At 51.2% G+C, this 276,253-nt stretch overlaps 12 protein-coding genes, 2 long non-coding RNA genes, 2 other non-coding genes and 1 pseudogene across 31 annotated transcripts in view; 9 read left to right on the top strand and 8 right to left on the bottom strand.

The window, feature by feature from the left end:
• ST6GALNAC1 (ST6 N-acetylgalactosaminide alpha-2,6-sialyltransferase 1) overlaps positions 1–9,574 on the top strand; it is an 18,208-nt gene extending 8,634 nt beyond the window's left edge. Inside the window, exons 2-9 of the mRNA XM_006199551.4 lie at positions 5,218–5,914; positions 6,736–6,904; positions 7,059–7,230; positions 7,463–7,601; positions 7,848–7,951; positions 8,135–8,224; positions 8,567–8,666; positions 8,959–9,574. Of these exons, the coding sequence (XP_006199613.2) occupies positions 5,218–5,914; positions 6,736–6,904; positions 7,059–7,230; positions 7,463–7,601; positions 7,848–7,951; positions 8,135–8,224; positions 8,567–8,666; positions 8,959–9,135 (1,648 nt within the window). The 3' untranslated portion in view covers positions 9,136–9,574. The remainder of the gene's footprint in view (positions 1–5,217; positions 5,915–6,735; positions 6,905–7,058; positions 7,231–7,462; positions 7,602–7,847; positions 7,952–8,134; positions 8,225–8,566; positions 8,667–8,958) is intronic.
• Positions 9,575–31,084: 21,510 nt separating this feature from the next.
• ST6GALNAC2 (ST6 N-acetylgalactosaminide alpha-2,6-sialyltransferase 2) lies at positions 31,085–45,810 on the top strand. Of its 2 annotated transcripts, XM_006199550.4 has the most exons (9): positions 31,085–31,461; positions 34,776–34,836; positions 37,773–37,947; positions 38,548–38,716; positions 39,105–39,243; positions 40,781–40,884; positions 42,618–42,701; positions 43,947–44,046; positions 45,050–45,810. In XM_006199550.4, exons 1-9 carry the CDS (start codon positions 31,337–31,339, stop codon positions 45,215–45,217), a joined length of 1,125 nt encoding a protein of 374 aa, XP_006199612.2. In that variant the 5' UTR covers positions 31,085–31,336; the 3' UTR covers positions 45,218–45,810. The 2 variants fall into 2 exon arrangements, with proteins under 2 accessions (XP_006199612.2, XP_072795744.1); XM_072939643.1 differs by lacking the exons at positions 31,085–31,461; positions 34,776–34,836 and adding an exon at positions 37,243–37,451.
• LOC140686212 (testis-specific serine/proline-rich protein) lies at positions 41,749–42,624 on the top strand. The gene has a single exon (XM_072939644.1). It carries the CDS (start codon positions 41,787–41,789, stop codon positions 42,615–42,617), a length of 831 nt encoding a protein of 276 aa, XP_072795745.1. The 5' UTR covers positions 41,749–41,786; the 3' UTR covers positions 42,618–42,624.
• Positions 45,811–46,312: 502 nt separating the features above from the next.
• LOC107033102 (uncharacterized) lies at positions 46,313–51,184 on the bottom strand. The gene is made up of 6 exons (XR_001458508.3): positions 51,075–51,184; positions 50,494–50,572; positions 49,962–50,023; positions 48,474–48,565; positions 48,234–48,346; positions 46,313–47,029 (listed from the first exon to the last, which is right to left on the bottom strand). It is a non-coding gene; the product is annotated as an uncharacterized lncRNA (long non-coding RNA).
• Positions 48,705–48,788, bottom strand: LOC116283773 (small nucleolar RNA R38). The gene has a single exon (XR_004193482.1). It is a non-coding gene; the product is annotated as a small nucleolar RNA R38 (small nucleolar RNA).
• On the bottom strand, positions 50,110–50,184 carry LOC116283772 (small nucleolar RNA R38). Its single transcript, XR_004193481.1, has one exon. It is a non-coding gene; the product is annotated as a small nucleolar RNA R38 (small nucleolar RNA).
• Positions 51,185–51,595: 411 nt separating the features above from the next.
• LOC116283720 (uncharacterized) lies at positions 51,596–55,676 on the top strand. The gene is made up of 2 exons (XR_004193429.2): positions 51,596–52,233; positions 54,764–55,676. It is a non-coding gene; the product is annotated as an uncharacterized lncRNA (long non-coding RNA).
• A 3,969-nt stretch (positions 55,677–59,645) lies between these two features.
• PRCD (photoreceptor disc component) lies at positions 59,646–65,187 on the bottom strand. Of its 2 annotated transcripts, none has more exons than XM_006199419.4 (4): positions 64,859–65,187; positions 64,498–64,566; positions 62,425–62,505; positions 59,646–62,036 (listed from the first exon to the last, which is right to left on the bottom strand). In XM_006199419.4, exons 1-3 carry the CDS (start codon positions 64,930–64,932, stop codon positions 62,484–62,486), a joined length of 165 nt encoding a protein of 54 aa, XP_006199481.1. In that variant the 5' UTR covers positions 64,933–65,187; the 3' UTR covers positions 59,646–62,036; positions 62,425–62,483. The 2 variants fall into 2 exon arrangements, with proteins under 2 accessions (XP_006199481.1, XP_072795742.1); XM_072939641.1 differs by having other exon boundaries at positions 62,429–62,505.
• A 2,221-nt stretch (positions 65,188–67,408) lies between these two features.
• On the top strand, positions 67,409–76,964 carry CYGB (cytoglobin). Of its 2 annotated transcripts, none has more exons than XM_072939639.1 (4): positions 67,409–67,748; positions 72,587–72,818; positions 73,160–73,297; positions 75,660–76,964. In XM_072939639.1, the coding sequence occupies exons 1-4, from the start codon at positions 67,606–67,608 to the stop codon at positions 75,750–75,752; spliced, it is 606 nt and encodes a 201-aa protein (XP_072795740.1). In that variant the 5' UTR covers positions 67,409–67,605; the 3' UTR covers positions 75,753–76,964. The 2 variants fall into 2 exon arrangements, with proteins under 2 accessions (XP_072795740.1, XP_072795741.1); XM_072939640.1 differs by having other exon boundaries at positions 73,160–73,323.
• A 17,452-nt stretch (positions 76,965–94,416) lies between these two features.
• RHBDF2 (rhomboid 5 homolog 2) lies at positions 94,417–118,326 on the top strand. 6 transcript variants are annotated; one of them, XM_072939637.1, is made up of 21 exons: positions 94,837–94,914; positions 106,019–106,198; positions 106,795–106,880; positions 108,213–108,275; positions 109,061–109,226; positions 110,022–110,149; positions 110,637–110,832; positions 110,915–111,118; positions 112,007–112,135; positions 112,471–112,589; positions 112,754–112,948; positions 113,988–114,099; positions 114,219–114,293; positions 114,379–114,540; positions 114,881–114,990; positions 115,144–115,207; positions 115,306–115,400; positions 115,604–115,679; positions 115,812–115,912; positions 116,095–116,248; positions 116,932–118,326. In XM_072939637.1, the coding sequence occupies exons 4-21, from the start codon at positions 108,235–108,237 to the stop codon at positions 117,349–117,351; spliced, it is 2,547 nt and encodes an 848-aa protein (XP_072795738.1). In that variant the 5' UTR covers positions 94,837–94,914; positions 106,019–106,198; positions 106,795–106,880; positions 108,213–108,234; the 3' UTR covers positions 117,352–118,326. The 6 variants fall into 6 exon arrangements, with proteins under 6 accessions (XP_072795736.1, XP_072795738.1, XP_072795739.1 ...); XM_072939638.1 differs by having other exon boundaries at positions 106,795–106,883; XM_072939635.1 differs by lacking the exons at positions 94,837–94,914; positions 106,795–106,880 and adding an exon at positions 94,417–94,809.
• Positions 118,327–119,134: 808 nt separating this feature from the next.
• Positions 119,135–120,454, bottom strand: AANAT (aralkylamine N-acetyltransferase). Its single transcript, XM_006199417.3, has 3 exons — positions 120,277–120,454; positions 119,832–119,986; positions 119,135–119,450 (listed from the first exon to the last, which is right to left on the bottom strand). The coding sequence occupies exons 1-3, from the start codon at positions 120,437–120,439 to the stop codon at positions 119,145–119,147; spliced, it is 624 nt and encodes a 207-aa protein (XP_006199479.1). The 5' UTR covers positions 120,440–120,454; the 3' UTR covers positions 119,135–119,144.
• An 8,822-nt stretch (positions 120,455–129,276) lies between these two features.
• On the top strand, positions 129,277–182,705 carry UBE2O (ubiquitin conjugating enzyme E2 O). Of its 2 annotated transcripts, none has more exons than XM_072939627.1 (18): positions 129,277–129,900; positions 170,677–170,736; positions 170,848–170,958; positions 172,899–172,996; positions 173,528–173,591; positions 174,275–174,418; positions 174,781–174,890; positions 175,014–175,089; positions 175,420–175,892; positions 176,258–176,412; positions 176,677–176,789; positions 176,884–177,012; positions 177,668–177,757; positions 178,634–179,330; positions 179,602–179,738; positions 181,407–181,610; positions 181,702–181,759; positions 181,896–182,705. In XM_072939627.1, the coding sequence occupies exons 1-18, from the start codon at positions 129,478–129,480 to the stop codon at positions 182,564–182,566; spliced, it is 3,813 nt and encodes a 1,270-aa protein (XP_072795728.1). In that variant the 5' UTR covers positions 129,277–129,477; the 3' UTR covers positions 182,567–182,705. The 2 variants fall into 2 exon arrangements, with proteins under 2 accessions (XP_072795728.1, XP_072795727.1); XM_072939626.1 differs by having other exon boundaries at positions 175,014–175,164.
• A 2,383-nt stretch (positions 182,706–185,088) lies between these two features.
• SPHK1 (sphingosine kinase 1) lies at positions 185,089–190,430 on the bottom strand. Of its 5 annotated transcripts, XM_072939631.1 has the most exons (8): positions 190,291–190,349; positions 189,526–189,723; positions 188,992–189,122; positions 187,355–187,558; positions 186,863–187,015; positions 186,673–186,767; positions 186,477–186,592; positions 185,089–186,184 (listed from the first exon to the last, which is right to left on the bottom strand). In XM_072939631.1, the coding sequence occupies exons 3-8, from the start codon at positions 189,053–189,055 to the stop codon at positions 185,371–185,373; spliced, it is 1,446 nt and encodes a 481-aa protein (XP_072795732.1). In that variant the 5' UTR covers positions 189,056–189,122; positions 189,526–189,723; positions 190,291–190,349; the 3' UTR covers positions 185,089–185,370. The 5 variants fall into 5 exon arrangements, with proteins under 5 accessions (XP_072795732.1, XP_072795731.1, XP_072795730.1 ...); XM_072939630.1 differs by lacking the exon at positions 189,526–189,723 and having other exon boundaries at positions 190,291–190,430; XM_072939629.1 differs by lacking the exon at positions 190,291–190,349 and having other exon boundaries at positions 189,526–189,878.
• PRPSAP1 (phosphoribosyl pyrophosphate synthetase associated protein 1) lies at positions 189,267–233,755 on the top strand. Of its 2 annotated transcripts, none has more exons than XM_015235322.3 (10): positions 189,267–189,285; positions 213,085–213,137; positions 215,759–215,825; positions 223,084–223,256; positions 224,581–224,696; positions 225,149–225,204; positions 225,875–226,020; positions 231,361–231,431; positions 232,345–232,491; positions 233,014–233,755. In XM_015235322.3, exons 4-10 carry the CDS (start codon positions 223,103–223,105, stop codon positions 233,170–233,172), a joined length of 849 nt encoding a protein of 282 aa, XP_015090808.1. In that variant the 5' UTR covers positions 189,267–189,285; positions 213,085–213,137; positions 215,759–215,825; positions 223,084–223,102; the 3' UTR covers positions 233,173–233,755. The 2 variants fall into 2 exon arrangements, with proteins under 2 accessions (XP_015090808.1, XP_015090807.3); XM_015235321.3 differs by lacking the exon at positions 189,267–189,285 and adding an exon at positions 209,981–210,502.
• Positions 233,756–236,186: 2,431 nt separating this feature from the next.
• QRICH2 (glutamine rich 2) lies at positions 236,187–263,061 on the top strand. The gene is made up of 21 exons (XM_072939625.1): positions 236,187–236,996; positions 237,147–237,239; positions 238,430–238,489; positions 238,921–239,031; positions 247,985–249,236; positions 249,492–251,348; positions 251,786–251,871; positions 252,414–252,511; positions 253,010–253,124; positions 255,875–256,129; positions 256,874–256,996; positions 257,082–257,156; positions 257,347–257,511; positions 257,631–257,752; positions 258,354–258,419; positions 258,681–258,782; positions 259,397–259,600; positions 260,027–260,174; positions 260,538–260,625; positions 261,360–261,488; positions 262,841–263,061. Exons 1-21 carry the CDS (start codon positions 236,475–236,477, stop codon positions 263,041–263,043), a joined length of 5,874 nt encoding a protein of 1,957 aa, XP_072795726.1. The 5' UTR covers positions 236,187–236,474; the 3' UTR covers positions 263,044–263,061.
• Positions 245,203–246,497, bottom strand: LOC140686370 (cytosolic 5'-nucleotidase 3A-like; annotated as a pseudogene).
• Positions 263,062–265,592: 2,531 nt separating the features above from the next.
• Positions 265,593–271,214, bottom strand: UBALD2 (UBA like domain containing 2). 2 transcript variants are annotated; one of them, XM_072939623.1, is made up of 3 exons: positions 270,784–271,214; positions 270,342–270,404; positions 265,593–266,755 (listed from the first exon to the last, which is right to left on the bottom strand). In XM_072939623.1, exons 1-3 carry the CDS (start codon positions 270,901–270,903, stop codon positions 266,435–266,437), a joined length of 504 nt encoding a protein of 167 aa, XP_072795724.1. In that variant the 5' UTR covers positions 270,904–271,214; the 3' UTR covers positions 265,593–266,434. The 2 variants fall into 2 exon arrangements, with proteins under 2 accessions (XP_072795724.1, XP_072795725.1); XM_072939624.1 differs by having other exon boundaries at positions 265,593–266,752; positions 270,784–271,209.
• Positions 271,215–276,253: the final 5,039 nt, after the last annotated feature.

Below are 276,253 nucleotides of genomic sequence, written 5' to 3'. Positions count from 1 at the left end.
CTCGTTTGAAAGCATGAACGTTCAGGGTAACCAGGAGAGGAAAGCACACACCATAAAGACAAAGGTAGATTAAAGATAAAACTAGGAAGCCAGCAGTAAAGCTGACGATGGTGATTGTAGATAGCGTCTTCCGAGCTCTTTTTGTGTTCTCCATGAAATAATCTTTTACTCTTTATGGCTTAATTAGTGGCTTATCATTCGGGATGTGGTTGCCATACTGCTTCCATGTGCTGGTCAGCTTGTGTTCCCCTGTGTTATCTCTGGTACTGAATTCTTGGAAAAAGACTACTGTTATCTGGCCAACCGGTATTGTATGGATTTAGGCACAAATGAACTTTGAACCTTTTGCCATGTCTTCACTTCCAGGTTCCCCTTGGTGGTGTGTACTTAAGAATTTCGAGGGCGGAGGATGCCAGATAAATATTTTGCAGTTGTTTTATGTATTGAATAGAGCTAATGATATGTTTATTTTTTTTAATGCAACATTTTCTATATTTACCTCCCAAATAGATCAGAATTATCATCTCAAATGTCTTTTTTGCTTGGGTGTGATCCAAGAGTGGTTTGCCTACCCATCTGAACTAGAGGCCCTTAATAGAAAAAAGGTTCCTCCCCCACCACCACCCCAGTCCAGCCACTCCAGCCACTCCAGCCTGGCCCACAGTGTGAAGTTTAGGATCACACAGGGTCTGGACAAGACGAATGCAGGGCACTCAGCACATGGGCAGAAGCAATTCGAGCATTCAGTAAAGTCCATACATTGCTAGAGCAGGAGGAAATGCCAGTATGCGCATCCGCATTGCTAGAGATCACAGGTGTACTGTATCATAGGGAGTTGAAATGAAACTTAATTACATAATTTTGTCACTACCTGGGTCGTGGCTGTGACTGCCTGTAAAATTTAGACGTGTCATCAGTAACCTGTGGCATTTGCAGACAGAACTGTCCCCCGTGGAATCTCTGTACCACTCTCGCCTCCAGGCGGGACGGTGGAGAGGAGGGCTTCTGCTGTGTCACTGGAGGGCCAGTGTGACCACTAGGCACCGTGCTCTGTCTGAGAGGTGTGACATACAAGACCAGCCCTGCCTCAGTGTTTCCTCAGTCACAGTCATGGGGAGGTGCTGGCAGTTTGGAAGGAAAACTTGCACCAGCCTATTGAGGTTTGGGGCTGGGAAGTCGGGGGAGAAAGGAATCCACCAAGGGTCACAGCCGAGCAGCCAGAGCTGCTTGCTGAGCAGAGCTGACACCTAGGCTTCCATTCTGCCAAATGGCAAGCCTGGAGCTGACACTCAACCGTCAGATTGAAGAGGAGGAGAGTGGGTCTCAGCCCCATGCTCCCAGCACTCAAACTATTCGACTCAGTCAAGGCAGCACACATCACTCAGGCAACACGTTCTGGACTCACTCGGGCTTTCCACGCTGCACGGAGCGGTATTTTTTCAGAATGAATATTTTGCGGGTGTCTGCCCAGCTTGTGAGCCAAGAACCCCCTCTTTCTCTTGAGTGTGTCCTACTCCCATGCACAGGATGTCAGGTAGCGTGTGACCCAGACCCCAGGGCAGGGATGGAGAAGGGACCCCGGTGGGCCAGAATCCCTCCAGTAAAAATGAAAAACAGGAGCAAAGAGAGTCAACAGGCCCCACAGAGGTGTGGGGTGGGGCGTCCTTCATGGCCACGCGGGCTGAAGAGCAGACTCAAGAGGGAGCAGAGGCAGAACAGAGACAAGGTCTTGGAACGAGACTCCTGGTTCCAGACCCTTCTAAAGGCTCAACCACGTTTTGCTCCTGGGTTCCTCGAGACACTTTCCATCCTTTTAATAAATTTCCTTTAAAAATTTTTTTTCAATTGAAGTACAGTCAGTTTATAACGTTGTGTCAATTTCTGGTGTACAGCATAATATTTCAGCCATACATGTATATACATATGTTCCTTCGCATATTCTTTTTCAGAATAGGGTCCTGCAAGATACTGAATATAGTTCCCTGTGCCACCCAGTAGAAACTTGCTGTCTATCCGGTTTTGTGAGGATTTTCCTTGTATTTCCGATCGTAAGAGACATTGTGCCGAAGTTCAGGAGGTATTCTGTGGGAGCCGTTCCCCATCTAGACAGAGGTTTGATGTACTTGTGGGAGAAGGAGAGCTACACGTCCTTCTACTCCGCCGTCTTGGCAACCTCTTCTCCTTAATTTTTTTTAAGTTAAAAATAAAAAATGGAAAAAGAATAAGGGCTTGCGGGCTATTAGCCTTTCTAGGCTGGTCCATACCACAGTCCAGCCCTGTATGTGGCCTTTCTCGTCTCTCTTATCGGAAATATCTCTCATTCAAGTTACTACTTTGAGCCATATAACAAAGTGTTGGCTACTTAAGGCTAATTAAATATGTGTGTGTTCCAAGGAGGAAGGACCCCTTGGGACGTCCAGGACAAGGACATCCCTGCTGGCCCTTTTCTAACAAGCTTCAGGGAGTTTAGGTCCTCACTCAGGGTCAAGGTCAGAACAGAGACAGCCCCTCCTGGAGGACCTGAACAAGTGTATATCCTTGTGGCCAAGGAAGTCAGGAAGCATGGCATTGACTAAGAGGGTTGGCCACCGAGCAGGAGGGAGGAAGGGTTCACAGTGTAACTTCCTTCTGCGTGTGTTGCCTTGGGCCAGCCCTGTATTTCTCCGGTAATGAAAGATTCCCTTTGTCTCCCACCTTCAGTAACTATAACCATGTGTTCCATGGGTCCAAGGTCTGTGCCTTATTCAAATTTGTGCTCCTGGGACCTACCCAGGAACCTCTGGGCACTGCACAGACTGGACATGTAGTAAACGTTTGTTGAATGAGATGTTCTTCTGTATGTACATATTTCAACTTCTACTCCGATCTGGTTTAAATCTTTTCCTTTGGGCTCAGAAAGCCTTTTGAAGGTACTGATGTGATGAGGCACTGTGGTAGGTTCAGTAGTAAGGGCTGCATAGGATGATTTCTGCCTCCTCAGAGTTTGTAATTTAAAAAAGACATGACATTGCCTTCGAACAAAAAGGACTCCCACCCCTGCAACGTGACTAATTCGATGACTTGTAGAGTTTCTGCACTGGCGTTGTCGCGGGAAATAGAGCTTGGGTCAGGCTGCCCTCTTTGTCCTCTTCACACTCACCCATTTCCCAGCATGTCTCCTCATTACCACTTGACATTTATTTGTGTGATGATCTGTCATCCCCTTTAACTCTTGGGCTCCATGTGGGGAGGGATATGTCTGGAGAAGCTCATCATTGAAGCCCCAGGAGCCAGAACAGTCTCATGGGAGGTGCTCAGTAAGTATTTGCTCCATACAAGGATAAATGAGTGACTGCTGGGTTGCATGCCTGGTAGAAGTCAAAGCTGCAACCAGAAGTGGAGACGAAGCCAAGCAGATCTCCAACCCGCACATGATAAAGCACGAATGGCTTCTCAGAGAAGGGAGGGAACTCATCTTGTGCTAGATGCTGTACATGCATGGTCAGACTTTCCTCAGAAGCAAAAAGCAGCAGCCCATTTTACAGATAAGAAAACCGAGGGTCCGTAGGTTAAGATTTCTCCCAGTCATACCAGCTAATAAACAGAAATACTAAGATTCTCACTCAGGGCTACCTGGCTACACTCTCACAGTAGTTTTCCCCCATCTTCATGTAGCCTCAGTAAGTCGTTATGTTTGGCTTAGAAAAAAGAGTGGTGGGAACAGACAAAGGGAGCTTGAGACAAGAGTGACCAAGTTGAGTCAGGAAGGCCTAGGATGCCAGGTAAAGGACACCTGGAAATCCAGCTGGGTAATAGCCAGGTCACTAGACAAGAAGATTCTTTTTTCCAAAGCTACCAGGGATTCCGCCCAAAACTTGTGCTGCATGGAGACCCCACCACAGAGTCCAGTTAGAGAACCACGTAGAGCTGAGGACCCAGGTTTTTCTTTGTACAGCACCTGGTACTAACTGGTGTAAGTTAAGTGATACTTTTTGACATCCCTACATCCAAGTAGAAAATGAAAAGAAAATGAAGTAAATCCATTCCCTGAAGCCAGAAGTCAGACCAGCCACCCTGAATCTACCTCCTCCCGCGGCCAGAATAAGCACTCTAGGATGGAAATCAGCTTATGTGCCCCACTCCTTCCTTCAGCAACCCCCACCCCATCTCCCACACAAAATCCTTCCATAGCTCCTCCTGGACCAGTCAACAGATGATAAAGACTAAACTCCTCAGTCCAGCACACACTGCCCATAATAATCTGGCCCTACCTGTGTGAGAGCATCTCCTGCCTCACGGCCCCCATCCCCACCATTTTGTAATTACTCCACAGCTCCCACCCTATGAGCTTTCAATGCTTCTGGGACTGAAACATCCTCCTCTCTGCTGCTAGTCCCCTTGGGAGGGGAGCTCCTCCAGGAAGCCTTCCTTGCTTCCACGGTGTCCAGACAGAGCCCCGACCTCCGTGCTCCTGATGGGTTGCACGTTCCCCGGGGCGATATGTGTCTTCTGTCCTAATGACACACTGTCTGTCTCCACCAGACTTCCTCTCGCCTGTGGCTAGGAAACAGCCTTTCGTCAGTCATCTCCAGCATCTAATGTGAGACGTGGCAAACGTGGTGGGCTCTGGACAAACAACTGCCGAGCATGTGTTTGTCCTAACAATGCCCACAAGCAAGTAGGGCTGGACTCGTGATAAGGGTTGAAGTGAATCTTTAAGGTAGATTTTTTCCAAATCAAGATTGGCTGCTACAGTCTTAACAGACATGCGTCTTTCCCATTTCCTTGTGGACAAAGTTACCTTTGTTAGCTATACTTTAATTTTGTTTTAAGAAGTCCACTGAATCACACAGATACGAGGGGACGGACTAGATTCACACAAATTAATTCTTAGACTCACGATCCAGAATATAGTGGAAGCCGGGAGCCACAAAGGAGCAAGCCTGGAGAGCTGGGGTGCAGCCCAGAGGGGATGGGCAGCTCAGCTCTGCCCGCGGCATCTATTTCCGGCTCCCCAAACTCCTTTCTGCCACCAAGGGTTCTTTGTTGGTCAGAGGTGAGTTTCCAGACCCACTGCCAACCATGTGGCTTAGTTTTGGGTAGTGGACGGTGACGCCCCTTCCCTCCTCTCTTCTGGAGACGGGTTTGAAGTCCACATGAGACACAGGAGTAGATACTAGTTATGCTTCTCAAGTCCCTGCAACCTTCAGCCTTCATCAAAGTCATCTCTGTCCCTAGGAGTCAGATTCCAAAGGACATTAAAGAAAGGTCACCAGAGTTGCTGCAAAAGGCTACATCCCCTGCACCCACCACAGGAGGGAGGATGACTGCCCACGCAGAGCCCACACAAGAGGCCAGCACGTTGGACACAGCCCCCGAGGCCACAACCCGCACGGCTGGCGAGGGCAGAGCAGAGGCCAGCAAGGCCAGTGCGGAGGAGCCACACAGAGCACACAGGACAGCCAGGACGGCAGCCCCAGAGATGCAGGAGACAAAGGACGCCATGCAGGACACGCTGCCCCTGGGAAGCCAAGGCGGGGGGCTGGCCTCTGGCAGGACGGAGGCGCCATCGCTGAACAAGCAGGACACAAGGACGAGCAGAGGACCAGGGGACCAGAAGGCGAGGCCGGCAGCCTCGAGGACGGTGCCCGTGAAGCCTCAGGGCGGAGCGGCAGTGTCATCAAGGATGCCCCTTCTGGGAAGTCAGGCCGGGGTGAGGACCCCCGCAAGAGCCAGGCCAGCAGGGAGGGGAGCCAGAGGAGCCACCACAGCGGCTACCCCACCCGAGAAGAGAGCCCAGGCCACCCGGTCCTCGGCCCCTCTCCAGGGGCCCACCACCCAGAGAGGCCAGAAACTGCGGGCCGCCAACTTCAAGTCTGACCCGCGGTGGGATTTTGAGGAAGAATACAGCCTGGAGGTGGGGGGCCTCAAGACGGTGAGTATTTCTTCTCCCACCTTTGAGGCCCCTCCTGGCAGAAACCCACCCCGACCCTCTCCCTTCCCTCCCAGGCTCTGACACTAAGCTCTGCCTTACTCACTCATGCTCCCCCCGACACTACTCTCACACCCCCTCTCCTTCCTGTAACGGCAGAGGGGTGAGGCGGGGAAGGCAGGCCCCAGAATCATGGCCCTGGGCAGCAGGCGGGGTTGTGAGCCAGAAGGGCTGCCCTGAGCCCGAAGGAGGCCCGGTGGGTCATCCACTGGGGTGGGAAAGTGTGACTTGCATGGGAACCCCATCCTCCAGCAGGGGAACGGGGCCCAGATGGACAGGGACCAAGGGAGAAGGACACCCCAACCCAGTGCCCAGCCCTCATACCCTGTCCTCCCTGCATAGATAATTGCATGACGCATCCTCTCTTCTACCCAAAGAAAAACAGCCAGGGCCACAGGCACAGGAGGGAAGCCTTCAGAATAGGGCTGTTTACACACGTAACTGTAACCACGCACAGCACACGGGAACACGCAGCCCATCCGCAGGCCAGGCCACGCCACCCCTCTCACACGTGGGCAGGTGCATTTGCCTTGAGGGCCGAGAACCACCCGTCTCTGGGAGCCCTCCTGGCCACAGTGGGCCTGGACGCTGGCCAGGGCGGGGCCAGGAGGCCCGGGAGTAGGGTGCAAGAGGTAGCGGAGGCAGTGCCTTCCCCACTTTGAAGCCTGCTTTCTGCCCCTGGCCCCCCACCCCCCAACCCTGCCCCGCCCCTGGTCCTGGCCTTCTCGGGCCTCTCCCTGCCTGACTCGGCCTCCTGCACGCAGACTTGCCCTGACTCGGTGAAGTTCAAAGCCTCCAAGTCACCCTGGCTCCAGAATCTCTTCCTGCCTAACCTCACCCTCTTCCTGGACTCCAGACACTTCAACCAGAGCGAGTGGGACCGCCTGGAGCACTTCCCTCCACCCTTCGGCTTCATGGAGCTCAATTTCTCCCGTGAGTCCTCGCCCCAGGGGCCTGGCTGTGGGCTAAGGGCCGCTGCTTTTTGTCTCTGATCCGCCTCTTCCCTGGGGGCCACCAGCCCTGGGAGAAATGATGGGCCAGACCGTTGCCCCTTCCAGGGCTTTGAATGGAGCCCCTTTTGTTGCAGTGGTGCAGAAGGTCGTGACACGCTTCCCGCCAGTGCCCCAGCAGCAGCTGCTCCTGGCCAGTCTCCCTGCTGGGAGCTCCCAGTGCATCCGCTGTGCCGTGGTCGGCAACGGGGGGATCCTGAACAACTCTCACATGGGCCAAGAGATAGACAGCCATGACTACGTGTTCCGGTGAGCCGTCTGTCCCCGGCCCTCCTCCAGCCCCTCTCCTGCCAAGCTGGGCTCTTCAGAGAGATCTGATGGGGAGTTCTGTGTTGGTCTCCGGCAGGTGCCGTTTCTGGGCTCTCTAGGGAATTTCTGTAAATATGTGCCACCTCCCTATTTCTCCTTCCTTTCCCTGCCCACCTCCACGCATCTCCCTCCTACACTCACATGGCCTGTCTGATTTTGTCTTTCTGTACAGACTGAGTGGAGCTATCATTAAGGGCTACGAACAGGATGTGGGTACTCGGACGTCCTTCTACGGCTTTACTGCCTTCTCCCTGACCCAGTCACTTATTATATTGGGCAGTCGAGGTTTCCGGCACGCACCTCTGGGGAAGGTGAGCAAAGAGGAAAGGGCCTGGCCACACAGAGACTCTGGATGAGGGAGGATGCAGGTGAGACAGGGAGACGAGCATCCTGTGTCTGGAGTCTGTGGTCAGTACAGGCCCTGATTGTGTGAGGGGCAAGAGCAAGGAGGGCAGCCAGGCCAGGGCTGAGAAGAGCAGGCAGGCAGTCTGGAGTCAGAGCCAGGCCACCCCACTGAAGGCAGGACTCCTGGACCACACGCTGTCCTTGGTCCTCAGGATGTCCGCTACCTGCACTTCCTGGAAGGCACCCGGGACTACGAGTGGCTGGAAGCACTGCTTCTGAATCAGACCCTGGTGAAAAAGAGCCTTTTCTGGTTCAGGTACCCACCCTCCACCTTTACCCCAGGCTGAGCTGGGTAGTGAGCAGCTGTGAAGGGCTGGACAGGGCGGGAAAGTCTTAGCTATCATGCGGAGATGGGGTCCCAGGTGTGCCCCTGACCCTTACTTGGCCCACACCAGGTGAGGTAAGAGATCTGAGCCTGAATGACCCATTCCTGCCACAGGCACAGGCCCCAGGAGGCCTTCCGGGAAGCCTTGCAGCTGGACCGGTACCTGTTACTGCACCCAGATTTGCTTCGATACATGAAGAACAGGTGAGATGAGAAAGCACCTGGGTTGGGAGGACAAACTCGGAGTTCAGGATTTGCAGATACTGACTACCATATATAAAACAGATAATCAACAAGGTCCTACTGTATAGCATAAGGAACTATATTCAATATCCTGCAATAATCTACATCAAAAAAAAGAGTATGAAATGGAATATATATGTATATGTAAAATTGAATCACTATTTTGTACACCAGAAATTAACACGACATTGTAAATCAACTATACAACTGAAAAAAAAGAAAAAGAAAAAGAAAGCACATGGAAGGGACCAGGTCCCTCTCATCCTTGCAAGGCCCTGACGGCTGGGGGCTGGGGTGTTTCAGATTCCTGAGGTCTAAGACTCTGAACAGCGTCCACTGGAGAATATACCGGCCCACCACGGGGGCCCTCCTGCTGCTTACCGCCCTTCAGCTCTGTGACCAGGTGAGGCCCCTCCCTCTCTCTGCGTGTGTATGGGCACAACCTAGAGAAACAGCTCCGGGGTGCTCCTGGGCCTGTTCAGCACCAGAAGATGGCTGGGCTGGGGGCACACCCCTCTGGGCTGGGGGTCGTGGAGTGAGTGTGGATACATGCAGACGTGCAAGTGTGCATCCAGCGCCCTAGGGATGGAACCAGGATAAAGGGGCCACACCTCCAACACACACAAAGTGCGGCTACGGAGAGGAGCCTGGGAGACACAGCTGCACGCCTCATTTCTCCCCCAACCTTCCCACAGGTGAGCGCCTACGGCTTCATCACCGAGGGACACGAACGCTTCTCTGATCACTACTATGATAAGTCATGGAAACGAACGGTCTTTTACATCAACCATGACTTCAAGTTGGAGAGGACGCTCTGGAAGCGGCTGCATGATGAAGGCATCATCTGGCTGTACCAACGTCCTGTCCTGTAACTTCCAAACCAACGACCTGACCGGAGCCGGGGCCGGGGCCACGGAGTCCCTGCAGCAGTTCCAAGGCACGGGCTGTGGTGGGAGCCTGCAGGCTCTTCCACCATTTCCCAGAGCCTGGACCAGGCTCCGACCGACTCCCTTCAGACTTCCGAGGGAACAATGGTACAGAGGAGGGGTCGCCCTCAAGATGACAAACAACTGAGGGAGGTTTTGGAAACTCTGGAGATTTGCTGTGGGTTCTGTTGCCTGGAGGTGGGGGCTCGTTCTCGACACCAAGGAACTTTACCCGAGTCTTCACTGTTCCAAAGCTTCCTGGCACAGAAGAAAGAGCCCGGACTTGCAGAGACATGTAGATTTGGGTTTGAATTCCAGATCTTCTACTTAGCAGCTGTGAAATCTTGATGGCATTACTTAATTTCACTCTAGACTGTCTAGAGGGCCCTTCCAGGAGTCATCTGGTTCAAAAAGGTCTGCACCTTTCCTTGGCTTTTGAGCTACTTGACAACTCTCTCGGTTGTAGAAAACTGAGAGCAATAAAAATGATTCTTGCCCACGGAGAGGCAAATAAATTTTGTACAATGAAACATGATTCCCCTGTGGATAGTGACTGGTTTTGTTCCTGTTAGCAAACTCATCTTAGGTTTCCTGATTGCCTACATGTGTGTCCGGACTTTGGGTTCTCCTTTGAGCCAGATTTTACTACTGCCTTCACTAATTAATGAGTTAAATAAAATCTCCAACATGTTCATTTTATATTTGTATTAGAGTCGCGATTTTACTCTTTAAAAGAAAAAATCGTCCTTTAACATTTCCTTAGGCTGCTGTTTTCTAATCTGTAAAATGACTTTCAGGGTATCCATTTCACAAGGAATTTTAAAATTGTTGTATGTAAAAAGCCTAACACAACAAAGAACTTGGCTTCTTTCCCCTCTCATTCTTTGATCCTCCCATCCATCTGCATTTTCTCAAACCCCGGGATGAGAATCTGGGCTAAGCTAAAGACGTTTCAGTTCACCGTACCCCTTCGAGCTCTATCTCCGGGATGTGAAGCCCAGAAGAACTCTAGAAGGAAAAACACACACACAAAAACCCAAAACAGACAAACAAACACACACACACTCTTTTAGACTTAATTCTCAGGTTCCAAAGCTGCTCAATACCGACAGCTTTGCTCAGTACCAAATCTGGATGGTAGGTGGCAGCATCTTGACTCCCCATTCTCCACGGTGCCCAGCTTTCCTTTTTTAGGTTTTCCTAGTTATTCCTAGGTGTTCGTTCTTCTATATGAATTCCAGTATCCGTTTAGGGTCATACACTATCAGTAGAGGACCTCCAAATCTGCCTCTTCAAATTTAAACTCAGTCTGGCCAAATATAAAGGCTGAGCCTCATTCATCTGGGTCCAAATTTGGATAAACTGTTGGGTTAGCTCACTCTGAGTAATCAGACAAGAGAAATCAATCAGAGGCATACGAATTAGAAAAGAATCCACGTGCAGATGATATGATAGTATATGGTAGAATAAGTATACTGTGTAATATTGACAGAGTAAGGTAGCAGGATATAAAATTAACGTACAGAAAGCAGCTGCCTTCACAAACATAAACAATACCCAGGGAGACGATATCACGGAGAGAAAACCTACTTACAACAGCAATCAAGAAGATAAAAACTCAGCAAGAAGTTCAACAAGAAAGGTCCAAAATCTGTATGAGGAAAACATTCAAATACCCCTGAAAGACGCAAAAGTAGATTTGGGCCAATGGAGAGTCATCCTTTGTTTTTGGAAAGAATGACTCAATATAATATATGTGTCAGTTCTCCCCAAGGAAATTTACAAATTTAACACAATTCCAACAAAAATAACAAAACATTTTTTCTAGATCCTAAATGCATACTAAAATTCATATGGATATATAAACGTGTAAGAATAGCCGGGAAAACCTGAAAAAGATAGGCTATGAGGGAGGTCCAGCCCTACCAAATATTAAGAAATACTACAAAGTCTCTATTATTAAAACAACATGGTACTGCTGCGTGAATAGACAGATGACCAGCTGAATGGGATAGAAAGTCCAGAAATCTACCCAAGTATATATGGAAATCACTGGGTCCAAACAGATTTTGTAACTAATAGATGCAAACAGATAGATAGCTACAGGAGATAACTATTTGGAAAGAGATGAAACTGGATCTTTAACTTTCACCACACATAAGAATAAACTCCAAGGGGAGAGGGTACAGCTGAGTGGCAGAGCGCATGCCTGGCATGTATCAGGTCCTGGGTTCGATCCCCAGTACCTCCATTAAAACAAATAAATAAACCTAATTACCTCCATCTCCCCTTCAAAAAAACAAAACAAAACAAGAATAAACTCCAGATGGTTCAGAGATCAAAATGTAAAAACTGAAATGCTAAGAGTACTAAGCATTTAGGAGTGGGAAAAAAAAAACTTATAGGTGAATACCTCTTTGACTAAGCTGTAGGGAAGTTTTCTAAACATGATTCAAAACTCAGAGGCAATGGGGGGGGCAGTATAGCTCAGAGCATTTGCTTAGGGTGGACAAGGTCCTGGGTTCAATCTCTAGTATCTCCATTAAAATAAATAAATAAACCTAATTACCTCTCCCCCCTCAAAAAAAAAAAAAACCAACGCAGAGGCAATAAAAAATTGATATATTTGACTACGTAAAAATAATAAAATTTTGTATGGCAAAAAAGTCACCATAAAGCCAAAGATAAAAAACTAGAAAAAATATTTGCCATATATATCATGGTTAATCTATCCAATATATAAAACAATTCAAAAAAACGGAAAGGAATAAGACCGAAAACCCCATAGAAAAATGGGCACAAAATGTGAACAGCAACAACTCCCTCAAAAAAGGTATAAAAATGGCCCTTCACCATGTGGAAAAATGTTCAACTTGACTCATAAGAGAAATACAAGTTGAAATGACTCTGAAATAGTCATTTCACCTATCAGATTGGCAAAAATTAAGAAGCTTGACAATCATTTTGTTGGCAGGGCTGTGGGAAACAGGAACTTCCATAATACTTAGTAGGGATGCAAACTGGTACAGCCCTTATGGAGGGGAATTCGGTAATATCAAACAAAACTCAGAGTATAGCTCAGTGGTAGAGCACATGCTTAGCATGCACAAGGTCCTGGGTTCAATCCCCAGTACCTCCGTATAAATACCTAATCCCCCTCCACAGAAAAACAAAAAAACACTCCACAGAAAAACAAAAAACCACATACATGTTCACCTCTTACCAAAAAAAAATTCAAAAATCCCTTCTCTAGGAAGTTACCCCGAAGCTATATCTCCAACAATGCAAAAATAAAATGCGCAAGGTTATTGACTGCAACGCTGTTTGAAATTGCAGAATGCTGGAGACTGCTGAAATACTTAAACATAAGAAATGGAAACTTAAAAGAACGGTACATCCATACAATGGAGCACAATGCAGCTGAAATAAAATGAGGAATATTTACATGAACAGACACAGTGTGGTTTCTAGGACATATTTTTAAGTTAAAAAACAGAAGTAAAGACAAAAGACTATTTATAATATTTGTACCTTTTATGTAGAAAAGAAGAAATAAGAAAATACACATTTATCTGCTTGGTTTTGCAAAAAGAAACACGAGGAAATGATAACAAAAACTGGTGAGATGGTTACACAAGGGGAGTGAATAGGAACAGGGTAGGAAGGGAGTGAGAGGGAGTGAATCCCCTGAGTATATATACTTTTTGGCATAGCTTTGCCTTCGTATGTGACACAGTCCAAAAAATATTAAAATCAACAAGGATGGGGGAAATTCCAAGTGGAATGCAAAGAGAAACAAATGGACTGAACTGTTAAAGTGTTATTCATAAACACATGGAAGGGAGAAAAACTATATTTCAACTACATGTCCTCAGAATAAAGACAAAAAGAATTGTAAACAAATACTGCATTCTAATTGATAGGTTTGTTTACACAGTGCTGTGGCTTAGTAATTCTGAAATCACTTTCTGTGTACTATGGAATTGAGTAAGTGAATATATTAAGGAGAATGGGAGCCAATTTTCTCATTATCAGAAAAAAAAGTTACAACTATGGAAAGGGGCACAGCTGTAGTGAACAATGAATCTTATGGTGTTGGACTGGAACTGGAGGTATCGATGTGAACTTGTGATTTTAAATAGCTGGCTAAATAGACAGACAGATGACAGCTAGATTATGTGTAATGGGATATGTTTATGTCCTAGAGGCAATGACACTCCAGTAACAATGACCACAGGTAGTGCCCAGATCTGGGGTTCCCAAACTCCATTTTCCACTGAAAAGAACCAGGGCTTTTTGGAAAAATGGCTGATTCCACAGCTGGGGTATGGAAGGTATAAGATAAACCTGGAACATCTTTTTTTTTTAACATTTTTTATTGATTTATAATCATTTTACAATGTTGTGTCAAATTCCAGTGTTCAGCACAATTTTTCAGTCATTCATGGACATATACACACTCATTGTCCCATTTTTTTCTCTGTGATTTATTATAACATTTTGTGTATATTTCCCTGTGCTATACAGTGTAATTTTGTTTATCTATTCTACAATTTTGAAATCCCAGTCTATCCCTTCCCACCCTCTACCCCCCTGGTAACCACAAGTCTGTATTCTCTGTCCATGAGTCTTTAGATTCCACATATGAGCGATCTCATATGGTATTTTTCTTTCTCTTTCTGGCTTACTTCACTTAGAATGACATTCTCCAGGAACATCCATGTTGCTGCAAATGGCATTATGTTGTCGGTTTTTATGGTTGAGTAGTATTCCATTGTATAAATATACCACATCTTCTTTATCCAGTCACCTGTTGATGGACATTTAGGCTGTTTCCATGTTTTGGCTATTGTAAATAGTGCTGCTATGAACATTGGGGTGCAGGTGTCATCCTGAAGTAGATTTCCTTCTGGATACAAGCCCAGGAGTGGGATTCCTGGGTCATATGGTAAGTCTATTCCTACTCTTTTGAGGAATCTCCACACTGTTTTCCATAGTGGCTGCACCAAACTGGAACATCTTATTATCCCAGAAAGTAACAAAGTATTTTAAAAATGCGGACACATCCAAAGAAACAAGGAAGCTAGCTTGAAGGATCTGCCACTGGCTAAAAATAGGCCAATTTGAGAATGAAAATAATGATGATGATAGTAACGAATTTCGACACATGGAATACAACAGGAATCCATGAGCCACACTGATATAAATCAGTAAATAATGGAGAAAGAAATGCTTTTTCTTATAGTAAAACATTACCATTGACCTGAAGCAAATTGGCATTTCTCCAGCAAAGACGGACTTACTCGGGATCAGCAAAGACTTGGAATTTGAGGTCTGCAACTATGGCGGGCCACGTGCAAGTCCCTGCATGGCAAGGGAAGGAGAGAAAAGGAATCTGGGGCAGCTGTCCTCAACGAAGCTTCTCACTGGCGGTGGCTTTGCTGTGGTCACAGAGTGTGAGCGTGCGCCCCCTTCTGGTCTCCCAACTCTACTTAACTGAGGTTTCTGTTCATTAATATATTACACAGCCAGGTAATTGTAGACAGAAGGAAGAAGTTAGGAAATCACTATTTGACAAACATCATATGTGTAGATTCAAGCAAGACTCACTCAGGGATGCCAAAACTAATAGGTGAAAGTTTGACGAGGAATAATACATCTACACAGTCTCAAGCTATCTCCCCACCAGATACTTACAAATTAAAGTGAAAACTAGTCACTTTATAGTGAAGAAACCTGGTAAACACCAACTTAACCGAGTGATCAAAGTCAGTATCACTAGTAATGGGACAAACCCCTGTCTGAGAAGGACACAGCATCATTTTTGTGTTGTTCCTACCCAAGGCATAAGAGCCACAACCTAAGCCCAAGGAAACACCAAGAGAATCCAAACTGAGGAACAGCCTATAAAATAGTCTCTAAAACTTACCTGTTACCTTAAAAAAAAATTCTAGGGTCACCAAAGGGAAGCACAGATTGAGAAACTGCTGAAGATTAAAAGACACAAAGAGGAAGGCCAACCTACTACAACACGTTATCTTGGAATGGACCTTGGACTAGATTTTTATTTTATTTTACTTGCTCTCTAAGACTATTGGGACAACTGGCAAAATATGAAAAAGGACAGTAGATTAGATAAGGGTATTATATCAATGCTAATTGCCTGACTTTTAAAATATTTGTACTACAGTTATAAAAAAGGACTTTCTTGTACTTGGAAAATACAGAGTGAAATATTAAGAATGAAGGGGAATAAAAAAATAAAAAATAATAAACAAACAAACAGAATGAAGGGGCATCACGTCTGTGGCCGGTTCAGAAGGAATCTCACTGGAATGTGTCACCGTGGCAAGCTAACTATTTTGAGCCGAAGGCAATCAAGACCCAGCAGGCTCAAGAAAAGTGCTTACCCCTCCCTTAGTCATCAAAAACAATTTAGACAGGGGACCTGGGCCAGAAAGAAAGATAACTTTTTATCTGGATGGGCAGACATCTGATTACTAAATTTCTGCTCTTCTTTTGACCTTCCTCCTCTTGGAAGCCCCAGGCCCCTATCCCTTTCGGACGGCCCTTAGCATCACTGACACCATCCTGGACCCCTGCAGCAACTTCTGTCTTCCCACTGAACCTACTGAAGGAGGACTGATAAAGGGGCCACACTTAGGCTAACAGACAGTTTATTCTTATGCTTGCCCTTAAAACGGTCATCCTGACCTGACTGACCGGTAGCTACTCACAGCTCCAGGCCCATTGTTAAATATAAAGCTATTAATTTTACTGTTTCTGTTTTATTCCAATAAATGAAAGTAATAATCGTACTTGGTTTCTGAGTTTTTCTCCAGGGAGAAGGTCACAGAACTGTAACCTTACAAAATAGGCTAAATACCAAGAAGACCACGCCTTGGGTACTGATGAGATAAAAGAGATGGGGGGGGGAGTGACAACCACTAGCTTCTATAGAATTGGTCACCTGGAGGCATCATGAAGCTGCTCTGAGTCTTATGATGAGAAAATGATTCTGTTGATTGCTTATTGCTTGAGCTATGGCCAGATAGATAATCACCCCCTCATCCCCAAGGCAGGTTCACAGGTTTGAAGGCACCAGCCTGCTGGGAGTCCCCTTTGCCCTGCAAGGTAATAAAGCTGTCTCTTTTCTTTTAAGCTCCAAGACCCGCATGGCAAGGGAAGGAGAGAAAAGAAATCTGGGGCGAAGAAATCTGAGGCGGCCATCGGAATTTCAATCTAGCTCATCCAGGATGGGGCCAATATTTCAGCAACGCTCCCTAGGGCTGTACCATGCAGTAAATCTCTTCTCTGCCATCAAGGGCTTTGTGGGTATTGTTTAATGAGCGTTAGGTCCAGGTGGCCTTCTGTTCTGTCAGCCTCCAACAGTGATAAAGACCTTCACTGATGTATTCCCAGCACCCACAAGACTAGTTATTCATTTGCAAATCTTGACTTAGAAACACACGTCTTGTTTCCAGTCACATACCCCCATACCCTAGGGTAACTAAAGCAGAACCAGTGGTCCCTTGGCTGTGCAGCAGAATTATATCTTCAAAGTGCTACGAGAAAATGCCAGCCAAGCCCCGTGTTCCCAGTAAAACTATCAAGAGCAGGTTGACCAATGACGTTTTCAGGCTTCGAAAAACTGAGTCTATCACCAATAGCAATTCACTACAGACACTTCTAAACAATGTATTTCTGGAAGAAAGAATATGACCCTAAGAAGCTCTGAAATATGAGAAAGAATGGAGAACAAAGAAATTGGTAGATAAGAGGCAATAGAAAATATAGAGATTGGTCTCTGTCCCTGTCTCCTAACAAGGAACTCTCAGGTCCCTTGGAATGTCCTAGATGATAAGAATGTCTTATTCTGATGAGGTGACTCCAGTGGAATCCTAGACGGCTCCTGGATGGGGGCTGGTCACCAGGAGACCGAGCTATGATTAGAAGCTTGGAGTTTTCAGCCCCGTTCTTTCCACTTCTCCAGAGAGGGGCTGGAAAGGGAGTTAATAACTGATCCTGTCTATGGGAGGAAGTCTCCAAAAAACCCCAGTAGTGTGGGGTTCTGAGAGCTTCCGGAGGGGGAAGCACATTCTCATACCAGGCGGGCCGCCCACCCCCACCCCACAGGACAGCAGCTCCTGTGCTAAGAGCACTGCCACTCCTCAGCCTGTGTGTCTCTTCGTCTGCCTGTTCACCAGCAGCCTTGACCACATCCTTTGATAAACTGGGAAACATAAGTGCTCCTTTCAGTTCTGTGCGCCACTCGAGCAAATTAATCAAACGGAAGGAGGGAGTCGTGAGAACCTCAGAATCTCAGATTTACAGCCAGTAGGTCAGAAGCACAGGTGACATCCTCGACTTGTGACTGGTATCTGAAGTGGGACTGAGCCCCAAACCTGTGGGATTGGACCCTATCTCCAGAGAGATAATAGCAGAATTGAACTAAATTGAGTTAAACTGTGGGACACCCAGCTGGTGTGGCAGAATTGCTTGGTGTGGGGAACCAACCCCCACCACACACACACCAACATTTGGTGACCAAATGAGTCAGAGGTGAAGTGTTCTGTGTAAAAGTAAAGGTGACACACAGGAGGTAGACTGGGTTTTATTAACCCAGTAAACATGTAGGAAAAGTTCAGCAACTCCGTGAATATACTAAAACCATAGGGCAAAGTCCACTGAGCTGTACTCCCAAGAAGATGCAATAAAAATGTTACCTGTCTTCCTGAGAGAGAAAGAGAACCTTTAAAAATGCTTTAGTCCACAAGACTCACTCAAATAAAGATGCAAAGACTCTCCCACCTCCATCACACATCACTGTGCACCTCCACAAAATTATCCCACACTTCTCGTAGGATGTGGGAGCAGGGTACCAGCCAAAAACCACATCCTTTGTCATACATCGGCTACAGTCAGATTTATAACCTGTGCTTCAGAGGCTTACCAAAAACCACTGCCAGAGAAGAGAAATTGGCATAACAGGGATAATTTAGAGCAAGGAGAGACTCCTTCCAGGACTAGTTATGCATTTATAAATCTTGACTTAGAAACACATGTCCTGTTTCCAATCACATACCATATGAAAAGGAGTTGGGGGAGGGTATAGCTCAGTGGTAGATCGTGTGCTTAGCATGCACGAGGTCCTGGGTTCAATATCCAGTACCACCATTAAAAAATAAAAATAAATAAGTGAAAACCTAATTACCTGCCCCTGTCAAAAAAAAAAAAAAAGGGAATAAGGCTCCTGCTTCTGAGAAAGATAATCACCTGGCAAAAAAAAAAAAATGAAGTCTCTCTATGCAGCATTCCTGCTGCTACCACTGAGTACTCCCCAGATGGAGATTATGATCGGAAGCAGAACAGAGGTGATTAACAGACTGCGGGAGGGGACCCCCCCCAAGCCCCATCGTGGGCCAGCGCAGGCTGCTGGCTGACACCTGTACCCTTCCCTGGAAGACAGCCTTTGGCTGATGGGAGCCCTTTGCTCTGAGGATCTTGGGACATTCCACCCTGCCCCTGCTCCTGGAAGCCCACATGTCCCTGAAAGGCTGTGAAAGTCAAGGCGGGGCCGCGGGGTGACATCTGCACAGACCCCGGAGGCTAGACTTTACCTGAGACCTCATCTTGACTGTCCCTTTTCTCTCTCTATCTCTCTGACAGGCACTTCCTGAAGAGCCCTCCCCTGGCACTCAAGCCGCAAACCCGCGGTCCCTCCCTCAGGCTCTGCTTCTGGGAAGCCCAGGGAGCCTGCACTGGGCAACCTTTAACGCACACAGCTGTCTCCGGTTCTGCAGATAAGCCTAACGCCTTCAACCAGACATTCCTTTCTGATACCTGGTCTCACAATTTGACCGCCTCATTCTTTCTTGCTATAAACTCTCAACCAGAAATACATTCTGAACTGGATTTCTTGGAAGCCTGGTTTTCCCCCACGTCTGGAATACAGTTTAATGGGAACACACCATCTGTTCAAGGACTAAAGGGCTCCCACCCTTGACCCATTCCAGCGTGGACCAAGAGCCCCAAGGGCAAGTTCACATTCCCAAACCCTAAGGCCCTTCCCACCAGGAGTGAACTGATAAGGATTCAAAGCCTAGGCCGAGAAGAGGGTATTTTGCCAATGGGCAGAGCCACATTCTGCCCACTCAAGATTGCCACCTCCCTGGCTTTCATTTAACCCTGCTCTCTCTTTTCCCCTCTTTCCATAAGGTTTGCCCAGGTTCTCACACCTTTACTAACCCATCTGCCACTAACTAACATCGCCCCGCTTTCTCATATTCCTTACGTTTCCAGGTCAGTAGATCCCGAGGATTTACAACCTAACACTCACGATTTTCTACATTGTCACCTCTGTTCCACCCAGGTGCTTCTGGGTCAGTAGTCTGGGTGCTCGCTCTTTTTGTAGCGAGGAATCACTTGGGGTTTTTTGAAGTTGATGAGAATGAGAGCAGGTCCCTGGATGCGAACATGGTTCCTGGGTCAGGAGGGCGTTTCAGAAATCAAGAGGGATTAGAAGACAGGATGCATGTTGGCGTCAGTGACGGAAGGCGATGTTGATTTAGTAGAGGATGGCGGCATCTTCTGCTCTCGGGAACAGTCCCGGACCTACTGGTTGACTGGTGTACAAGGAAAAGGCGTGTTTGCAGAAGGAGAAAAGTACACCTTGCCAAGCTTGAGGATTTACATGTGTCCACAAAATTGTTTGCAGATGGGTTTATGCGAACACGTGGCACTCTTCGTATTAGCACACTTTGGGAGGGCACACAGAGCAGCAATGTGCTGGCGACCTGGGAGCCAGGAAACCAGAGGCCTTCCCTGATCCTTCATTCACACACACCAGCTTCATCACGTTCTCAAAGCAAATAGCACAACCAGATGATCCATGACATAGAGTTTCCATCATTAGCTGAGCTCAAGGGCAGGAAAAAACACGCCCCACGTGCCCTTTCATTTCGTATAGGCACCCCAGTTCTTCCGAATGGAAGCCGAACTCGTGGCACAGCCCAAGCCACGTCATGGCTGGGGAATTCCTCTCCCCCAGATGTGTCATGTTCATCCAGGATTGCTGGCTGTTTGGGGCGGGGGAGGGTGTCAAAAAAGTACCGTGATTATCAGTATCTCAGAGTCAGGGGTTAGTGAATTCAGAAGACCCACATCGGGTGATATGACGGGTCCAAAAGAAAGGCTCGGCAAGAAAGGTGTTTGGGATGAGGGAGTGGGTAGGTAGGTTTCTGACTTACACGTTCAGACAACCAGGGCAGAGTCATTACTCACAGGGCTCGGCTGGGGGTTGACAGAGACACATGCCACCTCTTGCTGGGGGAATTTATGGACTTACAAATACACCCACACAGCTCTCAGGAACCTCTTTCTTCTGCCTTATTGTCCTCCAGCTGCCAGAGCTGGAAATTAAAAAGAGCCCAGTGTGAGGACAGCTAATTTCAGAGGATTGCACAACCACAGGCAGGAATTAGCTGTCCTCTTCGGGCTGCTGAGAGCTTGGCGTTTCCTCAGCCACCAGGCCAGGTGTCCAAGATCTGAGAGGTGATAAAAAAATGGTTTGCACATGTGTGGGCAAGGGCTGGACAACAGCACAGCACAAGCCCAGCGTGGAAGCCGTGCAGGACATGGACGACCTCTGGGGCCCCCAGAGGTGAGCAGCCGCTCTACCCCAAGGACAGGGCCTAAGAACAACCCAGCTCTCTGGGAAGCTGTCCTCTGGGTCTTTCAAGTTCTGAAGGCTTAAAAAAATGACCATGTATTTGCTCGTGACATTATGGACAGACAGTAAGGCCGGGATCAGCTTCCTGCTGCTTGGTCTGGGGTTACCCCTACTGCTGCAGGCCTTCGGGGGCTGCTGGAGCTGGCCGGCCCAAGATGGCCTCACTCTTCTGTCCGGTTGTCCACACCGGCTCTCATCTGGGTGCCTCCATCCTCCTCCGTGCAGCCTCTCATCCTCCAGGAGGCTAGACCCTGCTCCTGGACGTGGTGGCAGAGGGTTCCAGGAGCACAGGAGCAGAAGCTCCGAGGCCACGTAAGGCCGACTGTCAGAAGGCACACATCATCATTCTGGCCACATTCTATTGGCCGAAGAAAGCCCAAGGCCCGCCCCGAGTTAAGGGCTGGGAAAATAAACTTGACTTTTGTTGGGAGGAGTGTGTACATCCGAGGCCTTTGAGGATGGGAGGGCTTGTGCAGCTGTCTCTGCCAGCAGTGCATCTGGTGACACCAGGCCTCCATGTGCGCTGCTGCTCTCACTGCCCGGCGGCGCGGGCGGATACAGCACTTCACCAAAAGGGTCCCGTCTTTCTTATAGTCCAGTGTCTGTCCCCAGTGCGTCAGTCTGCACAGGGCTAGCCAGCTAACATCAGTGTAGTGCTTCTTACGTTTCTGGGACTGTTGCAGGCATATTTAATGAGCACAGCAATCCTTATGAAGTTGGTACTGTTACCAATATCACGTTAAAATGAGGAAGCTGAGGCATAGCGAGCTTAAGGAACATGTCCCAGCCCACACTGTAAACAGTGGAGCTGTGACTGGGGGCTCTGCAATACACCCTCTTAAACATCCCACTCCGCTGCCTTGGAAGACCTTGGTGTCTGGAGGTATCCTCCGCCTTGGCATTCCTCCCTCCTTCCTTGTCTAATCTGAGGGGCCAAGCTCAGGGATTTGGAGGGGGAGAGTGGCTGGAGCACACATCCCTGCCTCTCTCTTTCTCTCCCTGACTGTTGCAGCCAGTGAGGCCAGTGGGCAGGGCTTGGCATGAACATCTGAGCTCCCGGGTTCCCTGGGGCAGGAGGCAGGTGAGGAGTTGATTTGTTTTGGTGTGGTGGGCGACTGTCACCAGGGACCAGCAGCAAAGAATAGAGCTTGCCTGGTCTTGCACTCTGGGAAAAAGACCAGCATACAGGGGTTCCCCAAGAGGACTCAGCCAGAGTAGGCGGGAGGATGGGGCAGATCTGCGCAGTTCCAGGTACCGACCAAAGACAACTGGTTGCACTTCCCTCACCACACACCTGTGTACACACACACACAATTTCAATTACATCCTCTTTTTTTGAGCTCAGCTCTCAGACAGTGCTCTTACAAGGTATAAAGTTAAATCCAAATAGGTGGTCATGTGACTAGGCCGCTGAACCTGTGTCCAACTGAGATCTTGCCACTGGAACTGCCCACTGGGGACAACATCACTGTGTCACTGCCACCAGGTATTTGCCAACACTCCAGCGGGCTTTGATCCACTGCATCACTTACAAGAAATCCCCGTTTATCCCTGCATCTCCCATCAGTCTCTCAAGACTCAAAGTCCCAGGTGAGAAGCATCCAGGAGACAGCAGCCCCTCCACCTGTGCTGGTGCTCCGGCTGCCACCGGGCTGGGCAGGTGTCTAATATAATGCCTAGAGCAAGTGCTTAAAAAGCTATACAAAGAGATACACTCAAAAACACTATAGATAAAACAGAATGCTAAAAATAACTCACAAATAGGCAGAAAGGTTAGTGGGGGCACGTGGGGGCTGAGTGGGTGGGGAAGAAACAGTGAGCCAGGCAAAGGGGAGTGCAGAAGCAAGGCCACCTGTGCGAGAACAGCATGCGTGTGGTAGACCTGCAAGAAAGTAGGTGATGCTGTCACATGAAATGTTATACAGGAATATTGCTAGAGCAGTAGGCAAGGTCCAGACCATTGACAGTCTGAATAAGAGACTTATCAGATAAGAAAATTTAAAAAAAAAAACAAAAGAGGCATCAGAGCTTGGCCTTGTTCTGCAGGCACTGAGCCTGAGGACAAAATCCAATCTGTACATTCCCCATGAGAATATTTTTCTTAATTTTTTTAAAATTAAGAATCCCCATGAGAATTTCGTTTTTCCAAATCAGTAGTCCCCAGCTACTCTCCTCCCACTATTTCCTCTTGCCCAGAGTCAACCGCTTTCATATCTTCCAGCTGAGCCTTTTGGCATTTACCTCCATACTTCTAAATTACACGCTTGCATTGAGACTTCTTGTGTTTTTGATTTTAGGCATTACCCACTGGTGTCTGACCTGGAAGATGAGGATTTGGCTGCCTACCCTACTGCTGCCCTATGACACACATGCAACTTGATTACATCATAATTTTGGTTAGTCCAGGACCAAGTGTTCACATTATTACAGTTACCTAAATGGTATCCTCAACAGGGCCATTTCATAAGCTGTAATTGCCTTTCCTTTCTTGCCCAACTTCCTCCAACCCTGCCCTGGCACTGATGCTTGTTATATATTGCAGTTAGCTTTGTTTTCTGTACAGTTACCAGGAATTCTGTCTCAAACTTTCTGCCAGCTGCCTAACTATACGTAATTCAAGCTGATTATTTAGGGATTCTATCAGTTTCATTATTTTGAGGAATAAATCTTTCCCTGAATTTCTGACCTCCTGCAGTCCGGCCTGGTTACCTCCTCACCTGGCTCCTGTTTCCACTGTCAGCCTGGCAGCTCTTCTCTGGGTTGAATCTCCTCTCCTTATCCCATGTCTTCTTCCTAGTTTACATTCTCATTTTGGTGGAGCAAGACCTCTGGTAGCTTCCTTTTGAAAAGGCGTCGGAGGGAGGAAAAGCGTGTAAGATATTACCTCTGACAAACCGTATTCCTCCACTGCACTGACAGTTTGGCTAGATACAGAATTCTAAATTGGAAATAGTTTTCAAGACATTGCTCCACTGCTTCCTCGCCTCTACTTTTGCCTTTGACAACCTAAAACCAGTCTGGCTCTTTTTTCATGTGACCTGTTTTTCTCTCTCTGGAATCACGTAGAATCTTCTCTGGGTATTGTGGGTCCTTTCATTCTAGAAACTCATGTCCTTCAGGGCTGAGAAATTTCATGGAATTACTTTGATTATTTGTACCCCTTCCTTTTTCTCTCTCTTTTCAGAACTTCTGTTATTTAGGCATGGAGCCTCCTCATTTACCCAATAATTTTTCTTAAATTTTTTCCTCCTATTTTCCATCCATTTATCTTACTTGCCCTCCTCTCTGGAAGCATTCAGTATTCATATATTCCCTTAATATGCTTGGCTTCATTAATGTACCACATCTTCATCCATGCCTAATATTTTCCAGACTGAAACTCTATTTAACTCTGTAGAGGGAAAAAACAAAAAGAAAAACTCTCTGGTCTTTTGCCAAGGTTGAGGAGCAGCAAAGTAGTTGAAGAGTGTGTGGCAAAGAATTGTCTTAAATAGATTTCTATCAATCATTAGTATAAGTCATCCACTCATCCTATTTCCAGAGATACAAATGCCAAAAATTCCTAACCCTTTTGAAGTTTCTATAGTATAAATTGGTTTGGTTCTTGGCTCCCCACTAAAAGTTTATTATGCCTGCTATCTGGAGATGCTAAATCAGTTACCATTTCCTATCTGCTCTCGATTTCCAGAATTGTGTTGCTATGGTCTCTAATTCTCTCTTCCTCAACCCTGTGGGTTTATGCTTTTTTAAAATCCTTTTATCATCATCTTAGTGGGGCTTTAGGAGGGAACATAAATAAATGCATGTGTTCCGTCTGTCATCTTTACCCAGAAGTCCACAAGGCATGTTTAGTCTAGTGTTTTTATTTTCATGATGCTCTTTTAAAAGTTTAATATAAGCCATGTTGATCATCTGGACCCTTATCATCAAGTATCGCCGTGTGGTTTCAGTGCCCACATTTGTATTTATGATTATTTACCGATCTCCTAAAAAGTCACACTTTAATGAACTTCTAACATAGTGTTTCTCAAACTGGAGGGCAGGGCTTTCCTATACATAGAAAAGTATTCTCACACTTGAGAAATTACTGTCAGTGGTATGGACCCACTGGAAAATTTTAAGTGGAAGAGAGAGAGAGTCAGATCTCCATTTTATATAAATCACCTTGGCAGCCAGCTGAGTGAAAGGTGAATTTGAGAGGACAAGATGGATGGCAGGAAGGGGAATAAGAAAACAGTTGTAATCCAAGTGGATATGGGCCACTTTTAGTAGCGGTAGAGAGATAAACACTGATTTGAAAAATATTTAGGATCAAGATAGCGACTGGAGAAAGTGTATAGCTCAGTGGTAGAGCCCATGCTTGGCGTGCACAAGGTCCTGGGTTCAGTCCCCAGTACCTCCATTAAAAAGAATTTGAAGAACAAAGAAGAGAGAGAGCAAATGGATTCAATTTGGATTCCAAACTAATTTAAAAAAAAATTCACTGTGAATAGTGTTAAGCATCATAGACAGAAAAACAATAAGTTACTGTGATTTTTTTTGGAATAGTTAATGGATTACAATAAACAATATTTTGGCAGCACAATTGAGATTAATGATGAAATCATTTCAAGTTTCATAATTTTAACATTTTTGTTTCCTATTGTTACCAAGACCAATTATAATGGTGCAAAATTTTATCAATTGCACCGTCACACAAATATGCAGATTATCTATTGTCAAAACTAGTTTCTCATTTCTGACAAAATAACATTTATTTTTTCAAGAAGTTGAGATTTTCAAGGGGTTGGAAAAAATTCCCATTAATAATTCTATAAAAAAAAATGTAAGAAAAGAAAACTGGGCAATCTTGAAAAGCATTAGGCACTAATTGTTTGAATCACAAGTGCTAACCCATATTCTGACTTATCTAGAACATCCCAGCTGACATTCAAATTTTTGTCATCAACTGTATTTTCTTTTTGCAAGCTCAGTTTCTACTCAGCTTCAATTCAGTGCATAAATTTGCCTTCTTATAAATTCTTGAAATACAACTGGCACAATTTTCATAATGGCTTTTTTTTTCATAAAATAATTAATCGTCTAAAATGGTTTTGATTGAAGGGACAAAGCTGGCTTCTGATACATAATTAGGACATCTGATACATTTTGATTCGGAACTTGCTTGAAATTCATGCCATTTCAGATACTGAGAAATAAACTGATTTTAGTTAAAAAAATTAAAGAAAAACTTTTGCAAAGATGCTTATACAAATTATTTCAGAGCAAAGAGTACTTGAAGTTTTGCTCAGTTTTGTAAAATATAATCTTAGGTGAAAAGTATGTATTTATAAGCTTCAAGATTTTAATTCAACTTAATGATGACATATTTCTAAGAAATCTAGTGAAGTATATTTCAAATGTAGACAAAAGAAAAAAATTAACTTTTTATTATGGAAAATTTCAAGCACATATAAAAGTAGAAAGGATAGTGTAATGAACCCCCACTGTGCAGCTCATGTGAATATAATTGCTAATACAACATAACATAATACAAAAACTATCAACTCATAGCCAACCTTGTTTCATCTGTAAATATTTCCGCATGTATTACTAGGAGGTACGAACGCTTTAAAATAACCGCAATACCATTATCACACCTAAACAAGTTAGCAATTCCTTAGATTCACCAAATATCCAGCTTGTATTCAAATTTCGCTGATGCAAAATAGAATTATAAGGTAACAAACTGACAGAGAAGCCAACATTAAGTTAAAAGCCATTGCAGCATGACAGCCTGAGCAACTCCACAGACCCACTCTGCAGTGAAACTGGCGAAAAGTGTAAAAAGACAACCATGTGAAGTACCTAGAAATGGTCCTAAGGCTATACAGCAAATGGAGGAACATCTATTCGAGAAAATCTGCTACAATTTGGTAAGAGTCTTTGCGCCAATATTGCTCTCACTCTCTCTCTTCCCCCAACTCCCAGCCCAGTGAGACAAAAACTCCACTCTAGACTGGTGCAGCCAAGAGCTCGGGGCTCCCTCTCCCATCAGAAGGCCTTCTTCCTGGGAGGAGCAGCACTTCAGCATTCCTTGTCTTTTGTACTGTTAGGTCCCCTGGGGTGGGGGTGGGGGCGGCAATTATGTTTATTTATTTTTAATGGAGGCATGAGGATTGAACCTAGGACCTTGTGCATGCTAAGCATGTGCTCTACTCCTGAGCTAAACCCTCCCCACCTCCCACATTAGTACTTCTTGTCCTGCCCCAACTCCCTGCTGCTGATGCTAAGTTCTGGGCAGGTGTGGCCCAGAGGTGGGGACCCCTTCTGCTCAACCCCCGTTCATGGAAGTGGGGGGGCCTCTACCTCAAGCGTGATGTCACTGAGGATACTGGAGCCTCCCTGGCTCATAAAGTGGTGGTTCCATGCCAGGGGAGGCAAGCTGAGAAGACCTCAGGCTACTACCTCTCTTCCACCACGTGGTCAACTCCTAAACAGGGCTGTCACTCTGAGAGAAGCACACCACAGTCCCCAGTCTCAGGCTCCGAGGTTGCCTAGGGACAGAAGCAGGCTGGGAAACAAATAGGTCTAATTGCCTCCAAAGGAGCTGACTTTCTTTGCAGCAGAGAGCAGAGAAGTTTAAGCCTAAGGGTGCTCTCAAAAACAGGAGGTTGTGGGGAAAGGTGATGGCAGGAGGAGGTGGTAGATGGTAGATTCATTGAAGATACAGGCTAAAGTGTAGGCCAGCTAGTTTGCAGGAGAGAACAGGGAAAGAAACCGGACACTAACTCAGGAGTCTGGTGTCTGCAGAGCAATTTACACCCCAGGGCGTTGCTGTAAGCAATAATACATCAACAGCTGGCAATGAACGGATCTTGACAGCTGGGTGTGGTCAGGGAAAGAGGTGAAGAGAGTCTAGCCCAAATCACTGCCATCTCAGGGTGACTGAGCAGACCCTGAGCTGCACTTCCTGGCAGAGCAACATCACAGGTTTAACACTTCAGGGGAGTGAGGGAGAAGGCTTCACTAAGATAAGCCAGCCAGTCACTAAACAAACAAGTGACAACAAGCTGGGGCAAGGGGGTGGGTGGGGTGCGGGTTACCAGTACCCAGAGTTGCTACATTATCTAAAATGTCTGGTTTCCAGCAAGAATATATTAGACAAGCAACGAAGCAGGCATAAAAAATTAATAAACAGAAACCTCAATTAAACAGAGTCAAGAGACAGAAGAGGAAGCTCTCACACCCTTTGAGGACAGCAGGGCCCAAAAGGAAGAAGACAGACTCCTCCTCCTTCCTGGCAAAGACTCAGCCAATGAAAAGCCATGGAGACTCTGTCTACCAGGGCCCTCCCAACGCCTTTTTTTGCCCTCTGTAAAAGTGATCTTTTTCCCTTGCCCTGGGGGACTTGCACATGGCTCACCATGGTTGCAGACCCCGAATTCCAATTCTTTGCTGATCCCAAATAGAACCATTTTTGCTGGAGAAATCTGGCAGTCTACTTGTTTCAGGTTGGCATAGGAAAGCATGATTCTCACACTGAAAAAAGGCAGGCGACAGGACCTACCTTGTGGGAGCAGCCAGATGTTGGATCTAAAAGTAGCCCTGAGGAGGGCACTTTTTTATTTAATTCAAATTCAGATTCAGAGGCAGATGTAGCAGGACTAGATCTAGAAAACATCTGCTCCATTGTCCCATCGGGAATGTTGAAGGCCCTGGTGGCCTCAGTGGGGACAGCTTCAGTGGTAAAGCAGGTAAAGAAACCAGGCTCAGAGAGAAATGGAGACAGTGTGGACTTCCCACCAAGAAGGCGGAGAAAAGGAAAGAGTGGCTAAGAAGGGTATCAGTTCAACAGAGGTTTTTGTTTGTTTGCCTTTGTTTTGTTTTGCTTTGCTTTTTAGGATGGAATATTTGGGGACATGTTCACACACTGGGATAAGGACCCTGTAGAGGGGGAGGGGGGGCTGCCCAAGCAAGACCGGAAGAGGTGGGAGAGAGGCTGGCTTTCACTGGAGGAGGCCTGGAGGAATGCTGGTGAAGCTGTGTGGACATGAGTATGTTTGGAGGCCATTCTCAGTGGGTCTGTCACATTTCTACACATGTGAGCAGAGGCACTAACTGCCTTTTGTCCCAGACTATCTTTCCAAGAATGTTGGTATATAGCAAATGACCTGAGAAGATGAAGATTGTGCCCCCATCTGGAGCAGAGGGTAGATTTTCCTATTTGCAGTATAATTTTTAACGCCTCCCTCTAGGGCAAGGGCAAGTTTGCTTGCAGTCCGTTGTAAAAGATTCTGGCTTCTCTTGTTCAGGGTTCCCCAACTGTGTTGCAGATCCCACTGTGCAGCAGATCTGCTGTGTGGCCCCTCCTGGATCCCTCTGTCTCACCCTCATGGGGCCTAAGGGGCAAGGAGGTAGCAACAAAATCACAAAATCAATGTTGCTCACTGTGCTGTGAGTAATAAACTCCTTCATCTCTGACCCCAGAATCTTGTGTCATCTGCCAGCATCCTTAAAACCATAGAAGGCTGATGTTCTAGCTTGAATGGAGGGTAAACCTCAGACCCTTTACAGTTCCGGACAGAAGATGACTTTGCACTTAGAGGCATGGGACATTGAAGCTCCCCTCTAAGAGGGGTGGCAGGGAGAAGAGGCTTGAGGAAAGAGGTGACAGTCTTGGAATCATCACTGAGCAGGATGGAAGCCAAAGGTCACCAAGGACAAGGAAACGGCTCGTGTGGAGAGCCCAGCTGATGCTGGACGTGTACCATTCTGCTGTGGAATGAGACACTGGCCGGCAGCTCTGAGCCCGGCCAGGGGACAGGCAGTACTGGGGAAGGGACACTGCACAGGCAAATCAGAGTGTGAATCCAGGTCAGAGTTCTGCTGGGTGGAAAGCCAGGAACACAAGAGAATCTGGGTTTCGATGAAAGGGTAGCTCAGATTATGACTCCCCGGATTCTGTCTGGATAGGAAAGAAAGCTTCAGGGAGAGGGCTGACATGCTGGGAGACAATGGAGGGGTGGAGAGATGAGGGGTAGAACATGAACCCCAGGTGGTGGACAGGAGGCTCTGGTCTGAGTAGGGTATCGACTTTTAGGTACTGGATGTGGACCTGAATCATTAACACAGATGGTGGGGGTCAACCCCACAACAGGAGGAGAGCCGTCCTCAGCTTCATGCTGGAGTCCAGGCATGTGGAGGCTGGCCTGTGGTAGGGGCCATGTTTTAGGTCTGAAGATGGAACACTGAAGAAATTAATAGTGATTCTTTCTTCATGAAGTAGGTAAGGCTTTGAGGGGGGAGGGTTGGGGATAGATGTGGGATTTGGAAGCTCAGAGAGAAGTCTGATGTTTTATCAACCACTGAGGACATGGGAGAAGGTGCTGATCAAGGGATAAGTAACATTTACAGGGATTTCGGTGATTGAAAACCATAAAGATTAAAATAAAATACTTGAAACCATCAATTCTAAGAAATGTCCACCAGCAGGGTAGCAAGGTGCAGCATTTTTAAAGTTTTGAGAAGTGACCCCGAATGACCCTTTGGGGAAGCACTGCAGTTGGACAGACACCTGTTGCTGCACCCAGACTTGCTGTCACACAGAACAGGGGAGAGCAGAAAGCCGGTGGAAAGGGGCTCTCATCCTCGCAGTTCCTGATAGTAGGGAGTCTGGGGTATTTCACATGTTTTGAGGTCTAAGGCCAGGACGCTGCCCACTGGAGAATACACTGCCTCATCTACTGCTCACTCCCTGGGAGGGCTCTGCTTTCGGAGCACCAGTGCCACAAGCTTCCCCAGCCCTTCCTGGTGACACCTGAGCCCCTACTGAACCTTTCAGGTGTCTCTGGGCTGCTGAGTGCGATTGAGGGCCCTGAGCAGCCATCAAATGAGGGGATGAACAGCCTCAACTCCCCTACCATCCTATCACGGCAGGCCCCCTACCTCCTCGCCTTCTGCTCCACCCAGGGTCTGAGCGGTCGAGGGTTTGCTCCTCCATCCTCCCCGCCCCTTCCAGGAGCTTTGGGCGTCCGGAATCCGCCAGCCGGGGCCCCAGGGGGCGCAGTGCGCGGCCCACGCGGCAGGTGGCGGCATCTTCCCGTGCCCCGCAGCCCCCGGGTCGCGCGCGCCCGCCCTTCACCGTCCGGGAAAGCGCCCTGCCCAACCCCGGCTCGCGGCAGCCCTGGGCTGGGCGCAGGGAGGAGCGCCCGCGGTCTAAGTCTGGTGGGCAGCTCCGGGACCCGCAGCGCAGCCCCCGAGGGTGCAGCAGCGTCCGGCGGCCTGGCGCAGGCAGGCGGGGAGCCGCGGGGCGGGAAGGGCCCGCGAGGGCCGGGCGGGGCCGGGGGGCCGGCTTCGGGAGTCCGGCCCGGCCCATCCGGGCCTCTTCTCTCCGCCCCGACGGCGGCTGGCTGGGCGCCCGCGGGCCGGGGCTGCATGGGGCTCCCGCGTAGCCCGCTCTTCTGGCTGCTCCTCCTGTTCGCCGCTGCCTGCTCGGGGATCCTCGTCGCCCTGTACTCCTCGGCGGCAGAGTCTTACCCGGGGCCCCGGTCTGGAGCCAGGTAGGGGCTGCTGCGCGGGACCTGACCGGGAGGGCGCGGGGGCGCGCAGGGTGCCCAGCCCCAGGGCCGGACCGCCCTCTGGGGTGGCTCTTCGTGGGGACTCGGGCTGTAGCCCTTTGTCCCCAGAGCCTCCACCCCGGCGTTAAACTTATGCTGCCGGGGCCCCACCGCTTCTGCTGGGGTGGGAGGAAGACCTCACCCTTTGCGCACTAGCGATCCGCTCACGACAGCCTTGGGCTTACTTCCCTCCGGCCCGGACTAGAAACCCTTTCTATTGTCCAGATTTGTCTGGGATATCTGAATCAGATAAAACGAGTCCCGTTTTTGCCACGAATTGTACCTCGCTAACGTCACATTTTTCAGATTCTACTTTGGGGGCAGGGACTCAGGTCTTCCCATTCCAACTTCGCCGCGCTCCTCTGTCCGGCTGTGGCGGGTTGCCTTTCCCGCTGGCTGCGGGCTCTGCCCTCCCCGCGCCCCGCTTCGTTGTTTATATTGATAAGCACCGTCTGGGCGCGATTCGAAGAGGCGGACAGAGGCCCCATTCAAGTTACCCTCCCGGAGCCGCCTCCTGCGCTTCGCCCCCTCCCGCTGACCCTGGGCACCTTCCTTTCATTTGTGCCCCACGAGGAGAAACCTGAGAGCCTGGCTTCTGTAGGTGATGGTTCCAGTTACTGAAGATGCCTCAAAAGGATTTAGCTTTACTTTTGGAAGGCATACCGAGTTGTGCCTAGAGTCTGGATTTGTGAGGCCTCAAGGGTGCCTTCAGTCTCAGGCTGAGGCCTCGGAGCCCCAGCTTTCCCTTCCTAGGCCTTTCCCACTGGTACAGTCCTCGGTAAACCTTGCTCCAGGCATAACGGAATGAAGCAAAATTAATATGGGCTCTCAGGAAACAAGGTCAAAGGGCATCCAAAGTTGCAAAATAATATGAAACACTCTTGAAACTGATGAGTCCAGTCCCTTTAGAACAAAAGGTGCTCTAGCAGGTGATACCTGAAGTTACTTCATCTCCTTGTAGTCAGAGATTGCTTAAGAAGGACTGAAAAGGGTTGCTGGTATTAGGAAAGGAGATCCTTGTCAGTTTTATGTAAAGAAGTTTTGAAACACATTTGAACATGTTGAAAGGAACGAATACCCCTTTACATGTGAGGTTTGTTGAACATCCATTATACGTCAACAAAACTTTTTAAGAGTTTTCAAATTTTAACAGTCTAGTGCAACCCAAGAACCCATCCATATCCTTGTTTTGGTGGTGTTTGTGCTGTAACTAAACCCAGGGGGCAAGGTCCAGACTCAGCGTCCTTAGGAGGTGGGTATTTAGTGCTTGGAGAAGCAAGGTGGCAGGTGGGATGGAATTCTGGGCAGGTAGAGTAGGCCGTGCCACCTCCCCAACTGGGGACCAAAAATGGACCTACCTGGCTACAGAGGAGAGCCCAGGAAGCAGGGCCCTGGGACCAGGCCTACCACACCTGAGGTGGGGCTCTCCTTGCAGGCGAGAGAGTGGAATCGATCCAGGAATTAACTCACGGAAGAATGTGAATCAGTAGCTGCCAGGCCTGGGATTTCTGGACTTCTTTTTTTTTTTTTTTTTTTGAGGAGGGGGTGAGGATGGATATTGGGGCACCAGTTACCTGCCAGTTACCATCTATCCTCAGTAGTATTTTGTAAAAGGAAGGACATTTTAGGGCCAAGAATTCCTAAGAACATGATCCAAGTTGAGTAAATTTAGTTTTATGAAAAATGCACTACATTGTCCTCATTTCTCCTTGGGCTGGTGAAACCTCCCAGAGGGGCACGGGTGGGCTAGGATGGCCCCTTCCCCAATTCTTCCAGGCTGGTGTCTGTAAGTCCTTGGATTCCTGAGAGGGAGGGGCTGGGAGAAGTCTCTGAGCATAGGAGTGTTCTGGAAATAAGTAGGCCTCCCCAAGGCTGGGGGAGTTCAAGGCAACAAAACTGAACTGGGGGGGCTTCCCATCACCTCCCCTGCAACTCTAACCCTCCTGTCTCTATTCTGTCTGGCTCAGCAGTTCCTTGTCAGGTTCCAAACCTGGTTGCACATTAGAATAACTGGGGAGGGAAGGGAGGCAGTCGGGGGGGGGGGGGGAAGGGGTGGGGGGGTGGGGGGTGGGGGGGAAAGGGTGCGGGGTGGGGAGTTGAACCACCAGAGGCCCAGAACAATCATGTCAGAATTCAGGTGTGGGGCACTGGTGTTTTTCAAAAGCTCTCTGGGGGTTCTGGAAGGCCATCTCAGAGAGAAACCATAGGATTATGTGGGGTGACCAGTCTGGGGAGAAAGGAAGGGCTGGGGGAAGAAAGCACCTCTTTTTCTGACCTCCCCCTCCAGGGTCTTACGAAAACCTGAAGGCAGGCAGGTCACAGGCTCCCTTGTGGCTTAAGCTGTCTTGGCACCTAGAAGCAAGTAACTAGAGGCCTTTGTTTTCCTCAAGACTGTTGATCCAAAACCCTCCCCACCTGCTCCCTTGTGGCTGCTGGGGAGAGGGTAGGAGTCTCAGAGAAGCCTGGCCAACCTTTTGAATGGGCAAGGACCTTCCTTTCTGTTGTCCTCCGCCCTGGTGCAGGGACCACTTAGCACATAAGTGAGAGTGGGGCAATAACTTAGCTCTTTGCCTCCCTCCAGAAGGGACACTGTCCTAGAGGCTGTCACAAGGTCCTTTCCTTTGACCCTTCAGGTAATGATAGCTAATATTTAGAGAATACTTTTTAAATAAGATAACACAGATCTTTGTTTGAAGCCTCCCAACAATGGGATGGTAAGTGATGTGATTATCACCCCTGTACAATTATTTCTGCTGGACAGATGCAGAAACCAAGGTTCTGAGTTCAGTGGCTTCCCGAGATCATGGGACACAAACCCAGGGATTCAGGCTTCAGACCCGTGCCCTTCACCAACTAAAGGCGATCCACGGCATCTGGGACCTAACACCTGCCCTCTGGGGCCTTGGCAGGGAGACTCCTCAGATGGTTACAAATCCAGGGGGCTGGCAATCTTTCCTGTTCTATATTTTCATCTTTTAACCACCATCTCACTGTTCCTAATACACTCCACACTTCTGCAATTTGCCAAGGGACTTCTTGATTTCTGGGTTTATACAGCTGGGCAGGATGTAATAATCTGACACTATTTTGTGTGCCTAAAGAGACTGAGGTGGGCAAGAATCAGTGCATAGGATTAGAAGGATCAAAGGAAAAGACATACTGACTGACCAACTTTGTCAGCCCCTGGAGCTAACAGAGCCAGACAGCAGGTTCCAGGGGCAGGTCGGACCTCTGCTGTATTTCTGCTTTCTCCCCAGGAACATCACATCGTCTCGAGCTTTCTTTGGACCCAAGGCATCAAATTCTAGGACAAGAAAGGTACAGTGGCTGGCTGCCCTGTGGCAGTTTTGTGCGTCCTCAAGTTAGCGAACGGGGAGGAGGAGAAAGGGAAGAGTAAACGAAAACATTCTCATAAGACTGCTGGGCGGGAGCCCTTTAGAACCGCCTCCAAGAATGAAGCACAGAACTGAGCAGCCAGCCAGTCAGGGCTTCTCAGACATGGCCACTAGGGTTCCCTGAACCCCAATATCAGGGAAGGATGACTCCATATGTCCCCCTGGGGTATAGCCAGCTGAAAAGTTCTTGGAAGTCTTGATTTACCGTTAAAAGTCCTGTGACTTTTACATTCTGTTCCTCAAAATGTGTGTGTGTGTGTTTTTGTTTTTTGTTGTTTTTTTTTTTTACTATGAAAGTCACATTTAAACTGCTCACTATGAAGAAAACACCAAGCCTTGGGAAGACGTTTGAGAACTTTCTGGGTCCTGCTCTACAGAGACCATGCTGACTGGCTTGAAAGGCCATCTCAAACACTTTACCTGAGTCCTCTCACTTCAGCCTCACAGCGAGCCTGAGAGGTAGCCTTTACAGATGAGTAAAATGAGGCACAGAGAGGTCAGGTACCCTGCTCAGGGTCACTCATGGGGAAGAGTGGTAGTGGGACTCCAGCCTGGCTCCAAACCACTGAGCAATACAGCCGCACCCCCTTTGTGCGCTGCAGTTGAGCTGGGTGATGACTGGTTTGGGGTTACTCGGGTTTAAAGAATTGTTTTTAATGCCTGAGAGACCAAACTGGAACTTGTTAACTGAGGCCTCAGGGAGCAAGATTTCACTACAATCTAGACTTGGTGACTGCTGAGCTACTCAGAGACAGAGCAAGTAGCCCTGGGCAGGGAATGGGGACCCTGCCTTGAGAACAGAGGCCGGGTGGACACTTGGCTGGCTGGCTGAAGAGAGGATTCAGGCGTCTTCTAAGTGCTTGGCTGAGTTATCGTTACTTTTCCTAAAGACCTTTTCACCTTGAGCTGCTTGATGCTAACTGACGTATTTCATCACTTGGTCTGAAAAGAGGGATTTGAGGTGGCTTTTGGATACATATGACTAAGCGAGAACACAAAACAAAATAAAATGAAGAAGCAGGTGAAGGAAAATAAAGGTAGGAAAATGAGACAATGTGAGATAAGTGTATGAAAAATATGCCACAAGGTGTAAGGGATGGGCCATAGATCTGGCTCTGAGCTTCCTGGTGGCCACAGCAAAGAAGGAAACTTTGCCACCATGTTCATGAGATAAAAGCAAGCTAGCTTCCCAAGTGAAGTGCTGCCTTTCCTGATACGGTGACCTGAAGACTTTTCCAGTGGAAGGTCATAAAGAAGGCCCTGGAAAACATCCCTATGATAAACTGAATAGTAGTGAAATTAGTGCAGACAGTTCCGCTTGCTCTGAAAATGTGAATTTGTTCCATAAAGGTTAATACATTAGTAGACAACAACACAAATTTCATGTGTTTATCAGTGATTTTTGTCAGCAAGAATGCTGGTAAATGCAGAAAACCACACTCAATGGAAAGAGCCACGTAGGAATATACAAAATAAACGCACACACATGCTTTGGACGGCCATCCACTTCACTGAGTGTTACAACCAGCTTTCTACCACTTCACGATAACGCCCAAGCTGCCACCCTTCCAACGCCCACTTCCCCAAAGCAACTGTCAAGCCTTTCCCAAGGTCAAGTGCCATATTTTCAGTCGTATTTACGTACTGCTTAACCAGTGAATGTGTGTAAAACTGCTTCTATCTTCCCTAGGTTTCTCCTCGTTTTGCGCATCACTGACCAAGTTTTTGAGTGTGATGCCACTAATCCCTTTTCCCAAAAGCCCTGTGGTTTTGATTGCACAGTTTTGCATGGTGGATTTTAGGCACTCACATGTCACATAATAGCAGAACTGACTGTGCAGCTCTTTCCTGCATTGTCCTTTGATCAAGCCAGTGGCTTAACAAAGAGCCCCCTTCAGTGGGAAGAACAGCCCCACCACACAGGCCCAGGCTGTTCGGGATTCCAACACAGGGGTTGCAGGCAGACGGGGCTGGGGCCTGTTCAGTATGTTGCCCTGTGTGCAAAGACCCTTTCCTACGGCTGCTGGAACAAATGACCACAAACTGGATGGCTTAAAACAAGGCAAATGGATTCTCTGGTAGTTCTAGAGGCCAGCAGTCCAAAATCAAGGTGTCAGCAGGGCCATCCTCCCTCTGAAGATTCTGGAGGCTCCAGGTGTTCTTGGCTCACAGCTACATCACTCAGTCTCTGCCCCCATCATCATATACCTTCATATAAGGACACCGGTAATTGAATTTAGGGCCCACCTTACTACATTATGACCTCACTTTAATTACATGTGCAAAGGCCCTATTTCCAAGTAAGGTCACATTCTGCGGTTCTGCACAGACAAGAATGGTGACAGCGGGGGTTGGGGGTTAGACGTGAAGAGGGGACACTATTCAGCCCAGCATAGGCTCCGAGTGGAAGAAAGATGTCATCAATCTTCCAGCATCCCTTTCCACATGATTCCTTCAGCAAGGACTACCAGAACTAGCATTCGGATCCAGGCTGAAGGATTCCGAAGCCCAGGCTGGACTTCCAACACCACAGGGCAGGCAGGTCTTATCTATTAGTGGGAAAATGCCGCAGAGTCCCCCCCAGCTGAGTGTGAGGTGTAGTAGGATGCCAGAGCCATCAGGTCCCAGAGATGTGGCATTCAGGAGAAGGGCTGGGCAGGGTAAATCCAGAAAGCTCTTGGATCCCCACTGGGATGCTGCACTACTAGCCAGCTTGGCTTGCAGATCCGGGGGTGGCCCAAGTCTGGAAAGGGAAGGACAGCTCTTCCCTCCCAGCCCTCCTTTGGGGTCCACAGGGACCTAGGGAGGCTCCTACCCACCCCAACCCCAGAAACAGCTCCCTTATTTTCTTATCCACAGAGCCCGCCCTGCCAACACCCACTTTCTCTCACCATTCGACGGCACCCCCACTTCCGGGATCTGTTTAACCTCTCCACTCCAGTGCTGCTGTCCGGGGGCCTCTTCACCCAGGAGCTCTGGGACAGCCTGAGCCAGCACAAAGCGCCCTATGGTTGGCAGGGGCTCTCCCGCCAAGGTAACCTGCAGCCCTCTGGCCTCAGCTAGTCCACTCATCCTGCTTTTGGCCTTGGTGCAGGACGGGCCTTCCTGCCCTCACAGCACCAAGATGTGAGACCCCTGCCTCTTCCTCCCAGGTGGGCCTCAGGGCTTGACCCCTCGCCTCTACAAGTACCACAGGGTCAGGGAGGGGAGCTGAGCAGCTCTCCCCATCCTGGGGTCTCCCTGGCATGGAAGATGCCAGTGTCCAAGGTGGCTGAGGACAGGGCCTGTGGGGCCTCACACAGCCTGCTGATGGTTCTGCTGTGGGAAACAGTCCAGAACCCCCTCACATTAAGTCTGTCCCCCTACTCCCATCCCCATGTGCCTCAAATTATTTTCTTTTGGAATGTACACTGTCTTGGGAGAACTGGTTGAGTTCCTGAGATGATTGAGGGCACAGCCAAACTCCTCCCCCACCATCCTCTTTTCAAGACATTACATTCTCCTTCATCCTCTGCACCTCTTGAGAGGGGCTGGTGTCAGGCCTCGGGCAGGTGGGGCTCCAGGAACAGTCTCGGGAAGGCCCCAATGACCCACGTGACTCCTCATGGCGTCCCACCTTGTCCCACACCCACAGCCATCACCTCCACACTGAGCCTCCTGAATGGCTCTGAGAGCACCACGCTGTTTGCTGTCTCCAGGGAGCTGCTTCCAGGCTGCATTCGGTGTGCTGTGGTGGGTAACGGAGGCATTCTGAATGGTTCCCGCCAGGGTTTGAACATTGATGCCCATGACTACGTGTTCAGGTATGTGGCATGGGAGCCGGGAAGGAGGCAGCAGAGGAGCTGGGTGGACAGCTGGTCCCCAGCCAGCCCTAGGGGGAGCATCTTGCGTGAGGGTGGTGGGCCAAGGAAGCAGTGGCCTCTGGCAGCTCAGCAGTTGCAATGGGCAGCCCTATGCAAACAGGCCCTGAAGACGAGTGTGAGTATGGCTGGCCAAGGGGACCCAGGAGGAAGGAGCTGCCAGGGCCCCATTTCACAGGGCATCCCTTGAGATCCAGAGGAGCAGGGATGGGGGCTGGTGACGGGCACTGGGGCTGCCATGGGCAGCAGGAGTAGTGGGACCCTGGGGATAGAAGTAAACACACAGCATTGTGTAGCCACAGGCAGGCTGATGAACCTCTGTTTGGACCAGACTCAATGGTGCTGTGATCAAAGGCTTTGAGAAGGATGTGGGCACCAAGACCTCCTTCTACGGTTTCACCGTGAACACAATGAAAAACTCCCTCATCTCCTACCGAAACTTGGGCTTCACTTCTGTGCCACAGGGACAGGTGAGGCCCCTGATGGGCACATCAGTGTCACTGACGGTCAGTGCTGTTGTTTCTGGACCCCTCTCCGTTGGGTGGGCCACAGGGTTCCCAAGTCCCCACCCAGTGGACCGAGAGGTTGTGCCAGAACACTGGGCACACGTGATGGAGCCACTGAGGAGGAGGATCTGGGCAGGGGTGCCCCATGGTTTCGGGCAGCATAGGACAACTCGAGTGGAGCATGAATGGCTAATATTTACTGAAAGCTTCCGGAGCACCAGGCACTTCACAGAGTCCACATCAGCCCTGCCTTCCTGGTGAGGAGACTAAGGCTCCATGCCCCTTCATTCAGCCAAGCGGTGGTAGGGCCGGATTCAAATCCAGATCCCCTTCCCCCCCTGAGCTCATGCTACACACAATGGGAGGGTATTTACTGAGTGCCGCCTCCATTTCCCGCACTGGACACAGTCACCACAGCAGCCCATTTCCAGATGGCAGCATGTCCAAGGCCACCACCCAGCCAGAATCATCAAAATCTCAGCCCCTCTGACCATCCCCCATGCTGCCCCCCAGAATATGTGTGCCCTCCTGAATGCTCACAGCAGCCTGTGTGGGAAGCTGAGAGTTCAAAGAACAGACATGTCCAGAGTCACAGCTAGGGAGCAGGTGAACCAGAATTGGAGCCCGTCCGCCGCCTCCAGACTCTTTCAGCCACACCTAGTTGCTGTAACACCTGGCGGGCTGGTTACCACATGCAAGGGGAGGTCCCAGGATGAGGGTTCTGTGGTGCTCTATAAGGCCTGGTTTGAGTTTCTAGAAGCTCCCTCCTCTGACCAGGGAATTCAGGAGGGTCCTAGCCACAGTGTCCGTGTACCAAGGCCTCACAGCAGAACCTCTCTCAGCTCATGACAGAACAAATGGAGCAGCTCTATTTCTGGTGTAGCAGAAGAACCTGCATCGGTTATCTATAGCTGCTTAACAAATTACCCCCAAACCTAGTAGCTTTAAACTACAAACGCTGATTACTTTACGGTTTTAATGGGTCAGGAATTTGGGAGCAGCTCAACAGAGCGGTTTGGGTCCAGGATTTCCCAGGTGGTTACAGTCAGGACTGACAGGGGCTGCAGCCACCAGAAGGCCTGCCTGGAACCAGAGTCATGATGGCTTCCCCACAGCCCTTGCCATGCCAGCCCCTCTGTCAGCTAGGACAGTGTCCTCATGCCACGGCAGCTGACTCCACCTCTAGTGAGCAATCCCAAAAAGCAAGAAAGCTCCAGTGCCTTTTATGACCCAGTCTCCAAGGTCACACACCCTTACTTCCACTTTTTTCTATCTACTAAAAAAATTCTGTTTATTAGTTACTAAGACCAGGCCACACTCAAGGGGATGGCAAAATTAAGCCTCACTTCTTGAAGGTAAGAGTTTCAAAGGATTGGCGAATGAGTACTGCAACCACCAGGATGTCTGGAAGTGGGCATCACGGGCATGAGTCAGGGCGGGCGGCAGGACGGGGCGGAGGGCTGCTGCCCACCAGGGCTCAGTTTCTCTATTGCCCTGACAGGACCTGCGCTATATCTTCATCCCCTCAGACATCCGAGACTACGTGATGCTGAGATCGGCCATTCTGGGTGTGCCAGTCCCCGAGGGCCATGATAAAGGGGACAGGTGAGCAGCCAGGTTGGGGGCAGGCTATGGTAATGCCGTGCTGGTCTCCCCTTGCTCGGGGGCCCACTGTTGGACAGGAAGGGCGGGTGAGGGCAATGAGAAAATCTCCCAAGAATTGACCAGAGCATCGGGGAATTAAGCTCTTTTCCCCTACCCCCAGGAAAGCTCAGGTAACAGTCCTGGCCCCCTGGAGCCCTCCTGATAAGGTGGGCTATAGGTTCCAGGGGCTCCTTTCTGAATGGAGCAGGCAGGCCTGGCTCTTCAACTTTAGGCCTCTGTCCATAACCCACCCAGCCACCCAGCCAGCAGCATCCGCAGGGCCTGCTCGCAGCTGGGTCTGCCGTCCTGTTGAGCACAACGTGTCTAGAAACTAAGAGCCAGGGCCAGTATCCATTCCACTCATCCTGGTGGGCACCCTCCCAAGACTGCCCAGGAAATGGGAGAGCAGGTGACATGGGCCCAGTGTCCTGCAAAGTGGGAACAAAGGGCCCTCTGTCTCCCCCACCTTCCTGCGCAGCAGGCCTGTGTCCAGCTCTTCTGAACCATGTCTTGGCCTCATCTGAACCTTCTCCCTGTAGTGCTGAGACAATTTCTTGTCCCTGAGTCAGATCCTTAGAAATCTACACCCTCTGTGGCTGCAATGACCAGGCCTCCTATCTTAGGGGTCTGGGGACATTTTGCCCACCATGAAAGAGCAGCTTCTGAGGCGTCCTTAGGGGTTAAGCCCTCGGAGGCCAGCTCCACCTGCCCTGTGCCCCACCCCCACCCCACCACGTGATGACCCAACAATTGTTCACAGTGCTGTGGCTGGTCACGAGGGTGGGCTTTGTGACACAGGCGGGACTGGGCTCTTGGGGAGCTGGCTCAGAGACACCAGGTGGACATAAGCCTCCACAACACCAATGAGCTCCCCTTCCCATACCCCTAATCCATCCCCTACCCAGTCCCCCTCCCAGTCCCGGTCCAACCACCTCAACCAGCAGCCCTATGCCAGCTCTGGTGGCTCAGCCCCTTCCCCGTCCCCAACCCGGGGATCTTCCCGGCCTGCCTCACAGCCCTCTTCCCGGGCTTCCTCCCTGACCCCCAGCCCTCATATCCAGCCTCGAGGGTCTGCCCAAAATGCTACTCCACCCACCTCCAAATCTCCCTCCCAATCTGGCTTGAAATCCACCTCTAGAAACTCTTCCCAGAATCCCCCTGTGCCCAGCACCAAGTCCCCCTTCCACAGCCCGGCCCCCTCAGCCTCCTACATTGGGCCCATTCGAGGCATCCCATCCTACATTGCCCCCTATGTGCCCCGCTTCCTGAAGGAGCCCCCCTTTTTCCAGCCTCCTACATCACCACTCCCCCAAAACCAGTGCTTCCCCTGCTCCTTCCCCTGCCCATCCCGGAATCAGGAGCGCACTCCCCCTAAATCTCTCTATTTCCCTCTCCTCCCACCCCCTCCCTACCACCCTCAGATCAACTGCTCCTACCCGACTCCTCCCGGTCTATTCACGCCCCCCTCCTCTCTCTCCTACTCCCTGCCCACCGAAGTCCTAGTGGGCGGGAAGCCGCACGTGGTCCCCACAGTGCTGCCAGCCACCTTCTACACCCCCTTCTCCCGCTACTATGCCCAGCCCCACCCCTACAGGTCCATACATCGCCGCCGCCCCAGCACCTTCCCCCTCTCACTCCCCAACATGCCATACGATGGCACTGGCCGCTCTGTCCACTTCTTTCATGGGTCCTAGGCCCCAGACCTATTTTGGACCAGAAGCCTCCGCCAGCAAATTCAAGCTACTACATCCAGACTTCATCAGCTATCTGACGGAGAGGTAGGTGCTGGTGATGGGGTGGGAGGAGGGTGCCAGAAGACCTGCTCCCCTCACAGCGCTTTATACCACCCCCACCCCCGCTGACACACATTCCTGGGCCACGTGCCAAGGATGCCCCCGGGAGCACTTACACTGCTTCACTTAATACTTTCTTTAAATAGCTTGATGGAGATGGTGTTCTATCAGTCCAGGTAGACAGGTAATGGACAGGGCACTCGGCAGAAATCAAGGTTTGCTTACTGGGGATGTTCACAACGGCACAGGCCGGGTATGGGGGGACCATAGGTGCGGGGCTGTACCGGGACTAGTAGAAGCCAAGTTGTCATCACTTGCAGCCAAACCTAGCCAACAGAGCAACCGCAGGAAGGAGCCTGGGGAACACTGCCAGCAGATCTCACCCCTCACCGCCTCCCTCCCTCCTTCCAGTGGTTCTCAGCAGGACACAGCGGGGGGTAATCTGTCCCGTCCCGGAGACAGTTTTGATTGTCACTAGGCGAGCATGAGTGCCACTAGTGGGCAGAGGCCAGGGATGCTGCTGAACATCCTACGATGCACCAGACAGGCTCTGCAAGAAAGATCTGGCCCAAAGTGTCAACACTGCTGCTGCTGAGCAGCCCAGCAGCTAGCATCCCGACGCAGAGCAGGCCAGGGTGTCAAGTGGGTCTGGGAGGCAAACTGAAGACTATTCAACAGAACAGGCTGAGAGTCTAGGTGAATCCAGGGCTGAGGTCAAGGCCTGTGGTCACCATACTGTGGCTGGCCTCACTTTTGGACCGCCTGGGCGTGTCTGTGTTCACGTGCCTGCACCATCTCACCAGTGACTCCAGCAACAGGGCCTGTGTGCTCTGTCCTTCAAATGCAGCTCCTGCTTGGCCAAAGTCTGGAGGTAGAGGGAAACTTAGGTCTCAGGCCACCTGTGCCCGAGGCATCATGGTGTAAGCAGGGTGTTGCAGAGAAGACAAGTTAGGCTGGATTCAGGCTTCTAGGGAGTGGGAGAAATGGGGAAGGGTCTCATTTGCAGTTTGAGAGCCTGCTCCTTTTTCTCACCCCCACTGTTATCTACAGTGTCATTTCAACCAAAGATTTTTGCATGTCGTTCATTTTTTTGTCTTTTCCGAAATAAGGGGTGGACTGGGCCAGAAATGTTCACAGCTTTCCGACCTGTCTGATGTGGTGTAATGGCACAGCCATCAGGCTAGTGTGCAAGACGAGGTCTTGCATTTTTATGCCTCTTTTTCCTTCCAGGTTTTTGAAATCAAAGTTGATTAACACAAAATTTAAAGACCTTTATATGCCTAGTACTGGGGCCCTCATGCTGCTGACAGCTTTGCATACCTGTGACCAGGTAAGAGGTCTTCTCTTTTCAGGAGCCCACAGCAGCTCAAAGTGAATGGAACCTAATTTGATCCACAATACCCCTGCCAGCCCAGACCATGGACTCTGGGCTTCTATCTTGTAGAGGGTAAGGATACCCCAGCTGCAGGAGTGATCTGGCTAGGGCACAGGCTGGAGGAAGTGTTCTCCAGAGTCCCTTGAAGGAGAGCTTCCTGGGCCAGCCCTGCCTTTCCTCCCACAGCCACCATCCCCCCGCCCCCTTCCCCACTTCCTTCTTTCACCCTCTGTCCTATAGCACTCTATATGGTATTTAAGGCACATGGTAGCAAATTGCTCTTGTGAAAGCAAAATCTTCTCGAAAGAAGTGAGTAGACATCTTTTTATGAGGACATTCTAGGACTGACGTGGGCAGCCTGCACACACAGAATCTCTGAAATCACTTTGAGATATTCTTGATGGGATGGTGCCCACATGAGCCGCGTGGAGACACAGGTTGAGAAGTGATTTTCAAGGAAAGGTAGTGACCAATGCTGAAGCCAGCACAAGAACTGGAGGCCAAGCACCACTGGACTCTGGTCCTATACCTTTTCCCTTTTAAAACAGGAGTTTCTTGTCAGCAGTAACCATCAGAATAGGAAACATAGAAAGGTGCTTTCTGCCTCCATCTTGAGCTTATGGCAATCATGGCTTTGGTGTCATAGACCTGAGTTCAAAACCCAGTTCACAAAATGACTGTGGACACACATTTGATCATCTTTCTGAGCCTGTTTCCCCGTTTGTAAAATGGGGCTAATATTTACCTAAGATTAAGGCTGGGGTAAGAAAATGTGCAGAAGGAACAGTGCCAGATGTTACTGTGAGCTACAACTATTGTTTACCCATGGCTTCACACAAGGCACCCAAGGAAGCAGGGCGGTGGAGGGGCCACACCTTTCTAAATTCATGTCACTTTACAGGAACCTGCACATAGCAGATGCTCGTTAAGTGCTAACCCAGTGACTGTCGTTGTCCAGGTTAGTGCCTATGGATTCATCACAAGCAACTACCAGAAATTTTCTGACCACTACTTCGAACGGGTAAAGAAGCCACTGATATTCTACGTGAACCACGATCTGTCTCTGGAGGCCACCCTGTGGAGGGACCTGCATGAGGCCAGCATCCTTTGGCTATACCAGCGCTGACCCTGAAGCGCCCAAGACCTTTGTTCTTTTAGAGCTGTGACCCTCATCCCCTCAAGTGGCCAAAGCTACCTTGTCTTTTCAGCCTCTTGAGAGGAACTCCAAGTGTTTTTGACTGTCCCCTTCTTCAGTGGATTTGTGACTGTCATTGAAGCCTGTTCTTCGTGGGACACCCCATCTTGTCCTTGGCTCATCCGAGAAAACTCCCCTCTGGTCTGAGACAGACATCCCAACTTTGGTCAAGGAAAAGGGACTGCTCTGCTATTCTTGTTTAACAATTGAAGATAAGAGGCTGTGACCCTCACCAGCACAAGGCAGGCCTACTCCAGAGCTGAGCAATTCAAGGCAGCAGTTAGCACTGACAGACTTTAGGAAGTCAGTGGAGTGGCTCACTAATTCAGCTAAGAGCCAGGAGCAAACGCACTCCCCAGCCTAAATCCTCCCACTGGCGTGTCCAGCCTCACAAACTCCAAAGTATTTCAGCTCAGGGACATCTTAACATTTCTGAGAACAGGACCGACTTACTTCTGCTCCCTGATAAAGTGAGAGCACAAAAGGCAGAATGTGACTTCAAAGTAGATAACTGCATAAATGGATGACCACTGTCTTTTTTGTGTGCGCACCAGGCATAGTATACCACGCAGGGTGTTTAGCACAGAGAATTCGGCATTCAGAATTCAACCCAGGGAAGGTTCTGATGGAGGTCAACTGCACAGAAGGCTGTGTGTCTCTGATTAAAGTCCCACTGGGGATGTATTACAACCCTGTCACCAAAAGGATGACACCATCAGGTACTGAACCTCATGGCTTCAGTAATTTGACTTAATTGATCAGCAGTTGTAGATTATAAGAGCTTCTATTAGAAGTGTAAACCAACTGAGTTACTATTGGATTTACTGTCCCAGTGACTAGTCTCATGTTGCTATACCCTGCAAGGCAGCGGATGGAGTGGGGGATGTCTCCACAGGGCTGGTTGGCAGGAGACTCTTCCCACTAACCCGGCCCCTGGTTCTGTGGTTTTGAAGGAATGATCCTAATGGCATGTTTGGCAAGAGAGCTGAATCAAAACACTGCTACTTTAAAAATTCAGAGACGTGATTAACAGAATGGACATTTAGACTTTAATGACTAAAAGCAGCTACTTGAGAAACTATAGCTTCCTGATGCCTGGACCCCTTTTTAACTATACTCCCCCATGCCCCCAATTCCCATCACTTCTGTAGTTACCAAAATCTGTCAAGCCCTTCAAGGGGGGTAAGATCAATTTAGTGGGAGACTTAAAAAAAACCCCAAACACCTGACTGCATCCTGCGTGTTAACTCCAATTACTATTCTCCAAAACTCATTTATATAAGGACTGTGTTTACATATGCATAGAAGAAACATTGCTTTTATGTGGGTCTCGATCTGAAATCCACAATGCTAAGTCAATTTTTAAAATTTTGTTTCAAAGTTAAAGCCATGACACATTGACTTCATAGGAAATCCACTGAGATATTTTTCTAGGCTGAACACCTGTTTCCCCTCAGTCTCCCCCAACAGAACAAGTCCATGTTAATTACTCTCCTTTTCCAACCATTGCTATCCCACCACTACGAGTTAGACCAAGATAACCTAAACCGTAGTGTTCTGAATGTTCTTCACTAACTGCCAAAGATTTTCTGGGAAAAACTATCACTTCAACTCTTTGTCTACCTTTGAAGATGAAGTCCAAAAAACTGTTAAATGATTCTCCTTTGGGGGTTTTATTTTATAAGCATGAACAACTAGCACGGGGGATTGTGCTGATCCCATCTGACATCACTGGGAGACAACCTGTAAAACCAAAGAAGAATCATTTGATGCAACGGCTAAGTTATTCAAAATTTAAAGAAAAAACTAATTTAAAGGAAAAAAGGCAACCAGAGACGAACTCATTCTAAGCAATCAATCATTAGGCTGTGTGTGTGGAAGGCACAATGAGATGGATTCAAATGTAGGCCTGTGGGTCCCAGATGACTCAGAGCCACAACTCCTTACAGGAGACAGTGCTCCCACGGGCAGAGTCTGGCAAGTGGCCAGTTCAGAGCAGGACATTTATGTTCAACCCCTCCTCTGGATGTAAAACTTTTAGGGTCAACCTACAGGTTGGCCTGAGTCCTGCAGAGTGGTCAAGTTCACTCAGAAGCAGACTATAACCGAGCAGGTAGACTCTGCCACTTGCCAACACATCTTTCACTTCAGGCTATAAGCTGCTGGGACCAGCTTTCAGGCTCATTAAACCTCACCCTGAACAGCTTCTTTGGTCACTGAACAAGTATGTGACCTTACATATAAAGAGCTGCTGACACCCCCCCCCCATTTCAACAGAAAAGAAAGGCAATCTGTGTCCACTTCTAGCCTGGCATTTAAACGGAACAAAGTCAGACAGACACACACACACACACACACACACACCCCCGCCGCCCAGCGCTACTCTGTTCTCTTGCTCACATGCCAGCCATGCCACACAGGCAGAGCTGGGCAAACCCAGGAGAGCTCCCTGGTGTGAACAAAGCACCCGAAAACCAAACCGCTGTGCTGGCGCCACGGTACCCCCTTCTTTCCTGAATATCAGATTATGGTGCAGAGCCAAGAGGTCAGACAGTCCTCAAGTATTCTCACCGCCACAGCCGGCATACATCTATTCCAAAGAGCGCATTCATTTTCTTGAAATATCTGACAAGCACTTTCATTCCACAGTAAGTGCATAAACCAAATGCGGGCCACTTGCCCATTTCTGCCACCTCTCGTAGCTTGTGCCCCTAGAGCCATGAATCAAAGGGCCCAGAGTGACAGGGCAGTCACACCACTGGTTTTCAAGAGGGGTGATGCACTGGGGTTGGGGTCTCTGCAGGGTGTACACAATCCCTTTGGCGTTCATTTGATTTGATCCCTTACAAAGCCTGAACTTCTTTTTAAGAGCACAGGGCCAAACCCTTAAACCTCAGAACAGACTTTTTTTCCCCTCAGTGGAGATTTTCAGACAGCGATAACTAACCATCACAGGCCTGTGGAGCTTCTTCAGCAAGATGGAAACAAAGCTTACAAACAGGAGTCATTTCACTTGCTTCAGGTAAAGCTGTTCAGTTCTGTCTCATACACTGCAGACACCTAGCGGAGAAAATAAATTTATGTCAAAGTCTCCCTGCCTCTTAGCACAACCCTAAGGCTGGGGCAGGGGAAGCAAAAAGAACACTCCACCCAAGCCTGTTTCAAACGTCTTCTCTATTACACGCACGAGAAAAATTCCGCCTGGGGTCCATGGCACTGCTGCTAGTTAGTGTCTTCTGGAGCATCCTTTTCAGCCTCAGAAACAGGCTGAGACTGTACCTGGCAAGAGAAATTGCAAAGAAAAACCTATTCAGTAAGATACACACAGGCATCTCTCCGATAGCTCTCTTTTAACTCAGGCATTAAAAAAACAAATACGAAAACAGGCCTAAACTTTCTATAAAACAAACTTGGGAAACTGAGTCTCAGACATTCAAATTCCACACGGAAAGGCCTTTCTTTGCCTTCAGACAGGGATAACTTCAAATCATCACAGACTCAGCTCCCACCAGTATGCCAGCCCACAGCACTGACATCCATAGCACATGCAAACTATGTTTTCCTTGCCAAATTCTGCTTTACTTCCCTTCTGGGAATTCATTCCATCTTGTCTGCTTCATTAGAATGTGCTTTCCCTCAAGGGCAAAAACTATCTACTGCCGAGCTGTACCCAGTATCCCAGATCTGACTCACTGACAGTTCCTGTACTTTTTAAAGCCAGGCTCTCCCTCAGCACAAAGTGTCTAACAGTCAAGTATGGGGGATTCTAGTGTCTTTCTAGTGTCAGTAAAATGCCCCAGACACTGCAGATTACTCCTTTCAGTCAGCCCACTGAAGGCTAGCTGCACAAAGGGTACCTGATGCCAAGAGAAAACATCACACAAGATCATTTTTCCTTCCCTCTATGCTAAACGATCCTGCAGAGCAACCACATGGCTTTCAGTTCTGTAAGACAGAGGATTACAGATCTGCCCTGAGAGCTACTTAAAAATAGCCAGTATTATAATCTTGCTATAATAAAAATCCTTGAGCTAAAGGGAGCTCAGATCACCTAACTGTTCCTCCACACCCACTCTTAAAATACCACGCAAGATTCTTGGGCTGCACTCCAGAGCCATCTCACCCCATCATGGCTGAAAGTGGGGTCCGGGACATGTGTATATTGTAACACTATATAAATGTTTCTGATGCACAGCCATGTTTTTGAAAAGCACCACCCCTGTTCTACAAATGAATAAGGTGCTGGTGTGGTTATGTGGTAACGGCTGAGACTGGGGCTCAGATTTCTCAAGTTAGTCTAAAACAGGGTTTCAGCCTCAGCTCTAACATTCTGAGTGGATAGTTCTTTGCCATGGGGGCTGTCCTGTGCACTGTAGGAGACTTAGGGGCACCCGCTGAATCCCAGCAGCATCCACTACCCCAAGAACCACCAGTCTAACTTAATAACTAGTCATGCAATTATATCTCAAAAAAATTAATAATACCCCCCATCCCTCAAAATCAACTGCCCATATTTTTATGGTTCTTAAAAAGGGCCTAGCAAAGAGAGTTCCATACTACTTCCCTTATCCGGGCAGTAATAATCCTGGAAGACCCACACATCTCCAAATCTAACAGACCAATACTTAAAGGGATCATAACCTATGCAATTCTGTGGAAGACCTAAAATTCTTACCGTTTATAAAAATTTCACCACAGAGATCCTTACACTCAAAGTCTGCAGCCAGCACCTTTAATCTAAAAGAGAAGTTTGAATAACACATTTTATTCTAACAGAAACAATCTTAAGGTGTTTATTCTCAAGACTGATTATTTAAATAAAGTTGAGCCTCAGCAAGTTAGAACTCCTCACAGACGTCCTCTCAGACAGGGATAACTTGAAATCATCCTCAGCTCAACCAGTAACAAACATTTCTATACCGAAGGCAACCACAACTCATTTTTTCAAGTCTCACTTTCACCCCCGTATGCAGGGACATCCATTTTGGTTTCAAACAGTGACACCTAGTGGCCCCAATTACAGAGGCACAGACCATCCCCATTTCTGGATTCTGGGTAGTACCCTAACTGGATCCACGTGTCAACATGGCTCCACAGAACTGAACTTCAGAACAGCGCGCGGAGGCCACAAGTAATAGGCCTTCAGAGTCTCGGCTTTTTCATTTCTGGTGCCCACCCAGGTCCTGTCTGCACCCTTTCTTACTCACTTCAGGGCTTCATTCACTGCTTTTAAGCTTCAACTTGCAGGTCTGCTTCTCACTGTCTCTGCAGGTATCAAAGAAAAGCCTGTGGGGAATAAAAACATGAGCACGTTAAGGGTCGTTGTAAAACTACTTTTGTTTCCAAATAGTCTACTATCCCACTGATGACTACCTGTAGAATTAAACACTGCTTGGGGGCCGTCCTCCAGGAGGAAATATTTAGAGGTCAACACCCTTAATGTGAATTAAGACCTGCCCCGTGGAAGGGCCTGTGGGACTCGCAGGGCCGCTGGGCCCGCACGCTCAGCACATGGGTGGCTGTGAGGTGGAGGGGCTGCGCAGGCTGGAGGGACCTCTCTCTCCCAGGAGGGGCACCCCGAGGCCGAGCTTGGGTTCTCTCCCCTCAAGAATAAAAGCTCGTGCCCTTCGTAAAGCGTTTTCTCATCCATTACCTCAGCTAACCCTCCCAACTACTCTACTGTGGAAGACCGGGTATATCTTCGCCATTTCGCCTCCGACGAAAGGGAGGCCAAGCATGCTCGCTCCCTGTCAAGGAAGACCCCGTTTTCCCACCTCCGCCGCCTTACCGCCGCCAAAGGCCCGAGATTGCTGGCCGCATTCAGACCGGGCCGAGACCGCCATGACTCCCACCCGCGCAGCCAGCCTCGAAAAGAGGGCGGAGCTGCGCCTGCGCGCAAGTTTCCCCCGCGGTCTCGCCGGAGATCTCGCGATGTTGCGGAAAGGCTGATGGGAAATGTTGTCCCAACATCCGCCTTTCGCAGCGATTGCGTCCTAAACGCTGCTCTGGAGCCGGGTAAGGTGGTGGCCGCCACCAGGGACAGTAGAGAGCCCGGGGTGGGAGGCGTGCTCGGTAGAGAACCATGGCCGTCGGAAAACGAAGATGGTCGCTTCAGCCACGGTCATTTATCAATTGAGTGACTAGACTGTCTCTAGCCAAGACTGGGTTGAGGGTGGGGATCGCAGAAAGTTCGAGGCGGGCCTCACTGGGGTAGGGGGACGGGTGAGGAAACTGAGGCCCGATCGGATTTTGTTCTTAATTGCTCTGCGGATTTTATTGGGGGGGCGGGGCGGGGTCATCTGGGGTGATTGTATTAGAGAAGGAGGGGAGACTCCTGGGGAATTGTGCGACGTCCAACTCAGCTGCTTTTAGTTGGGGCGAGGGCGGTGAGGAGCGGGCGACAGAGGGCGCCGGAGAGCGCGGGGCTGGGCCGGGCTGTTAATTATCCCCAAGTAGGGGGCGAACCCCGCAGCCACCGGGGTGGGGGTGCGGGGAGTGGCTTTAATTACGAGAAAGAAAAATAATTAAAATGACGTGAAGAACAGAATAATTTAACACCCTCTGCTACTCCTGACTGTTATTTTTCAGACGACTACCCCGGCTTCGTTTTTGAAATAATAAAAGGGTAAAAACAGCTACTAGAGTCAGGGTGAGAATTTCCAAACATTTGGAAACCAGTTTAAATTTGCAAGACCACGAAGCTTTTTCTGCATTCCGCTTTCCCCATCTTCATCAGCCCTTTAGCGATGATCTCAGTGGCATTTAGTCTGGATTAAATTGTTCTGTGTACGGTATTGTGTTGTGGGTACTTATTTTCAAGTTACCACTTTTGTTAATGTTTGCCTCTTCATTTGATTGTGAGCTCTTCAAGGCAGAAGTCTATTTTAATTTTTTTTCTCTTAATTTCCCCGCAGGGCCTCGTTAGTATTCCTCTGCCTCTGCTCACGGTAAGTACTAAACTAATCATTAACTCACTTAGCCATAGCTTCTGTCGTTTGAAATTGACCCTTAAGTTTCTGGATCTTACCCTAAAGACAAATTATTTTGTATAATACCGAAATAAAGAATGGGTTCTCTCCCTGCAGACTAAATTCCTTTCCTTTCAGACTCACAGAGGGAATTCTAACGGTAGAATTGGCCAAAAGCTGTTTGTGTGTGGGCAGGTGATTTGCTGCAGGCAAAACAACAATGCTAGCTAATACTTCAGAGCACTCACTATGTTGCATTCATGACTTGAGTACTTTGAGCTTATTACTTTGATCAATTCTCACCACCTCACCAAGATGCGCACTGCCCCCACCCCCATTTTACAGTTGAGGAAACAAGCATTGAGAGATTATGGAATTTGTCAAGTTCACACAGCTAGTAAACTGGTGGAGTCAGGGTTTGAACCTGGTCTGTAAAGCCTGTGATTTTACCACTAAGTTATCCTGCACCATGTATATATATATAAATTGATATATATATGGATTTTGGGTTTGGGACGGTCAAGGGGGAAGAAGGTTTTTGTGTGTTTGCTTGGATGGTTAGGGAAGAAACTAGGGGAGGAATGATGGATACCTATTTCACTGTTTCGAGCCACTTTATGGCAGGAAGAGTGAGGATGAGAGGCAGCGGGAGCTGATTTGTGAAAGGCTGTGAGGCTCTGGGCTCTAGCAGGGCTGCCTTGGGTCTCAGACCAGTTGCCAACCAGTGTGCAGTGAGGGCCATATATCACAGCTCGAGAGTGGCCACTGTGCTGTAGGCCACCGTGTAGCTCTCACATCTGACAGCACTTAATGGAACAGCAGCAGGCTCACAGGTTGGGGTGTCATGAACTGCTGGGCAGTGGCCAAGAGGTGGGGGCAAAATGCAGTGAAAGGTCTTGTGCCTGAGCACATGTCAGGTGCATCGTCTAGACAACCCAGACATAACTGGGAAAGACTTCGAAGAGTGCATCAGAATTCCTGAATGAGCAGGCTAGGGCTCAGAGCTGTGGAAGTGCTAATGTTATTGTGACTTCATTTGTACTCACTGCTGGTGAGGTCTAGGACATTTGAGTTTTACATTATTCAAGGCTGGTGTAGACCTGTATTTATTACACGATAATTCAAGGCTGGTGTAGACCTGTATTTATTACACGATAGGATTTAAGACATGGTATTAAAACCCACATTAATAGAAAACAGAGTCTTTGGAATATCAAGGTTAATTTCTTATCCAAGAAAGGAATCTTTGATTTATTAATAAGAGCCGTGAAGGACAGTAGGTATATCCCAAGCGATTGGCTGCTTACATCGGGAGCATTTGCACCTGGGATACAAAAGGAAGTTCACCTGCGGGGCAGGCACTCTTAGTGGCCACTCCCTCGGCTGTCCTTCCTCCATCTTGCACACAGAACAGAGCTGCTGGGCAGCTGTGTGCTTCTGGAAGGCAAGCCCCTGCCCTGCCCTACCCTAAGGGGTGAATTTTGATTAGTCTGCACCAGACCAGATAGGAGAAATCTTTTCCTTTTGCCAGGAATTGTTTTAGGAAAGGGTCTACGGAGCAATTCTGCCAAGTTTGGGAAGGTTTTCTTGTTTTTAAAAACAATAGCCTCTCTTCTGGCTTTGGGACATCATGAAGTGATGCTGGAGACTGCCGCAGCCACCTTGCCTCCGTGCAGCCTGATTGCAGGCAAGAGCCAAAGGTTTGCAGTGGCAGGACGAAGAAAATACCATGCGTCCTTGAAGAGGCTTTTGAACTTCTAGAGTAACCAGTCCTGAAGCCCACCCCCCACCCCCTTCAAACCTTTTGTTTGATTGAAACATGTATTTTTACATTTTAATATTTCTGAATGTGGGAGGCATCTTTTGAACAATGGTATGTTAGTTTCAGTGAAGTACAGGATGTGACATTGTAAAAGGAAGTCTTACTGTTTAAGTTGTTCTTAAGTTGGGTGTTCTGTTAGAATCAAAGTCAATCTAAATGATATGATCAACATTTTTCAAATCTTTTTTTTTAATGACTGTTCCCTGGAAGAATGGGTCACAGCAAAATAAAGAAAATGAACCGTCATCAAATTACCTTTTTGCAAAAATAACAGCTAGTATATAGTGTTTACTCAGTGCCAGACACTGCTCTAAACACCTTTTTTAAAAAACCACTTTATGGTTGGAGATCTGATTGACATACAGAAAGCTGCACATGTGGTGTATAAACCTTGATGACTCTGAGCACCTGTGTTTTGCAATCTCATTCAACTCTCACGGCAGCCCTATCATTATCCTCCCATTTTGCAAAGTACTGAAAGGTGAAAGTCATAAGTAAGTGGAAGCACTGAGATCTGGACTGAGACAGTCTAGCTTCCAAACCTATGGTCTTAACCGCTGTTCTGGGTTTCCTGGAAAAATACGCTATGACAGTGGAACATGCTTTGCTCACTCCAGTGACTTTAATTCATCCAGCTATAAAACCCATTATAAAAGCATAAAGGATGTTTTTTCTTCGATTTCTCAGGACTGTGAAAGAGTGCCACAAATCCTGTTCAACAGAAATCTGGGACCACTGAACATAGCTTTAAATTCCTGGAGAAAAAGAGACAGAACAACAGGGACCCTATTTATTGAGAATAGATGACCTTGGGTTGTGGTGGATTCTTTCCTGTGTTGACCAGTAGCACCCATTTCACTAGCCTGCTCTGCAGATCTGTTGCTTCTCAAAATGATTGTTTAATGGTTTTTTTTTAAGTGAATTTGAAAATGTATAATCCCTTTGACCTGCTCTGCTGTTTCTCGACAAGCTTCTCCTTCCCAGAAACCCCCACCTTCTCACAACTGCATCACCTTTCCTCAGGCTGTTTGTTCCCTTTGCCTTAACATTTCCTTTCCCTCGTTCTCTATTCTGTGTAGCAAATCCCAGCTCCCTCTTCAGTATGTCCTCCGTGAAGTCTTACCTGAGATGCTCTAACAGTCTGTCCTCTAGTTCTTTCCTCAGTGTTCCCCCGATAGGCCGGTTTAGCACATGCTCTGCGACCAGGCGGACCTGGAGTCCTGTGCCAACTCTGCTGACTCGAGCTGAGTAGCCCCGGGCAGATGCCTTCACCTGTCTCTAAGCCTCCTTACCTGCAACCGGAGGAGTAGGGGGCCCTTCCAAGCCTCGCAGGACAGTGGTAGGGTTGTGCATGCAAAGCACCTAGCACGGGCCTGGCACAAGGGAAGCTCTCCGTAAATGGAGCTCTTGTGTGAATAGACGTACTTTTACTGCTCACTGTTTTGTGGTTATTTGTTTTCATGTCTGGCTTTTCCACTAGACCGTGAGCAAGACAAGAATCAAGTCTTCATTCTTGTGTTTTGTTTTGTGTTTTAACTGTTTAAGTCATCTTTATTAAGGTGTAATTTACATTCAATAAAATGCATCCATTTAAAATGTACAGTGCAGTAGTCCAATAAATGTATACATCTTTGCAGCCACAGTCCCAGCAGGATATAGAACATTTTCATCACCCAGAGATCCCCTTCACACCCTTTTACAGTCAGTCTCCATCCAGCCCTGGCCCCAGGCAACCACTGATCTATAGATTAGTTTTGCCTGTTCTGGAATTTCATGTAGATGGAGTCATACAGTAGGTGCTCCTTTGTGTCTGGCTTCTCTCAAGTACCTGTGTTGTGGCTTTCATCAGTAGTTTGTTTCCTTTTTAATTACTGAATGTTATTCCACTGTATGAATATGCCACAATATTTTTACCCATTTGCATGTTGGTGGACATTTGGGGGTGTCCGGTTTGGAGCTATGATTAATAAAGCTGCTATGAACATTTTTGTGCAAATCCTTTTGTGGACATAAGTTTTCATTCCTCTTGGATAACTTCAGGGGAAACTGCCAGGCTGGTTTCCCAAGTGGTGGTGACACTTACACTCCCCCAGCAAAGTCTCACAGGGTTGTACTTGCACCACACTCTCGCCAACGTCTGTTATGGTCAGTCTTTAATTTTAGCCATTCTGGTGGGTGTGTGATCATATCTCGATGTGGTTTTAATGTGCATTCTCCTGTTGACTATGATGTTGAGCATCTTTCTGTGTGTTTATTGGCCCTTTGTGTACTTTTTTTGTGAATGTCTATTAGAACCCTGCAATTTTATTGGCCTGTCGTCTTACAGAGTTGTCAGAGTTCTTTCTATTTCTCTGGATGCATGTTCTTTCTCAGATACTTGCTTGGGGGATGTTTTCTCCCAGTATTCCCGGTTCTGATGAAGTCCAGTTTATCCATTTTGCTTTTATAGTTCATGCTTCCTATATTTTGTTGAAAAGACTTTCCTTTCTCTGTTGAATCACCTTTGTCATGTCTGTCTTTCGATCCCGTTGATCTGTGTGTATGTCCTTAGGAATGCTGCACTGTCTTGAACTCTGATCACGTCTCCTCACCTCAGTGAGACCACCATGGTCTGCGTGGCTTTCCCTCCCCACGCCACAGGTAGGGAACTATCTGAGGCAGTCATGAGGTCACTGTCCTGTGTGCTACCTGTTGTCAAGTGTCTGTTTCTCATATTTTGCTCAGTTTTCTGGTTGTTTATGACAGGAAGTCAATTAATTTCTGTATCCACAATGCATGGCGCACAGACACTCTGTAAATGTCTGTTGAGTGAGTAAGTCTTTGTTAGCACCTCCAGACACAGTCTGTCATAGTCTCTCTGGATTGGGAGAGTCTGTGGGTCCCCCAGAGGTCATCTGGCCCATCCCCTTCATTTTAGTAGACAGTCTTTTCCTGAGGATGGTCATTAGTCCTTTACGTCCTCAGCACCAGCCCACCTGGGTTCAATACATGCCTATTACATGGGGAAACTGGGGTCCAGAGAAGGAAAGGTCACGTGACCAGGCAGTGGCTGAGCTGGCAGAACCAGGCTTCCAGGCCCGAGACCTGTGTCTTGTACTGACTGGAAAGGCCGGCACTGTCTCTTTCATCGTTTTCTCAACACCAACCCCTAACCTGCGATTAGTACGTTGTAGGTTCCCTATAGGTGCTTGTTGAATAAATGAGCAAGTGAATAAATTAAATAATTTCTTTTAATGCTTAGCTCACCTGGCTTCTGCATGTGCTATTAAACAGGCATGTGTGTTCACATAAGATGGGACTGGCCATTCCTACCCAGGCTCATAGGTCATAGTCATCAGTCACTCGTAATTTTCTCAGGCACCCTCTCGTTTTAGTCCCCACTAGGGGGCATGTGTATCCCACAGAGAGGGTCTGTAGTCCTTAGGTGCCTGGACTTGTTTCCAGCTTAAGTCAGTGTATCCTTCTTGAAGCCACCTCCTTGGTCCCCATGCCCTGCACCCTCCCTCCTGCAAAAACAAGCAAAGAGCGCCTGCTCCTCCAGTTCCCCCTCCAGCTGGGCTGCTGGCTGCCGTCCTTTCCCTCCCAGGGGCTCTGCTCTGGTTGAAGGAGGCAGCAGTGTGGCAGTGGCAGTGGCTGTGAGTGATGGCCTCACTGTCATCCCTGCCAGTGGCCACTGCTTCCTCCCTGAAGGGGATGACAGATCCTGGAGAGGCAGCTCTCCTCACTCCCCTCAACTGGCAGGCAAGGACTGCCCTCTCGGGACCGAGAGTCTGGTCTGCCATAGAACTTTGGGTTCCTGAGGAGAGCACGTGAGTAGCCCTGGCTAACCGTTCCTGGCCACCTGCAAAGGCACCTCCGGGGTGGGGCTACAGCTCTCCATCCTTGTGCCTGGAGGATGGTCACACTGCGACTTGCTCCCAGCTCCTTATCTAGACGTAGGTCCTCCCTGCCAGGACAGCCTCACAGGCTTTGGCATCATGTTGCCCGGGAGCAGGTCCTGGCTTTGCTACCAGCTGCGAGTGACCTAGAGCAAGTTCTGTGAACTTCACTTTCCTTAGTGGGTAAATGAGGTTAACAGCAGTTCCTGCTTCATAAATGAGACAATGCTCATAAGTAAAGCTCTTGGGCCCTTTTTCGCTCCCTCCTCTTCTGAGACGGCCTGCACGCTGTCTGTGGATTGTGTACCTACTTTTACTTTAACCTGAGTGCCCAACTCCCACACTTCCTGGCCTTTCTCTTGCCTTACACTCAATGCAGTATGTATCTCTCTAAATAAATCTATCTTTACTCAAAAAAAGAAAAACAGAAACAAAGCTCTTGGCACAGTGCCTAGCACAGAGTAAGTGTTGGAGACCTATTGGCCATCATCAATAATATTAGTGGTATCTGTATCACTATATAAAGTAAATGTCGGTAGGAGCCACTTAGCTGTTCTTTTGAGGCTCACAGAGAAGCATTACTACCTCCAGCTCAAGGTCTTGGGCTTTTCTTAACAGCGAGGCCCGTGCAGAGGGGCCCTGGAAGCAAGCGGGACCAGTTGAGTCCCCTATTCTTGTGCCATTGTGCCGGCCTCAGATCAGGCGCTCCACGCCCCTCCCCAGGCTTGGACCTGGGCCTCTCCTCTGTGCCGCCCACCCAGGACCGTCCCTCCTGCAGACACTCGGTCACATGTGGGATGGGCGGGTACTCTCTCTGGCCGCCTCTGCACCCTGGGGTGATGGCAGGCGGCAGCAGCTGCTGCAGCTGCTTCCCTTGCTCCCCCTCCCCACCGCTCATTAGCTCTCTGGTCATGTCCCAAGCTCCGGGAGAGACTGGCAGCAGCCCTGAGCCTCAGCCACAGAAGTAGCAGACGGCAGCACCTCCCAGCTCCTGGCTGCTGCCCTCGGCCACCCTGCAGCTCAGAGCAGCCTTTTCCCTGTCACTCAGGCTCCCACCAGCAGAGAGATTAGCATTCAGACGGAGAATGGAAAAACATCAGGGCAGCCACCTCCTGTCTTCTCTGGGAGCTGAGATTCATTCAGAGAAGCAGAGCCAGCTGGGGGAAGCTTTCCAGGCCAAGACCCTCCGCCCTCGGAGGTTGGGACAAGGTTCTAGGTACCCAGAAGCAACAGCACTGTGCTCTCGCCCAGTATTACTGGGTGCTGGATCTTACTGTGTGCCCTCTCCCCAGCAGTTCCACCCTCTGCTGTCCTCTGATTTGCTTCAGAAGTGCCTATTGCCCAGCTGTGGTGTACCTGGGAAGACAGGTCAGGAAGGGCCATGGGGAGGAGGTGAGGGATGCTAGCTGTTCTGAACCTACTAACTATTCAGAAATTACTAATTGTTCAGTGATTGATAGTTGGCAAACACAATCACACTCGCTCACATATATTGAACACTTACTAAACGTGCTAAGCATTTTACACACAGCATCTAACATTAACCCTACAACAATGCTGTGAGATAGGTTCACTGTTATCTCCATCTTACAGATGAGGAAACTGAGGCCCAGAGATGTTCAGTAACCTACCCAAGGCCACAGAGGTAGGAAGTGGCAGTAGAGTCAAGATTTAAACCCAGCACTCTGGACTCCTTGCTCTTAGACTCTTTATCATGATTTCATAACAGCCCACGCCCTGGACCAGGAGTGACCCAGCTCTGCGCCTCAGCCCTGTCTCTCGAGTTGCCCTTAATCCCTTCCCTCCTACCATGGCCAGTCTACCAAGCCCCTAAACTTCCTGCTCCCACTTCTAGGCAGCGGCTCTTTCCAAGGACATGGGAGGGGAGAAGGACTCAGCCTCTTGGGAACATTGCGTTCACCCCCGCCATGGGCTTCACACCAAACGCTGTGACAGGAGACAGTGGACCGAGGACGGGGCCCCGGTCCCGGGCAGCCTTCTGTAGAGGAGCTCCAGGCCGAGGGTGGCAACTCTGCAGTAGGAGCTGCAAATGTGCGGACTGTGCAGAGAGCCCAGGGGTGGGAGAGCCCTGAGAATAAGAGGCGAGCGTGGGCCGGGTGTGTGGGGAAGGTGTAAACACAATCTGCTCCCACCAGAGCCAGCCTGCTCCCTGGTGGGGAGAGCCCCTCCCGCCCAGCCCACATGGCACCCCAGCTGCCAGGGCCCGGCAGACACATCCCCCCACCTCCAGCAGCCCCTTCCTCTCACTTTCCCTCCCTTCTTCTGGAACCAATCCCCAGAGGAGACTTCATCTCCTGGGCAGGCTCTTCGAACTGGGCTACAAAGGGGTGTCACTTTGTGGATGTGCGTCTGGGCTGTGAGCCAGCCCTAGTGCAGCTCGGCGACCTTGGTCTGACAGTTCCTCAGACCAGCGGAAGGAGACAGGCAACTTGGAAATGGCAGACAGCAGAAGCAAGGATGAAGTGACAGGAACACGGCAAGTGGATTAGAGAATGGAAGCAAGATAGGATCAGGGAACACAGACTGGGTCCCGGGAACAGTGCCCTCTGGCCCTCTGCCTGAGAGACCTGTCATCAGGAAGGCTGATGCCTCCCCGGAGAAAGGCAGGCTGACGGGAGCTGAGACAGGTGGTCATGAACTCATGGCCTGTGTCAAGTAGGCAGTGCGGCTCTGATTTGGTTCCAGCACAGAGCTCCTTCCCCTGGTGCGACCCTTCCCCTGCCTCCACCCTGCCCTACTTTTAGAGGCTCCCACAGAACTGCCAGACTCCCTGCAGTCTGAGCAGCCCCTCCCCGGCAGCCCGTGCCTCCTCCTCCCTGTCACTCAGAGTGGGTTCCCCTAGTCTGCTGCGTCTCACCCTTTCCTGCTGTCTGGAGAACAACTCCATCTCTTCTGGCCTGAAAGTCAGGGACCGGGGCCAGAGGGGCAGAGGCCCACCCCACTGCGGGGGCAGCCGGGGCTGGATGGGGAGGAGAGATGCACGTGGGGGTGAGGCTGGGGTGCTTAGAACATAAATGGCCACGAGGCAGCCAGCAGCAGCTGCCGGCAGGGTCTGCGCCTGGATCGCAGGGAGCAGAAGCGGAAATCTGCTTTTATCTCTGCCTAGGATCGGGCAGGATTGTAAAGAGAGAGAAATGGCGGAGCAGCTGGGGGCAGAGGGAGGCCACCGCCACCGTTACTGAGCAGTCAGCAGACTGACAGAAACAAGTGTCATGTTTTCTCCCTTCCCACATGCTACTGCCCATTTGGAACACAGGCACGTGTGCACACTCACACACACCCAGAAAACACACTCCGAGGTCACGCTGTGGGCTTCCATCCAGCTGCAGGCAGACATGTCACAGACCCAACTGGCATTTCCTACTGATCATTTCAGTAGAGCAGCCAGGGACAGGGTGAGCTCTGGGGCCCGGGAGAGGCAAATGTCATAGGAAGTGAGAGCCACCATCACCAGCCGACAGCACACAGCCCTGGACCAGCTGAGCTGCTGGAGACAGGCAGGCAGGCCGGTGAGACCGCCTCCGCTGAGCGGCTGCAGGCTTCCCAGTGGCTGGGGAGGGGGCGGTGCTGTGGGGGTGAAGAGTGTGGGGCTCTGCCACCTCCATATGAGCCAGGGGTCCCCCACTTCCTAGACTCTGTGTTTCCGCATGCCTAAACTGTGGGTAAGAACGTCACCAGCCCCTGTGGGTTATCGTGAGGGCCAGAGTAAAGGGTGAATGGGGCTGCCCCTCAGCACGAGTCTTCCCGCCTCTAACCTAGGCGGCTGGGGTGACCCCAGAGTTACACAGGGGACCCCATGGAGACCCCCTCTCTGGGCCTCCTCAGAGGAAGGGAGCCCGTCCCAGAGCTCAAGCACCTGGGCCTCTCCCACCTGCCCAGCCAGGAGCCCCCCCCACCAGCCAGGGCCTCAGCAGAAGTGCAGCCCGGCAGGTCCCAGGGCCCAAAGGGGAGTCTACCTTCTCGACAGCTGCTTGTCCCCGTCCCTGTCCCCATCCTCCCTCCTGCAGCTGCTGCTTCCACCACAGCGTCCTTTGGGGGTAGCGGGCAAACCAGGACTTGAGCTGAAAAAGAAAACCAAGCCAGGTCAGCTCTTCCTCCCATCCCAGAGCGGGGCCTTGGATTTCAGAGTTGGATGGTTCAGAGCACCGCTCCCCCTGAGAAGTCCTCCAGCACAGCCCTCAGGCCCTGAGCATGACCACCACCTCATCCCCAGGCCTAGAATATACCGTTGAGATCACACATAGTTCTCTTAAAACTAACCCTTGCCGCATGGCCTGGAACATAACGGGCTTGAGGCAGCAGTCTACCCCCTACCCTTGACCTTCATCGTGATCGAGACCACACTGCTGAAGAGGCCTGCTCCGCTCCCATGTGGCCAGGACTTGCATATTCTTCCTTCCTTGACCCCAGCCCTGCCCTCGGCCCTCCAGGCTCCAGACCCTGCCCTACCTGCCTTGGCCAGCTGATCTCGGGCCCTGGGGCTGAGCCCCACCTGAGGAGGTGAGGGCTTACTTCAGAGGCTCTTTTTCCCTAAGGAGGAAAATATGTGAGTCAGAGGGTTGGAGGGGATGACCTTCCCATGTTTCCAGCCCTCCTCCCCTCCCACCCCCAAACCTAGTGATTCACCCCACTACTAAGGAGCAGGAGCCTGTTGGAATTTGTGACTGGGGAATTGGAGAGCAGAAATTTCACACCCTGGGCCAGCCCTCCATGGCAGCCAGCCGCCATCAGCAGGAGGTGTTATAGGTTAGGCCAATTTTTCCAATTAACTGGGTCCCAAAGAGTTAATAGGCAACCGCTTCCTTCTGGCAAGGCCACACCAGACCAGCCTGGCCAGATGGTCCCAGGTTTGACCTTTCCTCTCCTGACAGGAGGTCCAGGCTCATTTCATGTGGAGGAGATGAACTGTCTGCAGTCAGGGACCCGTCAGTCCCCCATCAGCCACAAATTGGGTAGGGGACCTTGAGCAAGTCATCTGCAGCTCCCTGTCCCTTGGTTCCCTGCACCCTTAACAAGACATGAAAACATCTGAACTGCCAAACCTCTGGGGCCACTGAGGCTTCTGAGTGAGTGCGTGTGTGAGATACCTCTAGGGAAGAAGAGAGCACTGATCACAGAGCAAGCAAAGGGTGAGTGTTCACCCAACAGTTGCTCTGTGCTCAGTGCTTTACAATAATTCTCTCATTTTAACCTCACAAAAGCCTCATAACCACTGTTAATCCCAGTTTACCTGTAAATAAAAGGGTTGCATAATTTGCCCACGGTCTCTCAGTAAGAGAGGAGGTAGGATTTCAACTCAGGTTGCCCCACTCCAGACCCAAACAAACTCAACAGTGAGGATCAGTCAGCATCTGAGGGCCTCCTGTGTGTCACCCGTTCCACCAGTGGTAGTAACTGGGCACCATTGTGCCACCTCAGTTAGCCTAGGTGTCAAGGAAGCGCATCACAGAAACGACTGTTTCCCACACAGGCCCTGGGCTTCCCAGGGCCTTCTGTCATTCTGAACCTGGGGGAATCCAAGGACTGAGAAATCAGGGCAGAGACGGAAAGACTCAAGTTCCCTCGGCTCGCCAGCCTCACGTATCTAAGGGGCCCTCTGCAGGCACTGTCCACACCCTGAAAGAGACAGGAGGCACACGGGCCTCCCTCCAGGGGCCCTGGAGCAAGGAGGTCACGCTCTTTGTTCCAACAGCAGTGAGAGAAGCGGTGCGGTGCCGGGGGCTAGAAGATGCTCCCACAGCGCAGCAGCCGCTCTTCACACAGCTTTCCCACACTCGTGGGCCCACAGGCACAAAAGAACATCCCCAACAGTCTGTTCTTAATAAGTGTTTGTTGATTTTTCAGTGTTCTGTTGGGCTTAGAGCCCCTATTAGCAAAGGGCACTAGTCACCCAGGGAAGGAAAAGTCCAGAAGTTCCCCGAACTTCCCCCTTTGTAAAGGCCACATGGCTTCAGCCTAGGAAGAGTTAACTTTCTGGCCACTGGAGACAGCGTCCTGCCCGCAGGGGCTGCCCGGCCAATGGCACTCAGTGCTGATGATGTCATGCGCCTCCTGCGCCTTCTATTGGGGACTGGACAGCGAATCCTGCTGGAGGCTCCGGCAGAGGAGCTGCTGAGGCTGGGTGGGGGCAGCGGGAGAGGGAGGGGGAAGGGAAGGCGAGCAAAGTGATGCCAGCTGCCTCTGCCTCATCCCTCTCTCCACTAACCACCCCCTCCGCACCTTCCTACAGAAGGGGCCCTGGGGACCACCCTGCTCGGACCAAAGGCAGAGCAGCTTTGGTCCAGAGGAGAGGCTGGGGACTCCCATTCCGAAATGAAGAAAACAGACATTGAGCCTGCCCACTAGGCATCTAGGGAACAGTGTAGCGAGGCTAGGGAACAGGGTAGCGGGGCGAGGGTCCAGCCTGGAGCGCGTGCACACACACCCCCATGTACATCCCCAAGCCCGGACAAGGGCAGGGAACACCGGCAGCTTCCATAGCAGCACCCTCTCTCCTCCACCCCAGGCTCTCTTCTGCCTTACCTGCCTGAGGACTGGCAGTCTGTCTCCATGCTGGTGCCTGTAACTGCCCCATCTACTCCACTGGGCTCTCTGTGGGAGGAAAGAAAAAGGCAGGCAGAGCTGTGGGTAGCACCCAGACCCCAGACCCCTCTCTTGCTTCTCTGCAAGACCTGAGCCACGATGGGCTGTGGGACTGGAGGCTGTGGCCAGTGTCTTCGAAGGGCTCCGAGTTCCCCTACTCTGAGGGAGCCTCTTAGGGATCCCTGGCAAATCCCTCCCAGCCTCCTGGAGCCCAGGCAGTCCCTGACAGCCTTCCGCTCAGCCGTAACCCAGCCCAGTGGTTTGTCCCCCGCCCAAGTCCATGGCCCAGTCAGTTTCTCACGGTTGGACCCGGTTGGCAAATCGGCGGCGCCAGAGCATGGCCAAGGTGCTGAGCAGGAAGAGTGTGGTGCACATGGCTCAGTTGCCCCATCCCCTCCCAGCCCGAGTCTGCAGAAGAAGGCCAAGATGGCCCCTGCCAGCCCTCATGAGCTGCTGCTGCCGTCCTGAGGTTTCTGCTGGTGATGGATTAGGAGGCTCAAGCTGATTAGTGGGGTCAGTAGACCCGACCTTGTGAAGACCGATTAACCTCACTGGGCCCGGGGTGTCCCCTGGTTGGCAGGGTGAATCCACTTCTGTCTGTTCTGGATGTACATATGACTAAGCCCTGGGCCTGGCCCTCAAAGGGCTTATAGTCTAGACTGACGCACTGTCGAGTGAAACAAGTGACCGCAACAGAGAGACTCAGGGAATGAACAGCGCCAAGAGAGCAGCTGGGGAGTTGCGAGCACCAGAGGAGGCTTTAGAGAGGAGCTGGGGCATCTGAATTTGCAGGGCTCAAGAAAGGATGGGCCTCTGCCAGGGCCACAGGCGTGAAAGCGCAGGGCGTGTCCGACAACTGGGGGTTGAGTGTTGGTGGAGCAGTGATGTCACAGGGGAGGCATTGGGAAGGGAGGAGCAGAGGGGAAGATAGACGATGAAGCCAGAAAGACTTCACGTGGTTCACGTCTAACCTCTGGACAATCCTCTCCAAATGTTTCTGATGACATACCCTCTTCAGTGAAAAGTAGAATTGAAGTGTGCCCTCATGAAGTAAATATAAGCATCCACTTATAAATTATATACTACATTACTGTGCAAATACAGCCCCACAGCAGAGACATACATAAAATTTGCAAAGGACTAGATAATAAGGTTTCTCCTATTTTCTGTCCACATCCCAGTGGGACCTCTTGGGCAGCCACTTGGAAAAGGCCACTGCATTGGCTCTGGGAAGCTATCAGAGGAGTTTAATGAGGGGACCTAGCACAGCCTGCTTGGTCTTGGCCCAGGCAGCATGCAGAGCACAGACCAAAAGCGAGGATATGGGTCTAAGAGTGGTGGAAGAGACTGAGCCCACCCACTCTCCTCCATCCCTCTCCAAGACCCCCAGAAGAGGGCATTAGATTTTCCTTCCCTCAAGTGAGATCTCAGTGCCAAGAGGCCTCCTGCCAAGATTCCAGTAAAGTACCTGAACCCTGGGCTCCAGCAAGCGCCGGGGCTGCAGCTGTGCCTCAAATCTCGGCTTTGGAATACGAAGTTTTAAATAAACACATAAAACAAAGCTGAAGAGGAGAGCCACCACTCTTGCAATACTTGACACACTGGACACAGACTTGAAAAAGGCAGGGTCACCAGGGAGTCTTAGGGAGAACTGGACACACCCCACACCCCCATCACCTGTTTCAGATGCTTGCAGCCCCCACCCCACCCTTTCTAGCCTCAGGCTTCAACTGGGAGTCAGAGGTGGGACCTGGCCATACCAGGACTCAGCAGCTTCTTGCAGGATGGGGATCTGGTGGCTCTCAGTAGCACAGTCCCCCAGCTCTGGTCCAGTCACACTCACACCTCCCTGAGCAGGACCGCCAGGACAAGAATTTGCCTCCTTCACCCACAGAAACTGTCTCTAATCCCCGCCTTAGTGGCTGGGATGTCTCCAGCAGCCTGGGCCTCCCCAAGACCTCTTGACCCCCCTCCCCTTTCAGTTCTGCTTTGGCCGTCCCGGCTGCCTCTCCTTTGGACTTTGCTTCCCCCAGGGCAGGAATTAAGGGCAGCGCCAGGTTTTGGCCTGCTTGTGTAATTAATAAGCCACCCAGGGCCTTCTTTATGACGCCATGTGAGTGCACCAAGGGGGAGGGGTGCTGGCGGGAAGGAAATGAGAGGGCCAGGCCTCTGGTGCTTAAATTCGACAGCCGCCCTCCATCCCGTCAGCGGTGGATTCCTGTAAGGTATTGGAACACGGAGATAACCCCAGTCCTAAACCCTCCAGAGTCTGGGGTCCGGAGCTCTGGGGGTGGCGCCGCAGCCTCCCGCGGCTGGCTCACGAGAGGCCGGAAAAGAGCGGGAGCCCAGCTCCGACAGCTGGCCGCCCGAGGGGCTCGTGTCCGCCCCCTCGGGCCGGCGGCCACGCCGCAAATGCCTAGGAGTGTTTGACTTTGAGTCAGTTCCCCGCCGCGGGAAGGGTGCACACAGGCATACGCCCCGACGCCGCCCGCAGAGTGAGCAGGGACCCGCTGCCCCCACACCCGCACCCGCACCCGCCGCGGCGCACTCCTGTGCCGCCCGCGAGGCCCCGCGCCGCGTGACCGCCCCCTCCTGCCGAGACCCCCCTCGCCAGCGCACCCGCCACACCTTACGCCTCAGCCCCGCCCGGCAGTCAAACTCCGCGGTGGCCTGGAGGGCGGGCGGGCGGCCGCCGCGTCGCCCCCACCCCGCCCAGCCTTCACCTTGCCGGAACTGGCTCACGGACACGGGGTTGGGGGTTTGAAGCGGATTTTTTTTTTCACGTTTTTCCAGCAAACCACATCCCCGCCCCCCGCTCGCGGTCCCCCGCCCCCTGCACATATACCCTGCACGCGCGCGCACACACACACACACACACACACACACACACATACACACACCCGGCGCGCACAGACAGACACGCTCCCTCCCTCCGGCGCGCTCTACCACTCGCCCGCCCGCCGCGCACGCAGCCGGCCCGGCTCCCCGCGCTCCGCGCCCCGCGCCCCGCCGCTCCCGAGCGAAGCCGGGCTGGGCTAGGAGCTGCTCATGGAGAAAGTGCCGGGTGAGATGGAGATTGAGCGCAGGGAGCGGAGCGAGGAGCTGTCCGAGGCGGAGAGGAAGGCGGTGCAGGCGACGTGGGCCCGGCTCTATGCCAACTGCGAGGACGTGGGGGTGGCCATCCTGGTGAGGTAGGTGTCGCCCCGGCCCGACCGGGCCCGGAGGAGGGACGGCGGCAGCGGCTCCGGCAGAGGTGGGCTCGGCCCGGGTCCGAGCTCCGGAGCCACCTCCCCAGCTGCGACTGGGGCCCGGCCAGCCGGTCGGGTGCGGGCAGCGTGGGGCACCTTGGGGTGGCCGAAACCCTGGCCGAGCCTTTCCTGGCTCTGGGCGCGGGGCTCACCAGGAACTAGGAACCAGACGCAGAAGGAGGGCACCTCCATCCCTCTCCTCTCCCCGGCCTCAGAACTCCTTGCTCAGCCAGCCATGCCTTCCTCACCAGCGACCCCAGCCATCCAACCGAGCTGTAATGGACACACATTTTACCAGCCTTTCCAGTGGGGTCGTTGGGGGCTCCCCATTCTAGAGACAGGAAAACTGAGGCTCAACCAAGAAGGACAAAGAGGAGCAAACCCCTTTCTCCAGCTCAGCCCCTTTCCATATTCAAAGACTCTTGGAAGACCAGCGCAAAGGTCAGGAGAATAGAGGTCAGAAGGAGTAGACCCTGAGGTGCGTTTCCCCAGCTGACCTCTTCCTGCCCCTGCCACCAGGGCCAGCAGGGAGCTCCCTGGTGAGGCACAGGTGAGTGGCAAAGTAAACCCTCCCCTAGGATACAGTCCCTGCTGAGTTTAGTGGAGGGAAAGGGAGAAGCTTCAGGAGACAGGGCCTCACTGTGAAACCCCCATCTGGGGAGGAAAGGCCATGTGTCTTGGGCTCAGGGTTCCATTCAGGCACCACATGCCCCCAAGGAACACACGCACACACAAAGTGACACTCTTATTCACACACCAGTACACCAGTGCACACGCACACCATTCCTATGTTAATATCCCCAAGCCGCACAAGCTAGTAACTGACCATAGCTACAGATTGATGCTCTCTTCCCGCATGTGCTGGTCCCTGGGGGTACAGGCCCGGAGGCCCCAGACCCACACTCACTCGCAACCCTCTGTCCTTGGCAGAGGGAAGCTGTCAAATCTAGGACAGATCAAGGAAGTCTTATTATTTGAAGATGGGGTGGAACCTCTCTTGTGGAAAGGACAATTGAAGTGCATGCCTGTCTTGGTCCCATCTCTGGCTCCTCTTCCTCTCCCACATTCTCTCCTTTCTGCCTCCCCCAAGCCTGGGACCTACCCAGCTCCAGATTGATGTGCCCTGATTCCAACTTAGAATCAGATTTAGGAGGAAAAAGAGCAAGAAACACTCTTGAGGAGTTCCAGGAGAATTCCTGAGGAAGGGACAGCTATTTTGGCAGCTCCCAGGCCCAGAAACGCAGCCGGGGGTGGTGGGGAAGCTGAGAGGGGATTTCGGATCTCAAAGCCATCAGCCGTGGGCAGGTGCAGATCCGCACGTGCGAGCGCCCACACGGGGTGGCCAGTGGAGTCCCAGATGCGCCAGGCTGCCTCCCTGGAGGGCTGCTCTCAGCTGTCTGTCGGCACACGCGGGCCCATCAGGCCTCAAGATGCTCCCGGGTGCACCCGTGGGTCACCAAGAGGAGAAGAGGCAGAGTCCACAGGACCTTGGAGATGTTCTGTCCCAGTGGGCTGCCATTTGCCAGGGAGGACATGTAAGGGATGTGTCCAGGACCCAGCTCCTGGGGCAGCACCCAGCCTCCTCAGGAATGGGGATGGGGGTGGGTGCAGAGGAAGGAACTGAACTCTGTGGGCAGAGCTGTTCCTGGAGAATCTGAGCTCTTGGTGAGGTTTTCTTTCTCTCTCTGTTCCCCTCTAGTTCCCTGTTCCCGACTCTTAGAGGGGACCAGGTCTGCACTGGGGAGGCCTTTACCAAGTGTTCATGTCTCAGAGAGGGCCCATAATTAACCTGAAGAGCCCGGAGAGAGCAGTTAGGTCTGGCCTGCTGATAACCCAGCCACACTCCACCTGCCCCCTCCTCTGTGTGGAAGCCCCCCCCCACCCCCACCACCAGACCCACATCCCACCAGCCTCCCTTTGCTTTTTCTCCTCCTCCTGCCTTCCGCCCCAGAACCTGGCTAGCTAGGATGGGGGATGTTGTCAGGGGGAGGACAAGGCTGATAAGCTTCTCGAGTGCCCCTCAGTTTTTTCACAACTCCCTCCTGTCTTCATGCACCCATCCACAAAGACGGCCCCAGATAGAGCCTGGGACAGTGGCCCTCTGACCTGTCACTCTCACCTCCTCCCTCCCCACTGGGCTGTGGCCAGCTGCACCCCCACGTCGCCCCTCAGCTCTGGCAGTGGAGGAGCTGCCCAGACTCTGCACCTCCACTCCCTGGAGAGGGAGCACCCGTGCTCTAGGAAGGCGCCCCTCCCGGCTGTAACTCTGCTGCCTCCCTCCTCACACTCAGACAAGCCTATTGCAGGCTCTCCTGGAAGCCCAGGCACCTCTAGAAGCTGAGGAACTCCCCAGCTGGCTGCTGAGGCTTCTCCCTGGCAGCCCAGGCCTGGACAGGGAGGGTCAGGACTGAACACGGAGGGGCCAGGAGAGGAGCCAGGACAGAGGAGCAGAGCATGTGGCCCCCTAGACTCCCCTCACCCAGAAGAGAGTCTCCTTGGGATCATAGTTTCTTAGGGCCATGATGTGGCATAAGTGTCAAGGGAGGAGACCCACTGGGTCCCAGGCCACCATCCCCCCGTAGAGCAGCCTCTGAGCAGCATAGGGAAGCCAGCAAAGCAGGGACTGCCCGGGCTCCTCCCTGGTCCTGCCACCCACCTCGCTGGGCCACCTTGGTCATCAATTTCCTAATCCAGGATGTGGGGATAAAAAGAGTGCAACCTCAGGAGGGTACCGCAAGGATTAATGAGATCATTGAGTAAGTGCTCAGTAAATATTCCCCGTGGTTTCCTCATCACTAAAATGGATACAAGATCCACTTTGTTGTGACATTAAATGAAATAACAGGTGGAGATGCTTTGCACATGGTTACACACCAGCCAAACAGAAATGATTATTTTTAAAGCAGCGTAAAACCTCCAAAGTCTGAGCTCCTCGCTTAAATCCAGATTGAGTTTTTCATAACCACCCTTCACAGCAAAGCTTCTCCAGAGAAATCCAGTGTATTTTCAGATCCACTGCCTCATTTGCCCTCACCAGGATATCTGCGACGTGGTGAGCAGGAGCGCGGGGGACTCCTCTCACACTTTAGCAGACAGATTTTGACGTGATTTGCCCAAGGTCACGCTTGGCCCCCTCTGCTCTCCACATGGACTCTGTCCTGGGCACTTCCCCACCAGCCTCAGCCTCATCTCCTGAAGAGACACCCGGGGTCAGATGCTCTCCCTGCATCTGTTCCTGCTCTCAGATCTGAGACTCGACCCCCTGGCGAAAGGGCTGTTCTGGCAAATTACTAAGCTCTCTCTGATCACAAAGGAGGACGCTCCAAAGGTGTGAAACAACCTGAAAAAACAGGTCCAAGACATCCCATCCTGTAGTTTTCTGAGGCTACATTTAAGCTGCGTAAGTTCTGGTGGAGTCAGGCCGTGTACCTCCCATGACACCTTGCCCTGGGCAGGAGAGGGAATGCATCCCTCATCACCAGCATCCAGCAAACTGCAGGGCCTGGGCCGGGGTGATGGAACAGGGGGTGCGTGAGACCCAGGCTCTGCCCTTGGGTTGTGGGACCCAGTCAGACCGGCAAGAAGGGAAGAAACCATGAAGGGTGGCAGGGAACCCATCAGTGGCCTCGAAAGGAAAGCAGTCACCCTGGGCCCAGTTGGATGCTCAGGGAGAGGCATGGGGGACACCGGAGAAGAGGGAGAAGGGTGTGCCTGACCACTTTACCAAAGGTGAGCGAAGCTGTGGAGCTCGGGTGTAGGGGAGAATGTGGATACCACATTGGGACAGTTTATAAGAAGCCTGGGATCCCAGGTTAAGGAGTTTTGGCTTTGTCCAGTAGACAATAGGGAGCCATTGAATGATTCTGAGCATGAAAGTGACCTAGTGAATGTGACATTTGGGAGGAATTAGATAATTTCAGATAAATTGGAGGTGGAAGGGGTAGAGCTTGAAAGCCCTAGGGTCTGCCCCTGAGCTGTGCTCAGGCTAATTGGAGAGGTGGAATGTACACGCAGGAAGTACTTACAGAACCACACCAGGCAGGTGACATCAGTCGATACCTTTAAGTAAATCAATCGATGAAAATTTCCTGCTGGCTGAAGAGGGAAGCAGTGTAGTGAAGAGGGAAGACTGGGCTGGGAGGAGATGAACTGAATCTTGTTTCTTCCCTTCCGTGATTGCGTGACCTGAGCTAAGTCACAGAGCTTTACTTTGTTTACAAAGAGAGCTCTGACTTTATCCTAACAAAGGCTGGCATTTACTGAGCCCCCTTGTGTCTACACTGTGCGGAGGACTCCGCACGCGCACTTTCTCGTGTCATTCTCGTGACAACCCATGACTCACAAGACAGGAAAAGTGATGCCCATTTCATGGATGAGGAAACTGAGGCTTAGGAAATTTAACTTGCCCAAGGTCACACCGGCCTGTAATCCCGGAACACAAGCTCTGAGTCTCTCAGCTGTGACTGCCCCAGGCTTTGAAGGGTGTATAGGGTTTGGAAGGGAGGCAAGAAGCAAGGAAGACAGGGGCCTGGAAGAGGAAGCTGCCAGCCTGAGCAAGTCTGGCGCATGGAAACGGCTGGAGCTTGGTAGGAGAGGGACTGCACATAGGCCAGAGGAAGGGTCTGTGTTTGAGGGACAGCCACCCGTGTGGGGAAAAGAATTAGTGGGGTGAGGTGGGGGTGGGTCCTGCCTCTCCCACTTCTGCATACCCCCCATCATCTTGGCCACTTCAGGGAGGGGGCCTGCCCCCTGATCAGCGCCCGCCCGCTTCCTCCTGCCAGGTTCTTTGTGAACTTCCCATCGGCCAAGCAGTACTTCAGCCAGTTCAAGCACATGGAGGAGCCCCTGGAGATGGAGCGGAGCCCACAGCTGCGGAAGCACGCCTGCCGGGTCATGGGGGCCCTCAACACTGTGGTGGAGAACCTGCATGACCCCGAGAAGGTGTCCTCTGTGCTCGCCCTGGTGGGCAAAGCCCACGCCCTCAAGCACAAGGTGGAGCCTGTGTACTTCAAGGTATGTCGCTGGACAGACGCGTGCTGCCACTCCCCCCCACCATCCTCTTCGGCTCCTGAGCCCCTCAGGGCCCACTTCCCACAGCCAACGGTGGCCTGCAGGCTCTGGGAAGGCTCCCCGGGTCAGCAGAGGGGACCACTGCACATCTTCCCCAGGCCTAGCTGTGACTGGGAGGGGCAGCAGGGTGGGGGCTCGGTCTTGAGTGTGTTTGGTTCCCAAAGCTGCTGGGTTGCAGTGTCATGAACAATCCCCTGGGCCAAACACAGGATAGAAAGGATGCAGGGGACTTTGGGGGTGCCCAAGCACAAGCATTTACTCCGCCTTCCTCCCTTGGTCCCCAGATCCTCTCTGGAGTCATCCTGGAGGTGATCGCCGAGGAATTTGCCAACGACTTCCCACCCGAGACACAGAGAGCCTGGGCCAAGCTTCGTGGCCTCATCTACAGTCACGTGACCGCTGCCTACAAGGAAGTGGGCTGGGTACAGCAGGTCCCCAACGCCACCACGTGAGGAGGCAGCCTCCCTGCCGCATCCTCCCCTGTCCCCTGGTCTCCCACCTCTCCTGGGGCCCACGTGCTGATCATCAGGACAGGAACACTCCCAGGAGGGTGGATCTGGGTTCTGACGCATTTAAGAACAGGCAGGATCAGAAAAGGCCCCAGACTCCTCAGGCAGAGCCCTCGCCTTCCCTAGAACTGGGGAGCACTCAGAGTACCCCGAGACCGAGGCTGCCCCGGCAGAGAGGCTCCAAAGACTCCTGGAGGGAAGGCTGGCTCATCGGGCCCAGAGGCAGCCCAGGCCAGCTCTGGCCACTTCCTCCCTGGGTACCAATCACGTGGGGCTGTTTTTCATCTAACACTGACCAGCTCTCCCTCCTGCCTCGGCCTCAACCAGGCTGGAGCCAGCAGAATCACGAGGACGCGTGCACGTGCCCAAACCCACTCAGGGCCTGTGTGGGTGTACCTCCCACGCACACCAGCAGGGGGCGGTACTTCTGGGCTGACCTGGGAGGCCAGGTCCCTAGTTTTGGGGTGAGGGCCTGGGGGGCAGGCTCGAAGAGGGTGGCTGGCCTCAGTGACTCCAGCTGACTCGGAGCACAAGGGGGAGGGCTGGCCCCCAGACATGGTGCCTGGGAACACTCCGGCCTTCCTGGGCCCCCATGGGGCTTGGGCTCTGGGAGCTCAATGGAGGGGTGGAGGCGGGGCTGGAGTAGGAAGGACAGAGAGGGGCGGAGGCGGGAATGGGAAGCAGGGGTCAGCCAGCGGCTCAGGACACGCGCTGGAGAGAAACATTCCCAGCAGTTTCCCATGGAAAAGGCGGCGTATCCCCTCCGCCCCCCCACCCCTGGCTCTGAGCTGGCCCACCGAGCCAGCGGACCTCCTGTTCACAGGGGTCCCCGCGCGGCTCCGGCAGGAGGTCCCCCGAGGGCAGCCTGGAGAGGCCAGGCCTCCTGGCCTTCCTGCCGCTGACCGCACTGGCCCCAGCTTGCTCCTGCCCCCTTCCCTGCATCGGCACCACCCCCAAGAGAGCAGAGCCCCCGGGAACTCCTGGCAACAGCCAGGCAGTGGCTCCAGATGTGCACAGCTGGCCTCTGGCCTGCCCCAGCCCTCAGGGTGGACGGGAAGCAGGTGGGCCACTGTTACCTGCTCCAGGAGGTGCTGGCAGAGCCAGGATGGCTGCCGGAAGCAGCCCAAGGGGCCAGGGAGGGGTCAGTGTGGGGAAGGGGGCTCGCCCTCCCACGCCTCTCCCTAGGCAGGCTCTGCTGCCAAAGATGAGTTTGTTTATAGCCAGGAGACAAGACTTCCTGCTTCTAGAGAAAAGGGCTTTTTTATGGGGGCCTAGAGGGAGAGGAGAGCTGGCCGGTGCGAGCCCCAGTGAATCAGAAACACATGGATAACATTTCCCGACACGAAGTCCTGTCCCCTCCCCTCTCTTGCCCCAGCTGGACCCCTGGGATTTAAATCTCGCCAAACCCCAAACATTAGGAAACCGCCAACATCTCCTGCCTCCCCGTTTCTGCTCCTCGTAGACTGGAGAGGAGTACTTGGGGGACTGGCCGGGGGCCTGAGTGCCCCACATTTGGGTTACCCCAGCTCATCCGTCTCCACTCTCACATCACACCTGGTCTCTTGGCGGCACGGGTGTGACTCCTTAGAGGGCGTGACTCCCTGGCCCCGGGCCTGCAGACCCCACTGCTGCCAGGGTCCAGATGGGTTTCAAAGGCCAGGGTGGGGGAAGTTACAGAGCAGAGTTCTAGAAGGCTTCTATCCAGCCTCTTTTATCAGAGACACAAGGAGGGCCAGACGCCATTGTTTATTGAACTGTCTCTGCTTCAGGGTGTGTGTGTGTGTGTGTGTGTGCGCTTTTGTGGGTGAGGGAGTCAGGAGGGGCTGGGAGGAGAGCGAGTACGGAGGGGCTGCACGTGCAGAGAATGCCTATGGGTGGCCGGGGCCGGGGTACCTGATGTGCCAACCGGAGAGTGCCTGTGTCTCAGAATTGAGAGACAGAGAGCTCGCGTTTGTATGGCTCTTTGCAGCTCGTGAAACACGGTCAGGCAGTTCTGTCCTCGGATCTCACAGAGGTGGGCGAGGCAGGCAGGCTTCACATTCTAGAGAAAGATCTGAAGTTCAGATGCGCCAACGGACACTACACAGCAAGTTCCTGGCGCAAAAGGGACCAGAACCTGGGTCCAGTTGGCGGCTTTCAACAGCACCGTGCGGGTCTCTGGGCAGGTTGTGTCCAGCCTTGCCAGCCCCCGATCCTTCTCTTCTGCCCCCCAGGTTCCCTGGTCCCACTTGTGGCCCTAGTAACCTGTTACTTTCATTTCCTATCTCTCCCACAGCCCACCGGCCACACTGCCCTCTTCTGGGCCATAGGATCCTCCTCTCTCCTCCCCCCTCCCTGGCAGCATCTTGAGCAGAAGGCCGAGTTCTGAAGACCCTCCTTGACCCTCCATCTCTGGGTGCCAAGGAAGTTGGAGGAATCCCTGACTCGTCTTCCCGGAAAGAGCTGCCTCTGCCTGGGCCACAGTCCCCCTGGAGCCACCAGGAGGTGGCCCTGGCTGCCTGGATGCTGACCCCAGCTCGGTGGTGTGGCGGGTGGCCTGCGGGGGTGGGGGATCCTCCCTCCTTGAAGAGCCGGGCACACCCTTCTTAGCTTTTCTACTCACTGTTAGAGACCTAGCTGAGCAGCTGGCAGGAATCAGGGGCCCGTCTTTGAGTCGCTCCGCTCGAGAAACACACCAGCCCTGTTTCTATCTGCCTGGCTAGCATGCAGGTCTCCACATCACTCACCTAGTACCACACACACACGTCTACCGTATTTACAGATATATTCTATATACAACCTATATAAATCTCTCTATATACACATACATATCTATACGGTGTATCAGTGGGGCCCAGAGGCACATGTTAAGCCTCGGTTCTGCCCACCGAGGGGTTCTGGTAGCTTCTGGGCAGAGAACAGTGCGTTGTGGCAGACATGACAGGGGTCCCACATCAGCAGAGAGGACCTGGGCCTGCATGGGCAGGGTGGGGGGGACCCAGTTCGCCAGCAAAGCCCAGCCCATCCTCTCTGACTAGCTCCCCACATTCCTGCTTTCCACTTCAGGCAAAAAGGATTTGCCTCTCCCTACCTCTACCCTCCACAGAAGGATGCGGCTCCCTGACTTGCCCTGAAATGGGCAGACAGAGGGGCCAGGCGTTCTGGGCAAGATGACGGCACTGGGGGGAGGGGCTAAGGTCAAGAAACCTCAAGCGCCAACTCCATCCGCCTTTGCCACTAGGACAGCCCCGGCCAGAGCGGGATCCAGGCTGCTGTCAGCCGGGCAGCGATGACAGGACCCGATGTCTCCATCTCATCCTGGAGCTCTGGGGGCCGAGGGCCTTCCCTCCCCCGCCCCTCCTGACTACGGCCCGGCACTCGGCCTGTCCATCCACCTAGGTCACGTTGCTGGGGAACCCCCTGTGTGCCCCTTGGTCGCGTGTATTGTCCTCAAGGATGTTTCGCTGCTGTGGCGACTGTGCCTGTGTCCCCCGTCCCATCTTTGTGCAGCCATCCGTGTCACTGCCTGTCCACCTTTTGTAGTTTCTGATGTTTGTAACCAGGCCCAGCTGTGTCATTAAACAGACTCGTTCTTCCTGGGTCTGTGTGCACTCATTTGGTCTTTTTCTGCCACCTGTCCCTTGCCTCTGTCTCCACTCCTTAGTTCAGGGCTCAGCCCTTTTCCTTGGAAGGTGTCCGCCTTCCCAAGTGTCCCCCTCACCTATGTCTCAGCCTTGGCTGGTGGCGGGCCCCTCTGGGGCTTAGGACTGCGTGTCGGGGTTGTGGGGGCTCACCTGTTTAGTCAGGAGCACAGGGCTGGAGGCTGGAAGCTGGGCTTGGGGGCTGGGCGGAGGGCAGGAAGAGAGTCTGTGTTTGTTTAAAAGAAGTCCGGGGGCTTTTCATCTTTTGTTCTGGAAATCTCCTCCCTGGAAAGAATAGGGTAAGTGAGGGAGGAATCAAGGGAGAGGTAGTCAGAAAGGAGGGCCCTGCTGGTCCGAGCGCTCTAGTGAGCCAGCCAAGGATCAGACCTTGACCTTCTAGACCTGAGCTGGGCCTGCCACACTCTCAGCCTGCTGCTCTAGGTGTATGGGTAAGGGGGCAGCCCTTGCGTGTTTGAGAAACGAAGTCCGCTCTTCCCAGCCTTAAACCCCCTGCACCTTCCCTGAGCTCTCAGCTCCCAGCCCCTTCCGTCCCCACCTCACAGCCTCAGGCCAGCCCTGCCCAGCCCCCGCCCACTGTTCCTGGAGACAACCGTCAGCAGCATCAACTCCCTGAGGAGGGGCCAGGAGGTCACCCCCCGGGTGGGCTGCAGGAGAGGCAGGAAGCAGCCTCTGCCCCTTGGGAGAGCTCCCGGCTGCCTGGGAAGATTCAGCTGACACACAGGAAAAGTCTTGTCTTCCAGCCCGTGAACTCCTGGCATGCAGGCTGCGCCTTCAGCGCCTGAGCCTGGCACGGCAGAGGCGCTGGACAGAAATACGGAGAATAAATAAATCCCACTCTTAGAAAGCAAGGCCAGTACCCCGAGCCAGGAGCTGTGTGCACTGACCCAGACATGCAGGGCGGGGTGGACAGAGCAAGGACAGGCCTTTCCAGGGACACAGTACTGCAAGATAGAACGCTGGACTCTGGAACCAGACTGCCTCCCAACGCTGTGTGGCCTTGGGCAAGTCATTCAGCCTCTCTGGGCCACAATCACCTCTAATTTAAAACAAGAGTGAACATGAGGCCTGTCCTGCAAGGCAGGTACCAGGAGGAGGAGGATGCACCCACAGTGCCGGGCACGTGGGGGTGCTCAGGACAGAGTGGCTGTCGGAAGCAGCATGTGGAAGGAGAAGGGAGGGTGGACTGGGCCGACTAGAGGGATAAGTCTTGAAAGAGACTGCCAGGTCCGGGGCCTCCTGGCCCCTGGCAAGTACAGGCTGAGCCAGAGCCAGAGTGCGGGGGTCGTGGGGCTGTGGGGACCCAGAGGAGAAGAGGCAGGATAGCCTCTGGGAGGAAAAGACCCCTCCCCATTTCACTTTGGTTGGCTTGAGAGTGGTGACTGATTCACTTCTGAGCTGGAATCGATCTGGAATGTGGCCCTTGAGAAAGATTCTCTCCACTGCCCACCCCGCAAAGAGAGGCCATTGGCAATTAGTGATTCATGCCACACCTGGGCTAGGGGTGCTGCTTGAGGAGGGGGCCGGTAAGATCCAACCAGAGATGATGCGGGGCAGGGCCTATGTGTCCTGGGGGGTTGCAGGTTGGCGGCAGGGGGCTACAGGATACAAGAGCAATGTCTGGGGTTGTGTTCTGTGCTCTGTGCTCAGGGATAGCCTTGTGTTGTCACCGAAGAGCTGAGCAACTGGATCAGCTCCCCTTGGCGTGCTGGAGCTGTAAGCGATGGGGTGTCAGGAACCAGGGTGCAGAGACTAAGGCTCCATCCCCTGGAAGCGGTCCTGGCCGCGCAGCCCCACAGCGCCCCCTGCTGGCCGCTGCGGGAACCTCACCCGAGAAGCCTCAGCCTTGAGCAGCTGGAGAAGTTAGTTACCTTCCTTCTTTCCTCCCGCTGGGGCCCACCATCCTCCCTCTCTTTAAAGGACGTAGTAGCTTAAAGGAGGCTGAGGCAAAACGAAAAAGTCGGCACCGCATATATACTTATGAAAATATCCTCCTGTATTTTTAACCAATTGGGAAAAGTTAATAAATGCCCTGTTTTTAAAGACTTTACACAAAGCCCCTCATTTCCCAAGCTGCGGGCTCACCTGTGTCAACACTTATAATCTCCCTCAGCTGGAGCCATAACGGCCACGCAGGGTCATTAAAACACACAACAAGCTGTCTTTGTTTAAAATTTTGAATATTTTTCATCATGGGTATTTTTGTTTTAATAAAGATTTTAAAAAATATTATGTTGAAATATTATTTCCTTTGGTTAGTGTCCCTCCTAAATTTTGTGCCCCAGCCAAATGCCTCACTCATCTCACCCTATCCCCAGCCCTTTCCTAGAATATTCTGTTTGACACACCCCAGCTGAAAAACATTCATTTTTGACTGCAAAAAGTTCCCCTCCACACCTCCCAGGGCAGTGGGTGTTAGAGCAGCTCATCTGATACTTTTGGTAAAAGAATGATCACAACAAGCAGAGTCTGGACGTTGGCCGTCCCTTGGGGCTGGAGACACAGGATCAGGAGCTTTTTGGTGGCAGGGAACAGAGGCCCACAGAGGCTTCCAAAGTGGGGGTGCTGTCTGGTAAAGAACATGATGGAAGGAGGGACCTCATCACAGCTGCCCAGGGGTCTGGGAACTAGGCGGTGGACGGGGAGAGGGCAGCTCCAGGCCTGATCATCTCTAGGCTCTCAGTGTGGGGCTGGGCACCCCTGCTGTAGCGGGCGTGGTTCTCTCAGCCAGCCTCCCAGCCTTCCAGTGCCTCCCGCTGAGTAACCAGCTCTCAAACTCCCCAGCAGAGAGATGCTGTTCAAGGGCGGGCAAGTGGGAGTTTACAGTCAAGGAGCAGGATGGGAGGCGGTGGATGGGAAATTACATCGGGGGGCGGGGGTTCTGGCTTAAATGACCCAACAGGATTCTTGCTGAAGGATGGCCAGGGGGCTCAGACCTCACTCAGGATGGGGGTGATGGAAGATGAAGAACTCGATGGGGAATTCTAGCTGAACCAACTGAGCACGATTCCTGCTAAAACTGGACAATGCAGATGACCACTGACATCAAAGGTCAGGCCTCGTGGAAAGATCAGGGGAGTCTGAGTAGAATTAGAGGCTCTTTGTCACTTTCTCCCTGGGGCCACAGGGGAGCAGCAAGTTTCCCAAGAGCCAGTGGTGACTTCTGACTAAGACATAACCGCTCAGGGGCAGGCGGGCAGGCCTAGTGCTGGGTCCCCTAAGCAGACAGGTCACACAGAAGGGGTGACACGCTCACTGCCCAGACAGCCCCAGAGCCCATCCAGTCACATAGGGGCCTGAAGAACCCATCCCTCTGTCCTGCCTCCTTCAGCCCTTTTCTGCAACCAGGGTGGGGCATGTGGGTGTGGGGAGAGGGCAGGGGGCAGGGGGAGGGGTCTCCCAGGGCAGGTGGGGAAATGAGCCCTTGACCTTGTCTAAGTCCAAAGGCAGAACCTGCAATACTGTTAATTGTTTAAAAAAAAAAAAACCATTTGGTTATGCAAAAACAAAAACACTGCGCTTCAGAAAACTTGGAAAAGTACTTACGGGTGATCCATCCCCCTTGCCCGGTCGTCCAGATGTCTTTTGTACACATAGAACACTCATAATGCTTGGAATTTGTATACATAGCTTTACAAACAGCAGTCACAGGGGGTTTGTATGATCACTGCAGGGAATTGGGGGGCTGAAGGAAAACACGAAGAAGAAAAAAGGTCGCCTGTGACCCCTCCAAGCAGAAGCAATCGCTGTTAGTGTTTTGGTCTCTACCCTGTTCTTACATGCCTCATAGCCAGCACATATATATTGCATTTTATATTAAGTTGGGATCAAATGGTGCGTGTTGGTCTCAGCGAGATTTCTTTGCTTACACGGAGCCTCCTGGAGCTCACACAAGTAAATGTTTTTGTTGGGGTCACACAGTAACAGCAATAAGAGCTGACTCCACGGCGGCATGTGTGCTGGGCACGTGCCCCAGGATGCTAGCTGGTCCCCAGTTTGAAATGACCCAGGGAAGAAGGCCACCATCTCCTCCCAGGCCATCGCAAGCCCCCCTGCGCAGTCTGTGGCTCCCACTCCACCCCACCACATCCTCTTCTCCACTCAGCGCCCAGAGGATGCTTTTGCATGTGACTAAGATGTGTCAACCCTCTCTCCACTCCGTCAAAACCCTCCCACTGTTTCCTACAGTCAAACTCAAGGCAGAATGCAGAGTCCTGGCCTGGCCAGGGCCCATCTCTCCGTCTTCATTTCCCACGTGCTCCAGCCCCATCTGCCTCCCTGCTATCCCTGGGAGGCAACGCACCTCCCTCCCCAGGGCCTTTGCATCTGCTGTTCCCTATGCCAGAATGCTTTTTCCCCAGCCTCATCTTGTGGCTCTGTCCCTCATCTTGTGGCTCCCTCCCTCCCTTCACTCAGGTCTCTGCTCAAACATCACCTTCTCAGAGAAGCCTTCCCTGACTACCTTTCCGACACAGCAGCCACTTTGCCCAGGTTTAGATTTCCTACAGCTCTGACCGTGACCTGATTGGACTGTCTGCTTTCCCCAATGGCACAGCCTCTCTATGAGGGCAGGGACCAGGTTGAAGTGAATGAGGTACTTGCCTCAGAGGCAAGACTTAAGGGGGCCCCATACCCCCACAATTCCAGAGAAATCATATTTTAATGCAATATCTTTTAAAATAGAAATTCATGTCTACAAACTCCATGATGAAAAAAATCTACATTTTAAATGAAGACAGGATCCGTTTCCCTTAAGCTTCTGCCTTGTTTAGAGCCATTGAGCCACAGCTGAAGCTGGGAAATAATTTGCTGAATAATTTAAGAAGATCAGGAGCGAAAACAGTTGGGTGGAGGCCAAAGACCAGAAGCAGGTGGGCAGAGGGAGGAGGGTCGCCCCCAGAGGGGGCCAGGCTGGGTGTTCTGAGGAGTCCCAGCCCAGGGAAGCAGTGGGGAAGGGCGAGGTGGGGCCCTGAGAACAGGGCAGGGCCCAAAGGCCATGAGTTTGTCTCACCCTAATACTGGGTTTACCTCTTCCTGGGGGTTGAGCCAGAAGACACAACCAAACCAAAGATGGGGAGAAGGAAGGATTTATTACTATTTGTAGCAAGTAAGGAGAACACTGGGGATCCTCACAAAGCAGTGTCTCCCCAGCAGCAAAACTGGGGAAGTTTTCAGCTCGGGGCACCTGCATATCCATGAAGGGGCTGGAGCAGAGAAGAATTCAGCCTAGACTTGGGGCAAAGGTCAACAGAGTCTAGAGTTGATTGAAGTTCACGAGGGTCAGCAAAGGTCATTCGCATCATCCCGTAGGTTCCGGTTGATCTGGTGGTTGAACCCTCAAGGAGGGGTTGAAATTTTGCAAAACAGCTCAAGACAGTGTTTCTGGGGGGATGGGGGTGGGTGTAGCTCAGTGGTAGAGCCCGTGCTTAGCATGCTTGAGGTCTGGGGTTCAATCCCCAGTATCTCCATTAAAAAAATAAGTAAAAAGAAAAGAAAGGGCTTCTGGCTGATCTTTGCCATCGAAACAGAACTTAGAGTCTTTACAACTGATCTACTGTCTTTGCTGTGGTTTCTTCTTTTGCCTGGAAACAGCCATTTGTCTGTGCATTCTTCTGTTCCCTTAAGATGGTTCATTACTGAGACCAGTTTAAGGGCCAGCGTGGAGGCCAGGCTTAGATCACAAAATGCCTTCTCTTACGTCAAGAAAGCCATGCCTGGTTCTCTTTCTCTGGGGGTCCCCTACCCTATCTGCTTCCAAGTTGGGATCCTGCTTATGGGAGAGGCGGTGGCGGTGGTGGCAGTGGTGGCGGTGATGGTGTTTGAGAAACTTGAATAACTCTTTGTGTTGGATTCCCGTGGCTGCTGAAACAAACTACCGCAAACTGAGTGGCTTCTGACAGCATAAATGTCTTCTCTGGCAGCTGGAGGCCAGAGTCTGAAATCCAGGTGTGGGCAGGGCCGCGCTCCCTCTGATGGCTCGCGGGGGAAATCCTTCTGCTAAAGACTGGATGGCATGTCCCCACAAATCCATGTGGAAACCTAGTCCCCAAGGAGATGGGACTTGGAGGTGAGGCCTTTGGGAGGTGACCAGTCATGATGGGATGAGTGTCCTTATCAAAGGGACTCCCGAAGCTTCCTTGTCCCTTCGGCCCTGTGACCCCCTGAAGTCTGTCTCGGCCCAGCAGCCAGCAACTTTCTCCAATCCTGTGGCCCCAGCTCAGACCTGCCTTTGGCCTCCAGATCCTAGATGCGTCTAGAAGCCCCACAAGAGAAGCAGCTGATAAGGGAGGTTAATGAGGCTGATTAGGGACCTGGGATCTGAGGGGAAGGGGAGAAACTTCCCACCCTCAATTTATTTATTTTTTGAGGGAGTAGGTAATTAGGTTTGTTTCTTTGTTTTATTTTTGGACGAGGTACTGGGGGTTGAACCCAGGACCTTGTGTGTGTTAAGCATGTGCTCTACCACTTGAGCTATACCCTCCCCCACCCCTCCCCCACCCACCTCAGTTTCTAATTCCCAAACTGAGATCTGGGCCTGCATGAGGGGAACCCAGGCACTGACACCTGAGAGAAGCGAGGAGACGCAGCTCTGCGTTTACTTTTGCGGGAGGAGAGGACTGAGGCCACCCATTGCGGGAATGTGGAAAGGCCCTTGGGAGCCTTGAGACAGCAGAGCTCCTTGGAGCTGGCTGCAGCATTTCTTGGGGACAGAGGTTGGGCCGTGCAATCTCAGACCAGCGTCAGGAGAGCCTGGCTGGCTCCGGATCTCCCCTGACTGACTATTATGCAACCCTGAGCGCATCTCTCCGTCTGCAAGCCTCGGTTACCACAGCCTAAAACGGTGGCCCAATGACCCTGCCGGCTCTTGAACTTTTCCTCCTTCTGCTGAACCCAGAGCCTCCCTGGCAGTGAGTCCAGGAGGCCCCAGGGAGCTGAAAGCCAGGTGGTGACCAGCACCCCCCACCCCCTGACCCCACGGCCAAGTGCAGGAGGGGTCAGGGCTCCAGGCCACAATAGGCGGTGGGGGTGGGGAGTAGGGAAGACCAGGGCCCGGGAGGAAGACATAGAACCAAGATTTCTTTTTTTTTTTCCTTCTCTACTTTTTTTTTTCTAATTACGTAATTCTCATTGTAAGAGAACACAGAAAACATGACATCTCTCTACAGGTGCTGCATAAGGCAGTGCCCAAGAGCATAGGCTCCATTTTCGAGCTGCAAGGCCTTGAGCAGGTGACCTGAATTTTCTGAGCCTCAGTTACTCATCTGTACAATGGGCCCTTGGGAGGATCTAATGAATTCATGCATATAAAGGAAGCAGCGGGCAGGGCCTGGCCCCAGGCATCTCCACAGGGTTAGCTGTTGCTGCTGCTCGCCAGCTCCCACTCTCTCCCACGTCCGGGTATGTGGTAACCCCCGCACTCCTGCCACCAAGTACGCATATGTGTTGTGTTTTTGGCGGCGAGAAGAGGTAATTAGATTCATATATTCATTTATTTTTTAACGGAGGTACCGGGGATTGAACCCAGGACCTCATGCATGCTAATCATGTGCTCTACCACTGGGCTATACCCTCCCCGCCGCCATGCTTTAGGCATTATTCTCCAACTTGTTTTTCCACTTCAAATATGTTAACCTGTGTTGGGGATTATCTTAGTCTGTTCGGGATGCTGTAACAAAATGCCGTAGACTAGCTGGCTTATAAACAGCAGAAAGGTATTGCTTATGGTTCTGGAGGCTAGAGGTCCAAGATCACAGGCCAGCATGGTTCTCGAAAGAGCCCTCATCTGAGTTGCAGACCATCAACTTCTCATCGCATCCTCGTGCAGAAGGGGCGAGGGTGCTCTCCGGGGCCTCTTAATATAAGGACTCTAATCCCAGCTCAGCCCTCATGACCTAGTCACTTCCCAAAGGCCCCCACCTACAAATACTGTCACCTTGGGGGTTAGGTTTCAGCACATGAATTTGAGGGGGGTGGTGGACACAAACCTTCAGTCTAAAGCAGAGATCTTTCCAACTCAGTGGGTGGAGGTGATCATATTGTGTACAGCCGCCCTGTGGGCCTTCATCGCGTGGATGTGTTTTAGGAAAAACTCACTCACTGTTTCCCTCCACTCATACTTGCCACGCTTCTGACATCAGATGTGTGGGGGTTTCACACCAGGCGGTTCTGACACTAACTGCCTGGAATCAACACAGACCACAGGTCAGACCGCCCTCACCTCAGATACCGGTTTCGAACCACGAGTCCCTAGGTTACCGAGAGCTTCTGTCCGACTTGGCTACACATCAGAGGTTCCTATGACCCCCTCTTTGGGTTTGATAATTTGCTGGAGAGGCTCAGAGAACCCAGGAAAACAGTTCACTTACCACTGTCGATTTATTACGAAGGATGTTTTTAAAGGATACAGATGAGGAGCCAGGTGAAGAGGTCTAGATGGGTCCCCAGCACAGGAGCTCCTGTCCCCATGGAGCTAGGGTACACCCCACCCTTCCTGCATATCAGTGTGTTCCCCAACCTGGAAGCTCTCAAAACCCCATACTTTTGGGCTTTTTATGGAGGCTTCATGACATAGGCATGATTGATCACCAGCTCAAACTCCAGCCTCTCTCCTCTTCCCAGAGGCTGGGCAGGGTGAGGATAGCTGGAAGTTCAAAGCTCCTATTCATGGCCTGGTCTTTCTGGTGACCAGCCTCCGACCTGGAGCTGTCCAGGAGTCCACCCAGAGTCGCCTCATTAAAACCAAGACACTCCTATCACTCAGGAAATTCCAAGGGATTTAGGAGCTCTGTGTCAGGAAAGGGGGGACAAGACCAACATGTACTTTTCTCTTCCAGGATGTGTATATTTTTATTTAACCCATCTCTTATTGTTGGATATGTATCGGAGTTCAGACTTTTCACTCTAACACATGCAGCAATGACTATCTTGGTGCTCGTAAATCCTAGGAGCTCGTAAGTCCCAGTCAAAAGGTATGGAAAAAATTTTTTTATGTTTAATTTTTTTTTAATTGAAGTATAGTCAATTTACAATGTTGTGTTAATTTCTGGTGTACGGCATAGTGATTCGTTTATACATATATATGTATATACACATTCCTTTTCATATTCTTTTTCATTATAGGCCATTACAAGGTATTGAATGTCTTTCCCTGGGCTATACAGTAGCACCTTGTTGTTTATCTATTTTATATACATAGCAGTTTGGATCTGCAAAGCCTGAACTCCTAATTTATCCCTCCCCATCCCCTTTCCCCTCTGGTAACCACAAGTTTGTTTTCTATGTCTGTGAGTCTATCTCTGTTTTGTAAGTAAGTTCATTTGTGTCCTTTTTTTTTTGAGATCCCACATGTAAGTGATGTCATATGGTATTCTTCATTCCCGGGCTTGTGGGGGCCTGACTCACCCTTCACGTGATGCTCCCCCTGTGTGTGTCCCAATGTCCCATTTTTATAAGGACACCAGTCATGTTGGATGAGGGGTCCCCTCTCCTCCAAGGGACCTCATCTAACTAATTACATCTTCAAGGATTCCATCTCCAACTGCAAAGCTCATTCTGAGGTTCTGGGGGTTAGGACTTCAACGTGAATTTTGGGGGGGCTGCAATCCAGCCCCTAACAGTGCCCTTATGTAATCTTCCCTCGAATGTGGGCTAGACCTAGTGATTTTTTTTTTAGTTAAATTCATGTAAAATAAAATTGACCATTTGATAGCAAACAGTTCAGTGGTATTTTGTACCTTTATACTGTGGTACAGCCACCACACCTAGATAGTTCCAGAACATTGTCACCAACCCAAAGGGAGCATTTGCGCCCATTAAGCAGTTTCTCTCCCCAGTGCTCCTGTGTGCAGCCCCAGGCAACCACTTAGCTATTTTCTGTCTCTATGGATTTTTCTCTTCTGGACATTTCATAGCAGGGGAATCACACAGTATGTGGCCCTTTGTGTCCAGCTTCTTTCTCTTGTCCTGTGGACCTAGTGACTTGCTTCTAACAGACCCAACAGCGCAAAGCGAGATGACAAAGGCAGGCTTCCATCCCCCGCCCTTCCTAGCTCTTCAGCTGGCTCCTGTGATGGGCACCAGCTCAGGCTGTAAGACGCTGCCCTGGGCAGACACCCACATGCAAGGAAAGGCGGGCGCTGCCTGCCAGGGCTGGCTTCACAGCTTCCAGGGATCAGTGCAAATGAAGACGTGGGGCCCCCTGTTTAAAAATCATTCAAGTTAGTGGAACAAGGCTTGTCTCAGTGGTAGAGTGCATGCTTAGCATGCGTGAGGTCCTGGATTCAATCCTCAGTACCGCCATTAAAAAATAATAATTAAAATAAATAAACCTAATTACCTCCCTCACAAATGTTTAAAAATATAAATAAATAAACCTAATTACCTCCCCTCCCCCTCAATTTTTTATTATTTAATTATTTTTTAATTTTTAAAAAAATTTTGGGGGGGGATTTCAGTTTCTCACCGTTATCAAGACTCACTGCCTCCCAGCATCAGTATTTATTGAGCATTTACAGTGTAGTAGGCACAGTAGGACACACAGAAAACATTGTCCCTGCTCTTGAGGAGCTTACATTCTAAAAGAAAAAAAAATACACCTCTTTTAAAATGGTATTTTTGTTTGGTGTTTTCTGCAAGGCACTGAGGAAATAGTTTGCAGGGTGAGCTTTGGGTATAACTTAGCCCCATCATTATTTCAAGAAGAGAGAGAGGAAGAATTTTAAAGGCAAAGACAATGACAGACCGTTCAGGAAAGGCAGGCTTTACAGAGAGATAAACAGAATCTCATCAACTCAGGGGAGATCTGCTGCCGTGAGCAGCATGAGGGAAATCATTCGTGGGATGCAAGCAATGCAAGCAGGGTGTCCTTAAACACTGAGTGGAGCCAGGAGGATCACGCAGCCTTTACTCCAAGTACATGGCCACCAAGTAGGAATGATTGGTGACAAGAGAGAAGGCTAAAAGAAGGTAATCCTGTGCACCTGACAAATAGAATAAAGGATCACACTGAAGGCAGGCTATAAGAGTATCAAGAAATTCTTAAAAACAAAAGAGATTTGGAAGCATGAAACTTACCGTGTCATGATGGGCCAAGAACATTGTGGCTTCCTAAGATAGAAAACGCCATATACCAACATTTTAAATGGAATACATAACTTTTTTTCAATCGATTCTCCCCGCTTCTGGAAAAAAAAATTTTTTTCAGGGGAAGAGGGGAGCCTGGGACATAGTTGGAAACTGTAGTAGTTATATCAGTAGCATTTTGTTGGTACGATAAACATTTAAAATTGGTGAAAGCCCATTAGCTGCCTAGAGGGAATACAGAACAATTTCCAAAAATGTACAATTTCCTTTAGAGAAGTTTCAGAACCAAAAGACTAATTTACATGAAAAGCTGTAGAGAAAGTAGTTGAAAAGTCCATTCATAAAACTTTTATTCCACTTACATGAACTTAATACACGTGTTCTTAACAATTATGCTTGGATTGTTCATGAAAATTTCATAAAACATTAAACAAAGCTAGCCATCATCTCAAGTTATTTCCCTGTTTAACTATTTTTATAGCACATGCATGTTAGGCAAGTATCAAAAAAAAATCACAAAAGCAAAAAACCTTAGAAAAGTTAAATAAATAAATTAACCTAATTACCTCCCCTCCCTCCAACTTTTTTTAAAAATAAAAAGTATTACAGTGACTAAAATATACAACTTTTTTCTTTTTTCTCTGGTCTTGTTGGATTTGTCATGGTGCTTTTTATCTGCTATTTAATGTCACTGATGAACGTCATTTACTTTCAAACCAAATTTGAAATTATTAGCATGAACTTTACTGTTTGTCTTGATATCACGCGGTGGCCGTTTTTAAGTGCTAATGTGAGAGCGCTAAACTCACATGCAGAACCGTCAGACTGACACAGTGGGCTGTTTCGCCGCTGGTGCGCACACATGACTGCGTGTCGTTCTTGCCGGGACACTGACACTCCGCACAGAACTAGCTAAACTGCTTTTATTGCACGTCTTGATGTTACCAAGACTCCATATGGAAGCCAGCAGCTCCCTCAACATACCTTGTACTCACCAAGATATTGGTTTAATAAATGCCCCAATGGGGTTCCCAGGAGTTTCTCTGGATTTCTCCTATTTCCTTCAGAATGCATAACTTTTCATGAGCCCAGCGCACTTTGATCACCAACCATCATTTTTCTTTTTGATGCTCAAATTGTTACAATTTGGCCAGTGGGGCTCCCTTCCAGCTGGCTCCTGTGTCCTTTTGACATGACCCTATTAATCTTTGAAAGCTTTCTGCCACAAACAAGGTGTCCCAGTCTCCCCGTGCTCTCCCCCTGCCCCAGACCTGGAGCCGCGGTTTCTCCAGGGAGCCCTGGTTCCGTCAGTGCTGCCTTCCTGATGGATGCTGAGATTGGGACACCAGGGAGCGTCATAGTTTTAAATGGCATTTCCCTAATTACTCCTGAGGTTGGGCATCTTCTACATTTGTTGACCATTTTCACTTATCCTTCTGTGAATTGTCTTTTCTCAGCCTTTATCCAATTTTCTCTTAGATTTGTTATTTTGTAATTTTAAAATCAACTTGATGTAAACAACAGGGTCCTACTGTTTAGCACAGGAAACTATATTCAATATCTTATAATAACCTATAATGATAAAGAATATAAAAAAGAATATATATGTATAACTGAATCGCTATGCTGTACACCAGAAACTAACACAATATTGCAAATCAATTATACTTCAATTAAAAAATAATAAAATAAAATAAAAATAGGGGTTTAGCAAAATTACTGGATACAAATTCAAAAGGCCAAAATCAATGCTATTTCTGTATGCAAGAAAATAAATGTTAGAAATTATAATTAAAGAAAATACATTATTATTAATCAGTACCAAGGAATATGCTTCAAAAAGGTCTCTATAAGACCTTAATAATGAAAACATAATAAAACTTGTTTTTAAGTAGAAGCATTCATTTATTTAAAAAAAATTGTTAATGGAGGTACTGGGGATTGAACCCAGGACCTCGTGCATGCTAAGCATGTGATTTACCACTGAGCTATTTCCCTCCCCCATAATAAAACTTTATTAAATGAAGCCTAAAAATATTTTTAAAAGATAAATATTTAAAAATGGACTTGTTGGACCTCTTTTCAAGTTTCTAGATCTTGGTCCTTTATCAGTTCCATTCAATGGGACTATTTTCTCCCATATACTTGGCTTTTAACTTTGTCTAGAGTGCCTTCTCCGCCACAGAAATTTGCAGTTTTAATGTCATCAAATCAGTAGATCTTTTCAGTTTATGGCTCCTGGGTGGGGCTTCTGGGTGGGATGCCTTCCCAGAGAGGCCTGGTTGCCTCAAGGTTAGGTAAATTGCCTAAGGTCACAAGTCAGACAGCTACTTAGTGAGTTGAGTATATCAGAGTATTTGTCCCAAAGCCAGTGCCCTTTGCCCAGGCCATAGGGTCCTCCCAGGGTCGGGGGAGGGAAGATGCAGCGGGGGTGGGGTCTGCAGGTTGAGCCCAGCTGGGATGTGGCAGGTGACGTGGGCACTGAAATAACATTCAAATTCCATTCCCAAAGGTCCGTTGGAATGACCAAGCCTTGGCAGAGACTGGGATGACCCTGATAAGGGGTGAGAACAGCATGTGCGTGGAGCAGGCTGCTGGGAGAGAGGCGGGGACTTCAAGGCCGCCTGGGGGAGGGGACACCAGGAGGAGACAGCTGGAAAGTATCTCTGGGGCCCCAAAGCCGGACCACATCAACCCCTGGGACACTGGACGTCACAGCCTCTCCCTTGGGTGACAGGCAGTTCTCAGGCTGCTTGGGGTCTTGTAGCGTCCGAGCGCCGTGAAAAAAGGTCACAGGACGACTTGAAAGGCTGGCAGGCAGAATGGTAGCAAGAAGAGTTACACAGGCGTTAGCATCTTTCTAACTAACATTCACAAGCCCTCTTAAGAGTGAGCCCGAGGCCTTATGCCTGTAACCTTTAGTTGGGACTGCCTGATTTTCTGCGGAGAAAGCAGGTAGAGGGAGCCAAAGGAACTGTGGTTTCTCTGGGATGCCCGGATCGCAGGTGGGTTTCCTTGATGCAGTACCCCCACATCGCCACGAGGTGGAGACTCTGCATCATCAATACCAGCTGCGTGCGCGCAGGGGCTACTGGTTCCCTTCTCCGGAAAACCCCTCAAACTTTACGCACCCAAGTCCGCTTGGAGCCCATGGGTGAGGGGAAGTAAACCAGGAACATAAATGGAAAGGAAATCTGGGGTCTGGGTAGACCGAATTCTGTAGAGAACGGATGCCTTTCTCAACAGTCTTCTCCACTCCCCTCCTCTGGCCCCCGCCTCCTGGTCGGGTCCCCCGACCCTTAGTAGCCTCTTCACTGGCCTCCCCGTGTTCGCCCAAACGAGTCTGTCCTAAGCACAGCCAGAATGACCCTTCTAGTACTGGGTATGGTCCATGATGGCTGGAAAGAGCATGGGCCTTGGGGCGGGCACTCCACTCTGCTCCACCAGCTGTGTGACCTTGGGCACAGCTCAAAACCTCTCTGAACCTTGACAAGAAAGTCAGCATCCCTTAACTCAACAGAATTTTATTGTGTTCTAAAAAAATTCAAATCTCAGCTAACAAAGAAACTCCTAATATTTCACTCCCCAGGACAAATACAGGGACTTCCTTACAGGTATGTTACCAGAGCCTTTTGAGTTTGTGAACTTATGACGTCAGGGTCCTTTGCATGTTTCTCCCGAGGGTCAGGATGCTCATCTTCTTAATCTGAATGTCACGAGGGGGCCTCAAGATTGCTCAGGCATGAAAGGAAGCCTGTCATTCTGATGTGCTGGGGAGCTGACCAGTGGTTGCTCCCCTCTGCTGCCTTCCTGCAAAGCTGTGCATACAAAGGACAAAGCTTCTCATTTCAAAACTCTGAATGTGTGGTCTTTATTCACAAAGCCTGTTTCCTCATTGTAAAGCTCGCCCTGCCTACCTTGCAGGATTGCTGCTGTCAAGATTACAAAATGTAATCACATCTGAGAAAGCACTTTTCACAGAGGGCTACATGAGTGTAAAATATTAGGATGCTAGTTGCTTGTTTAAAAAACCCTCCATTACTTACAGGATAAAATATATACACCTTCTCTTGATCCAGAAGAGCCTCCAGCACACACCCACCTGCCCTCCCAGGCTTGTTGCTCGTCATCTTACCAATACATCCTGTGATGCAGCCAAACCAAGGGACCGGAAGTTTCCCTGCCGTAACCTGGGATTCCTCACTCCTGTGCCTCCCTTCTTATTCTTTCCACCTGGAACTTCCTTTCCTCATTCCTACCCATCAAGGTCTTCCCGGTACCTTGAAGCCCATTCAAAGAAAAGTTTAGACTGTGTTTTTCAGTCAGTTATAAAAGTAATACGTGCATATGGTATGAAATGAAAAGCAAATCTCTCTTTCTCCTCTTCACCCCCTCCCCCACTTCCCCAATGCAAGGTCACTCCACAAACTTCCAGAAAGTTTATGTGGCTCCACTAGCATATAGATGTATGTTCTCTTTAAACTAAATTATACTAAACACGCACCTTACTCTTTTTCACTAAATAGATCTTGGATGTGTTCCATATCAGCACAGAGAGAGTGGGCTCCCTGCTTTTAACTGCGGGGTGACATCACCGCAAATTATACCCCTGTTCTGTTTAACACCCTTCCCTCCGGCCAGACAGGTGCTTGTTTTTGCAGCCAAGACTGTGATAAGCATGCCTGCACCCACATGGCAGGGCAGCGAGCCACGTTTCTATGAGACATATCTATGACATCAACCCCCACCAGGAATCCCTCCCCTCCTGGGGGCTCCTATAGAGCTATCCTTGGAGTTCCAGGGATGAGCACACAGCTCAGATGTGTGGAGCATTTGCTAATATCTACAATCAGATTGTGATGGTAGGTTCAAATCCCAGCTGCTCCACCTATATCTCCTCATCCCTACAAGGGAGATGATAATAATGGTACCACTCCTGGAGCTGTCTCAGGGATTACATACGCTAATGTATTACAGCACTGGAAGCAGGGAAAGGACTCAGAGTGGCTAGCTGCCCTAGTCCTTCCTGTCATAGTCACTCGTGCACTTCCATCCCCCCTAGAAAGTGCCAGCTCTTCACATGGGGTCCCTGGTCTAACCCCTCTCTGCACCCTGAAGCCTCCCAAGATGCAGATGTGGTGGGTGCCCAATAAATGGTCCCTGCAGGTGCTACCTGCAGCTTTGGCACACCCCTCACCCCAAGGCCTGGGGGAAGGGGAGAAGGAGAGAGGCCTTTCTTGGGAGAAAGCAGGGAGCCCCTTCCCTTCTCTTCATTTCTTTTTACAATATGGTCATTTTTGTTGGTGGTGGAGGCAATTAGGTTTATTTCTATTTATTTAGTTGTACTGGGGGTCGAACCAAGGGCCTCATGCATGCTAAGCACAGACTCTACCACTGAGCTATTATACCCTCCTCCATTTTCCATCCCACCCCAAATCAGTTCAGTGATAAATGCCAGGAGGGTCGGGTGGAGGGCTCAGGGGCTCTGTAAAGGGCCCACCCTGAGACCAACATCACTGCCTGATTCTGGTCCCCACGGTCCAGACCTTGTTCCCCTCCTACCACCCAGGCCTGAGTCTCTTTTCAAATTTAATTGTAGAAAGCATGCAGGTCCTGGGTTCAATCCCCAGTACCATCATTTAAAAAAAAGAAAAGAAAAGAAAAGAAAAATCAAAGCTGGGCTTCTCTGGGCTGAGAGCAAGTTGAGAGATTGGCTCAAAGTTGAAGAGACATTGGGACCCTCCTGTGAATTATCTAAACCCCGCCCCTCTAGCTGTAGAGCCCCAGCACCCATGATTTCACAGTGAGAAGGCTTGACAGCCAACTCAAGTACTTCAGTACTTTGTTGAGAACAGGCTCAGAGGGGCTAGGGCCTGAGCCAAGGCGACCCTGTCCCAGAAGCTGACCCCGCAGCCTCCAGAACTTGCAGGCTTTCCTCTGAGTCCGTTGCAGGAGGCCCTGTGAACCAAGGTTCTGCTCCATCAGTAAGGTTTTGTGTCGCTGGGCCAGAAGCAAAGCGGGTTTTTACTGGATGTGCCCTAAGGGAGATTCCTCCAAAAGACCCCCGCCGCCCACGCAGGCACCCAACGAGGGATTCTCCTAATGGCAAACTCTAGGCAAGCTTCTGTCACCGGCGCCAGTTCTGGACTTAGGCCGATGGCGGATGGGGGTGGGGGAAGTTGAGTAAGACCTGGCCTCAGCCTAGCAAGGAGCCTCCGCCTCGGGAGGATGCGGAGGAGGGGTGCGTTTGCTGTAATGGAGAGACGAGGTCTGTGGCAGAGATCAGAGGCTTCCCGGAGGCAGCTGCAGCAGGAGTTAGACCAGTGGAGACGCTCCAAATGTGTTTCCAGGGAAGGGTGGGAGATAAAAGTTTCGAGGGGACAGGCCCATGTGGCCTGAGGATGAAGGCGCTGGAGGGAGGGGTGGATGAGGTGGCTGTTATTGGAGTGGTTTTTCTTGGGGGTTGACATGATTATGGCAGTTCAGACCTACATTATACGCTTTGTCAGAGGCCCGGAAGAGACCAGCTCCAGCGGAAAATAGGGCTCTGCTCAGGCGAGGACACCACTGGACTGACTGCTGAAGGGCAGCGCGAGCCCCCGGAGCCACAGAGCAGGACGCCGAAGCCGGGACGGACCGGGGCCCCGCCCCCGACTCCAGGGCCCGCCCCCAGGCGCCCGGCCCCGCCCCGCCGCGGGCGCGCAGGTAGGGAAGAGGCGGGGCGCCGGGGCCCCGCCCCCAGGAGCCACCGCCCAGCCACTGGCCGGCGCCGCTCGGAACTGCGTCGCGGGGACTTGGGGACGCAGGGAGGTGAGCGCGGGGCGACGGGCTTGGGCTGGGCTCGCGGCGGCTGGGCGGCCGGCGCTGGAAGGGCCAGGGGATCGCGCCCGAGCACGCCCTGGGGCGGCGGTGCTCCGCCGGCTAGGGGGCTGGGCCTGCCGAGCTCTCGGGCCCCACGTGGGCCGAGCCCAAGGCCGGAGGCCAGGGCTGGACTCGGACGGGGCCGCTGGACTGGGTCCGCCGGCCCCTGGGGCTCGGCTCGAACAAGCCGCCCAAAGGAATCCTGAGCCACGGGTCGCGAGGTGGGGGCACGACGATTGGACAGAAGTTTAAAGCTCTGGGAGGAAGAGAGGGGACTGTCCCAGGTCAAGACCGGGCAGTCCCGCCTTCCTCCCAGAAGCACCTTGGAATTCCTACGTTCCCCTCTCCTCCCCTTTCTCCTGGGAGAGCAGCCGGCGGGGCGGCCAGGGCGAAGTTTGCGTGTTCAGCCTCGCCGAGGTGGAAACAGATGCTGGAGGGTGGGCTCACAGCAAAGTTGGACCAGAGCTCAGAAATTGGACCCGGGAGTCGTGGCTTCTGAACTAAGGGGTTTAGAAGGTTGCCACCCTCCCAGGGCATTGGATTAGATTAGAGAGGGACATGTTCCCTAGGGTACAGATCCCGCCCCACCCCGCCCCACCCCAGGGCAGAGGGGAGCCCGGGTCCCAGCCCCGGACTATCTGGGTGAAAGACCAAGGGAGAAGGCCTGGAGTTGGAGCCCCTGAGAGGGGAGGGCTTGCAGGACTGACCCCACACGTGGACTAGCTGCTCTTTCCCAAATGGCTAGATTTAGGATTCTGTGTGGGTGGCATTTGCTGGCAATATAATGAGCGCAGCGTGTGTTATGTTTCTGTCACTCCCTGTAGGTTAGGTTAGGTAGAAGGAACCGTGGTAAGTGAAGCTTGTTTTAGAACAGTGGTCCTCAGCCAGGGGTGATTTTTGCCTGCCAGGGGACATTGGTCAATGTCTGGAGATATTTTGGTTGTCACAACTCGGGGGAGGGGGTTTGAGTTGTTGCTACTGGCATCTAGTGAGCAGAGGCCAGGGATGCTGCTAAACATCCCACAGTGCACAGGACAGCCCCACCACCACGTACGTCCCCAGCCCAAGACGTCAGTGGTGCTGCGCTGAGACAGAGCCACTCTGGTCCATCAAGTTATTTCTCTTTGCCCCTCCCTGCTTCAGTTTCCCCCCTACCCCCAGGATTAGAGGAGGAACTTGTAATATACCTAAATGAGATAAGTGGAAAGGAGGTATGAGGGCAGTTGTGCCCCAGCAGCTGGCCTCCTTTGGTGCCACAAGCCTGCCCCTTCCCTGTTTAAACCACGGGCCCTGCAGTAAGCCATTCGGGGAGCTGTGGAGAAGCTGAGATGGAGGGGCTGGGAACAGGGGCCCGCTCACAGCTGTGTCCTGGAGTGTTTCACCCCCAGGGCACCTCCCAGGCAGAGTGAGCCGGGGCAGCCCTGGAGTTCAGATATCCCCGTGGAGGGAGGGTGGGGAGGAGCCAAGCTCTGTTCTCACAGATTTTCCCAACACTGGATTGCTGAGGACTCCTGATGCCTTGTGATCTGCTGTCATTTTCTCTTCTGAACCCACATCGGACTCCTCACTTCCTTACACCAGGAAAGTAACATCCAAGGAATAACAGGGCGCCTAATTTCTTGCGGCTCCCCAGCCTGCCTCCCTCCACAGTAAAAAGTTCCACTGTAGCTGTGGGAACCCTGGGGGAGGCAAGAGGCCCAGGGTGGGCCCAGCTGCTGATGGAGCAAGGTGTCCCCTGCTCATGGGGTTAGCTGAGCACCAGTGAGAGATGACGGGATGACCCAGCCCAGGCCGGGGGACCCCTGGTAGGGATGACCCTGAATTATTTGAGTTCAGCTCAAGGATAGTACCCCCGCTTTTCAGGGAATCTGGGGGGGTTCTGTCAGAGGGGCAGGATGGGGTGAAACAGCTGTCCACGCCCAGGAACCCAGGCCACCTCACTGCCCTCCCTCCCCAGTTCCTGACAATATCCATTACCGCCCTGTCCTATGGACGCTGGCCTCCTGGCCTGGGAACCATGGTGGGATGAGAAGGAAGGTGGCAGTTTCTGATTTGACTCTTACTTTTGGGGGCTTCTTTTGGTCTTTTAACTTTATGAGGCTGGAATGAGACTTGCACCTTTTCAGCTAAAAAAGAAGAAAAGCCAGAAGAGTAGCCTCCGTCCGTCCATTGTGTGCCTCTCGAGGCACAAAGCAGCTTTCAGACTTGCACAAAGGTGTGCAGGAAGTAACCAGAGGGCCGACATCGAGCCTGGGCTGTCCGTTCCCAGGCCCAGCCCTAAGACCTTGTGCCACCTGCGGTGAACAGACTACCAGATGACTCCTACCTGGTTTGCTCTCCTTCCGAGCTTCTCGGATACCTGGTGTAACACACGCACACACACATGCGTGCACGCTTAATGCCCAGGAGGGGACCCCTGGTCCCCTAAGAGGAGGAATAAATCACACCACAAATGCATTGGGGCTGCTGAGGTCTGAGTCCAGCTCTGGGTCAGGGGTGTTTTCACTGTGACCAGAGCTCTGTGCAGGGTTCCTGTCCACTTACTGTTGAATCTCTTCCCCAGGCGAGACCCCAGGTGAGAGCAGGAAGTCGGGGGGGGGGGTGAGGAGGGTGCTGTGCATGTGACTTGCATGAGCCACCTGGCACTTACCTTTGGGTAGGGATGAGTGGTGGCAGGCTTGGAGTGGCCCCGGCCCCCTACCTGTCTCTTGATGCAGCATCAGGGTAGATATACTCTCTGGGCTGCACGTTCCCTTGGGTGTGCGGGCCATCTGCTTTGGAGCAGGCCTCAGTGTCGCTCCGGCCACCCGTGGGGATTTCCAGAGTGAGCTCATGTGTCTGTTCCCAGTTTCCTATCCAGCCAGGCCAGGCTGGAGGAGGAGTGGCGGGGACATCAGCGCCTGCCTGAGTGCAGGCTGACTGGGCCCCTGGTGACCAGGGCGGGGAGGCTGCCAGGGGAGGGCAGTTCTCAGGACCTGCATGAAAAAAAATTATTTCCTTCTCAACTTCAGGTAAGTACAGCCAGCCAGTGTGCCCACATTCCCTCGCTCAGTAAATTTAGCTGGGGACCCAGACGGGAGCCATTTACTGTTTCAGAGCCGCAGGAAGGCACATTCCAAAGCCCTCCTAGGAAAGTGGTTAGAACTAAGTAGTCAGAGCAGAAGAGGTGGAGGGAGCGGTGGGAGGGGGTGAGTTCCAGCTCGGGGAGCCCAGAAGTGAGGCTCAGAGGCTGGCAGGCACCTGGTCTATGAGAGTGTGGTCAGTAGGGTGGGGGTCACTTGAATAGCCTGTGCCTCAGTTTCCCTGGTGGGGAAAGCAGTGGGGTGGCAGGTGGCTACCTGGGAGGTTGCTGTGAGGATCCTGGTGGTGATTCACGTAAAGCCTGGGCCAGATGCCCGGTGAGGGAGCTGTCACAGGAACAGTGCCACGCCTGCTTCTGTTAGGGACATGTCTGTGTGCCTGTGGCACAGACTCTGCGTGATGACAGAGGTCTTACCTCATGTGCTGTTGGGTGAGAACCCGCGGCAGAATGGCAGGGCTGCTGCTGTCACTCTGTAGAAGTGGCTGGGTCTGGGGTGAGGTAACCACGGGGATCAGAGGGTGAATTTCCACCTGGGCATGGAGGATCAGGCTGAGAACTGGCCCCTGCCTCCTCCAGCATGTGTGTCACGATAGAGGAGGGTGGAGGTGTCCTAGAGGCGGTGACCCTCAGCCCTGCTCCCTCTGGCCGAGTTCCTTGGAGCTGCGAGCCTGGTGAGCTTGGGTTTCTCTACCTCCCATGGATGCCAAGAGCATCCTCAGGTGGTCCTGCCAGGCCCCCAGCAAGAAGCAGCTTTTCCCTCTCCTGATGGAAGAGGAGCTGGTTCTCCCCAGGTCCTGCCTCCAGTGTGGGCCCCAGAAGGCCTGGGAGAGAAGGTGGGGGACCTGCTGTGGGGCTGGGCTGAAGCAGGACTTGAAACTGACCTAAGCCCTTGGTTATGGCCTTATCAGCCATTGACAATAATGAGATAAGGACTGGGATGAGAGAAAGTTTGTGAAAGCCTTTAGATAAGCTAAGAAGAGCCACCCAGTCTTAGGTGATATCATTTCTGCTTGGGGATCTGGAAGGGGCTTATAAGTCAAAGGCCTTTGCACCCAGGACTCGCCCCCAGCTCCAGAGTCCCGCCCCCTGCCTGTTCCTTCGCCACTGGCCTCACCAGTTCCGAGGTGGCGGGAAGCCATAGCCCCACCGCCTTCTAACTGTGCAGCTGTGGACAAGTGACTTCACCGCTCTGAGCCTCAGTTTCCCCACCTGTCAAATAGAGATCTGTCACCTCTGAGGCTCTTAGCTCAGATGTAAGTGACAGACAATGGCAGAGGTCAGTCAGGGATAAAAGAAGCTGCCTGTTACTGGCCACTGACTGTGTGCCAGGTGCTGTGCTTTTGTGATCTCATGTCATCTCCACTGAATCCCTGGGATGGGGGGTGGGGGCTGCATCACCCCATTTCACAGCAGAGGAAACTGAGGCTCAGAAGTGGTAACTTGCCCAGTCTCCCAGTGTGTAGGTGGCTGAACCAGGTTCTGAGCCCTGTCTCCAGCCCCCAAGCCTTCATTCCTCAACAGGGGAACCCATGAGGCTCCAAAGCAAGATGTGGGGGGTGCTCTGCAAGGCCCCCTGGCTGAGCGGCCTTGGGTGGCCAGTGTCCAAGTGCCCCAAAGCCCTCGCAGCTGTTGGGGCCAATTCCCAGCCTCTTCCAGGGAAGGAGCAAGCCCCAGGGCAGGGTTCTGGGAAGTCAGGATTATTAGCTCCTTAATGAGTGTTTATAAGCTGAAAAGTGTTTGCCTGGCATGTTCTCTCCCTGCTGATAGCCGATCTGGGCCTCCAGAAGTGAGGGGCACCCAGTGCCGTGTCCTGAGTGTGTTGAGGTGAAGGACCCAGGGCAGCCCAGGGCCTGACTTCTGGCTAGTGACATTGGGTAAGGTGCTTACCTCTCTATAAAATATGGTCACACTTTGTCCCTCTGCTGCATGTACTCCCAGGGTAACCCCTAGCTAATGATGACAAAGCCACCTAGATTTGAGACCTCTGGAGACTCCTTAGCATCTTATGCATAAATACGCTGAGGCTCAGAGATGTCAAATGGCTTGTCCAAGATCACACAGCAGTTAGGGCTGGGCCTATGACCTTGTCTCCCCAAGTTGGACAGTGTTTTCACTGTCTGGAGCCAGGCCACAAGGAGGTGGGTGGAAATGCGGTGGACTCCACCCCTGCAAGCACAGGACAGAGGCCAGCTCTGTGTCCCAAGGCTCGTCGTGTCTGGAAACAGCCTGGTCACACTTTGGTGTCTGGGAGCCCCCAGTAGGAGTGAAGTGGCCCTCCCCTGTTCCCCTACCCGTGCTGCACCCCAATCCTTCCCCCAACCACTGAGCATGAGCTAGGCTTCTGCCAATTCCAGGGACCCGCGGAAACCCAACTCCCAGGACCCCAACATCCCGAGAGAGGTAAATCCTTGTGGGTGTTTGGATCAAAGCCTGGTTCTCGCCAAGCCTGGGTCAGCGTGGTGCCCAGCAGTGCACGATCTCTCTCCAGGAAGCCTCCTGTGCCCTGGGGCCCAGCCTGGAAGGACCAGGGCCTTCTAGGCTCCCAGGGGCCACTTCTGACACCTCTCCTTCACAGACATGCTCAGGAAGCAGCAGACCCGGGACAGAATAGGTCACCTTCACAAAGAGTATCCCAGGACAGGACATCGCACCTCTGCCAGCCTCACTGGCCTGTGGTCGGGTGCACTCCCTTCCTGCTGTTGTCCTCAGGCTACAGTCGGCCCCCAGGCTCTGGAAGCTGCTCCTGCTTGCCTGGGGGCATGGGAGGGTGCTGTCCAGGCCTCCATTCAGGGCACTGGTATCTCTGCTCAGCTGCTATCCCCTTGTCTGTTTCCACCAGCAGCTTCTGGTGTCCGGAGACTCCCAGAGGAAGCTCAGAGGGCACCGGAGTGGGCAGGGTCCTGCATGTGGCCAGCTGGGGACACCTGGTGGCACTTCCACTTCCACTAGGGCCTGCCACACCAGAAGATGTGGGGACACGGGGCTTGGGCACTCCCAGCTCAGCTGGCTTTCTGGACTTAGGGTCCTCACAGAGGACAGGATATTCGCGTCTCTGCCAGCCTCACTTGCGTGTGGTCCTGAGGAGGCCTCTGGGTGGTCTGGAAGGGCATTAGGGTCTGCACCACGATAAGAACGTGGCAGCTCGTCCTCCTCGCGCCCACATGCTCTTGGCGGCATCCTGGAGCCCGGCCCCCACTTCCCGAGTCTGTGGTCAGCCATGACGCCCAAGCCACTCTAACTGGGTTGGGGGAGCTCAGAGCCCAGGTTCTGATGTGGAAAAGCCAGTGGGTCACCAGGTCCCTGAACCTGCCCCCACATTCTCTATCTTCTAAAATGAGTTTGAGCAAAGCCCTTAAAGGTGGAGGAGAAATCGGGGCCTCCCCACACCAGGGCCCTCTGTGAGCGGGGCCTCTCCCCGTGGTTGGGGTGCAAACCCACAGGTGGTTTCATTTTTCCACTCCGTTGGGGGTGGTTGGGCTGAAGTGCGTACGTGCGAGCGCCAGGGAGGCCTGGGAAGTGTGTCTGCCGACTTGCAGCTCGGGGGAGGCGGGTGCTTGCCAGGAGGGAGGGGAGGCACCCAGAGAGGCGCTGGCTTCTGGAGACAGAGGGCATCCCTTCCCTACTCCGATGATGAGGTTTGCCGCCTCCACCTGGGGCACTTGGCTTCCCTCCCTTTTTCATCTGTCCATTTTTTGGCCTCTGGAATCCTGTCCCCAGGCCCTTGGCTAGCCTTCTTTGCACTTTGCTGCCCTGTGCTCCTGTCCGCACTCACTTTCGCCAGAGGAGGGAGGCATCCGGGGTGAGTCACTGGCTGTGCGGGCCAGCGTGGGGACGCATGTTGGGAGACCGGGTTAAGTGACAGCCTTTACATAAGCTGCTCCTTCCGGGCCTCATGGCAGGCAGGCTGGAACAACTCCCCGAGGTCAGCAGAACCAGGGGTTTTGTGGGGGGGTTGCACCCTGGGTGAGGGCAGCTTCCTCTTTGCAGCTTTCTAAAAACGACCCGGTTCCCAGAAGGGCTGAGGGGAGGGAAAATCGGGTTTCGGTTTCTGTGACAGGGAAGCAGAGGGGAGAGGCCACTTCCTCGCCCCCAGCGCTCACCCCGACATCCTGTGATTCAGCGGAGGGACAGGCAGGTCCCAGCAGCCCCGGGCCGCCTCCCTTCCCTCCAGACTGCCCGCTCCCCCACAGCTCCGAGTCTGGCCAGCTGGGAGGAACTTCTGGGCCAGGTGGTAACTTCTCTCCTTCCTCTATTCTGGGGACCTGTTCCCTTCCCTGTGGGGTATCCTCTGAACTTCCTGACCACATCGAGTGGATGATAAATCCTGTTTCCTCCCCGAAGGGGCTGCTCACCCCTTCTCCAAGGGCCCCTCCCTCCCCCATCCCCATTTCTGGCCACACACGAGCTGAGCCCTCAAGTCAGTCACCTGCCTGCCTGTTTCCATCTGGAGCTGCAGCTGCGGCTCAGCCCGGGCTCATGAAGTGCTCAGAGCCCAGGAGTGGAGGGTCCATCCACCATTAGCAAGACCAGGGAACCTTCAGAAAGCTGCTAGAGTTGGTGGCGGACAGGGCGGGGGGGGGGCGGCTGGAGCCAGACTCCTCGGGACAGTGGGACTGCACCTGGGAACAGGTTGGGAGGGGACAGTGGGCGCATGCAGGCTAGGGAGGGGGTGCCCTGCGTGTGCCCTGGTGGTGCTCTGGCGGGAGACCTTCCGCGGGAGGCCTGGCTTACGCCGGCTGTGTCTGTTGGAACTTGGCTCAGCTGGTGGTGCCTGGCCCCACCCTTTGTGGGGAAACCGGATTCTCTTGTGGCATCAGCAAGTAGTTTCTGAGCCTGTGTCTCTGTCATATGTGCTGATCCTGGCTGTTGCCAGCTGGGTTATGCTTCTGAGTGTGGGGTGGTGGGGGTTCAGACTCTGGGTGGGGTGGGATACAGAAGTCTCCATACTTGGGGTGATTTGAACTCTGTATGTCACTGTTTCTTTGGATATGCACTGCCCTGTCCCATGCTAGGCCCACCTGAAGCCCCTTCCCTCTGCCCAGGCCCCTTTGGGGTCTCCTAGCTACTCTGGGGTGGAAGGCCCCACCGAGGCCAAAATCCTTGTGGGCAAGTGGCAGTGGCAGTGGCAGTGGCCTGGCTGGGTGGGGCAGGCCCTTAAACCTCCCCCCCCCCGAGGCTAGGTGCTGTGGCAGACTTGGGGGTCTCAGAGAACAGCGGATGTGACTGGGCCAGGATGAAGACTGGTCCCAGGATGTCACAATTTCCTCTGCAGTGAGCAAGCACTTTTGGGGCGCGGGAGATAAGGGCTGGCTGGGGCGGGTGCTCGCAGCACTCCAGCACTTTTTTGGCCTGGTCTTGGCCGCCTGGGCTCCTCCATGCCCTGGACTTGGGTTCCGTGGGCACCCTGCACCTGCCCCAGGCACCTGCCACTCCCCGCCCCTTTCCTCCCCGAGCCCCAGGGCAGGGGCTGGGCTTCTGGCACAGCCCCCACCATTTCTGCACAAGTTGGGGGCACTTGGTCTCAGGAACAGGCCCTTCCCTCCCCCGTGGAGAGTGGTTGGGGGAAGGTGGTGTTTTTATGCCAAATATGTGGGCCTCGTTGGTGTCAAAGCTAGACCATCATCCTGTCCACCTCCCTCGCTTAACAGAGAAGAAAAGTGAGGCTGTGGGCAAAGCTGCTTACAGAGCCAGGACTCCTGGCACCGCCCTGTGAAGATGGTTAAATGACTCTCCTGTGTAAAACGCGGCCCAGCCCTGCCTCTGCTTTCCAGGGCCGGGCCTCTTCTCTTTGGGACCCTCAGGATTTCCCTGGAGCTAGTCCAGTCTCCCCCGTCTTTCAGCCTCAGATTGAGCCTGCCCTTCTTCCCATCAGGGGATTGGCACAGCTGCCAGCAGCCCGGTGGGTCCTGGGTGGGGATCCCAGCCAGGGGTGGTATGGTCTTGGGTGTGCTGGGGAAGCAGGGAAACGGGGGGTCCTCTGAGGACTCATCCTGGGACCGCATCCTCCATCCTTGGTCCTGCAGTGGTCACAGAGCTGGGGTGGAGCAGGCAGCACTTGGTAGAGCCCTCCAGGTTGCGCCACTTCTTGGGCTGGCCGTGAGATTGCAGGAGACAGTTTCTGTTCAGGATCAGTCTGGACTGACCATCTGCAGCCATGTGGACACCTGCCCTCCCACCTGCCTTCCATCCAGTTAGCCGTTAACGAGGCCGACTGCGTGCTGGACCCTGTCCTGCCCAGGGGCGGGTGGGGGATGCCTACATGCAGGCACATCTCTGCGGGATGCTGTGAGAAGGGGGTTGATTTGGACTGGTGGTGACGTGACAGGCCTTCTGGAAGAGGTGACCCTTTACCCTCTGTGCAGTGGCTGGTAGGCTTTGGCCAGGCAGGTGAGGTGGAGCCTGGTGTGCCAGGCTCAGGGCCTCAGATAAGAGAAAGTGGGAGCGGGGGGATGTGATGTGTCTGGTTGGGTGTGGGGCAGGTTCTGAAGGGCACGGCTGCTGACTCCGGGGAGATGTGATCAGCTCTGAGTTCCAGAAGGATCCTATGTGCTCAGGCCTGGCAGCCCCACGTTGACCCCCAGCCTTCCTCCGCTGCCTCCCTCCCTCCTTGGTGCCGATTTCCCAGGGAAGTGCCTGCCCAGTGGCCTCTCACTGCACCCTGGTCCCAAAGGAGGCCAAGCTGGAGAACTTTCCATGGTAGGGGCCCCAGGTGAGGCTGTTGTCTTGGAGCTGTCCCCAGAGTGGTGCAGAGTGACATCTGAGGAGCCAGCCAGCCCAGCACCCGTCTGGCCATGATCTCCGAGGGGCCTCCTTGGGCCCATCTGCCTCGGGGTGTGGGGTCAGAACTCCCCAAACTACGGGGTAGAAGGAAGGATGCCTGAGTCTTAGTCAAGCCCCAAGCAGGAAGCGTCCTGGGCTCCCACCCCAGCTCTGCATCACATTTCCCTCTGGCACCCTCTCTGCACCCAGGGTGCCTCTCACCTATAGTTGGAGGACTTCAACCAAGTGAAAGTTCCAATATGTAAAGCCAGAAGAGGGCTGCCCTGTGGAACAGGGGGCCCAGACCCTCCCCCAGTCTCCATTTCACCCCATGGCAGCCCCTCGGGCACCTCTGGGTAACCCAGGCCTCCGAGGAACACAGTTTGCAAAGTGCTGAAATGTTTGACCAAGTTTCCCTCCAGGCTGGACTCAACTCTGTCTCCCTGATATGGGGCCATCCAGCCCCAAGTGTACCCCAACTTTAGGGAGAAGAGGCACCTGTTTCCTGAGGAGACCTCAGGCCCTGGAGCCAGAGCAGCTTGAGTCCCAGCTGCTCCCCGTCCTGGCTCTGTGAGCTCGGGCAAGTTACTCAACCCCTCTGAGCCTCCATTCTTATCCACAAAATGGAAGTGATGACAATGTCTACCTCAAAGAGTGTTTTGAGGACAAAGTGGGATGACGCGCTGAAGGGCCAAGCAAGGCCTGACCCTGTCCTGCCCCCGCAGCCCTCAGGGTTCTGTCAAGGAGGGCCTTATTTATTTTAAAGAAGGTACTGGGGATTGAACCCAGGACCTCATGCATGCTAAGTACACACTCTACCACTGAGCTGTACCCTCCCCCTAGTGCCTATGTTTTTTAAAGTGAAATGTTTCTAGTAAAGTTATGTTGTAAAGAAAGTAGGGACCATCTTGATTTTAGGGTTCCCAGCCCAGAGTGTAGGTCTTTAGATGGTTGGGGTTTTTTTGGATGGGGTGGGTAAACGCCCTGAGGCTAGAGCCCCTGACCCCCCCCCCCCCCGGGCTCTCTGAAGTGCCCAGCTCATCACCTGGGGCCCTTAATCCAGGAGAGGAGGAGAATATATCTCTTTAATCCCTGATCTCTGAGGCCATTGGAATTATCCCCATTTTACAGATGAGGCGGCTGAGGTCAAGAAGATTAAAAGCTGCAGTGGTCCTGACATGCTGGCTTGAGCCTGCCCATCCTTTCTTACAGGCTGTGAGCACCAAGAGAGCTGCCCTGCTTGACCTGGGGCCGTCTGTCTGCCTTCCCATCTCTCTGCATCTATCCACCTCTCTGCAGAGCTGAGGCTTGACCCCAGAGCATCTGTACAGAGCAAGGAAAGGACTAGAGCATGCTCTAAAGACCTCTGCAACAAGACCCAGGAAGCTGAAGGTAGGAGGCTGGGTGGCTGGGTGGGCTGGACCCCAGGTACCAGCTGCTTTGCTTGCTTTTTATTTGATTTTCAACAAATACGTACTGGTGGTATCTGTGGGCCAGCACTCTTCTGGCAGTGGAGCTACAGCTGTGAATAAGGCCAGAATAGGGCAGAGAGGGAGGTGAGCAGGGTGAAGCAACGGAGAGACATATGGGGTGGGAGGGCTGCTCCAGGCAGTCAGGGCTCCTTGGAGGAGGTGGCACTCAAGCTGGGACTAGAATGACGAGAAGAAGCCACCTGCTCTGCTGTGTGATGATCTGTTCTGGGGATGAAGGGAGTAGCGGGGGCAGAGGACCGACAATTACGAAGCGCCTGCTTGAGACTTTTTTTAACCAGCTTTATTGAGAAAAAGTTCACATTTAATTTCTATAATTCACAGAAAACTCATCCATTTAAAGCGTACAATTCAATGGTTTTTAGTATAGTCACGGGTATGTGCAACTATCACTGCTGTCAACTTTAGCACATTTTCATCATCTTGGAATGAAACCTATACCCTTTTGCTGTCCCCAGCCCCCAGCCCTAAGCCATGACTCATCTTCTGTCTCTATAGATTTGCTCTTCTGGACTTGCGTTTGGACTCCTGGAGTATGTGGTCTTTGGTGTCTGGCTTCTGTTACTGAGCAGAACGTCCTCCAGGTTGTTGTGGCCTGTCTCAGCCCTTCATTCCTGTTTGTGGCTGCCTAATAGTCCATTGCATGGATTTAGCACGTTTTGCTTATCCCTTTGTCTGTTGATGAGCGTTTGCGTTGTTTCCACCTTTGGGCTCCAGTGAACGTTCCTGAACAAGTGTCTTTGGACGTGCTGCCCGAGTGTGTGTCAGGCATGCAGTCAGTTCACGCCCAGGACGCCTCTCTGGGGGAGGGGGCCATTCTCCCCTGGAAGGTGAGGACTTGGGTGACTCTGTGGTCAAGTGTAGGCCCCTGTGCAGATCAGGCTCAGACCGCCTGGCTCCAGTCTGTGCTTTTGACCATGATCTCCCAGTACCTTCTCACAGAGCTTCGCAGGTACGGGGAATTTAGGGGCCCAAAGTGGTGGAATTTGGGGGGGGTGTCAGGAGGAGATGAAGCCATGAGGGGCCCAAAGGCCCCAGTGAGAAATTTGGACTTTGTTTTAAGTGAGAACAGGAAATCCTGGCCCAGTGTTGAGCAGGGAGTGACCTGGTATGATTTGTCCTTTTTTTTTTTCTAAGTTCTTTTTCCCCCTTTTTGGGGGGAGGGGGGAAGGAGGTAATTAGATTTTTATTCATTTATTTTAATGGAGGTACTGGAGCTTGAACCCAGGACCTTGTGCATGCTAAGCACATGCTCTACCACTGAGCTATACCCTCCCCCACCCTCCAATTTGTGCTTTTAAAAGGTGAATTCTGCTGCCTTGTGGAAAATGGTCATGGGGATGGGGGCTCGAGGGGCAGCAGGTGGAGGAGTCAGGAGGCTGCCATGACCCTCTAAGTGAGAGAAGATGGTGGCTCTCATGGGGGCCAGGCAGAGATGGGGGAGCAGACAGACTCAGAACAAAGGTGGCTGCTACATTGCCCTGTAGTCACGCCCTTGGCCCCATGTGCCCTTGGCTCAAGGGCTCCCGTGTGACTCTCCCCACCAGGCTGGCAGAATCCCTGGCCTCGTGTGAGGAGAGGAGAAATCAAACTTGCCCCAGCAGCCTTGGGACGTGGGGAGAGGAAATAGCAAAGGATTTTTAGCAAGAAAAAGGTCACAGGGCAAATGAGTGAACTGGAGAGAACAGACAAGGCAGAGGGTGTTAACTCGGATGGGATCACAGCCGTGGGTGGGGATTCGTGGCGTTAGTATGGAAAAGCCCCAGATGGGGGTAAAATCGTCACCTCCTGTTGGCTGAGCCCTTTGGCAAGATGCTTCAAAATTCAAGATGCACGCACTTGTCCACGCTGCAATTGCACTTCTATAAGTTGTCTTGATTGTGTATAAAATGTTAACTACACACATCCTCTTCCAGGTGCAGAGAGGCATCTGGAGGGATGTGCACACCTGACTTCCTTCCTGGAAGATGGGATGACAGGTAGGCCATGCATTCACTTTCTGCTTTCAAGTCTTCTGGGTTTTTTGGGATTTTTTTTTGCAATGTGCATTTATCATTTTCATCACTAAGATATTTTTCCTCCGTGAAAAGAATAAAGAAAAAAGTATCAGACAGGTGGCAGTTTCAGTTACCTTTGAAAGAGGAACCGGACAGCCCTGGGGGACAGGGACCAGCGTGATGGCTTCTCATCTACCTGGGAATTAGGTTGAGCCACCACTTCCTCCCTCACAGCCCAGGGACTCCTCCTCCTCCAACAACCACCTGCTCCCTGCACAGCTGTGGGCCCCTTGTCTGTGGGTTGCCCGGGAGCCTTTTCCTTGTCCTCCCCCAAGCCCAACCCAGGGACAGAGGTAGGGCTCTTTGTCCAAGGAAGCTGCCTTCTGGCCCCCTGGCCTGCTGTGGCCAGGTGACCAAGATGATGGCAGATCTATATCCCATGCCGTCGTGTTCCTTTCTGGTCCTTGCCTGAAGCAGAGAGACCAGAAATGGAATGAGGTAGTAAGTTGGGGACCTCCCAGACCCCTGCTGGCCTGGAATGCAAATGAAGTTCAAAAATAGACCTTCTCACCTACCCCTCCCAGCCCGATTCAGTCTCTGCTGTGTAGTTTAGTATCCAGACTAAGGTTTGAACCAACTTTCTATAGGTTGTTATCAGTCTGGGCTGCCTGCCTTGGCCTTGCCCTGACACCCTGGGCTGTCCCTGTGTCCCCTCCCATCCTGCCACCTCTTTACACACCTGCGCCCCCTCCCTGTTTCCATTCCAGCTGCCCTGCCCCCCTGCCCACCATGGCCTCCGCTGACAGAAGTGGCGGGAGTGTCTCCTCGGTGTCCAGCAGCCGCCTGCAGAGCCGGAAGCCACCCAACCTGTCCATCACCATCCCTCCGCCTGAGACCCCGGCCCCCAGCGAGCAGGCCAGCATGCTGCCCCAGGTAAGGGGGCAGCTGGGCGCTCACTGCCCCTCCACAGGCCACCGTTGTGCCCACACGACACCTTTTGGGCAGTTTCACTTCCTGGAGGAGACCCTTTCTGAGCCACAGCTGCCCTGTAGCCCCTGCCCTGAGCCTGTGCCCCCTCCATCCTGGCCCCAAACTCTGCAGGGAGTGAGCCCTGAACTCAGGAGCTCCGAGTCATGCTGGTCCAGGGGGAACAGGAGGAGCTTGCCAATTCCACCTAGGAGTTGGCTGTTTCCCTACCCTGACCAGGCCCAGGCTCTTCCGTGGGGGGCGAGCTGTCTGTGACTAGGGGGCAGGCTGTCTGTGACTGGGGGGCAGAGGCGTCTGCAGCACCAGGAGCCTGCTCTCACAGCGCCTGGCTCCTGCAGGAAAATGGGGATGAATCACCATTTCCGACAGTCCCGGCTGGCGCTCCATAAAGAGCTCATTGAGAAGTGGCTCTGAACAGCGTGGGCCTCTTCCTGCTCAGCCTGGGGCACAAGGGAGGCTGTGTCCCACTGCCCATCACCCAAGGGCTCTTTCCAATGTGCGACGCCAGGCAAGGCCGTCACAGCTACCGGGGGAGCGCTGGACAGGGAATGAGGGAGCACGGGCCGGGCTCGCCCAGAACACTGAACAATGGTGATTTTGCCCTGGGAATGAAAGCAGCTCAGGGTGAACTGGGGTTGAGGTTTGGTCTCTCTGGGTTTTCACCCTGGAATCCTGGGCAGAGCCAGCCCGGGACCTGGGCTCCACACAGTCACAGCCTGTCCGCCATTCGCCTCCCTGCAGAGGCCCAGGAATCCAGCCTACCTGAAGAGCGTCAGCCTCCAGGAGCCGCGGGGACGATGGCAGGAGGGCGGGTCGGAGAAGCGCCCTGGCTTCCGCCGCCAGGCCTCCCTGTCCCAGAGCATCCGCAAGTGAGCACCGCCCGCCTACCCGCCCCTGCAGCCCGGTAAACTCTGGGCACCCGGACTTCCGGGGGGCCTGGTCCCTGGTCCCTGCCTGGGAGGTGTGGACAGTCACCAAATCAGCAGCGTCCTCCTGCAGGGCAGACCTGAGCATTTGACCCCGTGTTACAGGCGGGGAAACTGAGGCCCAGGCGGCTCTGTGCCTGGTAGGAAGCCACAGTGTGAAGGCTGAGGGATTCAAGGAGCTGGGAGCAGACCATTGCCCCTCAGAGCGGCTCCGAGGCCATCCCAGCTCAGCCTGTCAGGCTCTGGACCTGAGTCTATCTCTGCCCACCTGATCCTTGGGCAGCAAACCAACAGCTCAAGGGGAAGCTGATCCGCCCCTCCCACTGCACACACATACGCCCTGTCACCTCTCTTGTCACCTCCCCCGCACACATACTAGTGCCCTGTCACTTCACGTCACCTCCTGCACACACACACGTCTGCTCCGCAGGGGTGCAGCCCAGTGGTTCGGGGTCAGTGGCGACTGGGAGCTGAAGCGACAGCACTGGCAGCGCAGGAGCCTGCACCACTGCAGCGTCCGCTACGGCCGCCTCAAGGCCTCGTGCCAGAGGGACCTGGAGCTCCCCAGCCAGGAGGTGCCCTCCTTCCAGGGCACCGAGTCTCCAAAACCCTGCAAACTGCCCAAGGTGGGCCCCATCAGGGTGGAGGGGAAGTGGGCAACTCGGCCCAGGGCCACGACAGACTGCTCACCTCCTCCCTCCTGTCCAGATTGTGGATCCCCTGGCCCGAGGACGGGCGTTCCGCCACCCAGACGAGGTGGACCGGCCCCACGCCCCGCACCCACCACTGACCCCCGGGGTCCTGTCCCTCACCTCCTTCACCAGCGTGCGCTCTGGCTATTCCCACCTGCCCCGTCGCAAGAGGATGTCTGTGGCCCACATGAGCTTCCAGGCTGCTGCCGCCTTCCTCAAGGTGAGGACACCTCTGCCCAGCCTCTTCCATCATCCCTTTCTCCCTGTCTCTCCCCACAGCATCCCCTCAAAACTCAGCCAGGCATCTCTGTCTGTACCAAGGGTAGTGGATGCACTGGGATCCCTGGGCAGAGAGAGAGGCCCTCATCCTTCCAGCCCCAGTTCTCCAGAGTGCGGGCAGCTGGTTTTTGCACTGACACTTAAGCTGGAGTGAAGTGAAACATGCAGTCACCACTCACTGACCCCTGTCATATGCTGGGCATGGGGGCTATAGAGCAAAATGAGTGGTGTTGCTGCCCTGGGGGAACCCTCAGCTCGGGTGAGGTCGGATGTTACCATTCAGTGTGATGAGTGCTGGGGCTCACCCAGCGGAGGAGCTGCCCCCTCTCACCCAGCAGAGGGGCTGATGTCAGGGAAGGCGCTTGAGCTGAACCCAGAAGTATAAGGAAAGGCTTGCCAGGAAGGGGACAGCCTTCTCAGCAGAGGAAACAGCCTATGCAGAGGCACTTTGGGCGAGCAGCAGGTGGTGTTAGTGAAGGGTGGTTTACAAGAGCAACAGCAGGAGATGGGATCAGAAAGGTGGGCAGGGGCCTGGTGTGCCATGCCAAGAAGCCCGAGCCTGGGAAGTACGGGTGCAGGATGAGTGGTGGGGTGGCAGATGCCCACGCCAGAGGACCAGAGGTCACCAGGGAGAAGTTAACAGCGAACTGTGCAGAGGGTGCTGCGTTCAGGGCTGTGGAGGAGCTGGAGCCCGCTTCCCGGCCTCTGGTAGATGCTCATGCTCCGGGCAGGGTCCCACCTCCAGAGGTGGTGGGCTTGACAGACCCCTTTGGAGGGGGGAGGGGACACCTGACCTGGGCCTGATGCCCATGTCTCTGCCCCCGCACAGGGCCGTTCGGTGCTGGATGCCGCGGGACAGCGGTGCCGGGTGGTCAAACGCAGCTTTGCCTACCCCAGCTTCCTGGAGGAGGATGCAGTCGATGGGGTGGAGACATTCGACTCCTCGTTTTTTAGTAAGGCAAGCATGGGGTATGTGGGCCCTCGGGGTTGGGGATCAGGGGGCCAGAAGCTAGGAAAGGTGACCTGGCCTCGATCCTGCTCTGCTAGAAGACCCTGAGATATCCAAGTGCCCATTGGTGGGATGGAGGTGCTGGGCCCCGGTCTTCCTGTTGACAGAGTGAGGACCTGGGTTGGGGCAGGGTGCCAGCCGGGAAAGTCACCATCAGCGCTGACAGGCATGTGCCTTCCTCTGGCTTTGTCCTGCCCTTGAATTGAGCTGTTGGGGGTCAGTTCTGGGGACAGTGACTCCTCACACTGTCTCTTTTTGTGTCCCCCACTCCACCCCCACCCCAGGAAGAAATGAGCTCCATGCCCGATGATGTGTTTGAGTCTCCCCCACTCTCTGCCAGCTACTTCCGGGGGCTCCCACACTCGGCCTCCCCGGTCTCCCCCGACGGGGTGCAGATCCCGCTGTGAGTTCCCGCACTTCCAGGCGGAGGGAGACGGCACCACGGGAAGGGGCTCCCCCGGGGCTCAGTGACCCACATGGGGGCTTCCCCAGGCCACCGGTGCCTCCTGATCGCCCCCTCGTGGGATGTGGGGGTGGGCACCAAGCTGAGAGCCCCATCCCCACCAGAAAGGAGTACGGCGGAGCCCCAGCGCCCATGCCCAGGCGCGGAAGGCGCATCGCCTCCAAGGTGAAGCACTTCGCCTTCGACCGGAAGAAGCGGCACTACGGCCTGGGCGTGGTGGGCACCTGGCTGAACCGCAGCTACCGCCGCAGCATCAGCAGCACCGTGCAGCGCCAGCTGGAGGGCTTCGACAGCCACCGGTGAGTGGGCCTGGGCGCCGGACCTGGGGTCCCACACACTCCGTGAGAGCTGGGGGCAGTCACCATTCTGGAGAGCTCCTCCCCGGTGTAGGCAGAGGGGACGGGGGCTGAGAGCTACCGGAAGGGTCTGGGAGCTTCCAAGTTCCCCAGGCCCTCCCCTCAACTGCCCCTTACTCAGCGAGCCCCTGGTGAGCATTTCCTGTGGGTTAGGAGAGCAGGGACAAGTCCTCAGGGTCACCCTACGAGCATGCACGTCACCTGGGAAGGGTTATCGGGCGTGGCTGCCTCTTCTCCACCCTCCCCACTCTCTGGGCCGGCATCCTCCGCTGGGCTCCCAGACAGCAGCCCGTCAACGAGCAGTCACTGAGTGCCAGCACACAGGCCCTGAAACAGGGTGGGGCAGAGGGGCAGCCAGAAGCTGTGACCGTGAGTGAGGGGACTGTGGAGAGGATCTGCACAAAGACCTTGGGTGAAGCCACTGGGTTGGGAAGAGGCTGTTCTCACAGAGTATATGATAAGCAACCACCCAGTGAACACTGGACCCAAAATTATCAAAAAAATACGTAATAGGTGTGGAGAGTGTCCTGGAGGACAGAGTTGGGAGTGAACAGCTGGTAGGGAGGGGTATAGTCAGGATGAGCAGCAGTTAGCTGGGTGAAAAGAGATGGAAAGAGCATCCCAGGCAACGGAAACATCATGTGCAAAGGCCCTGGGGCTGCAAGGAGCAAGGTTTGTTCCAGGAACTATAAGAGAAAGAGGAAGAAAGCCAGGGAGGTGAGTGGGCACAGCCAGGCCTTGCAACCAGTGGGAGGGGGCAATGTTAGACTTTATCACCAGGGCAGTGAGAAGCCATGGAAAGGATTTAAGCTAAGAGAGACATGTAGAGATGCATTTTAAGAGTTGCTGTGGTGAAGGATGAGTTGAGAGGCAAGGTGGAGGGCAGGGAACAGGTGAGAGCTGATGGTGGCTAGGCACCACAGAGCTGAGGGACAGGGTGTGAGTTCAGCTCTGCTGACTGCCTCAAGGCCTCTGCCCACAGACCCTACTTCACCTACTGGCTGACCTTCGTCCACATCATCATCACATTGCTGGTGATTTGCACATATGGCATCGCACCCGTGGGCTTCGCACAGCATGTTACCACCCAGCTGGTGAGTAGGGTTAGGGAAGGGGGCCCCACCCGGGGGATCCCAGCTTCCCCACCAAGAGGCGTTACTGAATCCCTGGAACAGGGAATCCCCTAACCCCTCTCCTTCCACCTTTGCACCAGGTACTCAGGAACAAAGGTGTGTACGAGAGCGTGAAGTACATCCAGCAGGAGAACTTCTGGATTGGCCCCAGCTCGGTGAGGTACCCTCAGGGGAGACTCTCAACAGAGTAGCCACGTCTGGCCCCGAGCTCACAACCTACCCCCTTCACCCACCCCCCAGATTGACTTGATCCACCTGGGAGCCAAGTTCTCGCCCTGCATCCGGAAGGACCAGCAGATTGAGCAGCTGGTGCTGCGGGAGCAAGACCTGGAGCGGGACTCGGGTTGCTGCGTCCAGAACGACCACTCGGGCTGCATTCAAACCCAGCGGAAGGACTGCTCGGTGAGGGAAGACCCCGGACCCCTGCCAGCCCCACTCTGGTCCCCTGCACTGTCTCCACTTGCCCCAGCCTCGGGGAGGGGCCCTTCGAGGGAGGTGTCCACTTTGCCACCATCCTTCCTCTGCCCTCCCTGGCCTCACACCCCTGCATGCTGCTCAGCACAGGGAGGGTGCTGACCTCTCCAGCCCCAGAGAAGTGAAAGCTGGGTCCTGGAGTATCAGCTGGGGTTGGGGGTCTGGGCCCTGGACAGCAGGGGAAGAGCTTCTATCTTGGAGGGTCCCCTGCCTACTCTCATGGGGTTGATCTTGTCCTCACCATGACCAGCCTGCTTCCATCCTCCAGGAGACTTTGGCAACTTTTGTCAAGTGGCAGGATGATACCGGGCCCCCCATGGACAAGTCCGACCTGGGCCAAAAGCGGACATCGGGGGCCGTGTGCCACCAGGACCCCAGGTACAGTCCCAGAGTGACCCCCAGCTGTGCTGTCGGAGAAGATGGGGTTGAGTATCATGTTGCCTCTGCCACCCATGGGGATGTTGGCCAGTGGGCGTGGCAGGCTGGGATGCAGCTGCTGCTCATTTCATTACCTCTGACCTCTGCCTCTAGAACCTGTGAGGAGCCAGCCTCCAGCGGTGCCCACATCTGGCCTGATGACATCACCAAGTGGCCAGTGAGTGTCACTTGGGGTGGAGAGCAGTCTGGGAAGGGTGGGGAGGGCATACCTGCTGCTACACTGCTCCAGTCACCCGTCGGTGCCCCTCCCCACAGATCTGCACAGAGCAGGCCAGGAGTAACCGCTCGGGCTTCCTGCACTTGGACTGTGAGATCCGCGGCCGCCCCTGCTGCATCGGCACCAAGGGCAGGTGAGCCGGCCTGGGCACTCTGCCCAGTGCTCCTTCTCCATCACCCTTCACCCAGCTGGTGGCCTCCCTCCTTGCTCGGGGGCCATCCGTGGTGTGAGCAGGTCCCTGCCAGCGAAGCATGCTGTGGCCGGGCACCGGGCACTGGGTGAGTGAGCAGGAGGGCTCAGGCCCCTGACGTACACCCTTGCCTCCCTGCTCCCCAGCTGTGAGATCACCACCCGGGAATACTGTGAGTTCATGCACGGCTATTTCCACGAAGAGGCCACACTCTGTTCCCAGGTGAGGCAGGGCCTGGTGGGGCCTGGGGTGTGAGCAGCTCAGCACGGCAGCAGGTGTCCAGTTCTGTCCCCGACATCAGGGCCTCTGACCCAGCCTCGTCCCAGGCACTGATCGCCATGTGCTCACCCCCAGGTGCACTGCCTGGACGAGGTGTGTGGGCTGCTGCCCTTCCTCAACCCCGAGGTCCCAGATCAGTTCTACAGGCTCTGGCTGTCTCTGTTCCTCCACGCTGGGTAAGAGGGGCCTCGCTGGCCAACCCCAAGACCCCTGTGGTGGCCGCCCACCTGGACCCCTGGAGGAGGGGCTCCCGGGCCAGGGCACAGCCTGCACAACCTGCCAGGCCCCACCACTCCCGAAGTGCCTGGCTGGCAGCTACGGGCACAGGGGGCTGATGCCTGGTGTGTCCCCCACCCAGCGTGGTGCACTGCTTGGTGTCTGTGGTCTTCCAAATGACCATCCTGCGGGACCTGGAGAAGCTGGCTGGCTGGCACCGCATCTCCATTATCTTCATCCTCAGTGGCATCACTGGCAACCTTGCCAGCACCATCTTCCTCCCGTACCGTGCGGAGGTAGGGACCCTGGGGACGGGGTGGGAGGGCTAGCTCTGCGGCTTCCCACTCTCCTCCCGCAGGATGGCCAGAGGGACACACATCCCCTCCCATGTCAGGCTCAATGGTGGATTGACAGCTAAGCTGGGGGCTTAAAGTCAATTCCTGAATCTATCCCTGGGTGCGAGGGAGCAGCGATGCCTCTGGGTCATGTGTCATTGTGACCTCCAGAAAGACCTTCCTGGACCCTGCCCCTCACTCTGCCTCTTCTCTGCTTCATTTCTCTCCATGACTGTGACCATTGCCTGCCAGCACATCCCATAGTTATGGGTTAAGCTGTATAAAATCACCTGTGTGTGACAGTTCTTGGCCCATAGAAATGGCAGTTTTTGATGGGTTCAACCTGACCCTGTCGGCTTGTTCAGTGTCTGTCCCTCCCCACGTGCACTGCCCAGAGCAGGCTGTCTGTCCTGCTTCCTGCACTGGCATGCACATAGTAGGTGCTCAGTATTTGCCAAAAGGGTGGGTGGAACAAGCCCAGCTCTGACCCGGCAGCTCCAGCTGCCCCCGGGCCCTCGCCCTGGGAGGGGCTCACAAATAGGACGACCCGGGTCCCTGGGCTCCAGCCCCGCCGTGCCCAGAGCCCCCCTCAGGCTCCCACCTGGGACCTGGAAGTGAGCCTCGTCCCCTCCCTGCCCTCCCAGGTGGGCCCCGCTGGGTCGCAGTTCGGCCTCCTCGCCTGCCTCTTCGTGGAGCTCTTCCAGAGCTGGGAGCTGCTGGAGCGGCCCTGGAAGGCCTTCCTGAACCTGTTGGTCGTGGTGCTCTTCCTGTTTGTGTGCGGCCTCCTACCCTGGATCGACAACATCGCGCACATCGTCGGCTTCCTCAGCGGCCTGCTGCTGGCCTTTGCCTTCCTGCCCTACATCACCTTCGGCACGAGCGACAAGTACCGCAAGCGCGCCCTCATCCTGGTGTCGCTGCTGGTCTTCGCCGGCCTCTTTGCCTCGCTCGTCGTCTGGCTCTACGTCTACCCCATCCACTGGCCCTGGATCGAGTACCTCACCTGCTTCCCCTTCACCAGCCGCTTCTGCGAGAAGTATGAGCTGGACCAGGTGCTGCACTGACCGCCCGCCCCGCGGAGCCCGATGCCACGGGGCTGACTGCCAGGGCGGGGCTGCCTGCCCGTAAGGCCCTCCCCGCACTCCAGAAACGCCCTCGGGGGCGCAGCTCTGATCCCAGGAGCTCCCTCCTCCAGGCCAGGCTGAGCCCACGGGAGGCGGTCATAAAGCAGGGTTCCCTGGGGGACTGGAGCCCTTCCTCGTCAGGGCCAGGCTGAGGGACGCTCTGAACACGTGCTTCTCTGCAGCTCGGGGGCCCAGGCCCTGATGTCCTCCCCACTCCCCTGCTTTCGGGACCACCTCCTGGGTTGGGTTTCTTTCTTCCCAGGGTCCTGGGCTGCTGCCCCTCTCCCACCTCAGCCTCTGCTGGTGCCTTTCCTCTCCCCGCTCCTGTGAGCCTGCCCTTCCTGGGGTTGTGGCTGGGGTTCCCACCAGGTTCCCAGCCCTGCGTCCCCACGGCCCCCTTCCTGTGTCCCCTCCCCTCTCTGCCCTGTGAATCCACCCCCGGCATCCATCAGTGGCCTGTTAAGCCTGCCCATAATGCTCAGGGACTGAACACTGAGAGAAGCTCTGGCTGGGGTCTGGTGCAGAGGACCAAGGAGCAAGGAGACACAGTTAGACCGGGAAGCTGAGAGCCTCTGCTGTTCTTAGCAAACGGACGCTGCACCTGCCCCGCAGGCCCCCAGCCCTCCTTCGATTCAGTGTTCTGCCTCATGGGGCTGGACTGACGCTGGCCAGCCCCACCACCCTCTGTCTCACTCCCGCCCACGTGGGGGCAGGACCACCCCAGGGACCTGCTTCCAAGGGTTGCCCAAGGTCAATCAGGCCCTTTTTTTTCCTACCAGTTTATATTATGGCCCTAATTTTTTAAAGTAACGCTAACTTTGTATGGATGATGTCTGAAATGTATTAAGTGATATTCTTTAGAGAAACATTATCTTTTAACCTGAGGCCTCGGGTAGAATAAAAGCTGGAAATTTATTTTGGAGGTGAGAGTGGCCAGGTCAGCCATAAGGAGCTCAGGGAATGGGCTTCTGGGGTTTTTGGTTGGACCAGAAACTGGGTTGGGACCCCCTGAAAGGTCACTTGAGAGGGTGGTGTTAAATCCCTGAGACCCCTGCAGTCCCCCAGCCCCACCTGCTTGTGGGGATAGTGAGGGGGCTGGCTGGGCGGGGCGAGGGCCGTCCTGGCAAAGAGGGTGGGAGGTGCAGCACTTGTCTGTTACCTACAATCCTGCACCCCACACTTCACCCCACACCCCAGTGGGGCACAACACTGTTACTGTGGGCATAGGACCCAGGGTCCTGTGGTGGGGTTGGGGGCCAGTGTGGTGAGCTGGGAGGTGGTCCCTGCCCCTTCCTGCTCCCAGGTACCCTGCACTCCAGGGATGAGGATGGGAAGGTGCAGACCCGGGTCTGGAGGGGTTAAGGGCCCCTGAGCACCAGGCTTGCTTAGTGAGGATGCCGAGGCAGAGCTGCAGGATGCCTCCCACTGTCCCTACTTAACCGACCCAGCCATGTTAGGGCACAGTTTGGAATGCAGGGACTACAGAGGGCCTCGTGCAGACAGACTGGAGGACACACAGCTGGTGCCCCAGCGGGGCAGCCAGGGCTGAGAGCAGCCACCCCACTTTCTCTTTATTTCACCCCTCCCCTCTCTGTGGCCACCTGGGAGTCACTGTCTCCTGAGCTGGGGGAAGGCCAGGGTGGAGAAGAGGACACCAGGACAGGGTAGGAGCCCCCAGCTTGCCTCCCCACATCTCTGGCACCTGGCCGTAGGCACCCCAGATGGTGGCCAGGTCAGCAGTCACTGTTCCTGCGCAGGGAGGTGTGGCCCCACAGGGAACACTGGAGCTCCGTGAAGGCCAGTGAGCCCACGGTGACATCGCACGGGCCCACAGGGTGGAAACCGAACCTCTCGTAGAAGGGCACCAGCGGGTCCTCGCACATGAGCACGGCCCGGCGCACGGCCGGCTGGCCGCCCAGGTGGTGCAGGTAGCGCCAGAGCAGGATGGAGCCCTTGCCCTGCTGCCGGAAGGTGCGGTGCACGGCCAGCACATGCAGGTGGGCTGTGTGGCCCCCGGGCCTGTGCAGCGTCAGCGACTCCTGCGGGCAAGAGACAGGCATAAGTCCACGTCACCTCTGTGGACACCTGTACCCTCAAACTGCCCCCATCTGGGCCAAGGGCAGGTGTCCCCTGAGTTTCTCCAATCAGGGCTCCCCTTTCACCCAAGGAGGGCCCCCACTTGGGAGCTACATCCCCAGCCCTAGGGTGGCCCCTTCATGAGGGCCTTGAGATCCGAAAGGACCAGGCTCTGTTGCCCTGGGAGAGGACCACATCTGTGCTCATCTCTTAGTTCTGGAGGAAGAAATCCCAGGCCCTGGGTTCCTCTCCCCTCCCTGGCAGCCTCTGAAAGCAGGAGGAGCCAGGGGCCAGCAGGCAGTGGCCTCTCTTCCAGGGGCCTCCTGGGCCCACCCTGCCCTCACCTGAGTGAGTCTCTCCTTGTCCCACAGGGAGCCAATGATGAAGGCCACAAGGCGGCCCTCCACGAACCAGCCCAGGGACAGCTCAGGACACAGGGTCAGGAAGTGCCGGACCTCGTCCAGATTCAGGGGGCAGATGCCCGAGACAGAGATGAAGGCTGCGGAGGAGGCACTGGTGGTGACTCAGTGGTCTCCGTGCCGCCTGCCCACTGTCCACTGCACACCGAGAATCTGCTTAGAGGTCCCTCCCCCACAGGAAAGCAGAGGTTCAACACTGCTGTTCCCCCCACTTTCCTAACCCACACGTACTCATGCACACGCACAGAAACACATGTCTGATTATTCTGGGGTCCCCGCTGCCAAGGACAGGAGACTCGAGGGTCTTCTCCCCAAGGGGAGCAGCAGCGGAGTACAGCAGGGTCCCGGCCCCTGTGTGGGGGCTGCTCACCTTCACGCTCAATCTCAAACACCCCGGCAGCATCCTCTGGGGTGAGGCAGCGAAACTCACTGGCGGGGAGTGTGTGGCGCCGCTGGCGACTCGGGGACTCGGGGATCCCAGGGGGCAGGTGCAGAGTCACGGGCTTTAGGTAGTAGATGCTCTGAGTGGACATCCTGGCTGCTACCTCCACCTCTGGGGGCCCCAGCTTCAGAAGTGGCCTCTGGGATAAGGAGGACCCCTCAGCACCTGTTGGAGGGGAGCGATGGTCCGGGGTCTGGTCCTCATCTCCGAGGGGGCCGTCCAGCGTGATGGTTCCTCTTACCTCTTTTGTAGCGGACTTGGAGTGGGGAGTCTGGGGCTGGAGTGGAGCAGGCATATACGGGGTAGACACCTCCTGCCTTGTCCCTGCTCACTGGGCCCCCAGGTCACTTTTTGTCTCTCTCCCCGACCCCCTGCAGATGTGCAGTTCTTAGAGGAGTCTGTCCCTCCCCTGTGAAGCCCAATGGCCTGCAGGTCGCTATCTTCACCTTCTCTCCCCACGTCTCCAAGCCCCAAGCAGGGTGCTCTTATTCCTAAAGGCTGGGAGCTGGAGGCAGAGGCCTCACTTACCAGGACAGTGGGGCAGGGGCCCCGATGTTCCCACCACAGAACCAGTCACCTGGGGACCGACCGCAGGCTCAGGAACCAGAAAACTCCAGACTCCTGGGTGCCTGGCTGTCGCAGTAAGCGTGCGCTGGCACGAGTGATGCTCTTCTCAGAGATTTCTACTCCCCCACCCTTCCCACCTCTACGTTACAGGCAGGCGATGCCCGCAGGACTCTGGCAGCCCCGTGCGCTGTCCCTGTGTGCCTCTCTCATCTCAGCATGGCACACTGGATGCAGCGGATTACAGCGGCTGGCTGAGGCCCCAGGGTTTACGGGGAAGAGCACGGGGCTAAGCCTCGTGTATTCACTCTAATCCCTGCTCTGGTGCCAACTGGCTGGCAGGCGTTCACCCCTTGTGCCCTGAAGCCTGGCAAGCCCACCTCTGAGGGTCCTTCCAGCGCTGGCAGCCAGAGCGTGGTACCATTTATAGCATCTGCTCGGTGGCCAGTTAGAACTGCAGAACCAGAGGGAAGAGGACAAGGCTGGTGTTTGATATAAAGTCAGCGTAATCCAATGTCCCAGACCCCTGTTGGTAGAGTTTTTTACTCTTAATGCCACAGTCTCCCTCCAGCACCAGCTCCCGTGAAAGGGTCCTGGAACCCTGACTCCCCTGGCTCTGACTCTGCTCAGGCCGGCCCCCCCACCTCGTTCCTTCTCCTGTGGTGTTGCCCCTTTAGGGGTCCCCCCATTACCCACTCCAGCCTGGCCTCCTGCAGGTCTCCCAGCCCACCAGACAGGGCTGCACACATCTGGATACCAGCTTCCCTGTATCTCCTGCGGACTCTGGGCAATGGCTGGGCTCTTGCCCCAGGGCTCCAGAACATTCTATGGCGATTGGAGCCATATTGGCCAGGGCACACAGAGATGCCCAGGGGGCCGTGTGATCTGACCCTCCACCTGCCCCAGCAGAGCCTCACCTCCAACCCGGCTGAACCCCCGTCCCACCAGTGATCTGTAGTCTGGGATCATGGGTGCAGATGTGACTGTCCTCATGATGGGGGAGACAACTGAGTCACAGAATGGAAAGAACATTCTGATGAGCCACGTATACCAACAGGGAAGCTGGGGGCCAGGCTTGGGGATGTTGTCTCTTGGGAGAAAATGAGATATTCATGGGAAGAAAGTGAGGAGATTAGCAGAACCAGGATCAGGACATGTCCTGGAACCCAAGGTCGAGGCAGCAAGCAGCATCCCTTGCAGCCAAGAATGGACAAAGATCTCTGATTCTCGGGACAAGGAATCCCCGATGGCCTATAAGAGTGCTTCTGGGGGTGGGAGTTGGGGAGGCAGATGCATAGGAACAACCTCATGGTGAAAAAGCAGAGGTGGCAGCAGGGCAGAGGGCACTGGTGAAAGGTACACTGGTCCCCCTGCATAGCCAGGGCCTGGAGAAGTCTACCCCTGCCCCCCACCCCACTCCCAGCACAGAGCCTGCAGCAGCTCAGATGAACCTAGAAAGCCTGGCATGTGGTGGGGCTTCTAGGGGCTTCCAAGTCGGGCCTCACCTGCTCCTCTCTCCTCCCCTTGATGTGACAGCTGCCGGGTTCCCACTACAGGGCCCAGCCCAGGGGAGTCCACCTGGGGGAATCTGAAAGGTAGGCCCCATGAGAGATGGGGCCCAGAGACCCCAATTTTCCATGCAGAGCAAAGGAAAGGCCCTGACGGGCAAAGAAGGCAGCTCTCTGGACATGCACTTGTGTAACTAGTTGTGATTTTTGATGGTATTGAGGGTGGCCTCCTTCTCGCAGTCCCTCACCTGCATTTAAGACCTGCCCTGCACCCCTGGCATGGAGCCCATTTTGCCTAATTGTATTTACCTTTCCAATCTTAATCGATCCCAAGCAGATTCCCTGGGGGACAGAGATGGAGGTGGAGAATCATGGGCAGGGGGTTCTCTGGAAGAGTGTCTCCTGGGAGCCACCCCGGTGGGTAGCAAGGGAAGCACTCTGGGTAGAGAGATAAGTCGGGCTGTCAGAATGCAGTTGCTACAGAGGCCTCAGCCCACCTCCTGGGAGCTCAGGAGCCACAAATCCTTCAGAGACGCCCAGATGGAGGCAGGGGGCAGGCTTCACTGCCCTGCATTAGCTGTGAGGAGGCAGCTTCCAGCTGAGAATGCAGCCTCAGTTCATCAGCAGTCCTGCCCACTGGGGCTTGAGTACTCAGGATAATTTCTCCAAGCTGCCTAGAGCCATCCTAGCTGGAGGAGGTGAGCTGAGAGGGTCCAGAAGGTTCTAGGAGAGCCTGGCGCAACCCAGATATCCCCAAATGCCTCTTCTTCCCAATCACAACCCCCCCTTGGCATAGCTGACTCACTAAGGTTGAGAATTCAGCCTCCTCTGGGGCCCTGCGGCTTTTATTAAGTCCAGATCCTGACCCTCTACTTCCTTCTGTCCCCCAAGGTCAGGCATGAGCATCCACCATTCTTGCAATACCTCTCAGATACCTGAGTTTTTTTCACCACCACTGCATTTCCTTCCCCTGGTATCCCATCCCAGCTCACTGCCCGTGAACTGTTTAATAATTACACACCACTACAGCATGCCAGGGGCCAGCATATTCTACCCTCCCCTAGGGATGGGGGTCCTCATTAGCAGGCAGGTGGTCCAGATCCAGAAGCTTTTTAGGGTCTATTCCCTGGGACCACACCCTGAGGCCAGAGGGCCAGGCTTTGTTTCCCTCTTAGGAACAGTCATTGCATGGATGATGCGTCTTCTTTCAGCCAAGAGCAGTCCTTGGAGAGGGACGCAGGTGTGAGCCTCAGCAGCTGGGGGGTGGGGAGGAGTTCTGGACCTGAACGTGGACTTGGCTGTGCACCACGGTGTCCACTGCACACTCATCACCTCCAAAGGCTTATAAATCCCTGGAGGACAGAGACTGCACAGGACGTGTGGCAATATGCTCGATGCAAGTAGGCGTCTGCAGCTAGGTGTTGGTTCTTCTGTTGAGGAAGGTGACACTTGCTCCCTGACTTCCTGTGGATTTATTTTGCAGACTCTTCGATAGGCTGCCATCACCGCGGGGCTGAATGTGGCTCTGTCCTTATTTAGGGCTCAATATCTGCCATATTACACAGGCGGTTTCCTCAGGAACCTTCCAGATCTTTCTGGAATGGAGGTGTCAAAAGCAGAGACAGATCGCCACCTCCTGGAGAAAGAAGGGACCTACGGCTTCCTGGGCATCTGGAGCCCCGCCGCCCAGTAGAAAGCTCCAGTGCACCCCATATGTGATTTTCAATTTTCTAGTAGCCACGTAAAAAACAGCCTAAAGAAACAGGTTACCTTGACTTAATAGAATACTGTGTTTAACCCAATATCTATAAAGTATTGTCCTTCCAACAAGTAGTCAATATAAAAATTATTAGAGATACTTTACGTTCTGGAGGGGTTTTTTGTTGTTGTTTTGTTTTGTTTTTGCACTGAGTCTTCAAAATCCAGTGTGTATTTCACACTTACAGCCCTTGGCAATTCAGACCAGCCACATTTCGAGGGCTGAAGAGCCACACGTGGTTAGGGGCTCCTACAGTGCGTGCGAAGCCCAGAGCTGGAGGCCGAAGGCTAAGGAGAGAACAATAGTGTGTGTTGGGTGAGGCATGTGTGTGTGCAAGGCTGTGTGTGTATACGTGGACCTGTATGTGTGTGCATGGGGTGAGTGTGGATGTGTGTGTGATGTGAGTGTGCCTGTGAGGGTTTTTGTGTCTAGGAAAAATGGAAAGCTGGAGAACTGAGGAAAGACAGAGGTGTCCCAGGGACCTGTTGGTGCATGTAGGGCCTTTGGGAGAGGTTGGCTTGTTTTTGTTCGATCATTCGAAAAATCTTTTGAGCACCTACTGTGACTCAGACCTGCGCTGGATGCTGGAAAACAAAGGTACAAGGAAGAGTCCCGCAAAAGAGCTAGGCATGCAAATAGAGGGAAATAAATGCACTCAGACAGGTATTACCAGGTAAGTGGGGGAGTAAGGGGGGAGGGGAATAGGGCTCTTGGAAGACTTCATAGATAAGAAGCCCCAAAGTGGGTATTGTAAGATGAATAGGAGTTCTTAAGGTAAATCTATCCAAGTAGAGAAATAAAGAATTCCAAACAGGTGGTGAAGCAAGTGCAAAGGTTCGAAGGCACCAAAAAGTCAGGACCCTGGAGTGAAAAGCTGAGGCGGGAGCAGGGAGCATGCGCACTAGGTGCAGAGGAGGTAGGTGAGGGTGGAGGGAGCTGGAAGGAATCAATTCATGAAAGATCACGTGTGCCATTCTCTGGTGGGCCATGGAGAGCCATGGAAAGACGTCAAGCTAAAATGTTGATGATCGTGTTCATATTTTCAATCTCCCAGAAACAAGGTGGTGCGGGAACTAGGGCGCCGGCGTAGGCAAGAGATGGAGGTGAACTAGTAGCTGCAGTTAACGTTGATCAGGCTCGTAAAACGTTGTGCAGGCATGCGCAAAACCTTCTACCCATCATGTCAGCTAAATTCTTCAGCAGCCTTATGTAGTAGGTACTGTTGTTATTCCCATTTTACAGAAAGGAAACCAAGGCTCAAAGAAGTAAAATAACTTGCCCAAGGTCACACGGTGAGTCAGTGGCAGCACAAGCTTCAAACTCAGATTCGTCCGACTCCAGATCCACACCCTTGGCCACGGCACCATCCCGTCACCATCTCTCCCTGCAATGTGGAGCTGCCCCCAGCAGAGCAGCTCTGGAACTGGGGGTGTAAAAAGCGGGTAGAGGGACCATAACCTCAGCTTTGATGACAGGTGGACTGACCCTCAGGTGCCCAACTTGGTACCCAGGTAGGTGATGCTGCCATCAGCCCGGATGAGGACCCTGAGAGAAGGATGGGTTTGGGGAGATGTCTCTGTGCCCTGATATCAATTCTACTTAGATTTAAACAGCACCCAGGGTCATATAATGTAATATTCAAAATGCCCAGGACACAATCTAAAATTACTTTTTGTGAGAGGGCTCCTGGGGCAGCTCCCCTCTCACCCCACTTTTCCAGCCAAAGACCCCAGTGTGGAAGGCACCTTGGAGTCCCCAGACACTCACTGCAGGGTGGAAGGAGCTCTCTGGGTCCCTCTGGATTTGCTCTTACACAGAGGTTTGAAGAGGCCAGGCAGGGCGGGGCTCCCCCAGGGAGTAGCATGGGGTCTATGCACACTTGGTGGGTCTGGAGAGGCAGCCCAGTGACTGGCTAAGATAGGGACGAGGCAAGGCCTGCTTCCCTGAGATCGGTTCACTTTGCTGCCAGCCCTGCTGCCTCCTGCATTTGCCCAGCCCATCAGCAAGGGGTGTGACCAGGCTGGCTCAGTTTCTGACAAGCACGTTTGTAAACAAGGAAAATTCTCTCAAGAAACATCTCTATTCCCCAAGAAGGACTGGGTTTTGGGGGCATGAAAGAAAGGGATTTCTCCATTGGGGAATAAGGGTTTTTATTCTTTTTTCATTTAATGATTATGAAGACAAAAACTAGGCAGATACTTACATCCAGGCTCACCCCAATTGCCAGCCTGGTGGTGCAGAGACTGGCTGGGGGTTTAGGGTCTGGGCAGGAATCAAGCCTCAAACCTTGTCCGGGGCATCTCTGGTCTGAGTGAGGTCACTGAAGGTCACCACGAGATGGAGAGGAATGTACTGACCCTCTGTCAGTAAAAGGGCTCAGACGCAGCTCAAATTGAGGGCCGATAGAGCCTTAACCCCTTGCGTGTATGGAGGAGAGGATAGGAAACTGACTAAATGGAGATACGGGAACCTCAGGTCTTGGATGTACCTACCAAGATGGTACATCACTGAGCACCAGTGCTATGCCAGGCACTTACTAGGCACTGGGGTTACACATATAAATACAAGATCCACGTGTTCAGAACAGGTTTAGCAAGGGAGAGATCAGCATTTGAAATCAAGGGCTCTTGCTTATAACCTAGCACGTTCTTGTTAGTGGTGGCGGAGGTGGCGACAGCACCGTCTGGCATGGGACTTTGCAAAGAGGGAGAATCATACTTCCTCCCTCACAAGGGGATAATCTATGTGAAGGTGGATAATCCATGTAAAGCACTTATCATAGTACCTGGCATTAAGTTACCGCTCAATAAACGGTAGCTATTATTAGCCATTATTATAAGAAGCTGCAGAAGAAACAGGGCACATCTTTCTGGAGTGCCAATTTCACTCAACGATTAGGGAGGAAAGGACATTTTGTTTATATTAAAACAAACACTGGCAGAAGCTGGAGTAGAATGCAAAACTCACTTGGATTTTTTGACATCAAACAAACATTTTGGGACTGCGTTGCCCTGCCCCTACTGACCACTTGCTCACTCCCTATCCCCTGATAGACACAGGAACTAGAAAAGACCTTGCACTTGAGGCAGGAAACCTGGGTTCCAATTTGGCTCAGCCAATTACTACCTTGTGACCTTAGGCACTGAAATCCTTAGGCCCTGTTTCCTCATTAGTAAAATAGGATTAATTACATCTATATCCAGTATTGTGATAACAAACAAGATAATGTATGCGTATGTGCCTGGCTCAGTGTCTGATCAATAACAGGTGCTCAGTAAATGTTAGGTGATCAGGGGCCAAAGGAGATAGGGCTAAAGGGACATAGTAGATGGAACAGAAGCTACTCTGTTATTGTGAAAGCCTCCCAGGTCTTTATGAGGAAGAGAGTGTGGAACCGTGTCCTTGCAGCAATGATTCCAGATGGCCATTCTGCACTGTGGTCTGGGATGGGAAGGCCATGATTTGGGAACCCATTTTTGCCCCAGATCATGTCCTAATTCCCCTTAAGCTCTTTTTCTGTATCTTAGCATGTGAGTTTTCTAAGGTTTGGGTCCATTGACAACCACCCTAAGCCCAATATTACAGCAATACTCTATAAGTACTTGGCTTAGGGCAACTCGTGTACTCAAGCTGCCATCTGTGCCTGTACCATGTGCCATGTTCTTACAACTTTTCCATGAGGGTAATTCTGTACCCCCAGCAGCCTATAAACTACCCAATGCCTTTTTTGAAGAAACTGAACACTGTAATATTAAATCATCTTACTAATCTGTCATTAATAGTCTTGCATAAAATTGTGGAAAAAATGATTTTAACTGAGAAAGGTGAGGACTATATCTTGAATTTTCTTAATTTCCTTTTAACAACCCATTATGAATCTGTCCTCTGAGAATGCATCTAAATCTTTTGGAACTTACTTAGGAGACACATTAGTATAATTACTTTTTATATTTTAAAATGGCAATCTGAAGCAGATCATAAGTATAACAGTTCTGCCAATCTAGAATTTTAGTCTAGGTGGGGGTGTGGTTGAAATATTATAATAACGGTTATGCTTTTTGAGGGAGCTACATGCCAGGCACTGTTCTATTTCACTTCATCATCTCAGTTGCTGGATGAGACAGGTACTGCTGTTACCTCCTCAGTTTTACAGATGAGAAAATTAAGATGAAAAAAGTTTATCAGCTTGCCACCTTTATAAGTGGCAGTGCCAAAAATTGGAATCCATGGCTTCAACTTTTAACTACCTTACTATTCTACCTCTTGCCACACATACTAAGCCTTGTGGAGCTTCGAACTCATCCAGATGCATTTAAAGCCAAACCATAGGGGCCACAAATACTTATCTTTCTTTGGGACTTCTTCACCAATACCTTGACCAGTCCCTAAAGGGTCATGACCGTTTAGGCTTTGCTTGGAATTCCCTAATGCAAAACACTCTAAATACACTCTATATATAGCCATGCTAACAAGCTACCTTGGAGTTGCTTTTAAACTATTTAAAATGTATATGTTTTTTCTCCCCAACTCGATTGTAAACACCTACAGGACAGGGACTGTATCTTGCTCTTTCCATATACCTCCTAGTGCCTAGGACTTAGACTGGAGACGCCAAGGGAGCTCTTTTTTTTTTTTTTTTCCTTTGTTTTTCCTTTAAGGGAGATCATTTTTTAAAAAAAGTATTTTTTATTGGAGTGTAGTTGATTTAGTTAGTTTCAGGCATATAGCAAAGTGATTCAGTTATACATATGCATATATACATATATTTTCAGATTTTTTTCATTATAGCTTATTACAAGAAATTGAATATAGTTCTCTGTGCTATACAGTAGGCCCAGTTGTTTATCTATTTTATATATAGTAGTGTGTGTCTGTTAATGCCAAACTGCTAATTTATCCCTCCCAGGAGCTTATTAACTATTGTTGACAGTCTTCAGATCATCCTCCGTCCCACCTCGGCCACTCCCCTTTTCCTTGCTGACCACTCCACTTCCTTCTTGGGGGATTCCCACCTCTTCCCACTCCCTCTACTTTTATCCTTTCTGGCCCTGCCCCTCTGTCGTGGAGTCCATCCTTTCCCACCCCGCCCCCCGTCCCCGGCAGCATCTCCAGCGTCCCCTAGCGACGAGGCGGTAGCCCCTAGCAACCGCACCTTGGTTCCCAGACGACGGCGGCACGTAGGGCCACGTCAGCGCGCCATGGCCCCGCCCCCGGCGCCGGCTGGCCCCGCCTCCCTGTGCCTCTTTCGCCGCCGCTGCCGCCGCCGCCGCCGCCGCCCGAGACTCGCGCAGAGCAGTTATGGCGGATCCCGCAGCGTCCGCGCCCGCAGCTCCGGCTCCCGCCCAGGCCCTCGACGCGGCCCCGGACGCGGCCCTGGCCCCGGACGCAGCCCCCGCCCCAGCCCTGGCGCCGGCGCCCGCCTCAGACTCGGCCTCCGGGCCGTCCTCGGACTCCGGCCCCGAAGCCGGCTCGCAGCGGCTGCTGTTCTCTCACGACCTGGTGTCTGGCCGTTACCGCGGCTCGGTTCACTTCGGGCTGGTGCGCCTCATCCACGGCGAGGACTCGGACTCGGAGGGCGAGGAGGAGGGCCGCGGGAGCTCGGGCTGCTCCGAGGCGGGGGGCGCGGGCCACGAGGAGGGCCGGGCCAGCCCGCTGCGCCGAGGCTACGTGCGCGTCCAGTGGTACCCGGAGGGCGTCAAGCAGCACGTGAAGGAGACCAAGGTGCGGCGGGTCGGCGGGCAGGGGCCGGGGCCGGGGCCGGGGTCTGAGGGAGGACGAGTTGGCTGATAGAGTCCAGGGCCGGGTAGGGAGGCGTGCGAGGCGCTGCCCGGAATGGTGCAACTGCAGTGGGCAGAGGTGGGAGGACAAGCCTCAGCGGAGGGGACGCTCCGGTGCAAAGTCATTGCACCAGCCCTGGGCCACCGGGCCGCGGTGGCTTCCCCACGCGAAGGACTTCCAAGCCAGACTAGGGTGCGGTGTCGGCCTCAAGATTATATATGTGGACCCACGACAGTGGAGAAGTCCTGGGGCTCTGAGGCACGCTCGGCTTTACACCAGTGCGGCGTTTTGCTGACCCCCGAGGAGCTACATACTGCATTGTGCATCCAGGAAGGAAGGCCGTGCCGGTCCGTGCGGGGAGGGGTTGTGGGCATTCCAAAACAAAGATAGAGGTGAAAATGTCGGCCAACATAAAACCCCAAGAAGTTCACTAGATTACGGAATGCGTTATTATTGGTGAAGAAAACCAACCCCTTGTGTTTTACCTTGTTGCCTCGTTTTAACTGCTGCAGGGAACTTTGAGTAAAATCATTAACAATCAGAGCCGTGATATTAATAGTACTGGTGGGGGGAGGGATGTGACAGCTGCTGACTGGGATTGATGACTCTTAAGTATGGTTGGACTTCTTGAAAAAAAAAATACTATAGAACTATGGATGGAGGAGAGCCACCCATTTGGAAACCTGAGGGGTTTTTCTTGACCTGAGGCCATTAAGTGGACATCAGACTCCTTATGATGCTAGTGAATATTGCATTTTCACAAAACTGCAAAAAGTGTTTATCATCATAAACTTGAAACCTGAGCCAGAGTTGGTTTGGTAGCTTTTCATGTCTTGTTTTCTTGAGTGTGAATTCCTATCAGTGATCTGCACGCACACACACACCCTGTATCTTTTGCCCCTTCTTCATCTACTCCTCTTTGCTTTCAAAAACACATTTCTAGACACGAATCAGGACTGGGCTGTTCAGCTGCCTGGGATGTTGAGTGGTCTGATTTCAGGGGAGGGCACTTTAGAAGTTAATCTGGGTTTCTGACACACTGGGAAACAAAGGCGACCTGCGAAGGGGGTCTGTGATGTCAGCTCTGGCAGGGAAAAAGGCCCTACTCCCCCGAAGAGCCTGTGATCTGTTTCCTAGTGGCAAAAGTGACTCCTGATGCCTGTGGTACAGGCATCCACAGACCCAGAGATCTGCTCACAGGATCCCTGGCTTCCCCACAGACAAGTGCACATCAGGTGGTCGCTTCTCTGACTAGGAGAGAAAATGGTAAGTTCATGCAGAAGTATGTGGAAAAGATTACTTTTTACAGCGGAATCTTTGTTAAAAATTACTACCTATATTGTCATGTTGGGGAGAGAAGATTTTTGCTCTGTACACCGAGTTGTGCGTTGTTATACTAGCAAATAGTTGCCGACATCTTTCCGTCTTTCCGTAGGTTCTTAAAAAATGTTTTCCCCTGACTATCTTTTCTAGAGGTTTGTGACTTCTGGAATGGAACTCATTTCACTCTGTCACGGCCTCGTGCCCTGGGGATCACTGCCGGGAGCTGCCATGTTTATCAGTTTTTGTTCCTGTTCATCTGACTTTGGTGGTTAACTCTGTTTATGGTTCGGTTCCATCTGTCTCCCCCCACCATGTGTAATTATACGCAGTTTGACTTAAAATACCTGTTTTGAAATGAACTAGAAAATAACTTTAAGGCACCAGCTTGGATATATTTTGAAGCTGCCTGTGACTTGCTTTGAATTTGTTGAAATCCATCATGGCTCCAGTGGTAATGTTTTCTTTGCCTTTGTAGTTTCTGCAGCTTCTGAGCTTAGTAGCAGAAGCTAAGGGGCAGAGGAATTCTATGAAGGGGGGGGCATGTAGTGTCCATTTGTGGATGTTGGGACCCAGTTCTTCTTTGAGGACTTGAGAATAGGTTTGTTTATACCTGATCGGTAGCTGTCTGTTACCCCGAGCCATAGGCACAGATGACCCTGGTCAGCTGAATGTCTTTCCTGCTTTGCTTCTGACAACCGACTAGGGTGGTGGAGTGGGTCCTGGGACCTTGCAGCATTGTGGTTTAGGAAGATTTTCCCTCTCACCTCCCACTCCTTATAAATCTATCGAAGTGACCATGTGCTGTAAAGGAAAGACCATTAGACCAAGACTGAGTATTTAGATTCCGATTGCTACTCCATCACTAATCTGGTTATGAGATTTGAGAACCCAGTTACTGATAGAATAAAGTAGTGACAATCTTGGGAAACATTTCTTTTTAAAGCTGCCACTTATTGGAATCTTTAAATAGTATCCTTTTAATGTAGAGTGTTCAGTAGGCTGTGGAGTGTTTTTGTAGTTTTCATGTTAATATGGTGGGCAATGAGTAAAGTCTTAATCTTGGTCTCTTAATTTCTTTGAAATTTTTAATGAACAAATTCAGAAAGAGAGATGAAGAGGCTAGCCAACAAATCCTACCCCCTGCTGGTCATGACAACGAAAATTATTAACAGAAACAAAATAAGTAGGTCTTCCTAGAAACTGCAGAACTTACGGTCCAGTACTTGAAGCTTCAAGCAGCCACAGTTAAGCTTCTTTAGGATTTAAAAGAAGCACATAGTTTGTGCTCCTACCTTTCCTCAATCTCAGTGTGGTGGCTGATTTACCCACTTGAAACTTTTCCCATTTGGCCATAGATCCCGTATGTGGAAACTTGCCCCTTCCCTGTTGATGGTCAGCCTTAGAGTAAATTTTTGGCATAAAGCCAAATGCTGACAGCCTCTTCACCTTGAGCATTGGCTGAATATGGTGGGTCTTTCTGATCTCCACCTGTCCTGATTTGGACAGAGTGGCCTTTGTAAGGAAGAGATCCCCTGCTGTCTGTCCAAGTTTAGGGCCTTCCTGTTTCTGATTTAGCTTCCCTTTGCTTTCCCATCCCTTGTGTGTTGTCTTTTGCTCTAAGTTGCCTCAACATTCAAGGTCTTGCCTGATTTGAGACTTAATGTCTCTAAATTAAAGCTGTCCATAATCATCCTGCTTTTGTAAGTTTGTGTGTGTGTGTGTAGCATCCTTGATGACAGGTCCCTCAGGAATTGGCTTCTCGGTTTATTTTTGGCTCCTGGGCAGGCCAGCACTTCCATGGGGAAAGCTATTTGCTGTAGCATCATAGCGTGTGGGGTTCGCTTGCCTTGCTTGTCCAGGCGCTGGACCCATTAAAAGCTATTGTTCTTAGTGATGTAATAGGAAGAAGTTATGTAAGGTTAACCAAGATGCAAGACTAAGTGCATCTAATTGCATTTTATTCGGATAGGATCACAGCACTCGTGGAGTCTCTCAGCTGTTCGTGATTGTATTCTTCGTCCCTTAGCTTCCACTTCTACCTCCCAGTGCCTTGAGAGCTGTCTGGCTTGTCCCTGACTCATGGGCACTTTCACCAGATGAAGGGCATGTGTTTGTGTCCTGTGATTGAAGTCAGAACCCTTGGGTGCTCTTCCTGGCTGTCAGCTACTCTGAATGACCTTGGGCTAGTCACGGCCTCGTTTTCTCTCTCTGCAATAAAATGTGAGGTCTGTCTTTGTAGCCCCTGAAATGATCCTGGATAGGTGAATAACCAGAAGTGTAGCCAGATGGTGCCTGGCGTGGCTGCTTGGCTATTAGCAGACACCACCCTGATGTCCATCGGACAGAGCCAGCCCTGTCTCTTCAGGAGATCCTTCCCTGTGTCATTGGGTGGTGCCATCCCAGAGAGAAGCAAAAAGTGCACTGCAGGGTCTCAGTGTTGTAGGAGTTCCTGTTTGGTGATGTCTTTGCTTATGACGTGGTGGATTATAGATTTGACTTCTTTATTAAGCCTCTTCTATAAATACTTGTGAACTTCACTCCTCTGTTACTTTATAAGAAATTCAGTAATGCACATTTAGAGTAACACCTGCCAAAGTCCACCAGCCTCCAGGAGTGGGGACATACGTGCATATATCTTCCTGAATCTAGGAGACATCTTTTAAAATTCTCAAAAGACAGGTAATGAGATTATGAATTACAAGGATGGCAGAGGACTGCTTTTGTATTTAAAGATAATAACAAGAAAAACAAACTTATATAGAGTGACTAGGTGATGGGCACTCTAAGTGCTTTATGTGAATTGCTCACAATACCCCTGTGAATTAGGTACTATTATTACCCCTGTATTACGGAGGAAACCAAGGAACAGAGAGGTTAAATAACTTGTCCAATGTCACACTGCTGATAAAGTGGAGGAACCTGAATACAAATGGAAGTAAATACAATTTTCTCTCACCTGAGGATTCATAGATTGTTACTGTATTAAGTACCCTGATCAAACATGAGTCACAGGCCTTGCGGTTGGCATTAATCACTGAGTCTTGACACACTTAGAAGTCTTAGTGGAGGAGGAAGTAACCACAGGTGATGAGAAGGGAAGGGCAGGATATTGGGATGGGTGGCAGGTGGACCAGTGGCTGGGAGGGAGGAGTGTGAGAGAAACCGTATTGCACTGCCATGTGCTTCTGTTGCACGTTTTTCATTCCCTAGCCCCACAGTTGTTATCAAAATAACTGTCAAAAATGACATTTTATTTCTGGAGAACCTGTGAATACCCCTAGATGTTGAATGAAAGCAGACTCTGTAAGTCTAAGCCCCCGCCTGCATCTCCGGGAGCAGAACAAGTCCGGGTAACTGACGCAGAAACCTGTGTTGTCTTAGAAAAGGTCGGGGTTCAGAAATCCAGCTTGACCTCCTGCCCCTCCCTTGCTGCGGTTGTCACCCTCCTGCTGGGAATGCTGAGTCATGGGACAGGTTGGGAAGGGCTCCCTGGAGAGAGGCTGCGTCCGCTCAGCTCCAGTCCTTCTCCCTTCAGGTTCCCCACGCCGACTCTGCTCCCCCACCTGTTTTTGCTTTAGGACGTTAAAGGTCTCTGTGCTTTACCCGTCCCCATGTCACTGGTATTCCTGCTTTTCTCTTTGTCATTTTCCTGTGTTGTTGGGAGGAACTTTTTTTTTCTTTTTCAGTTTTTCCACGGGCCTCATGGAATCCAGTGGCACATCTGCGGGGCCAGCACTTTACAAAAGAGGGGTGGGTGTGGGTGTCGTGAATAACGTGGACTGCCGTCACAGCAGTGCTGGGCCTGGGAACAGCGCCAGCTGCCCCTCGTGGTCCCCTCAGAGTTGAGTTTAGGGCGATTCTGTGATGAGTAGGCTCTCTTTAAAAAGCCATCCCGTGGCTTTAACACTCAGAGGACATAATCTGTGCTCCTAATTTGATCGGAGTTTGCTGCCCAGGGCTTAGCCTGCTTCTGGATGGGGGTGGGACGGTGTTACTTTAAGTGAATACTCAAAGGGGAAAATGGCCATCAGGACCGTTTATAAAATGCTTTCTTGTTTACAAGATGCTTTCACTTATATTTACTAGGAATTGGGTGTTTTAAACTGTGGCTCCTCCACGAGGCTCCACGTGCCCGGGGCTAGAGGCCAAACCCTGGGGAGGTCGAGGTTTTCTCGCTGCTGCTTCCACAATGGCAGCTGCACTGAGCCGGGGACACGCTCAGAACTGCTTGTCTTGCTGACTCGTGCGCCAGACTCGGGGCTCTGCTAGGAACCACCTGACGTGTGGTTGCAGACCCGACCGGGAAGAGCAGAACGCTTACTGGAATTTTTTGTAGTTCAGGATAAAATTGAATCGTGTTAATGGATAGCCCTCTGAGTTTATCTTCTCCAGGGCTCTTCGCCCTTGTCTCACTCTCCAGCTACACTCTGCGGTTGAGGATTTCTTGTCCTTTGACCCAGGCTGACTGTGTTGAATAGATCTTCTGGTCAATTTGCCCATGGGTATACTGTCTTCTTCTGAAGCAGGACTGTGAAAAAGGTTTTGTGATTTAAATATTGAGGCAAATGACACGCTGTTCAGAAGTATTCGGCTAGGCAGTCAGTACTGGAATGAATGTCCTTTTTGAGTTAAATTTAGTTGACTGGTTGAGGAGTTTTTGGTTTGTTTGCATATTTTGAGAGTGAAACATTTTATTTTCTGCAGCTAGGTCAAAGGAATAAGACACCTGATCACTCTGGTCTAAATTGATAGCAAAGCTATGTCTGGTGAAAATTCATTCTGGCTATGACACTCCAAACAATCTTAAACATTTAAGATACTGAGTAGTGCTAAAAAAAGAAAAGAAAAAGGCAGTCAGTCCTATTCAGCAATAAAATGAAAACCCCAGGCTCCTGGAGAGGTTTCCTGCAGTCTGAAGAGCGTTCTTCATTTGCATCCTGCAAGTGAGAGCTGGTCTTTCACACCCAGCAGCTCTGATGAAGTTCTTCCTCCTTGTTTTAATTTTGATCCTGTTTGTGGGAGATGCTGCAGTGTTGAGGGCTGGTGATGCTGTCTTGACAGGCATATCCGACTGCACTCGCTAGCCCCCTTAAGTGCAGTGGGAAGCAGTATCGACACACACATCTGTGTCTGTTGTATGGCTTCTGGGAGCTTCAGGATCTGACATGCTCCGAGCCTAAAGCATCCTCATATTTGTCTGCTCTGACTGTTTAATTACTTAAGGGAGTTTGAGGGCCCTGAAGCTTGATGCTCTCGTCTTCAGGACAGGGTAGAAAGAGCATCTCGCCCTTCCCCAGCCTGCTTTGGGGGCATCCCAGCACCCCGCTGCTGGAAAGGTGTATCTGCCTCCATTTCCTGGAGACCCGTGTGTCCCCTAGCCTTTCTCCTTCTGGCCTCACAGCACTGGGTGTGAACGGCTCTTCTGAAGGTCACAGAGGGCTGGTGAATTCCTGGTCACTGCATTTACTGACTTTTTCTCAGCATCTGTCCTTTTGAGTCATCAGCCTTGTTATTATAGTCGATCATCCCTCTTAGTGGAAACTTCCTCCATTGGGTTCCACTCTACTGACTGTAGTGGATTTTTTTCTTCTGCATTTTCCCTCTTACCTCTCTCAGTGAGACTCTTGTCTCCTCCCTGTCTTCTCTTCAGTGCGCTTGTCCACTCCCGTAGCCGCAGCTGGTATCTACACATACACGACTTACACATCTGCAGCACACTCCCAGCCACCTACCTGATAGACCCATCCTGTCATCTTTACGGGTGGAAGGTCTTAGGAATGTAACTACCCTCCCTACCCCTAGTCTGTGGAATTTTAGAAATTTCTTTCCCCAACTTTTTTTTTATTATGAAAGAATTTCAACATACAGAAAAGTTGAAAGGCTAGGCCAGTGATTACTAATTATTATCAGCCATCATGAGCCAGCAGTTAACATTCTGCCATATTTGCTTTATCTGTGCATGTCAGTGGATGTAAATATGTTATCTCCTGAGCCAGTGGTGAGTTAGCAGCAGACATGATGACACTTAACTCTAAATACTCACGCTTACATATTCTAAAAATCAGAACATTTGTAATCATTTTAAGTTTAACTTCTTGGGCTCCCATTCTTTTTTTTTTTCCTTAAAATTAAAAAAATTGTTGTGAAATACACATAACATAAAACTTTAATGTGTATAGTTGAATGGTATTAAAGACTTCACATTGTTGTTTGGCTGTCACCACCACCATCCGTCCCCGTAACTCTTCATTTTGTAAGACTGAAACTCTGTCCCCTTTAAACAATAACCGCCCCCTTCACCATTCTACCCTCCCCCTTGCCCCTGGCAGCCACCATTCTACTTTCTGTCTCTGAGTTTGATTGCTGTAGGTAGCCGGTATAAGTGGAATGATACAGTATCTGTCTTTTTGTGACTGGCTTATTTCACTTAGCATAATGTCCTCAAGGTTCATCCATATTGTAGTTTATGTCAGAGTTTTCTTCCTTTTAAAGGCTGAGTAATATTCCATTGTATGGACATACCACATTCTGCTTATCCCTTCATCACTTGATAAATACTTGGGTTGCTGCCACATTTTGGCTTTTGTGAATAATGCTGCTATGAAAATGGTGTACAATATCTTTGAGATCCTGTTTTCAATTCTTTAGGGTACATACCCAGAAGTGAAGTTGTTGGATCACGTGGTAATTCTATTTTCAATTTTTTGAGGAACTGCCATACTGTTTTTCTGTAGCAGCTGTACCATCTTATATTCCCAGTTTCTCCACATCCTAGTCAACATTTGTTATTTTTATTTATTTTTTGATAGTAGCTATCCTACTGTGTATGAAGTGCTATCTCACTGTAGTTTAGATTTGCATTTCCCTAATGATTAGTGATGCTGGGCAACTTTTCATGTGCCTGTTGGTCATTTGTATGTCTTCTTTGAAGAAACGTTTATTCAAGCCATTTGCCTGTGTTTGATTGTTTTTAGTTGTTGAGTTTTAGGAGTTCCCTATATATTCTGGATTATCTTCTATCAGATACATGGTTTGCAAGTATTTTCTCCTATTCTGTGGGTTGCCTTTTTTACTCTGTCGGTAGTGTCCTTTGATGTATAAAATGTTTAAATTTTCATGAAGTCCGGCTTGTCTGTTTTTCTTTCGTTGCCTGTGCCTTTGGCATCAGGCCCCCATTTTAATTTGTCAAGTCTTTGTTGGAAACGCCTCTTACGTCCCTGCATTTCCTTTCCACTGCACTGGTTCCCTGATTGTCTCATGCCTGGACTCGTCTGTCCTGGTCCCCCTGTCTTGAGACCCTCCTTCTGCCCAGCAAGCTGCACTGCAGGCCAACCTCCCAAGTGACCAGGCTGTCAGGGCCCAGCCTCTTGTCCTGCCTTGACTTGTCTTCAAGGCTCCTCAGCTTCATTTCACACGTTCTCCTGCCTCTTCAGTTGACTCCAGCTAATCTATTTTCCCAGATCACTTGTGCTGTTCCCTGCCTCATGCCCCACGGCACTTGGGCGATGCACTCGGGTTCTCTCCTTGGATAGGAAGCTGCTTGAGAAACAGAGCTTTCTGTGAAAGCTTATATTCTGAATGACTCACATATACGAGTGAATAACTCCTTCAATTAAGAATGGGTAAAACCACCCCAGTTGATTGGCGGTGCTGGGAATGGGAAAGCATGGATGAATGACACCTAGATCAGTGCTTGTTAAAGGCGAGTGTGTGCTTGGCTCTCGTTGGTACAGATTCTCCTGCAGCGCCCAGACTGGGGTGGGCCCGAGGATGTGCGTGTCTGATGTGCTCCCCCGATGCAGATTCTGCTGCTTGGGACTGACTACACTTTGAATTGGACTGGTATACAGGTCCTCAAAGACCCTGTTGATGTCAATAGGTTCAGTTTTTAATCCTCCCCCACCCAAGTTATAAGAATATGCAACTGGTTTCAGGTTTTTGTCTCCCTCTGCTTAGTCTTTTAGTAGCAGTGTTAATACCAGAAATTGTCAAAAGATGGGCCGCAGGAGGAAAGGGAAATTAAGTTGCCTTTAATAACCAGGCAGTGCTTTCAGGTAATAGCATTAAAAAGACCTGTTTACTACCAACCCTCCCCTATTGCCTACTGACCAATATTAACACACAGTTGTTGCTAAGGCGTTTCATTGGATTTAATTTCTTTTTAGGATGAAAATATATGATAGCTGTATGAGTACAGTACAGCCAGTGGGGACAGTGATTGAAATTGCTGTCTTTTATCCAGCCCGCATCAGTGGGTTGCCTGCTGTGTGCTCGCTTTGCATGTTATCATCTTTCTCTTTCCCTGAAGTGGCCCGTGTCCCTATTTTAGAGACGAAGAGACCAAACCTGGAAGATGCCCATAACCCGCTCAAGGCCACACAGCTACTGAGGAGCTGAGCTGGGGTGTTTGTGCTGCCAAAGCTCAGGCTCTTTTCTCTGGCTGCGCAGCTGCCCCTGCAACCGCTGGGTGGACCGGGTGGACTGTGGGAGGTGGAGACCCCACCTCATCCCTGCCCTAGATCGGGGACCAGCGGACTTTCCTTAAAGGGCCAGGTGAACATATTTTAGGCTCAGCAGGCTGTACTGCCCCCTTCACAGCTGCTCACCTTTGCTGCTGTAGTGAGAAAGTGTTCAGAAACAGTAAGCAGATGGATGGCCATGGCACAGGCTGTAGGATTTTACTTAGCACAGGCAGAAGGCTGGGTTTGTCCTGCACACTGTAGTTTGCCTATCTCGGCTCTGGAGGGGACCTGAGCAGTGCACATGTGATGTCAGCCATATCTGTAACTTTAAACTTAATAAGGAGCCATCTGTGAAAAGAGAATAGAAACAAGTGAAATTAATTTTAATATGTTTTTACCCAATGTATCAAAAATATGTTAACATGTAATCAGCATAAAAATTATTATTAAAATTATTTACATTCTCCTTTCTCAAATGACTGCTGTATTGGGTAGCACTGCTCCAGAAACTCGGTCTGGTAGGAGAGAAAAACACCCCTCTAGTCCCTTACTCAGCTTGATTTTCCTCGTAGCACCCAGCATCATCTGAGATTTCATTACTTCATCTCCTTGCTTACTGCCTCCCCCAGCCAGAAAGTAAGGGGTCAGAAACGTCTCATTCTCTGTTCCCAGTGCCTAGGACGTGACTGGACCAAACCAGATGCTCACTGATATTTGTTCAATGAATAAAGGAAGGGATACCATAAGATAGACAGTTCCAAGTTCCATCTGAAGAGGAGTTTGGTGGGAGAGCATGAGGAAAAGCTTTCATGGAGGTAGGTTTTGAACGAGCCCAGGAAAGGTAGGAACTGGGGACTGCAGTTGTGGGAGGGAAGGGTACCCTAAGCGGTGAGACCACAATGAACAAAGACAGTAGAGGCAGGAAGTTTGGATGACACTTGGGAAAAATAGTTCACTCGGCCTTAGAACTTCTTTACACTTAAAAGTTATTGAGGCCCCCAGTGAGCTTTTATTTACATGGGTTATATCAGTATTTACCATGTAAGAAATTTAAACAAAATTTAAAACCCAAGAGTACTTAAGCCATCAGAGCAATGACATCATGTCTCTTCTGGAAAATTCCACCGTAGACTTGTGAGAGGACGAGAGTGAAAAGGACAAATAATGCCTTTTAAATAGTGTTATGAGGTTCTTCTGTTCAACACAGGAAACTTTATTCAATATGTTGTAGTATCCTATAATGAAAAAGAATAAGAAAAGAAATACATGTATGTATATGTGTGAGTGAAACATGCTGTACACCAGAAATTGACACAATATTGTAAACCAGCTATACTTCAATTAAAAAAAAAAGAATCAAAAGTTCCTTAAAATTAAAAAAAAAAGATAGTGAGGAAGTTTTGACTTTGGATCTCCTGAAAGGGCCTCAGGGATCCCTGGACCATATTTTGAGAACTGCTGAGGGATAAGGAGGAAGTCCTAGCAAGCAAGGATCTGACTGCAAATAATACAAACATTTATTATTGTTATTAGTATAAAAATTATTATTGTGCACCTGCTGTGTTCTCGACACTGTTGTAAGCACTTTGGGTGTGTTTGCTCTTTTAAGCCTCCCTGAGAGAACCTGTGAAATAGCTGTTATTATTTTACCTATTTTATAGATGAAGGAGGGTAGGAGGCTGCCCATAGTCCCATAGTAAGTGGAAGAGGTTGCACTAAACCCAGGCTGTTGCCCCTTTAGCCATGCGGCCAGCTGCCCCTCAAAGACTGCATCACACTTGCTCTGTGGTATAAAGATCTCTGAATGGTAGACTTGGGAGTTTAGAGGGGTTTTTTTCTTTTTTAACATGAGGAGCCACTGCAGAATTTGCAGTGAGTGATTGGGCAGCGTTCACAGTATGGGTTAGGTGGGGGAGCTGGGAAGCCTGGAGACCACTAAGGAGGCTTTTACGGAGCAAGAGAGTTATGTCTTTTGTGCATTTAATTTGCATGACATCATGTATACATGCATGGCGCAGAGTGTTGAAAAGTACTGATTTTTCTAACAAAATGGGCCCCAAATGTGAACCAGCGACTTCATCCAGTATCCAGTGGGTACAGCAGTGACCTGCTTCAGCGCCAGCGGAAGAGCTGGTGTGTAGGACTTAGTACTCGTGCTAAGGGAGTTTTCAGGGATAATTCTGTTGGTGCTCGGTTTGACCTGGGGACCTAACTCCAAGTGCAACTGGGACTCTGTTGAATCTGAGAGGGCAGTAGTAAAGCTTTGAGTTAGGGTGGTGGGGATAGAGAGGTCAGGGCGTCGGGGAGGGCTTCTCAGGCAGGGCAGCAGGCGCAAAGCCCCGCGGGTTCCTGGGGAGTAAGGAGTGCGGCGTGGGCACCACTCACTGGGCTGCGGCAGTGGTGTCGGCGGCCTGCGGCTTTCAGCTGGTCAGGAGGGAGTTGAGGAGCCATTGAGTTTTTTGCTTTTTATTGTAAAATATACATACCATAAAGTTTACCATGTTTACCACTTTGGAGTGTACAGTTCAGTGGCAGTAAGTATAGTCATGTTTTTGTGCAGCCTTCCCCACCACCCATCTCCAGAACTTTTTCATCTTCCCAAACTAAAACTCCGTCCTTATTAAACAATAACCTTTTGCAAAAGTGAAAGCTGTTCACTGTAGACATGTGGCCCCCAGCCTACAGGGAGTGAGGGGGAGCCACAGCAGAGACCCAGGTGGTAAGACAGTCCCACCAGTAACAGCGGCATGGACAGAGTGTGTGGACTCGTGGTTTTGGGCGTACTGTGTCTTAGGTGCCTGGAAACATGCACGTGAATAGATACGTGCCTTGGAAATATGTATTCAGTCTGCCCCATCTTTCTTTAATTCTTATTGTTATCCTCTTTCATACCCTCATAATTACGTTTTAAAAATCAACACTATTTTGATTTACAGAAATAAAGATCCTGTAAAGATCCTGAGATACCCTTCACCCAGCTTCCCCCAATGTTAACATCTTAGGTAGCACGACACATTTGTCAAAAGTAAGAGGCTAACATTGGTTCCATGCAGTTAGCTAAACTACACGCTTTTATTTGGATTAATTTTCCACTCATGTCCTTTTTCTGTTCAGGATCCAAATCCATGATACTCCATTGCATTTTGCATAATTGCCTTTTGAATGTTGGTAAAACCCTTCTGATTGATCTTTCTCTCATCCACACTTCATCCTCTGCCCTAAGAGTTATCTCACTGGAGAATTTTGTTCCACCAGCTTTTGATACCACAGAGAAGGGGTCAAGCAGGATGCTCTCTAAAACGAGATGGTCGGAAGGGACACGTAACTGTGGAGACCACTTGTGTAGTTGAGGGGGGAGTGAATGCAGAGTGATGTGGGAGTGTAGGGACCAAGGGCCACGGAAGTAGAGACAGTCTGCCGGCTGGATGACTTGCTGCTCAGTCTCTGGTGATCCAACACTGAAGACAGATTGGTGGGATTATTCTCTTATTTGTTGATAGCTTTTTTTTTTACTGATTGCAAGTTATGTTAAGTTACTCATACATACTTAATACAAAATCGCAAGAACATATAAAAAGTAGGTTTAAAAAACTCACCTGTAATTCTACTACGTGGGTATAAACTGCTTTTTATCATTTCAGTGAATGGTTAGTCTTTTATGAGCATGTAAATATTTGTTTACAAAAAACGCATACAGTGTTCAATCTACCACCCATTCCAATCCACCCCTGCAGTACATGCTGCTTAACAAACTTAAAACGGGTTGGATTCGGAAGACTGTTTGAGGTGTCCAAGAGAATTTCAAGTTTGCAGTCCCCGTGTGTATTTCCACCAAATATTGGGAGCCTTAAACCCAGACAGACATCTTTGCTTTGCTGGTCACTGTTCTAGAAGGCATCTTTCCCGTGGCAGACCACGTCACCTTGTCGAGACCCCGTCAGATCTGTTGCTGTGCGGGCGACCCCTCCTCAGCACCCCACCTTGCATTGGTGTTACACGGATTCTCTTGGGCTCGAGCCTGAAGACTCTTTCCCGGACTGTATTTTAGAAACAAACACCACCAGTGACAAAAACCTTTGCCACTTTGACCTTGCTTCGGCCTCAAGGTCTCAGGTCCAAGCCTCCTGCTGAACCCACAACAGACCTTGGCTGAGCAGGTGCCAGATCCTCGGTCTTTGCACTCGTCCACCCCACCCTGCGCCTGCATCCACACTGTGGGCACCTCGCAGAGATTTGCTAGGCCTTGAGGATCATCTCTGTTGACCAGCTCATCCCTGCACTGCTCTCCAAGTACAATTCATCATGCTCTTTCCACGTCCTCTTTATTGGAATTGTCACCCGCACCTTGGTCTTTTCCTGAACAGCAATACTCGTGCCCACCGCCTTTGCTGTTTTCAGATGTGATGGGGTTAACGTTTGTGAAACGCATGCAGACTAAGTGCAGGCACAGTTAGAAAGGCTGAGGAGGACACAGCATTGTAAACTGACCTTACTTCAATAAAAAAATATATATATATGTATACAAAAAAAAATGGCTAAGGAGGACTGCTCTCTTTTGGGAACATGGCCTTGAGCCTGTCTGCAGTGTTCCTAAGTTGGATGTTCATAGGTGGAGGTATTTTCTGTGTCATAAGGTTTTCTTCCCATTTCAAAAAAAATTTTTGATAACATGATTTTTAACGAATGCCCTTAATTCCAGCAGACGGATGAACCCAAATTTCTGTAATCAATCTCCTCTTTTAACCAGCTAACTTGTTGCCAGGTTTTCACAGTTTTAAATAACGATACCAACATCTTATACCTTTTTTATATCTTTGACTCCCTCTTTAAGTTTTTAGGATAAATTCCTAAATGAAATTACTGGTCAAGGGATAGCAATACATTTTTAAGACTTGATTCGTTTTATTAAACTGTCATCCCCCAAAGTGGTCCCCATTTACACTTCTGTCTTAGAATACCTATTTTCCCAGCATAATGGTGAGATTTTTTTCTGACTTATGCAGGCATACCCAGCTAGTTGGCAGCATCTAAAGGACTAGAACTCAGGGCAGCTGACTGGGCCTCTTTTTGACTGCTCTGCTGTTGCCAAGAAATAAGCTTTTCTTGTGCCAGGGGGTGTCCCTGAGCTCTGCAGGACAAGCAGGCCAGTCTGTTGTGCCTTCAGCTCAGGGCATGCATTCCCCGCGCAGTGGGCTGGGTGAGGGGGAAGTGAGTAAGTCAGAGCTGGGATGGGGGAAGGAGGTGCTCAGACAGCGGGCTTCGAGTTGGCATGTAGACCTGCGATTACTCAGTGTCCACAGCTAGACCCGTAGACAGACTCTTGTACAGTTGCTGGGAATTGGATGAGGTCTTCCTTGAGCACCACTCAGCATAGTGCTGGCCAGTAGTTACCACTAACTGGGGGCTTGTTTAGTTCTGCTTCAGTTTCCCTGTCGTGTGGGAGCCCACACAGTAAGTATGATCGCAAGTTTAGTGGGAATGTTGATAATTAGCTTGTCTGCCCTGTAAGACTGACTTTAAATCCAAATCTTAATCCTTGTGTGTGTGTGTTTAAATAAATAATATACACAGATGGAATAACATTCACAAGGTTTAAAAGAGTATGTAATGAAATATTTGTTTCCTCCCTACCATTTCCACTCCCCAGAGACCACCACTATGACCAGATCTATTCTATTCTATGAAAATATATATATATATATATATTTTTTTTTTTTTTTACAAGGCTAGGCATATATTAACATCCCTTTTAGGGTTTCTCTGTGATGATTCTGTAGCAAGACTGAGTTAGATCTTTTTTTATTAAGATAGAAAAATGATACTGAAAATTTGCTGCTGCTTTCCCCCCCCGTTTTATTGAGATATAATTGACATGCAGCACTGTACACGTTTAAAGTGTACAGCATCATGATGTGACTTAAGTACACCATGAAATGATACCACAATAAGTTTAGTGAATATCCATCATCTCATAGGTACAAAATAAAAGAAAAAGAAAAATTTTTTTTCCTTGTGATCAGAACTCTCGGGATTCACTCTCTTAACTTTCACATGTAACATACAGCAGTGTTAATTACATTTATCATTGTTGCATATTACATCCGTAGTACTTACTTATCTTATACCTAGAGGTTTGTACCTTTAAGCACCTTCCTCCAGTTCCTCCTCCCTGCCCTGCCTCTGGTAACCACAAATCTGACCTCTTTTTCTGAGTTTGTTTGTTTCTTTTGAAGTATAATTGACCTACAACACCATGTGCTTGGATATTTCTATACATTTCAAAATCATCACCACCATTCTGTGCATATTCTAACACACATGTATATGTTCTTCCCCTCCTCCACGTCCTCTCCCTCCCCTGCCTTTTTTTTTTTTTTTTTAAAGCACAGTAGCTTTCTGGACTACTGTGTGCACTTGCCAGGTCACTGCTTTGGATTCAGGCAAACCTGGGTCAGGTCCTCCCTCCCTTGTTATTAGCTTTGTGGTGGCGAGTGAGGGACTTAAGTGTGTCCAGCCCCTGGGCGCTGTCCCTGGCCTGGCGCTTCCCTCTTCTGTTCTCTGAAGTGCTGCCCCCTGTGCCGGGCATGCCACCGGGTTGAACTGGGTCCAGTGTGGCACTACGTGGGGAAAACATGGTGCTGCTGGGGGACCGCGGGGTCAGCGTTTATTAGTCCTTGGCGCTTGCTCCTGAGCCCTCTGTTAGGGCAGGTTTTCTTAGTAGCCAGAGGTGCCCCTGATGGGGTGGGGGTGCTCACGGAGGTATTTGAATCAAAAGACCCTTGTGAGGACAAGGAAGGACAGTTTTTTGTTTTGTTTCGTTTTTCTAAGTTTAAGTGAAAAAGCATTCCCAGAAATATCCTAAGCATCTTTCATGTCCACTCTTGTCATTTTGTCCCAGTTAGAATTGCTCACTCGGTGTGACAGTTTGGGCCGGGCCCTGGAACTCCTTTCAGAAGCAAAGGCTACACTCTGAAAGGACCCTCCACGACCCAAATTTTGACCGTGGCCACGTGCAGCGGGCGCTGTTTGTGTTCGCTGGGGGAGGCGTTATCCTCATCACTGCTCGGAATCCCTGTCTGTTTCATCTGGCTCCAGTGAGACTCCTCAGATGGCATAGCTCATAGTGGGTCTGTGATATGTCCTGGATGGTGATTCCCGAGGTGGAGGTGTGTTTCCTGCATGTTGGGCTTTCCAAGTTCTCCCCCACCTTAAGCTCTTCTCTCCTGGGCTGATAACCCCAGAGTACAAGGGAGTTTCCAGCTATCGCGTGCCCAGTGCTGGTGGGGCCTTCGACTGAGGCCCTGAGATGATTGATGTTGGCTGTATACCAGGTTTTAGAGTGTGTCTAGGCCCGTAGCAGCAGGGGCTGCAAGGGATAATTTGGTTTGACCCCCTTATTTTGTAGTTGAGGAACTAAGGCCCCAGGAGGCTACATGTTTGAGATTAAGGTTGATGGAAACCACAAATGGACAGACACTAAGGCTTAGGAAAGAGCAGTCCAAAGAAGGACACCCATCTAATTTCCAAGAGTAGAAGTGCAGGGCACTAGTGATGCTGGCTTTCGTTTTCTGGTGGTTTAGTTGTAGTGGAGACAAGGTTCTGGTGTTTGACTTGAAAAATAAAATCTGTAATACAGAGAATTTACGCCATGACTCAGGAGACATTTCCAAGAAAACTTCCTGCTCAGGACCATAACACCAGGCAGCTTAACCTAGCTTGCTTAAAACAAACAAAAAAACAAACACCAAACAGCTTTATTGAGATATAACTCACATACCATAAAATTCACTCTAAGTACACAATTCAGATGGTTTTTGGTATTGCCAGAGATTTGTGCACCCATCATTACATCTAAATTTAGAACATTGCATCACCCAAAAAGAAGCTCTCTACCCATTAGCAGTCACACCACATTGCCCGCTTCTCTCAGCTCTCAGCCCCTGGTAACCACTTTCTGTCTCTGTGGGCTTGCTTATTCTGGGCATTTCATATAGATGGAAACATGTAATATGTGGCCTTTTGTGTCTGGCTTCTTTCACTGAGCATGTTTTTGAGTTCCCTTCGTACCATAACACATTTCAGTACTTCATCCCTGTTTGTGGCCAGCAAGGCTTCTGTCGTGTGGCTCTCCCACGTCTCTTTATCCCTAATGACTGATGTTGATGGACACCGGGGTCGTTTCCACTTTGGGGCTGTTTTCAGTAACGCTGCTCTCAGCATTCACATGCAAGTTTTGTGTGGACGTTTCTTTTCAGTTTTCTTGGGTGTTATACCCAGCAGCAGAATCGCTGGGTCATATGGTAACTCTGTGTTTAACCTTTTGAGCACCTGCCAAACTGTTTTCTGGAGTAGCTGCACCATTTTACATTCCCACCAACAGTGTATGAGGGTTTCAGTTTCTCAGCATCCTCACCAATACTTGTTATTGTCGGTCTTTTGATTATAGCCATCCCGTGGGTATGAGGTGATATCACATTGTGATGTGACATGCATTTCCCTAGTGACTAGTGATGTTGAGCGTCTTTTCATGTGCTTATTAGCCTTTTGTATATCTTTTTTGGAGAAATGTCTGTTCATACAAATCCTTTGTAAATTTTTTAATTGGGTTATTTATTGGCTTGCTTCTTAGACCCTGCCTTTGGGTCTTCTGTCTGTCCTTTAGGATCTGGCAGGTGGGCCACCTCCGTGGTAGGTGCCTTCTCTGTGTCACTGGGGCCTGTGCCAGGCATCTTGCATTATATTGGGATTCAGCTTCCTTTGCTATTTAACTGTGCCCTGGAGGGTTTGAGACCCTTATAAACTGAGATCTTTAAGTTCTAAGTCTTTCTAGGAAGAAAGTTCTAATTGTTTTACGTCTGGGGCTCCACAATCACCCTAGAATAAGAAGGGGGTTGTTGAGTAGGGCCTGTTGGACAGGGGGGCAAGCTTTCAAATACGTACTAGTCACGGGAACCATGCGCAGTACGCCGTATCCAGCTGACGTTTTTCAAAGGCAGAGACTGTACCATCTCCCCCCCTAACCCCGCTCGTGGCACGGATTATAATATTTCTTATGCAGTAGGTGATGAAATGCTTGTTGCTTGACATAAATGTACTTTGGTAGCTGAGTCGTTTGTGTAGCCCGTTTGGCAGGTTGAAGACATGATTATGCTGAACTGGTGAGCGATGCCTGTGTGTGACAAACGGTGCTTGGTTCACAGAGGCCCGGAGCTTTCTGAGTGTGTCTTGGCTGCTGCTGCTTCGCAGATCCTCCCTCCGTCAGCGGGGTGGCTGTCTGCTGAGGGGCACGTGTGCTGCTATTTACGTCTTGTGACTTTCTCAGTGATTGTTTTTAGTTTAGCATTTCAGAATCTAATTTCATTTTGTAAGTGTGCAAAGTGTTGATTACCCACGCCTGTCGCCTGACACTGATAGTGAGTCTCTTCCACCTAGAGCCCAACTTTGTCCTGGATCTGTTCTAACCGCCATGGTTGAATCACAGCAATCTATGGAATTTAAAGTTTTCTCTGACATTTGAAACAAAAAGCCATTTGTAGGAGCAGGTCGGTGGCCCTTTCAGATGATGGGGGAGCTTTTGGCAGAGTTATGCTTTCCTTTCCCTTCCCACCATTCCCAGTCTTAGAGTGGCAGTGCTGGAAGAGCCCTTCGGGGATGCACTTGGTTCTGATAGGCAGTGCGCAGATACTTGGAGGCGAATGTCAAAACTGAGGATTTCTGACTCTTGAATGTGCAACTTCTTTTTTTTGTTGACTTACTATCATCTCTCTGTCTTCAAATATGTCCCATGGTTGTATGTAAGTACTTTGCAAAATTAAGGTTACAGAGCTCTGGTTGGCATAGTGTACTTTAGGAAAATGCTGTAGATTGAATGCATTCATTTATTTCTACTTCTTCCAGGAGCCTTTCTAAAATGACTAAAAGAATTCTGAAAGAATTTTTAAATGTTTAAACCCACAAGAACAAAGAATGGGAGAGAAAACAGTAGACAGTAGTACAAGGGCTCAGGTTTTGGAAGAGGGAAGGGGAACGCAGCAGCAGAGCAGGACACTGAAACCTTGGCACCCAGAGACACCAGAGAGGAGCATTGTGGGAAACTCAGAACTGGAGCACCTGGTGTCGCTCAAGGTGGGAGTGCAGTTTGGGTCTTAAGACAGAGGGATGAGCTGAGAGTCTGCATAGGGAGAGATTTAACGCCCCGAGTTACCTGTCCACTTGTACAAGCCAGAGAACACTCAGCCCTTCCGCCCTGAGAGCAGAGGTCTGTGCTCTGGAGAAATGGAACCAGAGACTGGATTGAGTGAGGTTCCTTGACGGAGCAAAGGCATCATTACCTGGGCTGAAAGAGGGATTCACAAAAGTCTGTAAGCTCAAGGGGAATGAATCCCGGTGTGCTAAGGCCAGGCAGGAGGCGTGGGACTGGAGGATTCTGGAAGAAAGAGACAGACCCACAGTTGCTAGCGTTTGGCATTTCCTCCAAGCAAAAGTCAGGTTCTGCGCTAGCTGATATGCTCAGTACTAGTCCAGAGCCTTGCTGGTGTTCACAGAGCTTCCATCATCTTTTTATTGCCTCAACTTTTTAATTTTTTGTTTTGAAATTGTTACAGATTCACAGAAAGTTGCAAAAATGGTACAGAGAGGTCCCTTGCACCCTTCATCCAGTTTCCCTCAGTGGTTACACCCTACCTAACTACAGACAGTATCAAAACCAGGAAATTGACATGTACACACTCTGTGTGTACAGTTCTGTGCCATTTTATCATGTGTAGTTTCATGTAACCACCACAGCAATCAAGGTACAGAATGATTCCATCACCACAAACATTTCCTGGTGACTCATTTTTAAATGGGACTGGACAGCCAAGGATCACTGAGCATATTCAGAAAGCTGCCAGTGTGAAGGGTAGAGGCTAGAACAAGCAAAGAGAAAGACGTATCAGAGGAAGCAGAGCTGATGCTGCAAACAGGAGAAACCCTCAAAACATGCAGGGAACAGCTTCGGGAATGAGTCAGTATTTTGTTGATGAAATAAAACAGGATGCTAAAAAATCAAAACAAGAAATAATTCTTGGAAATTCAAAACACAAATAAGAAGAAAAAAAGAGTTGACAGAGACTCCCAAGAAACAGAATAAAACATCTGACATCAAGGAGATCCATACAGAGAAAAAGTGAAAGTGAAGGACAGAATTGTATATCGAGGAAATCCGAAATGTTTCCAGAATTGATGATCACAGGGTTCTAGGATGGTGAATGAAAAAGTCCTAACTGGCACAGTGTGTAATTCCAGAACACACTGGGGATAAAGCTTCCAAAGAGAGAAAACAGTCACATAAAAAAGATAGGGACTGAAGAGGCATCGGTTTTTTCAACCTCATGGGAAGCCACGAGGCAGTGCAGTGGATTTCCAATCTAATGTGGTAGACTGAGCTAATGTAGAACCACTCCTACTACAGTTACTTAGAAGTGCTATATAAAATATAACAAAGATTTTAAACATAAAGTTGAGCTTATAAGAAAGAAAAGGGGTAAAAAGACACCAAAATCCAAGAGGGAACTTAAAGCCAGAGCTGAGTAGGCCTACTGATGGCAGTGCTGGGGATGTTTATTGGACCCTAAAACAGGACCTTACAATAATAGAAGTTTGGATTTTAACAAATGTGTATAAAATTGAAATAGAGATTCCTCTCACAGGGCTGTTCCCTGTGAGGAAGGGAAAAGGGGGCATGAGAAAATCTCCCTCATGGGGCCAGAGAAATGGCAAGGAGGTATGCCGCCGGCCCGCACTCTGACATGTTGGGGGGTGCCTCCCGTGTGCAGGTGAGACATCCCAGCTTGAAGTCTGTATTTCTAATGCCTATGTGTTTCAGGAACCCCCACGCCGGTGCCAGGCCGGTGAAGCTCCTTGCAGAAGGAAAAGCAGGACTTTTTGTAGAATGACCTTCTGCAGTGCAGGCCACTTGGAGTCCTGTGACCTGCACAAGTGATGAGCTCGTGTAGGAACTCATGAGCAAGACTCAGCTGTCACAACATACAGGAGGCTTTCCAACGTTTTAAAACTTCAGATATTAGAAGAGACTGTAATATAACATTTAAAGTGATTGAAGGGCTTAAAGAATAGAAATCAAAGGGAAGAAGAAGATACAATACACTTTAAAGGGGCTATTTGTTAAAAGAACCAAATAAAACCTCTACAATGAAAACTCTAATCATTGAGTTTAAAGCCCAGTGGAAATGTTAAATAGCACAATAGACACACCACAAGAGAAAATTACATGAACCAGAAAATAGATCTGAAGAAGTTAAGCAAAATTAGCACAGAGCAGAGAGGGAAGAGCAGTAAGGAGCTTGAAGGGCGGGAGGGGCCGGGCTGTGTCTAATGGTAGTTCCCACAGGGAGAAATAACATCTCACAAGCAGCTGGGGAGAAGAAGACAGATAACTCCCAAGGTTCAACAGTGAAACTCAGCAAATGTCTGAGTAGTAATAGTAGAGGCCAGAGACCACAATGGAATAAAGTCTACAGCATGCTAAGGAAAATTAAGTTGCTGGCGTAGTTTTCAGTGATCAGCTTCTGATTCTATAATGAGAACAAAATCAAGGCATTTTCACAGAAAGAAAAACTAAGCTTATTCACTAACAGACCTTCAATGTACTTCAGGAAGAAGGAAAAAACCCAGGAGAGAGACAAAGAGGAAAGGTGTGCAAAGACACCAGAAATGTGGGTGGATCTAAATGGTCATTAGCTTATAAAACAGTGATCATTACTAATTGGAGGAGAGTCAAAAACTAAAATCCTGACAGACAGTAAATGGAAATGAGAGGGGGTGATTTGAAAGAACACATTCTAAGATCTTCAAACTGTTTGGGAAGAGTGGGAGAGGCATTGATTTGCTTTAGACTTTCTGAGTCAAGTAGGCACAGTAAAATGTCAAGGGTAGCCACTTAAAGAATGGAATTAGGATCGAAAGCCTTCAAACCAGTAGATGGAAAATCTTTGGACTTAAGAAAACCAGGTCATTTCACTAGCAAAAAGGAGAACAAAGAAAAAGTGTGGTAGACAGAAAGCCCTAAAAGTGATGGAAATGAATCCACACGGATCACAATGAGTATAAACAGAGCAAACGTGCCAGTTAGACAGAGGTCCTGAGGCTGAAAGAGGAGAGCTCACATCATGCCAGTTACTTGACAAGTGTTTCTTCTCAAGCCTGCAAGGACTGAAAAAAAAAATGTGCCTGCCATGGACCTTTCTCTGGAAGCTGGTGGGAGGTGCGCTTCACCAAAACCAGGGAGTTTTCTGGGATCCAGGAAACGAGAGATCCCACACTGGTGGGCTGCAAAGAAGAGTCCTTGATGGGGAGGCAGGCTGGAATTGTGCAGGAGGGAGGTCGCCAAGGAAGAGAGACAGAACCCACCCGATGGGTTGTTTGAGCATGTCTGGAAAAGTTATGGATAGCTGTCTGACAGAGATATCAGTACGTACACAGGCTGTGTATCACAGAGCACACTTGGTCCAGCTGGGAGCAGTATTTACTCCATTCCAGCACTGTGATGTTTCAGTCAGAGCTGCAGAACTGTTGGAAGGATGGACCCAAGGTAAGGGGTTGTCAAGGGGATGGGTAAGAAACGGGAGGTCAATAGGTAATGTTTACAGTTAATCAATTAGGAATTAGAGGTGCAAACATATTGTTTATATATAAGGGTAAATACTGAAACCGATAATAAATTAGAAGGTGGTTGTCTCAAGGGAGCATTGTTGAGACAGTAAGACAGGGCATTGATGGTTTGTGCTGTTAAGCCCTTCAGTGTACTTTGATTTTTTTAAAAAAATGATTTACTGATTTAAGTCAACACTGTTCAATAGAAATACGATATGAGTTACTTATGTCATTTAGGATTTTTTTTAATGGCCACATTTTTAAAAGTAAAAAGGAGCAGATGAAATTAATTTTGATATATTTTATTTAAGCTGGTATAGACCCAAGATATTGTTTGAACATGTAAAAAGGATATAAAAAGTGTTTATGAGGTGGGGAGGATATAGCTTGGTGGCAGAGTGTATGCACAAGGTCCTGGGTTTAATCCCCTGCACCTCCATTTAAAAAATAATAAATAAAAACCTAATTACCTCCCCCCAAACATTTTTTAAAGAAATATTAATGAGATCGTTTACATTCTTCATACTAAGGCTCTGTAATCCTGACTGTGACGGCACATCCCGATTCCGACCTGGTCTCATGTCAAGTGCTCAGTAGCCACCTGCGGCTAGTGGCTTCCCTGCTGGGCAGTGCAGGTCTGACCTGGAAGGCAGAGGAGTGTCTGCTCGTTGAGGGTCTTTAGCAGTATACAGGTCGACGCTCAGGAAGCCCGTTCTGGAGGATGATTCCTGACTCTGGTTTCCTCCTTTTGCCCCGCCAGCTCTGCTTTAATTTCGATTCTCCACTGACATTTAGGATTGTTCCTCATTCTCACCAAAGTCATAGACTCGAAGATGGAAGTCCCAGTCCTGGGCTTCTCTCTCCTGGACCTTGTTTCCCTCTTTCCTCATGGGCCTTGTTTCTAGCACGGCTCTGAATATTCTCAGGTTCTCTACCTTCTGTTAGTGTAGTGATCAAAACTGGACGCAGTGTTGCAGAGAGGCTCAACCGGCTCACAGCAGAACGGGAAAGCGGCCTCACCTTCCCAGGTAGCACTTCTCTCAGCACAGCTCTTCTCGTCCTCGGCTGCTCTCCCGAAAGAGCGCGGCAGTTGGTTCTGATTACTGTCGCCAGGGTAGTGCAGCTCTTTTTCTGAAGTGTGTATGCCCAGCCCTGCATGTGTGTGCTTCCTGGTGTGCGTTTAGCAGCAGGCATTTTAGAACTTGGGCCCCAGAGAGGGTTTGTGATTTGCCCAGGTCACACAGCCTCTGTGTGCTGGAGAAGCCCCTTCTGACCACCTGCTACCTGGGCAGCTGCAGCCTACCTTAGTGCAATATACATATATTTTAATAAGAGATTCTTTTCTTTAATTTTTATTCATTTATTTTTTAAATAATTTTTTGGGGGGAGATAATTAGGTTTGTTTGTTTATTTAGGGAGGTACCGGGGATTGAACCCAGGACCTTGTGCGTGCTAAGCAGGCACTCTACCACTGTGCGATACCCTCCCTGCTACTTTACGGCAGTCTTGACTGAAGGAACATGATTAAATTAGTCCTCACCAGACTGAGTTGCAGGGAGAATTCCATGCTCCTGGATTTTGTGTGATTTCTGATGAATTTCTGAGACCAGAGCAGTGATGGTCTCTCTTAGTGATCTGGGACCAGGAGAGGTGGTTACCTGGCACCCTTCTGCAGATAATGTAAGTTTTAATTCCATACCCATATCTGCCCTCCATCTGGCAAAATGTGGGATAAACAAGAGAAGAAAATTGTCCTAACTGTAGGACTTCCTACCCCAAATCCATCTCCACGAATCTTCTATCATAATACCAGTCCACACATTTTGTATTTAGCTCTTAGTTAAATAAAAAAAATTCTCACCTATACGTAGATGCCTGAGAATAGTATGTAGGTTGTGTCCATAGCGTCCAGGCAGACAGGAACCTCCTAAGATTATTTTGGCTGCGTTTGGAGCCTCCAGAAGTCGTGGTGCTTTCTCTTGGCTTTGTGAGCATCAAGCACTTGCAGTGTTAAGAGTAAAGGTTTAAGTATTAATATTTTAAAGTCTGTTTCTTAAACTGTTATTCTACCTGGATTCCGGGAACTTTGTCCTCAGATTTCGATCAGTGGAAAGCCATGAAGTTTTTTTTTTTTTTAGGGTGCTAACATTGATTTGTGTTTTGAAGGTATTGGTAGTCCCTCCATCCCATTCTTTCATTATGCTGTTTTTTATGTAACTTCTGAGAATCAGGAAAGGTCTATATAGTCAATGGGTGTTTCCACCACACACACATCCCCTTAAGGCTTCTTTTCCTCGCTTCTCTTCCCACTTCCCGCCCCTCCCAAAAAAGACCCAGTTTTCACAAAAGCCTCGGTTGTGCAAGCCAAGTCTTAAAGCTCTGTCTGAGAGCTCAGAATGAAGGCAGTTCATCAGGGTGATAGCAAGTGAGGAAGGGTGGGTGTCTCTCCCTCCTTCAGCCTGCGGATGGTTCTCAGTCCCACCCCCTCCCAAGACCTTGGAAAAGGCCTGGGTCTTTGGGCCCTGAGCACCGCCACCTGTAGATGTCAGACCCCCACCGGAGCTGGCATGTTGGATCGGGGTGGGGGGCGGTTGGGAGCCAAGCCACTGGGTGGGACAATGACCATGTGGGTAGTGTGCCCAGACTGGTGTGTGATGGAACCCTGCCCTTGAGTGGCAGGTTGGGGGAATAGCTGCCAGCTGAGCATCTTATGCTTGGAACTGGCTGCTGACGACGTTCGGGGCTGTGGGAGGTGCAAGTGGAGCAGAAGTGGCAGCCCTTCGGTGCCACGTGCCCCCAAGAGAAGGTGGCAGCGGGCGCTTGGCTAATGGACTCTGGCTGGCCCTTTGGCACTCCCAGCCTTGAGGAGGTCATGGGGCTTCTGACGACGGGGCTTGGACCTCCTCGGGCCAAGTCTTTACCTTCCCTCGGCATCCTCCCGCCTGACCTGTTTTTAATGTCTTAAAAAGAGGCCCTTCCTCAGCCCACATCCCTTCCACCTTCCTCCTTTTCCCCTCCTTTCAGCTGTAGTTCCTGAAGGAGCTGCCACCCTCCAGTCCCTGCTTCCTTCTCAAAAGAGGCCTCTGTCCCCGGCCCCGTGCCCCCACCCCCTACTCCTCCTGCAGCACCTGCCCCACGGAGCCGACATCCTGAGGGGCGGACCGAGGGGACCAGGCTGTGGGGGGGGGTGGCCGAGGAGTAGTTGTTATGAGCGGGCGGTCAGAGAGGGCCTCAGTGAAGAGGAGACATGAGCAGAAACTTGAGTGCAGCTGTCTGGGCCAGTGCAGAGCCGTGCCTGTTCCCGGGACAGCTCCTCGTGTGTAGCTGTGTCCTGCCCACCCTCTCTGGGCTCTTCGTGGCCTGATGTGCTTCAGGCACGGTGTCTGGCGTCCTAGTAGGTCTGTAGATGGTTGAGTGAGTGGATGGGTGGGTGGGTGGATGGATGGGCCACAGTCGATCAAGTGAGTAGCGAGTAACAGATGTCAAAGGAAGCAGACTCAGACCTTCCTGCAGGGCAGACTCTGTCCCGGTCGAGCCCCTGAGACAGGAGAGGCAGGTCTTGAGCTCAAGCCAGAGAAAAGCCAGGTTCACGCTAGATGGCTTTTGTCACTCCTCTCCCTGCGTAGTTCACTTCACAGCTTCATCTATCATCTGCGGTTTTCAAGACAGTTCAGACTACTGATGAGTGAGGTCAACTCTGAAGTAGTTGGGAAAGCATGAAGTGGGGTGGGCGTGGGAAGGCAAGAGAACCAACATTTCCATTACTTACCGTGTGCCACACATGTCCTGGGGTGTAGATCTCAAAACCATTGCCGCAGGCCTGCCGTCACCCTCGTGTGGCTTGGCTGGCCATTAGAGGAAGGACTGCAGGAGAGCTCTTGAGACATCTTCATCTGTCCCACCTCCCTCCACTTAGGGCTGGCAGTCCTTGAGAACATCTGGATACAACCTACTGGAGGTGGGAAGGATTCACAGATGCCATTTTAGTGTTGCCTTCTGGTTCTTCTTCAGACTGCTGGTCCTTCTTCAGACTTCTGGTCCAGCAACCTGTTGGCCAGCTCCAAGGACCCAGGGATTAAAGGAAATAGAGCCAGCCCAGATAAGGGAGCCAGGAAAGCTGAGATGTTTATTCCATAAAAGGTGTAATGCATACCTACGGCACGTCTCCAGCCCTACTCACCCACCCAGGGGTTCTGACGCCCCAGTGCATCCGTGGTGATGCACTAATGCATCTCAGTGGTGCTAATTACTGCCATCCTCGGGAGAACAGAAAATAGTCATTCAAGTCATCTTCTGTGCTCTGGTGGCTTCGATGAGGATGTCGCTGGTGTTTCAGTCTCTGGAGGGGTCATGACCATGCAGTGTCAGCCATAGACTGACGGCAGACTGTCACTTCACTCCGCAGTGTTTTCTTGCAGTTGGGTTCAGCTCTGGGAACCTTGCGGCTGTGATTATTTTCCACCTCCTGCTAGAGGACGAAGGGGCCTGCTGGAGCTAAGCCTACAGTGCCAGTAGGTGCTTCCTCCTCACCTTTCTCCAGTGAGTGGTGCAGAGTCCTTCCCGCTTTCCCAGCCACACCAGTTACCACGAACTCAGCCCAGAAATGGGCTGCTAAGTATTTGTGCTTGATATTCTTAGAAATTTTTGCTCAGAAGACAGGTTACCTGATCCTTTCCTGACCTGATTCTAGTGACATGGAGTGGCTGAGGACAGAACGACTGGCGAGGTTGGCACTGGGGAGTGATGAGTCTGCTGACCCTCAGTGGGGCCAGCTTGTCTGCGGGGCTCTCAGTGGCCGTGACAGCGACAGTGTGGATCAGGCCAGTTCAGGAGGCTGTCAGCAGTTTGGGAGCAGCTGGCTGTTAGGACCGTCACTCAGTGATGTGAGACCCTGGCTTTCTTCCCATCCCAGGGGTCTTGCATCTCTTCCTCCTTGGCTTCCTGTGCCTTTGCCAAGCTCCTGCTTCCCTGGGGGGAAATGTTTGCAGCAATCACCCCAGTTTGTCTTGGAAAGATGTCATTTTGGAATAGAGGAAAGCAGAGAACCAACGTTGTTGTGACAGTCACTGCTGGGAGGGTCGTGAAAACTGCCCGCCCCTCTCGTGTGGATCCCCCTTACCCGCCTGCGCGGTGGCTCAGGGAGTGAGCAAGGCAGGGGCTCTGAGCTCCCAGGTACAATAAAAACAAAACCCCATAGGAAGATCAGCCACCCCCACCGCACCTCGTGAGACCCTGGCCCTTGAGAAAAGACTCGGCTTTGGACCAGGGCTCTGGTGTGTTATTTTTACTGCCTTTTCTTCCCATATTTGCATTTTCAAAAATAGCAGTGCTGAGTGAACGCCACTCCGTCTGAGTCTGCTTTCGGAAGGTAGGATGCGTTTTGCAGTGTGGCTATTGATGAGTAGCTGATTCTCTGCGTTTGGGAGTGTGGACCACAGGAGCCGCAGCTGTTCTGGATGGAGGTAAGGCTCGGTGTCACGAGCCACTGCAGGAATGAGGCTCCAGCCCTATGCTGACCAGAGATGACGTCATCTTGAAGATGATGTCATTTTTCTGTGGGTTTGCAGTGGGGAAGGTGAAGAAAGGGGAGCTGGAGTGTCGTGAGCCGAGGGGTCCTGGTGGTTGTCTTGGACGATTTGGACTAGGCAGCAACTCCTCCTGCTTGGGTGGTTCTTTCTCACACTTGGACTTCTTAAAGGTGGGAAGAGCCATGTTGTATGTACCATAACCCAACTCTAAAAATCATGTTCTTGTGGTCACAATGTTGGGCCCAGGAGCTGCCTTCCTGCCTGGAATTTCTTATGGGGGAAAACCTTGTTCCCTGGGTGTCCAGGGATGCGTGCTGGCTGGTTCTGTTCTTTGCTATCTAAGCAGCAGCTGGCCAGGGTCAGGTCCCATGACTCTTGGTCAGCAGGGTCATGTACTAAAAGCTGTCTCAGAGCCTGGGGCTTTGTTCTTGGTGTCTGCCTGGAAACTGACCTACATTAGGGTCTGGACCACCTGAGCAGAGGTCAATGTTGGGTCCACATCATTTTGAGGACCTGGTGCCTGTGTGTCTGTTCAAGGGCTGAACAGCAGGAGGAGTGTGTCAGGGATACTGAGAGGTGGTATCAGCTCTCTCATTTTGTTAATTATTTCAGTCCACCTAGCTTTTGCATCTTGAGCTCCAGATTTTTATCATTAACTTTTTAAAAAATTAAAAACAAATGTCCCGAAGTAGTCAGGGTTCTACTTTGTTTTAGAAGAAAGGGGTACATATTGGTTGAAGTAGAACTGTTTTAACCAGGCTGGTGGTTAGACTTACCCAGGGAATGCTGAGAAATAGATTCCTGGCTTCACGCAGAGATTCATTCAATAGGTTTAGAGTCAAAACAAAAAGCCAGGAATCTATATTTTTAAAAGGGCTCTGAGGATTCTGATAGTTGCCTTAAAACCAAGACCTCCTCCCAAGGGACCTGTCGGGGCTGCCTCCATTTTTCTTCATAATCTTTAGCTATTTCAACATTTTTAATTAAATATCTAGACTTCTCCACTCTGTTTTTATGGGGCCGTTGGTTGGTTTCCACCAGTTGCCCTTCAGAGACCAACAGTAGTGTGGTCAGTCAGAATGCTTCCCTGCAGTGCTGATTTTAAGACGTGGCATCTGGAAGTGGATATCCAGTCATTCAAATAAATTTTGATCTCTCAGTCTCAGAAAGAGTGTCCTCCTTCAGATTTGTGATAACATGAGTTCTGGCTGAGAAGTCCTGCCTAAGTGGGACTTAGAGGAGCTGAGAGGAAGGAAGTTTCATGCATAATTGTACAGACAAGACGATCAGGCCGGCGCCCGAGTCTTGCGTGCTGGTGTCTGTTCACCAGTCACCCTCTCCCCGGACACTGTAAGGGCGACGAGGCTGTCCTGGTCCCTGGAGGACGACTGGGGGAGAGGCTCACTCCATGCTTCCTAGCTCTGTGACCACCCTCTGCACACGGTTTACTGTTTGAAATGCAGAGACCTTTCTCCTGAGGGGGCCATGAGGACTGGATGAGGTCTGTGAGGCTCTCAGACACCCCTTCCCTCCCTCCAGGCTCTCCCCGGCATGAGAGAACCTGCCTGCTGGACCCCTCAGCCTGGGAGTGCTGTCTCTCCCACCCTCCAGAGCCCAGGGTGGCACCTCCTCCAAGGTAGCCACGTTAGTGACAGCCGTGACCTAGCTCAGAGCAGCCTCTCCCACACACTCTGATTCGCTCTCTGACTCACTCTTGGCCATATCTGCTCATCACCGAGGGTGGGTGTGTCTGTCCTCATTAAAAAGGAGGAGAATTTTGGCCATATAAACAAGAGGGTGGTAATTTGTATACTGTAAGATTTCTTGTGGGTTTTCTTGAAACAGCTCTCTGATACTAAATCCTTTCAATTTATAAAAGACTTTTTAGTAATGATATCTAAATCAAGATGCACCCATACGTTAATTTTTGCATCTTGTTTCAGTCTTTGTAAAATGCTTTTCTTGTATATGATTTCTCCAGCTGAGCTCTAAGTCCTAGGGAGGAAAACTGTCAGGGGCCTGGTTCAGGCTTTGCCCAGCACTCCTGCTACGGGGCTTTCTCAGCCATGTGGACCAGGGCCATCTTTTCCTCTCAGCCAGCCCCCTTGGGGGTCTGTGGGGATGCACATTCCAGATGGGCTGTTCACGTGGCCCCTTGGCTGGGACAGGTGCTGGAGACATTGTAGAGCTGCCCGTCCCAGATGAGGCATCTGACACCCAGGGAGGTGCTGGGACTTACTCAGCACACGTAGCTGGGGCGTGGTGGCCCTGTGGCCTCTGTAGGACCTGGCTCATGTGCTATCTGGCCACCTCCTCTGGCCGGGCGAGCTGCAGCCTCATCTCACTCTGCCTGCGGGGCCGGGGGCTGCTTCCTCCCAGCCTCAGGGATTCTGCTTTCTTGTTGGTGAGTGTTTTAGTCCTGGCTCAGAGAGCCGGCTCCTACAGAGGGGAGCTGCCACGGGTGAGCTTTGTGATAGATGGTGGCGTAGGGGTGAGCCATCAGGTTTTTAAGACAACGGTCAAACCAAGAGATAATAGCAGCCCCCAGGAGCCATTCAGTCCGTGCCAGAGTCGCCAGGCCAGTTGTTGCCCAAGTGACGCTCACTATCCTGGGATGGGTATCCATTTCATCTCCTTGAAATAGTAACTGCAGGTGTTTGAGGAACAAGTGGAGGTCAGTGTGGGTTCAGGGAGGTTGTGTCTTTTCCACGTGGGCTCCCTCAGAGTTGAGAGTGAGCCTACCCCTCTGGACTCAGATACTGTCCCTTTTAGCTATTTCTCCTCCTCCCTTGCTGCCGTTAAAGTGCCTGTCCGAGTAGCCAGGATTTGGGTATATATATCAGAATCACTTTAGGAAATTTTTCAGAATGCCTATTTTCCGGATACCGTCCCGGGGACTGCAATTGGGCAGTGAGCCTGGCTTAGGGCCCTTCTCCATTCTGATTCCCTCTGTTAAGGGGCCCTGATATGTGAAGATGAGGTGATATGCACATGGGTCACCTGGAGACCATGTCAACCTGTGGATTCCCAGGCAGCAGGGCTGGACTGGGACCTGAGAGCCTACATTTTCAATGAGCTCCAGGAAGATGCTCCTGGCAAGGGCCACATGGAGGGTCACACACACCAAACAAGGAAGGACAAGCTAGGCCAGGGCTCTGGAGTGCTGGCGCCGGGTGGTATTGGACAGATCACTTACCTCTCCCTGCATGCCTCCATCCTTCTCTGTTGGGTGAGAGTGACCTTAGTGGTGCCTCCACCTGGGGATGGGAAGAGGCAGAGCACATAGGCTTCTCCCTGCCCTCAAGCTCCTTAAGGGTCTGTGATTACCAGCCCCGGTCATCAGTCTGTACACTAACCTGACATCAGACATGTGGGAGTGAGTGTGGGGTCTGGAGAGCAGTGTTGAGCTCTCTCTGGGCTTGGACAGTGGGCCTGCTCTCTGCTCACTCTCGGGGATGCCCAGCGGCTTGGCCCCAAGAACAGAACATGAAGTTGTGATGTTTACTTCTCTACCTTCTAGTCATAACCTCTTGAAGAAGGATGCCTCCTCTTCTAGAGCTTCCTGTCTGTACCCTCCCATCAAACCCAGGAGTCCTGAGCTGTTTCATCCTTTCTAAAGCCAGGTTGACAAGCCCTGGGCCAGGCCGGTGGGTGCGGTGCTGGGTTCCTTCCGCATGCACCAGAGTGCATGTGCTGCGTCTCAGACACTGCAGCCTCTGCAGAGACCCAGCTCTGCTGCCCAGGCTCCAGCCGGCCTGCTGCCAGACACAGCTCCCCAGTCCTCCCCCTCACTTAGCAGGCACTTGGACTCGGTCCCCTTTCTCTGTCCCCTTGGGCAGGCTGCGCCTCTGGGCCATTCCAGCAGGCTGGCAAGCCTCAGCTGCAGTTTCCAGGCAGTGATGCAATCATGCTGCATTGCCTGGCCCTGATTGCAGGCTTCTGGTCTGTGGTGTGCCATCAGAGAGGGGTCCCTGGGGACGGGGCTGCCCCTGGGGGTTGAGAGTACAGAGGCCTGGCCAGTTTCCATCTGAAGTAGAGGAGGTGGGGTAGCATCCCTGCCTTGCATCTCTGGTGGACATTTCCTCTGCAGCCTGGCCCTTCTCGCCTTCCCTCACCTGCCTTTTAGAAATACGACTTTTTGTCTCTCCACCCAGCTCAGCAGTGTATTTGCTCATATAAATATTTTCACGTGTTTTCATTTTGTCTCCCCCATGTAAATGTAAGTTCTGTCAAGCCAAGACACGTACCTGTGTGTTTGTATTCTTGTCTCATTCTGAATCTAGAAAACACTCAAAAACTATTGAATTGATCGGCCTCAGTCTTTGGTTTCAGCAGAGCTTCTGTTGAATAGTTTCTGTAGCATGTGATTGACAGAATTTTCTAGTTAGGGGCACATCCTCCTGCCCCAGGCGTGTGAAGCCTCTGGCCATTTGTGTTTGCTGGTAAAACCTTCGGTCCTCATTCAGGTGGGCAGCCTGCTGATGGCTGGATTACTGGGGACTCGGTCACATGATGGTCAACTGCTCTGAGAAAGTCGTTACGCTGGCATAGGCTAGAATCACTGGCCAGTTCTTTCCCCAGATCCATTCAGAGCTGGAAACCGGCTTAGGAAGAAGCTGGAAGAGGGGCCCAGCTCCACCCCCCAGTTAGTGCCATTTCCTGCCACTTCCGATTTTATTGTTCAGAAAGTCAGCTTATTGACATCTTAAGTAATGTCAGAAAGAGTTAAAAGTTCCCTGCCCCCGCAGAGTATTACATGTAAACATTTAGATCCTGGGTTTTTTGGTTGTTTGCTTGTTTTTGGCTCTGCACCAGCTTCTGACAGAAGAGATGTCTCTCCCAATGTAATGTAACTGGCTGAAACCCTAGCCAGAGAGAACCGGCAGAGCTGGGTACGGGGACTGGGCAGATAGATAGCGTGGGGGCTCTCAAACTTCTTGACCCACCATAGAATGTATGTTTTACATCATGACCCAGGATACATATATGTTATATATGCAGCTGGAAAAGTTTTCTCAAAACAATACCTAGCCTTATTGTATGTGGTGCACGCAGATACTTTCTCTCCCTCCCCACCCTTCCCCCAGTGTTGGCCATGACCCACTAAATTGATTTCATAAGCCACTAATGGGTCACAACCCTCAGTTTGAAAAACACTGCTCTAGGGAGCATTCTGTTCTAGGATGCCCAAGGCTTTTTCAGAATTCTGCGCTGTGGGGTACACTTTGCAGTCTGGCATAGTAGCTTCTCTGGCCTTCAAGTTGCACTCGCGTTGGAGGGAGGGGGTTAATATCACTGGGCCCGCCCTTCCCTTTCTCCACCTAGCTCTATACCAGATCCCTGTAAATTCTTTAAAGACTGTACATTTCTTATTTTACATTTGTATTCTCTAGCCTTGAATCTGTAGGAAGCACTAAAAAAATTTTTTGTTAACCTCGATCCTAGGTTTTAGCAAAGTTGCTGTTGAATGGTTTGCTCTATTCCCACCCCCAGAACTGAGTTGGGCTTCTCAGCCTGGGAGGTGTCTGCGCGTGCACTCAACAGCATGCCCCTGACTCCATCTCGTCTCCTTCCGTAGTGCAGCTAGGCGGCCCCCAGAGTGATGTGGGGTACTCGCAGCCCAGTGGACCCAGGGGAGCAGGGCTGGGGCCTTTTTCAGCATCTATAGCTTCAGCTGAGGGAGTGAGATGGGCTGGTTAGGAGGCCCTGAGGTCCCCTGCCATTGACCAGTGTCCTATTTCACCCTTTTCTGTGTGTCTAGACTCAGGCTCGGCTCAAGCCATGTAGAGGGGCAGGAGGGATGCTGTTTCTCAGATTGTTTTTAGCCCTTGGTAAGTAGCAAGCTTATAGAAAATTTCCAGCACTGGTCTGACCTCATATTCCTTCCAGGAATCTGTTCTTTGAGTCCTGGCCCAGGTAAACAGCCCCATTCCCCCATGTCTCCTGGGCCAGCCACTTTTCTCTCCCCTCCCTCCCCAGGAAGGGCCTGGCTCAGTCCACTGGGTACAGCCCAACCCGGGGCCCACCATAGGCTGTCCCGTTGTCTACTCACCAGGGCCTCAATGCAGGGCTGGCTTGTCCTTGCGCCCCGAGGCTGTGGGTGCTGGCACGCACACTGCTGGACCTTTTGTTTGAAGCTATGCCCATTGTCAGTTGAGGACCTGATATGGCCAACATCAGTAACCCCAGAGGAGCCAGCGTGGTTTTCTTCCTGTGGAACCGAAGGACACCCACATCTCCCTGTGGTTTGGCCTTGCCAGAGTTTGACAGGAGATGGCGTTGGTGGGCGGGTGGCGTCCAGCCTTGACACGTGCTCAGCTGCTTTTATTGGACTTCCTGCCGCTTCCCCTCTCCTGCGAGAAGCCCTGTTGGTGGATGCTGGTGCCAGTGACCAGTCTTGAAGCCACCCTTTCTTCCTGGGGCAAGTGCTGGCCTCCACCCAGCAGGCCAGCCCTTGGGACCATCCAGTCCTATGGGATGTGGCGTTCCAGTCCACTTCATAGTAGCTTCTTGTTTCGCTACCTTCTATTTTCAACCTGTCGATTAGCCTCAGTTTGCCATTTTCTGTCCTTGGGACATTTTCATGCAGTGAATTTGGGTCCTTCCAGGTCAGTCAAGAGCAGTATTACGAATGAGGGTCTAGACCAGGGGCTGTGGGACCAGCTCATTGTTCATGCAGTGCTCAGTGCTGTGGCACAACCGCAGCTCAGAGGAGCCGTGTGTGCCCCTGGCAGTCGGGGGGCAAGGGGAGGAGGGTTGTCTTCTTGGCCAGGGCAGAGCTCCTTGGAGCTCAGATGGGGATGGGACGGAAGTGCCCGGCCCCCCTGCCACGTTGCTGTCCCTGACAGCTGCCCGCACTCCTGTCCTTGCCATCGTGTTGCTCTCTGACTGGCAACACCTTATGAGCTCTCCCTCCAGAGGGGATCCTTTCACCTACCTCTAGTCTCAGCATTTCAGGCTCTGCTGGTAACAGCCTTAGGGCTTCTCAGCCTCAGCACTGCTGATGCTTGGTCATTGTCTCTGTTGAGGGGCTGTCCTGGTCACTGTCGGACGTTTAACAGCATCCCTGGCTTCTACCAGCCAGAAGCCCCTGCTCCCAGCTGTGGCAACCAGAAGTGTTCCCAGACATTTCAGATGTCCTCTGGGGACAGAGTTGCCCAGGGAACCACTGGGCTATCTGGTGTCTCCCTACCCTCCTCTACAACATGTTCTCTGCCCGACAGCCAGGTGATTATTTCCACACTCCCCTCCGCTCAGAGACCTGCAGAAGCTCCCTTCTCTTCCGGATGGACTCACAGGTCCTTCCCATGAGCTGTCTCTAAGGCCTGCACGATCTGGCCCTGCCTCCTGCCCCTTCTTGCGCTGTTGCAGCACTGCTGGCCTCACTCCTCGCAGTCTTCATGGCAGCTCTTCTGTCTGCTTGGAAGGCTCACTTCCTTAATGCACTCAGATCCCTGGTCACATATCACCTTGGAATGACCTTTCTTGAGCACCCACTTAAAATAACTCTGCCCCTCTCCCACTGTCAGACTCTCTACCCCATACCCGTATTGCCTTGGTTTTCTGTGTGGCACTGAGCACCACCTGATGTGTATGTGTGTCCTTTGCTGCACTAGGATGGAAGCTGAGTGAGAGCAGGGACTTATCTTACCAGTGCCTGTCCTCCCTGAAGCCTGGCTCTCCTCCCCTGGAGCAGGAGTGGGAATCCTCTCCTTGGCGGCAGATATGTTTGCTGCTCCCATTTCCAGAGGAGGCAGTGGGAGCAGAGGATGTGGCTTCTCAGATTCCACAAGACACGTCCTGCAGGCATGTCACAAAGGTGTTCAAGAATGGGGAATTATACCCAATATCTTATAATAACCTACAATGGGATATAATCTGCAAAACAAAACCAAAAATGAATCACTGTGCTGTACACTGAAACTAACACAGTATTGTGAATCAACTATACTTCATGCACCTCAGTGTTCATAGGGGCAGTATTTACAATAGCCAAGGCATGGAAACAACCCAAATGTCCATCAACAGATGACTGGTTAAAGAAGTTGTGGTATACACACACACACACACACACACACACACACACACACACACACACACACACAGTGGAATACTACTTAGCCATAAAAAGAATAAAATAATGCCATTTGCAGCAACATAGATGGACCTGGAGATTGTCATTCTAAGTGAAGTAAGCCAGAAAGAGAGAGGAAAGTGCCATATGATGTCGCTTATATGTGGAATCTTAAAAAAGGGAGGGACACAAATGAACTTCTTATATATAACTTAGATGATTAATTTCTTGAATATGTATAAGTACATTTGACTGTCCTTTATGATTGGATTACTACATTTTATTTATTCTTATTTTGTGGTTGGCTTTATTCCTGTGATAACTATGTAAGTTTAAAGGGCTAAAGCTCTAAACTGTTCTTAGAAACAATGAACAGTGCATATATGTAAATTTTAAAATGATTACTCTCTCAATGTGTGTAAATAAACTGTTTACCAAAAAAACTACACTTCAATAAAAATTTTTTTTAAGTGTCCAAAGTAATGTTTGTTCATTTTAAAAATCATCTGTAGCTTTCTTCACTGAGGCACTTTAGCATTTTGTCATGTTATCTTTCTGGTCTATTTTTCTGTTTAGAAACCTCTGTGAGCTATAGCTCTTCCTCATGAAATGTTTAACAATTCACCACCTCAGAGGTTGTTCAGAATTTTAGAGCCTGTGATGACAGTTAAAATCTGTCTATCTTCCACATCAGATTCTGCCCCCGTAATTTTTTTTTTTTAATACCACATTCAGGATGCACCTAACGAAAACGTGTTTCTGTTTCATGGTTCAGTTTTACTCTGGAATCTGGCAGTTTTCCTAGAGCGGGCACAGCGCCCTCTAGTGTAGCCTTGGGGTGTCTGGCGCCTAGGATCTGGGTACTTGATCTCCCCAGGGTGTGAGCGGAGGAGGACCAAATGCCGAGAGTTGTCTTCTCCCACCTGGCGGCCTCGGCAGGCGCCCAGGACCCTGGCGGCACCTGTAGTCAGAGGACACCGCAGCTGCCTTCCCTGTGCCCCAGAAATGAGTGAAGCACTTACTGCTTTTATAACCAGAAGAATTACTGTCTTTTGGAATGTGTGGACCTGCCAAAAATATACTTTACTCTGTTCTTACCCCTGCATCTCTGGGGAGAGATGAGCTTTTATGTGGTTAGGAGAATGGACTCTGGAGCTGGACTGCCTTGAGTTCAGGGTCCCTCTGTACCTCTTAGGAGCCGTGTGACCCTGAATACTTACTTATCTTTTCTTTGTCTCAGTTTACTCACGTATCTGTGAAGACAATGACACTATACTTGTTTCATGGCGTTGTGGAGAATTTCTCAGGTTAAAACAGAAAGTGCTAGAACACTGCCTGGAGTAAAATGCGCACCTGGAGTAAAATGGGTACCAGGTTCTCCAGGGCAGAAGTTCCTTCCAGGGTGGGGGCTCTGACAGCCTTTGTGGTGCCGGAGCAGTGACTGCTTCAGGGCCCTGGGAAGGCGCTGTCCCAGGGGGAGGCACACGGACAAGCGCGGCCCTGGTGTGGTGGGGGTGTGCTGAGACGCAGGGAGTGGGGAGGGGGGGTGTGAGAGAATGGAGAGGCTTGTAGGCTGTCTTAGTTCCCCCAGGCATCTTTACCTTAGTTTCTGGAATTCCCAAGGGAAGGGAATGGAGCTGAAATAGTGGCCATGGCACCCCTTCTCCCTGCCGCTCCTGCCCGCTCTGCTCCTCCTCGTCACTGTTGTGCAAGGTTAGAAGCACCCAGAGACCCAGCAGCAGAGTCAGACTCTGGCAAAAGGCCACACGCAGGTCAGGGGAGCCTCATCCGAGAGGACACGCTTGCTAACCAGGCTCCCTCTCCCGGGAACACTGGGAACTGCCAGCCCGCCAGCCCTGCGGAGGTTCTGCAAAGGGAGGAAAGAGAAAACCCGCCTCTGGCCCTGCAGCAATGCCAGCTTTCACTGGCTGTGTGGTCCCTGCTCAGTTTCCCCAGCCCCTCGGGAGCTGTGAGGCGGGAGCTGTGAGGCCGGGCAGCGTCCCGTCAAAGGCTGCACTGGTTCGGGGTCTGTGCCTGGGCCACTCCCTTCGTTTACTGGCAGCTCTGTCCAGGACTGACACAAACTGCAAGGTTGGGGTGACCTTGGGTCTCTTCTCAGGGGTCCCTGAGCTGGCGAGGTGGCCTTGCCCGCTGCTGCAGCTCACACCCAGCCCCACACGGCACAGCCCCTCTCCCAGTGGACCTCCCCTCACTGCAACTTCTGGTTTCTATGGAAACTTGGAAAGACCTGCAGTTGTGGCTTTTTGAACTCTAAAATGGGAGCAGAGGTTTGAGATGGGATGGGACAGCACCGAAAATACATGTCCCCAACCAAGGATTTGGGCAGAGAGGGATGGGAAGTTCTTTGAAATAGAAAAGTGGCACCGCCATCCCAGCACACCCTTAGCAGTGCTCCATGTGGCCCCTCGCAGTCTCCTGGGGTCTTGGAGACAAGGTCAGAGCCTGAACTCGGCGGGTCGTCCAGGGGAGTGAACGCAGCTGGCGTTGGCTGAATGCTTCCTGTGCGCCAGGCGCTCGGAGACCATCTGTGCTCTGAGCGCCAGCCTGGGTACGTGTCCAGCGGGTTTAACACCCAGGCTCACTCTCATTGGGATCATGGACTTGTGTTCCCTGTAGGAGAATCTCTGTCGCTTGTTGATGGCGGGCCCCTTGCCTCCCCCTTACTTTTTTGTAAGCCACATACCCCTAATAGTGGGGCTTGTTTTGGTGACCTTGAGCCAGTGTCTCCCTTTTCAGTATCTCAGTTCTCCCCTCACAGAGGTCACCATTCCAGGCCCCGGGACTTGGGGTAGAGAGGGACTGTGAGGAGTGTTCAGGTGCGCGTTGTCTGAGGGAACAGCTCTCTGTCCCCGTGGCTTAGGGTCTTAGAGGTGCCTATGCGAAGGATGTGGGCAGTCAGATGTAGCCGGTATCATGATGCAGTGAAGGACTGCGGAGGGGCAGCCCCAGGTTTGGGGAGCCAGCAAAGAAGACCCGCTGACCCAGTGGAGAAGTGTCCCCTGCCCAGGCTGTTGTGGGGATCCAGTGTCTGCAGAGGGAGCGGGCTGTCCTGGGGCTGCTGGGTGTCCCTGGAGGGATGGGTCAGGTGCTTGCTGTGCAGTTGGCCAGTCTCCAGAAGCTGGCCATCCTGAGAGTTACTCAGCAGTCTGCAGCCCTCCGCAGTGCAATGGATAAGGAGCCAGCTGCGGCTGGTCAGGAAGGATAGCCCAGATTAGAAGGTGGTTCCGGGTGATAGCAGGCTTCAGGGTGACCGACAGCCCGGTGTCACGCTCCTCCTCTGGCCGACCCTACTTGGTGCTCAGCAGCAGGGTCGGAGGGCTAGTGCTTGCGGAAGGTGGAAAACGGATTTCACTCACAGCAAGATGTTTTGCTCTTTGTGGAATTGGCTGTTAAATCTCTCGTTAAAGGAGGCCGTATATGATCTGTCATTTAGCCACACTTTTCAGTGTGATCAGAGTTACCTCCGGGAAGCGGAGTGTTTGCCTTCAAAGAGGGATGGTACCTGGAGTGCGACTCGATCTGGGTGCCGTTAGAGGGTGTGTGCGGTTAGGATTTGTGGGCTTAGCTGGGTGCATGTCACGTCTCACTGAGACGCTGGAGAAAGCTGCATTCTGTCGTGACTTGAGAGGCCCTTCTCTCACCTGTGCTCCCTTTACAGCTGAAACTGGAGGACCGCTCCGTGGTGCCCCGGGATGTGGTCCGGCACATGCGATCCACTGTGAGTCCTGCGTCCCACCCAGTGGGGGGTTGCCTGGGGCTTGTCTGGGCCAGGGCCCCTGGTGGCCGGCGCTGGGCGCCTGCTCGGGCCTGGATGCCTTCTCCTCCCCAGGACAGCCAGTGCGGCACTGTGATTGACGTCAGCATCGACTGTGCGGTCAAGCTCATCGGCACCAACTGCATCATCTACCCTGTCAACAGCAGGGACCTCCAGCACATCTGGGTGAGCCAGCCCCACCCGCCCGCCCCCTGCTGATCAGCCCACTCGGGCCTCTGGTTCGCTCCGCGGCACAGAGGTGCTGCACCTTCCCGGGTCAGACAGCAGGGCCCAGTGGTCAGCTCGCTCCCTCGGAGCCTGATCGCCGCTTCTCGTGAGTCAGCCATTTAATAAACATGAGGTCGGGAGAAGTCCTTACATCTCCAGCATGGATTACTGGTGTCCTTTCTCCTCTGATGCTTTCTTTGGGGGGAATCAGTTTATTTTCAATCACTTTTTAAATGATTTCACACTCACTGAAAAGCTGTGGGTACCTGTGTCCCCCTGCGGCATCCAGGTTCCTCAACTGGTGACGTTTCTCTCCACTTGCTCCAGCATCTTTCCTCCTCTGTCTCTGTCTCTGTCTCTCTCTCTCCAACCCCCCCTTTCCTGAAGCATTTGGAAGCAAGCTACAGATACGATGCCCCATGACCCCTAACCACTACAGTGTGTATTTCCCAAAACCAGAAACCCTCTCCTGTTTAACCACTATCCAGCCCCCAAATTAGGAAGTTGATACACTACTGTCCAATCCACAGACCCCATTCAGTTGTCCCCACAATATCATTTTTCCCTTTCTGACCCTGGATTCCATCAGGAAGACACTTGGCATTTAGTTGTCAACTCTTTGATCTCCAGTTGGGAGCAGTTCCCCAGTCCTGCTTTGTCTCCCATACCCCAGTGACCCTGCCCAGCCTCGGGCCCTGCGTTCTCAGCAGGACTGCCCCAGAAGTGCCACTGAGCTCTTCCTGGCCCAGAACGTCCCCTGGCCGCAGCGGGGGCACGTTCACTTTGCTCCCCAGTCGTGCCAGGTTCTGCCGAGCCGCTCTGCCGTGAAGTCAGCATGCACCCCATTGCAAGTGATTGTATCAGTTTGTGGGGAGATATTCTAGGATTGTGTCAATAAGTTGGTGCTTCTCAAACCCCAATCTGCCAGCCTTAGCTTCCATTAACAATTCCCACCTGAACCAGCGAGTATTCTGATGGCGCTAAATGGTGATTTTATGACTCCATCGTTGCCTGCTTGTCTTTATTAGTTTGGCATCTGCTGTATGCAAGAGCTGTACTTTCTGCCCCATTTATTTATCCATTTTTTTACATCAGTATAGAAGCAGAGATTTCTGCTTTATTCAGTTGGCTGTAATCCATTACTGTCATTATTTGATTTGTTGCTCAAGTGATCCTAGATTTGGCCAGTAGGAACCCTCAAGCTGGCATCTGTGTCCTTTTGACATGTCCCTACCATTTTTTCTTTGAATACTTTTTTACTTTCCATCCTGTATTTTTTCTGATTCATCCCTGGAATCAGCCGTTTCTCCAGGGAACCCTGGTCTTCTACAGAGAATAGAACCAAATGCAAGTTGGGCGCACTAAGTGCTGCTGGGCCCTCTTCGGGGCGGCGCTGGGAGATACACATCTGTGTATGTGCATGGACGCGCACACCCCTCAGTGCGCCAGTGCTGTTCTGTGCGTGTGTTGAGATACACGAGATCGTCTTAATCCCTCCAGCTCCAGTTCAGCACCTGATTCTCCCCACCCCCCTCCGTATTAGTGAGGACCTTCCCCAGCGGTGAGACCTGGCTCAGTACCCTCAGCATAGTTGTCTGTTACTTACATCCCTTTACTTACTTGACTGTGTAACCAGCCTCCCCAGCCCACTCCCTCTCATGTGTCCTGTGTCCTTGGACTGCAGTCAAGCTTCTGTCTCTCTGTGACTCTCCCATCACTGCCAGGCAGCACCGCTGCCCCCTCACCCACTGGGAAGGGAGTTGCGGTGCAGCGTGAGCTTGCTGGAGAAAAGCCTGCTGAAACAGTCACTAGGTCCAACCCATCTAGAGCCAAGAGCAACGGGTGTCCTGGACACCAGTGTCTTCGGTCATCTCTCAATCTGTCCCCTTGGCCTGCAGCCCTTCATGTACGGGGACTACATTGCCTATGACTGCTGGCTGGGGAAGGTCTACGACTTGAAGAACCAGATCATCCTGAAGCTGTCCAATGGTGCCAGGTGCGGCTCTCATCACGAAGGAGCTGCCATTCGGCGGGGCAGCCTGTGGCGGGAGGATGGGGGTGTTTCCTCTTGGGGCCTGTGTAACGGGTTTCCTCAGGGCCGTGCCAGGGGCTGCAGGCCTTCGGAGCCTCACGTCTCAGGGCCTGACCCTGGACTGGTCTCCTTGTCACCCTGGCCTGGTTCTCTGGCTCAGTTTCTGGCTCTGCTCTGTCTTGGCCTGGGGAGAGGAACATTGTCATTTAGGATCCCTGCGAGGGCCTAATGCTTTATTTAGGCATCTTAATGGTGGTGAGCACTCAGATACAGGGGTGGAATTTTCTTTGCTTTAGGAGAATTACTGGTACCAGTGCAGAGACTGAGGCATGGGCACAGGGTGGATTGCACCATTTTAGGACATTTTGACATATTAATGCCCCGGGATAACTGTGAGATACTGACTAACACCACAGTGGGTCCGGGCTGCCTCGCCTCCCCTGAGACTCAGGCGCCATGTCCTGGTGCAGACCAAGCCCCTGTTCCCTGTTGCAGGTGCTCCATGAACACTGAAGATGGCGCCAAGCTCTACGACGTCTGTCCACACGTCAGCGACTCTGTACGTTTGCTCCGTCTGAGGAGGCGTGGGGGGTCGGGGGGTGTCTAGTCTCTTGTTCTTCAGCCCCCTCAGCTGTGCAGGAAGGACTTCTGAGCACAGAGCGTGTAGCTGGCCCAGACAAACCACTGCTTCTAGGCCAGTGCTTTCCTAGAAAAGGGGCGGGCGTGTATCAAAAGGTCTAAGAGTCTGGGTATGGCAACAAGTAGGAGAACTTTGCTTTGTTAACTTTTCTCATCCTTTTCAAATCTCCCGTTTTCTTGAGTGTATGCGGTATTTTCCTACAATACAACGTTTTAGAACAATAGGACATGACACAATTTGTAAATAAGTATACCAAGGGAGTGTGTGTGATCACACAGGTTTGGGGACCCCTGCCATTTAGAGCTTTAGTCCTCAAAGTCACCCTTGGACCAGCAACATTGCTGTGGCCTGAGAGCTTGTCAAGCAGAATGGGTTAAACGTGCATTTCAGCACGATCCCTGGTGATCTGTGTGTACCTCAGGTCTGAGATACGCTGCTTCAGAGCCTTAGGGAGTGTGGAGCACGGAGGCCTGTGGTGGGGGCAGGAGGGGCCGGGTGAGGCGTGGAGAGGGCAGGCACAGAGTGGGGGGTGCGGGAGTGGAGCGCACCAGCCCGAGGAGGCACTGCTCACAGGGACTCTCCTCTGGCCCCAAATCCTGCAGGGTCTCTTCTTTGATGATTCCTACGGCTTCTACCCGGGCCAGGTGCTCATCGGCCCTGCCAAGATCTTCTCCAGCGTGCAGTGGCTGTCAGGGGTCAAGCCCGTGCTCAGCACCAAGAGCAAGTTCCGAGTGGTAGTGGAAGAGGTAGGAACGGGTGCGGGGTGGGAATGAGGACCTTGACCTCTGCGCCCAGGAGCTGAGCTCCTGCCCAGTCTTCCTTGCCCAGAGTGGGCCTGCTCTGAGGGTAAAGGGAATGCAGGCTGTGGCCACGGGGTCACCAGGAGGCAGATGTCATCCAGCCTGACTGACCCAGACTGAGCAGGGTAGGACGGTGGGAGTGGCAGGTCTGCTGGGCCCTGACTGGTGGTGAGGAGGCAGCAGTGAGGGTGTCCATACTTGGTGCTGCACTAAGATGAAGACCTTCTCCCTGCTGTGGAGGTCAGCTGGGGTCTGGACAGCTGCTGAGAACCTGCTGACAGTGGCCTCGTCCTGCCCGCCATCCCCAGGTGCAGGTTGTAGAGCTCAAAGTCACATGGATTACCAAGAGCTTCTGTCCAGGGGGCACGGACAGCGTCAGCCCCCCGCCCTCTGTCATCACCCAGGAAAACCTAGGCAGGTGAGTGGCCCAGCATGCCCCTGCTGCCTCCACCCCAAGGACTCTGCCTGGGCCACAGTCACAGGCGTAGGGGGCTGAGAATACTGCTGGCCCAGCCCTCGCTTCCCCCCCCTCCCCTCCCAGGGTGAAGCGTCTCGGATGCTTTGACCATGCTCAGCGGCAGCTTGGGGAGCGCTGTCTGTATGTCTTCCCAGCCAAGGTAGAGCCGGCCAAGATTGCCTGTGAATGTCCAGAAAAACACTGCGCCCAGGGGGAGGGCTCTATGGCCAAGAAGGTATGTCCTTGGGGCTGGGGCTTGGCGGGCGTTTGAGGAACTGGCCTTGAGCCATTTCCACAGCCAGGAAGGTCTGTGCTTTAGGCCTTGGGGGGGAGCCCTGATGACCCTTGCAGGCCAGTTAGGTGTGTATAGCTGTCACCCCTCAGACCAAGCTGCTTGGGGTCTGGCCTTCCGGGGAGTCCCACACGTCCAGGGCGGGGCCCGTCGGCCCTGCTCCCCACAGCTCCCGCCCCCCCTGCTCTGTGCCCACAGGTGAAGCGCCTCCTCAAGAAGCAGGTTGTGAGGATCATGTCCTGCTCCCCAGACGCCCAGTGCTCCCGGGACCACTCCACGGAGGACCCCGGCAAGAAAGCGGGGGCCAAAGCCAGGAGTGAAACGGGGTCCGCCAGCCCTGAGGAGACGCCGGATGGGTCCACCAGCCCTGTGGACATGCAGGACGAGGGGCCCGACGAGGCCCATGAGGCGAGTGAGCAGCTGCCCCCCTTCCTGCTGAAGGAGGGTGGGGACGACAGGCTGCACTCGGCTGAGCAGGACGCGGATGATGAGGCCGCCGACGACACGGACGACACCAGCTCTGTGACCTCCTCCGCCAGCTCCACCACCTCCTCCCAGAGCGGCAGTGGCGCCAGCCGCAAGAAGAGCATCCCCTTGTCTATCAAAAACCTAAAGCGGAAACACAAGAGGAAGAAGAATAAAATCACCCGGGACTTCAAGCCGGGGGACAGGTAAACTGAGCCTGAGACCACCCCCCGGCTCCCCACACAGGCACACACGGGCTCATGTGCGCATAGGCGCACACATGATCTGCAAGCCCTGTGAAGATGGGCATCCAGCCAATAAGATGTTGGTGCCTGGGGTTGGCCAGGTGGAAAGGAGGGACCTGGGAGGGGAGCAGGGGGTGGGACAGGGGCCATTCCCAGAGGAGGTGGCAGGGCATGGAAACGAGGGGAGCGTCCGCTGACTTTCTTCCCTCTGGCCTAATGCTAAGAATTGCAGGTTAGCAAGCCCGTGGGGGTGGGGGATAGAGAGAGTACCTGCCCTTCCTGTGGGGAGCATCTGGGAGGCCTGGCTCACTGGCCCTGCCCTGCAGGGTGGCGGTGGAGGTGGTGACCACCATGACGTCGGCAGACGTGATGTGGCAGGATGGCTCCGTGGAGTGTAACATCCGCTCCAACGACCTCTTCCCTGTGCACCACCTGGACAACAACGAGTTCTGCCCCGGAGACTTCGTGGTGGATAAGCGAGGTAGTGCCGCCCCAGGATGTCCCCGCCCAGGGCCAGGGTGGGACTTCGGAAGAATGGGCCCGAGGTCTGGGGGTCAAGGAGGCTCCCCCTTTGAAGGTGGCTTACTCTATCGAAGATCAGGGGAGCCTTTCTGGTCTCCCCTGACTGAGCCCCAGACCCAGCGAGTCCTGTGCCCTGCTATGGTTGACGTGCAGTGGGTGACGGGGTGGCAGGTTCACTGCCAGGGTTCCTTAACCAGTTACATCTCCTCCTCTGGGTTCCCAGTCCAGAGCTGTCCGGACCCCGCTGTCTACGGTGTGGTGCAGTCTGGGGACCACGTGGGCCGCACCTGCATGGTGAAGTGGTTCAAGCTGCGGCCAAGTGGGGACGACGTGGAGGTGAGTGTGTGCTGCCCCGTGCATCCCCTTCACGGTGGGCTCTGGTGGGCTGGGTGGAGGGCCCCTGGACTCACGACCCCTTCCTGTGCCCCAGCTGATTGGGGAAGAGGAAGACGTGAGCGTCTATGACATTGCCGATCACCCTGATTTTCGGTTCCGCACAACTGATATCGTCATCCGGATTGGCAACACTGAGGATGGAGCACCTCACAAGGAGGATGAGGTACCCTCCTTCCCAGTTCTGGTTCCTGCTCCTTGTCCAGTGCAGCAGCTGCAGTACCGGGTGGTGCCACCAGGTGGCTCCAGGAGCTGAGGCCGGCAAGTCCTCTGGGCAGCTTGTCTACCCAAAGCTCCTTCCCCAGGAGAGCAGCTGTCCACAGTGGGGCTGCCACTCAGCCTGACCACCTGCACAAGGACTCACCTGCCTGCTGGATCAGACCTCATTCGCACAGATGCTCCCTGAGCTCCACTGGTTGTTTATCAGGGAAGCCCAGCTCCTTGCCCTAAGTGCTGTGAGCATGTGCTGTAGGAGCCCAGGAAAGGCTTGGGGAGGTGGCATCTGAGCTGGGCCTTGGAGAACAACCGAGGACACTGGGTGGGGTCAAGCAGATTCCAGACAGCGGAAGAGTGGGAACAGAAGTCCCAAGGCTGGAACCCCATCCTGGGACTACCAGAAGCTTAGAGAGACTGGAAGGCAGGAAGGGAGTTGGGGGTTCAGTGGACAGCAAGGTTGGAGATGTTTCAACCAGAGGGTCCCCTGCTCCGGTTACTCACAGTGGTTTCTGGCTGGCGCCCACATCCCTTCCATTCTCACGGCCTCGCCTTTGCCCACATTCCTGGAGAGCTGCACCTTTGACCCTGTCCCATTTGCCCTGCAGCCGTCGGTAGGCCAGGTGGCCCGTGTGGATGTCAGCAGTAAGGTAGAGGTGGTGTGGGCTGACAACTCCAAGACCATCATCCTACCCCAGGTAAGACCAAGATGTGAACCACTTGGCCCCAGACTGGCAGCTGGGCTGGGAGCTCAAGGAACAGGAAGACAGTCTCTCGGATCTTCCTGGCTTGGGAGTCTTCTCTTGGGTAGTGGGTGTCAGGGAAAGCTTGAAATGAAGGGCAGTATTATATCCAAGGCCCCGGGGTGAGAGAGTCAGGAGAGCGGGGCAGTCCACAACTGGCTGGTCAGTCTTGCCCCAGATTCCCAGGGGCATGTAGATTTTTACAAACTTCCCAGATTTGCCTGGATCCCCACCTCACTATGCTAGGGAAATGCAGTTTGCTTCCTACAGGAGAGAGCTTCCCATTGACATTTCTAGGAAAACTTTCACAGATAAGGAAGAGATAGCAAATGGGTTCTGAGTGGCAAGGCTGTTCTCAGCACTATTTCTTTCCCCTTCATTTGAGCTGATCCTGACACCCCACCTCCCCTCTCCTGGTGCAGCAAGGGGTGGGGAGGGAGTGGCTTGCCCCTCATCTGGGAGGCCATTCCAGGGACAGACCGGGAAGTGACACTGCCCAGCTGTCCTACACCTCCCCCTCCTGTCACATGTTCGCAGCTCCCAAGGCAGTCCCACAAGGGGTGCTGACCAAGTACACTCAATGGCAAGGAGACTGGAACAGGCTGTTGGCTGGGTTTCGGGCCCTGCAGGCGGGGCTGGGGTGGGCAAAGGTGCCTCTCAGAGGCCTAGGGACCACCTAGCTCAGAGGCCTGCCTGCAGAGGCCCAAGCAGAAAGGGGAGGAAGGGTGGAGTTAGCCGCTGAGGCCTCAGTGCTTCCGATTACCATCAGCTCCCAGGGTTGGGGTCCCCAGCAGAGCGCCTCTGAGTTGCCTGCGCCCCCCCTTTCCCCAGCACTTGTACAACATCGAGTCTGAGATCGAGGAGTCAGACTACGACTCGGTAGAAGGCAGCACCAGTGGGGCGTCCTCTGACGAGTGGGAAGATGACAGTGACAGCTGGGAGACGGACAATGGGCTGGTGGAAGATGAACACCCCAAGATTGAAGAGCCCCCCATCCCAGCCACTGAGCAGCCAGTGGCCCCGGAGGAGGACAAGGGAGTGGTGATCAGTGAGGAGGCTGCCACGGCCGCCATCCAGGGCGCTGTGGCCATGGCCACCCCTGTGGCTGGGCTAATGGAGAAGGCTGGCAAGGACGGGCCGCCTAAGAGCTTCCGGGAGTTGAAAGAGGCCATCAAGATCCTGGAGAGCCTCAAGAACATGACGGTGGAGCAGCTTCTGACGGGCTCGCCCACCTCCCCCACTGTGGAGCCTGAGAAACCCACTCGGGAGAAGAAGTTTCTGGATGACATCAAGAAGCTGCAGGAGAACCTCAAGAAGACCCTGGACAACGTGGCCATCGCAGAGGAGGAGAAGATGGAGGCGATGCCAGACCCCGAGCGTAAGGAGGACAAGCCCGAGGGGCAGTCACCGGTGAAGGCCGAGTGGCCCAGCGAGACCCCGGTGCTGTGCCAGCAGTGCGGTGGCAAGCCCGGGGTCACCTTCACCAGCGCCAAGGGCGAGGTCTTCTCGGTGCTGGAGTTCGCGCCCTGTGAGTCCGCCCTGCTTGTGTTAACACATCTGGAAGCCAGGTGGCCGAGTCCCAGCTGCCACCCGGGGGAGGAAACTATTTCCCTGGTGTGGTCACCTGTCCCGATGCCAGGAGAGGTGGGTGGGAATCGTGTGGGTTTATTCAGCTGTCCGGGGAGTGCTTCCTGCAGCTGCTCCCTCCGGGCCAAGCTTCCCAAGGGCAGCAACTGCATTTCCAGATGCAGTCCCCAGAGCTCGCCGTGAGGGGCTGACCATTCTCCTTCCCCCTCCAGCAAATCACTCTTTTAAGAAAATTGAGTTCCAGCCTCCAGAAGCCAAGAAGTTCTTCAGTACAGTACGGAAGGAGATGGCACTGCTGGCTACCTCGCTGCCTGACGGCATCATGGTCAAGACTTTTGAGGACAGAATGGCAAGTAACCTGGTGTGGGCTTGGCGTGGGCGGGTGCGGACGAGCTGTGTGGATGCTCGCTGCCTGAGGGGCCTCCCACAGCTCCGTAAACAGGCTCAGGCAGGTGAGCCACAGGCCCGACAAGAGTCCCATGTGTGTCTCTAGATCACGTGCTCCTCCTTTTCAAAGTTAGCTTTAAATTGTATAATTATTACCTGAATCTTTTTTTTTTGAAAAATCAGAACATTACAGAAAAAGCTAACGTTGCCTTTGACCCACCCTCGCCCTGTCCCCAGGCTGAGGGGCCGTCAAGAGTTTCATGGGTCTCCTTCCAGATGATCTTAGTATATTTTTATGTGTTCACGCATCGCCACAAACACATCCTATTTTGTGTGATTTGTTCTGTAGGAATAGCACATTTGTGTACCCATCATCTGTAGCTGGCTTTTTTTCTCACTCAAAAGGGTAATTTTTGAGGCATACCAGTGTTGACTCAGCGATGTAGTTCATTACTTTTTGGCTACAGAATATTGTGGCCTCCGTGGCCACGTGACACTGTCTCCCACCCTCTTGTTGTGTCCTGGGCTCTGGGTTTGAGTCATGCTGCTGGAGGTGTGTGAGCGCATCCTTGTTTGTTCCAGGAAGGGACAAGCCCCATCTGTCTGCCACCTTATTTGTTCAGCAGTCTTTCACTGGCCCCTGCTGTGTACCGGGCACCACATTAGACACTGAATTTGGGTGTGACCAAGGCTCCAGCTCTAGCCCAGAGCCTGGAGCAAGCGGCAAAGAAGAAGGACCACAGAGAGGGGCGCTGTTGAGACAGGCCTGCAGGCAACCAGAAACCACAGGGCAGGGCCTGGAGCCCATGCGGGGTCGGGGCTGCTCGAGGTTCCTGACAATACTTTTATTTTATTCGGACAATACTTTTGGTTTTCCTTGGGTTTTAGTAAAATTCCTTTTGAAAATTCTAGCCTGACTCAGTTCTGCTGACGGAGGAAGGGGACAGTATTTTTTTTGTTCTGTTTTTTTCCCCAAACCTCGCTCACAGAGTACAGGAAGTAGTGTGTCACCTTGAGATCCACAGAGCAGCCCCAGTAGCAAGTAATAAGGGGATTTCGTGACTCCAGCCAGTACTGGGCCCTCAGGGTCTTCCAGCTCATGGGTCACCGGCACGTTGCCGGGCAGCGGTCCCAACCTCGCCCCGGCACGCAGCGCGGCTCTCTGACATCTGGAGTCTCCCTGGTCATCTACAGCCTGTGTTTCTAGTGGTCTCCCAGAATTTTCCCGAGTTCGGATCCTCGAGGCCCTCTAGTTCCCTAAAAACAAGTGCAGCCTTACCATCCTGGAACGTTCTTTCTAATTGGTTGTAATTCTTGTTTGCTTTGTTGGGGGTGGGGCGGTCACACCAAGTATTTTGAGGAGTGCCATGTGTAAGTAATGATTTATATGGAAAAAACCTAGTAGGCTAAAAACAAGTTTGGAAAATTCCTTTCATGCCAGGAGTTAAAGGAGCCAAGTAGGTCTACACAGAGATAGTTGCATTTAGCTTTTCTGTTGCTGGAAGTGTCTGGAGGCCCAGGGTGCTGCCTGCTCCCACTCGAGCCTCATGGTACCCTGGAAAAGTCCAGAACCAGACGCTGTGTGTGGAGGCCCACGCCGACCTCAGCTTTCCCTCCCGCTTTCCTTTAGGACCTCTTCTCCGCCCTAATCAAGGGCCCCACGCGCACCCCATACGAGGACGGCCTCTACCTGTTTGACATCCAGCTCCCCAACATCTACCCGGCCGTGCCCCCCCACTTCTGCTACCTCTCCCAGTGCAGTGGCCGCCTGAACCCCAACCTGTATGACAATGGGAAGGTGTGCGTCAGCCTCTTGGGCACCTGGATTGGAAAGGTGGGTGCAGTGCCGGCACCCAGTCAGCAGGGGGGATCCAGTCTGGGTGGGCATCTGGGACAGAGTTGACGACCCTGTGTGTGTGTTCCAGGGGACAGAGAGGTGGACGAGCAAATCCAGCCTTCTCCAGGTGCTCATCTCCATCCAAGGTATGGTGGGCAGGGGTGGAGTGAGGGCTGTGGAGGGCACCCCTGGCCTTGACATCCCCCACCTCCAGTCTGGCAGTTGGGCCGTCCCCTGGGGGGCCAAGGTCGGGCCGGCCCTGATGGGCTTCCACTCCCACAGGTCTCATCCTGGTGAATGAACCGTACTACAATGAGGCAGGCTTCGACAGCGACCGCGGCCTGCAGGAGGGCTATGAGAACAGTCGCTGCTACAACGAGATGGCGCTGATCCGCGTGGTGCAGTCCATGACGCAGCTGGTGCGGCGGCCGCCCGAGGTCTTCGAGCAGGAGATCCGGCAGCACTTTAGCACTGGCGGCTGGCGGCTGGTGAACCGCATCGAGTCGTGGCTGGAAACCCACACCCTGCGGGAGAGGGCCCAGGCGCTGCCCAATGGGCTTCCCAAGGACAGCAGCTCGCCAGAGCCGCCTGCTATGGCCGAGCTCTCAGACTTCAGCCGAGAAGAACCTGAGGACGGAGGGCTGGCCCCCGGAGAGGCCTCCCAGGGCTCAGACTCGGAGAGCGGTGCGCAGGGCCCGGCCTTGGCCAGCAGGGACCACACAGACCAGACTTCGGAGGCCGCGCCTGACGCCTCGGTGCCACCCAGTGTCAAACCAAAGAAGCGGAGAAAGAGCTACCGGAGCTTCTTGCCTGAGAAGAGTGGCTACCCTGACATCGGCTTCCCTCTCTTCCCGCTTTCTAAGGGTTTCATCAAGAGCATCCGGGGGGTGCTGATGCAGTTCCGGGCCGCTCTGACGGAGGCGGGCATGCCCGAGCGCACCGAGGACAAGTAGCCGCCAGCCCTCGTGGAAGGAGCGTCAGGATGGGGAGAGGCCAGCTGCTGCCTGCTCACTTCCTCCCCTGGAATCTCCCCTCTTCCCTCTGCTCCTCCGTCCCCAGTGCAAGCCCCACCACTGCCCTCTTCTTCCCAAGGTGAGTTTGATGCTGAAGTGCAAGAAGCTTGTTGAGATGCTGCCGTCTCTCCTCCGAAGCAATCTTTCAACAGGCAGGTCTCCTGTAGCGACAAAAATCTGAACCCTCTTGCTGATTTTCCACTTGTCACCCTGGGCAGAATGCCCCAGCACTTCCTCCCTTGCCGTCTCCACCTCAGGTCGGAGGTGGGCTTTTCCTGGGGCCTGACACGCGGGAGGACTCTGGGCCCAAGTGTGTGCAGACCAGCGGGACGAGTGGGTGTGCCTTGCATGAAGTGTGGGTGGCTCCAGCCGGTCCCCTGGTCCCCTTCATCCTCTTCAGTTCCACTGTCGCTTCCTAGTGTCCCAGGCCCTCCTGCCGCTGCCACCAGTCATGTCCTCGTCCCCCCAACATCAGCACTCTCCCTTGGGAGTTGTAGCTGCCGTTGCCGACTCCTGGCCCTACTCTGGCCTGTTTACATGGGAGAGCCCTCAGGCCTGTTGAACTCGCTGTCTAAGAGAGGCTGGGACCAGGCTGGGTTCAGGGTGACACCCAGGAGAGGTGGCGGCCCTCACGCGCTAACACGGAGTGAGGACCAGGGAGCTGACAGCTCTAGGTGCCTTGCTCTTCCTGCCCCACGGGGCCGGGGATTGGCAGCTCTGGCTCGAAGGCCTGGCCCTCTCAGACTGAGCTGATGTCTGCTCCTTGCTCAGCCCCATCCCCGGGCCCCGGGGGCAGGAGCAGCTGCACGGACAAGGCCAGGGCACATGCTGGGGCCTCCGCGTAGACTTTGTCCCTCCCACTATCAAAGGCTAGCGCTGGGAGGTGGCACGGAGCCAGCCCTCTCTCTCTGCCGAGAACGAGGCCTCCCGTCAGCCCTTCGCTGACAAGTTCCGCAGGCTCAGCGCAGTAGAGAGGCGGCCGGCAGGGCTCTCCTCCCAGAGCCGGGCCCAGAGGTTTACAGGTTTTCTAAGCGTCTGATAATGTGAAGCTCCGGGTTGAGGGGGTGCCGCTGGGCACATCGCAGCTGTGTAATTTTCCGTGTATGTATGTAATATTTAAGGGTGAAAGAAAATAAATCTCAAAAGCAAAGATATTAACTCTTACTAGAAAAAAAAAAGACAAAAAAAGAAGCCAAAGCATGACACGTCTTGTCCGCCTTACGCTGGCTCCACACGTGAGCTGCCACGACCACGCAGCCGGCAGCGGCGCGGGAAGGACGGCCGGAGGGCGGCCGCGGCGGCGTTCGGAGCTGAGTCGGTATCTTGTTGGAGGAAGTCCCAGAGTGATCGGTGGGGCTGTGCTTCCCAGTGCGTTGTTCACGTGGAGATGTGAATGCCTACTGCTTAAGATATCTGTATAAAGTGCTGTGTGATTAAACTTTTTTTTTACTTGCATTTTTTTCGTTTGGCTCATTACACTGTACAAAAAAGACAAGGTGGCACCATTAAACCTGCCTCTGCCATTCTTCCGGGCTCTGTCGCCTTTCTTTCCCTCAGGGGCTCCTCACACACGCTCCCCGGGGGAAGGAGAGATCCCTGTCCCAAGGAGGCTTGAAGCAGCTGCATCTCCCCGACCCGGCCTGCGCTGGAGCCTCTGCATTTCCCGCCGTAGGATTCACAGGGGCCAGGAGATCCAGGAGATCCTGAGGATCTAGACATTCGGTGCCTCAGCGTGCTTGCCTCTGAGCAGGGCCTGTATTCTACTCCTCAAGAGTCACTGCTTAGCAGAATGTTGTCAGCAACTGTGCGGTCCCCCAGGGCCTGTGACTGACCAGTTCTGCCAGTTCACTTCCTTCCAGATGCTGGCAGAGCTGACTTCGCTTCACCTGGCCTGGACTCTAAGCCAGATGGGTTCCTCACTTTGGGAGACTGGCATCCGCCCTTCCCTGCTGCTTCCTTTTAAATCCTGTGCAACACTCCCCTTAATGAGCATGGGGTGGGGTAGGCAGGAGAGGCCTGGGGAGCCCTAGAGACCCCTGGGAGGGATGACAGACTTCTTTTAAAAAGGGAGCAGCTGCCTGCCATTCCGACTTCTTTTGCTCTTTGCCAGTTTTCCCCAGTGCCCCTAACTCATTTTCACTTTTCACTGAGACTAGCTGGCTGTGTGGCCCTGGGTAAGACATACTCGCTCTGAGCCTGTCTTCCTCCTGGTGGGGAGAGGCAGTTGTCTCCAGGCCAAATGTGGTATAATCATCACTGGGGCAGGCCCCCCACCCCCCAACCCCACCGCAAAAGCAGCCTGGACCAGCTCTGGTCCTGTGTCCACCACCAAAATGGCTATTCCCAGGGGCCAGTACCCCACGTTGCCCAATCCAGGAGGCACCATTGGGCATCACTAACGTTAAGTTCTAGAGCCTTGGCAGAAGCAAGACCCCAACCCCCAACCCCTAGGACAAGACCAGTTGGCTGGGAATGTCACTTTATTTGGATTTGATTCAGGGGGTGGGGTTCCCATAACAAAATAGAGTGGCTGCCACAGGCAGCGAGGCCCAACCAGCTGGGCTCTGGGCCCAGGACCTCATTCTGGCCTTTGGTGGGCAGAGTCTGGCCTTGCCCCACTTCATCCTCCGCCTCCCCACCCCTACATGAGCTGCAGGCAGGCCCTCCAGTCCTGGGGGAGGAGGGAGGCTCCTGAGCGCCAGGTAAACCGAGACAACAGGCAAGCCCCAGCAAGGCCCATGGAATCATGGGTGCTCTTCCAGAGCTGGCCTCTGCTGGGGCTTCCAGCTGGGTGGGGGCTGTCGCCCCAGAGAGGGTGGGGATTCCACGTGGCCACTGACCATCCAGAAGCAGTTTGGTTGCACCTGGCCCTGCACAGCCTCGCTGACCACCGATTCCCCGTCGACAGCAAGTACACCCTTCCCATCCTTGGGCTCCAGGCGGAAGGCAACCACAGGCACATACACCAAGTAGGGACACTCACACTCCATGTGCCTGCCTTTCTCCATGGCCAGGAAGAGGCGCAGCAGCATGGCCCGCGACACGCCTGCCCGCACATAGAACAGATGCATCGCGCCGGCCGCACAGCGGCCCATGGGTGCAGTAAACATCTCACTGCCCAGATGTGAGTGCAGCAGCGCCAGCACCAGCACAAAGTCCTGCTCCGGTGCCACAGTCCAATGAGAGGGCACTGGCTCCTCCAGGGGCACCAGGTGGGTGTCCACGGGGCCTTGCTGGGCCTGCTGGACCCGATCACGGGAGGGGAACGTCTTGGAGACCACTGTTTCTACAGGGAGGTAGGCCAAGCGGCCCTGGTAGGTGCGCAGGGCTGCCAGGCGCAGGAAGGTGCCCAGGGTGAAGCGCTTCTCGCCCAGGCACCGGAACTTCTCACTCTCTACATCCACGTCAGCAATAAACCCCCAAGCCAGGCTGAGCACGGAGAAGAGGCGCAGCCCTGAGGCCGTCTGCAGGGACAGCAGATCCATGGGTGCCAGCAGCCGGCTGCACAGCAGCCGTGTGCAGTTGGTCAGGAGGGCTTCGTTTGTCACCTGCTCGTAGCTGCAGGGGAAAAAGTCAGATGGGATGGTCAGGAACCCTCATACACCCGCCCCTTCCTCTTCTGGGGAGCTGGGGCAGGCAAAGTGACACTGAGTCTCTAGGGGGTTTGTAGGAAGGACAGATGGAGCAGGTGGAGGCAGCCAGTTGGAGTCACCAGGAAGGGCCCCAGAACTGGGGGTCGAGACCCCAGGGAAGAGGGGGTGGAAGTTACCCCAGCACTTGGGAACTCAGAAAGCCTGGCAGTAGGGTGACACTGGGGAAACTGGGGCCCACTCAGGCCCCGGGCTCTCACCCGGCATAATGGTTCAAAGACGCTGCCAGCGCATTGCCAGAGCCAGCTGGGAGGCTGCACAGGGGCTTCTGGATGGCGGTCTCCCAGTCAGGCCGCTCCATGAGCCCGTTCACCACCTGTGGGAGCACAATTGGCCCCAGCCTGAGAAGCACCCTTCCCCCGCGACCACAACCCAGCTTCCTGGTGGGGGCCTCACCTCGTGCATCAGCCCGTCTCCAGACATGACCACCAATGCGTCCCAGCGGCCCAGCTCCTCCGCCCGCACCAGCTCCCGGGCGTGGTTTCGCCGCTCTGCGGAGAGACAGGGAGGCTATCAAGGTGGGGTTGTGGTGAGGGAGTGGTCCTTGGCAGGGGAAGCTCCCTGCACCCCCTGGGGAGGCACTCACCAGTGAGCATCAGCGTGAAGGAGACATCGGCCTGGGCCAGCAGGGGCTGCACGTGGCTCCGGAACAGTGGCAGGGCCTTGCCTTTGCCCCCTCGCGGGTTCAACAGCACCAGCACGTGGCAGGGCCGTGGGAGCAGGTTCAGGGGGCCCACCGCTGTAGAGAAGCCCGAAAAGGCCATGTCTCCAACTGGCCACTAGAGGCCTGAGGATCACAACAGGAGCACTGAAACGCGGTGCATGAAATCCCCGCGTAATTGATTCAATAGAGTCTGGCCAGAGGCAGCGGCCTTCAGTGGGGAGCTCCAGGGAGGGTGCCGCGACACCACCCGGCCCTTAGCTCAGGCCTGGCCAGCTTATGGCTAGGGGGGATGGAGTTGGGGAGTGTTTTCTCCAGAGTCCCCAGCCCTTCTCTTTTGTCACACTGACTCTGGCCATCATTCCTGGTGAAAGAGAATGGATCCCCCAACAGACTCTCGGCCAAGCGCCCACAAACCTGCGTCCATGACCTCGACCCGTGGCTCCGCCTGCCGGGGGGTCCCCGGCGCTGTCGCGGAGCTGTGCGCGGCAGCGGCTCCTGCATTCAGCTCCTTATCGGTGCTGCCCAGGCGGGTGTCGCGGTGCTGGCTGTAGGGCTCGCCCTCTCCGCCGGCAGCCGGGGCTGTGGGGGCACCCGCGTCATTCTCTGCGGTTGCCGGATCTGAGGGAGAGGAGACAGCGCTGGTGGAGTCCGGAACGGCCTCCTGAAGTGGGGGGCGCCCCGCTAGATCCTTGGACCACGGGCGGGAAGCCGCGCTCTCCGGCATCTTCTAGTTTTCCGAGAGGTCCGGAGAGCCGAGGTCCAGTGCCACCAAAGGTTCTCCTGTCCTAGAACTAAGCCCCCACCCCCAGAGGTGAAGGGTCCCTCTCTCTGGGGCTTCGGGTTCTGGCCCGACGATGAGTCAAAGCCCCGTGGCTCTCTCCGGGGAATCAGCTCCTCATCCTCTGGGTGTTGCCAGGGGGAGGGGATTCCAGTTGCGTAAAAATCCCAGAACTTGAGCGGACATCGCAGGGCATGAAGTTCGGGGCTAGCGATCCCCGCCCCGAAACAGCCGGGTCGTCGGGTCTTCTACACCGAGTTCTGGAGCGGCCGGGGTCGCCGTGCCGCGCGCCGGGCTCCTGGGAGCAGCGTCGGAGTCGTGCATGGGCTCAGCCGGAGCCCGGCCGCCAGCCACCGCCTCCCTCAGCCAGAACCGAATGGGCGCTGAGGCCATGCACCGCATGGCCAGTTCCCTCCGCCGCCCAGGAGCCAAGGGTGGAGAGAGGGCAGGGCTAGCAGCCAGCCCTACCCAGTCGGTCTGGTTTGCTGGGGACTCGCCACCTCCGTTCCCCACAGTGGCCAAGGCGGTACGCAGCTCCTCCTGGGCTCAGCCTCGCGTCTGAGGGACTTGTGGAGGGCCGGGCAAACACTGCACGGCCCCGCTGCCTCCGGCCTCAAACTTTTCGCTCAACTTCGGGGAGGGCGCTGTGCCTCAGCGCCGGGTCTGGCCACGCCCCCGCGCTCCCCGCGTTCCTGGGGGTGGAACCGGCGCCCGGCACCGCCAGGGCCGCCCGCCTCCGGCCACGAGCCGCGCGCCGCGAGCGCGTTGTCCCGGGCGCGGAGGGTGAACGCGCAGCGCAGGCCGAGGAGTCAAAGCGGTCCCCGGGCGGGGCTCCAAGCGCATGTGGTTCAGGGCTCCGGGCAGACCCTCGCCTGCCCCTGGATGCTACGACCTCCTGCCCTGGGGATCTTCCCCCAAAACTGCCGGACGTGCAGCGTCCCCTTCGCGCCCCCAGAAATTCGAGGCCCAGACCTCTCCGGGTGCCCCCCGGAATGCCAGGAGCGTCTCTCCAGCCGCTCCGGTTCTCCCCCAGAGAGTTATTTTTAGCCTCCTGACGAGGCAGCTCGGCAGCACAGCTACCGAAGCCCAGGCAGCCAGGAGCACCTTTCCGAGGAGGGCGGGCGACCGGCACAGGGTGGCTGCGGTCCGGAGGAGGCGGCCTTGTCAAGAACCTCAAAAGTTGGATCATTTTCCCAGAGGACAACTTCGAGGCTCATCTAGGCCAGAGAAGCTGCCCTGCAGCGGGCAATCCACGCCCACGCCCCTCACCCACCTGAGAGGAGCTTGGCGGTGTACACAGGCCTAGGGGTCCCCATCCGGATTGGGGAGCCGAGCATCGGGGGCGTGTCCCCCGCCGCTCCCACTGGCTCAGCGGGAAGATGCAAACAGGCCCGGGAGTTTTCACTTTAACGGAAGCAACAGGGACGCGTGTCAGTGCAGGTGTGATACAGGCAAGTAAGTGTCTGACCTGAACGTGTCCGCGACCAACTGGAGTAAACTCCCTGGGGGATTGTTTGCGGCGAACCAGAGGAGGAAATTGCCAAGGCTGACTTGGTGACCGGATCAGGTAAGGCCAAAGTTAGAAAAACAACAACCACCACCACCAAACTGCTGTAGGAGGCTGAGGTGGTGCAGGTGAGCTCACGCGCCCACACCTGCCCCTATCCGACACTAACACACACCTCTTTTCCCACCCCTCCTTAAAGTCAAGAAGAGGCAGGTCTCGGCGGCGCCAGTAACTCGGGCACGCCTCCGCGGTACCCTCTCCTCCCGAGGACCCAGGTGGCCCGGCCCCGTTTCCCAACACCTGGGGAGGGGGCGGAGCCCAAGGATCCACCGGTAGTGGGGAGGCGCTGGCTGGGATGCGCGGATCCCCCGTCCGGTAGCCTGGAGCGCGTCCTGGTGGAGGCCACCTCCGTCCTGCGTGGCCCGGGGACAGCCCTGGCTGGGTACTGAGCGTCCCGAGCGCGTTCCGTGAAGGTGACTCAGCGACGTTTTCACCGGTCTAGAAATTGCGAAACTAGGAACTAGGGGAGGGAGCAGGGGCGGGACGTCATCACCCTCTGGCTGCGCCGGGGCCCTGGTCTGCCGAGGTCTGGTCCCAAACTTCCAGGCCCCCCACCCCCACCCCCAGGAATCCAGCATCGGGAGGAGAGCGCGGTGCTGCAGCCGCAGTGCCGCGGTCACGCGATGCGGGGACGCAAGCGGCGGCGGGAGGAGGGGGCTCCGTACTGGAGCCGCGTCTCGATCCCTCTCGCGTCTTCTCCCCTCCCCTTTCTCCTGCCTTCTTCAGCGAGGGCTATACGGTCAAAGTCAAGGCTTTGGCGTCTAGAGGAAGCATCTCAAAGCCCTCTCCAGGCGTCTAGAAGTCGGTGATGCTCCCCGAGGTCTCAGCCTTGGAGGGAGGTAGCTGCGGAGACCGCCAGAGCAGCCTCCCCCTTCTCCCCGGCTCTAAAGGGCACTTCCGTCAGTCCTGAAAAGCCGCTGCCTTAAACCCTGGAGCCTAGTGGGAAACTGAGGCACCGGAAAAGGAAGACCTAGCTGTGCACGAGCCCGTAGTGAGAAAGCCCACCTGCCACAGGGTCCCTCTTCCTCCCGGCGCCCTAGACTGGAGCCCCTGGGGTAGCGGCGCTGGGCGGGAGCGGGGTTGACTGGAAACCGAGCGGTGATGGGGGCGGGGCAGCCTGCTGGGTTCATTATCCGGCCTCCGGGGGCCCAGTGGGAGGGAGGTGAAGGGCTGAGCCCTCTGGCCTCGGTTCCAGTCCGCACAAAGGCTCCTCTGTCCTCCCTGCCGCCTCTCCCCCTGCCCCCACCCCACTCGCACGGCCTCTGCTTCTGCCCTCTTCATTCTTGTCCGTCACCTTCCGCCTCCCAGGTTGCCTCTCTCCAGGCACACACTGCCCTCCCGTCCCTCTCTAAAGAGCTTATCTCGGCTCCAGAAACTCATCGGCATCCCTGGCGCAAGTGCCAGGATTGGGCAAGAACAAGATGCTTTTCTTCTTTCGATAACTGGGGGAACCGAAACCCTGAGAGGTGAAGGGTCTTGCCTAAACCAGGGAACCAGTTCCCCCACAGAGCCCAGAAGCAAACCCGGGTCCCAACCCCCAGCCTGGAAGGCAGAGCTGAACCCAGACTTCTTGCTGATATTTATATGTCGTCCTGGTGGGTCACTTGCTGCAGGAGCTGCCCCAGGAGCCCAGCTACTCAGTTTCCCTAAGAAAGAGGAAGCATCCCAAAGCCCTCTCCAGGCGTCTGTCTCTAGGTCCTGATTAAGCAGCTTGCTGCTATGTACAGGTCTGGCATCAGGCTTGCTCTGCCCTGATCGCCATCCCACAGCTCAGCCAGCAGGTAGCACCTGTCTTTCAGGTGAGAGAGACTGCCTTTCTATCTTCCTCAGCCACCCCCTTCCTCCTTGTGGGCAGCCTCCCCAGGTGGACACACCTGAGAACACCCCCTCCTTTTTCTTTCCCCTTCTTCAAAGAAAGAAAGCAGGAATTCATTGGGCCTGGCCCAGCTCTCTGGAAACTTGGAGCCAAGGCCGCCAGATGGCAAATGACTTGCTTTTATTAGAAGAGGATTCCTGCCACCTCACCTTTCCCTGAAGCTACCTTCCCTGGAGGTTTCAGCTCCCAAATTGAAATACAGGGCTTCAAGGCCTCCCTGGACCTCGAGTCCTTTCTGCCTGGGAGGTTGCAAGGGTGGGGAAGGGAGGTGTCCAGCCCTGCAAACTCTACTTAAGACTTGTGTTCTGGTGGTGATGCAGGAAAAACGAATGTGGGGAGTGAGGAGGGCCGTGTCCCAGGCTTTGGCTGAGCCCGTGGGACATGCCCGCCAAGTGTGGGTCCTTGGCTTCACACAGGAAAGAATTCAAGAGCGAGCCACAGTTGAGTAAAGGTAGATTTATTCAGAGAGATACTTTGAAAGGCAAGAGAAAGGCCACGAGGTGTGGGGTTTGGGTGCTCAGATTAAAAGTAGGGACATAGACAGCCCTCTCTAAGAGGGAGAGAGAGGGCGGCTGCTAAGAGGTGCCATGTTGCCAGTTTCTACAGGCTCAGTGGCTTCATATGCTAATAAGTGGAAGGACCTGTCTAACTAGCCTGGGGAAGGGGCTGGGATTCCCAGGAAGTTGGCCATTACCCACTCTTTGACTTTTGTGGCTAGCCTTGGGACTGTCATGGCATCTGTGGGCATGTTATTCACCATGTTAATATATTACAATGGGTGTATAATAAAGCTCAAGTTCTACTAGGAGTCAAATCTCCCACCATCTTGAGCTTCAAGGCCTACTGGGGGTTGACTCTCACACCATTTTGATGTTAACTGCTGTATCATTCCTTGAACGGCTGTGCCCTGTCCCCTTCCTGTCTCACTGGTACAGCCCCAGATGTGGCTTTCCATTCTGAGAGTTTCCTAGATTCTGCTGACCATGTCAGGCGTTGGAGATGCTGGGCTAGCGGTGGGGCTTGGAGGTCCAGGAGGGCAGACTGGCCACACAGAATTCTTGGCTGTGTGCAGGGAGCGATCAGAGTTTCTGTTTCTGCAGTGGTTCTGCTACTCTGGGTGTGATAGAGTCTAGCTCTACCTCTTGGGGGGCCTCTTTGTCCCGATCGGTGTCCTTGCTGTGGCTGGGAACCAAGGTCTCTTCTGGGCCTCTGGGCTCTGCCCTCACCTGTCAGCCTCCTTTTCAGGGAAATTCGCTTCCACAGCCCTCAGTGTGGAAGCCTGCCAGCCATATCCCCTCCACTCTTCATCCGGCATTTGAGGGCAATTTTACGAGTCTTGTGGGGTTATCAAAACAAAGCACCACAAACTGGATGGCTTAACAGAAGTGCACTGTCAACTGTTCTCAAGAAGCCCAAGATTAAGATGCTGGCGGGGTCAGTTCCTTTTGAGAGCCCTGACGGAGAGCCTGTTCCAGGCTTCTTCCCTTACTTCTCGTGGTTGGCTGGCGAACTTTGGGGTTCCTTGACTTGTACGTGCACCACCCAGTCCCTGCCTCCATTATCCCATGGTCCTCTTCCCTGTGAAAGATTTGGCTGATTGATTCTTTTAGGGTCTGCATTAACTCCTGTGGGCATGTTCTTTTCCAAATGCAGATTACTCTGGGAGGGAAATCAGTAAGTTATCAGGACTCTAGTGTGAATGGATGTATCACACTTTTTTCTTTTTGATTTTATTGTTTATTGAAGTGTAGTTGATTTACAGTGTTAGTTTCAGACATACAGCAAAGCTATTCAGTTATACATATACGTATATATATCTTTTCAGATTATTTTCCATTATATGTTATTACAAGAAATGGAGTATAGTTCCCTGTGCTACACAGTAGGTCCTTGTTGTTTATCTATTTTGTATCTAGTAATATGTGTCTTGTTGGGGAACATGGCTGGCCGGCATTGCGGGCAGTAAAAGAACTGACCAGAAACAAAGAAAGTGAAGAGACAAAGGAAAGTTTAATAGATACGTTGCTATAGGCAAGAGCATTAGCTATTTTGTGCGGGCAGTTAGTTTTGTTGAGATAAATACACATCAAGGGAAGATGTTTGTATCTTGAAGAAATGCAGGCTTGCAGAGGATCCAGAAGCCCAGAATGGAGGTTAAAAGTGTCTGTTAAAAGTGTCAGTCGGCCCCGGCTCTGGGCATAGGGGCACAGGGAGAACCCTGGAGTCCGGGAGTGGGGGGTTTATGGTTTTAGAGAAACTTCAAAGAGACTTCACAGAGTGCCAGCCAGTTCTGCGTACTTGTTAATCCCAAACTCCTAATTTATCCCTCCCCCCCAGACGTATCACACTTTTAATTAAAAAATATAACAACAAGGGGGTGGTAGGTCATAGCTCAGTGGTAAAGGATGTGCTTAGCATGCACAGGGTCCTGGATTCAATCCCTAGTACCTCCATTAAATTGAAAAAAAAATTTTTTTAATTCAAAAAGGAAGAAATTTTTATTTTATTTTTAGGGGGAGGTAATTAGGTTTACTTATTTAGTTTTAGAGGTGGTACTGTGGGTTGAACCCAGGACATTGTTTATGCTAAGCATGTACTCTACCACTTTAGCTATACCCTCCCCCTTAAAAGAAATACATTTTTTAAAAATTGAAAATATTGGGGAGGGTATATAGCCCAGGGTGGAGTGAGTGCTTAGCATGAACGAGGTCCTGGGTTCAACCCCCAGTACCTCCACTTAAATAAATAAATAAACCTAATTACCTCTCCCACCAGCCAAAAAAAAAAATTAATTAAAAAATAAAAATATCTATAGCCATACTAGGTGTCTCAAAAGAGGGGAACAGTGCATGTTCATGTGGGTGTCAGAGGAAAGGGTGTCTGGGAGCTGGACCTGCCCCCCTCCCAGTGTAGCTGACCTGTTCAGAGGAGTTACTTATGTCTGCACTGGCTGCCAGGTGGCCTTGCCCAGGCTTGCACACCACCTTGGCCCCCTTGACTTTCAGATCTTACCTCACACCTTGGCTTAGAGCATCTTTGGCTTCCTGAGCCAATGGGTTTATTCCCCTGTCCTTGGAAGAACAAAGCCGAGTTTTGTGTTAGTGTATTGGGTTCCTATTGCTGCACCAATTTATTAATAATCTTGCAGTCCTGGAGGTCAGAAGTTTCAAATGGATTGGCAGGGCTGTGGTGCCTGTTCTAGCTTCCAGAAGCCACCTGCATTCTTTGGCTCAGGACCCCTTCCTTCACCTCCGAAGCTGGCAGTATAGCATCTTCTGGTCTCCATCTGACTTTTGTTTCTGCTATCACATCTTCTCTATCCTTCCTACCTCCCTCTTACAGGGACCCCTGTCTGTGATAACATTGGCCCCATCTGGATAACCCAGGGGAATCTCCCCATTCAAGAGCCTTAACTTAATTCAATTTCATCACCTCTGCCAAATCCTTCTTGCCATATAAGGTAACACAGGTCCCTGGGATTACAACGCAGACACCTTGGGGGGCTGTTATTCTGCCAACCACAGTTAGGTAGGGAGAGTCTGGGAACCATGTCCTTATTTAGCTACAGAACCTTCTTTCTTAGCATTCCCACCTCCCCAGGGCTACCAACTGACCACAGATCAGGGACTTGCTTTCCCCCAAATAAGCATTTGTCGTATGGGGCCGAAAACAGCCTTGCTGACGTTGACATGTGATTCTGTAGTCTTTGTGGTCTTTGACTCATCAGGCAGAGGCTCCTACATTTTTTCCATTTTTTTAAAATTACCCAAGGGAAGAAAAAAAAAATTACTGAAGAGAGAGAAATTGGCATCTTTACTAAAACATAGTAATTATAGCTCTTCACCTGAGGAAGGGCTGGGGAACAGGCCCACCCATTCATTTCCAGCCTGGCAGAATTCCCCAATCCACTTTGCAGGAAGCCCACTGGGTGTCACACAGAAATGAGTGGCCCACTTAATTCCGGTCATGTGACCGAATAGTCCAGCTACTTCTGCTTCTCTGTGGTAGGGCTGGACCAGGCCAACCACATAGAGAACTGTGTCTAGAAACATTCCATAGGCTCCTGCTGACATCATCTCCAGTTTGGGCCAAGTACAGGCTCTGAGCAGGTCTCCAGTGCCCAATTCCACATCCTGGATACTTGTGAGGCTGCAGCCAGCCCCCCACCTCCACCAGCACTGTTTTTAGGGTTTTTTTGGGGGGGAGTAGTAATTAGGTTTATTTAGTTATTTTAATGGAGGTACTGGGATTTGAACGCAGGACCTCGTCTATGCTAAGTGTGTACTCTAACCACTGAGCTATACCCTTCCCCCTAACTGTGCCTGGTAATCACTTGCTCGTTCAAACTGGTTGAGAGACCCTGTGCACTGGTGAACATCTCATTCAAGGGAAGAGAAGCCAACAGTTGTATGTCAAACTGCTTTGGGTGAGTCCCAGAAGTAGAACTTCTGGGAAGCAGGAAGGGGGGCTGGCACCTCTGCAGTCGGGGAGCAGGAAAGCCCAGCCGCTTTTATCTCGCAGCAGCCTGGCGTCCAGGCCAAGGGGATGGGTGTGTACACGGTTTTCCGGGGGCTTTTTGTTGTGTAATGTTTTCCACTTTCACATCTCCCCAAAGCTAAGCCGTGTCCTTGGACTATTCCCAAAGCAAACAGACAATGGGCTGGACGCAGTGCGTTTGCGCTTACGGCCTAGGGTGGTTTCCTCCTACCTGCGGATGGACCCCTTCCGCGGAGCCAAGGTGAAGTCCTCTCTCACCGGCTCCACAGAAGCGCACACCGCCTCCGGGAACGCCCGATCCAGGCGCCCTGCTGGCCCCTGGTGTCCCCCTCGGGATGCGCCCCTCTGCTCTCATCTGAAACATGCAGCCCTTGAGGCCTTCTCCTTCGTTGGAGGCAAAAGAGGGACCAGCGCCCTGCTTCGCTAAGTTGCAGAAAAAGACCCGAAGCCAAGAGTGGCTCTTGCATGCCCCTGACGCTCATTATCCACATCCTGAAAATAGAAATTCCTCTTCCCTGGAGGCTGGCCTCCTGAAGGTCAAATCGTTCGATTCTTTTCAGACACACCCTGGTAATTTAAGTAATGATTATACAGGATGGGCTGGACAGCTGGGGCCGAGGAGAGGGACCCGGGGCAAGGGACATCGTAACCTCATTCCACACGGGTGCCCCTAAAGGCTTTGCGCAGCCAAGGGAATGATGGTTCTGATCAGACAGGAGAGCTATTTCCAAAAGCAGTTCCTTGTTCTTTTTGCACATTGCCCTCAAGTGCTGACCACGGCAACGTGACTGGCATCTTGAAAATGAGTTAAGATGTCATTTCTCCTTCAAGACACCGTCAGATGATCCTAGCAGCCTCCTCTGAAACTTATTTCAAAATAGAGTGGGGAACCAAGTGATTACCTGTCAAAGCTTATAGACTAATTCATGAAATTATTCTTTAAAAACAGAGGATGCAGTGGGCCTGGAGGATGCTCCTGAATGGTGAGGAGCTCATAGGTGGCAGCCAAAGAATGTCTCCTTTCTTTTCTCTTTCTGTCTCCTTCCTAGAAGAGCAGTCGGTGCAGCTCTGCACACAGAAGTCCTCGAGAAATGCTTATGAACTGACCTCTCCCAACCGCATCCCTCTGGCAGATGCAGCAGAGCATCTAGGGGAGGGAGCCCCATCTGGGCACCAGGTGGCTGCTGCAGAGAGCCCAGGAAGGGCACGGTCCAACACCCACCTCCTCCAGGCTCCCCACAGCAGGCTGATGGGCCCCAGGAGGGAGGGATAGACAGCCAGCTCCGATGCAGAGTTAAAACGACACATCAGTCTTCCTGACTCGCATGACCTAGAAAAACCCATAGCCATCAGAACTTGGCATTTGCAAATGAGCACAAAGATCCTAGCATTTTAGGCTGAGTTCCAGATGCCACGTGACAAGTATCTGTGACCACTTGGTGCTCAGATGCAGAACTTTGAGCACTTAAGGAGGGAAGACAGAAACTGCAGAATATGATTAGCATGAAATCAGATCTGCCGCCTTCATCTCTTGGCAGGAGTAAGTGTTACTCCTAAGGGGTGAGGTCTGTTGAGTCCTCAGGGGTGGATCTGTTACCCTGATTTGCAGCCATTAGTGGCACAGGAGCCGTGCTGACTGGGGAAATGCTGAGTGGCGGCGAGGAGGCGGGCAAACCTGGGGATGCTGAGGGCCGTGTCTCTGAGGTCTCAGGCATTTCTGAAATGCTGAGGACCCGGAGGGGAACAGTAGGAACCCAATTCTAATCAAAACCAAGACATGGATGTTGTATGTACTCAACAAAGACTAGCAGGTCACCCGTGAAAAGATGGTCATAAGAGATGTGGAAAGCAAATCTGGAATACCCACCAGCCCTTGAGAAAAATATCTTTTAAAAACGGGAGACTCAGTTTCTCAAAAAGTTAAACACATAGAGTTACCATGTCTCAGAGCAATTCGACTCATGGGTATTTACCCAAGAGAAATGAGAACACGTGTCCACACAAAACCTTGTACACGTATGTTCATAGCAGCTCTCGTCACAATAACCAAAAGGTAGAAACAACCCAAGTGTCCATCAGCAGATGAAGGGCGTAAAGAAATGTGGCTTATGCATATCATGGAATAGTATCTGGCCATAAAGAGGGCTGAGGTCATGAGCTGTGCTACCGGGTGGAGGAAACTCAAGAATGTTACATGAAAGAAGTGATAGAAGCCAGGTGCAAAAAAGGCCACATACTGTGTGTGATTCCACTCAAATGAAATGTCTTAATAGGTAAATCCGTAAAGACAGAGAGCAGATTGGGCTGGAGGGAGAAGGACATGGGGAGTAAATGTTTAATGAACAGAGGTTTTATTCTGGGGTGATGAACAGGTTTGAAACTGGGTAGAGGTCATGGTTGCACAACATCGTGAAGGTGCTAAATACCACTGACTTGTTTATGTTATGTGCATTTCACCCCATTTTTTTGTATTTTTTTTATTGAAGTATAGTCAGTTTACAATGTTGTGTCAATTTTTGGTATACAGCACAATGCTTCAGTCATACATGAATATACATATATTCGTTTTTATATTCTTGTTCACCATGAGCCACAAGATAGTGAATATAGTTCTCTGTGCTATACAGTATAAATTTGTTTATTCCAATTTTTGTTAAGCATTTTTTTATTGCGTTATAGTCATTATACAATGTTGTCCAATTTTTTTAAAATGAACCAGCAATGTCCCTCTCAGGATCACTCTTTTGTGATGCACAAAAGTCCATTTCTAAGGATGTAGTTGAAATTCTGATTTGGGTTAAAGAAGAAAATGTATTCCGGACACTAGTTAAAAAAGACAAAAGCAGACTTTATTCAGGACTGGGGTGATAGGTGCAGAGACCACTACAGTAGGGTGTTGCAGTGGACGGGACGGAGTAGAGACTGGGCTCAACTCCAAACAAGCAGAAGTGCGAATTTATAGCCTAAGAGCAGGGTGGGGGATCGGTAGATGGAAGATTACTAAGAGGAAACATCAGGGGTGAGGGGCGATTCTGGCTAAACTGACCTAGCAGAACTTGCTGAAGGCAGGCCAGGGGAGTCAGACACCACCTGGGGATGACAGAGGATGGGGAACTGGAACAAATACTGAATGTGATCAGACGTGGAGGATGGGGGGAATTCTGGCTCAACTGACTTAGCAGGATTCTTCCTAGAACTGGACTCTGCAAGGAGGAACACAGAAGCCCTGGGTTTGAGGCTTGGTCAAAAAGAGAGCTCAGATGAACCTGATTAGATCAAAGAGAGAATCGGAGTCTGTGGGACAGTGTGAGCATCCCACCTTCATCTCCATCAGCTTCTCCTGGCACTAATTATTCAGGGTTCAGTACATTAAGCCTCATATAACTGTGCAGAGTCACCTTCCCTCCCCTTACAGGGGTGATGGCTGGCCAACAGGGCTTTGGTGGCAGTATTTGGAGGGACTCACCTTGTCTAAATAGGAGGGTCGCTTGTGGAGGCCCTAAGTGTTGCTCCTGGGCTGTTACGGTTATTTCCTTTTTATTTCTCTGTATTTCCCCTCATAGTCACACAAAATGTAAGGGGGGGCGGTTATTGAGGAATAAATGCAAACAGAAAAGCACACAGACCATAAACTCTGAATGTGTGAACCAGAACACCTGTATTAATTTAAAAAAAATCCTAGAATCTCCTGATACCCCCTCCAGCCACTGCCTCATCCCCACTAAGGATAACCACGCCTGCAGTGTATTTTTTGTATTTGGAAAAAATACCTAAATTTAAAAAAATTATTTAATTATTTTATTTTGGTGGGGGTTGGCGGAAGATAATTAGGTTTATTTATGTTTTTAGAGGAGGTACTGGGGGTTGAACCCAGAACTTTGTGCGTGCCAAACACATGCTCTGCCACTCGAGCTATACTGCCCCTCATTCAAATTTTAGTAAAGTGAAAATACCTTAGCGATGGAAAATTTTACAATCCAGGCTTCTTTATTTGTGAAGGCTCTTCCAAATAAATGGCTCAGACATGCTAAGTGCCTTGGGACACTCCTCAAGGAAAGCAGAAAGAGCCAGCTGGCAACGCCTGTGGGACCGGCTGATGGGGTCATGGGGCATGACAGCTCCCAAACTAGGCAGCACATTGGAACCCCCTGGGGGAGCTTCAACACCCTGAGTCCTACCCCGAGAGATTGTGATTTAACTGGTCTGGAGTGTGGCCTGAGCTGCAGAATTTTTCAAAGCCCCCCAGTGATTCGAATACGCAGACACATTTGGGAACCGCTGACTTAGCATAAAAGGAGGATCTGAAGCCTGTTTTCCAAGCAGGTAGGCAAACTCAAAGGCCTCATGGAGATTTCTGTAACTGCCGCAAAAAAATTCTCCAAGGGCGTCATGGTCGGGGGAGGGTAGAGCTCAGTGGTAGAGCACATGCTTAGCTTGCCCGAGGTCCTGGGTTCAACCCCCAGTACCTCCATTTAAACAAATAAATAAGTAAACCTAATTACCACCCCTCTCCACCCATCCCCCAAAAAGGGCGTCGTGAATTGTCATAGTCCCAGTGATTATTTCATGTCTGGAAATGAGTCAGGCATAGTACAGAAGTGACACATACCATTACAGTCTCTGCCCACATTCCCCCAGACACCGGCGTGGGAATGTGGGACTAGTGACAAAGCTGGCTGCCACCCAGGCTCCAGGAAAAGGGAAGAGGAGGGGCCGACTCTGCAGTTATTACAGTCACTCCCACTAGGGGGTGTCAAAGCCGGCACCCTCGTGCATTGAAAGGACCCAACTTTTATTTCCCTGTTGAAAAGCAATGATTTTGAAAATGCTCTTTCTTAGTATCTAACTGGTATTTAATTACCAGGGGATTCTGTTTTCCCCCCAAAAGGAAGATAAATTCACCTCCCCACTGTGAGGACTCTCACCTTGGTGGTTAGTTAGCCTTGGATGTTCCTACCCTGTCCACCTCCCCACACTGTGCCTTCATGATATCGGTCTGATTTCTAGGAACCTGACTGTTTCTATGGTGGTTATTTCAGAATAGTGTCTTTAAATTTATGAAAGAATGGAGGAGGAGTGTCAGGAAGAAGAGAATGGGAAGGAGGAAGAAATGGGCAGGTGGGGAAGGAGAGGGGGGCTGGAAGGCTCTCAATTCAAGGAGCTTAGCAGTCAGTACTTCGCCTAAGCTGGAACTTGGGCTTGGAACGATGCTTGACTTGTATCTTTCCACCAGCCTGGATATCCCTGGACAGTCACTAGAAAGGCAATTAATTTTTCATCTGAGAAAGGAGCATATGTTTCTGAAAGTACTTGACTCCCTAGGAAAGTGTTCCAATGATATTTTTCAGAGTAATAAATCACCCTAAGATGTATGTAGTGGTAACACATTATCAAAGCAATAATTTATTGGGTCCGTGGTGGGTTGACTGGGCTCTGCTGGCTGGTTCTCACTTGGAGACTCATGTAGTTACAATGTCAATGGGCTGATCATCCAAATGGGTCCCTTCCATGAGACAGTTGAGGCTGGCTGTCAGCCAGAGTGCCAGGGTGGCCCCTCCATGTGACAGGGCGGCTGGGTTCCCTGAGGGAATGTCTCATGAGCGATCATCCCAAGATACTCAGGCAGAAGCTACAAGGCTTCTCATGCCTTAGTCTTGGAAGTCCCAGAACATCACGTGCCACATTCTACGGCTCAAGCAAGTCCCTAAGGCCAGCTCAGATTCCAGGGGAGGGAGTCAGGGCGCCTCCCCCTTGGTGTGAAGAGCATCACAAGCACCAGGGGGAGGAGGGACCGACAGTGGCCATCCTTGGGGACTTCCCTATAGTTACTGTCCTCAGGAAGTGAGAACGGGGACAACTTAGGGAACTGTTTTACCTGTAAGAACCTAGTATGTAGCTTAAGAAGAGACTCCAAATATATTCTTGGGAACCCCAGCCAGTGCCTTGTTGATCAGTGCCCCGGCTTTCCTCAGTCTCTGCACTTTAACTGAAACTTTAAATGAGCAGCTCCCTGCTCATTTTCCACTTCCCTCTTAATACAAATGATAACATCCATCAAGCTCTCTTTTGTGCTGGACATCATGCTAAGCAATATAACACTGTACGTAGCCAGTTTCATTTTAGATTTGTCGTAACAACAAGGTCCTACTGTACAGCACAGGGAACTGTATTCAATACCTTGTAATAGCTTATAATGAAAAAGAATATGAAAAGGAATATATATATATAACTGAATCGCTATGCTGTACACCAGAAATGAACACAACATTGTAAATTGACTATCCTTTAATTAAAAAAAAATCTGTGTATGAAATTTAGGTGAGCCTAATTCAGATTAATAGTCAAAAAAACAGAACTTAAGCTATGGGTTGGGGCTAAAATCACTTTCTCAAAAATATTGTGCTGTAAGAATCATGTCAATGAAATTAAAGAATCATGTCCTTAAAGAAAAAAAAGACTCGTCTTGTTGAAGAGACCATTAAGAAAATGTTGTTTCCAGTAACTCAATAACTAACACCAGCTGATCTCTGCCCAAACTCCCTTTGTCATTGGGTGTAAGGCTCCATTTTAAGGCACCTGATTCCACTTTTCCAGGCATTTTGTTGTTATTGTTGTGATTAATTAAGTCAGCGCTACTGGGGAGTTTAAGCCATCCACGTAAAAAGCCAAACTTGTCTCAAATTACCCCTGCCCTTCCCGAGCCCGGGGGCTCCAGCCCTGAAGCAGGGACGTGGCATCTCTCTCGCATGCCACCCGCTCTGCTGGGCTTACTCAAGAGGTTGAGGCAGGGGGAGAGAAAGGGAAAATAGCTGTGTTCCCTGTGGGGCCTGGTCGGTGGCGGTGATGTGGCTGTCCTGTGCTCTGGGTCTTTACTGCTGACCTAGCTCATTCTCCAGAGCAGGGTTTCTCATCCTCAGCACTATTGACATTTGGGGCTGGATTATCCTTTGTAGTGGGGACCATTGTTTAGCAGTCTCCCTGACCTCTGCCCCCTAGATGCACTCCCCAAGTTGTGCAACCAAAGATGTCTCCAGCCATTGCCACTGTACCCGGGGGGCAACCTTGCCCTGGCTGAGAACCAGTGCGTCTTAGACTTGGGGGGGGGGGTCCCGCTGGCCTGCTGACCGAAACTCTCCTTAATGTTCACCTTCCACCTTCTCAGCCCCTACGCCCCCTGGCCTCTTTCCCCCTCCATGATTTCATCCTACCAGGGATGCTATAAATCTGGCGATATGGGCAAGGAAACATCTTCTGTTTGGCAGGAGCTTCCGCAGAACTCTGGAAGGCACTAGATGGTCTCACTTTGAACCAGTCTTCAGCAACATATTGGTGATACCCTGAAATGCCTCCAAAGGCCTCCACTAAGAATTCCTGCAAAACCCTGGACAGAAGAGGTTCTGTCCTTCTGAGACTCTGCATTGTGATTCCATTTCAGATTTTCCAGCGGCCACCAGAGCAGCTGCTCCCTACCACTGTCCTTGCTGAAGTTGGGAGGGTCACTCCCAGCGCGCTTGGTTCTGTCTGCCCAGTATTTTGCCCTCGGCCCCAGCATGGTTTCTGGTGTCCTATGGAGAGAATCAGCTTAGAGATCCAAGTTGGTATTATTTTTAGAAATAAAGATCATTCAGTCTCAGCTTGCTGAGGCCTGTTCAGAGAACGAAAACAAGGAAAGGCCTCTTATTTTTCCAAAGTTCAAGTCGGAGTAGTGCATAGTGGAGGCAGTGCTTCTGAATCACTGCCTAAAATGTTCTCCTTTGTTGCAAAGACTGACCTTGTCTTCCAAATAATTCATTCCAGGGGGAGAAGGCTGAGCAGTTCTAAACACACTCCTCTTTGCCTCATGTGGCTCATTCTGGGACAATCCTTCCTGAATCTACACCACCCTTTGTCTTCTAGTTTTTAGACCAGAGGAGATTATGTTTCCATAATTCCTGCTGAAATTGCAGCCTGGTTAACAGCAGGATTTTTTTTTTTAACTTGAAAATTGAAATTGGGTTGAATAGGGGAAAATGTCACTTTTTTAAACATTTTTTATTGATTTATAATCATTTTACAATGTGTCAAATTCCAGTGTAGAGCCCAATTTTTCAGTTATATATGAACATATATATATATATATTCATTGTCACACGGGGAAACTGTCACCTTGGGCTGACCAGAGCCGTTTTCATTTTGGCAGGAAATTTCCAGCAAGTCTGGAGCCTCAAGGATCAGCCTGTTCTCATAGAGAAACACAAAAAGCAAAAAACAAAAAACTGGAACTGGGCAGAGAGAAGACTTGCTTCAAAATATACAAAATATGCAAAAAAAAAAAACAGTCTTTATAACACGAGCAGAGGCATCTTCCTCTGCACTCCAGACCCTGGATTAGCCAGGGTTCTCCAGAGAAGAAACAGAACCAAAGTTATATATATCTATACCTAGAAAGCAAATTCTTTTTTCTTTAAAAAATTGTACAACTATATCTCAATAAAAAAATTTTCTTTAAAAAAATTTTTTTATTGAGATATAGTTGTACAATATTATACCAGTTACAGGTATACAACATAGCAAGTCATAATTTTTAAAGGTTATATTCCATTTATAGTTATAAAATATGGGCTATATTCCCTCTATTGTATTAAACTTTCTTTTTAAAAATTTTTTTGGGGGTGAGGTAATTAAGTTTATTTGTTTGTTTATTAATGGAGGTACTGGGGATTGAACCCAGGACCTCATGCATGCTCAGCATGAACTCTACCACTGAGCTGTACCCTCTCTCCCTAAACTTACATTTAAAATAAAATTTAGGGGAGGTGAGGATATAGCTCAGTGGTAGAGAGCAGGCTTAGCATGCACGAGGTCCTGGGTTCAATCCCTGGTACCTCCATTAAAAAAATTTTTTTTATTGAAGTATAGTTGATTTACAATGTTGTGTTAATTTCTGGTGTACAGCATAGTTATTCAGTTATATATATATATATATATATATCAAGCAAATGTTGAAGAGCTGAAAGGAAAAATAAAAAACTTCACAATCATAGAACAAGCAGATTCAAAATAATTAAGATAATAGCTAATTTGAATACAACTAACAAACTTGATCTAACTAACATGTCTGAACATGCACCCACCCCAAACTGCAAAACACATATTCTTTTCAGGTGAATACAGGGCATTTGCCTACATAGATCACTTTCGGGGCCACCAAGTTTGTCTCAACAAGTATCAGAAGATTGAATTCACCTGAAGTGTGTTCTCTCACCAGGTGGAGTCAAATTAGAACTCAGTAATAGATCTCTAGAAATTTCCCAACGTTTAGGAATCAAGCAACTCACTTCTAACAACTCACAAAACAAAGAAGAAATCACAGTGGAAACAAAGATTCTCAATTATGAAAAAATCATGTCATTTTCAGCAAATGGCAAATAGTTCAGAAAGCCACGGACCCAGGGTGTGGTCTAAGGTAGGAAAGTAGGAGATGGGAGGGGAGACTTAGGCCATATGAGGCTAAGGAGTCTGGGTTTGTGGGCATTGGGAAGCCCTGGAAGCTTTTTTAAAATTTTTTAAATTTCTTTTATAGGAAGTATTGAGGATGGAACCCAGGACTTCCTGAGTGCTGGGCATGCGCTTTACCACTGAACTATATCGCCCCAGCCCCGCCCCGCCCCGCCCCGCCCCGGAGGCTTTTAACCTGGGGATCTGGTGCAGGGATGTGGAGGTTAGGTGAGAGATATTGGAGGGGAGGAAGGACGGAACTTGGAAGAATGAAGTCAGTTGGGCGATCCCTGACCGAAGTAAGAGATCAATAGCTGTTCAATGAGTTATTACCACTCAGTGAGTCCACAAATACCAGGTGAGCACCTACTATGTGCCAGGCTCGGGGAAGGCACTAGGGTTACCTTCTCCCAGATGTATTTTGTGAGCCACTATGGTGCCACAGAGATTATTACCCGTAGGTCATAAACTGGGGAGAACTTCCAAATGCTCATTTTTTTTTTTCCTGAAGCTTCACATTAAAATCTGCCGTTCTTGATCCCAGGCTGAGATGAAACGCATAGCCTGAGGGCGCTTCCCTTGATATCAGGTGCCTAATCCCAGCTTCATCCCTCCATGCCTGAGTCAGTCTGGGAGAACAGCTGTTTCCCATAAGATGGCCCCTAAATGTTTATCCCAAGTTCATTCTGTATGACCCTTCCTCCCTAGCTTATCAATGGAGAAATAAAGGAAGTTTGTAGTAATTTAGGCACTGGGGCTTTGTGAAGGTATTTCCAATCTTAAATTTGGTGATTTCTCATCAGAGAAAATGAGATGGGCTGGCCATACCTGATCTGTCTCGTCCAGAGATGCAAGGACAGAGTCAGTTCCTGCCCTTTGGAGCCAACAGTCTGATGGCGAGATAATCACCCAAACAAGTGGAAACCAGCTGGGGACAGGCTAAGAGGCCCTAAGAGAAAGCCCCCAGCATATAGTGCTTTAAGTAAAATAGAAACTGATCTCATGTGTGACAGAGCAGAGGTGGGGGTGTTGTCTAGGGCTGGCAGGGTGGCTCTGCTTCCTGAGGTTAGCCAGCGCCCAAGGTGGTAAATTAACTCTGCTGTCCATATACATATGTGTGTGTGTATGTATACGTATACATACACACACACACACACACCCCTAATGGAATACTACTCGGCCACAAAAAGAATGAAACAATGCCATTTGCAGCAACATGGATGGACCTAGAGATTATCATACTAAGTGAAGTAAGCCAGAAAGAGAAAAATACCATATGATATTACTTATATGTGGAATCTAAAAAAAAAAATGACACAAATAAACTTATTTACAAAACAGAAACAGACTCATAGACATAGAAAATAAACTTACAGTTACTGGGGGGAGAGGGGGTGGGGAGGGATAAATTGGGAGTTTGAGATTTGCAGATACTACTATATATAAAATAGATAAACAACAAGTTTATACTGTATGGCACAGGGAAATATATTCAATATCTTGTAATAGCCTATAATGAAAAAGAATATGAAAAGAATGTATATACATATACACACATGTGTAACTGGATTCCTATGCTGTACACCAGAAACTAACACAGCATTGTAAATTGACTATTCTTCAATTAAAAATTAAAAAATTTTAAAAATAGAAGTAATGGAAACAAGACCACAAGGCATTATTATAATGGAGCACAATTCAAAGCAGTGCACTCTGGTCCCATATTTTGGTGGTTTGTGAGAACATTTATTTCTTTTCAAATGCAGTTGTGAAACTTAGCTTTTCCTCCTACATGTTTTCAGGCTAATAAATTTGCTCCTGTGAGTTTTTAGACTCCTAAATTTTGATAATATGACACCACGAGAATTAGAAATCAAGACTTTAATTTTATTCTTTCAGAAGGAAAAATAGTATTATTCCAGGTAAAAATAAATATTTTTGTGTATATGTAGCAAAAATACAATACAAAATGAAACAAATTTTATGAACTTCTTTCTACGTAGTTTTTTCTTTCTTATTGGAGGCCAACTTTGTAAATTCAAAAAGGCTGACTTACAACATCTCTGCATGTTATACAATGTTTCTTTCTAGATCAATGTTATTTCTAGATTATCTGTCCTTGTGGATCTCAATGAAATTTCTATATGTAATAAATTGTATATAAGTTTAAAAAAAATAGAAGTAATGGGGAGCCACGATGGTTTTCGAGGGAGGTCACTAGATCTGTATATGTAAATCTCACTCTGGCCTATGTGGAGAATAGATGACAAAGTAGTTCCCAAATGTGTTGAGTCATAATAATCAGAAGCCTAGACTCTGATCCTCCAGGGGATGTTCACATCAGGTAGGTGAGGAGGAGGTCACTGTGGGTGGAACCCATTGGGGGGTCCCTGTGACCCTAGTGAGAGACCTACAGCCAGAGGAAGAAGGCAGGAGGGCTTCCAGAGATTTTGGAAGGTAGAATACACAAAATTTGTTTGTTACCCCCACTCTAGAACCCCCTTCCTCTGCTTTCTTTTCTGTTTTTTTTCCCTTCTGTGGTAGGAAGAATAACAGTCCCCCCCAAAGATGTTGACATCCATATCCCCTTGAAATAATCAAGGGGATTATATTGAAATGAAAATAATAAACAATCTATAATAGTACTAGAAAAGAGTTTTATCTGAGCCAAACTGAGGACTATAGCCCAGAAGATAGCCTCCCACCTGAGGAACTGCGCTGGAGAAGTGAGCGTGATTCTCAGCACAGTTTTATGTCTTGTCAACAAAAAACATCAAACAAGTCAGGGATACACTCCACCAATGTTTAAAAAAAAACACAACCCACCAGACTAGCACGTACACAGTGAGTCAGTACGGCCTTGGCCCCTGAGAAGGGAGTCTTATCATCAAAGGAGGACCAGCAGTAGTGTCCCAGGAAGGAAGGCATCTAATCTTTATTTTTAACATGGACATTCTTTACTTCTGGTCAGTCCGTCCTTTTCTTTAATAATTAAAGCAGATGTACAACATACATTTACTACTAAAACGGGCTGTTTTAGTTAGCATCAAATTCAAGTTAACTCCGTATAAGCCAGAATGACTTTCCATACCTCAGTATGTGAGCATTTCTTTTATGCCCCTGAACCTGTGAGTTGATTACCTTACAATGGTAAAGGCGACTTCACAGATGAGATGAGTTTAGGTCTTTGAGACGGGGAGATTATACTGGATTATCCAGTTGGGTGTGCTTTTTTTCCCTTCCCTTCCCTCCTTCCTTCCTTCTTTTCTTCCTTTCTTCCTTCCCTTTTTCAACTGCTCTAGGAGAGAGGAGGTGACCAGGGCAGTAATTCTGGAGAGATAGCTGGAATGTGGGTCTGACTGCTGCAGGCCCCAGGGCAGTTCAATTTCCAAATCCTGAAGTTTCAGGCTTGGGAGGCTTCATGATATAAGAGTTGCAATCAGTTGTCCCTTTAGGTCCAAGGTCACAACAGGCAGAGTCCTCATAAGATTGTACTGTCAATGTGAGAAACGAGAGATAAGTCTCCCTCCTCAATCCTGGGGCAGCTGATAACTAGTGAATCAGATGCTTCCCCGTCCCTTATTTCTTCTTGGACCTGATTCAATAGGTATTGATTGCGTGTCTCTGGAACCCATCACACTGCCGTGGACACTGGGAGATACGAAGCACTAAGTTGCGAATGAAAAATGTTACCTGTCACATCAACAAAGGATGCTGTGGCCATTAGGCCTTCAACTACTATTGGCGCCCAGATGGTGAACCGGAGGGAACTCAGAGACAAGTAGGCTGCCCACTGCCAAGCCCTCAGCCTCTGCATCCACCCACAATGGTCCACCCTGAGGGGACTCAGGATGGGAAAGAACAGGACACTGGCCCTAGAGAGCTAAGGTGCATTATCAAAGGAATGATTTTAGTGAGCCCAGACTCCTGCATCTTCCCATACATAAAAAAGCACTAAATTCACTAACTTGAATTAATTTTTTTAGAATTAAAAATAATTAAATTAATTATTTAATTAAAGTAATCTTTTGATGTTCCAACTACCTGGTCTTTGTTGTAAAAACTCCTATATATCCTGGCTCCTCCCTTACCCCTCGGGAGCAGTCCTTCAGATCTTTCTGAGAGGCTGACTTCCGGGCTTGAAGTCCTAAGAACACCTTCTTAATAAAACATAATTCTCAACTTTTACATTGTGCATTTTTTCCCCAGTGGACAAAGTGATACATGATCTTGCCCTAAGACGACTTATATCCTAGTTAGGAAGACAGATGTTTACAAAGCTAAATAAAAATAGAAGCAACTATACATGGTGCCATACATGGAGCCGTCCAGTAGGCGGGAGCGGCTGACTGCGGTTGAGGTACCTATAAAGACTCAGTGGTGCACCTGTTACATGAGTGGATCTTCGAGGGACGGGAGCACGTGGAAGGGGAAGAAGAAAGGCTTTTCCGAGCGAGAGCAAAGCAAAGACTGACAGAAGCGACTTGACCCGTCTAGAGAGCCTTGTCTTACATGCAGATGCAAGGTTGGAGTCTGGGGAATAAAGATCAGGCTTAGGACTACACGACCTTAGGTGCATTTTAATATCGCAGGCAACCAGCGGGAAATAACCCCGCCCTCCACTTTTCAAATCAATTCCAGCCCAGCGCATGCGCCTCGCAGGGCGCTCGCGCAGTGTTATCATAGAGGCGCAGAGCTAGATCGTCGGCCTACTCGGAGGCAGACATTTTGGATTCTGGCAGAAAAATTGGAAAGGGTGAGACCGCTACCAAGTCACGCTGCACCGCCCAAGAATGTGAGAGAAAAAGAACTCCTTTGGAGGGACAAAAGCAAGCGGAGGAGCGAATCCGTGATGCTTCCTTCGGGAAAACAAGCTTTTAGAGAGTTGCCCACCGCCCTGCCCTTATCTGAGATGGCGGCTGTGCGGGCGCTCTAGCCGCGCCTTTCGGAGTCCCAGAGGGGGCGGTGCCCTCGCCACTCTCTTTGAGGCGGCTGAGGCGCAGGTCGAGGCGAGCTCCGGTTGCGCCAGATTCCTTGGTGGCCTTTGGTCCGAGGAGGTTGCGGGTCTCGGGCCTCTCCCTTCCTGTACCGGGCTTCTTGGCGCCTTCCACAGCCAGGCCTCGCGGCCACCTCGCTCGGAACCGCTCCCCGGTGGAGCCCCGCGCGGGCCGGCTGTAACTGCGCCCCGGGCCGGACGATGCCCAAGAAGCTGCTGCTGCTGCCCCCGCTCTCCGTGTCCTCCGCTTTCCGCGCCCCGCGAGCCTGCCCCGCCGCCCGCCCGGCCATGAACGCCGCCCGCACCGGCTACCGAGTCTTCTCGGCCAACTCCACGGCCGCCTGCACCGAGCTGGCCAAACGCATCACCGAGTAAGGGGCGGGGGGCGGGGATGTCCCGAGGGGCCGCTCTCGGCGGACCGGCCTTGCGCCTCTGCTCTGCCTCCCCCGGGTGAGGGGCAATTTGGCCCCGTCACCCTGCCCCTGGGGGAGGGAGTCGCAGAATCCTGCCGTCTCAGGGCTAGACAAACCCTTGGAGGTGACAGAAGGCACCCACACCCCCGACTTCTGCAGCTAAAAAGCTTTCAGCGGACTCTTACTGGCTTCGCCCCACCCCGGGTCCTTAGCCTGCTCGCCCTCCTTTCGGCTCCCCACTCCCACTTCTGCAAGCCCTGGAGTGAGCATCTCGGAGAGAGGGGCTCTGGATTTGGCTCCCTTCCCCACGGTTGCAGTTGACTTCCGAATCTGGTCATCGCCGTTCCCAGGTCTCCTCCCTGAGACGGAGGCCCGCTCGTAGTTACAAAGCCCGGGACGGGACAGGACGGGACGGGGCGGGGCGGGTGCAGTAGGTGGGGCAGCAGGAGGGCCTTGCAGGTGGATGATGCCCTCCCCTCCCCAGGCGCTCGGACAGAAGCAGAGATGAAGGAGAGGGCAGTGAAAACAAGGCAACGCTGGTGGGGGGTGGGTTTGTCGGGGTTGGTGATAGAAACGATAGGTCTGACCGTATTTTGTAAGTCAGCTGTAGATAAAGTCAGTCATTTGAAGTTAAGTCTTTGCCTTTCCTTGTCTTTTTAACCTAAGGAAGCCTGTGGCCTCAAGTGGCCTTTGGGAATCTGATGGCCTCCCAGTCTTGCCACTTAACTAGCTCTGTGACAGTGCGGGAGAGACTTGATTTTCCTGAACTTAATGGGTAAAATAGGGATGATTCCATCTATTGAGCCTAGAACACTGTGGGCATGAACATAATAATGTCAATCAGGCACCTAGCAGAGCAGAGGCTCACAGTGGCCCTCTGAATAATACATGTTTAGTAAATGACCTCTTTCCTAGTTGGCTCTTGTGGAGAATCCCAGAGCCCAAATGGAAAGAAAGAGCCTTATGAGCCCTATGCAGATAAACTTGTTACAAAAGAAATAAGTTTGTCTTTTAACATTTAAAGTTATTTTCAAATTTTAAATACTTACATTAGCGTTCTATGAATTTTTCAGACTTGATAAATAATTGTGTGAGTATATTTTTAAATTCCAGATGGAAATGTAGAAGAAAGGGGAAACTTTAGTCATATTTTCTCAGCAATGCCTATTTTGTTTTCAGGGAGATTAGAAGAGTGCAAAAACAAAACAATCCTTTTGCAATCTACTACCAGGTTTCTATTTCTGACCCCTGATTATTTATCTTTCGTTTTAAGGCCAACTACAATACTAATTTTAAATATAAAGCCTGTGTCTATTTATTTTGGGTCAGATTAACCACAGTTATCTTGCTGGGAGAAAGCAGGGGGAGGAGAGCACTTTTAAAAGGGCAATAGTTTTGCTCTTCTGTTTTTATATTTGGTTCTTGAAAGGTTTGTTTCAGGAAGGTTTTAAATTTTAAGCATTTAAAATTTTTTTTTCTTTTTTAGAGGGTGTGATTAGGTTAATTTATTAAATTTTTTTTTAAAATGGAGGTACTGGGGATTGAACCCAGGACTTTATGCATGCTAGGCATACACTCTACCACTGAGCTATACTCTCCCCACAAGTTTCAACCATTTTTAAGTATACAATTAATTCACTGGCATTAAGTATATTCACAGTGTTATGTAACTGTTACCACTATCCATTTCCAGCACTTTTTAATCATTTCAAACAAACAGTACCCTTTGAGGACTAACTCCCCATCCTCCCTGTCCCAGCCCCTGGTAACCTCTGTTCTCTTTCCTGTGGCTCTGAATTTGCCTATTCTAGTTACATCCTATAAATGGAATCACACAGCATTTGTATTTTTGTATTTGACTTAGTTTACTTAGAATAATTTTCCCAAGGTTCATCCATATTGTAGCAAGTACCAGAATTTCACTCCTTTTTAAAGGCTGAATAATACTCCATTGTATATCTGGCTGGAGTATTTTTAAATAGATTCCACCCCTGTATCATTTCACTCATAAAAGTGGTCATGCTAGCTGCTAAGAACTAAAACAAACCAAAAACCCCTACCACACCGTTAATACTTTAGTATCTAGTGCTTGTTCATGTTTCCCAGATTGTCTCAAAAATGGGTTTTGTTCTAATCAGGATCCAAACAAGGTTCACTGTGTTTGCTTGATGGCACTGAAGTCTGTAATGCTTTTGACAAGTGAGGCCTTTACCTGTGGCTTGTGATTTTGGAATTATTGCTACTAACCAAATACTTGTTTTGCATTGATTTTCGAAGGCAATTATTCTAAAAACAACGGAACTAGACATTAAACTTTGGTTGTGGGCTCTTTCCAGTAAAGCAACATGTTATAAAAAGGTGAATGCTTGAAGCAGCTAATGGAATAACAGTGGATTTTCAGTTCTTAATGAATTAAACTTTCTAAATTTTTTTTGAAAGAATGCCAGTCTAGTTATTTTAATCTTTTTATTAAACACATGCCTGTAAACTGGATTTTTTTTTTCTAAAGAGCATTTTTAATTGCTTTTCTCCCCCCATAGGCGTCTTGGTGCTGAATTGGGGAAGTCTGTGGTTTATCAAGAGACCAATGGAGGTAAGTTAAAATTATGTCTTAAACATTCTTTGTTCTCTAAACCCTGTCTAATCAGCTGGCATGTTTTTAAAAAGCAATTGTTGCTCATATTTAACACTGAAAAATTTTTCTCTTTAACGGCAGAGGTAGAAGTCATTCCATACTTCCCTCTAAATGTTGACTTCTTTGTTGTCTTCCTTAAATTCTCCCTTCCTCTTTTTCCAAGATAGTGCAAATATTCTGTCATTTTAGAGTGACATAAAGGAGAGAATATGTTTTTTCTTCTATATTGTGCTATTTGATACTTTTTACTTAAATGTTTAAAAATAATTATATATATATTTTATTGGGGGTGTAATTAAGATTATTTGTTTTTATTGCTTTTTAATGGAGGTACTGGAGATTGAACCCAGGACCTTGTGCATGCTAGCACGCACTCTACCACTGACCTATACCCTCTCCCCCGATAAATACTTTTTACATTTATCCGTCTCGTTTATCTATCATCCAGTGGCGTCAAGAACAATCCGGTACTAGATAATAATGACTTACATAAAACCCTCTTTGAGTTCATTTTATCTCTCATTTGCCCTCTCACATCTCTTGTCGACGCTCACTCTGGGTTGGTCACCCTTTTTGCTGCTGTCTGGGTTTCTGTGGAGAACTGTAACATTACATGATATTGCTTGAAGGCACTCTGTTGGTAGCTAGTGTCCTCGGAACATCATTGTGAACCCCCTAGTGGGGCTGCAGACTTCATGTTATGATGCCATCACTCATTGTGAGGACAAGTTGGTATAAAACAATTTGGAATTATTTTTTGCCCAGTTGAAAGCCTTCAATTCGTGATTCTGTGCTTCCCTTTCTCTTTCTAAGATATAACTAACTGTGGTCTAATGAGCTTGAAGAGAGAATTTCTTAAGACAAAATTGACACTTGGGGAGCTGAAAAGAGCAAAGCGTAGGAAGAGGGAAGGATAGTTTAACGCATCGTAGTGGAAGGCACCCGTTCCCAGGATGTGTATAAGCTACATGTCTGTTACAGCTAACCCCTGGGTACCACACATCCAGCTCCTGCATGCACAGCGTTCTACTTGGTGACTTTAGAAAGTTTATCTCTGGGGGAGGGCATAGGTCGGTGGTAGAGCGCATGCTTAGCATGCATGAGGTCCTGGGTTCAATCCCCAGTACCTCCACTAAATAAATAAATAAACACATTTAACCCCCACCCCCACCCCAAGAAAAAAAGAAAAGAAAGTTTATCTACTGCCAGGATGAGTTAGGAGATGTGAGTATTTAGGACCTGAGGGTGAACGCAGAGAGGGTGGATAGTCTCTTTAGCAATAACTGATTTAGCTCATACTGGTATTTGAGGAGCTCATAGATGGAAAGGCTCAGGGAAAAGGGGGTGGTTTGATGAAGACCTTCCTCTCCATCCTCCCATCGCTGGCCTCCTTGTCTCTTGTGTGGTTGAAGTAGCTGCTTTCTGGGTCTTCTCACCTCCCTTTTCAGCCGCTGTAGTCTGTCCTACTCACCTCCATCGGGTTATTTCCAAAACGCAGATATTTTGACTTCCCTACTGCTTAAAAGTCTGTAGGCTGGAGTCCACGCTCCTTGGCAGTCACGTGCATGGGGCCCTTCGGGACCTGCATTCTGCGCATCTCACCGGCCTCTCCTTTCATCCCATCCGTCAGCACGCCTTTTGCACTCAGATTCAAGACTCCATCTCTGACCACTTCTCACCATCTCCGTTGCTGCTGCTCCAGCCCAGCCCACCATCTGTGTCTTGCTTGGACTCCTTCAAAAACTACTTGGGGTTGCTCCCCAGCAAGTAGCCACTTGGGCTTTGCCGTAGTCTCTGTCGCACGGTAGCCAGTGGCCACACTCTTCTCATCCTTGAATTCTCCAGTGGCTGTCGGTCACCCTTGGAATAAAATCCAGAGTCCTGCCTGGTCCAGCCCCTGCTGGCTCATTGCCCTCCTCTCTCCCTTCCTCCTCACTCACTCTGTTTCCAGGTGGACGGTGACTGCCCCCCTGCCCGGCACACTCTGCCCCACGTCTTTGCACGTTCCTGTACTCCTTTCCTCCCTGCATCTTCCAGCTCGCAGTGAGGCCGTTTTGGTCCAGGCCTCTTTCTTTCCTTCTCCTTTATCGTGACTGGTCTTTGGCACATTGGCCTGGAGAGTTTGCCAGCCTTTGGCATTGCATTGCCTCTCCCGGGTCAGTCTTTGTCCCCTTGGTCCAAGTCCTCCGCTTTGGGACCCCAGCACAGGGCCTGGTACAGGGGAGGCCTCAGCATTTGTTGAAAGAATAAGACGTCTTTGGCCTCAATATGTATTTGCTATATACTTTTCCCTAAGCATCTTGTCTTTATTTTGGTGATGGATTTTCTTTTCTGGACTCTGAGATTTTATGTAGACCCACTTGTTGCTTTTGCCTAGGCTAGTTTACTTTTGGCTTATTTCCCCCTTCCCGTGACTATTTTTTATATAAGTACCTGTCATTCTGAGATCTATTAAGAATTTATTTTGGTGCACTAGGCCAAGTGTTAGTTTAGACTCCCCTTTACTCCCTCCAGTTGCTGCCTAAGTATTGCATCATAAAGTACTTTTCTTAAAACTATAGAGTATTTTTATTTTTCAGAAACAAGAGTTGAAATAAAAGAATCAGTTCGTGGCCAAGATATTTTCATTATACAGACAATACCCAGGTAAGAGCACTACTTTATCCCTTTTCCTCTAAAAATCTTGGTGATGTAACTTATTATCTTTTCACATGAACAATTTAGTTTTCTTTAAATCATAAATGTGTTTACATGTTAAACTAAATGCTTCCCAAAATACAGTATGTATATAGTCTTACGGAATTCCTGCCATCCTTGTCACACTGTATTTAACTGTTAGATGTTTACTCAACACCTTCTCCGAGCCTTAACCTCCTCAAAGGCAAAATACCTTACCCCCGTATGCACAACCTAGGCCAGCGTCCGTCTGTTCAACTCTGCTGAAAAGCTCTTTGTTGTTAAACGCAGTGCCTCGCTGCTCCTGGTTCACCGCCACCGAGACAGGTTTTTGCACTGTGTTCTATTTTGCACAGCGGCCCCTTCAGATGCCACCTGCCTTTCCTTCCCTTAAGGCAGGAGGTTCAGGTAGCATCTGGGGGTCATGTCTTCCGCAGGCTGTTGTCCCTCTGTCTTTCCTTGACTTTCAAGACTTTCACACTTTCGAAGACTTTGACACTTTTCACCAGTTTATTTCTTCGAATGACCCTCAAGTTAGGTTTGTCCTACTTATTTCATTGCGGGATTCAGATTGTGGGTTTCTGGAGGGGCTCCCGCAGGAGTGGAGCTGTGTCCCCGTCTCGTCCTTTGCTGCTTCCTAGTGTGACCTACGGATGTGCCAAGGCTCACCCAGCCGGTCGCAGAGGCAGCTGTTTCCAGTCTTGTGCTAAAGCAACAGGGGACCGTCCCATGTGTCCATCATAGGGATTGTGCTGTGGGTGTACCTGTACGAAGCTACCAAGAAATGGAATTTCTGGGTTGTAAGGATCCACGCACTTGTAATATCGATAGACACAGCTGCCTCAGTGGACGTTTGTAACACTTGTGATATTGGTAGATGTTTCTGTACTGCCCTCCATGGAGGGTACGCTAATTGACGTTTCCTTCAGCGGTTTTGGTTTTTATTATTTGTCTCCGGGTGACAGGAGTCTTTTTTTGTGTGTGTGCCCAGTGTCTGTGTTTGACGCTGCAGCTTAGGAAGGGAGGAGCTTGCCTCGCACTAAAACGCCCGCGGTGAGGGAGCTCGACTCTCCGCATGGCTGCCCTCTGGCCTTCTGAGCCTGTCCTGGTTTTTGTGGGTGGTGAATAGTAGGGTTGCAGTTTCACTACTTTTTTTTTTTTTTAAACTGATGAATTTTTAAGTTCCTGGGAAAGAGCCCAGGTCCTCGGCTTAGCCTCCTTAGATTCCTGAGAGCCGTTTACTAAACTGAGGGAGACAACAGAACCTCGGCCTTCGTAGACACAGATGGGCCAGCTTTGCCGCTGATCCTCCAGGAAATACGGGAGTCTAATTCCAGAGGCGCGGTGTTGGTTGGTGAAGACTCTTTCCCGAAACGGAATTTATGACCGCAAAGAATGTGTGTCACATCAGAAATTGCTTATCTAGGGATTCAGCCCTCACTCACAGATTGGCATCTAACCTGGAATTTGAGCTCTTCCCTGGAACGAGAGTTAACTCGGTCACGATTGGTTCTGAGCAGCTGCTCTGTTCCGTGTAACGAGGGTCATCCCTGAGTTGGGGGAGGAACTGAGGGTTGTGACCCCCGTTACCTCAGAGACCCCATCGTGTCAGACAGTCCTGGGTGCCACGTGTGACTGAGGAACTGATGGGCCGCCTTCCCTGCTGTTTACTGACACCCAGCTGTTGGGGGTCCGGGATGTTGACGAGCTTCCATTTTCATGACATGTTGGGACGGTCGAGGCTTTGATGCCTGCGTGAAAGTGTCAGCTTGTTCAGTAAATTTCTCGGTCATAGGGCTGACTTAGCACGGCCGCGTGTTTTCCTAGCACACTTCCCCGAGGCTCTCGAGTCTTCTTTCCCTTTTCCTTTTCCTGTGAGTTCTGGAGGTAGGGAAGAGACACAGTAGTAGCAACAGCAGACTTCGCAGGGGCTGGTGGGGGGGTTGGTGAAGTGCATGGGGCTGAAGGGCTTCAGGTGCGTCACCCATCCTGTGGTCACCACACTCCGAGGCAGGTGTTACCACCTTTTATGTCCTCTCACCAGAGATTTCTACCTCTGGGTATGCACATGCGTGCGTGTTAGTGCATGGAGGCTAGGACGACTATAATCATAATTTCCTTTTTGTTATAATACATCTCCCTCCAGATCCCCATTAGAATGTAAGCTCCACGAAGGCAGAGACTTTTCTTTGTTTACTGCTGTGTCTCCAGTGCCCAAAACAGTGTCTGGCCAGTCGTAGGCACTTGATGACTTTTTATTTAATGAACAAATGGATTTTGACCTTTCATGTGGCCAGCATACACAGACCCTCAAATCCCTGTGGAGTGAATTAATGAATACTCCACGATCTTTGTGCATTTCCCTCCTCAGCAGAATAATTGTGATTCCCCTCTGCTTTTTCTTAGACCTCAGTGAGTCCCTGGTACATGGTATTACTTCCTTCCCCACTGGATGTCACCTTAAGTTAGAAAGACCTTTAGGATTTCTGTCTATACTTTGAAATCCAAGGTTTTAGTTCAAACTTCATCTGACAGGTCATGCACAGTGTAAGCTTACAGTCCATTGGCATGACAAAATAACGCTCCCTGTTAACAGCCTTGTTCTCGTGGGCTCTCCAAACAGCATGTGGTTAGTTTCCTTTGCAGTGAGAAGTTTTACTTTATATAATTTGTGGTTTCCATATCTCATGGTAACCAAGAATGCAGTGTAAATACTTAATATGTGCATCCTAGAATGCTCCTAGGCAGTAACATAGACTGAATTTTACTAACAAAGGATTGTCAACGTGCAGGTGTTTTCCCGGGAAAGGACAGAATAAACATGGAAAAACAAGTTGGTTAATGGCCAATTGGGAAACGTTTATAGTTTTTTTTTTCCCTCTTACACTTAGATTATTTGAAAATCTGACCAAAGGAGGAGATACAGGGAGCAGTCCGTGGAGTTGCAGTGGAGAGACTAAATCTTGTAGAGTAACCATGACAGTGGTTTTCCATACTTACCAGACAGAAAGGTTTCTCTTTGAAGCAGCAGCACAGCTAGACATGGATGCTTTCGAAAACCAGAACCCTGTCCTGAGGATGGTCTAGGTCCCGTGTGTGTGCTTGTGTTTAGATTATTTAAAAGCCACGGCTGCTTCCTCTTGGTTCAGTTTGGTAGTATCAAAGCAAAAACATCCTCACCTGGTGGTTCCTGTCTCTCTCAGAACAGTGAGGTTGGGAGAGAAAAAATTTGGAGAAAGGACAGAGAAAGTGTGTGTGTGTATAAAAAGAGTTATGGGGTTTGCCACAATAAACTAGTACTTTTATTGCTTGACTACAGAATATTTTAGTGACAACTAAATTTAGTTAATTTAGGAGAGAATTTAGGTTTCTTTGTTAGTATTATCTGCTATAAATGGTTACACAGATTGTTGACTGAAGCAAAACTCACACCCTAAAAGTTGCAGGCTGAGTTTTACTTGGGGACTTTACAGCTCCAGGACACATACAAGATTTTTGCTGGGAAACCACTCAGTGGAACATCAGAAGATTACTGCTGATCACGAAGAACAGACATCTCAAGTTAATGATTTTAGTGCTTTTCTAAATAGGGGGAATTGCTAGGATCTGGGCTCATTAAAATTATTCCTTAGATATGAATCTTCACTACCCAGGGCCCTTATTCATAGCATGGGATGCTGCCTGCTTCTCTTCATCCCGAATTCCCCTGGGCGTGATCCATGTAGAACTGGGACGGCAGGCAGCACTCCCTGTGCACCAGACGAAGGACTCTGTCTTACAGGTTTTTCTATTGTGGAGGAGGAGAGGGTGTTACCTAAAGTAATAAGGCTGATTTTAGATAAACAGAGCAAAGCTTAGACATTCACACGAATTCAGTCACCGTCAGAGCCAACATCTGAAGATCTCATAAACCTGTTTTTGGTGCTGCCGTTGCTCAGGACATATTTGGAACTCGTTTTCTGGATAGAACTCAGGAAGAGCCAGACAGAAGCCATGAGTAGGGCAGGGTCTGCGGGGAGGGGCTCTGAGCCTTCCCGCCCTCTCCAGGCGCCCCTCTGCCCAAAGCTCCACCTGTTCTCCAGCCTGGAAGCCCTCTGCACCCCTCTTTAGGGGAGTTTATGGAGGCTTCATTACATAGGTGTGACTGATTAAATCACCACCATCCAGTGATTGATTGGCCAAGAGAGGTCACGGGGGTGGGGCTGGAAGTTCAATGCCTCTGATCTTGTGGCTTGTCGCCCTGGCAGCCAGTTCCCTGGTTTAGGTGCAGCCCCAAAGCCACCTCTTTAACATAATGAAAGACACCTTTGTCCCTCTTGGGGCTTAGGAAATTCCAAGGGTTTCAGGAGCCCCGAGCCAGAAACAAATGCATATTTCTTATTATAAATCACAGTATCTCAAGGAGCCTCCATATATACTGAGCATTGAACCTAAGGAAAAATAGACATGAAGCTTACAGGGTGTTTTCTGGAGGACAGTTTTCATGTTTTATGTTACAAGTCCTAGTATGTTGATGTGACATAAGGCTCATTAAAAGAACATTACAGCTTACTTGCTGCAGATAGTTAACTGCTGGGTGTGGGGGCAAGGTAAATTCTGCTCCCTTGCCGTGTTCCCGTTACTTCCATCTGCGGTTGGCCTGTCTTTGCAGTCCCAGGCAGTTTACTTGAGGTATGCAGACCTTGTCTGCTTCCTTAGCGCACATTCATTTCTGCCTGTCAAAGACGAGAGAGCAGTAAGGGCCGAGTTTAATATGTGATTGTCTTAGGGAAGGAAAAAGTAGTTGGTAAACAATTAAGATTGTCCTACTTAGATACAAAGACTCCAAGCACTAGCCAGGATGTACTTGGAACAGTCTAAGGGAGCAGATAAATAAAGCTGAGGCTGCCAGCAACCTCTCTTCACCCAGCTGGCCCACGGAGTAATCGCCTGGTATCCTATTTGTCCCATGTCCGTTAGCGAATGGCTAAAGCCACTGTGATAAAGGCCCTTTTGTTGCCTTCCTGGCCAATAAGGGGTGGGGCGTGGCCGGCTTTCCTTCGCCTTGGGCTGGAGAACAATGTATCCCTTGGCATAAATCATTAGGAAGAAGAAAAAGTAAAAAATAAAACTCTCATGGGAGAAACTAGTAATTAATGGAAGGAAAGCTACTCTGAATTCAAGGCTCCTCCAGAACTGTCCATCTTGTTACATTAACATCTCATCTATCTAGGACGCTGTCGCAAAGCCAGCTGAAGGCCCACTACCCAGATAAAATACTCTTCCAGAATCGATTTAATAAACTTCAGCTCTGAACACACTGTTGGCATTGGGATCTGGTGTGAGAGGCCACGTCCAGCGGTGCTTTTATAATGTCACACAGTGCACAAGGAAGCTCTGGTTTTATTTCTAATGCTGATAAGCAGTCTGTAATGGGAGAGGCTTTTGCTATAGTGTCTGTGACGCCTGGTGTTTAGATGGGGATACGGACTCCTGCGTTAACTGACATTCTGTTCTCTGAGTACTGTGCAGGCTTCCAGCGTAACGTTCAGAGCCCAGAGGACATCAGTATAGATGATCTGTTGTGGGAAGGGAGGCTCTCCCCTGTGGGATAAAGGATTAACGTGTTTGGGGAGGGGAGCGCTTCGGTCACTTAGTCGTGCTCCTTCGTGGGACAAATGATTACCGTGAGAGGGATCCAGTGTGGGTCTCTGGCATTCCCGTTTTCTCTCCCCTGCTTAACACAGTGCCTGATTTACGTTACTCAATAATTACTTGTTGAATGGGTGACCCGGTTTGAAAGTTACTGGAAAATGTTGAAAATTGACCAAGTATTATGAATTCCTAGGTACCTTGAAAGTGTTTGATAAATGTTTTGTCCTTATTATAGCAAAAGGTCATGTGTCCTCTGACCTTCTAATGCCAGACTCTAATGGGGACATTCATTTGGGAGTATGAGAGAAAAGAATGTTCTAGGTTGTTTCAGAGGAAGGAGATGATAATGAAAATAATGTAACCTATCAGCAATCCGAAAGGAATGTCTTGTCTTGAAGCTGAGCCCAAAATCAACGACACCTACCCCCCGAGGGAAATGTTTCTATGACAGAACCTTGAAATAATTACGAAAAGTCTAAACCTCAAAGACGAGGTTGGAAATTCCCCGAGTTGAAAGTGGATTCAGAAAGCATTGTCAGAGGGAAAGGATGTCTTAGCAGCTGCCCACTCCTTGGAGCACAGAAGTAAACATACACTGGGAAAGGCTGGGAGGAAATGGCCTGACTGTCCTTCAAGCTAACAAGCGTTTAAGTCTCTGCTATGTTGACGGCAGGCTTTCCATTTTGCTACGGATCAGATAATTCAGTTCTGCTCCTCACTTGGGCAGGAACCAAGACGTGGGCAATGATCTCCTTTATCGGGGGAAGGTCAAGAGAGAGAACACTGCTGACGCACGAGAGAGAGTGTTTGAGGACACGTGGGTAATCCAGAGAGGGGCAGGAGGAGGCTGGAGGGAGAGGGCTGAGCACTGGGAGATCATCCTGAAGGATTTCCAGGCCCTTCACTTTCTGAAGGGCAGAGCCCACCTATTGATGAGCCTTGGCAAAGGGTAGAATCAGCATTCATTAAAATTAGGAAATTTAAAAAAAAATTGGAAAGAGCCTTTCCTTTGACTTATCTTTCAGATTCATATTTCCTTCTTTGTCCGGGAATCTGTGTATCTCAAGGAAAGAAGGAATGGGAGAGGTTTTTGGAAATTAAGTTCCAAAACCTCCCCACCCCTCACCCTCCTGTCCACCCCCAAAAGAAGAAAAGAGACCAAATCCTTTCTGGTAATCACAGCTCAATAGAAGGGCAGGTGGATTTCCTTTGCCGTTCCCAGGGAAATTAGGCACTGGCACTTTGGCCTGAGTTTAAATCCCAGGGATGGTGCCAGTTACGGGTTAACTCTGGTTACTGGCACTTGATGTCTGCCTCACATGGCCCTCCAGTGACTGTGTCAGTGACAGAAGAGGCAGGCAGAGGTGGGCGTGGGTCACCGCACTGTGAATGGAAGTAACCTCAGACTAGAACCAGAGCTCCCGCAGCTAAAAGGCAGAGTTGACAAGCTCTCTCCCATATGCACGAGGTGTGGTGATTAGATTGGTACCTGTAACACCCATTCTGACAGATCATGCCAGATTGCTGAAGTGGGGATCCTCTCCAGGGCTTTATACGTCCAGTTAATCCCAAAGTGCACATTTTACTGTTTCAGAGACGTGAACACGGCCGTGATGGAGTTACTGATCATGGCCTACGCGCTGAAGACAGCCTGTGCCCGGAATATCATTGGCGTCATCCCGTACTTCCCCTACAGCAAGCAGAGCAAGATGCGGAAGAGAGGCTCCATCGTGTGCAAACTCCTGGCGTCTATGCTGGCGAAAGCGGGTGAGTGCGGCCGGGGCCTGGGCTCCTGCGCTCTGAGGCAGGACTCGCCCCCGTTCCCGATTAGTCCGCACCGCACACGGCTAGTTTGGGACCCGCGTGCTCTGAGTGTTGTCCAGTGGTTACGTGGCCTTGTTTCCCTCTGCATAGTTCTGGGTAGGCGTGTGTGAGCTTAGGTTTGAGTTCTTTTCCTGTCCTCCTTGTCCTCCCTCAGGGTGACCTTGTCCGCTTCTGTGTTTCCCGCTCTTCTGCGATCTTGGAAGTTTTCATCATTCTACCTCCTTTTACATTTCATCTTATTGAAATTTTAGCTGGCGATCTTGGCATTTGGGTGTGATCTTTGAGCTGCAGGTCTAGGTTTATTTAAACCTTAGCTAAATTAAGTTCTGTTCATGTATGTGATAGTAAAACTGGATTTCTCTTCTACTATTTCTTCAGCTTATATACTCTTCCTGGCCCCTCCCTGATCGTCTTTCTGTGTTTTCATTGTGTTTTTGTCATGGCGACATACTTTCTGGCCTGTAAAATCAAATGTGGTGACACTTAACAGTTACTGGGGTTTTATTTGCTTCCTGTTATTTAAAAGCTCTAACATACATTGGAGTCCTCAGAAACATATTTGAATTCCATTCTCTCTAAAAATGTGTAATGTGTTTGGAAAGAACAAGGAATTCTGGGTTTTTGCTCTGGGAATTTTTCAGCAACCTTTGGCCGTTTGCCGTGAATTTATATATGTACGTTTTGTGTTTAGCGCTATGGATTATAAGTATGTTTTCCTTGTTTTTTCTGTAAGCATACTTCCTGACCCTTTCTTTTATGCCGTATAGAAATTGTTCCAAACTCTTCAATATCTGTGTTTTGTGAACTTCTTTTCTTCTGGTATATATATTATTCTGCTTTTGCTTTCTTATTCTTTCTGCCTTTATCCACAAGTCCTTTAATATTTCTTCCTAGATTCCTTAATCAAGGCCTTACTATTTTTTTATATCTATTTTCGCTTCAGTGTTTAATCCCCCCATTCATATTTTTGCTTCGACTTGATTTTTCCTTGTCAGTTTTCAGGCCCGAGCTAACAGTTAGAGGAGGACATTTAGTTTTTCAATCCGTGTGGAAGGTCACAGGCTCCTGTACTGGGCTGAACATTGTCTTTAGTCCATTAAGTTCTGTTAAGCTTGCACGTAAGGTCTGTAACCCACAAGCTCGTTCACGGTGCCCCCTGCCTTCAGTCTTCGGTTAGGAAACAGGCGTGGGGCGTCTAGTTTGTGTCCACCTATAGCCGTGTAACTCGGAGGGGTGAACTTTGTAATTTTTTGTTTTAAAATTTCAGGTTTAACTCACATTATCACTATGGATCTGCATCAAAAGGAAATACAAGGCTTTTTCAGCTTTCCCGTGGACAACCTTAGAGCCTCACCTTTCCTGCTTCAGTATATCCAGGAAGAAGTGAGGAGCCACCAGCGAGTACCCTTTGTCCTCAAAAGAGACCCAGTGTAGTTTTTCTCTGGTACCAGATTCCGATATTGAAAGGCACATCAAATGATCACGTGATCGCTCCCTTAAGTCTTATTTCTGGAGGCAGCCAGATAGGGTCAGCGTTTAGGCACAGAGGATGGTGATTTTTAAAGACATTAAAAATGGGTTTCCTTCTAAGTATCTTCTGTTTCCTAAAGTGAGGGTTTAAGAATTGATTATTTTTTATCTTCTTGATGTAGCAGAATTTTGCAATGACAGTAGTTGATAACGATTAAAAAATTGTAAATGTGTGAATGAAATTCTAGCATATTTGTTTGCCAAGATGGATCACTGTTATAAGAGGGGGAAAAATAGTAATGCCAGCATCCAGGGGTAATTTTTGATACCTTTTCAGTATTTTCTTATTTTCCCTCCACATCTAGATTCCAAATTACAGAAATGCAGTCATCGTAGCTAAGTCTCCTGATGCTGCAAAAAGGTAAATAAACCAGACTTTCACATGTCCCTTCTCGGTGCTTCCGAGTCATGTCTTCATACAGCTTGTGAAAGTTCGTCGTCTCCACCTTTGCCCCAAATCACTGTCCTGTCCCCAATCACAGCTTTACAACATGAGTGGGTCAGTGAATCACTCGGTTTTCCCCTGGGAGAAAATGAAGTTCTTCCTTCAAGTTCTCAGGAAAAGGAGAACAGAAGGGCCGTGAGCGCTTTCCGAGCTGTGGTTTATTTATTTACTTATTTTTTGCTTGTTTGTTTTAAATTGAAGTACAGTCAGCTACAGTGTGTCATTTCTGGTGTACAGCATCATGTCCCAGTCATGCATATATACGTATATATATACACATATATTCGTTTTCATATTCTTTTTCGTCAGGCAGTGGTTTTTGAGACCTCTGTGAACAAAGTCCTCCTGAAGACGAGTGTTAGGATATCGGACAAAGGGTGGAAGCAGAATGATCGAGAATCACATCCTAGCCCGGGTCTCGTGTGCCTCTTAAGGCATTTGTGTTTTGCCCTGGGCCCCGCATTCTGATTTGCAGCAGTAACTCTTCTGCGTGCCCCTGAGAGACTGAATGAAGCTTCCATTCTGTGGTTAACGCCAGGGCTTTCTTCCCCATGGACTTCACCGCTTGCCTCTGTCTTCCTCGCAGGGCCCAGTCGTACGCGGAGAGGCTGCGTCTGGGTTTGGCTGTGATCCACGGGGAAGCCCAGTGCGCAGAGATGGACATGGACGACGGCCGTCACTCTCCCCCAATGGTCAAAAACGCCACTGTCCATCCTGGGCTGGAACTGCCGTGTAAGACCAGCTCTGTGTTTTTATTCCACCTGTAAACTGCAGGCAGTTTTGAACAGTGGGGGTGGCTAGGAGTTAGTACCCACGTGGGTGCACACTGTCTTGTTATTTTAAATAATTGAGTGGTATCCCACTGACTTCGCCTTTTGTAAAAGGTTGTGTTACACACTTTCGTTGACTATGTAGGCACAATTTGAGCTAATCTGGGTAGCACTTAGCCTGCAGAGTGTGAGATAATTTTAGCTTTAGTGAAAAAAAAAGGTGTGTGTGTCGAGGTGTGAAATCTTAAGTTTTTTATATTTTGGTAACATAGGTGATAGCAACCATTGATCAAATACCAGGCTTCGGTGATCAGCTGAATTGAGCAGTTATTTTAGTGATGTAGGCCTTCGACCTTATTCCTGACTAACTTATTGTTAATCCAACAGAGTGGGAGCTATTTACTTCTGTGGACTTTAGAGTGGCGATAACCAGCATTCTGTGCTGGAAGATATATTATGTTTTTTAGAGGAAGGAGATTATTTCCTTTTACAATCTGTATCTATTTGCCATGCCTCAGAATCGTACAGATTAATAGGGTGGAAAAATATTTGCCCGGTTACACCTCAAACAGGCTATTTCAGGTGTAAACATTCTAGGGCTTTTTTTTTTTTTTTTGCCTCCATCCTATAAAATTTCAATTGCTTTGTTTTCATCTTTGGAGGGTTTTATGTAAGAGAAATAAGTAATATATTCTTTTAATTTAAATATTTAGATCACGGTTTTTTGGGATTTTTTTGAGATTTTCATAATTAAAGTTCTTAAACAGGTTAATACATTCACATATTTGAAAATTCAAGAAGTACAAACTCCTTCGTGGTGAAAACCCTTTCCACCCATCGCCTCCCCTTCTTCCCCTGGCTGCTCTGATCCCCAGTGCGGTTGGTTTCTTGTGTGTCCGTTTAGACTGGGTGCTGTCACAGCACCGTGCAGGTGCTCCTGTTACCTCTCCTGCCTGCGAGGAAGTTGAAGAAGTTGAGACTCACAGCCGGCCCGGCCAGGTGGGGCCAGGGTTTGGAATGCAGCCGCTGACGCCAGGATCCACACCCCTTTGTTTTTATAGCTTTTTATTTTGAACGAACTACAGACTTAGAGAAAAGTTGAAAGAATAATACAAAATTCCTCTCCGCTCTTCAGAGTCCCCAGAGTGAACATTTACGTTCCTTTTTTTTTTCTGAACCATTGAGAGTGAGTTGCAGACATAATGCCCCTTTACTCCTAAATGCTTCCATGTGTATTTCCTAAAAACAGAGACTGTCTCATAACCACAGTATGATGACCAGATTCAGGAAAGTACTGTGATATGCTCTACATTCCTTATTCAGATTTTACCAGTTGTCCCATCAATGTCCTTTAGAAGAAAAGAAAACAGTTTTGGGGGACCCAGGACTCAGGATAAGCCCCCAGATTGCACTGGTTTTCATCTCCTTAGTCTCAGTTAACCGTGAATGGCTCCTCTGTTCTTTGTCTCTTGCGACCTGATACTTTTAAAAAGTCCAGGCAAGTTGTTTTGTAGGAGAGCCTTTCATTAGCACTTGTTTCCTCATATTAGCCTGAATCAGTTAATATGCCAATTTTTGTCGAATGGTGGTTTTTCTAATTCCCTGTCATCCTTGTCCACTCAGTCGTTGACACCAGTGCAGATGCAGAGAATCTTGTTTTGTTCAGTGTGTTCTAGTCCGTTGCTACCGTTGATCTTCATGCTCAGATTGGCTCAGACTTGGCCAAAGAGAACTCTGTGTCGAGCTGCCCACCGTGCTCTTTGGATGTGGCCTTGCCTGCCTTTGCTGCTTCCTTGTTCCTGTCTAGGACAACGGGAGGTTCCACATCCATCTTGTGCTTCCTTGACCCTGGAATCAGCCACTCCTCCAAGGACCCCAGGCCCTTTAGTGGAAAGTGCTATTTCGAAACTAAGGTTGGGGCTTCAGAGCGTCTGCTCTGAGTCACCCGACGTCACCACCTGTGATTAGCTTTGACTCATGTCCCTTCATAAGCGACTGTATTTATAGGATAGAGACCAAGAAATCAAATTATTGGGTCAGAAGTTATCTTGATAAGATATGGCCAAACTGTCGCCATATTTTCTATGGTGAGATTCTCTTCTGAGACCATCGCCTTGTCACTTAGGATCATAACACTGTTTTCCCCTCCAGTCAGCATTCCTTCCTGGACGTGTTGGTGTGTTTACATTTCAGCTTTTACAGTTGCCACGGGGTGGTTTTCTGTGACTCCCTTTTGAGCCAAGGGAATTCTGAAAAAAAAAAAAAAAAGATTTCTTGTATGTGTGTTTGTACCTTCCAAATTAAGTATGCTCTGTGTTTATGTTCAGTGATACTTCCAGTGTGTTTCTGTAGTTTATTTAATGGTAATGAAGATGGAGGTATTAGGATGTTGGGACAAGGCCAGAGGAAAGCAGACTTTCACCCCTGAAGTCTACGCATCTTCAGGAAAGATGAACTGTGTTATCTTCCCGCAACCTGTTCTTTAAGAGCAGTAATTCTCAACTGAGGCTAATTTTGCTCCCCAGAGGATACCTCACAGTGTCTGGAGACATTTCTTGGTTGTCTCAACCAGCAGGGCAGTGGGATGCTACAGGCATCTGGTGAGTAGCAGCCAGAGATGCTACTGAATGACCTCCCAGCGTAACAAACAATTATCCAGCCCAAAGTGTCAGTAGTGCCAAGGTTGAGAAACTCTGTTTTAAAGTAGTTTATTAAAAATGAGGTTGTATAAATGTTTCTCTTTTATAAGGCAGAATTTGATACCTACCTGATGGCAAGGGCATCTCACGCGCTGGAAAGGACTACAGATCGATGGTTCCCCTAAGTGCTGCATCTGTGCCTACCACGGTGGTGACTCCTTGGAGTGAGGGACGCAAAAATGGGAGGAAGTCTCCTTTTTGGGCTTGATTTTCCTGGCTTGTTAATTTTACAAGCAAAGACACAGCTTTCACCAGGAGAAGCAAAAACAGACCGTAGCTCCTCTCGAGTATCTGTTAGGTGTTAAATTTTGACTTGTTTGCATGTGGACAGGGTTCTGTGCTTGAAAGTAATTTCAGTTCTGGTTGCGCTGGAGAACTTACTTTATTTCCTGTATCTCTCCTCAGCGTCAATGTGTTGATGAAGTTTGACTTTCCATTGAGCTAGAAATAGCCCCCGATCAAGAAGGATAAGGAATGAATAATTCCCCTTGGTCCTTTTTTGCTCTTTATTTTAGGAGAAGAAGGTTTGAGAGAGTGTGTGTGTGTGTGAGAGAGAGAGATCTAAAGGATGGTTGTAAATGCAGCATTATTTTACTTGGAAAATGCTGATTTTAAAAGCAAAAGACAATTTCTTGCTTCCTTCATAAGAACATTGGAAATCATTTGCTCAGTTGACATTTTTACTGCAGTAAGTTGATGTAGTTTTAACAGGGGGATTTCTGGCCACACGTGATGGTACACAGTTCATTTTATTCGTAAACAGATTGGGTTTTGTTCGACAAAATAGAGCAGAATCTTAAACATAGAGTAGTTTTAGCACCTTTATCCTTGACCTTCGGTATTGCTTTTACTGAAAATTTTGAGTCATTAGTGCTTTATTTTCTGGGCAAGCTGTTAGAACATTTGGGCATTTTTTAAAGCATGTGAGGTACTATTTATTTCTCCTGAGCCTGTAATGCAATCTTTCTCTGTTTTTCAGTAGCCACCAAATTATGTTGGTTTATCCAGATCCCAAAGCCAGTTACAAGCCGGGAATGAATACCCCAGGAGAAAGGCTTTTTTTTTTTTTCTTAAGCCTTTCTTTTAAAGCCTTGATCCTAGCCATGCCTGATTTTCATTTCAAACTGAGAAGTTGTTTGGGGAGAGGTAGGCTTACAAAAAGCAAGCCAGGAGTAAGTACTCTGACATGTTTCTGCATCAAACTAGAGCTGAATTTCTAGTGATGTTTGATGAGGGATACTGGCTTGCAATCTTTTCCTTTTTTTTGCAGAGAAAAATGGTCAAGAAAGGACCTACATCTCTTTAAGAAGCGGGTAGGTCAGCATAACCACCTACCCACATGGTTTAAACACAGCATTTGAGGAAGCCTTTCCTAATGGTGGTGGTTTATTTTCTCCCCACTTTAAGGTGATACTTACAGGCAGAGCCTTTTTGGCTGCCCAAATTCAAGAAATTGCCCTTGTTTCTGGGACAGGAAATCAGGAAATGTCTGTTGAGATTCGCCAGTAAAATAGTGCTGAATTTCACCTAGGCTGCTCTGCTGGTGTACAGAAAGGCATAGCTGTTCTTCGAGGTTTACGGCACCTGTAGATAGGAATCAGCTAAAATGGCTAGTTTGCTGACACTTACTAAACTACAGAATTACCCTGAATGTTCCCCCCTCCCCCGCTGCTGGTTTAATAAATATTTCAGAGTAATAAAAAAACCTTCCCAAAAAAGGAGAGTATTTAGCCTGTTCTTCTGAAATATTTTTTTCCCCCTCAGTTTATTAACCTCCTGTTCAGGGTGCATTCTTCTCCATCCTGCACTTTGCTTTGTGCATCACAGATCAGTTTCTCGGTGAGAGAAGAGGCTTCTACTCTCAGGACCCATTAAATCAGGAAAAGAGGATGGTCTTGCAGCTTTTGTCTTCAGCTTCCTCATTTTCAGGAACCTGATTATGTCAGTGGTGAGGTTATCTGATAGTGAGGTCACATTGTCCCAGTAAGGTCGGCCTTGGAAGAAAATGAAGCAAGGCCAGCTATCTCTGTGGCAGCCTTTCCCTGTTTACTTTCTGCAGAGCGATGTTTATTTACATTTCTTTATGCGTCAGATTATTTCTGCTCAGAGAGGCGCCCGGTGCTTCTGCTCTGGGCCGGTGAGCCTTTCCAGAGCGCTCTGCTCCTCCGGGTTGGGCCTGTGCTGTCCAGCCTGGGGTGGCTGCAGAGCCCTTGAAACCTGGCCAGTCCCAACAGAGGATCCCTGTGTGTGTAAAATGCACGCCAAGTACGCAGACCTAGTGTGAAGAAAATGTAAAGCGTCTCCAGTTAAGTTGCGTTATCGATGATGTATTGAAATGGTAACATTCTGTATATACAGGGATAAAGTTAAAATCTGTTAATTTCATCTATTTCTTTCTCCTTTTTTAACGTGGGTAACTAGCAAATGTTAAGTCCCTCCTGTGGCTCATGCCCCCTGCGAGGCCCCAGCCGCCCTGGGGGGGATCTGCGTGTTTTCTAATTGTCTCCCCCCAGGGGAAGGCATGGCCGTGACTGTGTTTACCCAGTGATACCTGCCGATGATGCACGACTAACTGGAGCCTTGGGCTTGTTTTCCTTTGCTAGTGATGATGGCCAAAGAGAAGCCACCGATCACGGTGGTCGGAGATGTCGGTGGGCGCATCGCAATCATAGTGGTAGGTCACGTGTCTTCCTTTGTGTGCAGAGATGGTGCTGCTGGCTCTCAGGAGGCGCCTGCTCTTGGATAGTCGTTCCAGTAACGCTGACAATGGTGATACGTTTAAACGGACCTATCTAGCCCTTCTCACCCAGACTCCCCTAGAGCAGGTAGCAGAAAAATCTTAAACAGATGAACAGCTCAAATGGTAGAGCGCATGCTTAGCATGCACGAGGTCCTGGGTTCAATCCCCAGTACCTCCCCTGAAAAACTAACTAAATAAATAAACCTAATTACCTCCCTCCTGCAAAATAAATAAATAAATAAAAATAGATAGATGAACAGGAGTGATTATAACTTAACAGATGTGGAACCAGCACAGTAGCAGCTCCCATAAGAAAATTCAGCTCCAGAGAGAACCTTCGTCTTGAGCTGCATCAAACCAGCTGAGCTACTCAACTTGTGGGCCATGGGGTGAACGGAAGACGGGCTGTTCCATTTTCACTAATGAGAACGTGTGTCGTTCTTTGTTACTTTAACGTGACACATTTGCTCCCAGCTCTGAATGCCTTTGCTGAGCCAGAGGATCGGTCCTTTACAATGGCTCAATTTATTTCTGTGTTCCTCTCGATTAACTTTCGGAAAAAAGTCAGTGGGACCCTGGCTACGTAGGATTCAACAGCAATTTGAAACAGGGACGTGAGTCTTGGCAGTCCTAGACTCGAGCTGTGGACGTCACACAGCCTGGGAGGCTTCGCTGCTCTTCCTGCTGACAGCCACGCGGAGTCCAGCCTGCGCGGTTGTGTTCAGTCTTGAGCCAGGCGGATAGCTCTGACTTTGCGTTCAGCACCCTCTGCAGCAGAGTGCGAGGAGGTGCGTGTTTACAGATAGGGGTGGGGGGTTCCTCCACACTAACTCTGGTCTCTTTTCAGGATGACATCATCGATGATGTGGAAAGTTTCGTTGCCGCCGCGGAGATCCTGAAAGAGAGAGGCGCTTATAAGATCTACGTCATGGCCACTCACGGCATCCTGTCTGCAGAGGCCCCCCGTCTGATCGAGGAGTCCTCCATTGACGAGGTCTGTCTGCACTTGAGTCACGACTTGCTGCTCTGCTTTCCGTGCATAGTTAAATGCCTCGGCCACTATGGCTTACTCCCTGTCTAGAGGACTGTGAAATCATGCTTTCGGTGGCTAGCAGTCTGTTGGGGGCAATTAGGAATATATATGTCTGTTTTTATCAAGATCTGCTATGTGTACTTCAGTATAATTGATAGTTCAGTGTAATTTGATGACTGTAGTAGCATTTCTCTCAAGACTTGAATTCTTCCTCGATAATACACAGGTTTGGGACAGTGCTGGGGCTCGCTCTGTCATTTCTGCATCCATAGGCTGTGACCTTCATAAGCTTATGTTTTGAATCATGTAACCTTTCCCTTATGTAAAGCTGGTTTAGTTTATGAAAACTGTACTCAGTGGAATGAGGCTTTTGTAGTGTGGATCTTGGTCTGTGGGTACCCAATGTTAGATAAACTTTCCCGAGCCACCACGTCGGGGCACACATCAGTAACCGTGTTTATTTTCTGTTGCTACAATGACCAGGTGGTGGTGACAAATACTGTCCCTCACGAGGTGCAGAAGCTGCAGTGTCCCAAGATAAAGACTGTGGACATCAGTCTGATTCTTTCTGAAGCAATTCGGAGAATCCACAATGGAGAGTCCATGGCATACCTTTTCCGCAACATCACCGTGGACGACTAGGTCTGTCGGCTGCCGTGACCCTGGAACTCCTGAAGAAAACATGAAAGCAGTGCCATCAATTATGTACACAGTGTTTCCTTTCAAGGGAGTCAGATAGTCTCTCTTGCCAAGTTCGGTAGGTAGGAGGCGTTGAGACGGCCAAGGGGGATACAGATAATGGGTGAATGGCCTTAACTGTCTTTCATCGTCATCCTGTTCCTTAAGAAAAAAACAAAACACTTTCCGGAAAAAAATCTGGAAACCTTGTTGATATTGAAAGGGAGTTAAAGACAGATAAAGTCTTAAGTCTATAATGTTCGTTCAGTTGTTTGCACTGCAGGGAGACGTCTGTGTTCACAGTGAACTTGATTTAGGGAGGCTGAGCGCCCCGGCACCGTTTCTATCCCAGTTGCCCCCTCACCACTCAACCCCATGCAAGTCTTTTATAGAGAATCACATTGTCCTTTGAGAAACTGCTTGCTAACGGTCATCGAACAATGAAGCATTTGTGGTGTCACTCCTAGCGAGGATGTCAGGTCAGAGGATAACATCCTATCTGGATATCTACGTTGCTCTTAAATTGCAAATAAAAGAATTTGTTGTCTTCTAGTCTCTTCACTGCCCTGCAGAGCTGCCCTCCTCCTGCCTTCTGTCCAGACTGTGCAGGGAGGTCCAGGTCCGTGGCTGGCCCCAGACCCTGGACCTCAGTCTCCTGCGGCTCCCATTCCCTTCCCAAGTGTTGAAGTTAAATCCTTCTCGAATAGTATATTTAAAACCCAAATTAAAAAAAAAAAATAGACCTAACCGTACTCCTTCCTGTGTGATGGGTGGCACAGGGGTTGGTTGCTGCAGTTGCTTAGGACTGCATTTGGCCTTTCTGCCCAGAGTTCTGTATAATCACAGTTCTGGACTAGTCCTCATTTGTCAAGTAGGCTTTGCTGCAAATATGGTGTGAACTGTTTATACTTTTTAGTGTGATCCGAGGCAGGACGGAATGAAACAGGAAGGGGGAGTATCTTCCAGGAAGTGAACTGGAGTGGCTTCTTGGTTCTGTTAGTTCCTGAGAGAGAATAAAGAGCAGTTCGCATATTTGTACAATTGTGTTTCTCGGCAGGGAAGTTTCCTGGACATTTTTCTTCCCTTCCTGATGACTAAAAAAGTTCCCAGCCCACCATCAAGACTTTATTTTAGTGCATTAGCTTTTTCAGTCACAAGAATAAGTTGCCTCCTTTTAATAGTCTTAAGTAGGGGAGTTGTGAGAAAAGAACTTAATTATGAAATCATGAGCATGGTGGCAGAGGAAGGGCTGCGGACCATTACTCAGGAGACTGTTTGTAACATCAGACAGATGACTAGTCCTTTCTGGGCCAGTCAGTTGTAAAAAGAGAGGTTTGGAATTGAAAGCTAAGGTCTTTTTAACTCGAAAATTCCATTTATACTTCTGATTCATGTTTTCTTTCCTATGTCTCTAAAAGAGATTTTCTTCTCTTTTTTCAGTGGAGGTACTGGGGATTGAACCTCCAGTGCTAATAAGCATGTGCTCTACCACTGAGCTATATCTACCCCTCTAAGAGAGATTTTAAATGTGCTTACTTAGCAAAGGCATCTGGCAGAATTTATTTCCTGGGATTAAAGTTGGAACATACTAGAATGTGCCCTTTCCAGTGGCATTCAGTGAGTCCTATTATGTGCCTGGCGTGATACTAAGTCTCAAGGGCTTGAGAATGAAACGTGCGGGTTGGGGAGCTGACGTTCTGGCCATGGCTAGTGCAGCAGTGGCGGTCACACTCTGCTGTAAAGTCACTGACCTTGGACTCCACTGAGCCCACGCACTGCAGCCTCCAGTACAGCTGGCACTCAATCCTGAGCCTTTAATTTTCAACTTTTTGGTCGGGCCTTCTGTTTTATAATGTAAGAACAGAAGTGGACAAAAGACTACAAAGAATTTCTTCTTTTGATGATAACAGCCACCACCTGAAGGCCTACTGTGTGTCAGGCTCTGGGATTATAATGGTGAACAAAGATGCTTGGGTATTCCCTCATGGAGGTTATAGACTTGTGTTTAACTCCATTTCCAGGAAACACTACTTCTTTGGAGGGGAGGGGATGAACATGAAGGATTTTGATTAAATTTTGCCAGTTCAGACTAAATATTTGAATTTGAAAAGTAGTTGAAATAGAAGTATGTAGTACAGATTCAGTCACTGGTTTTCTTTAGCTTTCTTGAATATAAACACTGGCATTTTACTCGTTTGCTGGGAGAATCGTGTGGGGAAGTCAGGCCTCAATTGCTGAGAGCACCAGATTCCGCTGCTCCTGCCTCCTCAGTCCTGCCCTGTCACCGGCGGAGATGCTGGTGCTGGGCCAGTCTGTTTTGGGATACATTGAGCCAGGACCACACAGAAAAAGAGCTGTCAGCTGGTGGCTGATTGGAACCGCTTGGGTAGTGAGTGGGCTTTTTTTCCCCCCTCTAGTTACCTTCCCTTCTGATTGAGCAAAATGATATGGGAATTGTCCCCAAGCGGCCAAGGTCTCAGGACTGCCACCCCTTTAGCGAACAGAGCAGCTAAAACACACCAAATCTAGTGGCCGTGAGACCCCTTCTTTCTGTTGTAGCCCCCAGGCGTGAGTGAGTCCCGGGCCTTTCTAGGTTAAGGGACGGCTGGAATCTAGGGGAACCGAGGAGGGCTCCACCCCACCCCCCACCCCGAAGTGATGTGTTCCTGGTACGAATGCCTTGCCCCCGCCCCCCACATTGCAGTCGGTCTGGGGGAGCGTCTACTGGGGTATGGCCAAGGCTTCCCCGGCACTTAGGTCACGTTCTCCTCGTGTTTGGGATGGCTTCAAGTACGGGGAGACCCTGCAAGGCCCTGCCTTCCCGCCTCCGCGCGGGGGCCGGCGCTCCGCGGGGCGCGCGCGTTCTTCCACGGAATCCACGGGGCGCGCAGGGGGCCCCACCACAACCGGGCAGCGAACGGCGCTGCGCACCCCGTTCTAAACGTCAGCCGGCCGCGACCCGGCGCCAGGCGAGGGCAGTCCAAGGCTCGAGACCGAAGACTGGAGATCGGAGGTCAGACGGCAGAGGCTTGGGCGGTGCCCGGACGCCTCCCGGGAGACAGGTGCCGTTTCCCGGGGTCGAAGAGTGGGAAGCCCGGTGGCCGGGCGCTTCCTCTCCATCCTTCAGGCAGGCTCCAGGCCGTGATTGGTTTTCGGCGTGGCTGGACCCAGGGGCAGGGGGCGCCCCAGGACCTTGCAGGGGCCCCGAAAAGCCCCAGAGGCGTGGCGAGCAGTGAGGGGCCCAGGACGGCCCCTAAGAGGGCACGATGCTGCCTGCGACGGCAGCCCCCTCGGTCTCCCTCCGGGAGCTGGCCGACCTTGCCATCGGCACCCCGGAGGTGGGCGCCGTCAACTTCACGGCCCTGCACACGCTCATTGTGGCCATGCTGAAGAACCTCAACCTGGAGAAAGTGCGGACCGACTTCCAGTCCCCGTTGCCGGAGCAGAGCAGGTCCTTGGAGTCCGCTGGGCCCCCGAGCAGCACCTCCAAGCTAGCTGTGCCCAAAGAGAGGCGTAGGAGCAGTGTGGGCAGGGCGCAGCCGCAGGCGCTGGAGAGCCAGGTGAAGGACCTGGGTGGGCAGGTCCATGATCTCAGCCGGCAGCTCAAGACCATGGGGAGCCAGGTGCAGGCCATTGTGGCCCACGTGCAGCACCTCACCGGTCAGGCAGGCATGCTGGATGAGAACACCCGGGACTGGCTGGAGGCGAAGGAGATGGCCTTGCTGATGCAGGGAAAGGCAAAAAAAGAGGCCACGAAAATCAGGAAGGACAGCCAGCCAGTCCCCCAGGTGGGCACGCGGGGCCTGGGTGGGCTGTCTGCCCCCTCCAGGCTGCTCTCCCCTGCCCCTGGAGCTGAGCCCCAAAGGCGCACCAGGGAGGAGGCGGGAGCAGGGAGGCACTGACCGCGGGGCCCACGGGGCCCATGCTCTACCTTGCAGGGCACGGAGCTGCTCCAAGAAGTCATGGAAGACATGAAAATCCTGAAGGAAGCCCACAAAAAGGCGAAGGAGTTCCCCGAGTTGCAACCTGAGGTGAGGGTGGTGGGGATCCCACCTTGGGGAGGTGGGTAGCCCTCCCTCCCCTCTGCAGCCTCCTTCCTCTGTCTCCGCCCCCTATCCCCATTTACACAGAGGTTCACCTGTCACTTGTCCAACACCCAAGCATCCTGAACCGACCCAGAGAGGGGCTGACAACTCCGAATAGTCTTTGAGTGAATTCCCTTCAAACTAGAATAAAGAAATAAGGTGGTGGGTGTTGAGAGACAGAGCTCAGTCCAGGAGGAGGGGGCTGGGATGGAGAGGGTTCCGAGTCACCACACCCACTCCCTCATCCGCAGCCCCGGCAGCCAGCACCCCTCTCACTTGGATCTTTGTTTCCTCGGAGGGAGAAGCACAAATCCCTCAGAGTAAGCATTTTCCAACGCACAGGAGAGACCTGAAGCGTGTCAATTCCAGGAGCTACCAGGCAATGCTCCTGTTTCAGGCCCATAAGAGGCCCAAGTAGGGGATTAGAGCTGGAAAAAAAGAAGGAGCAATTAGGGAGAGGCTGAGAAGAGAGACTTGAGGGAGAAGAAAAGCTCAGAGGAGGCGGCGGCCAAGGCACTGGAGGGGACCCTCAGATCCCAGGTGCCCACCTCAACTCAGGTTTTCAGACCCCAGCAGGTCTCATTTTCGCTCTGGGATGCTTTTCTAGAGTGTAGTGTTTTTAAGTTAGGGGTTGTAGACTAAAAGCTTGTTTTACCTTTAGATTCATAGATTCTGGAGGTTTGCAGAAGTTATGTAAGGAGCCACTTAAGTTTCCGCAATTCGCTTTGGGTTTTTTGAGGTACTTCTCTCTTTAAACAACACAGGCATTCAGACGCCCTTGAAGTACCCAGTCATTTTTGTTCTTGAGAGTCAAGGTCAGCCTCATTCAGCAGTGCTGGGATGTCTCCCTAGTGGGCTGTAAGAAATGCATCCCAGGAGCAAAGAAATGCTCCCATCCCTGCATCATCACTGCTCTCGGCATTCTGTTCCCCGGTACACCTCAGCACCCTCCACTTCTCTTCCTCTTGTTGGCCAGAAAGAGAATGGGGAGTTGGGCTCACGAGCCTTCTCTTTGCCCTCTGCTCCTCTAAGATCCACGTACCCCCTTTCCTCTTCTCCCTTGTGTGCGTTCATGTATGTGTAGGGGCCACAGGAGGGGCTGCTTTGATTCTCAGTCTCTGAACTCTTTTTTCCAGAAAATGCTCCAGCGGATTGACGAACTGGAGAGGATAACTAGAGACCAGGATGATCTCCTGGTAATTTCAGCCGGTTCTGTGGGAAAGGGCCCTCTGGAGGCGGGGGAGCTAGGGGCTGGGGAGAATGCTTCCCCACAGCCTGGCCGTCTCTCTCGGGGCTCATCCAGACTCCCACCCCAAGTGTCTGCCTCCCTCCAGGGCAGGATGATATATGCCCTCTGCCTCTTGGGGTGCTGCCCCTGGAATGAGGGAAAATTCTTTCCATCCCTACCCAGTGGTCCATCCGGGGCTCACATGGGACAGGAAACCAGTCACCCAAGACTCACTGGCTACTTGAAGGACAGTGACATCTTGAGGCTGTAGAAGGACCCACCCAATCCTAAACTGTTCCTAAATCTTCCTAGGATTAAACTAGGTGTGTGCTTGTGTGTGTGTGTTGTGTGTTTGGGGTGTGTGTGTGTGTGTGCATGTGTGTGGTCTATCACCATCAGGAATTAATCACCCGGAAGCTGAGTATGATGCCTGCTTCAGAAGATGCCACCATGGTCACCTGGGAAGAGCTGGAGCAGGCGATTACTGACGGCTGGAAAGGCTCACAAATGGTGAACAAAGTGGGCAGGGGGCTGGGCAGTAGTGGTCTTGGGTGGGGCCCCCGAACCTCTCCCTTTTATGGCTGCATAGTATTCCTTTATGTGGCTATTTGTCATTTATTTCACAAGTTTTCTATTAGGGATAATTTTAATGTTTTTATCCAATCTTGTAACAAACTATGCTTTGTAAGATAAATTCCTAGAAACAGAATGCACATCTGTGCTTTGGCTAGCATTTGCCAAATTGCCTTCCATGAGTGTGTTTCCAATTTGGACCCCCCCACCAGCAACGTAGGAGAGAGCTTGCTTCTCAGTATCCCCACCGGCACTGTCTGTTGGTACTCACTTGTTTTTAGTTTGGCCAGTAGGTTAGATTGAAAACAGTATCTGAGTGTGGTTTTGATTGGCTCTCATAGCTTTTCAAAGTTCCTCAACAGTCTGTCCTGAAATGCACAAGTCCCTTCACTCCTAGTGGTCAGAGGTGACCAACCCTGGACATAAAACCTCTTCAGGGAGCTTTTTGCTGACACTGACTTGTACACACCAGGTGCATGCTGTTGTGTACATAGGTTAACCAAATAGTCTTCCAATCCCCAAGCTTCATTCATCTGAATAAAACAGGTATTTTTATTCAGGGCAAGGATCAGCTGCCCTTTTGGTGTTGACATTCCTCTTCCAGTGGCTTTGTGTATCTGGGTCACTCAAAAAAGGTTCACATGCATGTACAGACACGCAGGCAGAAGAGAGCGAGCCCTTTGGCGCCACCAAGTGGCCATCTGGGGGCATGCCGTTATCATCTGGGTACTGACACCCTTAAGACCTATGCGTAAGCATAGACATCAGCACCTCTAGACATTTTCACTTCTCCAGAGATAGGAAAGTGTCAGGGTTCCAACAGTTTCTCATAATCATGAACAGCCCCTGAAGCAGATGAGAATATATATAAATAATTAAACAATTTTTGAGAAGCAGGACAGCAGGTAATGAAAATTTCAGCCCTTACACGGACCATAATGAAAGCAGCGGAGAGTCGCACTATCTCGAGTTGCAAAAATACAACACACTTGAGCCTCATTTGTGCGTGTGTGTTGGTGGTGGTAACTAAGGCGACTGTGAGGCACACCGTCTGCCTGCATCATAAGTGAGAGCCAGGCTGGAAGGGGGGAGAGTGAGTACAGGGGACTGGGGGAGTGGTGAGCACAGAGGAGTAAAATTCCATACTAGGAGAACCAGACGTGAGGATGGAGGCTGCATCTGTTCTTGGAGCAGCTACAGTTACAGGAGCTCAGAACTCGTGTGCAAGATGCCTGTCCCAGGACTTGAGGGTATGAGAGGGTATGGACTGCTTGCTTCCAAAGGCACGTTCTGGCGGCCGACAGGGCAGTTCCTTACACCTTTGTTCACACACCCAGGGATGCCGCTGCTGCTGCTCCCACTTCTCCTCCTCTTCCTCCCCTCGCCTCTTCCTTCTCCTCATCCTCCTCCTGGTACTTCTAATGGTCAGAAAGAATGAATGACTTCCTTAACCAGGAAGACCCAACCATTTTTCTAGGATTTCAAAGTGTTTGTTCTGTGAAACCATAGCTTAGGTTTTAGGCACTGTGCTAAAGTGAATAATGGTCCCCAAAGATAACCATGCTCTAATCCCAGTGGCCAGTGAGAACACACCACCAGTGGGGTGGTTGCCAGCCTCACCTTGGCCAGGGAATCCCCTAACAATTGATGCTGGCCAGGGGATTTGGACCAAATTGCAGATGACATTTAAGATTATGATAACTGGAACTTGGATCCTGACTAAAAATGATTGTCATGGGGGTGCCGACACAGCCTCCAGTTAGCATTAAATATACCCAAACGAGAGGGCAATGGGGCCACGGCTAGCTGATTTATGGAGAAGCCTGAGTTTTTTCCCCCCACATTTAAAAATTGACTTTTTATGTTCATATTTTTTAAATAGACTTAGTTTTTTTAGAACAGTTTTGGATTCACAGCAAAACTGAGCAGAAGGTACAGAGATTTCTCATACACCCCCTGCCCCCCAACATGCACAGCCTCCCCCACTATCAATGTCCCCTACAAGAACAGGACATTTGTTAGAGCTGATGAACCAGCAGGGACACATCATACCCCCTGAAGTTCATAGTTCACATTAAGGTCCACTCTGGCGCTGTGCAATCTATGGGTCTGGACAAACGTATAATCACGTGTGTCCATCACTACAGTATTGCACAGAGTAGCTTCACAGCCCTCAAAAATCCTCTGGGCTCTGCCTCTTCATCCCTCCGTCCCCCCAACCCCTGGCAACCCCTGATCTTTTCAATGTCTCCATAGTTTTGCCTTTTCCAGACTGTCATATTCTTGGACCCAAACAGCATGTAACCTTTTCCAGATTGACTTCTCACTTAGTAACATGCATTTAAGATTCCTCTGTGTCCTTTCATGACTTGATAGCTCATTTCTCTTCAGCGCCAAGTAATAGTCCATTGCCTGGATGCACCACAAATTGTTTATCCATTCACCCACTGAAGGACACCTTGGTTGCTTTCAAGTTTTGGCAGTTATGAATGAAGCTTCTGTAAACATTCACGTGCAGGTTTGGGGGCAGAAATTTGCAACTCCTTTGGGTAAATACCAAGGACCATGATTGCTGGATTGTGGTAAGGGCATGTTTACTTTTTGTAGGAAACCTGAACTGTCTTTTGGAGTGGCCGTATCATTTTGCATTCCCATGGGAATGAATGAGTGTTCCTGTTGCTCCGCATCCTTGCCAGCATTTGGTGTTGTCGGTGTTCCAGATTTTGGCCATTCTAATAAGCATGTAGTGGGATCCTGTTTTAATTCACATTTCCCGGTGACATTCCTCATGTTGGTAATTTGTGTCTTTTCTCTTTTATTCCTGATCAGTCTGTCTAGAGGTTTATCAATTATATTGACCTACTTAAATATCTAGCTTTTGGTTTCCTTGATTTTCTCTGACTTCTGTCCACTGCTTTCCACTTTCATCTTTACTGTTTCCTTCCTTCTGCTTGCTTAGGATTTAATTTGCTCTCCTTTTGCTAGTTGCTTAAGGGTCAAGCTGAGGCCATTGATATGACCTTCCTTTCTCCCAGGATTGGCATTCAGTGCTGTAAATACATCCCTAAGTATTGCTCCAACAGCATCCCACAAATTATGGTATATATTTCAAGATACTTTCTATGTCGCTTTTGATTTCTTTTTTAATCCATGACTTACTTAGAAGTCTGTTATTTTGTTTCTAAATATTTGGGGGGTTTCCAGGGATCTTTGTGTCACTGATTTTTAATTTAATTCCACTACAGTTAGAGAACATAATTTGTACAACTTGAATCCTTTTGAATTTATAGATGCACATTTTATGTCCCAGCATATGGTCTATTGCGGTAAACATTTTATGTGTACTTGAAAATGATGTGTCTTCTTAGGGTTAAGCTGTGTCTCCCCAACCCCAACCCAAAAGATGTTGAAGTTCTAACCCCCAGTACCCGTGAACATGACCTTATTTGGAAATAGAGTCTGCAGATGATTAAGATGAAGTCCTTACGGTAGACTCTAATCCAGTATGACTGTGTCCTTATAAGAAGAGGAAATTTTGACAGAGAGACAGACAGACAGGGAGAAAACAATATGAAAGCATAGGGAGAATGCCATCTACAGGCCTGAGGCTACCAGAAGCTAGGAGAGAGCATGGGACAGATTCTCCTCCACAGCCTTAGGAGGAACCAACCCTACCGACACCTTGATTTCAGACTTTTAGCCTCCAGAACTGTGAGAGAATACACTTCTGTCATTTAAGTAACCCAGTTTGTGGTACTTTGTTATGGCAGCTCCAAAAAATCAATACAACATTCTTGCTGACTTCCTGCTTGCTTCTGTCTATTATTGAGAGAAGGGTATTGAAATGTCTGACTATAATTGTGGTTTTATTCATGTCTCCTTGCAGTTCTATCAGGTTTTGCTTTACGTATTTTGAAAGCACTGTTATTAGGTGCATAAACATTTAGGGTTGCTATGTCCTCTTGATGAATTGATTTCTTTATATTAGGAAATAAGCTTTTTAAATCCCTAGTAGTAATCTTAGTTCTGAAGTCTACTTTGTCTGATATTAGTATAGTGATTCCAGCTTTTTTTTTTCTTTCATAGATTTGACCACAGTATATCTTTTTCCATTCTCTTTAGTTTTCACCAATTTATGTGTCTCTAAATAATGTGTGTTTATTATAAGCAGCATACAGTTGGGTCTTACTTATTTAACAAATCTGACAATCTCTGCCTTTTAATCAGGCTGTCTAGATTATTTACATTTAATACGATCATTGATATAGTTAGGGTTGAGTCTGCCATCTCGAGATTAGTGTTCTCTTTATCCCATCTTTTCCTTGTTCCTTTTTCCCTCTTTTTCTGCCTCTTTTGAATTATTTGAGGGTTTTTTTGGGTAAACTTCTTTTGTTGGTGTATTAGCTAAAATTCTTTGTTATTTTAGTGGTTACTTCAGGATTTATAAATTTATATATCTTTAAATTATCACAATTAACCTTCCAGTGATATTAAACCACTTCACAAATAGTATAAGAATTTTACAATAATATACTTCCAGGTGCCTTTATTCTGGGAGCAGCAAACTTTTCTGAAAGAGCCAGGTAAATATTTTAGGTTTTATGAGTAATGACAGTCTTTGTCACAATTACTCAACTCTACTGTTATGATGTGAAGTCAACCAAGAACAATGCATAAATGAAGGAGTGGATCTGCGTTCAGATAAAACTTACTAAAATCAATGATGGGCTGGATTTGGCTCAGGGGTGATAATCTGCCAACTCCTGCTTTATGCTACCGTTGCCATGCCTTTTACTTTTACATGTGTTATAAACCTGCAGTACATTGTTTTTATTTTTGCTTGGTCAGTTATACTTATACATTTAGAGAGATTTGAATGATAAGACAAGCATCTTATACATTTGTCCATGTCATTACCATTTCCAGTAATCTTCATTCCTTTGTGTAAATGCAGATTTCCATTGGTATCATTCTGTGTCTGCCTGAAGGATTTCACTTAACATTTCCTGTAGTGTGGGTCTGCTGTGCATGAATGCTTTCAGCTTTCATATGTCTGGGAGCACTTTTACTTGCCCTCTGTTTTTGCTGACCTAGTTGGTTTATAGTGTAGTTCACGTCTGCTTCCTTGTTGGTCTTCTGCCTGTTTGTCCCGCCCCTTACTGACAGCGGGGCACTGAAGTCTGCGGCTGTTACTGTCGGAGTAGCTGTCTGTCCCTTTAAGTCTGGCAGGTTTTCTTCGTGTATATTAGGGCTCTGTTGCTAGGTTCATATATATTTTTCAATTGTTAAGTCTTCCTAATGAGTTGATTCTTTTATCAGTATGAAACGTCTTTTGTCTCTAGTGATAATTTTGTCTTCACAGTCTAATTTGTCTGATTTCAGTACAGTCACTCCAGCCCTCTTTCAGCTGCTGTTTGCATGGTTATCTTTTTCTGTCCTTTTAGTTTCTACCTGTCTTTTCCCCTTAAATCAGGATGTCTCTCATAGACAGCATACAGTTGGATTATGTGTAGTTTCTTTCTTTCTTTCTTTTGCTTTTCATTTCATGTTTATTATCAGTGTTTTAATATAGAACATTTTGTAATGATTAGTGACATGTGGATACCAACATTTTTTTGAAACACCAAGTACCAGTATTTTCTGGAAAATATTGATTTTTCCCAAAACAAAGTAACCACGTGTACCACAGTTTCAGGAGATGTTTACCATCAACACAATTCAGCCAAACTACAAAAAAGGGCAGGACTTAAAGTCATGCATTTTATTTTATCACTTCATAAAACTTCTGTTCAACCTTCTGCAAACTTTGCCAGTGTATAAAGACTCCTCAACAATTTTGTGATAACATAAACCACTACAAAAGTCACTTGGGAAAAGTAAGGAGTTGTCTTTCAAATTTTGGCTTAAGATTTTTTTTCACCTGTTAAAAAAATATGGTGAGGGGTATATTGAGAGAGAGGGGTGGAGAAAAAGAAGCTTTCAGTTAGTTCATGGATCCAAAATGTCTTAAAATACTTCAGTAGTGTAAAGGGAAAATGTCAGGAGCAAGAATATACTATAAATTAGAGTCTTTTGGCAAGATGAACAGATGAGTAGTTCTGGTATCAATTACATCCAGAGGAGAGAAATCTTCTTGAAGAATGCCTGCTTATAAAATCTGTGTAAGATAGACTTAGCTATCTCCCATGACTCATCTTTTATTAAAACAATATTGTTTAAGTCCATGGCTTTCTGAATCTTATCCCCTCTAATGTGTTCAACGTTGGCTATTCTTTTACTTATTTATTTTTGGTGTAGGGACGGGAGGTAGTTATTAGGTCTATTTATTTATTAGTGTTTTTTTTTCCTTTTTTATTTTAATGGAGGAACTGGGAATTGAACCCAGGACCTCATGCATGCTAAGCACGTGCTCTGCCATTTGAACTATACCCTCCCCCTGTAATGTTGGCTATTCTGTCTCTTGACCCTCAGCTTCCTTGAGGGTCTCCCAGCAGAATTATGTTCTTATCTTTTAGTTGATTGAAATATTCTGTCAAGGCACCATCATGTTTCTTAAAGTCATGAATTAGGTCTCCTTTAAGTCCTTTGAGTATACCCCCATTTTCATCAAAATCCATGAAGTTGGACACTACTTTGACATTTGGAGAATACACACCAGCTTGACGGATAACTTCCTTTAGTACATCACCGATACCAGCCGGAAATATGAACAGAGGAAGACTGTGGTTTGGGTGCTTATCGAAGACATTGTTAAATCTTTCCTTGAGTATAACATCACATTCTGCCTCAATTTCTTTAAGTTAAGCTTTTAGTAGAGCTGTGCAACGGCAAGCTACATGATCCTTAGATTACCATTCTACAGCATGAAGACATTTCTCTTCTACGGTAAGAACAGGATCTATTTCTACAGCATAATATTTTCTCTTTAGTTGCAGTAACTTTTTTTGACATTGTGATCTGTAGCCAGTTTCCAGTTGTCAATAACGTTATGACATGCTGGGCATCTTCCCTTCCTGGGAAAACCCATTTAGTGTCATATCAAAGTCTGTCATTATCTGAAGTTCCTGTGGTAAGACCACACATAATTTCTGCTGCTCTTGTAGGGTTCTTTATATGAACTGAACTTTACTGAAATTCTGATGATGACTCATCATTTCTTGGTTATCCCATCTTCCTTAAGCTACTGTGAGTACCTCTGTTCTTGAATTTGTCCTAGAAGAGCAACACAGGTGGCAAGCAACATCCAGAGATGCAGGGATTGGATACAGCCGTCTCGATGATTTGGTCTTCTGCCCTGTCTTCCTCTTTAAGGTGAATATGTGCTGGGTCAGCACCACGGCTGCCACCAGCGTCACAGACACTGGCGCTCCCACTGTGCTCTCCTCCTTGGCTGCCCAGTCCATGGACGGAGCCCCATGTGCCCCCAGGCCCAGAGAGGAAACTTCAGGCCTCCTGGATCATGGTTCTAAATCCATTCTGCTGACCTCTGCCTTCCAATTGGAGTGTTTAATTACTGATCGAGTTTACATCTTCCATGTCACAATTTGGTTTCTAGATGCCTTCTCTTTTTTGTCCCTTTATTATCGTCTTCTTTTGTGTTAAATACGTGTATGCTGGTGTACCATTTTAATTCCCTTGTATCTTTTACTGTATATTTTTTGAGTTTTCTTAGTGGTCCATAGCCGTGTTCAGTGTAGGGCTGATTATCCTCTAGTTCCAAGGCAGCATCTTTCTGAGTCCTCTGCCCCGAGTGATGAGTTTCTCCAAACGAGCTGGTAGAAACAGGCTCTGTTCCCAGCCCCATGAGAGTCTGGGCACTGTTCCCTCCAGCCTTGCAGATGGTTCTTTCCCCAGTCTGGGTAGTTTTCTCACACGTACATGTTGGTCATTTCTATGCTGAATACCCAAGGGAGACTCTCTGCGGGTCTGCTGAGTTGTCTCTGCGTGCTGCTCCTTTCTCCCTGATTCTCATCTCTGTGTCCCCCCACACAGGGAGCCTGCTGGGCCCTCCTCGAGTCCCCTCCCTGCGCTACAGCCTGGGAACTGTCAGGGCAGGAAGCCGACACAACAGTAGAGCCGCCATATTTTGTCTCGCCTTCCTGCAGGGATTGCTAGCCTTCATTAGCTGGGACCCAGTGTCTAGAAAGCCACTGTTTCATAGTTGTTGCTTTTGGGTGGTGGTGGTTGTTGTTACAGACAGGAGGGTAAATCCAATCCCAGTCCCAACTGGAACTGGCTGAATTCCAGCCCAATTACTCCATTTGGGCTGGAAATGGGAATAATGCATCTGTTTGGTTTTTTTCAAGAGATTCTTAGTTTTCTAATGTATGAATGTACCATAAATATGTTGGTCTCCTACTGATAATCAATTTTCATAAACAATGACGCAGACTCTGTCTTTCATATATATCCTTTTGTGAGAGTTCATACAGAAAATTCCCGTCTGTGGACTTTCTGGGTTTGTGCTTTATATTTCTCAACATATGGTTTACTTGCCCTGCAGGGTACACATCTACCATCAGCAATGGGTCATTGATGGGGTGGACTTTATATTTTCAACTTAAATTCCTCATGTCCTTTATTTGTAGACTCAGTCAGTGTTGGAGTGGATCACTTTTATTTTGTAGGTTTCCTCCTGTCTTTTATGAGGGAAATCACATATTATTATGCCATTTACAAATGTGCAGATTATCAAAACTCTGGAGAACTATCCTTCAAGAATGTCCATGTCAGCCTTTGTGTGTCTAGTTTAGTTTGGGGGACAAGATGATATTTTTTTCCAAGAGCTCTAAATCATCTTCGTCAGATACTCCAGATTCTCTTCCCTCCAACTCTTCTGATGAGTACTTTTTACTTATAGTTACTGATTTCTTTCCTCCTCCTCCACCAGGTCTCAGAGTCATCAAACGGACTTCCTAAGCACAAAGCGCAGGCTTCCATAACATCAAATGATACAATTCCAAGTGGAGCCTTCACCAAGCATCCCAGTATTGACCAGACTATGGAGTCTGCCAGTGGTTTGAGCACAGATAAGACCTTATCAGGAACCAGCAGCATAGAATACCCCTCTGATAGGGTTACTGGCAGGGAACGAAGCAGAGGTCCCTCTGCTACTGGGTCTCTTAGTAGAGATCAGCACTCAAGGGCCCGTGATGAAGCTGGCCTGGCCAAACCCCGTCACCCCTCTGTGTCCCAATTCAGAGCAGAGTCAGATCATCGCGGGACTAGGGAGCAGGATGCCTTAGCACATCTGCGAAGAGAAGAACAAGAGGAACACGTTGGCCCGTTTCATCAGGACATACCCTCAGCCTCCTTGGCCAGAGATCGGCATCATCACTTGTACCTGGATCAGCACGGGCGAGCGTACATTAGCCAGGGTCAGGTCTATGCCAGCCCAGAGCAGTATGGATTCGGACCACTTGGCATGGATCAGCTTGCATCTCGACATCCTAGCATTTATCCACATGGGGTGGTACCCTTCAGTGTGGGTCAGCTTGGAGTGGTGCCACCCAGAATGGATGAGCAGGAATTGGTACTACCTGGCATGGTTCAGAGTGATATAGTACCACCATTGGTCCCTGGCAGAGACCAGCAAGGATTAGAACTACCTAGTACAGATCAGCCTGGTACAGTCCCACTTTGCACATATCAGCCTGGTGTGATACTTCCTGGCACAGAACAACGTGGTCTGAAACAGCCTGGCATGGATGAGACTGGTATGGTACCACTTGGCATGGATGAGCGTGGATATGTGCCTCTTGGCATCGATCAGCATGGATTTGTAATACAGCGCATGGATCAGCAAGGATTGGTGTCACCTGGTTTGATAAAAGTTGCTGCAGATCAGCAAGGTTTTGTACAGCCCAATTTGGAAACATCTGGCTTCATACAGCCTGGTGCAGTTTGGCCTGGTTTGGTGCAGCCTGGTGCAGGTCAGCCTGGTTTGGTGCAGCCTGGTACAGGTCAGCCTGGTTTGGTGCAGCCTGGTGCAGGTCAGCCTGGTTTGGTGCAGCCTGGTGCAGGTCAGCCTGGTTTGGTGCAGCCTGGTGCAGGTCAGCCTGGTTTGGTGCAGCCTGGTTTGGTGCAGCCTGGTTTGGTGCAGCCTGGTGCAGGTCAGCCTGGTTTGGTGCAGCCTAGTGCAGGTCAGCCTGGTACAGGTCAGCCTGGTTTGGTGCAGCCTGGTTTGGTACAGCCTGGTGCAGGTCAGCCTGGTTTGGTGCAGTCTGGCTTGGTGCAGCCTGGTGCAGGTCAGCCTGGTTTGGTGCAGCCTGGTTTGGTGCAAGCTGATGCAGTTCAGCCTGGTTTGGTGCAACCAGGTGTAGGTCAGCCTGGTTTGGTGAAGCCTGGTTTGTTGCAGCCTGGTGTAGGTCAGCCTGGTTTGGTGCAAGCTGATGTAGGTCAGCCTGATTTGGTGCAGCCTGGTGCAGGTCAGCCTGGTTTGGTGCAGCCTGGTGCAGGTCAGCCTGGTTTGGTGCAGCCTGGAATGTATCAGCCTGCTTTGGTGCAATCTGGTGCAGGTCAGCCTGGTTTGGTGCAGCCTGGTACAAGTCATCCTGGTTTGGTGCAGCCTGGTGCGGGTCAGCCTGGTTTGGTGCAGCCTGGTTTGGTGCAACCTGGTGCACGTCAGCCTGGAATGTATCAGCCTGGTTTGGTGCAGCCTGCTGCCGGTCAGCCTGGTTCGGTGCAAGTTGGTGCAGGTCAGCCTGGTTCGGTGCAACCTGGTGCAGGTCAGCCTGGTTTGGTGCAACCTGGAATGTATCAGCCTGGTTTGGTGCTGCCTGGTGCAGGTCAGCCTGGTTTGATGCAGCCTGGTGCAGGTCAGCCTGGTTTGGTACAGCCTGGAATGTATCAGCGTGGTTTGGTGCAGCCTGGTTTGGTGCAGCCTGGTGTAGATCAGCCTGGTTTGGTGCAGCCTGGTGCAGGTCAGCCTGGTTTGGTGCAACCTGGTGCAGGTCAGCCTGGTTTGGTGCAGCCTGCTGCCGGTCAGCCTGGCTCGGTGCAAGTTGGTGCAGGTCAGCCTGGTTCGGTGCAACCTGGTGCAGGTCAGCCTGGTTTGGTGCAGCCTGGTGCAGGTCAGCTTGGTTTGGTGCAGCCTGGTGCAGGTCAGCCTGGTTTGGTGCAGCCTAGTGCAGGTCAGCCTGGTTTGGTACAGCCTGGAATGTATCAGCGTGGTTTGGTGCAGCCTGGTGCAGGTCAGCCTGGTTTGGTGCAGCCTGGTGCAGGTCAGCCTGGTTTGGTGCAAGCTGGTGCAGGTCAGCCTGATCTGGTGCAACCTGATGCAGGTCACGTGCAATCTGGAGTGGATCAGCATGATTTGTTACAGCCTGGTACAGGTCCACAGAGCTTTTTTCAACCTGGTGTATCTATGTCTAGCTTGCTTCCACCTGGTCTGGCACAGCCTGGTGCATATATGTCTAGTTTAGTGCAGCCTGGCGCCTATCCACGTGGTTTGGTCCAACCCGGTGCCTATCCACGTGGTTTCATGCAGCCTGGTATCGATCAGCGTGGTTGGGTTCAACCTGTAATAGAACAGCATTGGTTGAGGCAACCTGGTATAGATCAAGGCTTGACACCACTAGGCACAGAGCTTCATGGTTTTTCAACATCTCATGCAGATCGTCGAAGTTTTATATCACCATACCCATACCAGCAAGGTATGCTACCTCCTGGCAGAGATCAGTATAGCCAGGTGTCACCACTCCTGTCAAAGAGTCAAGGTTTGGCATCACCAGCTAGAGACCAAGAGGGTTTGGTACCAACAGAGACTTACCAACAAGGTTTGATGCAGCCTGACCCAGACCAGCCTGGCCCAGCACCGTTAAGCACAGGTGTGGGATCTGCACAGCAGGATCGAGAGCATTTAGAAACATCTGCACCAAATCAACGTGGCCCAGGGTACCAGGGTATAGATCAGCATGTCCAGGTAGATTTGAATCCAGATCAAACATATGACTCAAGCAGACCTCCAGTTTCTGTTCAGACTTCCCCAACCCAGCAGGCCCCCTATCTCAGGAGCACACAGTCCCTTGACTATTTCCACCAAGGCTCATCAGATAGGAGTGATATTCAGAATGAGAGACACGATTCACTGGATAAACTGGCTCCGAGCTTCCCCATGGCGGTGGAAACGTTCCGTCTGATGGGAGAGCTTATAGGCCTCTATATGGAGCTAAAGGAGAACATGAAGGATCTGGATGAGGAACAAGCCGGCCAGACTGACTTGGAGAAGATCCAGTACCTGCTGTCCCTGATGGGTGGGTGCCGCGTGCCCGGAGGAGCGGCCATTGTCCTCCTTAGTTGATTTCGTCCTTCCCGCCCCCCGGCCTTAGCTCCTGGCAGCTGGGCCTCTGCCTGAGTCCCTGAAAACAGTACTTTCATTATTAGCCATTCTGGGTTCTCCCCAAGACTTCAGGGTCCAAAAGAAACAATTAAACCAGTAGGCGTGAAGGGGCCTTTGTCAGACTCTGGAGAGCAGCTGGGAAAATGTTGGGGCAGGGAAAACTGTCACATTGGGTTGGGCAGGGAGAGAGAATGTTGAAAAATTCAACTTAACCTTTGCACATTCACAACTCTAGCTCCAGAGAATAATAAGAGTTGGGTGAAAATTGAGGGTAAGTGGTCCCCTTGCCCTGGGGACTGGGAACCCACGGAAATCTCACCCTTCTGACCCTAAGGCCACTGTTCTCCATAGTCAAGAAGACCATACCTGCTGACCTGCTGGAACAGCTGAAGACTTTAAAGACCTTGACCAAAGAAATTCAGCAGGAAAAAGCAAAAGTAAGGGAGGGTCTGCCTGTTTGGCCTTTGCATGCCAACAGTCCCACTTTCCATTTGTATTTTGATGGATTACACAGCCCTTTCACTTACACTGTTACCCCCTGGATCTTTAAAATCCCCTCAGATGGGGAATGCACCTTAGGTGTCATCGTGTTCATTTCCTGGATCCAAAACCTAATATTCAAAGCTGTTCAAATTCAGTTGAGCCAACAAGGAGGCCCAAGCTCCTTTCATTACATGTGACCATTTCCACTAAAACCCACTGTCACTGGAGTAGCCTTGGAGCCAAGTTTGTGGGACGGTCTGGGACCAGCAGTCACAGCGAGGCCCTGCTAGATCTCCAGTCATTCTCATAATGCCAGTTATCTATCTCTGTGGGATGGATGGATGGGTGGATGGATGTCAGGAAGGGACCTTGGGTTTTGTCAGAGGATTGGATTAGGATTAGCTGGTGGGGCAAGGGGCTTGCTTGAGCTGCAGAGGTACCTTAAGAAAGCAGAGATTTCAAGCCTGCTTGACCCTCTTTTCCATTGGGTTTGTAGTTGGACCGGATGAACAGAATCCTGGAAGGTGATGGGAAGCAAGAAATAGGGAAGGAGGTGAAAGCTGGCCAGCTGAGCCTGCAGCTGGGGATCCTCAGGTAAAAGCCCCCTGCCAAGTGCAGCTGTGTCCCGGCATCCCATGTTCTCAGCCAAGTGGGTGACAGCAGCTTTTGGTTCACTCATCCCGGAACTGACCCCTGTCTTTGACCCGGATTGTGTCTGCTCCCCATGTTGTCCATAGCTAGTTCAAGTTGCCGGGGGAAGTTTCCCAGGTTCTGAAAACAGCTCAGCACCAGGGCTTGGAAGAGCCACAAAAAAAAAAAAAAAAAAAAAAGCTCCTTAGACTCTGTCCCCAGTTGGAGGCTTCAGAGCATCTGCTAAAACCCCGAAGAGCTAGGTCTCACCCTCTTAGGCCAGCACACTGGGCACCCACCTCCAGGACAGGCAGGACCTTGGACTCCTTAGACAGAGCCTGCTGGAGGGGGGCGTGAAAGAGCCCCAGCCTCCACCCTCCATCCCTGACGGCCAGGGCACTGCCCTGCGGGGCCCAGGCCTCTGGGCTGGTGGTGGGGCCCGACCAGCCCTCTGGCATGCAGGGTCACTGTGGCTGACATTGAGAAGGAGCTGGCGGAGCTGAGGGAGAGCCAAGAGAGGGGCAAGGTCAGCATGGAACACTCGGTCTCCGAAGCCTCCCTTTACCTGCAGGATCAGGTGAGGATTCCACACTCTTCAGCCACAGGGGCCGGGGCCTGCCTCAGAACTGGCTGTGGATGGTGGGGATACTTGACTCTTACCTGATACATAATTTGCAAATATTTTCTCCCATTCTCTGGGTTGTCTTTTCACTGCCTTGATAGTGTCTGCCTCTAAGTCTTGAGTGGTGCTATCCTTGGTCACCCCAGAATGTTCCCGGTGAGGAGCGTCTGGACGAGGAACAGCCCTCTGAGGGTTCGCAGAAGGGTCAGAGAGGAAAAGCTACTGGACCCAGAGGGGCCCACTCTTCAGAAGAGTGTAGGCTGTTCTGTGGCAAGAGTCTTGCTGAGCTCAGGCAAAAGGGAGCTTGGTTGAAAGTACATACAAGTACAGGAAATTGGGGAAAGTGGAATTTCCAGGCCAAGGGGGCAGTCTGGCCCGGGCCGCTAGCTGTCTGTCTGTCTGTCTGAGTCCTCTTTTGTGTTTATCTTTGCCTCTGTGTCCCTTTCCTTATCCAGCTCTCTCAAATACCCCCACATTCCTCTTCCCTTTTGCAATCTCTCAATCAGCTTTCTTTCTTTTTTTTTTAATTTTTCCTTTCCAGTTTCACTGAGACGTAATGGACATATGGCACTGTATACTTTTTGTAGGAGGGAAAGGGGTAATTAGGTTGTATTTCTTTATTTGTTTGAATGCAGGTGCTGGGGATTGAACCCAGGACCTCATGCTTACTAGGCACACGCTCTACCACTGAGCTATGCCCTCCTCGCTCAGTCACCTTTCTTATCTCTCACACACGGTCCTAAGTGGCTGCCCCAGTCCCTGCAGTGTCACACACTTCCAAGAAAGGGGGCCTGAAGTTGGCTCAGCCCCCCTCTCTGAGCCAGGAAACACATCACTTTGGCCAGTCCAGTGTCTGCCCAGGACTAGTCATTTATGGGGATAAACAGGGACCATGGGATCCAGAAAAGAGCAGAAGGGCCAATGGAAGGAATTTATTCTCACCCAGACCATGAGACCCACTTCCCCAGTGGTGGTAGTAGTAGCATTTATGACATTCTTTCCTTTTTATTAAAGTGCAGTTGATTTGCATTATTATATTAGTTTAAAGTGTACAACATAGTGATTCAATATTTGTATAGATTATACTCTATTTAAAGTTATTATAAAATAAGGGCTATATTTCCCTGTGCTGTACAATACATCCTGTAGCTTACTCATTTTATATAAAGTAGTGCATACCTCATAATCCCCTACCCCTATAATGTCCCTCCTCCTTTCTCTCTCCCCACTGTTAACCACTGTGCTCTATACCTGTGAGTCTGTTTTGTTGTATTCACTGATTTGTTTTATTGTTTAGAGTCTGCCTATATGTGACAACATACAGCATTTGTCTTTCTCTGACTTATTTCACTAAGCATAATACCCTCTTGGTCCATTCACATTGTGGCAAATGGCAGAATTTCATTGTTTTTTTATGGCTGAGTAATATTCCATTGTGTATATACACCCAATTTTCTTTATCCATTCATCTGTGGTTCGAAGCTTAGACTGCTTCCATGTCTTGGCTACTGTAAATAATGCTGCTGTGAACATTGGGGTGTATGTATCTTTTTGAATTAGTGTTTTCATTTTCTTCAGATTACACCCAGGAGTAGAATTGCTGGATGATAATTCTATTTTGAGTTTTTTTGGGAACCTCCATATTGTTTTCCATAATTCACATTTTACATTCCCACTAATAGCATGCTAGGGTTCCCTCTTCTCTACAAACTTGTCAACATTTGTTATTTGTAGACTTTTGGATGATGGCTATTCTGACTGGTGTGAGGTGATATCTGACTGTGGTTTTGACTTACATTTCTCTAATAATTAGCAGTACTGAGCATCTTTTCACGTGCCTGTTGGCCATCTGTGTATCTTCTTTAGAAAAATGTCTGTTCAGGTCTTCTGCCCATTTTTAAATCGGGTTGTTTGTGTTTTTGATACTGACTTGTATGAGCTGTTTATATATTTTGAGCATTTACCCCAGTCAGTCATATCATGGGCAAATATTTTCTCCCATTCAGTAGGTTGTCTTTTCTTTTTTGTCAGTGGTTTCCTTTGCTGCACAAAAGCTTTTAAGTTTAATTAGGTCTCATTTGTTTATTTTTGCTTTTGTTTCCTTTGCCTTAGGACACACATCCAAAAAAGCCTATCGCTACGATTTATATCGAAATGTGTTCTGCCTATGTTTTCTTCGAGTTTTATGGTTTCTGATCTTACATTTAGGTCTTTAATCCATTTTTAAAGTTTTGTACATAACGTGAGAAAATCACTTTCTCTTATTGTTATTTACATGCTAGATGTGGACAGAGTGTGTGTGAACCCACCCCTCATGTCCCCAGGGCCAGGAGCAGGGCCTGCATGTCATCAGGGTCCTCTAGGTCTTTATGGACTGACTAATGGACATCACCACTCTAGGATTTAGCTAGGGACGTTTCTCACGTGGCACGGATGGGCTGGCGGCTGGAGGAAGGTCCGGAAGCCTCCTTCCTGCAAGCACTGATGTCAGCATTAGTACTACACTCCCTGGGGTTCTGTTTACCATTTAATGGGTGGACATCGAGGACCCTGATGGGCTGCATACCCCAAGAGGCACAGAAGCTGCAGTGACTGCCCGGATCATGGCTGGCCAGGGGCAGAAGGCACATGCTAGCGGTGACAGTGCGGACACAGTGTGGCTGTGCCTTGCTCACTGCCCCACTCCTGCCCTCTTGCCTGCACAGTTAGACAAGCTCAGGGCGATCATCGAGAGCATGCTGACCTCGTCCTCCACACTGCTGTCCATGAGCATGGCCCCTCCAAAGGCCCCAACACTCCTGGCACCTGGCCAGATTGACCCTGAGGCCGCCTGCCCAGCCTGCAGCCTGGACCTGAGCCACCAGGTCAGCATGCTGGTGCAGCGCTACGAGCAGCTCCAGGACATGGTCAACAACCTGGCTGCCTCCCGACCCTCCAAGAAGTCCAAGCTGCAGAGCCAGGTGATGCCGCTCGCCTCCCGTCTGCACAGCCGCTCACGGCCCGTGGATTGGGGAGCTGCTGGTGGAGTCCCCAGGGGTGGGGTGTTTGGGCCTCAGGGCCACTTTTCCATGGTGGAGCCCTTTCATGACCACACAAAAGTGCCTGGTCTCTCCCTAGGGTCACAGCAAGGGCAGCCACAGAGCTGGCTCTGGGGACAGGGGACCAAGCGGAAGAGCTGGCTCCAAGGGCAGGGACAGCACAGCTGCCTGAGGGCTGGCAGTGCCGTTCACGTGCTTCAGGGACGCTGGCCGAGCTTTAGAATTCATTGCCCCCAGCTTCCCGCTGGTCTCGTGGACCCCATCCTGATTCCCCTCCAAAGGGCAGGCCTGAGTCCTGCCTCTAGGATTCCAGAATTCAGATTCAGCTCAGGGCAGGTGGGGAGACTGTAGCCCACACCCCAACTCCCAGGGGCCCTGGGGCAGCTCACCACTCCTGGGCCTCAAGACCACCTCTCCGCATCACCCCTACTGGTGGACCAGGTCCCTCGAGTCTGGTCTGTGGGGAGGTGTCCGGTTGGGCGGACTGTGGGAAGGGCAGAGAGCCTCTCCACTGTCAGTGGGAAATTGTGGAGGCCCCTGAGGAGAGCCAGGATGTGGTCCAAAGTTGGTCTGTCTGCCGGGTGATGTTTTAAGGGCTGACTTTCCAGGGGCAACAACACCCCTGGGAGTGGCCTAGGGAGCCTGCCTTTGTCCTTCCTGCCACAGGATGAAGAGCTGCTGGGCCACATCCAGAGCGCCATCCTGCAGGTGCAGGGTGACTGTGAGAAACTCACTGTCACCACCAGCAGCCTCATCAAGGACCATCAGCAGAAGCAGAAGGACATTGACGTGAGGCCTGGCAGGGCAGCAGGGGCGAGGCTGAGGCACGCCCCCAGGTCCTTGCTCCTCATCCTCTGTTCCCTCGGCCCCCCAGGTGTTGTACCAGGGTCTGGAGAAGCTGGAGAGGGAGAAGGCCAACCGGGAACACCTGGCGATGGAGATTGACATGGTAAGGCCAGGCCTGAGAAGCCACCTGTGTCCCAGGGAGGTCTCACTGCTCATTCTTCAAGAGGCCAGGAGAGGAGGGGAGCCCAAGGAGGATGTGGGCCCAGTGTCGGGGTTGACACTGTGGGGAGTGGGGTCCCTCCATGACTCTCTCCCATCCCGTGGGGGGGGGGGCTCGTCCTCTCTCCGGGCAGAAAGCCGACAAGAGTGCCCTGGCGGCCAAAGTGAGCCGTGTCCAGTTTGATGCCACCACGGAGCAGCTGAACCACATGATGCAGGAGCTGGTGGCCAAGATGAGCGGGCAGGAGCAGGACTGGCAGAAGATGCTGGACAAGCTCCTGGGGGAGATGGACAGCAAGGTGAGGGCCAGGAGGAGACTCCAGGACCCCTTGGGTTGGGACAACACCACCTCCTCCAGGTCCTGCAGACCCCCAACTGCTTTCTCAGAGCTTCCCCGGTCCCTGGTCCTCTCCTGCAGCTGGACCGCCTGGAGCTGGACCCAGTGAAGCAGTCACTGGAGGATCGGTGGAAGTCATTGCGACAGCAGCTCAAAGAGCGCTCTCCACTCTACCAGGCAGACGAGGCAGCTGCCATGAGGAGGTGAGGCCCAGACGGGGTGAGGGCAGGCAATGGGCAGTGGGCGGGAGGGTCCCCAGAAGAGCAGCTCCGGCCAGGACATGGTTTGCTCCCAAAGAATGGCTGATCCTGCCTCAGACTGTCCCACAGGAGGAGTTTTAGAGCCTGAAAAGTCTTCAAGCTCAGGCCAGATCAAACTACAGTGGGGAGAGGGAAGGGAGGGAGGCGGAAGGTTCTCTGGGCACAGCTGGGGGGGATCACAGTTCCCAGAGCTGAGGGCACTCCCCGGGGCCTGGCAGCTTGAGTCCCAGGATTTCCATTTGTGGCCGCCAGAGGGCCCCTAAGGCTTATGCAGCGCATCTCTGGGGGCACTTGGGAACCCTGCTAGCTTTGGGGTTGGACAGGTCGGTGCTGGATGTGTGCCCAGAAGCTGTGTGTCTAGGAGCTGGTGAGTTTCTGGGGAACAGGGCCCAGATCTGCCTCTGGTGGCCTGGAGCCTGTCACCTGGGCACTGAGTGTCCAGCCTGCCTGGCCTACAGAACACCAAGCCCCCCGGTTCTCCATCTCCCCCATTCCGGATCCTCTGGGCAGGGCACACACCCTGAGTGTATCCCCTCCCTCACAGGCAGCTCTTGGCGCATTTCCACTGCCTCTCATGTGACCGTCCCCTGGAGACACCTGTGACTGGACAGTGAGTGACCCCAGCTGGTGGCGGTAATGGGGGAGGGCACAGCAGGGCTGCAGCTCCTCTAGTCCCTGCCTGCCTCCAACTCCTGTCCTCTCCTCTTTCATGAGTCCACTCCACTCCGTCTGCCGGGCCTGCTCCTGCCCCTCGTCCTTCAGTCCCGGGTGGAAAGTCTCCGTGGGCAGGTGGAGTGTGGGGAGTGGGTGGTGGGCTTGGACGATGGGGTCTCTCACATTCCAACCCTCCCTTCTCCCTGGCCACGCCCAGAGTCATCCCCGTGACTCCCGTGGGCCCGGGCCTGCCGGGGCACCGCTCCGTCCGCCCCTACACGGTCTTTGAATTGGAGCAGGTCCGGCAGCAGTGCCGCAGGTATGGGTAGGGGCGTCCTGTGCAGGGCTTCACAGGGGAGGGGTCTGGAGGGCCAGAGCAGGGGCATCTCCTCCCGGCTGGGAGGGCTACTAGGGCGCTTTCTGAAGGAGCTCCCAGGAGAAGAGTGCAGCCCTGGTCACACCTGCCTTTGGGTCCCTGCTGGGGGTCCTGGTGGGACATTGCCTCTGAGACCCCCCTTTCCCTGCTCATATCCAGGCATGGCAGGAAGGGAGAGGGTAGCTCGATAGTTGAATAGGGGGTTGTGTTTCATGCTCCCTGGGACTCCTGCCCTCCTCCCTGCAGCCCTTCCACCTCCTAAGGATGGAGTTTAGCGTAAAGGACGGTTTTCAAACTGTGCTTAGAGCCCCAGGGGTGCCAGGGGTGCGGGCCCTGGGTGCGGGGCCGATCTCAGCCCTCCCGCCCCAGTGGTAGCTGGAGGAGCTGGGCTTCTCTCCATCCGGCTCTCCTGAACGTTCCCAGCTCAGGAGCCTTCCTCAGCGAAGAGTCTGGCCCTGGTCCCTGGGGTTCTGCCCCCACAGGGTCCTGCTGGAAGGGGAGGACAGAGGGGGCCAGGTTCTGCTGAGCCTGGGCTCACCCCTCCCCTGGGCCCGCAGCCAGAAGCTGGGCAGCGCCGCCTTCCCCCGGGGTGACCTGGCGCAGATGGAGCGGAGCGTGGGGTGCCTGCACAGCATGCACTCCAAGATGCTCATGGACATTGAGAAGGTGCAGATACACTTCGGGGGCTCGGTCAAGGCCAGCAGCCAGATGATCCGAGAGCTGCTGCAGGCCCAGTGCCTCAGATCCCCCTGCTACAGACGGTGGGTGGCCGGGCCGGGCCCAGGAGAGCCTGACACAGGTTGTGCGTGTGTGTGTGTGTGTGTGTTTGAGGGAGAGTATGTGAGTGTGTATGTACTTGAGAATGTGTGTGAATGTGTGTGAACACGTGTATACGTGTATGAATGTGTGAGAGTATGTGAACGTGTGAATACATGTCTTGGAATGTGTCTTTGTGTGGGAATGTGTGTGACTATGTGTGTGTGAACACATGTGAGAAAGTGTGTGAGTGCGTGTGGCCCTCAGGATGGCCCTGCTGGGAGGCCGCCCTGCTCGCTGCCCGCTGCCCTCTGCCCTCTGCCCTGTCCTTGCTCCAGCCATGGCCCCCGAGACCCTATAGAGAGCCGCCCTCTTCCCAGGGCTGTCCCAGGTCACACCTGCTCCTGGTGACTGCGCCATCTTTGTCACAGGCAGCCAGATACGGCCGATCACACCTACTCGCCAGTGTCCCGGCCCTGTGGGGGCAGCCACACGCTCACCTACCCCTACCGCCGCAGCCGCCCACAGCACCCATTGCAGGGCCTGTACCCCCCGGAGGAGGTCCAGATCGCCATGAAGGTCAGGGCGCTGCCTGAGGGTGGCGAGGGAGGGAGCCCTGACGTGACCGTAGACACTCAAGTGGCTCTGGGAAAACCACTAGAAGTCACCTTCTCGGCCCTCGGCCCTGGGTCGGTTTCTTAACCAGACCCAGTTAAAGCCTCAGGTTCTTATGCTTTCCTGGGAAGAAGAATGCCACCCCGGCCACCCGCCCACCTGGCACTACTGACTCCTGGCACTGCGGGCCCCCTTCACCCATCACTTGGCCCTGGTGCCCCCTAGAGCTCCCTCAATGGTTCTGAGCACTGTTTGGTGTCAGTGCCAAGGCAGGATGGGAGGGAAACTGAGTACCACATGGTAACGGATACCTGCCCACCTCCACAGCACGACGAGGTGGATATCTTGGGCCTGGATGGACATATTTACAAGGGACGGATGGATACAAGGTTACCGGGCATCCTCAGCAAAGAGAGTGAGTGTCCAGCTGGCCCAGAGGCCCCTCAACGTACTTGCTTGGGTCTCACAGGGGCTGTCCAGCTCCTGGAGGCCCAGGCACTTCTTGGGGCCACCTGATCCTGGCTGCCTTTTCTTCTACTTCCCTGACTCCAAATGTTCCGGTTTCCAGAAGCCCCCACGTCCATGTTTGCAGGTGCGGGTGCAGGCGGGGAACAGCTGTCCAGTCGCAGCCAATTTGCTGGGATGTCATGGCCCCATCTTTTCTTGCCAGCCTTCACCCTCAGGCTGCCGCCCTGGTTTTCCTGCCTAAGCCTCTGTTCCTAGCATCACCGAGGCCAAGTCCTTCCCGTTCTTCCAAACTAAAACTGCCCTCTCCTGAGCCCTGCATCCACGTAGTGAATGTTCCCTCTGGGGCAGCTGTACCTGAATTATGCCGTTGATCACTTCCCACCGGCTCTGAAAGCATATGTGCACCTTTCTATTGCCTGCCCTCCCAACCTGTAAACCCGGGGTCAGAACTCACCCAGCACCTGGCACAGCCTCATGTGTGTGGGCGGGACTCCAAGTGAGTGGGTGGATGGATAGATGGACAAACATATGAGTGAAGGAAGGGCTTCTAAGGGGTAGATCCAGGAACTCAGACAGAGAAGGATGCCAGCTGAGGCCAGCCATGACCAGCAGCCCTCCCCACCCCCACGGGTCCACACAGAGCTCCCAGAACCAACCCTCCCCTCCACTGTCTCCTGGCAGACTCAGGAATTACAAAGCACAAGGCCAAGCAGTCCCGGCCCCACGTCCGCCAGCAGCGGTCCCTCAGTGACAGCAGCCATCTGCCCTCCCGGCCTCAGAGCGCTCAGATGGTGGCTGGCAACAACTCAGGTAGCTCCTCTCTGGCTGGTGGCTCCGCCACTGCCCCCAGCCTTTCCTCCTTGGCCCGCCAGGCCCCTTTCCTGCCCGCGGCTGGTGTAAACCTTTAGTTCCCTGGAGAGAGGAAGGCCTGGGAGCTGAGGGGTGGGATGGAAGGGAGGACAGAAAACCCACCATTACTGAAGGCTTGACAGGTGCCCGGTCTGTGAAGCTGATGCTCTGAGTGCCCATGTTTCACAGAAGGGGAAATAGGGGCAGGGCTGCTGCCCAAGCTCTGGCTCCAGGCCCAAGTCCTCCTCTTGCTCACGTGCTCCGGCTCTCCTGGAGTCCCCGCTATCCCCAGAGGGGCTAAATCCTGCTTGAAAGTCAGAGGGTGAAGGCCCCCCTCGGGTTCAGCCACAGGTGGACACCAGAGAGGGACACTGGCCTGCAGCCAGGAGGCTGCATCACTTCTGGATGACTCTGAGCACATCTCCCCCTTCTCCAGACCAATTTCCTCATCTGTCTATAAAGGGATGGTGGATTAGTGCTGCTCAGAGTTAGGCCCCACTGAGAGTGTAAGAAAGGTGCTGACTTTCTTCCCATAGAACATTTGATACCCACAGTGCTTTGCAGATGCTTGTAGGAGGTTCAGGAGCCCACAGCCCCAGCCCCAGGTCGCGTTACCATCCCTTACAGTTCCAGCACTCAGCAGCTGCCTGGCGGCCACGCTGCCTCGCCTTTAGTGAGGGTCCCTCGCCGGCCAGGCCCTGCTGAGGAACTTTACACATATGAACCAATTTTAATACTCACACACATTAAAAGGGAGGGCTGAGAAAGCTGGGGCACAGAGAGGTCAAAGTACTTGCCCAAGGTCACACAGCAAGGAATTCAAAGCCAAGCCACCTGGCCCCAGAGCCAGGGCTGGTGACAGAGGGGATACAGCATCCAGCAATGGACAGACAGCACAGGTGTGTGGCTCTGGCTCCCAGAACTGTTTCCTTAGGAGTACTTAGCTTTTTTCTCCCCAGCCCTAAACTGTCTACTCCAAAGGCACTTACAATATTCTGGGAGCAGGAGAGAGAGGGTGGGTAGTCTTAGGGAAAACTCCTGCACCTGTTTGTGTTAATACTGCCTAAATAGTCCCTGTATTAATAGGGGGAAGGTTACCAAAGAGGCAGGCTCTTGGCCCCCGATGTAGGCTTGTTTATTTTTAACTCAGATACAAAAGCACTTTGCTTAGGGGGCTTGTAGGAGGGCTTGCCCCACTCCAGCTTGAAGCCCCGGCTCAGCCTGGCTGCTCGCAACTTCCCTGGGCTTTGGACAAGCTGGGTTGGGCGTGGGGAGGGGGGAACAGCGCCATCTCAGCCCCTCCTGTCTCGCAGCTCCTCCTCAGCAGCAGAAAGACAGGCCCGTCTCCTCCGAGGGGCGCCTCTCCCAGCCCAACATGGCCCTCCTGCCCAGCCCCAGCGAGAAGGCAGACCTGCCGGCAGGGCTGGAGATGCACCTGGACGTGCCTCCCGGGGAGGGGCTCGAGGAGCCCACTCGGGGGCCGCCGTCTTCCACTACTCACCTGGCGGAGCTATAAATAAATGTTTAGGAAGCAGCTGGGGCGGTGAGGCTTCTCTGGTATCAGCTCAGGAAGGTGGAGTGGGAGCGAGGGGCCGCTGCAGGTCAGGCCGGCGGACCTCTTACAGCCTGAGGATTAGACCACTACCCCCAAACAGATGAAGTTGTTCTTCTCTGAGGGTGCGGGGGCTTCGAGGGGCGAGGAGGCAGCACAGGCCAGACCCCAGGCTCCAGGGACCAGCAGGACGGTGAGGGGTCTGACCTCGACTGGACCAGGTGCTGTGGCCTTCTCTGGCTCCAGCCCCGTCTTGCGTCTGGGGAGGCTGGCCTAGGGGGTGGCCCCGCTGACTGGGGCATTCTGGAGAGACTGGGATGCGTGATGTCTGAGCTCCTGGCTAGACCCTGGAATGAAGGTAAGGGGGGAGGCTTGCCCGCTGCTGGCTGGGAGCAGTGGCCAGCTCCTGGCCCGGCATGCCTGGGAAGAGCGGTGGCACCGGCACCGGGAAGGTTCCTGCTTGCCGTCCCCTGTGGCTCACCCTCGAGAGGCTGCTGCAGACGCCAGGGGGGCTCGGACCCCAGGGCCGCCAGGGCTGAGCCGCACCGGTTCCCCTCCCCAGGAAGATAGAGCGTAAGTGTGTCGGCATCAGCCCCACAACCCGGAGGCCCAGCCCTGGTCCTGCTCCAGCCTGTCCGACTCCATTTGCGTGTCTCGTTGCCCTTCAAAAGGGCAAGAGGGCTCACTGCTGTCCCCCAAGTCAACTGTAAGGGATGTGCCCCCGTCCCCATTCAAAGCCCAAGGGACAAGGGCGAGCTGCCCCCAGTCAGACGCCTCTAAATTCTTGGAAGCAGTTTTCTGCCTCCAGGTCTGCTCTCATTGGCTCCTTCCTCAAAGTTGGGGTTCCCTTCCCCCACCCCCAGTCCCCCCGACCCTCTGCCGTGGGAAAGGGATGTCTGGGGCAAGAGGCTTGCTTTAGGGTGTGAGAGGGGCGGTGATAGTCACACAGGAAAGAAAAGTGTGGCAGGAAACAGCCCAGAAAAAGGGTTTCCCCCCATCCCCATGTGGGCAAAGGCAAGGTTGACTGGGGGTGTTGTGGGTGGGGCAGGTGCTCCCCATGGGAAGGGGCATCCCCCCTCTTTCCCCGTCTGCTGAGAGCCCATTCACCATTATGTAGTGATGAAATGCTCTCACAAGATGGGGGGGCGGCTTGAACCCCGGGGTCCTGGTGAGCACCCTGACACCCTTGACTCTGCAAGCAGGAGGCAGGGCCCTGGCCAGCCCCCTCCTCTGCTCCCCCTCAGGCGCCCCCCCGCCCCGAGAAATAAATATCGGGTCTCTGGCTCAGTGTCCCTGGCCTAGAATCCGAACTCACCAGCTTGGCAGGGAAGTGGCAGCTAGGCCTCCGGGACGCCTCCAAGAGGGCCAAGAGCCACCTTCCCCAAGGAGCCCAGCTGCCCCGCACCTGGGCCCCGGCTGCCCGGCCGCCCCCAACCGGGGCCCAGGCTGCCCGGCACCGGCCGCCCACGTGCCGCGAGGGGCTTCCCCTTCCAGCCTGGGAAAGCGCGGGTGGGCAGGGTGAGGGGAGCGGGTGGGAGGAGTCTCACCGGTTTCCAACCAGGAAATAAAACTGAAAGGACAAACCCAGCCCCAAAGTACACGACCACATGCAGAGGGACAAGGGCAACTGCGCCCCGGGTTCTGCCCCACTCCCACGGGGGCTGCCCCACCGGCAAGATTGGGCAGACACAAGAAGGCCCAGAAACAGGGTGGGCTGGCTTCCTAGGCGGGGCCCTCAAGGTCACGCAAGGGCTCAAGGACACTTTGGGCCTCAGCCTCCAGATCGACAGAGGTACCCACGGCAGCACCTGGGTTGCAGAGAGGCAGGGAACAAGCCCACTCACACGTGCCGAAGGGGCTTGGGGTGGTGAGGGGCTAAGGTAGTATCCCTCCCCCCAGCACAGGACTCACAGAGGAATCCCAACCCTGGGGCCAGCCGCCCACCCCTGCAGCTGGTCGGGCAGGCGGGCGGGCTCCTCATGCACCTGGCCACCTGCACTGGAGTCTGCGAAAGGACCCCACTGGGCCAGGAATGGCCATCACTGCCTCCGCTGTCGTGCCTGGAGGCCGAGCGGAAGGTGGGACGGGAAAGGAAGCCAGTCCCTTTGGGGACCCACCCTGTCTCTATAGCTCCCTGGTAGCCTAGGCTGACCTTTGGGACGGGGACACACTACCCTAAAGGAGGCTGAGGGCAAAAAGAGAGATGGGCTTAGCTGGAAGATGCCTGGGGGGCCAGGCCGCTGCATGGAGGGGCCATCAGCCCATTGCAGATGACAGTGACGCCAGGACCGAAGGGAGAGGGTTATCGTAACCAAGCTAGGCCCAGTCCCTCCTCTTGTCCCCACACCCAGCCACATCCAGCCTGTCCTATCAGCCCCCTGGTCAGAACATGAAGACCAGCCACCTGGCAGTGGAGCCGGTCCCCCAACCGAAGCACAGCCGAGAACCCCACCACCCTCTTCCCAAGGAGACCACTTGCCCTACCAAGGTAAATAAAGGCACCGCAAACCAGGGAAGTTAGAAAAGTCTCTTTTAAGTTTTAAATTAAAATTTCACCCTGGTGAGATGATTGATTTGGGAACTACATCCAAAGGCAAGCCCTCTGCTGTCAGCCGTGCGGCCGGGCGCGGTGAGGGAGGGCGGGCGGCTGCGGGGCAAGCCCCTGCCAGCAGAGCCCGGGCCCTTGGCCTGAGCCAGCTCTGCGGCCCCGCACGAGCCCTGCACACCCAGCTGGAGACAGAGGTGACACCGAGAGAGGTGACAAGAGCCAGAGAGCCACTGAGGAGCCAGCCACTAACTGGGGGTGGGGAGAGCCTCGTGATGGCAAAGAGGCCCCCACACCAGCAGCTCTGGGAGCCCCTCCTGCAGCCACCACTTGGAGAAGCGGGTGGTCCTTCTCCCAGAGGATTCCAGAGGTGAGACCTTTGAAAGGAGGCAGCTGGCAGACTCCGTGTGACTGCAAGGGCACACCACCTGGCTTCCAAGCACCTTCCCTGGGACTGGGGTGGAGGAAGGGGTGCTGGCCCAAGGGGAGGATTCTCTGGCCCATCCCTGCTGACTCAGCACCCCGGTCAGCCAGCCCATTCTCACAGACATTAGTTAATTTTATATATTCATATATATTATAGTTATATATTAAAAAGAAAAACTTGCCTGAAGAGAAACTCCTGAAGGACCCAAGTGGCTCAGGAAGTTTACTGTCCCCCCACCCACAAAAACTCTTTTATAAAATCTTCCAGTGCGAACTTCAGGAAACCCCTGCCCGCCCCAGCTCCCCCCTGCCCTGGCCCTCCTGTGTCCCCCACGACCCTGGACCGCCCCCCAGCTCCAGCCCAGCGCCCGGCCGCATCCAGTCTCATCTCTGGCCATCCATCGCAGCCACGGCTTTCTGCTGGGTGCCCCCCTGCTGTGCTCCCGGGGGCCACGTGGGCTGTGGGTGGTGGAGGTGGTGGAAGCTGTGGGCCGTCGGGGAGGAGGGCGGGATCCAGGCAGCCTGGTGGCTAGGTGGGGATGAGGCCCAGAAAGGGCTGAAGTTTGCAGGAGGGGAGCAGGCCACAGCAGTCATGGGGCTGTTGCTGTTCTGCAGACCCTCGGAGGTGCGAAGCTTGGAGAACATGGCCAGCGCGTCAGGGAAGTTGGGCGGCGTGGCAGGTGTGTTGCTGGGGGTGCACATCTGCTGGGAGAGAACGCACGTGTCGGGAGGGCTTCACCCCTGGGCCCCCAATTCCAAGCCATGGTCTGTGATCTCACCAAGCCTTCCTGTGGCGCTCACCCAGACCGGCCCCTCTTTTACCCCCATTTATCCCTCCATAAGCAGTTTCAACAGGACAAAAAGCACCCCTTGCACCCTGAGCCAATAAAAAAAATGGGGACAGATCCTACAATTTCCATCAAAATCACAGTGTTTCCTGATGCTTGGGAATGACGCCCTGAGTGTCAGAGTAAATGGCCAGAAGCTGGGGTGTCAAATTAAAGCAAGGACAGGGGAGCAGCCCAGGACACCACTGCTTAGCACCTCACCCTGGGTACGAAACCAGCTGGCTCCCTCAATAATCCACCCACAGACGAGCCGAGGTTGTCGGTCATGGGAAGGTGGCCAGGTCCAAGGTCTCCCTCCTATGCCAACCTGGGAGAAGTTCCACTTTCTCCCTGCCTGGGTCCCCTGCACGTCACAGTACCAGCCAGCGGGCCTCGGAGCCCCGCCACCATTACCTCACTTCTCACAGGGCTGCGAGGTCATTTTGATTGTTCTCTATTACAGAGGAGGCAACTGAAGCCCCGAGCTCAAGCCACTTGACCAAGGGCCCAAGTCGAGAACCTGGGATTCCAGGGCTCCCAGGTCTGCAGGCCCGAGCTCTTAACCGCTCCCCAGCCACAACTCTGCACTGAGTCAAGTGCCACTTCATGCCTGGGCTCCCGAGGACCAAAAAACAGGGATTTTGGATTCCTGTGTCCCCAGCGTCCTCCCCCAGGCGGGATGCTGGCAGAGTGCCCCAGTCTGCTCAGTCCCTCTCAGCCCTCTTCCTGGGGTAGTTGCAAACATCCCGACATGCTGTCTGCCGCTACCCCGAGCAAGGACCCTCAGCCAGGAAGGGTAGGGGCTGGTTGCTGGCACCCTCCCTGCCAACACCAGGGACCATCGGCCCCCACAACCCTGCAGCAGGCGCGTGCCATCCACCAGCATCTCGACAGGGTGCAGGGAAGAGGTAGCAGAGAACCAGGCCTGCACAAAGCGGGGTCTGACCCGGCAGCAGCTTCTCCCTTTCCCAAGAAGCCCTGGGAGCCCTTCTTTGAATTTCTCCTAATTTTAGCAACACCGGCCCCTCCCCCAGGCACAGGGCTGGGGAGCAAGATTCTAGGGCTCTTCACCTTGCAGGCAGGGAGCTTTCACAGCTCTGCCGTTAGACCCCGGCCAAAAACAGGGACAGGCCCACAGGAGGCGGGGCAGACCCCCTTTCATTAACTGGGCCAGCCTCACAGCAGCAGCTGAGGCGCTCCAACCATTGTCCTCCTCAGGGGAGGCCAGAGGACCCGGAGCAGGCCCGGCCCCACCCAGACCACTTCCCTCCTCCCTTCACTATTCCTCCCCCCCCCCCCACCCAGGGCTGACTTCTCAGCAGCAGGAAACAATGAATGGGGGGTTGGGGGGAGAGGCCAATTTCATCACAGCATCGTGACCGACTTCCCCAGTTCAAGTCAGCGCTGCCTGTCTCCTCAGCAGCCACCCTGCTCCAGAGAATGGCCTAGATCAGGAACAGGCCTGTGCTCACTTGCCTGTGTGAGCTCAGGCAAGTTGCTTAACCTCTCTGGAGCCTCTCTCTACCTCTGTACATCCAGGGGTTTGGACCAGGTGCTATAAAAGCCCCTCCATCTCTGTGCTTCTAACAGCCATGGATAGAGCTTTCCAGCTCCTGAGCATACCCAGTGTACCCTGCACCCTGCTAATGCCCTACTGTTTCTCATCCAGTGTCTTTCTCCTCATCCTGGCCTTTCTAATCCAACCCGGGCGCCCCCCTCATCTGGGAAGATGCCTCCAACTGTGTATGCACAGTAATTATGGAACAAACATCTATCAGTTACTCATGCCCTGGGTCACTTCTGGTATTGCTTTATGCCATTACTGATCTCTGGTGTCTTTTCCTTTGATTTATTATTTCTAAAAAAAAAAATGACCAACTCCTTGAGGGCAGGGATGGTGGTGTTGGCAGTGCTGATGGATACCTGGTGGACTGATGGATATATTGATCGTAATATCAGTTACAAAACCAGCCACTCGTTTTGAGGTAAACTCCAAGAGGATTATAATCCCTTGGGATTTGCAGGGACCCTAAAAGGACCACCGATCACAGCTCTTGGAGGCAAGACTCCCTGTTCAAGGCAGCAGGGTGTGCTGGAAGCCTGGGCCTTCTGAAATGACCACAGTTGGTGGAGCAAACCTCATGGCCCTTTTGAGAGTAGATGGAGGCCCAGACCTGGGAGCCGGAGCTTCCCCTCGGTCAGGTGCAGGGGAGGGTCCCCTGGAGGTGAACCCCCTCTTGGTAGTTTACCAGGAGCCCGGCCTTAGCTGCCACAGCCCTGCAGCCAGCACAATTCCCCCATCATATTCCAACACATTTCTGTTTTTTGACTTATACACAGCATGGGCCATTCCAAGTGAAAAGCTGGTTTAAAAGGTCAAGACAGACCCCTCTCTATTTATCCTTTGCAACTAGATGAAAACAGGGTGTCAAGGACAAGACACAGCAGAGGAACCATTTGCGGCTCCTCTAAGCAAGGCGGCAGCGCTGAGAAGGGAGCCGTGGACAAGGACACCAAGTGCTAAAAATGCCAAAAATGCACTCCGAGAGCCACAGCAGATCTCCTGGGGAAATCATGTTTTACAGCCCCTATCTCAGGGCCCAGCCCCTCCTCCCCCAGCAGGGCTAATAGGTAACTAGAGGGGTAGAGAAGGCATTCAAGCCTCTAAAGTGAGAGGGGTGTCCTGTGACCGTGGAAAGCAGGATACGTTATGGCCAGGAGGGCAAAGGCCCAGGCCTGGGGCCAGCTTGGAAAAGAGAATAAAGCAAATCCAGGCCTGGACCACTGAGCACTGTTTCCTGTGGTTTTTACATTTCTTCACCTACTGAGGTTAAATGCATTCTTGGCTTACCTTGTCAAAAATCTTTAAGTCTTCCACACTCAGGGTATGTCTTTTTCCATGAACAGGAAAGAGAGAACATAACTCTCTGGGTAGAGCCCAGCTCCCAGGCCAGGGTGGATTTATCCCTTTCCTGTTCCCTGTAGAGCTGGGTTGTTGGGGTGGGGGTGGGGAGCCGCCACTCCAACAGGAAGAGGGGGCTCCCCATAAACAGACACCTCAGGTCCCAGTCCCCCAGGGCCCTTCACTCGCGCTCCCAGTTCCCCAGACGTCTAGTTATCATCCGAGCCCCCTCCCCATTCCCTGCCACCTAGCTACTCCTCTGGCCACCCTCGCCCCGCTTCTAGCCCCTGGCCCACGGAGGGGGCCGAGCACAAGGTCTTTGGTCGAGCTACAGCAGTCCAGGAGGCCGGACCACGAACTTGGGCGAGCCAGCCGGCCAGGGAGCCGCTCTTTCCTGGAAGACATTTTGGCTCTTTGTTTACATCGCGGCGCGGCGCTCCCCGGCAACATGGCTGTCACCGCCGGCGGCTGACAGCGGTCCCCGGCCCGCGCCCTCGGCCGCCCGGGTGGGCTGCGGGCCCGGGCGAGGCCGGCCCTCCCCCCGGAGCCCGGCCACACTTACCATCTGGTGGTGGTGGTGGCTGTTGGGAATGTTGGTTTCTTGGAAAAACGTGCTCAGGGCGGTCTGCGGACAAACACAGCGACAGGGCGGCGGTTAACGGGGACGGGGCAGGAAGACCACCGGCCGGCCCTAGGCCGGCGGGGCTCCTCCGCAGAGTCCGCGGCGCCGCGCTCGGACCGCCGGGCCGGACCCCTCGGCCCGCCGGCCTGCGTCGCTCGAGGGGGCGTCCCTGGGCCACGCGCAGGGGTACCCGGTGGCAGGGCCCCGCGCCCCACGCGAGACCGCGCGGCCCCGGATCGCCTTACGGGGCGATATAAATAGAGCTTCCCTCCCCCCTTGGCGGCGCGCGGCTGGGCGCCCCGGCCCGCACCCCCGCCCCAGCGCCGGAGCCGGGGAGCGGGGAGCGGAGCCAGCCGGGAGAGCTCGCTCGGCCCGCACGCACCTCGAACTGCCAGTGGGCCGCCTGCAGCAGCTGCTTCGCCTGGTCGGCCGCGCAGCCCGCGGCCAGCACGAACTGGTTGATCATGACCTGGTGCCGCAGCTCATCCATGTTCACCGACATGGCTCCGGCCGGCGCGCACTCTCGGCCTCGGCGGCCGCGGGAGGCCGGCTGCCTTAGGCTCGTGATCGCCGCCGCCCGCGGCCCCCGGACCCTCGTCCGCCCCGCCGCCCGCCCGCCGCCCGTCGGGCGAGTGTTGTGGTCCGGCTCGCGCCGCCGGCGGACACCACAAACAACAGCGCGGGGCGGGGCTGGGTGTCCCAACGTTCGGGGGCCGCGAGCCGCCGCCGCTGATTGGCCCGCGCTGCTCGGCCAGCACCCGGCTCCGGTGCGGACGTTCGATTCGAATCCTGCGGCCTGCGGGCCCGCACTGTTTCTCTTTTTGCCCGGCCGCGCCCATTGGCGGACGTCGGCGCCGTGGGGCTCCCCAGCATTGGCCGGCCTCTGTGTTTTGGCTCGTCCTGGCTCGGGATTGGCCACGGCAGGGCGATTGGGGCGGAGCCACGCGTGCTGATTGGCCTCCCGTGGGCCTGTTTGAACTCAACTTGAAAACCTTGAGTGCCTGCTGATTGGCCGAGGCTCCTCTGTTTGCTGTTGTAGGCTTGGGGGTGGTGCGGCCAAGTTCATTCATTACTTCATTGAAACCGAACATGCTCAGCTGGAAAAGCAAGACAGAGTAGCTTTGACTCATTTCCTCTGAAAGATGTGGTCATCTCGAGAAACAGAGTGATCAAAATAGAAAACAGAGCCTTTGCAGCTGCTCAAGTCTCAAAATTGTTTATTTTTTTAAACTTTCAAGCAGCTTTTTTTTTTAGCTTTTTATTGAAATGTAAGGTACCCCCTTCATGCCTCCTTCCAATCACTACTCACCCCAAGAGTCAAACAGCCCTTCCCTACATTTTTAGGGCAAAACTTTACTCTCTGGAGATGGAAGCCAGTGTTAATGTACACTAAATAGAATTGTAAGGGGGGGGGCGGGAGGGGGAAATGAGACTTTCTCGGACACTAATATCCCAAACTGAATTTTTTTCCCCTTAAGTTGATTGACCTAACTGAAACTTTAATTTCTACCATCTTTTAAAAATAGAGTGTTTCTATACAGGTACTGGCTCTCAACTCTAGACATTTAAAAGCAAAGTTTGCTGATATGCGCTGAGCTTCCATCTTCTGGATTAGGATTTAACATTCAGGGTTTCTGCTCGGGAATTTTGGGGGTGGGGAAAGAACGAGGAATTTCAGCAGACTGAAGAAGGCACAGAGGTTAGGAAGGTAAATCTTGCTAGGAATTCACTGTTAGAATTTCTGTTTCTGAAAACCTTAGTAAGTTTTGGATCTGAAATACCAATCACAGGGTATACATAATTATTAGTCAAGAATCTGCAGAACAGGCTACTACGAAGAAAGCAAGCCATGGTTCTATTTTGACGTTGCCCAAAGTGGATTTAACTCTCCATCTAAGAAAACTTAGCCATAAAAAAATAGAATTATAAATAAGGAAAAAGTTACACCCAGTGTTTATGTACTGATCAAAAACAGCCTCGGGCACTACACTGAGTTTGTCCCATTTAGTTCGTCTTTTTGTTTGTTTGTTTTGAACAGACGGGAGTCAGCTTTTTGCCTGCCCGAACTCGTGTCTCTTGCCGTAATTGCACTTAGCCGCCCCCAAGTGCGCATGCGCTAAGGCCTGGCGTAAGGCTGGAGAATCAAATACAGCTTGCAGCCCTTCCCTTCCAGTAATTACAAGGTGAAAACAAAAGTGAGCAGCCTGCAGCTGCCATCGCCAAGGAGCCCGGGCCACAAGCAGCCCCAGAACAAGGAAGTACTGTCACTGTGGGGCTCCAGTTTTCACAAGTGCATACAGGTGTCCAGCATACCAGGGCCATGAGTAGTAGCCACTACCTGGGCAGAGGCATTCCAGGCTGCAAGGAGCTCTTAGATCTTTACTAAGAAGTTCTCAAGGAAGACAAGGTCCTGAAAAACATCACAATTGCCAACCTTATTTTTTTTTCCCTGGATATCAATGCAGTTTATTCTGAAGCTTTCTTTCCTGTTTACCATTTGCAGGGCACAGACGTGGGCACCTGGGAGAGGCGCGGGAGACAAGTCCTCTAAGCCAGAGGGACCCGCTCTGCTTATCGTCTGTGGGCATAAGGTCACCTGGGCAAAGAGAGCAGCAGAGCTTTGCCTCTGATGTGTGGCCATGAGAAGTGGAAATGCTTAATCAATACTTTGGCTTCTGAGAATCTGTTCGGAGATGAATGGGGGTGGGGCTTCCCCTTCTCAGGCTGGGAAACAGAGTGGCTCCCTCCAGGGAGCGCAGGGAGAATGAATGAGGTCATGTTTGTAGAGGGCTTTGAGCTGTTGGGATGAAAGCAGTTCTCCAAGTGCAAGGTATTATTAACTGAAGGTATTATTATTTTAATCTGAGAGGACAACGTACAGCAGGTAAAACAGCAATAAAGACATGCCCATTAATAACAAATAAAACACAGTAGTTGCCTCGGAAGGAACAAAATCCTCGTTACCTCAATGGTCTAGAACGAACCATGACACAGCAACTGAGAAGAGAAACAGCCTTAGCTGGTATTTCCTCGGGGCCCGGATAACAGGGACGTTGTGAATGCAAGTTATTAAGCTGGTGCAGAGACAGAAAACAATAAATAGCTGGTCCGCAACAAACAGCTGCCATTTACCAAGCCCTTCCTGTGAGCCAGGCACCTGAGCTTACTGTCTGTTAACTCATTTCAGTCTTCACATTGATCCAGAATTCCAGTTCATGAGCAAGGTGGTTAAGGCACAGAGGAGGGGAGGAGCTTACCCAAGGTCACAGTGATAAGTGGTGGAGTGAGGCATTGGCCCCGTGTCGTTCAAGAACCTGGTGGTTAACCATTACACCATACTACCTTCCTTGATACTGTGGTTGTCCCCTCAGTGGGGCTCACAAGCAAGAGTTACCAAGGGTGCTGGGACTTCCAGGGGGAATCCTTGGAAAGGAGTGAGGTCCAGATGGGGAAAAGGGGGTACCAGCTGTCTTGGGCAATCATAGGGGAGGGATTGGAGAATTGACATTCCCAACCTCTGTCTCTGCATTGCCTTCCATTTCTAGTCCCTTTTCCCTCCTTTCTGCCTCTTACTCCCCTAACCCAAACAGAGCCAACAATGCTGAGAAAGGGAACTTGAAGGCTCTCAGGTATGAAAACTTTGTACACCTCTGCACGTCTTCTCTGACTTGGAACTCCCAATAGACTTGAGGTTCAGAGAGCGTGAGGAAACTACTAAAGGTCACATAGCCCCTGCCTGATTTATGGTAGCACTGGGATTAGATACAGGTTTGGTTGATCCAAAAGCCCATTTTCTTTCCCCTTTCTCTTCTTGTCTCCCATCCCTTCCTTCTCTCCCTTCCACCCTTCTGCCCCCACTCCCTGCTCCCTTCCTTCCTTCCTTCCTCCCTCCCTCCCTCCCTCCTTCCTCAAATTCTTATTTCTTGTAATTTCAAAATGCCAAGACAAAGGGACAAGATGGCCGGGAGAAGTAGAAGGATGTTGAGAGCAGGAGAGGGAAATGGGAGAGGACGCAGGGCCAGGATAAAAAGACCAAAAGCAGACAAGCAGCACCGAGGCCCCCTGGGTAGCTGGGTTAGTCTGGGCCCAGGCACTCCTGCAGGTCAGGCCCGGGAGGTGGGAGCTCGGGGACTGAGAGGCAGGGGAGCTGCCTCCTCCTTTCGTGGACTTCTAATGTTATTGCTAGCTCTTGTTTGTTTAACACCACCTTTTTTTTTTTTTTTTTTGCTACTACTTGTCACTGCAAATGTATGCTTTTTCTATATGATGGGTACAGCAGATTTTGCCTCTTCGGAAGCATTCATTTTTCTCTAGTCTTTTTCCTTCCAGAAGATGCGGGCTTAGTGTGGGAGTACTTCTCCTCCAGGTAAATCCCAGTTTTCCTCTGTGATCAATTTATGTCAATTGAGAATGTACTCTGAACCCAGCTCTGTGCTATTCTTTATTTGGATGAACTTATTTAATACAAGCACTCAGTGAGGTGGGGACTGTGCAGTGCATATCTCCAATCAACAAAGAAGAAAAGCAGAGTCAGAGAGGTTAAGTGACTTGCCCAAAGTCACTCAGCCAGCTCAGGATGGAGCTGAGATCTGAACCCAGGTACATGTGTTTGCTCCCAGAGTTGCTGCTCTTAATATTAGTCTACTTTCTAGCCCTGTCCACGCCCTGGAATCCACCTTATCTTCTCTCTTAGGGGTATTGAAAAGACACAAAATCTTGTCTGTCCTGTTGGAAGTAGTGGGAAGGTCAAAGCCAGTCCTCAGGTGATTAGTTCATGCTGGTTTACACCAGATTACATTTTCACCAAATACCACATGTCCACAAGGGACAAAGGCCACACCACTCCCAGCACAGTTAATGGCATTTCCCAAAAGCAGAGCTGGTGGCCTGGACTCTCTGTCCTGTACCTGCCGGCCCCGTGATAAGGCGGCCCCACCTCCAGCTGCCAGGTAGGTGAGTCTCTGGCAACCCTTCCAAAGGGTGAGCAGAGGTGGGTTTTTGCCGAGGGGGACAGAAAGGGAAGGCAGAGAGACAGCATTCTTGGGGTGGGGGGGATCCTCCTCAGGGGTCCTCAATTGTCTGCTTGGATTCAGGCCCCAGCCACTCTCTATGGGACAGGAATTGATCAGCCTGGGCCTGGCTAGCCCCGCCCTTGTGTCCAAAACACAGGAGGCCTGTTGCTGTGGTAGCCACTGACTTCGGGCTGGAACCAGCCTTCCGACCTGACACGCCTTTTCCCCCCCTGAGAACTCTGTTATACACCGAGTTTGTGTGTAACCTTTGCACAGGTTGAAGAATAATGAACAATCACCCCTGTACCCAACACAGAACTGAAGTCCAAGACTAGTGCCTTTGAAAACCCCCACATGACCCCCCCAATGTATCCTCCTTTCCTCCCCTGAAAGACTCAGAATCCTCAAATTTGCGTTAATCCCTCCCTCGCTTTTCTTTGTCATTTAATCCCGTGTGTGTCTCTCCAGACAATGGAGATGGTGAGTGTGAGAGGCTGATTCCATAGCATAAGTGACTCACCCTTCTGCTGGGCCCAGTCCCTCTCTTCACTCTGCCCCGCGGCTGGCTCTCTTTTTCTCTTTTTCATGACCTCTGATCCAAACTAGGTCACAAGGAGACAGTCCAGGAAGGCTTCCTGGAGGAGGAATAACTGAGCTGGGAAGAATTTGGGTCAATGGAAAGGAAAAGGAGGGGAATTTTGGGAAGACAAAATAGTGCAAACCAAGGCATCTTGAAAACAAGTACATAGCAAGGCCCATGGGGCTCCTGCTGGGAGACAGCGGGGTCGAGGAGGTGCAGAGCCTGGAGAGGCAAGGCTCAGAGTGGGCCTGCCCTGGGCA

Source organism: Vicugna pacos, chromosome 16 (assembly GCF_048564905.1).
Source record: "Vicugna pacos chromosome 16, VicPac4, whole genome shotgun sequence".
Taxonomy (NCBI): Eukaryota; Metazoa; Chordata; class Mammalia; order Artiodactyla; family Camelidae; genus Vicugna; species Vicugna pacos.
The sequence above is the reverse complement of the archived record's forward strand: the minus strand, read 5'-3'. Positions and strand labels throughout refer to the sequence as shown.

What these genes read in the sequence shown, in the direction of transcription:
- ST6GALNAC2 (XM_006199550.4), top strand. Translation starts at nt 31,337, where the DNA reads ATGGGGCTCCCGCGTAGCCCGCTCTTCTGGCTGCTCCTCCTGTTCGCC. An exon ending in GGGCCCCGGTCTGGAGCCAG is followed by an intron (nt 31,462 to 34,775) that starts GTAGGGGCTGCT and finishes CTTTCTCCCCAG; the next exon opens with GAACATCACATCGTCTCGAG. An exon ending in CAAATTCTAGGACAAGAAAG is followed by an intron (nt 34,837 to 37,772) that starts GTACAGTGGCTG and finishes TCTTATCCACAG; the next exon opens with AGCCCGCCCTGCCAACACCC.
- LOC140686212 (XM_072939644.1), top strand. Translation starts at nt 41,787, where the DNA reads ATGAGCTCCCCTTCCCATACCCCTAATCCATCCCCTACCCAGTCCCCC.
- PRCD (XM_006199419.4), bottom strand. Translation starts at nt 64,932, where the DNA reads ATGTGCACCACACTCTTCCTGCTCAGCACCTTGGCCATGCTCTGGCGC. An exon ending in TTTGCCAACCGGGTCCAACC is followed by an intron (nt 64,567 to 64,858) that starts GTGAGAAACTGA and finishes TTCCTCCCACAG; the next exon opens with AGAGCCCAGTGGAGTAGATG. An exon ending in GACTGCCAGTCCTCAGGCAG is followed by an intron (nt 62,506 to 64,497) that starts GTAAGGCAGAAG and finishes TTTCCTCCTTAG; the next exon opens with GGAAAAAGAGCCTCTGAAGT.
- CYGB (XM_072939639.1), top strand. Translation starts at nt 67,606, where the DNA reads ATGGAGAAAGTGCCGGGTGAGATGGAGATTGAGCGCAGGGAGCGGAGC. An exon ending in GGGGTGGCCATCCTGGTGAG is followed by an intron (nt 67,749 to 72,586) that starts GTAGGTGTCGCC and finishes TCCTCCTGCCAG; the next exon opens with GTTCTTTGTGAACTTCCCAT. An exon ending in CCTACAAGGAAGTGGGCTGG is followed by an intron (nt 73,298 to 75,659) that starts GTACAGCAGGTC and finishes TCTCTCCCACAG; the next exon opens with CCCACCGGCCACACTGCCCT.
- RHBDF2 (XM_072939635.1), top strand. Translation starts at nt 108,235, where the DNA reads ATGTGCACACCTGACTTCCTTCCTGGAAGATGGGATGACAG. An exon ending in CTGCTGCCGCCTTCCTCAAG is followed by an intron (nt 111,119 to 112,006) that starts GTGAGGACACCT and finishes GCCCCCGCACAG; the next exon opens with GGCCGTTCGGTGCTGGATGC. An exon ending in TGCATCGGCACCAAGGGCAG is followed by an intron (nt 115,401 to 115,603) that starts GTGAGCCGGCCT and finishes CCTGCTCCCCAG; the next exon opens with CTGTGAGATCACCACCCGGG.
- AANAT (XM_006199417.3), bottom strand. Translation starts at nt 120,439, where the DNA reads ATGTCCACTCAGAGCATCTACTACCTAAAGCCCGTGACTCTGCACCTG. An exon ending in GTTTGAGATTGAGCGTGAAG is followed by an intron (nt 119,987 to 120,276) that starts GTGAGCAGCCCC and finishes CCTCCTCCGCAG; the next exon opens with CCTTCATCTCTGTCTCGGGC. An exon ending in ACAAGGAGAGACTCACTCAG is followed by an intron (nt 119,451 to 119,831) that starts GTGAGGGCAGGG and finishes TCTTGCCCGCAG; the next exon opens with GAGTCGCTGACGCTGCACAG.
- UBE2O (XM_072939626.1), top strand. Translation starts at nt 129,478, where the DNA reads ATGGCGGATCCCGCAGCGTCCGCGCCCGCAGCTCCGGCTCCCGCCCAG. An exon ending in CAAGTGGGGACGACGTGGAG is followed by an intron (nt 176,790 to 176,883) that starts GTGAGTGTGTGC and finishes CCTGTGCCCCAG; the next exon opens with CTGATTGGGGAAGAGGAAGA. An exon ending in TGGGCACCTGGATTGGAAAG is followed by an intron (nt 181,611 to 181,701) that starts GTGGGTGCAGTG and finishes TGTGTGTTCCAG; the next exon opens with GGGACAGAGAGGTGGACGAG.
- SPHK1 (XM_072939629.1), bottom strand. Translation starts at nt 189,863, where the DNA reads ATGCTGGATTCCTGGGGGTGGGGGTGGGGGGCCTGGAAGTTTGGGACC. An exon ending in GAGACGGGCTGATGCACGAG is followed by an intron (nt 186,593 to 186,672) that starts GTGAGGCCCCCA and finishes GTGCTCCCACAG; the next exon opens with GTGGTGAACGGGCTCATGGA. An exon ending in TCTTTGAACCATTATGCCGG is followed by an intron (nt 186,185 to 186,476) that starts GTGAGAGCCCGG and finishes TTTCCCCTGCAG; the next exon opens with CTACGAGCAGGTGACAAACG.
- PRPSAP1 (XM_015235321.3), top strand. Translation starts at nt 210,333, where the DNA reads ATGCCCAAGAAGCTGCTGCTGCTGCCCCCGCTCTCCGTGTCCTCCGCT. An exon ending in CTGGCCAAACGCATCACCGA is followed by an intron (nt 210,503 to 213,084) that starts GTAAGGGGCGGG and finishes CTCCCCCCATAG; the next exon opens with GCGTCTTGGTGCTGAATTGG. An exon ending in ATTATACAGACAATACCCAG is followed by an intron (nt 215,826 to 223,083) that starts GTAAGAGCACTA and finishes TTACTGTTTCAG; the next exon opens with AGACGTGAACACGGCCGTGA.
- QRICH2 (XM_072939625.1), top strand. Translation starts at nt 236,475, where the DNA reads ATGCTGCCTGCGACGGCAGCCCCCTCGGTCTCCCTCCGGGAGCTGGCC. An exon ending in GAGACCAGGATGATCTCCTG is followed by an intron (nt 238,490 to 238,920) that starts GTAATTTCAGCC and finishes TATCACCATCAG; the next exon opens with GAATTAATCACCCGGAAGCT. An exon ending in AGTCCAAGCTGCAGAGCCAG is followed by an intron (nt 256,130 to 256,873) that starts GTGATGCCGCTC and finishes TTCCTGCCACAG; the next exon opens with GATGAAGAGCTGCTGGGCCA.
- UBALD2 (XM_072939623.1), bottom strand. Translation starts at nt 270,903, where the DNA reads ATGTCGGTGAACATGGATGAGCTGCGGCACCAGGTCATGATCAACCAG. An exon ending in CGGCCCACTGGCAGTTCGAG is followed by an intron (nt 270,405 to 270,783) that starts GTGCGTGCGGGC and finishes GTTTGTCCGCAG; the next exon opens with ACCGCCCTGAGCACGTTTTT. An exon ending in GCCACCACCACCACCAGATG is followed by an intron (nt 266,756 to 270,341) that starts GTAAGTGTGGCC and finishes GTTCTCTCCCAG; the next exon opens with CAGATGTGCACCCCCAGCAA.